Source organism: Stenella coeruleoalba (assembly GCF_951394435.1).
Source record: "Stenella coeruleoalba genome assembly, chromosome: 4".
Taxonomy (NCBI): Eukaryota; Metazoa; Chordata; class Mammalia; order Artiodactyla; family Delphinidae; genus Stenella; species Stenella coeruleoalba.
Window position 1 is genome coordinate 102,201,947 of NC_137149.1, and position 248,598 is coordinate 102,450,544.

Consider the following 248,598-nt stretch of genomic DNA (forward strand, 5'->3'; position numbering starts at 1 on the left):
AATTAAAGATGATACAAACAGATGGAGAGATATACCATGTTCTTGGATTGGAAGAATCAACATTGTGAAAAGGACTCTACTACCCAAAGCAATCTATAGATTCAATGCAATCCCTATCAAACTACCAATGGCATTTTTCACAGAACTAGAACAAAAAATTTCACAATTTGTATGGAAACACAAAAGATCCCAAAAAGCCAAAGCAATCTTAAGAAAGAAAAACGGAGCTGAAGGAATCAGGCTCCCTGACTTCAGGCTATACTACAAAGCTACAGTAATCAAGACAGTATGGTACTGGCACAAAAACAAATATAGATCAATGAAACAGGATAGAGAACGCAGAGATAAACCCACACATATATGGTCACCTTATCTTTGATAAAGGAGACAAGAATATACAGTGGAGAAAAGACAGCCTCTTCAATAAGTGGTGCTGGGAAAACTGGACAGCTACATGTAAAAGAAGGAAATTAGAACACTCCCTCACACCATACACAAAAATAAACTCAAAGTTGATTAAAGACCTAAGTTGAAGGCCAGACACTATATAAAACTCTTAGAGGAAAACACAGTCAGAACACTCTATGACATAAGTCACAGCAAGATCCTTTTTGACCTACCTCTTACAGAAATGGAAATGAAAACAAAAATAAACAAATGGGACCTAATGAAACTTAAAAGCTTTTGCACAGCAAAGGAAAACATAAACAAGATGAAAAGACAACTCTCAGAATGGGACAAAATATTTTCAAATGAAGCAACTGACAAAGGATTAATCTCCAAAATTTACAAGCAGCTCATGCAGCTCAATATCAAAAAAACAAACAACTCAATCCAAAAATGGGCAGAAGACCTAAATAGACATTTCTCCAAAGAAGATATACAGATTGCCAACAAACCCATGAAATGATGCTCAACATCACTAATTATTAGAGAAATGCAAATCAAAACTGCAATGAGGTGTCACCTCACACCAGTCAGAATGGCCATTATCAAAAAGTCTACAAACAATAAATGCTGGAGAGGGTGTGGAGAAAAGGGAACCCTCTTGCACTGTTGGTGGGGATGTAAATTGATACAGCCACTATGGAGAACAGTATGGAGGTTCCTTAAAAAACTAAAAATAAAACGACCATATTACCCAGCAATCCCACTACTGGGCATATACCCTGAGAAAACCATAATTCAAAAAGTGTCATGTACCACAATGTTCTTTGCAACTCTGTTTACAATAGCCAGGACATGGAATCAACCTACGTGTCCATCAACAGATGAATGGATAAAGAAGATGTGGCACATATATACAATGGAATATTACTCAGCCATAAAAAGAAATGAAATTGAGTTATTTGTACTGAGGTGGATGGACCTGGAGTCTGTCCTACAGAGTGAAGTAAGTGAGAAAGAGAAAAACAAATACCTATGCTAACAGATATACATGGAGCCAAAAAAAAAAAAAAAAAAAAGGTTCTGAAGAACCTAGGGGCAGGACAGGAATAAAGTCGCAGACGTAGAAAATGGGCTTGAGGACACGGGGAGAGGGAGGGGTAAACTGGGATGAAGTGAGAGAGTGGCATGGACATATATACACTACCAAATGTAAAATAGATAGCTAGTGGGAAGCAGCCGCATAGCACAGGGAGATCAGCTCTGTGCTTTGTGACCACCTAGAGGGGTGGGATAGGGAGGGTGGGAGGGAGACGCAAGAGGGAGGAGATATGGGGAAATATGTATATGTATAGTTGATTCACTTTGTTATAAAGCAGAAAGTAACACACCATTGTAAAGCAATTATGCTCCAATAAAGAAGTTAAAGAAAAAAAAACATAAAATAGTGGTCAAAAATGGAAAAAAATTAAAAGATCAACTACCTTTGCACTTTCAGAAACTGTTGTTCCAAATCCTCACAATTTCCCTCAAACACCCAGCTCTGTTGTTAGCCCTGATCACTCAGCCTGCTCTGTCCTCCTACTTTACTGTGACGACATCTAAACTCATCTCCCTTCATCCTCAAAATCTCTGTATCTTCCCCTTTTTCTCCTTTTACTTTGTTGATATTGAGAAATAATTACCCCAGCCTGATCGCATTTGCTAAATTTAAGCAATCAATAAAACTGATCACTTAACCTCAACTATGGAAGTAGAAATTCATGCATGACTTATTTTCCGTTTGCTTTTAAAAGCTATTCTTAATTTTTGTCATTTTATTATTTTCCTTTATTTAACAATATTTTATATAGAATTTACTTTCAAGCACATTTTGCAAATGTGAACTTACTTGATTTTCATAATAATCATATGAGAACTGTTTTCAGGACTTTGAAAGAAGTAAAAATGTTTAGGTTGGCTATAAGCTGGTGGAATGCAGAATGGATAAAAATGAAGCAGATACCATGAGAAAAGCTGTAACAAGAGATCTCATGGTACAGGAAAAACAGAGAATAAGATCTATTCCTGATTTTCTATTTATCCATTCCAGCCTCAAGTAATAAGTGTGGCTATTTCCTGCCCTGGCCATGTATTGTCTTCTTTCCTGGGCTTCTGCAAGTACCAAATAAATGCTAATACCATTGCCATCCCCTCACACAGAGCTTTTATTTTGCTTATTTTTTTTTTTATAAGGCTTCAGTTACTTGTGACATATGTTCTGTGTGCCTCTTTAAAAACAATGCATGTACAAATGGACAGAGTCAAGAAGACTAAAATCAAAAATAAAAGTATTTCTGATGAAAAAAATATGTGGAATGCAGTAAAAAAATCATTGGAAAATATACTATTGACAACATTTAAAAATCAAGTTTTTGATTCTTTATTCATAATTCTTCTGGCTAAAACCCATATTGTGACACCACGTGTGTGATACTTTTATTTGTGATTTATACACTCATCTATTGACTTCATAAATTTTGCTTCCATAAAACCATAGTCATCATGATTTTATTCTCCAAAAACATCTTATAACGTAAACTATGTATTTCCATGGAGAAGTTTCCCTTTTCTCTGTGCTGAGTTCCCTTTTCTAAAGTTGTCATAGCACTGTTTCTTCATGTTACGTTATCTGAACATGGTAGCATTTATTTAATCAGGACTACTTCCATAAACATTTAGGAAACAATTTTAAGAAAATAAAGATGAAAACCTAATTTGAAGCAATTTTTTAAAATCTTTAAAAAATTGCCCAAAGCCAATATTTTGAAGGGTACTTAGTGTAACTTGAAATCATTTTAAATTGTTGCAAATTGCTCAAATCATCCAAATCTTTACTATAAATATAACAACAACTGAAGTTACCTAACATGCAGAGGGGAGTATATTGGATAGATATTAATGAATGTCAAGTTAAGAGTTTGGAGTCTATCCAAGTTTGCATCTCTTATAAATCCTGTCCTAGCACCTTATAGACAGTAGGTGTTAATAAAGGTCTACTGAATTGAATATCAACTATCTCCTCATTTTCTGTCTTATCCTGAACCTTTTATTTACTCTGACCTTCCCACACACCACTTAGTACTTGGTGAATTTGTGCACATAGGTCATGGAAACACCTTGAGATGGATTTAAGAGCATTCTAATGGAGGTAACATATGAACTGGTTTCTGAACAACAGATAGGGGCTACACACAGCCTTCAGTGACCAGGTCTTGCCTCCATCTCTCCCCCCTCTCCCTGCCTCACAGGTTTAGCTCCAGATACATGAATTGCTGGCTGCTCCCAGTAGACATGATACTCATTCTAGCCTTGATGGCTTTGTTCATCTGGTCATCTCTTTCTGGAATGTATCCTCTATCCTTTGATCTCCCAGTTCACCTGGGAAAAATTCATCCATCCTTTAAGACTCAACTCAAGAGGCACCTTCCCTCCAGAGAAGGTTCTCTGAAGTTCTTCTCTGAGAGTTTGGCCCACCCCCTTCAGAAAAAAGGTCAGGTATCCCACCGCTATGCTCCTATCATATCCTGGGCATACTCTTCATGGGATTTACCAGGCTGCTTCATAATTTTCTGTATGTATGTCTGCTTCTCCTGTTAGACTGAAAGTTTTGTGATAATGGAATGAATCTTAAACTTTTTGTAGTCCTTGAACATAGCATGTTTCCAAACTCATAAGTGCTAACTTTAAAATGAATAGATGGAGAAAAGAAGGGAAGGAAGGATTTAAATAGTGAAGAAATCAGTCTGTTAGAAAGATAACTTTAGAAGCAATATGAAAGACGGAGGTATTTTTCAGAACTCTTTCACTGCGAGTGATGGAATTACAACTCAAACTGGCTGAACAAGAGAAGAGAATCTATTGCTATATAACAGTGAAAGTCAAAGGATTAGATAGGACAATGCTAGACTTAGGTGCTCAAGCATCTTCAAAAATCTTGTCTGTGCAGGCCAGGTCTATGTTTTCCTCTGTGGCAGTCTACTCTCAGGCAAGCTTTCCCCAAGTCATGGCAAGACCTTGGGTTTCCATTTTACCAGTTTAGCAATCCCAGCAAGAAGCAAGAGCATCTCAGTTCCCTCTGTTCCTGCACAAGTGGCATTGTCTCATTGGTCAATCTTAACTCATTGGCTCCATTGTGAACCCATATTGGCTTGGGCAAGGGCATAGGTAGGAAGCAGGGAACAACACTGCCGTAGGGTCACAAGCTCCCCGTCTTCAGCTCAGAATTGAAGTCACCACACCTTAATCACATGGACTGACAAGGGCAGAGGTGAGGATTTCCAAAGGAAAACGAGGGCTCTGTTTTAAGAAGAAGGAAGGGGAATTCCCTGGCAGTCCAGTGATTAGGACTACGCTTTCACTCCCTAGGGTGCCGGTTGGACCTTTGGTCAGTGAACTAAGATACACACTGCTCCGGAGTGGCCAAAAAAAAAAAAAAAAAAAGGAAGGTCGGTGCCAGGAAGGAGACAGATAGAAATAGCAGTTGTAGTAGAGCTTGGAAGGGGAGGTTAACAATGATGTTCAACTAAGTGCTCTTAGAGGGATGGGAAATCTTGGGATCTATCAATAGTAGCATGTTCAGTCATCTTCATTTTCTCCCTTCAGTGTAGAACCAGAAACGTTATACACAAACTATAGCTGTTAGGAAATGGGAGGGGTGGTAGTGTCAATGGCAAAGCTCTCAAGGCAAGCTAGGATAAAGCAGAGCCACACCACTCATTCTTGCTGGCCAATTAGCAAGGTCAGTTTTCAGCATGGAACAACGACCCCAGATTTTGCAGGCATAGTACATTGTATTAGTCAAATCTCAAGGATACAATAAAAATTACAGGGTAGAATGGAATTTAGGAAGCTGAGCTCCTATCTTAGAGATGACTTCATTGAGTTAGTGATTGCATTGGTTTATAGCTTGTGCCTATAAAAGAGGCATTCGGGACATGTTAACACAAGAAGAAATTTGCTTATCATGATAGACTTCATAACACTGGGGCTCTTAAAATTTTCTGAAACTTACTATGGGGCTGTCATGAATTAAATAATGGAAAGAGGTACATTATAAAAGAAAAAAAAGTCTTTCTTATTCCTTCCTGAAAGCAAATGATTTTAATTTAACAAGTTCTAGGAGTCACATTATAGATAATTCTACAGATAGTGAGTTGAAGTATCTCATCATTTTGGCTGCTACTGTAAATAAGCTGAAATTCTACTCTTCCTGGGTGTTTACTCACGTCTTTGGGTTGGGTCTGGGAATCATTACAGCTAATACTTTTCATTGTTTGAGGAGCTAGCTATTAATGCCCAAGGCAGAGAGTCATTTCTTAAATATTTTCCCGTAAATGAATTAGGAAGAATTTTACTCTTATTCCTATTTTATGTGGGAAGTAATTGAAAGCAAAATTTCAAACAATGGATTTTAAAAATCTATTCCAAGATTCCCAAAGAATACAGATGCATCCCTCTTACAAAATTTCTAATGCTGAAAAATTTTAAAGATAAATTAACAGATGTTTCTTTGAAAAAAAAAATATTTTTTCTGCTTACATAAGGATTCATCATAGACCACTGCTGTTCATGTAAGTATCTTAATCAGGTCGGGTGCTATAACAAAATATCATACACTAGGTGACTGAAATAACAAGCACTTATTTCTCACAGTTCTGGAGGCTGGGAAACAAGATCAAAGTGTCTGCAGATTCAGTATCTGATGAGAACCCTCTTCCTGGTTTGCACATAGTGATAGTTGCCTTCTTGCTGTAGCCTCACATTGCAGAGAGAAAGAGACGATAAGCTCTCCAGGTGTCTTTTCTTATAAAGGCACTAATCCCATCATAAGAACCCCACCCTGATGGCCTCATATAAACTGAATTACCTCCCAAAGGCCCCAACTTCTTGTACCATCACAATGAAATATAGTGCTTCAGCATATGAATTTTGGAGGACCCAAACATCTAGTCTATAACGTTAAGGTTGTAAAACACTTCTATTTTGTTTATTTAATAAATATTTATACAGCATTTAGTATGTGCTACTCTTCTACAAACGTTAACACATTTAATACTCATAACAACTCTGTGAGGCAGGCACTATCATTAGCTCTCTTAAACAGAGGGAAAGCGAGAGCAGAGAGAGATTAAATAATTCCCCGTGGTCCCATGGCCATGTGGCAAGTAAGTGTGCAGCTGAGACTTCAGCCCTGACTGCCTGACAAACTCTCAGCTCTTCCTGAGGCAGACCCACTCCCTCAGCTCCCCAGTCCTTCTCACAGCAACCACAGAATGTCACACACATCCCCGAGGTCCTAATCGATCCAGGAGGATCAACTTAAACCATCTGCTGTTTAATCCAAAAGGGATATTGGAACTGATGGTGAAAGTGAGAAGGCCTCAGTTACATAGAATCTGAAATGTAAGTACATTGATAGCTGATACTCAAGAGAGAATCAATCCCAGGAAACAGGCAAATTCAGGCAACCTGGAGTGAAATATACTAGTAAGCTAGTGCTTATGTATGTCAAAAACCATATCTGTTTGCTGCTTGTATCAATAGTAAAGTCAGGAATCACTAGGTACTAGCTTTCTGATGTTTATGATCTTTTCTGTCCACGGACAAGCCTAGAAAAGGGGAATGGACCTCCTGAGCCCCGCACGGCTCCTTTCAACACCCGAGTAACTGTCATGAGTGAAAACACAGCCTCCTTTAGAACAAAAAGTGGTGCTCCTGTAATGACTAAATTCCAGAAATTCAAAGAGAGGGCAGATAAGAGATTACAACACTGTATCTTAAAATAAACAGTGAATTAACCTGTTCAATGGCCTACCCCCAGGCCCAACCTGGTAAAAACAATGGCATTAAGTGTGATTTATTTGAGATCCTAAAACACCGAGAATTCGACAAACGTTCTTACACACAAACTGAGATGACAGATGTAATTTTAAAGAGTGCGTTTATTCCAGGGATAAATAAAATCTACAAAACCCAACTTAAAGAGGAAGAAGAGAGACAAAACAAGGCTGCCATTCCAGCGTCAACTCTTCCACTCTCCAAAACAGAAGTGTCTTTAGAAGAAGTTAACTCTTGGACTTCCCTGGTGGCACAGTGGTTAAGAATCTGCCTGCGGATGCAGGGACCACAGGTTCGAGCCCTGGTCCGGGAAGATCTCACATGCCGCGGAGCAACTAAGCCCGTGCGCCACAACTACTGAGCCTGCGCTCTACAGCCCGTGAGCCACAACTACTGAGCCCACATGCCACAACTACTGAAGCCCGCGCACCTAGAGCCCATGCTCCTCAACAAGAGAAGCCACCGCAATGAGAAACCCACGCACCGCAACAAAGAGTAGCCCCCGCTGGCCGCAACTAGGGAAAGCCCGTGCACAGCAACCAAGACCCAACACAGCCATAAATAAATAAATTTAGAAAAAAAAAAAAAGAAGTTAACTCTCGCCCTAAAGTTGTGCTGCAGTCCCTATATTGGTCTAACCAGTCTGACACTCACCGCCCGCGACCAGGGGGGGCCAGGAGCCCACGGCCGCCCTCGCAGGCGGTACCCCAGGGATGCCGGCGACTCACTCCCCCTGCGGGGATTTCGGCGCAGAGACGACACCCCACCCCCTCCCCGAGGGCATGGATTACGCGGGAGGCCCGCGGGGCCGCGCCCTCCTTCCGGACCTGGGAACTCCACGTGCGTCGGGGAATTTCTCTGGCCCTGGGCTGCCAGCCCCTGTCCGATCGGCATAAAAGGGCTTCGCCCGGCTCGGGGAGCCACAGAATCCGCTCCGCCAGCCCTCCAGCCCGCCTTCCCGCCGCAGGCAGCGACCCTCCGAGCTGAACCCCATGGCCCGCGCCGCGACCCCCGCCGCCGCCCGGCTACTCCGCGCCGCGCTACTGCTCCTGGTCCTGGTGGCCGCCGGCCGGCGCGCAGCAGGTGCGACCCGGCTCCCGGCACCCCCAGGGCGGGACGGGGGCGGGTGGGGGCCCATCCCGGGACAGCCCCCTGACCGAGTCTGTCCTCCCCGCAGGGGCGCCTGTGGTCACCGAACTGCGCTGCCAGTGCCTGCAGACCGTGCAGGGGATTCACCTCAAGAACATCCAGAGCGTGAAGATGACGCCCCCGGGACCCCACTGCGGCCAAACGGAAGTCGTGTAAGTGCCGCCGCTGTTGCTGTGCTTGTCACCCCCGCCTTCCCGACGACCTCACCCCGATCCCCAGCCCGACCTCACGTGGATTCTCCCTTCTCTCTGCAGAGCCACTCTCAAGGCTGGTCAGGAAGTTTGCCTCAACCCTGAAGCTCCCATGGTTAAAAAAATCATCAACAAGATGCTAAACAAGTGAGTTATGGATTTTATTCCCACTTGCAACTAGAGCCATTGGTCACAAATACTGGCATCTACCTCCTGAAAATATTATTAGATAACCTATGGCTTAGTTGCAGGACTAAATCATTATTATTTCCCCATTAAATTTGATCTGCTCTGTGTCAGAAGGGTATTTCCAGGGCTCTCTGTCCTTATCCCCCTCTCCATCCCTATTCAAATGATCGTGGGTATGTTCCTAAAAGATAAAGTAGATTTAGCCAGGGATGGTAAAATGCTTCTGACCCATTAAGGAACAAACATTGTTTACCTCCATTCCTCAATGTTTTCTACCTGAATGTGGAACCTCTGGTTTTGGGCAACATGGGCCTCTGAAGCTTACTAGTGAAGAGCAGGGACTTTTCAGTGAGACCTCCCTGAGGTCAAGTCTAGGATACCTGTGAAAGGTCTTTAACCCCTTTGAGCAGGAACCTTTTCTGAGTGCAGAGCTGGGCCAGGGTCTACATGCAGAAGTCCCTCGAGCCTCAAGGGCCTGAAAGAGAAAAGCAGCTTTCTTCAGCACCTGAACACTAACCCTTTTCTCATCACAGGGGCAGCACCAACTGACCTAGAGAGAAGTAAGAAGCTCATAGGGCATTTCCTGAAGAGCGGTCTCTGCTCTTGTATGAACTGAAAATGAAGAAGAGAACAGCTGGCTTCTGGGGACACCAAGAAGGGACTTGCTGTGCTGGACTATTTTTTATGAGTTCTATTTATTTATACATGTATTTATTTATTTTTATAGCTCATATTTTAATATTTTACATGTTAGTATTTAAAGATTTCAATGTGTTTAATCAAACTTAACTCAGTCCTGATTGTTATTTAATATGAGGATGACGGGTTCTAAATGCCTCATTAAACTGATATTTATTGGGAGACGATAAAGTGCCAGGCACTGTGATAGAGGTGGAGGGGGTGGGTGGGAGAGGGGATCCACGCAATTGGACAGTGAGATCACTATGAGAATCAGGGAAAGTGTGTGCACATCTATGTTTGTACTTGTTTAAAACAATGTCAGTTATTATTTATTGAAATGATCTCACTTTATGTGGTCAACATTTTTATGTTGAAGCTTCCCTTGGACATTTTATGTCCTTCTTGTAGGGCATAATGCCTTGTTTAATGTTCATTATATAGTGTTTCTCTTTGTTTTGGAACAGAGAAGTTAAAACTATTGTTACATTTTTTAAAATGCCACGAAAATAAAGGTTTTGCAAAAACAAATAACATGCTTAGGTTTTGTTTTATTCATCTTGATCTTTGGTTCCTCCTAGGTGCCCCCAAGGTATTATACAGTTAGACTTAGGTTCTACCTAACTTTATGCCTGCTTCTGGCTGTTACTTCCCTTACTTTTCTGTTACTCAGGAAAGAGTATTTGGCACTCTACCCTCCCCAACCACCTTGAGAATCCTAGTTTTATATAAAATATTGCTGTTTTTCACACTGGCCAATTTGTTATTCAAAACTACTTCTTCATAAACTGTTGAATTTTTATCAATATTTCAACAAGAGCTCCTATTAAATGGTTATGGTAGTGGTTTTTCAAACAATTATGCAATTCTTTTCCTTTTAATGAAGCTGGGAGCAAAGGATAGAAAAATGGATTCTTCCTAAGAACTCAAACAATTTGTGCTATAGAACAATAATAATGACCAATGGAGATAAATACATACTGTACAGTAAAATACATGACAAAAATAACAAATGATAGGTAGGGAGATAAATGGAATTAGAATATGATACATCTCTTCAACTGTTAGAGAAAGTATTAAGGAAAATTATACTGTGGCAAGCATATAGTAATTTTTTAGGGCAACCATTAAAAGGGAATGCAAAATTTTGGATTAAAACTCTGAAAAGGGGATAAAATGGGATAAAAGAAAATACCTGAATAATACAAAAGTAGACGAAAATTAAGGAATAAAGGAACAAAACAACAGATGGCACAGGGAGAGATGGCTTCCTTTCAGAAGAATGCCTAATAATATAAGTAAAGTCTCTTGAAGGTGGGGTTTAATTCCCCTCCCCACGTGAGTTTGGGCTGGACTTTGTGACTTACCTCCAAAAAAGAGATAAGGAAAAGGGAAAAACAATATCCTTTCAGTGGAGAATCTGGCAGACAGACCTTAACCAAGAGCTCAAGGTTATTATGACCGCTTACATCATGTGAATATCATGTTACCCCTCCCCCATATGATTTGATGAGAAGGGCACTTCATCTCCATGATATTCTCACCCCAAACCCACAACCCCAGTATAATCGTGAAAAAAATCATCCTAAAAATCCAAATGAGGAACATTCTACAAAATAACTAATGAGTATTCTTCAAAACCGTCAAAAGTCATGAAAGACAAGACAAGACTGAGAATCTGCCACAGGTCAGAGGAGAAAAAAGAGACATGAGGACTAAATGCAATGTGGCGTGCTGGACTGGATCCAGGAATAGGAAAAAGGCACTAATGGAAATTGATGAGATTTGAAGGAAGACTGGAGTTTAGTCAACAGTAATGTACCAATGTTAATTTCTTAGTTTTGACAAGTGTACTATAATCATGTAAGATATCAACATTAGGAAATACTGGGCAAAAGGTCCACAGGAACTCCTTGTACTATCCATACAAATATTTTGTAAATCTAAAATTATTCCAAATTGAAAGTTTATTTTTAAAAAGATAGGACAACTAGAATAGCAAGATAGTAGACTTAAATCCAACTATATTAAGAATTATAGTAAATTTAAATGGAATAAACACTCCAATTAAAAGTCAAAAACTACCAGGCTGTGTAATTAAGACAAAAAAAATCTATGTTGCTTAAAAGAGGCATACTTTAAATATCAAGACCCAGATTGCTTGAAATGAAAATAATTGAAAGTATTATATCATGTAAAAACCAACTGAAAGAAACTTGGCATGAATACATACTTAATGAATGAATACTTAAGACCAAATTAATACGTTAAGACTTAAGGAAAGAGGTAGTCAGAGACAAAGAAGGTTGATTTAAAATAAAAAGATGGTGGGACTTCTCTGGTGGTCCAGTGGTTAAGACTGTGTGCTTCCAAAGCAGGGGACACAGGTTTGATCCCTGGTTGGGGAAGTAAGATCCCACATGCCTTGTGGCATGGCCAAAAATATAAAATAAAAAGGTGGCAATTTTACAAGGGACAAAAATAATTCTAAAATTTTATGAACTTAATATCATATTATCAAAATATATAAAGCAAAATAGAGAAACACTAAAAGAAGCAATAGATGAAACCACAGTCATAGTTAAAAATTCTAACAAATCTCTGTCAGTACTTAATAGACAAAGCAGTAAAGAATCAGTAACAGTATAGAAGAGTTAAACAACATGACCAACCAAATTGGCCTGAAGAAAACACATAGGAATGCTTCACCTAACAATTGCATAAATCACATTTGTTTTTCCAACAACCAGATAACATTTTCTAAAAGGGTGCATATATGAGCCATAAAGAATGTATCAACAGATTTTTAAATTCTGAAAGGTTACAGAAGATATTCTCCGATCATCAAGATTTTTATGAAGACTGTAACTTTCCTAGCTGAAATATGTAACATATCACTGTACTTGATGTGCGTGCTGTGGTTTATAACTAATTTCTCAACTTCCTAAATTTTGCTTCCACAATACAGGAAGAATCAAAGCAGGGTCATCATGCTGTTTCATGCCCATCACAGCCAAGTGTGATAAAAAACATTTCCACAGAGACATTTCCTCATTTCCTATATCTATTTCTTGACGTATTCTTTGGTAATTTTGGCATTTCTGTCTTTCTTTGGCTTATACTATATGTAATGGAATTTAATTACTTCTCTAAAAGTTTCAAAAGCAATCTTAAGAAAATGGAAATACAAAGCTTATATTGAAATTGATTCTTTAGAAGTCTTGGAATAACGCCCAAATCTAATATATTAGTTGGTATTCAGAGTTAGTTGAAATGAATTTAAATAATCATAGACTTTGAAACCACCAGGCTGTCTTTACTATAGGAACAGACGGTAAGACTAGCTCTATTGCAGAAGAAAGTATGCGTGAAGTTCATATTTCAGCTTTATCCACTACATGTCTTTTGCAAAACTGACCACAGTCTCTTATATATTGTGTGTGCTTCATAAATGTCTTTTGATTTAATATTTTTGACGTCACAAATAGACTGTCAGATATTTCTTCAGCTAAGATGGGTTTACTTGAGATTAGCAGAGAACTGCAAATTGGGGATCTGTAACCACGGCAAGCTGCGTGCAAGTCCCCACGTGGCAAAAGAAGAACACTTTTGGGCTTCCCTGGTGGCGCAGTGGTTGAGAGTCCACCTGCCGATGCAGGTGACACGGTTCGTGCCCCGGTCCAGGAGGATCCCACATGCCGCGGAGCGGCTGGGCCCGTGGGCCATGGCCGCTGAGCCTGCGCGTCCGGAGCCTGTGCTCCGCAACGGGAGAGGCCGCAACAGTGAGAGGCCCGCGTACGGCAAAAAAAAAAAAAAAAAAAAAAAAAAAAAGGAACACTTTTATAGATAGGAGAAGGAAGTTGGGGGTCTATGGTAAACAGAGTCCACGGATTGTCATTGATCATGTCCTTGCCAGGAAAGGAGTCTTTCTTCTTCCTCTTGGGCTCTGCTCTTGTCCCAGGGTGTGAGAGCTCCCCCTTCTGGTCTCTCAACTCTATTTAACTGAGGTTTCTGCTTATTAATCTTTTCCAGTATCTACCACCCCTCATTTTCCACACACTCTGTGAAGCTTTAGGTTACCCTAGCCTTTCCCCCTCCCCGTGGTAGAGAGCTGATAAAGGTCATGGTGTAGTCCGTGCAAGAGGGCTATGGAAACACCTTGAGGTGCATGTAGAGACTTCCCGATGGAGGCAACACCAAACTGGGTCTTGATGGACAAGCAGAATCCTATGGGCACGTGGCCTCCAGTGTCTGAGCCCTCCCACCTGCTCCTGCCTCAGTCTCTCCCCTCTCCTTGCTCGCAGAGTGAGCTCCATCTGCATGAGCCACTTGCTCTCCCAGTATTCCCATGCTCTTTTTAATAGCCATGCCTTTGCCCATTTGGCCCTGTCCTGGAATGTTTTCCACCCCTCAGTGTTCCCCCTTTACCTGGAAAACTCCTTATCCTTAAGACTAATGTGAGTGAGCACTTCTTTTAGGAAAACTTGTCTGATGTCTCTCATAAAGCCACTCTATATAAGAGTTGCACTGGGTGTCCCTCCTCACTCCTGATACCTTGGGAATGGTTTGCCATGGTATTTATCAAGCGTTCCTAAAAATTTTCTATCTGTTGGGACTTCCCTGGTGGTCCAGTGGTTAGGACTCTGCACTTCCACTGCAGGGGGCACGAATTCAATCCCTCTCCCAGGGAACTAAGCTGCGGGGCCAAAAAAAAAAAATTCTATTTGTACATTCATTTCCCTTATTGCATTGAGAGTTAGAGGGTGGCAGAGTCTCCTATTCCTCTTTATATCCCCAGCACCAAACTTCATTCCCACCTTATAAATGCTGAGAAAATTATCGTTGAAAATGCTGAAACAAATGGAGAAAGAAAGACATTAAATGTGAGTTGAAACACCCTCCTAGGTGTAAGATAAGTAAGATAACTAGCATAAGTGGAGTCAGTAACAAAAACCTAACTCAAATTAGCTTAATGAAGAGGAGAAGCATTTGACCTATGAAACTAAAAGACTGATGAGTAGATGCGATAAAGCTTGGTGTTGCAGTTCAAAAATTCTCTTCAGTAACAATCTCACTCCAGATCTGGATGCTTTTCTCTATGCTGGCTTCATTTTAGGCAACCTGTTCTCAACCACTGGCAAAGCTCTAAGCTTCTGTTCTACTAGATATAACCCAACAGGAAGCAAGCGCTTTTTTTTTTTTAAAGCAATTTCTTGACAAAAAGGACCCCAGGGATTTTTCTAATTTATTTATTTATTTATGGCTGCGTTGAGTTTTCATTGCTGCGCACGGGCTTTCTCTAGTTGCGGCGAGCAGGGGCTACTCTTCGTTGTGGTGCGCGGGCTTCTCATTACGTTGGCTTCTCTTTGTTGCGGAGCATGGGCTCTAGGTGTGGGGGCTTCGGTAGTTGCAGCACATGGGCTCAGTAGTTGTGGCTCGTGGGCTCTAGAGCACAGGCTCAGTAGTTGTGGCGCACGGGCTTAATTGCTCTGTGGCATGTGGGATCTTTCCAGACCAGGGTTCGAACCCGTGTCCCCTGCATTGGCAGGCAGATTCTTAACCACTGTGTCACCAGGGAAGTCCCCCAGTGATTTTTCCGACTTGACTAGGCTTAGGTCACTCACCCACCCCTGCACCTATAGAGTGGCTGGGGGCTGGACCCAAACTGGAAGGACTGACCAATACTACTTTCAGTCATCAGCTCACTTCTGGAGCTTTGGAGCAGGGTCACCCTACCTGAGCTACCCAGATTGGGAGGAAGAAAAGATGTTTCCCACAGGAAAGCCAAGGTTTTGTAACCAGGAGCAGTGGGAAGGGGCTCAAGGCAGGCAGAAGTGACAAATACACTAGAGACTGGACCAGGTGGATGACATTGACATTGGGTGAAACGCTCTGGAGTGAAGAAGGGATGGATCCAGGGATTTACTGCTCCAACATCTTCCCTCTTCTCCCCTCGGAGCCAGACTCATTCTACTCAAAGTAGTAATTGTGACAAAATAGCGTTGGCAGTTGTAGGCACAACTTCCCAAGGCCAGCGTGGGGAGAGCAGGACGGTACTGCCCATTCCTGCTGCTCCATCATCTTGGGATACAGCAGCAACTCTGGATTTTAAAGGCAGATTATATACTGCCAATCAAATCTGCAAGATGCGGTAAATACGGTAGCTCAAAATAAAATTTAGCAACCTGTGTTTTTATTTTAGGGTTGGCTCTATATTTTTTAAATTGGTGATTGTATTAGTTGAAAGTTTGGGCATATACATCTGCCATTCAGCTTATAAAACAAGTAGTTAGGGAAGATGCTTGTTAAAACAAGAAAGAACTGGATTATTTTAGTAGGTTTCAGAACACTATTGCTTTTTATTTTTTAATTTTTAAATTTTGTTTTGTTTTGTTTTGGCCACACCCTGCTGTTTGTGGGATCTTAATTCCCCAAGTAGAGATCAAACCCGCGCCCTTGGCAGTGAAAGTGCGGAAAGTGTGTAACAGTCAATTAACACATATTTTGTATATGTATTATATACTGTATCTTAAAATAAAGTAAGCTACCGTAAAGAAAATATTACTAGGAAAATCGTAATGAAGAGAAAATACATTTACATTATTGTACTGTATTTATTGATACTGTAAGTTTAAGTCATGTTTATAAGATGAATCATCTGTCAGTACCTCCATCAATCTTGTCTTATTTAATACAAAACACTATAGATGTTATACGTATTACTAACATGATTCATCAAAAATGAAAGATAATGTAAAAAAGAAATTCATATTTATTTCAGATATAATAATTAATTCACTAATAATGAAGAAGCAATGTGATTGCTTTGTGGTAGCCTAGTGTAATTGTTACAATTGCTTCACAGTTGCCTAGCCTATACACTAATGAATGAACCATTATAACAATCTTATGGCCTACAGTATTACAGTCATATTCATAACATAGTATTAGAAATATTGTTAAATTAAAAAAAAATTTACCTGTGATGATAGCCTTATACATAGTTTCCCCAATTAAGAAAGAGAAAGACATACTGTATGGTAATGCAATGAAGGTAATGTAATGAAAGCAAAGTTATAAGACAGGAAGAAAACTAACACATTAACTTTATATTAAATATCACTCACCTTATGCCTATGTAGGAATAGACTAACATGTACATATATTCTATACTTTCTTGACATACCAAACTTTTTCTTAATTTTTTTGACATTTCTAGGCTATGCGGTTAGCCTGCAAGTTTTTTTCAAATTGTCACAAATCTCCAAAAATGTTTCCAATATATTTATTGAAAAACATCTGCATATAAGTGGACCTGTGCAGTTCAAGCCCATGTTGTTCAAGTGTCAACTGTATTCCAATTAGAATCCCAGAAAATAAAAAATAACAATAATATCTAAACAGATTCTCAATTATTGTTGAGTTACTCATATTTTATAAACTTTAGATCATCTTTCATTCCCTACTCTTTAAAAAAAATTTTTTTAATTTCCTGTCCTTTTTCTCAGGACTGTACAGATGATTACTGACAAAAAATAAATGTAAAGACAAATCTTTATTTATAATCTACTTGTTCATATTCTTTTCTAATAATCAAGATGGGACATCTTTACTTTTATTCACATTTTGTAGTTGAAATGACTAAAACTAGAATTATGAAATTACCCAGCAATTAAACTAGATGACACAAAAAAATTCATTCTAAGTTTTCTCTTAAGAAAAACAAAAAGAAAAAAACAACATTTTATATTGGAGGAGTTTTTGTTTTGTTTTGTTTTTTTCAATAATTCTTTTCTCTTTGTACAAAGATTTTATCCCTAGGTTAGTTTCAGCTTAGTAATACAGAAAAAGCAATTTCTATTTTATTTATTTAAAAATTATTTATAGCATTTAATATGTACTGGTGTGTTCAAATGCTAACACATTTATTCATAACAACCCGCTTAAGTAGATACTACCCTTAATCTCCATTTTACAGATCAGAAACTGAGGCACAGGCAGTTTAAATGTCATGCACCAGGCAGTCTGGAGCAGAGTTCTGCTCTGTGCCTCTACCCACCCCTGGAGCATCCCCTCCCTGCTCTTGCTTCCCACTGGGTATCCCCACACCTCTCACATATGAAACCTACCTGAGTATAATCCAACTAAGGGCATTAAAACTAAGGGTGAAAAATAAACTACACAATAATAAACTCTCCAGTTAACAGGTTGAAATGTCTTATTAGAAATTAGAAAAAAATAAAATATGACAGCAATTACTTCTCTAGAGGGAAATCAAATCGCTGGAAGCAGAAAAGTCCATATAACATGGAAATGAAATGAGATTTGTGATCGTAAAACAAGTAAATGGTATTAAATGCACGATCTAGCTCTTAGATACTTCACAGGAACACATGTTTTTTGGTGCTTAGATGAGCAAAGGGTGCGACTCACACTAGGCATCCCCTCCTGATTCCTATGACCTATTTTGTTCTTGGATAAAACTAGAAACTGTGTACCTGTGAGCCCCACGCAGCTTTCCCTCCCTGCCACAGCTCCAAATGACCACCCGCTCCTTATTTCATGGATTAATTAACACCCTCTACACAAAAAAAGGTGGTATTCATGGATTTCCTCGAGCTCTGGAAGTTCCAAAATTTCACAGGGGAAAGCAGCTTTGTAGCATTGTGACACTTTGTTCTAATTTAAACACTGAATTAAACTTTTGATCCTGGTCATCCCCTCACCACTGCGGGATGATATGACACCAAGTTTGATTGATTTGTGTGTAAATACCAGGAAATAAGGGAACATTCTTATGAATAATTTGAGATGACGTGTTTTAACAGAGTGTATTTATGCAGACGTAAATAAAATCATCAAGCCCCAAGATACGTATGCGTAACACATGAAAAATCAGTTCTGACTTTGAAATGTATATCTCAGAAATAACTTAAAAAAAAAAAAAGAAAAACCAGTTCTCTCTGCTTCCCTCCTCCGTCGCCTTAATCCCCTCAGTCTTAACTACCTTCCCTCATGATGCCTGTTCTCCTCTAAGATGTGACACCACCACCTGCAAGGCGACTCACTCCCCTGCAGGGATTTCGGCGCAGAGACAACACCCCACGTCCTCCTCGAGGGCGCGGATTACGCGGGAGGCCCGCGGGGCCGCACCCTCCTTCCGGACCCGGGAACGCCAGTGCGTCGGGGAATTTCCCTGGCCCTGGGCTGCCAGCCCCTGTCCGATCGGCATAAAAGGGCTTCGCCCGGCTCGGGGAGCCACAGAATCCGCTCCGCCAGCCCTCCAGCCCGCCTTCCCGCCGCAGGCAGCGACCCTCCGAGCTGAACCCCATGGCCCGCGCCGCGACCCCCGCCGCCGCCCGGCTCCTCCGCGCCGCGCTACTGCTCCTGGTCCTGGTGGCCGCCGGCCGGCGCGCAGCAGGTGCGACCCGGCGCCCGGCACCCCCAGGGCGGGACGGGGGCGGGTGGGGGCCCATCCCGGGACAGCCCCCTGACCGAGTCTGTCCTCCCCGCAGGGGCGCCTGTGGTCACCGAACTGCGCTGCCGGTGCCTGCAGACCGTGCAGGGGATTCACTTCAAGAACATCCAGAGCGTGAAGGTGACGCCCCCGGGACCCCACTGCGGCCAAACGGAAGTCGTGTAAGTGCCGCCGCTGTTGCTGTGCTTGTCACCCCCGCCTTCCCGACGGCCCCACCCCGACCCCCAGCCCGACCTCACGTGGATTCTCCCTTCTCTCTGCAGAGCCACTCTCAAGGCTGGTCAGGAAGTTTGTCTCAACCCTGAAGCTCCCATGGTTAAAAAAATCATCAACAAGATGCTAAACAAGTGAGTTATGGGTTTTATTCACACGTGTGACTAGAGTCAGTCATCTGCCTCTTTTTTTTTCTATCAGAGAAACCCACGGTTTAGCTGCAGGACTGAAAGTCATTATAATTTCACCATTAAATTTGCTGTTAAGGTCAGAAGGATATTTCTAGTGCCTTCCATCCTCATCCGCCTGTCATGAGTCTGGGTAAATGTATGTTCCTAAAAGATGAAGTAGATTTAGCCAACGATGCGAAAAAGCTTCCTACCTGTTAAGGAACAGGTATTGTTTACCTCAGTCTCTCATGGCCTTCAGCCCTGAAAATAGAACCCTTGATTTTGGACAATGCGCGCCTCTGAGGCTTAGTGGTGAAGAGCAGGGAATTTGTAGTGAGACCAACCCCTTCCTCCCCAATGCGAATCTAGATTCCACCCTTTATATTCCTATAACCTCGGGGAAAGTACTTAATCTCTTTAAGTCTCAATAACATGGGGAAAATAATAATAGCTACTTCATGGAGTTTGCTATGAGGCTTAAGTGATGTCATGCATGTACTTTTTTCAGCCCAATGTGGCATTATGTTGTGGCGTTTTGAAGATAATAATAAGATTGTGACCACAGGCTCCTTATTCCTAATTAAACAGCATCTAAGAGCCTGGCATTTTCTGCCACACAGGGCAGCAGTGGTTTAGGTAGCAACCACTTGGTGCAGGGCTGTGAGGTCAACGTTTTGGGTCCTACTAACTACCCATTTTCTCATCACAGGGACAGTGCCAACTGATCTAGAGAGCTGGAGAGAGCTTACTGGCTACTACTGCAGCCTTAGTGGAATCAAAGTGAAAGAAGAGAAACAAATAGCTCCTGGGGCCACCTGGACTGCGTCTAATGTTTTTGCCTGTTTCTTATGAGAGTTCTTCTATTTATTTACATATGTATTTATTTATTTATCTATTTTTCAAAGCCTGTATATTACTGTTCTATCTAAAAGGTATGAATGTGTTTGGCAATTCTCTGTACTGTTATTTTAAAAGGTCATTTTTACATTAAATCAAAGTTAATTCAGTGCTGACTATTATTTATTTGAAGGTGATGTGTTTTAAATGTTTTTCATTCATAAAACTATTGTGGTTTATTTGGGGCCGGATACCACACTGTACCATCCATGGTGATAAAAGCTGGAGACAGTAGCGGGGGATCCAAATAAATAGATCACTGTTAAGGTAGGGGAATGAATGTGTACATTTACTTTGTGTACTGATGAGAAGATGGTCAGTTGCTGACGATCTATTTACGGAAATCGTTTCACCATCTGTGGTCAACATTTCTGATGCTGAAACTTTAAAAATGACAATGTTCTAAATATCCCTTGGACATTTTATGTCTTCCTTGTTAGGCATAATGCCTTGTTTCGTGTTAATTATGCAGTATTTTTCTTTGTCTTGGAATAGAGAAGTTTAAATATTTATTAACGTATTTTTATAAATATCATGAAAATAAAGCCCTTTACAAAAATTTTTTGCTTAGGTTTCTTTTGTACTTCTTTTTTTTTTTTTCCTGCGGTACGCAGACCTCTCACTGCTGTGGCCTCTCCCATTGCGGAGCATAGGCTCCAGACGCACAGGCCCAGCGGCCATGGTTCACAGACCCAGCCGCTCTGCGGCATGTGGGATCCTCCCGGACCGGGGCACGAACCCGTGTCCCCTGCATCGGCAGGCGGACTCTCAACCACTGCGCCACCAGGGAAGCTCTCTTTTGTACTTCTTGAACTTTTATTCCCCTCCTGCGTACCCAGCACTTGGATTTTCTATTGCTGCTGTAACAAATTATTACAAATTCAGTAATTTAAAAGCATACAAACTTATTCTCTCACGGTTCTGGAAGTCAGAAGACCAAAATTAGTTCCACTGGACTAAGGTCAAGGTGTCCGCAGAGCTGTCTCCTTCTGGACGCCCTAGGAGGTTCTTCTGGAGTCAATGGAGAAGCCATTGCCTTGATCCTTTTAGCTTCCGGAGGGCATCTGTATATCATAGCTCATGGCCATCTTCCTGTGTCTTCAAAGCCATCAACATAGCAAAGCCATCAACCTAACCTCTTCAGATCTCTTTCTAGGGCAGCAAATTTTGTCCCTACCCCAACAAATGTGTCTCTTTGCTGATTATTTTTAACAAACAGAAGATTCAAAAAGTTTTTCTTGTAACCTCTCTCTTAACTGCCTAAAAGAATTTAGATAAAGGACCTGCTCCTAGAATAGAGGTATCACCAGAGATATCTATAAACAATGTGAGCCAGGGGTGGTGAGGGAAACTCTTTAAGCAGGGCCTAAAAATCAGAGTCTACTTTGTGCCCAATTGTCTCTGCCTGGGCCAGCAAATATTGTTTGCCAAACATTTGCTTTTCCATCTCCAGGTAAATTGCTTTCCTCCCCTATGAAGTCCCATTACCATTACCCCCAACATCCTCTCTTGTCTTTAGCTGAAGGTGGTATTTAAGGTGAGGGCTTTGGCTATTTTGGTGAAATAATTCAGTTTTCCTGGGTCTCTCCCATGTAGAAATGCTAATTAAACTTTTGTTTGACTTTCTCCTCTTAATCTATCTCACATCAATTTAATTATTAGACCAGCCAGAAGAATTTAGAAGGGCAGAGGAAAATTTCTTCCTCCCTGACATTTTCTTTCTGTCCATCTGCTCTGTCACATTATCTTCTGTCTGATTCTGACTCTTCCTACATCCTTGTTATAAGAATCTGTGTGATTATATCAGGCCACCCAGGATAATACAAGATCATCTTTCCATTGCAAGATCCTTAATTTAATCCCATCTGCAAAGTTGCTTTAACAATGTAAGGTAACATGTTCACAGGTTCTGCAGATTCGGACAAGGATATATTTGGGGACTTACTATTCAGCCTTCTGAACTCAGGGTGCTTGAATTTCAGTGTTAAAAGTATTTTTGATTTGTTTAATAAAATGTATTTATACATATTATAGGAGCGGTGTTGGAGATTCTGGGAGAAACCAGAATGGTATCAGCACTGGCTAATGTTCAATAAATGCAACTACTGTTCATGTCTATAAGTTAAGGAGAAGCAGACATAGGTATTTTCTCCAGGCTGCTACTGCAAAGCTTCAGAGTGAACCAAAATATATTTATCATATATCTGGAGGGAAGATGTGAATGACTGGAAGACCAGGAGGAAATTCTGGGTCTACATTTATCATTGGTCTTCTGGCTTGCTCTCGCAGATATCAACACATATCCTAGAGCAAGCAGAAATGGCAAGAGTGGGTATCCCATTAAATTGTCTGGGAGAGTTTGGAGTACAAGGCAGCCCTCCACTGGGAACATCAAGCTAGGAAGTGGAGAACAGGGGTATTTGAGAGGATGGTCAAAGATTGATGAGCTCAGGAAAGAAATGTTTGCTGCATGAGCGTATCAGTCTTAGAACAGTATGACACAGTAGGACCATGTAACCTTGAGAAGCCACCAGGAAACAGTAATGGCAGCACTGCCTGAGGTTTCCTGGGCAAAGAAGCCAGAGCAGAAGAAGAGGAATGACGAGTGATCCCACTCACTGATTATGACTACTTACTTGAGAGTTCTCTTGAGATATCCTCAGGAGACTTTCAAAAATTGACAGGATGTGAGAGATAGGAGAGAAAGAGATTTTAGAAAGCAAGATGGGGCAATGTTTTCTATGCTGCAACAGGAAAATTAGAAGGTAAGGGTCTTGTTTTATGCTAAGTTTCCCATAAAGCAGTCGGAGGTAAAGGCTAGTGCCTTGTTAAGTTCACCAGCTCACATTTGGGACTAATCTTCATCTATGTGTGTGGGATCCCGTGGAAACATTTTATCCTCTGCTTTCAGAGTGATAGCAGCAGGACTCTTGAATTGTGCCTTTTACTTTTAGCAGTCCCGTGAAAAGAAAATGAGATGGTCTGGGCAACTGTGAACAGATGAAGTGGACCTGCACCCATAGCAGTGGGTTAGAGCTCAGAGAAATCTGCTCAATGGGCCACAAAACCGGCAAGGAGTGCATAGAACCACCCAGCCAGTGCCCTTGTAGAGCTGCTTAAACACAGAACAAGAGAGAGAACCAAGGCTTTTGGACGTTAGCCCAGTTCACACACCTTCAAAGGCCTGTGGTTTGACCTCTGACCCTAGCATTGTCTGGAACAAGTTGTGGGATCACCGTTTCCCTCTGCTTCTCAAGCTTCTTCTCACTATGAGCCACCGCAGGGTGGACCAAAATAAAGTTATAGGCATTGTGGCCAAACACACTTGAAAGAAAAATAATAATCTTCCTCTTTCTGTGACCTTGCCAAATTACTTACCTTCTCTGAGTTTCAATTTCCTCATCCATAAAATAAAAACAAGCCTTGTAACATCGTTGTAAGGTTTCAAGAATATACACCAAAAGCATGTAGAGTAGTACTGGCATAAAGCAATACTCAACTAATGGTTGTTATTTTTAGTACAGTATATGGTATCTGTGTCAGAATAAACAATTATTTTTGAGGAGAGAAATACAGGACACAATTCAAATTGGAGTATTTAATGTGACTTACAAACTTATACATACAGCCCTCAGAGCAGCTGGAAGGTCATGGTATTATAATAGATTATCTTAGAAACCTGAGAATTTGATCATCTTAGAACATTAAGAATTTAGAAATTACTACAAATTAAATATGCTATCAATCTGGCATTGAGTCAAAGCTCTCAAATTACAGACCCATATTTGAAAGTGAAGCTCCCTGAAGACCTAAACAATTGCTTTGACAAATTCCATAATAACATTTACATCCCATTAAATCCTAAACTGTAATTCCAAGTTAGAAGCTCCTCCTTTGTTTTGATTCTTCAAACATTTTAATCTTATGTTTGTATATGTATTTCTTTATTATCATCGTTGGCTACAAACACTGATAATATATAGTTTGATCACCTCCACTTGGAACATAGAGAATTGAGACTCAAGGAATTTAAGATTGTGTCTGAATAGGGTTTCTGATTCATTGTGGAAGCTTTTTGCCTGGCATGAAGGTCAAGAACCCATCAATCAGTTGAATGTTACAAAGTCATTCAATATTCTTGCGTGTGGAACTTAATTCCTAATATGCCATTCCCTGTCACAAGGCTGTGCCTCGTGGAGCATGATTCTGTCTACAATGTTTATCAGTGCTTTCTCTGTGTGCTGAGCTTTTCTTCATCTTTCTAGACACAATTCAATGATTTCTCCCCTGGTGAAGGCAAATGAGATATTCTATTGAGGTCATGTGTAAAGTGGCAGTGTATCAATAATTATATTAATTATTCATAGTTAAATGGTTTGATTTATTGATGCAGAAAAAATGTGTTAAATATGATATAACCAAGGCCTTTTAATAGAACAGTTAACAGAACTTGAGCTCATAATTCACTGTTAGTAATTCAGTTTTTGGAGCTTTGAACCTTAGCATACTCTTGACAGCACAAGAATTATTAATTTATCAATAGATGACAGATTTAATTAAGACTTTAAATATGATCATGCACACAGACATAAAAGGCAAAGACACATTAAAACATTTTAATTTTATGCTTTGTACAAACATGGTTTTTAAAAAGATGCACAGATTTTTTCATGACAGTATTCTTTAAATCATCATTAACCGAAAACAGCATTGGATCCTTCAGAGTAGCATAGTTCCACCTCCAGGAAATAACAAGGCAAAAAATTCATATCTCTTTTAACAAATCTACTATATTCTGAACTCCCCAACCTTCCCGAATAAAATAAACTGGAAAAATAAATTTCACTTCCTTATTGGCTTGTGACTGATAAATACCCCTTTGATAAGCTTCTCCTTTCATACTTCAGCAAGGAGAGAGAAAGCAATAAAAATTAATCTCAAGACCGTGGTGCATAAAGAACACTATAGTGTTAAGTCCACCAAGGTCTGAAATCAGAGGTTTCTACTGTGATCTCATAAACATTTTTATCTCATCCTTTTATCTATTGGAAAGTTTTGCAAAAGAGAAACTAGATCTAAAGAGATTTTTCTTTTGGCTTTCAGCAAAACAAAAACTGTGACATATCTAAAATTAAACTAGACGTACATGCAGGTTGTCATGTCAAAGAAATCCATGTAGAGGCAGAACAAAATCTGTTAATTACCTTGACATACTGACTACAATGGTCTGTACTTCTCTTATAAGGGGTGATAGTAGTAATATTACTGCAAATCAATCTAGGATGTTTATTTTAATGTTGGTTAGCAAATGGAGTTACTACATTCAACTATCTCACATCTAATTATCACGTTAATAAATTTTCATTGAGTGAAAAAGTTCATTTTCTGCTTTATTGGTTATCGCGATGATAATAAAGGCCTAAGGAATGGATTTTTGATCTATTCTGCCTAACACAGTTCCATAGTAGCTGCTCAATAATGCAATGTTTATTATGATATTGGCAAATGATTGGGTTTTTTTTATTTCTCCTTAATTATTTCTATCAATGTTGAATTCTTAATCCAATATTGTGGCCTGCTACATTGATTTAAAATATTAAACCAAGAGTTAGGAAGCATGACTGCCTTTATCTTCACTCAGAGTTTTGCTATACTTATCTCACATAGCTAATGCCTGTGAAAGCCAAGTTGCAATGTCATATATTGACATTCAGGAATTTCTCCTGAAGTTGTTGAACATGTCCAGTTAATACCTGAAGCCTCTTGCTGTAGCTAAAAAGAAATCATATAAGTAGGAATCATGAGGGGGAAAATAAGAACCTCTGAGAGTGGGATTTTCAGAGCTGAAATGCTTACAAAATGAGCTAGACTGAGAATATAGGCGATCAGAGCTTTGGGCATTATTCATATAAGGTGCAGGAAGAAACTGCTCAGTCATTTAAGGTCCCATTCTAGAAACTGCCATGTACCTTCTCCAAAAACCCCAAATATCTAACATGGGAACATGAGTAAGGTATGAACTAGGGTGTGTAGATTTAATTTTGAAAGGGAAGAATATCCTCATTAAGCAAAGATACATAGTTAGTAGTAAAGGATACATGGATAATTCTAGATAATTTGGAAGTGCCTTACATACTTGGGACATTCAAAAGATGCAGTATGACTTAACAGGTTTTATAAGTTTTTTTAAATTGTACAATATATTGTAGATATAAAAGGTTGTATAAAAACATTTTATAAAACATATCTATACCTTTTTATATATACAATATAAAAGATTATATAAAATAATATAAGTGTATCCATATGTATCAGTGTGTTTGTGTATACATACATACATGTACAGCTTTAGGAAGAGTAACAAAATGAACAACGGTGCTCATTTCCAAGTCCAAGACATGAAACGTTACCAGGATACTGGAAGCCCTCTGTGTACCCACCTCAAATCTCATCCCTCTCCCTCTGTGTTTGCTCTGCCCCTCAGACACACTGTAACCCTCATCTTGAGCTCAGCGTCAATAATTCGTCACTTATTTTTATAAGTTTACCACCTATGAGTGAAATCCTAAACAATTCTTTAGATTTGTTGGGTTTTGAACTTTTAATAAATGAGATAATGTGTAAATATGACTTAATTCTCTCACTTGGCAATATGTTTGTGAGTTTAATCCAGGTTAATTTATTTTTACAGATGACTGCTGTTGCACTTCATGACAATATCAAATTTGGGTTGCTTACAGTTTTGCTATTATGAACAACGCAGCTCTCAACATTTTTGTGCTGGTCTCTAGCTACACATGTGTAAGAGATGCTCTAGGATATATATGTAGGAGGGAGATTACTGGCCCAGAAAGTATACACATCTTCAGCTTCACCAAATAATACTATTGGGTTGGCCAAACAATCCATTCGGGTTTTTCTGTAAGATGTTACAGAAAAACCCAAACGGACTTTTCGGCCAACCCCAAAACCATTTTTCCTAATGGTTGTACTGATTTATTCCACCCACAAGCAATTCATGAAAGCTCCTCTTCCTCTACCTACTGGCCAGCACTTGGAATTGTCAGACTTCTTAAACCATTGACAATCAAATTATTATATAATGGTTTCTTATTGTGGTTTCAATTTGCATTTCTCTTATTACAAATGAAATTGAATGTCTTTTCTCATGTTTACAGGTTATTTGCATTTGATCCTCTGTGAAATTTTATTTCTTTTGCCCATTTTTTTCTGTTATTCCCTTTGCTATTTCACACAACATTTTGAAAAAACATACATTTTTGTGTACTAACCATTTGTCCCTCATATGTGTGGCAAAAAGGTGTATCTGTGGGTTTTTTTAAATAATTTTTTTATAATGCAACTTTCTTTCTTATGGCTAGTCTCTTCTTAAAATCGTAAAAAATATTCTTTTGTGTTACCTTCTAAAAATTGGGTAGTTTTGTCTTTTATATTTAGAACTCAGAATTGATTATCCTCTACAATGTGAAGTAGAAATTCAATTTTACTTTTCACATATAGATAACCAATTGCCCAGCATCATTTATAGAAAAGTCCACCATTTTCCAGTCTCTGTCATAAATCAAGATAAGTACATGTAAGGGTTTGTTTCCAGACCCTGTTGTTTTCCTCATGGGTCAATATGTTTATACGTACACAAGTGCCATACCATTGTAATGACTATAGCATTATAAAAATTCTTGATAAGTGGAAAGGCAAGCCCCCAACATTATTGTTCTTCTTTAGGAATATCTTAGCTCCTCTTAGTTCTTTCATATACATCTTAGAGTCAGCTTGTCAATATGGGAATTTTGAATAAAAGTACACTGAATTGGGCTTCCCTGGTGGTGCAGTGGTTGAGAGTCCGCCTGCCGATGCAGGGGACACGGGTTCGTGCCCGGTCCGGGAAGATCCCACATGCCATGGAGCGGCTGGGCCCATGAGCCATGACCGCTGAGCCTGCGCGTCCGGAGCCTGTGCTCCGCAATGGGAGAGGCCACAACAGTGAGAGGCCCGCGTGCCGCAAATAGGAAAAAAGAAAAAAAAAAGTACATTGAATTAATAGATCAGTTTGGGTAGGGGTAATTGATGCACATTTAAAACAGTAAATCTTATGTTTTGTGACCTTAATATGGTCCATAAAACAACATTTATATTTTTTTTCTTCTTGCACATTATTTGTTAAACTTCTTTCAAGAGACTTTTTTAAATATAGGTGCTATTGTAAATGGTGCCTTTAAAACTGCATTTGCTGATGTTTGTTTATTATTTTTGTATCCATCAGCCTTCTACTTACATATCTGTAAATTATTTTGCATTTTCTATATAGACAATTATGTCATCTGCTACTAATGGCAGTTTTGTCTTTTTCTAGCCTTCCTGCACAGGTTAAAATTTTCCACACAAGCTTGAATGTAAGTGATTATAGCAGGTTCTCATGCTTTGTTCTCAGTAAACCTCTTACATCACTAAGTATAATATTTACTATAGATGTTTTATAGCTTTATGAGGTTAAAGAATCAACCTGCTATTAATGATTTCTTAAGAGTTTATTTTTAAGTCACAAGTTAATATTGAATTATATTATCTTCAAATCCTGGAATTTCTACTCTGAGTTCAAACTATGGTGACATGGTCACATCTGAACCTAATGAACTCTGAGGACGCCTAGAGATGCAGGTAGAGACCTGTGGTCCTATGAACAGCAGTTGACAACTTCAGAATTAATTTAATGGGAACTTAAATAGGACACAGAATACTTTCTTGTGATTTGGGCAACGTATACTCTCCCTTCCCAATAATAAGTGAGATCTTAGATTTTAAAAGCAGAACAAACAAACAAACAAATATAGACCAGAGAGACTGCCAGAAATACAATGCTAAATTATATATGGTAAATATTCTATCGTGGCAGCTTGGAAGATACATGTGTAGATTACCAAACTTAACACAGAACTTTGTACATAGAATTACTTGTATTATGTACATATTACCTACATAATAATAAATGCTTTCTGACTTGCTTATTGTTGAAAAAGTCTACATTACATTTTTTTTTAAAGACACCAGTTGTTCTTGAACATTTGTTACATTTTTTAAAAAATTATTTATTTATTTTTGGCTGTGTTGGGTCTTCTGTGCGAGGGCTTTCTCTAGTTGTGGCAAGTGGGGGCCACTCTTCATCGCGGTGCACGGGCCTCTCACTATCACGGCCTCTCTTGTTGCGGAGCACAGGCTCCAGACCCGCAGGCTCAGTAGTTGTGGCTCACGGACCTAGTTGCTCCGCGGCATGTGGGATATTCCCAGACCAGGGCTCGAACCCATGTCCTCTGCATTGGCAGGTGGATTCTCAACCACTGCGCCACCAGGGAAGCCCCTACATTACATTTTGACTGACATTATTTCTAGTCAGTGGTAGAAAACTGTGGTAGTACATACGGAACACTATCTTAAATATGTGGTTAGTGTGATATCTGAGACAAATTTGTTTTGAAATACGTATATTTTGTAGTTGTTTTTGAAAGCTCAATAAATAACATTAATATACCTTAGAATTTTAAATAAACCATTTTTTAAAGGCAGTGCTCCCAGTTTTAGTAATCCAAATAGTCTCATTGTAGAGTCACAGTGAAAGATAGAAAATTTGCTTGGTTCCTGAGGGTGTATGGGGGATGATCATTATCAAAAAGAGAAAGACAGGTACAGTACATGCCAAGGTGTCTTGAGGCAAAACCTTTTCTTCTTAAATAGATTGATATTTAAACAAAAGTTATGCTATAGATTCGAATTACAACTCTACATGTTATGGAGTGTGGGACCTGTTATCCCTGCCAAGTGATTACAATGGTTGTAAGTTGTCTTATGCAGATCAAAACATAGGTATATTGACTAGGAAACATTTTGAGCAAAACTTCCTCCCTTCTCTTCTCCCTTTGGAGGAAGTCCTTGAACTCCAACACAGTGTTGCTAAAGGTTCAACTTCCAGCACACTTGACAAATCACTGGGTAGAAATGGAATAATGAGAACAAATTTTGAGACAAGGATTGAAGAGCAAGTATGCATTGGTGAGGTGCAGGGAAGGCCAGCAGAGAAGTGTACAGAAACAATATCCAAATGGGAGCAACACCAGTAAAGGGGGCAGTGTTAAGCCAGCTGCCACACCGGCACATCAGCTGAGCTCCTGCAGCAGGTTCTGTTGGAGGAGGGTCTGAGTGATGCACCTCCATGGCCATCAGAGACAATAAGCCTCAGATTCAGGAACCCAACAAAGTACATGCAGGATGAACAGAAATAATTCCACACCTTGTCACGTCACAGTAAAACAATAGAAGACAGAGGACAAAAAGAAGATTTTATAATAAATCAGTGTAATCTTCATGGGTCAGTGCTCCAGGGAAGAGGCATAGACAGACCAGGTTATCCAGTTTCTGGGTAGTATATAACACAGTTCACCCTGCTGCTAAGTCCATATGAAACTGAATTGATCTGGATCTGGGTTTTGTTTTGTTTGTAAAATAAATGCAATTACCATGGATTTTCAGAGTTTAGTGAATGTTTAGTGAGTGGTAAGCAAGTTTACAATAGAAAACTAATTATGAAAATTTTTTTGTGGGGGAGGGATGGATTGGGAGTTTGGGGTTAGCAGATGCAAACCATTATATATAGAATGGATAAACAACAAGGTCCTACTGTATAGCACAGGGAACTATATTCAATATCCTGTGATTAACCATAATACAAGAGAATTTTTAAAAGAATGTATATGTATATAACTGAATCACTTTTCTGTACAGCAGAAATTAACACAACATTGTAAATCAAAAATAAATAAAATAAAATTTCATTTTTTGTTAGTCACAAAATTCACTTTGAGATGGTTTCTCTAACATTCTCACCTTTATTTTTCTATTTAATCTCATGTGACTATTCACTCTATAATCTCTTAGACACACTGGGAAATATTAGGCCTGTATTACCCTCAGTCGTGGTCTTCTCCTGTTCGTATGGTGCTGTAGGGAGGTTGTACACGATTCATAGTTTAAATGCAAGTCCTGGTGCAGACATGCTCAATTCAGAGATCAGACTCTTAACTAGCTATGTGACCTTGAACAAATTATTAACTGCTTACAGTTTAGGTTTTCTCACTTCATCCCTTTGAAACTCTATGCTCTAGTGTATCAGATCACTTCTTGGTTCTCTGAAAACACCATTTCTGTTTGGGTCAGGGTCTTACAAATGCCGTTCTAACTGAAACATCTTTCATCTCCTCCCCACCTCCTAGCTCGTTCATCTGGTTAATTTTTACTTATTTTTCAGCTCTTAGTTTATAAATCACGTTCTGGAGGAGGCTCTTCCTGAGCTCTTCAAGTGTTAATTAGTTAGTGAAGTTGCCAATCATTTTATTTTCACCCTGATTTGCTAGTGAAAGGAAGTGAGGCAAAGGGAAGTCAACTGACTTGCTCAAGGTTATAAAGCCTGTTAAGGGCAGACGCAAAGCATGATGCCAGGATCATTATCTCCCTTTTCTTTCATTACTTCTGCCTTAGGGAGGTCAGCTTCACCATGGTTGCACCCAGATTCTATGGAATGCTGAGAAAAAACTTCCAGAAAGAGACCCTCTGTGTATTTCTGGGTGAGGCACATTTCTTTCCCATGAGATGGTAATTCATCAGACTGTCTAAGACATCCTGACTGCTACTCCTTGCCAGCTCTACCAGCCTCCCTTCACTGAATCATCAGGTGCTATGATCTTAATCTGGACCGAGGCCTATCTCCTGCATTTCCTCCTTGCTGCCAGTGTTAACATGTAACCACGGCAATTTACTTAGCTCTTCTGAGATTTTACATGGGGAACCCACTGCTCCTCTGTTTGTCCATTTTGCTTTATAAACAATTCACTCAGTTGTTGAAACCGGGGGCCCTGGTTTCGTCACAGACTGACTCTCTGCTTTTGCTTTGCATCCGACTGGGCTCTAGGCCCTGCCATTTCCATCCCCTTAACAACTCTTATATGAAACTCCTCCTCTCCCTTCCTTGTGAAATTGCCTTAATTATGCCTTTCATCCACTTTCACTGGACCGTTGACGTAACTTCCTAATTGGTCTCCCAGGCTGGCCTGTCCAGTCAGTCTTATTGACTGCAAAGTGATTGTTCAAAAGAGCAGGTCTCTTCTGGTCATTCTTTTATCTGAAATTCTTCAGTGGCTGCCTATCACCTGCAACCAATATCGCTGGGCTTAGTTGTGCATTAATTTCCTCAGGCTGCCGTAACAAAGTACCATACCATAGACTGAGTGGCTTAAACAACAGAAATATATTTTCTCATAGTTCTGGAGGCTCAAAGTCCAAGATCAAAGTGTCATTAGGACTGATTTCCTCTAAAGCCTTTCTCCTTGGCTTGCAGACTCTCTTCTTCTCCTTGTATGTTCACATAGTCTTCTCTCTGTATGCATCTGTGTCCTAATCTCCTTTTCTTATAAGAACACCAGTCACAGTGCATCAAGTCCCACCCTAATGACCTCATTTTGTCTTAATTACCTTTTAAAATAGGCTATCTTCAAATAAGGTCACATTCTGAGGTAATGAGGATTAGGGTTTCAACATCTGAATTTTAGGGGGGACAACTTCAGTATATAAATAAGTGGCTTACTCAACTTCTTCTTCTTTTTTTTTTTTTTTTGTGGTACACGGGCCTCTCACTGTTGTGGCCTCTCCCGTTGCAGAGCACAGGCTCTGGACGCGCAGGCTCAGCGGCCATGGCTCACGGGCCCAGCCACTCTGCAGCACGTGGGATCTTCCCGGACCAGGGCACGAACCTGTGTCCCCTGCATCGGCAGGCGAACTCTCAACCACTGCGCCACCAGGGAAGCCCCTGCAATCTTATTTTTTTAAGAGCTTTAAAAATCTAGAATGGGTGTTTAATCCATCTTTAGCAATAACTACAGATAATTTAATTCATTGTCAGTTTGTTAATATAGGCACATAGTATGAGCTGAATAGTTATCAAATAAAATTTTTAAATCACTGTATTTGTATATTCATAAATAAATACAACACAGCCTTTACAGTTTTGTGCTTTAAGGTATGATTCCTAAATTTACTCATTTTCATACCATATCAGTTAAAAACCATCAATAAAGAATACCATGGGGATGTGTTTTATTCTTTTCTAATTTTAGAGGCGAAGAAAGAGTTTCATTTCCACTCAGATATGGTACCAGAAAGGTGTCTTATAGAATAAATTAATATACTACAATTATCTGTGTATATATATAATGTTATAGCTACCAAAATATAATAGCCTCTGGACAATGGAGACAATAACAATCATAATTACAAGAGTAAATCATTCCCTATATCGTTATTTGATAAAGTAGTAGATTTAAACCAAGACCCTCATCTTTCTTTTGTGTTAGGAAAGAAATTGTACTTTGGGTTTGTTTTCAAGGACTGAAGTAAATATCAATTATTTTAAATTATTTCTTTAGGTTTCTTTGAATACAACATGTTGATGGTGATACACATTAAAGTGGCAAAAAGTTCTGTTTTGAAAGGGCTTTATGTGTAAAGTTCCTGGAAATAGGAATGTGTAGGTTAAAGGTATTTCTGTTATAGCCAGACCTGACTTACATGTGAACCCCAACTTTAGCACATACTAGTTGTGACTTTGAAACAGTTACTTACCCTCTCAGAACCTCAGATTCTATATTTGTAAAATGAGAAGGAAAATAGGAGTTCCACTTAAACCCTTATAGAGCTGTTGTAAGTATTAAACGAAGAAAAGGTAATGCATGTAACACAGTACCTAACATACCAGGAATATATTAAGTTTACAATAAACATTAGTAGATACTGTTTATTTTAATATAATTGTTAATATTTATATTAGTTCTCTTCCTTTTATCCCCTCCATCACTTAAAATCTACATATAACTCTTTTGTGACAAATGCATCTTAATAAAATTACAGGTAGTTCCAACAAAGCTCAAAACCTATTGTTTAATCATCCATTTCATCGTCCCCTCTACTTAAGCATGAATAAATTATTGTTATGTGGCAAGGTAAAGCTGAGTTGGAATGCATGTACAGTTTCCTTTTCTTTGGCAATGCACCATATGACCAATATGTAAATAAGTCAAAAAATGTGCTTTTTATCCGAGACTTTTCCTTGCTCATAAATTAGATTTTTTTCCCTCTAACAAGTTAAGTGGAGATTATTTAGGATAAGGAAAAAGGATTTTGTCCTCCACTACCTGCTCCTTTCCTGTTGTAATGACTCAGATTTCCTGTATAAGAAAGTTAGAGAAACCAAAGGACATTTTAATGTGACTACTAAATATTAATAAGCCTTTATTATGACTTTTTGAATTGAGTACTGTTTGAAAACACTTCAAAGAGCATTAGTTAATGTAATTATGAGCATTCTACATTCTGTACAATTATTTCATTTATACTTCATTTTCATGGTTAAGATACCAAATAGTGGTTAAATTTTAACTTTGTGTTATTTGTGATTACAATCAAGTAAAAGTAATATGTACACTAAAACCTCTGGGGCAATACACTCAAATTTTGATAGCATTCTTATTTTCAGATTGTGACTATAGTGACAACCGTACTTTTGATTTTTCTCTTCCTCTTTCTCTCCTTTCATTCAGATTTTCTGTAACTTTCAAATTTTCTGTAATGAACATGTATAACTTCATAACCTTTATTTAAAAAAAAATTCCAAGGTTATGTTTAAACGACCCACAACATCTAGATGAAAGTCAAGATCAGGTCTACTATTTAAACATACTAGTGAAAGAAGCTTCATCTCTTCCACAAGTAACATTTTAATTTTCTTTATTATTATGGCCAGAAAAGGTTTTACCAAGTTTTATTAAAATTTCTTACAAATATGCTCATGAAAACTTTTTATATCATTATTCTTTTCTATACATTTACATCCAGTGCTTTATAAAATCATTGCCAAACTTTTGTGCTCATGAAATATGGGCTCCCTCTAGTGGCCAAATTAATTATGGAAAATCAACGTGAGATGGATAGATGATAGATATAGATAGATAGACAGATAGACATATATAGATAGACTATACTATGGATCTATCTAGTAGATCTATCTATTTATCCATATCTAGCTAGCTAGCTAGCTAGAAGAGAGGCTTCTTATTGAGACCTCTTTTCTAGATATCTAGAAAAGATATAAACCCTTACATGTGTGGATTACTTCTGAAGAGAATCAACAAATGCTTAAGCCCTGTATTTAATCAATTTTAATTGAGGTAAAATTTACATGCAATGAAATTTTCCATTTTAAGTGTGTAACTTGTTGAGTTTTGACAAGTGTATAGACCATGTACAATTCCACAAGCAAAATATAGAAAATTTTCATCACCCCCAAAAGTTCTTTTGTACCCTTTTGGAGTCAGCCCCAGGCAAGGAGTATGGAATAGTAATGGTGGAAACAGACATCCTTGTCTTCTATTAATCTTAGGCCTCTTTCACCACGAAGTGAACCCGTCGTTAGCTGTGGGTTTTCATAGACGTCCTTTATAAGCTTGATGAATATTCCTCTACTTATAGTTTTCTGCAAGTTTTAAATTTTTTTCATGGATGAATGTTGAATTATGTCAAATACTTTTTCTACATCTATTGAGATCATCATTGTTTTTTTCGTCTTCGATCTCTTGCTATGGTGAATTACATTGATTGATTTTTGAATGTTGAACCAGATTTACATTCCCAGGATAAACCTCAGTTGATCATGATATATTGCCCTTTTTATATATTGTTTTATTAAATTTGCTAGTTTTTTTGAAGATTTCTGTTACTTTGTTTTTGAGGGATATTGGTCTATAGTGTCTTTTCTTGTAATGCTTTTGTATCAGGACAATAGTGGCCTTATAAATGAGTTGGGAAAGTTCCTGCCTCTTCTATTTTCTGAGAGATTCACATAATATTGTTATTATTGCTTTATTAAATGTTTGAGAGAAATCATCTCTGAAGCCCACTAAACCTGGAGATTCTTGGTCAGAAGATAATTAATAATTTGATTTTTAAAACTTTCATGGAATTATTCAATTTTTAAATTTCTTTTTGGGTCAACTTTTGATGATTTGTGTTTTTAAGTAAATTTGTCTGTTTTATTTAGGTTGCCAAATATATTTTATTAAAATTTTTTTCACTGTAATTTTTCATTTTTTATTTTTTAAATTTAATTTTTTTGGTTAATTTTTATACAATGTTTAAAGGTTACTTTCCATTTACAGTTATTAAAAAATACTGGCTATATTCCCTGTGTTGTGCAATACATCTCTGAGCTTATCTTAATAATTTGTGCCTCCCACCCCCTCCCACTACATTGTTTTAAAATGAACTAACTAGTGGGTAACAAAGCCTATAAGTGCAAAGGGCAGCAAGAACTAAAACATGTTCTCCCCAGAGTGACACATCCCTTTCTCCTCGTTACAATACCTGACATGCTTTTGGAGTTTCCAGGCTTTCTACTCAAAAGGCTACCTGCTTCCTCTTGAAGAGTGTTCCTGTACTACAGCCCTGCTCACCTCATGTGGAGTGCATGCCCCTGGTGGAGGCTGGCTGATGGCTGCCCTGGGCACATGGCTGGCCCGTGTCTCCATCTTTCATTTCATTTATCAGTGTTTTATAGTTTTCTGAGTACAAGTCTTTCGCCTCCTTAGGCAGGTTGATTTCTAGGTATTTCGTTCTTTTTGTTGCAAGGTAAATGGGAGTGTTTCCTTAATTTCTTTCTGATTTCTTGTTGTTGGTGTCTAGGAATGCCAAAGATTTCTGTGCATTAGTTTTGTGTCCTGCAACCTTACCAAATTCATTGATTAGTTCTAGTAGTTTTCTGGTGGCATCTTTAGGATTTTCTATGTATAATATCATGTCATCAGCAAATAGTGACATTTTTACTTCTTCTTTTCCAATTTGTATTCCTTTTATTTCTTTTTCTTCTCCTATTGCTGTGGCTAGGACTTCCAAAACTATGTTGAATAAGAGTGGTGAGAGTGGACATCTTTGTCTTTTTCCTGACCCTAGCGGAAATGCTTTCAGTTTTTCACCAATGAGTATGATGCTTGCTGTGGGCTTGTCATATACAGACTTTATTTATGTTGAGGCAGGTTCCCTCTACACCCATTTTCTGGAGAGTTTTTATCATAAAATTGGTGTTGAATTTTGTTGAAAGCTTTTCCTGCATCTATTGAGATGATCATATGGTTTTTATTCCTTAATCTGTTAATGTGGTGTATCACACTGATTGATTTGCATATATTTAAGAATCCTTGCATCCCTGGGATAAATCCCACTTGATCATGGTGTATGATCCTTTTAATGTGCTGTTGGATTCTGTTTGCTAGTATTTTTTTCAGGATTTTTGCATCTATGTTGATCAGTGATATTGGTCTATAATATTCTTTTTTTGTGATATCTTTTTCTGGTTTTGGTATCAGGGTGATGGTGGCTTCATAGAATGAATTTGGGAGTGTTTCTCCCTCGTAATTTTTTGGAAGAGTTTGAGAAGGATCAGTGTTAGCTCTTCTCTAAATGTTTGATAGAATTTGCCTGTGAAGCCATCTGGTCCTGGACTTCTGTTTGTTGGAAGATTTTTAATTACAGTTTCAACTTCATTACTTGTGATAGATCTATTTATATTTTCCAGTTCTTCCTGGTCAATCTTGGAAAATTGTACCTTTCCAAAAATTTGTCAATTTCTTCATCATTGTCCATTTTATTGGTATATAGTTTTTTGTAGTAGTCTCTTATAATCCTTTGTATTTCTGTGGTGTCAGTTGTGATTTCTCCTTTTTCATTTCTAATTGTATTGATTTGCATCCTCTCCCTTTTTTTCTTGATGAGTGTGGTTTATCAATTTTGTTTATCTTAACAAGCTTTTAGTTTTATTGATCTTTGCTATTGATTTTTTTGTTTCTATTTCATTTATTTCTGCTCTGATATTTATGATTTCTTTCCTTCCACTGACTTTGGGTTTTCTTTGTTCTTCTTTCTCTAGTTGTTTTAAGTATAGGGTTAGATTGTTTATTTGAGACTTTTCTTGTTTCTTGAGGTGAGATTGAATTGCTATAAACTTCCCTCTTAGAACTGCTTTTGCTGTGTCCCATAGGTTTTGGGTGGTCATTGGGTTTTCGTTGTCATTTGTTTCTATGTAATTTTTTATTTCTTCTTTGATTTCTTCAGTAATCTCTTGGTTACTTAGTAGCACACTGCTTAGCTTCCATGTATTTGTGCTTTTTTACAGTTTTTTTCCTATAATTGATTTCCAGTCTCATAGCATTGAGGTCAGAAAAGATGCTTGATACGATTTCAATTTTCTTAAATTTTCCAAGGCTTGATTTGTGACCCAAGATGTGATCTATCCTGGAGAATGTTCCATGTGCACTTGAGAAGAAAGTGTATTCTGCCACTTTGGGGTGGAATGTTCTATAAATATCAGTTAGATCTATCTGGTCTATTGTGTCATTTAAAGCTTGTGTTTCCTTATTTACTTTCTGTTTGGATGATCTGTCCATTGGTGTAAGTGGGGTGTCAAAGTCCCCTACTATTATTGTGTTATTGTCGATTTCTCATTTCATGGTTGTTAGCATTTGCCTTATGTATTGAGGTGTTCCTATGTTGCGTGCCTAAACATTTATAATTGTTATATCTTCTTGGATTGATCCTTTGATCACTATGTAGTGTCCCTCCTTATCTCTTATAACAGTCTTTATTTTAAAGTCTATTTTATGTGACACAAGTATTGCTACTCCAGCTTTCTTTTGATTTCCATTTGCATGGAATATCTTTTTCCATCCCTTCACTTTCAGTTTGTATGTGTCCCTAGGTCTGAAGTGTGTCTGTTGTAGACAGCATATATATGGGTCTTGTTTTTGCATCCATTCAGCCAGTCTGTGTCCTTTGGTTGGGGCATTTAATCCATTTACATTCAAGGTTATTTTCGATATGTATGTTCCTATTACCATTTTCTTAATTGTTTTGGGTTTGTTTTTGTGGGTCTTTTTCTTCTCTTGTGTGTCCCGCCTAGAGAAGTTTCTTTAGCATTTGTTGTAAAGCTGGTTTGGTGGTGCTGAATTCTCTTAGCTTTTGCTTGTCTGAAAAGCTTTTGACTTCTCCATCAAATCTGAAGGAGATCCTTGCTGGGTAGAGTAATCTGGGTTGTAGGTTTTTGTCTTTCATCACTTTAAGTATATCCTGCAACTCCCTTCTGGCCTGCAGATTTTCCACTGAAAAACCAGCTGATAACATTATGGGGATTCCTTTGTATGTTATTTTTTGTTTTTCCCTTGCTGCTTTTAATATTTTTTTCTTTGAATTTAATTTTTGTTAGTTTGATTAATATGTATCTTGGTGTTTTTTTCCTAGGGTTTATCCTGTATGGGACTCTCTGTGCTTCCTGGGCTTGGGTGACTATTTCCTTTCCCATGTTAGGGAAGGTTTCCACTATAATCTCTTTAAATATTTTCTCAGACCCTTTCCTTTTCTCTTCTTCTTCTGGGACCCCTATAATTCAAATGTTGGTGCATTTAGTGTTGTCCCAGAAGTCTCTGAGATTATCTTAAATTCTTTTCATTCTTTTTTCTTTATTCTGCTCCTCAGCAGTTATTTCCACCATTTTGTCTTCCAGCTCACTTATTCGTTCTTCTGCCTCAGTTATTCTGTTATTGATTCCTTCTAGTGTATTTTTCATTTCAGTGATTGTGTTGTTCATCTCTGTTTGTTTGTTCTTTAGTTCTTCTAGATCTTTGTTAAACATTTCTTGTATTTGCTCAATCCATGCTTCCATTCTATTTCAAAGATTCTGGATCATCTTTACTATCATTACTCTGAATTCTTTTTCAGGTAGATTGCCTATTTCCTCTTCATTTATTTGGTCCTGTAGGTTTTTACCTTGCTCCTTCATCTGTGACATGTTTTTTTGCTGTCTCCTTTTTTTTTTATTTTTGAGTGAGATCGTGTTCCTCTTTTACTGGTTGTTTGGCCTGAGACTTCCAACACTGGAGTTTGTCAGCTATTGGGCAGAGCTGGACCTTGGTGTTGAGATGAGGAGCTCTGTGAGACCTCATTCCAATGAATATATCCTGGGATCTGAGGTTCTCTCTTAGTCCAGTGGGTTGGACTTGGAGCTCTCACCACAGGAGCTTCTGCCCAACCCTGGGCTCGCGAATTAAGATTCCACAAGCTGCTGGGGGCAGAAAAAAAAAAAAAAGAGAGGACAATAAAGTAAAAATAAAATTAGACTAGGAAACTAACAGATATGTTAGAAAGAATGTAAAAATAAAAATATAGATGAATCAACAACCGGAAAGTACATCAGTACCACAACAGTAAAAAAAGTGGAGGGAAGAGAAAAAAAAAAAAAAGGTAGCAGGGGAAGGCCTTGGCTGTGGATAGTGGGGCCTAAACAAGGGCGAAGTTTGGGCAATGGGTGGGGCCAATGCTCAATACCCACAGGGCTGAAAAAGACCCTGGGGGCTGTGGAGGGTGGGGCTTAGGCTCAAGAAACAGAAGGGGCCCAGGCCTGCCCCCACCCCTGTCTCAGAAGGCAAGGGACTTCACCTGGGAGCCCAGCAGGCTTCCTGGGCTCGAGTGGGTGGGGCAAATGCCCTCCTCTCCTCTCCTGCTCCTGGGGTCTGGGAGGGCCCCTTCCACCTGCCTCTCCTGATCTCCCCGGCCTCCCTCCTATGCCCCCAGGACCAATGTGGGCAGAGGAGAGGAAGGGGGGGGGACTTGGAGGGCAGCGGACCCACCTGGGAGCTCAGCAGGCTCCCCAGCCCAATTGGTTCAGGCAATTATCCGCCACTCCTCTCCCTCTCTTCCCAGAGAGTCCCTCTCACCTGCCTCTCCTGATCTCCCTGCCTCAGGGGCACCAATCTTGTCTGGGCTCCACTTCTCCTACCCCCTCAGTCCCCCTACATCCTACTGGTTCACTCTGGGGTTCCTCCCATCTCCTTGGGGGTCAAAGTTCCCCACCAGCGGCTGGCAGGCGCCCTAGTTGTGGGGAGACAGTAGCTCCGTATCTTCCCACACCGCCGTCTCATTAAATATTTTTATATTATTACTTTATTAATATTTTAATGCCTTTATATCTGTAGTGATATCTCCTCTTTCATTCCCTATGTTGATAATTTATGTCTTTATGAGGGAATTAACTGTGCCCTATCTACAGTCTAATAAGTTAGCCCTCTACAGTTTTACGAAGACTTACAGAAGACATGAGACTTCTGGATGGAGACAAAGAAATTTGTTACAGCAAAAGTAGTTGCCAAAAATGACCATTCCAAAAAGAAAATGAAGAAAATATTTCCATTTACAATAGCACCAAAAAGTATAAAATTCTTAAAAACAAACTTAACCAAGGAGGACTTTTACACTGAAATTTGAAAAATGTTGTTGAAAGAAATCAGAGGAGACATAAATAGATGGAAAGACATTCTGTGATCATGGATTGGAAGATGTATTATTGCTAAAATGCCAATATAACTCAAAGCAATCTACAGATTTAATGAAATACCTATCAAAGTCCCAATGCCATTTTTGGAAGAAGTAGAAAAATCCATTCTAAAATTAATATGGAATCTTAAGGGGCCTCGAATACTCAAAACAATCTTGAAAAAGAAGAACAAAGTTGGAGGTCTCACACTCTCTGATTTAAAAATTTATTACAGAGCCACATTTATCAAAAGATATGGTGCTGGCAAAAAGCAGACATATAGAGCAATGGAATAGAATAGAGAGCTCGGGAATAAACCCTTACATGTGTGATCAAATGATATTGACCGAAAAACATAGTTGCTGGAGTAGTAACATCATCGTTCCATTTTCCCAAGCCCCACATACCACAGGGTGATGTGGAAGACCAGATGAAGCCTGCATGGGTAGTGGGTTGTACCACAGAAGAGGAACTCTGAGCTTAAGGAGCCCATCAATTTTTTTGGCAAGCAGTAAGCAAATATTCTCTTTGTACACAGGGAGAATTTACCTCATCTCTCAGAGTTAACTTGAAGACCCCTGAGAAATGGCCCAGGTAAAAAGTGGTCAAGGTCTAGTCTTAACACTCAGCAAGACAAGTAGGAATGCGAATACATGTAGGAATGCACTGCCTCCCTACAGTCTCTTTTTCTCTAATTAGTCTAACTGAAAGTTTATCAATTGTATTGATCTTTAACAAAAATTTGCTTTTTATTTCATTAACTTTCTCTGCTGTTTTTCTGTTTTCTATAATTTAGCTCTTATCTTTAGTTCAACTGTTCTTATTTTTCTAATTTGTTAAGATAGAAGCTTAGCCCATTGATTTTATTTTATTTTTAATGTAATTTTTTTTATATTGGAGTACAGTTGATTTACAATATTGTGTTAGTTTCAGGTGTAAAGCAAAGTTATACATATATCCATTCTTTTTCAGATTCTTTTCCATATAGATTATTACAGAACATTGATTAGAGTTCCCTGTGCTATACATAGGTCCTTGTTGATTATCTATTTTATATATAGTAGTATTTATATATTAATCCCAAACTCCTAATTTATCTTCCCCCACCAACTTTCCCCTTTGGTAACCATAAGTTTGTTTTCGGAGTCGGTGAGTCTAGGTATCTCCTCACACCAGTCAGAATGGCCATCATCAAAAACTCTACAAATTAGTGCCAGAGAGGGTGTGGAGAAAATGGAACCCTCCTACACTGTTGGTGGGAATGTAGATTGGTACAACCCCTATGGAGAACAGGTTCCTTAAAAAACTAGAAATAGGACTACCATATAATCCAGCAATCCCACTCCTGGACATATATCCAGAGAAAACCTTAATTGGAAAAGATACATGCACCTCAACATTCATTGCAGCGTTGTTTACAATAGCCAAGATGTGGAAGCAACCTAAATGTCCATCGACAGGTGAATGGATAAAGAAGATGTGGTACGTATATACAATGGAATATTACTCAGCCATAAAAAAAAGAAGAAATAATGCCATTTGTAGCAACATGGATGGACCTAGAGATTATTAGACCATTGATTTTAGACCTTTACTTTTTTCTAAAATAAGCATTTAAGGCTTCCAATTTCTCCAAAAGTACTGCTTTAGCTACATTGCTCAATTTTGATATGTTCTCTTTTCATTTTCCTTTTCATGTTTTCTTTGTCCCATGGATTATTAGAAGTTTGTTATCTTTTTACCTACAGAATCAAAGTGATTTTCTTTGATTCCTGGATGTACCACTTACTAGACTTGTAGCTTTGTGCATGTTCCTTAATTCCTTTGAAATTCAAATTTATAATATGTAAAATGGGAACAATAAGAGACTCTACCTCCCAGAACTATTGTGAAGATTAAATGAAGCAATCTATGTAAAGGACATAGAAGAGTGCCTGGAACAGAATAAGCCTACAGAAACTGCTAGCTATTACTATTGATATTTTTATAACTTTTAATTTAATGAATAGAACAGTTCACAAAAATACTCCTGTATTTTTTTTTAAGATTTTTTTGATGTGGACCATTTTTAGAGTCTTTATTGAATTTGTTACAATATTGCTTCTGTTTTATGTTTTGGTGTTTTGGCCACGAGGCATGTGGGATCTTACCTCCCTGACTAGGGATTGAACCCACACCCACTGCATTGGAAGGCAAAGTCTTAACCACTGGACCGCCAGGGAAGTCCCAATAATCCTGTATTTTTAACATGTAAATTATTTTTAATTTTCTCAATTATGTATTTTGTGCACACTTTTTTCTATATTTTGCATTACCCCTTTAGGCTGGACTACAGGAAAAATTAAAAAAACAATACTTAATTCAAGGGCATAAAGATACTTCTGTCTGTTTCCTTCTTCATTATTATCACTAGTTAGATAAAATGTTTGATTGACCCCTGCCATCCCTAAAGGAAAGTAACCTTGCAATGCCCAAACCGCTTATTTGTCTAGTATAACTTCCTTGTTCCTGCTCCCTTCTGCCTACAAGTCTTTCATTTTGTGAAAGACATGCTCCTTAGAACTCCTTTCTATCTGCTAGGTTGGATGCTGCCTGATTCAAATTGAGTTTTGCTCAAATAAACTCTTAAAATTTGAAAGCATGCCTCACTTCATCTCTTAACATATCCCAGCATAATGAATGGCCATTCTGATTCTTACTTTTTCAAAGGGAGCCGATGTTCTGTTTTCTCACTACAAATTCACCACATAACACAGGTTCCTAGGTTGTGTAACCTTGATCATAGACTCTAGAAAATAATAGACATTGGCCAATTTTTCCCCTCCAAAGTGGAGATGATAAGGTAGAGCTACAGAAATCCTTAGGTGCAGGCCTTGCTCAGCTAGGTCCTCCTTCTCCCTCCACACACACACTTTTCTTTCTTTCTCCTGCTCTCAAGGTATCCCAAGGTCTCACCAAGGGAAACAGAGAACCTGTAACACCCTTCTTGCTTTTAATGAAATTCCAGGTAGCCGATTGTGGGGCGGAGCTCTGGTTTGGGAGAAAGGGGGAATGCTGCTTGAACTGATTAGACGCTTTCCCTGTGTCCTCGCTATGGGCACATCAGCAGCGTGCCCAGTGGGTGAGAAGCCTAGTCGCCGCTAGGCGACATCGCAAGCCAACAGTCTCTACACCCACCTGCCAGTACTCTTCTCAGCTTAGGGTTTGCGTCCCGGCCCCGCCCCCTCACGGTCCAGGGATCCTTCGGCCCCGCCTCCTGACGGTCCAGGGGTTCCTTCGGCCCCGCCTCCAGCCCTCACTCGGCTCCTGGCCCCACCCGTGCGTGGTGCCCTCGGGAACCCTCGGCAGGAGGGACTCGCTCTCCCGCCGAGCCCGGTCGGGGCAGAGCCCGGCCTGCAGCTGCGAGGACCGGAGCGGCGGGAGGTGGCGCCTCTGTTCTGGAGCCGGGATTCGCGGCCATGACAGTGTCGGCCCGCGCCTTCTGGCTGCTCCGCGGCGGCCTGGGCCGAGTGTCGGCGTTGGGCCGGAGCGCGGCGTCGCTCTTGGCGGCGCCGGGAACGGCCGGGCGCGCGTTCCGGGGCTTTCGGAGCAGCGGCTTGAGGTACGAGCGCTCCCGGACGCTCGACCTCCTCGGGTCAGGGCGCTCCCGGGTGCGAAGCCGCTGGCTGTGGGAGGGGCGGCGGCCGCTGGCGCGGGCGAGGCCCTAACGCGTGAGGCCGGGGGCTCCGGGCAGCCGTGCGGCGCGGCGGGGCTGGGGGCTAGGCCGGCCTTGGCCCCGAACTTGGCTGCGGGCGGGTAGCGTCGTCCTCAAGTCAGGCAACTTGGACGTGCTCTGCGCTCCCTGGAACTGCAGCAGGTGCGGTTGAGTGACTGAGGAAGACCTTTGAGGCCCAGAGGAGAGAGGCCCTAGAAACACGTGGTCTGCTTGTTTGAAGCATTTGTTTTGGTTTGGGTTATTGTTGTGTTTCGTAAACAAAGGAGTGGGCGATGACCAGATGGTTTAGTAGTGTTTGAGTTTCTGACTTTCTTTGTTGGTGGTAATACTGAGGTCTTTTCCAGCTCTAAAATTCTTAATGATTTCACAAAATAAGGCATTAATCTTGACTTCTCAGTCTTTTTCTGTATGGCGCTTCTCGAATCTCTGTAGTCTTAGATTGACGTGCTCAGTCTTAGATTCACTGCATCTCTCTGGACCTTGTTGCTGGCTGGCAGATTGTGAGTATGGGTTTAACTCTTCTGCACAAATAGTGCACAGGAACCCTTCACCCGTCCGTCATCTACTTGTAGCTACAAACTCAAATCTAAGAAGCTAAAAATATATTCCCTTGACCCAGAGCCAGTGAGTCCAGAAGAGATTCTGTTTTCAGACTTTTAAGGGCTTCCAGTAACGTGCTTTCACTGTGGTTTCATGTGACCAGAGATTGTGTCTTACTCGTCTTTTGTATCCCCAATGCCCAGCACTGTACCTGGAAGAAAGTAAAGATCGGCAATGTGGAAACATAGCTACTGCTGTTTTAACTTAAATTGATTAACTCTTCATTGTATATTTGGACCTTAGTCTTGAGTGGCAGAAATTTAAAAAAATATTCCCTATCGGGTTTACTTTGGACGAGGTTTCTGTGGACTACTTGTCCTCCACGAGGATATGTGAAAAAATAACAGTGACTCAAAGAGTTCTGATTGTGGAAGCTCTCATGGTGTCTGAAAAAAGTTGCCAGTTGGTTTGGAATTATCGACTCTACAACCTAGGAAAAGCAGATTCTGTAGAATCCTATATGTATTACAGGTTTGAAGGAATTATGCACTCTAGTCACCTTTTTTAGATAATTATTTTTGGAATTTCAGTTATTTTACGGCTTCTTTCCAGAGTGAAGGTAACCTTTTACAAATTGTATGACTTGGTTAATTTCCCTTTGTCAGCTGATGTAAATAGACAACCTCATCACCCTATCTTCTCCAAGGACATTGAATGAGAGCCACGACAGTTAAAACCCCAGCATCTTATTGAAGCCACTTGCTACACACATGTGCCACACATACGGATAACTGAGATCTTTTAAAATTGAATTAATGACCTCTATCATTTAAAGTAATTGAGTGCAATAATTTTGGAAAGCTATTTTAATATAAAGAAGTATTGCTTTCAACCCAGCTGCTTTCAGCTCCATTTGATGCAGATTATATCTGTATAAAAATAAATAATACCTTTGATAGGTTTTAATTTTTTCAAGGCAGTACTAATTAGGTTAGGATAGGGTGGTGTTTTTGACATCCTCTTGGCACTGAGTACCATATATGAAGGTGAGGTTGGCTGTAAGGTTGAGAAACACCTGTGGACTGGTGGGTCTCGGGTGGGGAGGAATGCAGACAGTGTGTCGATGCTCATTGGTGTCTCTTTTCTCTTCTAGGACCAGCAGAGAGAAGAGATTCCATGTTCCAGAGGTCGCCACTGTCTGCCTCCCCACTTGTCCCCATCCTCAGTCATCTCTTTTAATATGTAGTGACTCATTAGTTGTCTAGTTCTTCCTAGTGAATGTGGTTTAAGTCTGACATCATCCTATTGACTTAAAATTTGAGCCTTAGTGTTATTCTTTCTGAAAAGTGTCTTTGAGTTTGATAAACTCTTTCCACAATGATATTGACTGTTCTCAATTAACAGATTTATTACCAGTTTCTGGTACAGAGCCTTAAATGAAAAATGAAAAAGTATTTTTGATTATTTTTTATATTTTTGGCTAATTAGACACCTGTAGTAATGGAATATATAAATACTATTTTAGTAGAGAAGTTTCTTTTTAAATAAGCAGAATTTCAAGAAATAATGTTTGACAGAATTTGAAAGTTACAAAACCTTGAGAATATTTATATCTCAATGGTTTCCCTTTAAAATTTGCCGTGAGTTTTTTTTCCCGTTTACTCATGAAAACAGATTTATTAATTGGAAGAAAATATATTTAATGTCAAATAAATAGCCCTTCTATTTGTTGCAGCTTATTGTTTCTTAAAATGCATTACTAAACAGCCAAAAAGTTACAAATAAAAAATTCTTGGTGATTAAATTTTCCAATTTTGCCTCACTGTGTGAGGAGTTTACAAATCAAAATGTACTTGGGTTGTAAACATCGCATGAGTCCGGCCCTGTGTTTTTCAGTGTTTTGAGCTGGGCAGCAGTCTGTCCCTTTTGGAGGCAAGGTTAACAAACTTTGTACATTAATGCTATGCTCAAATCAGATTTGCAGGGGTTCTACAGCGGGGACTTCCCTAAATGCTGCTTTACTGCCTGAACTCATTTTTAGTAACTAAATGGATATCCCAAGCATTTGTTCCATATTTATGCTATTGCTCAGTATTCCAAAAAAAATTAACTTGGCAGATTTCCCCTTTTTTCCCTGTCTTACTATGATTCCTTTCAGCATTTGCAAAATTTTGTGTACTGACCTACAGCTGTTTTTGGAAGCCTCACCTGTTCTTCGTGTCTCACTGCCAATGGCTTTATCATTTTTGCAGCTAGGCCAGCATTTTAAAAAACTAAATTTTTGGAGCTAGTAAGAGATAAGCGGTTTATGTTATTTAAATAATAATGTCTTGTAGAGTGGATAGTTTAATAATTTTAAAAAGACAAATTTTATTTATAAGGCTGTTCATTTTTCTTCAGACTCTCTCCTCTAGTACTTACTCAGTTTCTCTCTCTGCTATATAATTATTTGGTTTAAAGATCCTTTTATCCTCATGTGAAGCTCGAAGGACCCAGACTCCAGTTAGGACCATTAGTAAAGCTGATTTTCTTTAGCATTATATCAACGAAGATAGAGTTAGTCCCAGTGACTAGCAAAGGCAGTTTCTCAAAGGCATATTTTATTTTGCTGGCAAATATAGTGTGATTTTCCTATCTTAATGCCTTACCTATTCTAATGAAAATGAGATATGATAGTTTTTATTTCTAAGCAGTTCTTTTGTCATTTTAAATTTAGAACTAAAAGTTTCACCATTTAGTGTCTTATATATTAGTTTTATGTCTGTGTCCCAGCTGTTCAGAGATGTGTTCTAACATAATGTCTCCAAAATCGAGTTTTCTGATTAAAATGGATCAATAGATGAACAAAGGAGACTAATACTAATCTCAGATCTTGTTACTCAGTCATGGTTTTAGTAGTAATTTAGCAGTTTCTTTAATGACCCATATCTTTGTTTTTCACATGTTTTAAAGTTATATTATCCTTTCATGTTAATACCCTGATGGGATGATAAAAATAGCAGGAAAGAAACCCACCAGATTATCTTCCATGGTTACATACTGTTAATGGAATTCAGTGGAGCTCAATGAAGATTTTTTAAAATAGTTTGGCTTAGGGGCGATTAAGTTGTGAAAGGATGCTTAAAGACATAGGAGCTTGGGTGAAATCTGAACTCTCAATGATTAATTTAGGATAAATCAATGATTAGTAATAAGTGAGATTTACTATTAAAAAGTGCAATTTGGACCAGAAAAACCCCACCTAATTTGTGTATGGAATATAATCCAAACCTAAATTAGCGTCAAAGGAGAACCCAGGGTTGGATAGTATCCAAGAAAGCTTATCCAGCTCTTCCACTTAATATTACATCATATGCATTTTCTGTTTTGCCATTTTTTTTTTTTTTTTTTTTGCGGTACGCGGGCCTCTCACTGTTGTGGCCTCTCCCGTTGCGGAGCACAGGCTCCGGACGCGCAGGCTCAGCGGCCGTGGCTCACGGGACCAGCCGCTTCGCGGCATGTGGGGTCTTCCCAGACCGGGGCATGAACCCGTGTCCCCTGCGTCGGCAGGCGGACTCTCAACCAGTGCGCCACCAGGGAAGCCCTTACCATTGTTTTTGTTAACATTTTATTGACTGCATCATATTAAGTCAAGTGGCCATTAACTTACCTAACCATCTTGCTGTTGTTTACTGTCTAGTCCTTGAAACATGAAATAATTTACTCTCAGATTCAGGTCATGTTCTTGTCAACATCATACCAGTCAGGTTTGTTCACTTAATGATCTGAACTCTACTTGGGTTTCTATAATTACTTTCATTAAAGAATGTGCCTAGAGCCAAGAGACTATTCAAAGATTCATAATTCTAAAGTGAGGGCATATTATAGTTTAAAATATATGTTTCCTCTTCCCACTTCAGCTCTTTATCATTAACTCTGCAATGAATATCATCTTGCCTTTGAATAATCCAGTTGTATTGTTGAAAAATAAATTCTTATTAATATTTAAGGGAACATTAAATAACTAGTCCAAGATAACACAATAAATAAATGGTGAAGACAGGATTTGAACCTGCATGATCTATCCAGTGCTTTACTCTACAAGCAATTTATAATTGTTGACATATCTCCCTCTTGCTTTTCCTCTTTCTGAAAACTTATTAAATCCTGTAGAACTTTTGTGAATCAAGAAAACTGATTTTGCATATAAATCTTAAAAATTATCTAGTTAGATTTCCTTAATACAGGGTGTCTCTTAGCCTGGGACTTAATGGATAGAATTTAGGGGATCCCTAAACTTAGATGGGAGGTCACTGACCTCTAATAAACTTAGCATTTTCTTCAATGTTGAATGTTGGCCTTAAACCACAGTAATATTAGTAGTACTTATGATATTACCAGTGAAAACATAGATATTTTAATAACAGTTGATGCAGAGATCTCAAAACATCATATACACTCACCACTACTTTGATATTATGGTAGTAATTAGACTTGCCACTAGATCCTTTTATTTAACACTTTAAAAAAAAGTGATAACAATATTTTAATAAAATTGGTTTCCTTGTAAACCTGTGTATTTTATGTTAAACATTTAAAAAAGATTGTTCTGAGAAGATGTACATCGGATGCAACAGACTGCCCAAGGGTTCTCGTGGTACAAACTTTAGCATCTAAGATGTTTTCTGCAAAAATCATGGATGTTTAGGTTGCTGCTTATGTTCTAAGTTACAGGTTAGGGTCCTGAAAGAGTTAACTTACATAATTGAATAACAGAATCACACATCATGAAAAGAACTTGCTTTACTTTTTTTGACTTATAAAAGTATAATTTCTGATAAAATTACTTCACGGTGTAAGATAGTATCTAGGATGTGAAATGAAATGTTTTTAAAAGGCCATAAACTTAACACTTCTAAGTATTAATTTACTTTAAAAAAAAATTCACTTACTTCGAATAGCTCCCTAGTACTACTGATTGGTTGGTTTTATTCCATATGTAATTTTGCCCTGGTTCCCTTGAGTTTGTTTCATTTCTATTGTATAGTTAATTTGAACTCAAAATCTTAAAATTATGCTCTAAGATACAAAGCGATTAAACTATGCTAAGGACTTGCAGAGATATTTGAATTGCTAATGACTGTATTTGGCTTTTTCATCTTTATAGATCATAAAACAGTTTATTGCATCTCTAATTAAAGTTGTGGTTGAAAATGAGATTGAAACATAGATGCAGAAGCAAGATGTGAAGTATACAAATTAAATACACTGTTGATCTTGAGCAGATTTTGTTATTTTACTGTTTTGTGAAGGAGTGTTTAGATACACAAGAAAAGTAGTGATTTTTTTTCCTCCTGTTTACTACTTTGTTTTAGTTAGTTAAATTAACTTCATTTAATTCTAGGAATTACAAATTTAATTAATTCTTGGAACTGTAGATTCCAGTTGGATGGTTGCAGTTTATTTTCTGGAAAGTAAATAGGTAAATAAGCTCATAGAAACAGCACTAAATGTTGATGGCTTTTTAGTCGCATATTACTTCTGGTTCTCTGAATATGTCTCCATCTGTTACTTAACAGAAACTAGGAGAGCCATTTTTACAAATCAGCCAATCAACTCTTAGCCAACCATTCCCATTATATAGATGAGGAAATTGCATGCCTTTGAAAGCAGTTACGAGACTTGTCCAACTTCATTATAGCTGCTAAGGGTGAACCAGGGCTGACACTCAGTACTACTGTCTTTGGGTGAGTAATTTGTACTGCATTGTGCTGCTCTACTGCTAACTCTCCTCCCTAGCCCCTTCATTATGATTTATTCTTTCCTAATGAAGCCATATTTAGTGCTAGCCCAGAAATGGAGGGGAGAATAAAGTGCTGAAAGGGAGAGCTCCTTGTTCTGCCTTCTTTGGGGGTGACTTGCAACATTTCTGCCTTTGCAAGAGATGTCACCTGAGCAAGTAATGACAGGGTGCATTGTGTGAAAGATATCTAAGGGGTCAAATTGACTTCACTTTTGATGTGTATTAATGGCAATGTCAGTATATAATTTTTTGATGAAACCACATTTTTAAGAGTAGAAAAACCCCATTAAAGTAATGAAAATTATATATTTAGATTATTTATTGACTTATATTATCGACCTATAAGAGTTCTATTGAAAACTATTTTCAAAATTAACATTTTAAAATATAATTTATACCCTTATACATTAAAACAATTTAAATTTTTAATATTAATTTTATATTAACACATTTACATTTTTATGTTAATTATGCGACTGTTAACTTTTAACGTATGACCCATTCTTGGTACATATACATACAGTTGACCCTTGAACAATGCAGGGGTTCGGGATGCTGACCCTCCAGAGAGTTAAAAATCTTCACAGGTGGCCCTCTGTATTTGCAGTTCTGCCTTCTCAGTTTCAACCAACTGAGAATCGTGTTGTACTACGGTACCCAGTTAATAAGAAAAATCTATGTATAAGTGGACCCATACTGTTCAAACCCATGTTGTTCAAGGGCAGCTGAACTTGAATCAGTTTCTTAGCCTTATCTTCATTTAATGCCTTGATACTGATAATTTTCTGGAAAAAAACCCAAACTTATGCTTAATTTAAAAATTAAATTTGCTGTTTTCTTATAAGTTGCAAATTACTCTTTTCTTTAGACAGTAGTATTTTTAGTTTTAAAAATACTTTCTCTACAGATGCTAAAGCACCTGGTAAACTTAGAGCAAACTCTTCTAAATTGAACATAGTCTCAGTTCTAGTTTTTTTCATGAAGATGTTTCAGCCTAAATATTTTCACAAGTGCTATTTTCATGTCTCATTTCAAAGTACCTTTTGACAAATATTTAAGATAAAAGTCATCAAATAAGTTGTATCTATTTATGATTTTTAAAATATTTTGCCATATTTAGATGCAGTAAAATGATAGGTCTTCTCAATTATGTTCCATTACATTACAAAATATAAAATTTATTCAGTGAAAAATAGGAGAGTCATCAAAAATTCTTCCCACAAATTGTGATATTTTAAATTGGGATTATAGATGTATTTGTTTACTGAGTCTGTCATAAAGTACCACAAACTAGATGGCTTTGTGAAGGAGGGGATACTCCCCTTTTTTTCCTCTTGGTTCTTTTAGCTGGCAATTAAAATGACATAAGCAGATTAACCAGAGAAAACCAAATTTATTAAGTACATAAGGGAATTCACATAAACATGAAGAATTCCAAAGATGGTAAGGCAAGATGAGGTATATATGTTATTCTGGACTAAGGAGAAGAAGGTAAGGGTCTGGGACTTAAAAGTAAGGTAATTCAAAAAAAAAAAAGTAAGGTAATTCACAGGAAGATGAAAAGAGTTAATGTTCGGTGAACAAACGTTTGCTGGATCATCTAGAGACAGTGGGACTCAGAGAGGACTTTGATCAAAAACAGGCCTTGCTAGGTTCCTGCTTGTCTGCCACACCTAGTTCATACTTTAGAATGGTTATCTGTTGTGATAGCTCCTTCCTGGAACGAGCCTTCTATCTTAAGTTCTTTTGGGCATTTAGGGGGAAGTTCAGAGGTTTCTTCTGGAGTGTATTAGGCCTTGGTTATTTTCAGCTGGAAATAATCTGCATGCCAGAGTGGCACAACTTGGGGCAGCTTGCCCTGAACCCCATCAGTTTAATTAATTAATTAAATTTATTTTTTGGCTGCATTGGGTCTTCATTGCTGTGTGCGGGCTTTCTCTGGTTGCTGCGAGTGGGGGCTACTCTTTGTTGTGGTGCGTGGGCTTCTCATTGCAGTGGCTTCTCTTGTTGTGGAGCACGGGCTCTAGGCGCCGCGGGCTCAGTAGTTGTGGCTCGCGACCCCATCAGTTTAAAGCAACAGAAACTTATCCTCACACCCGTGGAGGCTAGAAGCCTGAAATCAAGGAATCTGCAGAGCCATGCTCTCCTAGCGTCTTGTTGCTGGCAATCCTTGGTTTTCCTTCACTTATAGCTGCATAACCCCAATTCTGCCTCTGTGGTCATATGGCCATCTTGCCTCTGTGTCTTCACGTGGAGTTCTGTCTTCTCTTCTTCTAAGGACAGCAGTCATATTGGATTTATGGTCCACTCCACTCCAGTATGATTTTATCTATATCATAATTACATCAGCAAATACCTTATTTCCAAATAAGGTCACAGCCACAGGTACCAAGGATTAGGATTTGAACATATCTTTTTGGGGACACAATTCAACCCACAACAATAGAACTTCAAAATTGCTTGTATATTGTTTGAGGCATCATTGTTTAATTAGCTCAGTACTTCCCTTGCTTTTGAAGGGGTGCATTTCTGTTTGTAAGCTTTGGTTTCAGTATTTGCAATTCACTAAAAGTTTCAAATCTGAAGCCCCCCCCACCATGTCTTGGCCTATTTTTTGAATATGTTAACAATTTCCAACAGAGTTTGAAAAAAATGCAACACTTTTAGGTCTTTTTGGCTCATTTACAAAATAGATTTTTAAACACTTATTTCTAAAATCTGATGTAGGCAATGAAGAGAGAGTACATTCAAGTTTTTGTGTTCAATATAAACTTCACAATAGCTTTGTAATTTAGTTACAATAAGTGAGTTTATGTGTACAATATTTTTTAATTTATCAATTTATACTTTAGTTGGTAGATTATAGCTTGTTTGCATACAATTATGGATATCTTGCTCCATGACCAGTTTCAAGCACATATGCTTCATAGGTTTCTTTATATTGAAAGTAGCTGACCACCTATCAAGAATACTAGAGTGTGGGGCTTCCCTGGTGGCGCAGTGGTTGAGAGTCCGCCTGTCGATGCAGGGGACGCGGGTTCGTGCCCCGGTCCGGGAGGATCCCACATGCCGCGGGGCAGCTGGGCCTGTGGGCCATGGCCGCTCAGCCTGCACATCCGGAGCCTGTGCTCCGCGACGGGACAGGCCGCAACGGTGAGAGGCCCGCGTACCGCAAAAAAAAAAAAAAAAAAATACTAGAGTGGGGATTCCTGCTTTGAGAATGATGGGGGCATAGATCAGTGGTTCTTAACTGAGGCTTGGCAGAACCGCTTTTTAGATCTTTTTGTTAAACCCTGTGAGATTTTTAGATCTAGCCTGTAGAGAGCCTCAAAAAGTTCCTGGCAGTTCCTTAGCCAGTCTGTCTCATCAACTGTGAGTACTGTTGTGTTCTGTAAAAGAAATTTTGTCAGAGATGAAGGTTTTCTTAAGAGACAAAAGTACAAACTCTAGAGGCAAAGATGGTTTTCACATTAGAATTAAGAACTTTTCATCAAAAGTAACCATATAATAAGTGAAAACACAAGCCACATACAGGTGATACTTGATACATAGGTATACTTGATACAAGATTAGTGTTCAGAATGCATAAATAACTACTAAAAATTAGGCACAAGCTAATAATCCATTAGAAAAATGGTCAATGAAGAGGAACAGGCATCCCATAGAAGAGGAACTCCAAATGGCCAATTAACCTATAAGACATCCAACCTCTAGTAATTAGGGAAATGCATAGTAAAACCACAACAAATGACGTTTAGCTAATTGGTTAATTTAAAAACTTTGACAATATCAAGGAAGTAGAGCAATAGAAATTCTTAAACACTACTGGTGGACTTATAAATTAGTGCAACCACTTTGGAAACAGGTTGGCATAAATTGAACACACATAAATGTATCTTATAATATAGCAATTCCATCCTTGGGTGTAAACCTTAGAGAAATATTATAATATTGCATGTTATTTTATATTTATATCATATGTAAATGTGATATATATCATCTATATTATACATTACTATATATAGTATACATATGTATATTATTATATTACATTATATTATAAATAATGTATATTATTATATTTTTAATATTTATAGATATAAACATTAGGTTAAATGATAAAGGAATGGAAAGGAAAGCAATGCAATTATAAACCCAAATTTCAGGATTGTGTTTAACTTTATGGGAGAGGATCAGATTTTGGTAGAGGAGGATTACAAAGACAATTTCAATGACAATGGTAATATCTTTCTTAAACTGGATGGTAAGTTTGTTAATTTTACTATTATTTTTTCTTTTCATGTGTTTTATACATATTTTGCATCTACTCACTTTTCATATAATTCAAGATCTGTTTTGATAGCGCTTTAAAATATTCTAAGATAGAAAGACAAATATCCAGAATACTAACCTATCTCACCATTTTATTTTATTTTATTTATATTTCTTTTTAATCTTTAGCCATATGCATGCACATTTTAAGTTACAGTTATGTACCTACAATTTTTCATTTAATTTCTTCACTTAATTTTATGCAATGAGCATTTTCACATATTGCTATTTTTATAATTATTATTTTCAGTGGCTGCATAGTAACTCCAACAAATTATAATACAATAAACAGTTTAACTCTGATAATTCCACAAATATTTGATAAACACAATATGCAAAATACTCTTAGGTATTAAGGATTTCATCATAAATATAAGCTTCCTGTCCTACACAGCTTAGAGTATAGTGGGGGAGACAGTAATTTTAACAAGGCCTTAAGATACTACATGAGGGTAAAAGCTGGGTGCTGTGGGCACTCATATAAGAGGCAGATCCCCAGGTTGAAGGGGTCAGAGAACATTTCCCAGAGTCCTTTCCAAGCTGAGACTTGAGGACTGTGTGGGAGTGAAGGAGGAACAGATTTGGTAGGGATGTTAGAGAAGTGAGAAGGAGGATGAAGAGTGTTTCAGATCGAGGGAATAGTGTATGTGAAGGCCCAGAAGTGAGAACCTAGCACAGGTGATAAATTTAAATGCAGCTATGTGTAGTGTGGGACTTGGTGAGCACAGGGAAGCTAAAGAAAGCTCATGCAGGGGCGTGTAAGCTGCAGGATGTTTGGATTTGAGTTAAAACTTCCTTTCCTTAGTTTTTCATGTCAAAAATTTGGGAGTCATATTTGACTTCTTTTTCTCACACCCTATACCCAATCTCAGTAAATTCCAGTGGCTCCACCCTCCAGATAGATTCAGAATCAGACTAAGCATCTCCACTGCTACCCCCCTTGCCCAAGCCACCCTCATCTCTTGCCTGGGATACCACACTAGCCTCTTAACTGGTGTCCCCACTTGCCCCTTCCTCCCATAGTCTCTCCTCCACATTTTAACCAGTTATCACTGAATAATGAAAATCAGGTCATGAAAATCAGGTCAAAATTTCTAAATGGCTTTCTTTCTCGTAATAAAAGCCAACGTCCTTCTGAATGCCTGTAGGACCCTATGTGATCTGATGTCACACTACTTCTCTGACTTTATGTCCTGTTCTGGTCCATTTGTTCTTTCTACTGTAGCCACTGGCCTTTCTATTCATCAAACATACCAGGCACATTCTTGCCTAACGTTCTTTGTACTTGCGGTGTATTTTCCTTAGCCTAAATTCTTTTCTCCAGATAACCACATAACATATTCCTTCATTTCCTTCATTTATGCTCAGATGTTACTCGATTAATCAGAGAAGTGACACCTTAACCAACCTATGTAAAATGGTAACTGTGGCCTCCAGATGTGCCTTTTTTTTTTCCCCATGTTTCACACATGATATGTTAAATATCATAGAATACTGCCTGGCACATAAATGGTTTTCAATATGTATTTATCAAATTAATAAAAACTGGACATGTAGTGCAGTTTTAACAAGGGAACTGATATGATTCCATTTGGAAAATCACTCTGGCTGCAGTGTGGAAAATGGACTGGCAGAGATTGAGACTTGAGCCAGGGTGAATTCTTAAGAGTTGTGTGCTTCCGTGGCTGAACATTTGAGTGGTTGCTGATATGTAACATTTTTCAACAATATGCATGTTGAAAAAAACCTCATTTCTTTATTCACTGAAGTCTATATGAGCTACTAATGTGTGTGTTTACCATTTCTTCCAGCATATGGACTGATACAGGCATTCTCCCATTGGGCCTCCACTAAGTCCGGGTTGCTTCATTTATCCTTATATTGTGTCTCCCATAGAGCCGGGCTTGCTGAGGCTCTGCAGTGACTGAGGGAATCAGTGGGATGGGCCAGCTGCTACTGAAAATGCTCTAAGTCCCTATTCATAATTGGGTGGCAGTCTTTTGGGTGTTTACCCATAAATACCAACTAGGCCAGGCCATATCATGTCAGCTATAATTAGCAAGCTGAATTAGCACATCGGTACTATAATGTAAAGTAAGCCCTGTCACCTCAGACCCCAACAAAAAATGTGCAGTCAGGTTTAATCTGTAGGTAGATTGTCTTTTTGGGAGTCAGGAATCAGTTTATGCCATTGTCATCTGAGATTCTCAGGGTCACACAGCTTGTAGTGTCTAGGCCATAATTATCCTGGATTATGTTCAGTTGTTGCCAGTTTCACAATAACTTATGACTAAATCATTGTGTTTAACAGAGAATCAGCTAATAAAACATGTAAGCAGCTGCATTGCTATTCATATGCTATAGAATGCAACATGGAGCTCAGATGGTTTTATATTTTAAAATACAAATGTATGTTCTTTACTATAAGAGTGACTTCTAGTCTGTTAGCAGATAAACTTGCTTCTATAGCAGAGTATTTTACCTATCTGAATATTGCTGACACAATTTAATTTTTGGAAAGTATTTTTTTTTTTACTACCTGAAATTGTTTGCCATATCTGCAGCCCTTAGTACTTGTTAACATAGGAGGTCCTTGTTTTCTTAGTATTAAAGTCCACTTAAATGAATCAATAACAAATGAGCAACAGGAATTCAAAGTAGATAGTGAAAACAGTTCATTATTTAATCCTGAAAAATAAAATTTAAACTCAAAAGTGAATGTATTTTATCTTAACTTGATTTAGTCTAATAATTATGTACTAATCATTAGAATGTACAAAGACACAAATTACAAAAGCTCACTCAAGAAATGCTAGGTAACCTGAAGAGCCCTCTTTGTATTAAAAAAAAAATTAAATTTGGAGTTTTAAACCTCACCACAAAGAAAGCTCCAGGATCAGATGGCTTCACAAGTGAATTCTACAAACATTTAAGGAAGAAATAATACCGATTCTATACAAACTCTTCTGGCAATGTGAAGAGGATGGGATACTTCCTAACTCATTCTATGAGGGCAGTAACCATATACCAAAACCATACAAAGACAGTACAAGAAAAGAAAACGACAAATATCTGCCAGGTACATAGCTGCAAAAAATTTTTTAAAAAATTGATGAAATCCACACTATCTGGAAAGGATATGTGGGAGGTTTATCCCAGGAATGCAAGGTTGGTTTAACATTTGAAAATTCATGTTATTTACCATATTAAGAGTCTAAAACCAAAAAAACCATTTGATCATATGATCATCTCCATTGACACAGAAAAAGCATTCAGCAGTATCCTGATATAAAGTCTCTTCAAACTAAGATAGAACTAAGCCATAAAACTAAATGCATAACCCAAACCCATAAGACTTCTAGAAGGAAACATGGGAGAAAACCTTTGTTACCTTGAGTTAAACAAATATTTCTTACGCACAATACCACAAGCATGATCCATAAATGGAAAATTGATTAAAATACATCAACATTGAGAACTTATCATACAAAGACACAGTTAAGAGAATGAAAAGGCAAAGCATAGACTTGGAGAAAGTATTTCAAATTATATATCTGATAAAGGACTTGAATCTAGGATATATGAAGAACTCTCAAAACTCAATAAGGAAATGACCTATTAAACAAAGGGCAAAAAATTAAATTACACAATTCACCAAAGAAGATAGGCATATGAAAAAAATATGCACATGAAAAAAAAATGCTCAACATCATCATTCATTAGGGGAATGCAAATTAAAAGCACAGATACTATCATATATCCACTAGAATATCTAAAATTTAAAAGACCGACCATATCAAGGGATAGCAAGTATGTGCAACAACTGGAACTCACATATACTTCTTGCAGAAATGTAGAATGGTACAACCAGTTTGGAAAGCGGATTGACAGTTTCTTACACATTTAAACATATACCATATGATCCAGCCATTCTAGTCCTAGATATTTGCTCGAGACATGAAAGTATATGTGCATACAGTGACTTGTACATGAATGATTGTAGCAGCTTTATTTGTCATGACTAAAAACTGGAAACAACACACGTATATCCATCAACAATTAAATGGATATACACAGTTTGATATATCCTTACAATGGAAAACTCAGCAATAAAAGGAGATGCACTATTGATACATACAACAGCATGAATGAATTTTAATTATGCTAAGTGAAAGTAGCTAGATGAGAAGGAGCATGTAGTGCGTGATTCCATTTTTATAAAACTCGTGATGATACCAACTGATATATAGTGACAGAAAGCAGACCAGTGTTGTCTGGAGGCATGGCAGGGACAGATAGAATGGTGAGATTACAAAGGGTTACCAGGAAACTTCTGAGGGGGATGGATATTTTCATTTTCTTGATTGTGGTGATGGTTTCTCAGATATACACATATACTAAAACGTCAAACTTTTCGCTTTGAATATATGCAGTTTATTGTATATCAATTATACTGTAATAAAACTATTACAAAATTAAGACAGTGGAGCAAGATTGATACACTGCATTTACCATGACCTTCCGTGTCTTGAAAGTGGAAAGTAGACAAAATTAGAATCAAAAGTAGAGTTTACTTATAATTGTATTATCTAACCAGTGTGTATTTGCTCAGTTAATTGTTTACCCATGGTTATGATTATTATTGAAATATACTTTTGTGTTGAACTGAAGAAGTGGTTTTCAAACACGATCATGCGCAAGAATACCTGTGGGGACCCGTTAGATGTGCAGATTCCCAGGCTCTCTCCCCTCTCCCAGGGATTCCAAATCATGGGTGTGGTCTTGGGGTCTAGGAATATGCAAGTTCAGTAAGGTTCCCAGGCAGTTTTGACATATGTATCCATAGACCATATTTCAGAATCACTTCTTAGCAGAATATTGTTTACATCAAAATTGTTTGAATCTGGATGAACTCTGTGGACCACTGGTGCCAGGTTGATATGGAATATTCTTGATCTGGTCTATGTATGTGTACATCAACCTATTAGAGAGGGGGTTGACTTATTTGGAAGGGGCAGCAAGTTTGCATTTTGTTTGTGCTGGCTGATATTCATGATGACGGCTCTCACTAGAACATAGAAAATGTACAGGTGCTTGAAAAAATTAAGTTGCTGTAAGGTTTTTCTTTGCTCCTTTTCTTCTCCTTCACAATATTCATTGACCTGCTTTTGATATTTTGTGTAATATTCATGTGCTATAGATCATGCGTTCACCAGGCCTTTCAATAGTGAAAGGACAGGGGCCCCAGGAAGAAGGAGCCATCTTTTACTTTATCAGGTACCTTTAAAAACTAAACATGCAGTAGGAGCAATATTAATTCACCACTTTTAAGTTTGAGATCATGGAGAGCAGGAAAACCTTCCCATAAGGCATTTTTTGTGCCTTTCCAGAGAGAGATTTATGTCATCTATCAAAGTATAGTACTTCTTACCTACTTAAGCACTTAAAAACTGCCAGGAAGTAATGTTTTGTGCAGTTTTTCTATTAGAAATGATGCCATGGTGTGGGTGTTTGGGTAGGGGGGCAACTGAGCCTTACTTACTGGCCTGGTCCCCACAGTAATCAATGACAAGCATGGCAAGACTGGCAGCTGTCATCACAGTTGTCCTTGTCCTGGAGCTGAGGGATAAAATTTTTCCTTTAGTAAGTGAGAAGAGTTGTGTAGTACGGAGCTCATGACTTCAGGGTCTTGTACAGGATATTCTATTAAGAGTGAACTGACTTTGCCTTTGGGTCAAAAGGCTATGGGGCCACGTATATACACCATGGCCTGGAGCTTTGAAGATGGGTGCTAGTTTTAACTAGACTGTGCTGATCTGTCTCTTCTGAAAAAAATAGCAGAGCTTTTAATACAGCCAATATTATAGAGCCAATATTCTAGAACTTTAGTATGTGGTTTGATAATTGAAATATATATATGTAAAAGTTATGTATACTATAGATTGTAATGCAGAACTAAAAAGCAGAGTTGGACTCCTTTAAAAAATTATAAATATATTTTTGAACCTGAAGAATGAGTGTCAAATATACCTGAAAGAAATCAAATTTTGGTTGCTCACTTGGGGAATCATAAGTGTTTTGTTCACTCTTGTACTTTAAATTTATGTGGTTGAATATTCCTTATTGCCTTTTTAGTACTACCTTTATTCCTTTGTTTTCCACAGACATGATGCAATTATTATCTCAGGAACTGAAATGGCCAAACAAATCCAGAAAGAAATACAGCGAGGTGTGGAATCTTGGATTTCTCTTGGGAATGGAAGACCTCACCTCAGTATCATTTTAGTGGGTGATAACCCAGCAAGCCACACATACGTCAGGAAGAAGATCAAAGCTGCTGCTGCCGTAGGTGGGGACGTGTGTTAGTTGTACTTGTTACTAGATAACGTTTTCTGGTTTTACTTCAAAGTGTGATAATTATGAATGATAATTGTCAACTAAGTGCTATTTGAATGACATGTATTATTATTATTATTTATTATAGATTATTTAGTTACCGAAGTTTATATTCATTTCTTACTCTTTTTCTTCAAATTTCTTATTGAATCAATCAGTGTGATTTCAGATCTTATGGTGAGATGTGAGAGCAACATGTTACATTTAAAGGGCCTGTTTTTTTGCTTTAATCACATGATAAACCTGGCTAGTTCACTCTGCTGAACTTGGCCTAATAGTGGTGGTGGTGGCATTGGTATTCTTACTCTCTTCAAATCCACTAACAGTAGCTTATCACAGATGAGCGTGATTTGCTAAATGGGTTACTGGGCCAAAGAATGCATGTGAATCACGAGAAAGCATCTGTACCATTTGAAAATTCCCTCCTGATGGTGCTTAGAACATCATTTTTGTAGAAGGGCCTTTTCTTCCAGTGGGATAGGAGCAGAGGGAACCAATCACACATTGTGTAAGACACCATCAATGAAAAAACACATCTTTGTTAAAGTGACTTTCTGTACTTGTTTTTCTTCCAGGTATCTGTAGTGAGATCATTCTAAAACCTAAGGATGTTTCTCAGGAAGAACTTTTGGATATAACCAATCAATTGAACATGGACCCAAGAGTCAGTGGTATATTAGTTCAGTTGCCACTGCCAGGTACATAATGCTCTTCTATATGCCTGGTTTGGTTAGGAGCAAGGACATCTTTTCAACATTACATCATGACACTGCAAATAATTTATAAAATATGTTCAGAAGGGGACTAACTATTATATTAGCATGCAGTAGGTGGCAATTTCTGAATGATGTTTACAATGACTGAAAACTGTGAAAGAAAAATTTAGGCTTTGGCAATACATCCAGTTCTTGTTTTGCACAATAGTGCAAAACCATGAAAATGGCTAAGTTGAAACTGGACAAAGCAAATCAATAAGAGAATAACAATTGTTCTGTGACCTTTAAAATGTTTTCTCAAAACACTAAAAACTCTCTTACTGTGGTTTATAAATATATAAGGAAATGAAAAATAGTAAAATTAATATTTATTCAGTACACTGTAATTTAAAACATTAGAAACATTGAGAATTAAAGTATTACTTCATTGCCAAAATCTTGTCAAGAGGAGTTTGAACAGTTACTTGCCTTCTTCTCATCATACGACTTATTATATGGAGCAGGCATCTTTTCTATGCCTTGGTGAATTGAACTGTCAAATTCTTTTTAAGTTTGGATCAACTTCCATCTTGTCCTTTGTCCTTTCAAAGTCATGAGATATCTCTGAGAGTTTCTTTAATGTGAAGTTTTGTTCTGGTGTCACTTCCTCTGGGGCGTTGTCATCCTTTTTGTCACAGTCACATTCCTCATTTATTTTGATCAGTTTGCCTTCACTAAGTTCTTATGGCTGCATAGCTACATTGCTCCAAAGGGCACGGTGTCAACATTCCTGGGTCATCCCCTATTTCTCGTACAACCCATTTACATTCAGTTAGAATCCTGTTGAAGTGACTTCATCTTGTTTTTTACATTCATGGCTCTTACCTTCTTGCTGGCCTAGGTCTCTTCTATCCTTGCTTTGCTGTCATCATCTTCAGATCTTCTATTCACATCCAATTTCATTTCCAGCATCATCACGTTTTATTTCTTTGTTGCACTTTCATCTTTATGGGCTAATAGCCTCTTTTTTTTTTTTTTTTTGCGGTACATGGGCCTCTCACTGTTGTGGCCTCTTCCGTTGCGGAGCACAGGCTCCGGACGCACAGGCTCAGCGGCCATGGCCCACGGGGCCAGCCACTCCGCGGCATGTGGGATCTTCCCGGACCGGGGCACGAACCCGCGTCCCCTGTATCGGCAGGCGGACTCTCAACCACTGCGCCACCAGGGAAGCCCTAATAGCCTCTTTTGATTACTCACTTTTGTGAAATGTCAAGTGAGTTTATCACTGGAACACAAGGAAGCAACATGATTTGCTGTCTGCGTTTGAACTGAATAACAGATGTGCAGTGACCAAGCACTGACAGACTTTGAAAGAAGTGACATGTTAGTCACTGATCATGATGCTCATCTGTTATTTACATAGTGATTTTTGGACCAAAGAGCTAGCAGCTCTTATATAATTAGTCACAGTTAATATGCCATGATAACTGAAATTTGAACTGTGTTGTTGGAAGGCTGCTGTTATTTGACTGAATTGTGGCTCTGAAATTTGTACATATTTCAATGAGCAAGGCAAGGACTGCCTGAATATTATAGATTACAGTAGTTTTGTGCAGTTTTGAGTTCTTCTGTAAGTTCTGACTTGCAGAAAGTAAAGCTGTATGATGCTATCACCTGGGATCTTTGTATGGTATTAATTTTTAATTTATCCAATGATATAACTTAATATCTTAGTATATGTTATAACATTTATGCTGTTTAAATTACACCCAAAATTCACATTTCTAATTCTTTTCTTCCAATATGGCTGCATTTAAAAAAAAATCAGAATGTTGGAAAGGATGTTAGAAGTTATCAAGGTTCCCCTCAAAATGCTTCTGACAGATAATACTATAGATTCATCATGTTAAAATTAGCATAGTGATTTATCCCTTACTTTTATAACTACAAAACGAATTCAACACATATAGCATACTCATTTGATATCATAGGAAATTAAGGTCTAGAAAATATCAGGGGTATATTAACATCACAAATCTGTTTTTTTTGTTTGTTTGTTTTTTTGCCGTACGCGGGCCTCTCACTGTTGTGGCCTCTCCCGTTGCGGAGCACAGGCTCCGGATGCGCAGGCTCAGCGGCCATGGCCCACGGGGCCAGCCACTCTGCGGCATGTGGGATCTTCCCAGACCGGGGCACGAACCCGTGTCCCCTGCATCGGCAGGCGGACTCTCAACCACTGCGCCACCAGGGAAGCTCTGTCCAAAAATTTTGACATTGGGTTTAAACCCAGTTGTTTGGCTCATGCAAAGCAAGAATCTTTTTTTTTTTTTTTTTGTACTGTGTTTGCCAAGCAATCTTCTTGTGGTGTGCAGTTTTTAAATTTCCCCCGCTTATATTTGTATTACATTCAAATCATTATAGAAAACATATCACATTTCCAAATATCTAGTTTGTCTTCAAAAATTAAATTCATGTCTGTAGAAATTTTACCCCTTAATGGGCAATATTCCTTTTTGTTAAATTTATTAGCAGTTTGCCACTAGATGGCACTAGTGATCTGTCTGTACTAAAATAAATTGAGTCCTGTGTTCATTTTAGAAGGTGAGAAGCCTAGAGCCAAAGGAATGATAACAAATATTTGGATGCTTTGAGAGAGGGCAATTTTCTATCTAGCTGAAAAGAAAAGCCAATAATATACAAAATAACAGTGACTAAAATGTGTTACGTTAAGCATGTATTATGTCTTAGGCACTTCACATTAGTTGATTGGTTGGATCCTCACAATAACCCAATGGTGGTGGAGCTATTATTATATACTGATGGTGATGGTGGATTTAAGGTACAGAGTGGATGGATGGTGGATTTAAGGTACAGAGAGGTTAGGTAACTTCCTCTAAGATCACAGAGCTGGTAATTGAGCTGGGATGTGAGTCCAGGCAGACTGGTCCCTCATGCCATTACCGTTATGTTACCACCCCCACCAGCATGCCGTGTTAGCTAGTGGGTAATGTGTGCTTACTAGGTGACAGGTATTCTTTTATATGGATGGTTTTATTTAGTCCTCAAAACAGCCTTATGAGTAAGAATTACCTTCTTCATTTTACAGGTCAGGAGACTCTATTTTCCTTAACCTACATTATACTGGGTCATATAGTTTGTTGGTTACTAGAAAAAGTTGGATAAAGTAGGAAATCATAAAACAATGCGTTTTACCTTAAACATTGTATTATGACATAAAGTATTTATATATTAATTCATCAATCTTTTGATGTAGGTTGTTGGGGAGGAAAGTTTCCTCTTCCCTTCTAGGTTCTTCTGGCTGGTGACCTGAGATAGATTCACAGGAGAAAAACAAACAAAAGTTTAATAACATGTGTACTTGGGAGAGACCCAGGAAAACTGAGTGACTCGCCAAAATGGCTGAAGCTTTCACCTTAAATACGATCTTCAGCTAAAGACAAAAGATTCAGCTAAAGACAAAAGAAGATGTTGGGCGTAGTGGTTTGGGACTTCAAAGGGGAGGAAAGCAATTCACCTGGAGATGCAAAAGCAGATGTTTGCTGGGCCATGCAGGGGCATCGGGACACAGAGTGGGCTTTGATGTCTAGGCGCTGCTGGGTTTCCCCCAACACAACTAGTCCATTTTCTTTGCAGATATTTCTGGAGATACCTCTATTCTAGGAATAGGTCCTTTATCTAAATTCTTCAGGCAGCTAATGGGGAGGTAAAAACACAGACTTACTGAGTCTTCTGTTTCTTAAAAATAATCAGCCTAAAATAATCTTCATGCCAAAGAGAAATTTTGGGGTGGCAAATTGTGCTTCCCTACAAGATCCAAGTCTCTATGGAACCTACTGTTTGGAATTTTGTGTTATCTTCTGGCATTAATAATACCTATGAATCACTGCCTATAATTTTCAGTTTGAGATAAAACTAAGTGAAAATTCATCTATCTATGTATATTTTTTAATTTATTTTTATTTATTTTTGGCTGCATTGGGTCTTCACTGCTGAGCGCAGGCTTTCTCTAATTGCAGCGAGCGGGGGCTACTCTTTGTTGCAGTGTGCAGACTTCTCATTGCAGTGGCTTCTCTTGTTGCGGAGCAAGGGCTCTAGGCGCGTGGGCTTCAGTAGTTGCGGCTCACGGGCGTAGTTGCTCCGCGGCATGTGGGATCTTCCCGGACCAGGGCTTGAACCCGTGTCCCCTGCATTGGCAGGCGGATTCTTAACCACTGCACCACCAAGGAAGCCCCCCATCTATATTTTTAAAGTGTTTCCCAGTGTTCATGGTTGTCTTGTCCTTATCTAAGTCATTACTAATTCTTTTTAATTCTCGAGTCTTTTGAGAACATTCAACTTAGTCTTCATAGACATAACAACTGTTTGTTTGTACTGTTTTAATTAAATCACATAATTTACTGTGAAAGAACTGGCAAAAACAGGTTGAGAAATACACACACTTGTCTCTTGATTATCATGAAACTCTACTGGTAGGTGCAGGAGTAGTTTATTGATTACATTCTGATATTCTTTCAGCAAGCCCTGGGCATCAAACTGCATGCTTTAAGAAGACGTGGAAATCATTAGTCCTTTTGATAGGTTGTGTTGGGGAAGGGCAAATTTCCCCTCTGTCTCTCTTGAGTTCTGTGGCTGGACTACTACACAAGACAGATTAACAGGAGAAAAAGAAACAAACTTTAACTTATGCACATGGAGGTCCCACAGTCATGGGACCTAGGAAGTGGCCAAAGCAGGAAGCTTTTATACTTTTTAGACAAACAAACAATAAATTTGTGAGGAATTCACAGGACAAAGAAAATTAGGCTTTGGGTGCTTAATTAGTGAAGAATCTAAGCAGAGTTTGAGTTTGGGATGGTAAACTAAAGGAGTAACAAGTTTTGTTTATATAAGTTTCTCGCCCCAAATTCCCTATCTCTGGAAATCAGGGTGTTCTACCTTCAGATGCAAGGAGTGCACCTTTCATGAGAGATTTATTTCCTACTTTCAAGGAGACAGAGAGGAGGGTCAGAATGTCCCTCTTACAATGGCTCTTTCTTAAGTAACCAATTCAAAATAATTAGTATGCCATTGAAGCGTATTTTGGCATGGCCTGCCCTGAGCCCCAACAGTTGGCTATGTGCAAGTGGAGTGAAGTAGCCTCTCTCTGGTACATGTCTTATAAGATTGTTCTAATGAAACAATGAGCAAATGAACAAATGAAATGATTCTAGTCAATTACATCTCCAATTTTCCATCATTTTGTTAATAATCTGGATTCCAAGTTATTTCATGATTCGAAGTCGGAAATTATTTTTCACAATTAGGGCACTATGTTGAGCAAAAGAAATTCCAAATTAGAATTATAATTCTGGTGTTGGAATACAAGCTTGCATAAGGATTAAACAGAATGTGCAAGCAGTTTTCATGCATCTCATTTGGGTAAGAAACCAAAGAAATGAGAGAGAATTCTGTCCTATTTGAAGGTAATGAATCTATCACAGGCTTAAGCCCATGCTTTTGTTCAGGAGCTGTGTGACTTTGGTCTGGATTGAAAGTACTCAGGATAAAATTGTGTGTCCACAGTCACATGGTCTGACTGTTTGTCCTGTAACTGGTCCTACATCTAGGGAGAGATGAAACAATCATATGTGGATGCTTCCCTACTCCTTTCCTAACTGTGCATAGATTCTATCAGTATCAATAAGTGATCGTTTTGTCAAGGCCAGAATGATGTCTGCTATTTGTGTTGTATATATTTTTCTCCTAATTACGTATTATTTGCTCTTAGCTTTTATTGAGTTACATCTATTAAACTTACATTAAATATCATTTGTAGAGTATGTCAACTGAAGAAAAATGCACACTCTAAAAGTTGAGAGTTAAGTTTTATTTGGGGACATTACTGAGGACTGTAGCCTGGGAGACAGCCTCTCAGGTAGCTCTGAGAAACTACTCCAAAGAAGTAAGGAAGGAGCTAGGATATCTAGGAGTTTTTTCTGAAAAAAAAAAAAAGGTAGTTGAACATCAGAAGATTACTACTAATCACAAAAAACAGACATCTCAAGTTAATGATTTTAGTGATTTTCTATGTATGGGAAGATGCAAGAGTCTGGGCTCATTGAAATTATTCCTTAGATATGCATCTTAACTATCTAGGGTCAGTATCCAGAACACAGAATGTTTCCTGGTTTTCTCCATCCTGAATTACCCTCAGGGTACACTGTTAGGCAGGGGCTGGGGTGACTACAGTGGTTGATAGCTTGATGGTGGGCAACATTTGTTGTTGACTGGAATGGCAGGCAACATTCCCTTTCCACAAGTATGTGTCAGTTTGTAGTGTTAAAAATAAGGTGGAATAATGGTCTTTAAAACTTGGGAACCAGTGACATTCTTTTTGGACTAAAGCAATGAAAGGGAAATGATAATGTCCACAAGCTTGAAGCACACTGGAAATTTGCTATAAATGTTCGTTGTCGGGTGGTACTTGGTACAGGGTGAATTTGGTTTAAAAGGGTTTAAATTATATGAATTATATGAAAGCATTCAGATGTAAGTCTAGGAAACAGCAATCACTCAATTAAATTTTAATGTGGTGTTTTACAACTGCTCCATGATAACTATTACTAGTATTAGTAATGGCGATTTTTATCATGTATTATTGCCAGACATTGTTATAAAGTGCTTTATATACAAGAAATCATTTAACACTCAGAACAACCCTTAACAGTAGGTACATTTTTTTTTTGATCTGTGGTTTATAGTTAAGGAAACTGAACTGAGAAACTTGTGTAAGGTCACAACAAGTGAGTAGCAGAGAAAAACCAGGAGACCCAATTATAGTATTCTTTCAGTCATAATCACAGTCCCACAACTGAGACTGCAAGTCAAGCACCAAGAGAGGTGCTTAATCACCTTTTTGTATTTTCTTGCTTTCTAAGAAATCGACCTCTCGTCTGTTTCTGGGAACAAAATTATTAGGTAGAATGGGAAAACTTATTCTATCTTATCTATCTTTTTCTAAAATAGTTTTTCAAATATTTCCCTTCATTTATCTAGTTTGAAGCCTTTGAGGATTAACATCTTCCAATTTATGTAAGAGGATTGAACAGAGAAATCAGAATGAAATATAGGATTAAAGGATTAAATATGGAGAGGGCGAGTAAGAAAAGTGAGAATTCACGGTGTAGATATAACAAAGACAAAATTTTCTACAATTTATTAGGCATAAAAATGTGGGTATTGACCTAATTAGTGCATGTAGATATGTATATTTGTCTAAAACTTGATTCTTCATTTGAAGAAAAAAGGTCTTGCTATAATTGCTCTTCTTGAGAGCTTATGGAATTTATGTATGCAGAATACTTTTTACTCTGTTTTTAATGTTCTTGACCAGAATGGGAAATTTTCATCACTCTGGACTCCTCAGTTTTTGTAGAGCTTCTTTTCTGTTTATTTCTAAATAATTTCTAAATTAGACTTGACCTTTGTTATAGCTCTCCCCCTTTCTTTATGGAGAAAAATGATTCCACATAGAGTATTTCATTGCTTTTTAGTAATATGTTTCTTCCACTAGACTATGAGTTACATCAAAGCAGGGGGAATTGGAGTCAACATTTTTATTCCACCTTGCATCATGGTAGACTCTTAGTGAATGTTATTGCTGGAATGAATGAACCCTATAGTTTCACAGCTATTGCTTTGTGTGTATGTGTGTCATTGAAGGTTCATCCTTCTACCTATTCTTCTACATCTAAGAGAGTAGTGTGTAAGTTCTGTCACTGATCAGGATTTGGTGAGGATCTTATACCCCCATACCCTTGAAGGCTTCCTAAGTGATAGTATTTACTATACAAAGGACATGCTAGGATAATGTACATTTTATTACTTGAATAGGACTTTAGCCTCTGACCTCTTAACTACATTGATTATCTTTCAAACATACTGGGACTGACTTCTTTCCAACTTTTAGGCCTTAGCTTAAATGCCACTGGCTCAGAGAGCCTTTCCCAGCCCATACCTTCTAAAATTACTTTAATCCTGTCAATTCCTATGTTAGATCTGCTTTTTTCTATGGCAGACAAACAAAGTACTCCAAATATCCACATATTCCCTTACATTTCCCAACTTCTCCTAGGTTGGGGCCATGTCACTTCTGGTTACTGGACTGTGAGGGAAAGTGACTTTTTTGAGCCACTTCTGGACTGAGATGGTTAAAAGCTATGTGGCCCCCATCCCCTCTCCCCCTTTTGTTGCAGTTATCCTGAAAGCTGCGTGTTATAGATGATTGCCAGTTATGAGAAGAAAGGAAGTGGGATTCTTAACAGAGGCTTACGTGAGTAAGAAATAAGTATCCTTTCATAAATGATTGGGATTTCAGATTAAAACACACACACACACACACAAACACAAATGTGATGAAAACTATAAACACACAGATCTAAGAAGCTCAACGAACTCCAAGCCCATAAAATATGAAAAAACTATACCTAAAACACAAAAATCAAATTGTTCAAATGCAGTGTGATAGAAAAAAGTTTTCAAGCAACAAGAGGGGGGAAAATGTCACATTATATACAGAGAAACAAAAGGAAGGAAATAGAATTCTTGTCAAAAACAATGTAAACAAGAAGACAGTGGAACACCTTGATTTTTAAAGTACTGAAAGAAAAAAAAACTATTGATCATGAATTCTATACTTAGTGAAAAGATCTTTAAAAACCAAAGGCAAAAAAGCATTTTTTAGACATTTAGGAAGAGTAGAATCCAGACAGAGCTGAAAACAATCAACAGCACACCCACACTATAAAAAATGGAAGTCCTTCAGGCCGAAAGAAATGATACCAAATGAAAATATGTATCTAGCCAAAGGAATGAAGAACAATGGAAATGGTAGCTACATGAGTAAGTATATCTGACATTTTTTTATTAGTCATATAATTTTAGAATATAATTGGTACTTATCCCCAAATAAAAAACAATTTAATGTGTGGTTTGCAACATGTACAACAATAGCACAAAAGTCAGAAAGGAAGAAATGATAGGACATCATTGTTAGATTCTTATGCTGTATGTGAAGGGATATATCGCTTGAGGGTAGACTGAAGTAAGTTAAAGCTGCGTACTATAAAATCACAAGCAACTGCTAAAAAAACCCCACACAGCAAAGAGTTATAGATAATAAGCCATTAAAAGAGATAACATCCAATAATTAAAAATGTTCAAATTATTCTAAAGGAAGAAAGAAAATGGGGGAATGATAGATTTAATCACATAAATGTAACGTTGTATATAATCCAATTAGATGTCAGAGGTTGTCAGATTGAATAAAAAACAAGACCCAACTATATGGTGCCTACAGAAAATAAATTTTAAGTATCAGGATCCAGAGAGGTTAAAAGAAAAAGGATGTAAAAGACACACTATATTAACATAAATCAAAAGAAAGCTGGAGTGGTTATGTTAATAGCAGGCAAAGTATATTTCAGAGCAATGGATACTACCAGGAATAAAGAAGGTCATTCCACAGCAATAAAGGAGTCAGTTTATCAAACAGAAATAGCAACCTCAATTGTTTATATACCTAAGAAGAAAGCATTAACAAAAACTAATAGAATTGTAAGGAAAATAGACAAATCCAAAATTATAATAATAGATTTTAGTACCTCTTTCTCAATAACTGAGAGAACAAGTGGAGAGAAAATCAGTAAGAACAAAGATTTGAAGTAGAATATCATCCAATTTGATCTAATCGACATTTACAGAACACTCTCCCTACAAACAACAGAATACACATTTTTTTTCAAGTTCACATAGAACATTTACCAAGAGATAACATATTCTAGGCTATAAAACAAATCTCAAATATAGAAGGATTTACATTACCTAAAGCATTTTCCCTCACCACAATGGAGTTAGATTAAAAATCACTAGCAGAAAAATATCTGGAAAATTCCCAAATATTTGGAAACTAAAGAACATCTAAATAACCCATGTGTCAAGTAAGAAAATAAAAGGGAAGTTAGAAATCACTTTTAACTTTTCAATGAAAATACAACATACCAAAATTTATGGTATGCCACTAAAAATTACTTAGGAGGAAATATATAGCACTAAACACCTATCTTAGAAAAGAAGAAAGGTCCCACATCAGTAACCTCAGCTCCCACCTTAAGATACTAGAAAAAGAAGAGCAAGTTAAAGACAAAGTAAGGACAAGAAAGGAAATAATAAAGATCAGGGCAGAAATTAATGAAATAGAAAACAAAAAAATAATGAAGAAAATAATGAAATGAAAGCTAGACTATCGGGAAAATGGAAGATACAAATTACCAATATCAGGAATGAGAAAAATAACATCACTATAGATTTTACAGATATCTGTATAGATTATACAGATATAGTGATAATAACATCACTATAGATTTTACAGATATAGATTTTACAGATATTATAAAAATAACATCACTATAGATTTTACAGATACAAATTACCAATATCAGGAATGAGAAAAATAACATCACTATAGATTTTACAGATATTTTACAGATATTACAGATATTACAGGATAAAAGGGAATATGTCAGACAACTTTATGCCAGTTAATTTGGCAAATTAGAGGAAATGGACTACTTTCTTGAAAGATACACACTGCCAAAGTGCACTCAAAAAGAAATAGGGGGCTTCCCTCGTGGTGCAGTGGTTGGGAGTCTGCCTGCTGATGCAGGGGACACAGGTTCGTGCCCCAGTCTGGGAAGATCCCACATGCCGTGGAGCAGCTAGGCCCGTGAGCCATGGCTGCTGAGCCTATGCATCCGGAGCCTGTGTTCCACTACGGGAGAAGCCACAACAGTGAGAGGCCTGTGTACCACAAAAAAAAAAAAAAAAAAAAAAAAAAAAAAAAGAAAGAAAAGAAATAGATAACCTGAATAACTCTTATTAAAAAATTGACTTTGTAGTGAAAATCTATTCCACAAACAAAGCTCCATGTTCAGATGGCTTTACTAGTGAAGTCTACCAAATATTTAAAGAAAAAATAATATTAAAGAGGAGGAAATACTTCCTAAGTCATTATATGAGACCACCATTACTCTGATACCAAAAAACAGGCAAAGACATTACAAGAAAGGAAAACCACAGAACAGAACCTTTCATGAACATAAATTAAAAAGGTATTAACAAAATTTAACGAATAAAATCCAACAATATATAAAAAGTATCATTCATCATGACCAAAATTCATCATGACTTTTATTACAGGAATGCAACATTGGTTTAACATTAGAAAATCAAACAATCAATCAAACAATTTCACCACATTAACAAACTAAAAATGGAAAATCATATGATTATCTCAATAAATAGATTAATTTTTTGGTAAAGTTCATTGATTCCTGATAAAAAGCTGTCATATAATAATAATAAAAGGGAACTTCCTCAAGCTGATAAGGGACACATATAAAAAATTCACAGATAACATCATAGTTCATTATGAAAGACAATATTTTCCTCTTATGATCAGGAAGAAATCAAGAATGTCCATTCTTATCATGTCTATTCTTGGAGATTTTAACCAACACAGAAGGCAAGGCAAGGAAAAGAAAATAAAAAGCAGATAACATGATTGTCTATGTAGAAAATCCAATGGAATCTAGAAAAATAAAAAGCTACTAATACTAATAAATGAGTTTAACAAGGTTGGAAGATACAAGATTAATATGCAAATATCAATCTCCATTCTATGTATTAGCATCAAATATCAGATACTAAGATGAAAAGAGACTTTTAAAATAGCATCAAAAATGTGAAATCATCGGGCATAAATTTGACAAAAGATGTGAGAACCTGTGCATTGAAAACTACAGAACATTCCTGAGAGAAATTAAAGAAGACCTAAATAAATCAATATATTATGTTCATGGGTTGGAAGACTAAATATTGTTAAGATGTCAGTTATCTTCAAATTAACTTGTAGATTCAAGGCAGTCCCAATTAAAATCCCAGCATACTTTTTTGTAGCAGTTGATAAACTGATTGTCAAATTCCTATAGAAATGCAAAGTACCTAGAATAATTAAAACAGCTTTGAAAATGAGTAATATTGTTGAAAGAGTAATACTTCCTAATTTTAAGACTAATCAAACGTCTCAAAATCAAAGGATACAAACTTTCAGTTATCAAATAAATGTCATGGCAATGTAATGCATAGCACAGTGACTAAGATTAATAATACTGTATGGCATATTTGAAAGTTCTTAAGAAAGTACATCTTAAAAGTCCTCATCATAAGAAAAAAAAATTGTGACTATATGTGTGAGGGATGTTAACTAGACTTATTGTGGTGATTATTTTGTAATATATGTAAATATTGAATCATTATGTTGTACATCTAAAACTAATATAATGTTATATGTCATTTATACCTCAATTAAAATTTGTTAAAAAGACTAATTATAAAGCTACAGTAATTAAGACAGAGTGGTATTGGAATCAGGATAGAGAAACATCAATGGGCAAAAATTGGAGGTCCACAAATAGATCCACACCTATATTAACAACTAATTTTTGACAAAGCTGGAAAGACAAATTAGTGCAGAAATGATGTGCTTTTCAATAATGGTGCTGGAACAATTGGATTGCATATGGATACGAAACAAGAACTTGATAAATTAGATTTCATCAAAATTTAAAACCACATGACACAGCAATCCCACTACTGGGCATATATGCTGAGAAAACGATAGCTCAAAAAGAGTCATGTACCACAATGTTCATTGCAGCACTATTTACAATAGCCAGGACATGGAAGCAACCTAAGCATCCATTGACAAATGAATGACTAAAGAAGATATGGCACATGTATACAATGGAATATTACTCAACCATAAGAAGAAATGAAATTGAGTTATTTGTAGTGAGGTGGATGGACCTAGAAACTATTATACAAAGTGAAGTAAGTCAGAAGGAGAAAAACAAATACTGTATCCTAACACACATATATGGAATCTAAAAAAAAAAAAAGGTTCTGAAGAACCTAGGGGCAGGACAGGAATAAAGACACAGAGGTGGAGAACGGTCTTGAGGACACGGGGAGGGGGAAGGGTAAGCTGGGAAGAAGTGAGAGAGTGGCATGGACATATGTACACTACCAAATGTAAAATAGCTAGTGGGAAGCAGCCGCATAGCACAGGGAGATCAGCTGGGTGCTTTGTGACCACCTAGAGGGGTGGGATAGGGAAGGTGGGAGGGAGACGCAAGAGGGAGGGGATATGGGGATATATGTATATATATAGCTGATTCACTTTGTTATAAAGCAGAAACTAACACACCATTGTAAAGGCATTATACTTCAATAAAGATGTTAAAAAAAATAAAATACAACTTCTGCTCTTCAAAAGATACTATTAAAAGAATGAGAAGATAAGGCAGACAAAATATTTGCAGAGCATATATTGATAACATATGTATATGTGGAATATATGAAGCACTCTCAAAAATCAAGATCAAGAAAATGAAAACAACCCAATTAAACAAAGCCCAACTCTAGCCAGAATAACATAAATCCTCTTGTCCTTAAAGCAAGAAAAAACTGAACGAACAAAATCAATACTTTTCTTGACCCATCAGAGAACTGAGGTTGCAGGGCAAACCACCATACCAAAATCTGGAGAGATAAGAAAATCCAGAAAGTTGCAACCAAGATCTATTTACCTGTACAGAAGCTACTGGAACCATAAACTGATGGAAACAACGTAATTGGGAATTTTGATGAATTTCTGGAAGTAAAGTGTGTACTAGCATAAGAATGAGAAACTCCTGGGGGCGCTAGTCTTGGATGTAGCTTTCAACAAAAAAATGACAAGACATGCCAAAAGGCAAAGAAAAACAGTCTGAAGAAACCAAAAAGCATCAGAAGCAGATTCATATCTGACACAGATTTTGGAGTTATTAGGAAATTTAAGATAACTATGATTAATATATTAAGGCCTCTGGTGGAAAAAGTAGACAATATGCAAGAACAGATGGGTAATGAAAGCAGAGAGATGGAAACTCTAAGAAAGATTCAAAAAAATGCTGAAATCAAAAGCACTTTAACAAAAATGGAAATTGCATTGATGGTCTCAATTGTAGACTGGACATGGCCAAGAAAAGAATCAGTAAGCTTGAGAATATATAAGTAGAAACTTCTCAAATTGAAATGCAGAGAGGAAAACAAAAAAGACAGAAGAAAACTTCCAAGAACTATAGGACATTTTCAAAAGGTATAACATACACACAGTTGGAATACCAGGAGAAGAGAGAACAGGGCAGAAGAGATATTTGAAGTAATAATGCCTAAAACTTTTCAAAATTAATAACAGACACCAAACCATAAAGAATACCAAACAGGATAAATACCAAAAATCATTAAAAGATTTGAACAGATACTTAACCAAAGAAGAAATACAAATGATAAATAAGGACATAAGTAGATACTCAACATCTGTAGTCATTAGAGAAACTTGAATGGAAACTATAATAAGATACTACTACACACCTATTAGAATGGCTGATATTAGAACTACAACTGACAATACCATATATTGGTGAGGATGTGTTGCCGGTAGGAATGCAAAGTGGTACACTTTGAAAAATAGTTTGTCAGTGTCCTAAAAATTTACATATATATATTTATTATATGGTCCATCCATTCCATGTCTATGTATTTACTTAAAGAAAAAAGATATATGTGTCAATATAAAGACTTGTATATGCATGTTCATAGAAGTATGATTTGCAATAGCCAAAAGCTATAAACAACTCAAATAGGCATCAACAGGTGAATAGATATTAACTGTGGTTTATCTATACAATGGACTATTACCCAGCAGTAAAAAAAGGAATGAAATATTGATGTGAACTCCAGCTTGGGTGAATATCAAGATAATTATGCTGAGTGAAATTATCCATACAAATAAGAGTACGTACTCTGTGGTTCTATTTATATAAAATTTTATGTAATACAAACCGATGTATAGCGACAGAAAGCAGATCAGTGGTTATTAGTCTGCTTGGGCTGCTATACCAAAATATCATAGACTGGCTGCCTTAAATAACAAAAATTTATTTTCTCACAGTTCTGGAGCCTGTCTGAGATCAGGGTGCCAGCATGGTCGGATTGGTGAGAGCTTTCTTCCTGGCTTTCAGACAGACAACCCCTTCTTTCTGTGTCTGCACATGGCAAAGAGAGCAAGCTCTCTGGTGTCTCTTCTTATAAGGGCACTAATCCCATCATGAGGGCCCCACCCTTATGACTTCATGTAAACCTAATTACATATCATTACATTAGGGGTTGGGGGATTCAACATATGAATTTTGGAGGGACACAATTCAGCCCATAGCAAGTGGTTACAAGTAGTTGGAGGTGAGGGGACAGGAAAGGGAGAGAGGAAGGGATGAGGAAAAGGGGCCTGTGGAAACTTTTCAGGGTGGTGTATATGTTCATTATGTTGATTGTGGTGATGGTTTCACAAGTATATACATATGTCAAAGCCTATCAAATTGTACACTTTAAATACGTGCAGTCTATTATATTCAAATATTCTTAAATAAAGCTGTTTTAAAAAATCTATTAGGAATACAAATAAATTCAATAAAACTATATAGAAAGGAATTCAAGGGAATGATAAGCACAGGATGCAGGATGAAGTTTACCTAAGGCTGGAGCAGGAAATGAGGTGGGTTCATGGGCGAAATATATGATTAAATATAGACTATTGTCAAGTCCATAACTTTTGTTTGGGGTGGTGGATTTGCATATATCTAGCTTATTATGAAAAATAACTAATTAATAATTTAAAATTCGATTGTGCTTGGACTAATATTGAGATTGTGTCACAATCCATTCAACCAATTTATGCATTTAGGGTTTATGCAGAGAAAAAGGTCCAGATTTTAAACAATATTTTATTCAAATCCTTTCTAACATGATTTTAGTGTTAACATAGATACAAAGGCATCCCCACAATATCATTTATCTACTTAAAAAAATTTTCTCATAGGTAACATTTCTATCAGAGAATTTATGTGGGGATGTGGGGGAACAAAATGGAAAATTCTCCTGCTGTGGTTTATGAAAACCACATGATGGCAGCATCAGGCAAGCAGTGATTTAAAAAAAAAAAAAAAGTTTAATGATTTATACTGAAAGCTGAGTAAATCATTTTGATATGATTTACCTATCAGTGGGATTGGTAGGTCCCTGTAGCCATATGTGTCTCTTCCTATTCATTTCCAGATGGAAACCATCCCAAGAGTTATTTTAGTCACTCAGATCTATATAATTACGTCTTTTTGAGCAGTTGCTATCATAAACATACTATATCATGTAACTTGAGATTATTTACTTTTCAAAGTATCTTCAAAATCTGGAATTTCTTGGATCAACAATAGTTACTTCTTTTCTTTTTCATATTTTTCTCTTTTCTTTATCATGATATCTTCATGTATTTTTGAGTGCGTTCAGCTTTGATAAAGAATTTACCAAAATCAAAAGGCCCTTTGAAACATCTGGGTATTTGTAGAAAGTCTTTCAAGAGAAGTATTTGTATTATTGCTCTCTGACGCTCTTTGTTCATTTACCAGTTCAAAAAATATTTACCTAGAATCCAATCTATTCCTATATATGTGTCTGTGATAGTCACTAGGGGAAAGGGGTAGTTAGAAAACAATTTGAGACTCACTGTCCTTGAGAAGTTTGCAAGCAAGTCCCTAAAACACAGCATCTCTTCTTTTCCCTTTTGTGTAAAAGAAGCTCATCAGAATAGACATGCTCACTTATCCAACTGTTTCCTCTGTGGAATAGACACTGCTTCAAGTTTAGTACAATGTATTTGACAGAAGTCACAGTATATAGTGTCTGGGAATCCAAGGGCTTAATAAACAGGGTGTCTTCAACACTACTTCTGAAAAATAAGGCAATTTTTGGATCTCCATGTACTCTTCATATGACTCAAGAAACTCTAAGGGCCAAAGGTAGCAACCTTCGCGTGATGTGTAGGTTCGCACTTCATTAACTTTTTTTAATAGCCTATGAAGTAAGCGTGCCTAGGGATGTCCTTGTAGTTTCGTGGCTATAGGAGAAAGAGGCTAAGGAAGGGTAAAGGGCCAGATCCACCCCTTTCTGACCTAGAGAGCACCTCCCACTCCACCTCCAAGCTCTATTTTCTCAGGTTTGGGAGTAGAGTAATACAGTGAGGTAATAGTCACTTCCCATTCCCTTTTTGTCCTTGGTGATGAAACAGTTCTAAAATGATATTGGGTAAGTGGTAAGACCTGATAAGTATTTTCTGTCTTGAAACATTGATGTAGAACCCGGAGGGTGTAACTTATGTATTGAGTTGAGAACAGTGAACACAGCTTCCAAAAGTATATCTCTCATTTACTCCTAGAAAATAATTAACTCATTAAGAGGCTGCAGCTAAATAATTTGATTAGGCAGATCTTTATTTCTTTAGAATGTAAGCTCCAGAGGTTAATAGTTTTGTTTGTTTGGTTAGCTTATATATCCTAAATCCTTAGAACAGTGCAAAGCACATGGTAGACAATAAATATTTAAATATTATAAATATGTAAATATTTACTGAGTGAATAAATGAGTGAATTTTCAGAGGCCTTGTCTACACTTGTTCAGAGTGTGGACTTTAATGTATCAGCATAAAGCTTTGCCTGAGATTTCTTACTTTTCAAGTCTTGAAAGGAAGAAATAAATGAAAAACAGACATGAATCTTTTACATTAAATTTATATCGGAGGATATAAAAGTGCCAAATATCTAATAATGTAGATGCAGCTATTGACAAATCAAAATTTTAATGAAAGCCATTTTGGTTTTCATTGTATTTGAAAAAGATGGATGTCAGCGGTTGTAGAAAGATCAGACATCTTTTCCTCATATTAGTCTATTCTAATTATCTGCAGATTTCCACTAATTTGTCTCAGCTTCTTCATTTATAAATCAAGGGTAATTGTAGTCATTTATTCAACAAATTTCCAAGCACTGTGCTTTGTGCTAGGAATACATCAATGAAAAAAAAAAGAAGACGGAAAGTTCTGCCCTTGCTGAGTAGTAGGAGAGACAGACAACAAAAAAATAAGCACAATAAGTAAGTAATTACTGTATATCTATTAGAAGTTGATATGCTATGGGAAAAAAGAAAAAGTAGAGCATGGTAAAGAGGATTGGGATGTTTGGGGGATGTTCAGGGATGTTATATTTTTATTTTATAGTATTTATTTTACAAAGGACATGCTAGAATAATGCACATTTTATCACTTGAATAGGGTTTAGCCTTTGACCTCTTAACTACATTGGTTATCTTTCAAACATACGGGGGCTGACTTCTTCCCAACCTTCATGTCTTAGCTTAAATGCCACTGGCTCAGAGAGCCCTTCGCAGCCCTTCTGAAATTTTTAAAATTCTGTTAATCCCTATTTTAGATCTGCTTTTTTCTGTGACAGACAAATAAAGTACTCCAAACATGCACATTTTTCCTTACAGTCCCCATCTTCTCTTAGCAGCTAGGCTTCGGACTTCAAAGGGGGGGGCAGGCAATTCACCTGGAGATGGAAAAGCAAATGTTTAGTAGACAAATATTTGCTGGGCCATGAAGAGATAATGGGGCACAGAGTGGATTCTGATTTCTAGGTCCTGCCTAGAGTTTCCCCCAGCAACCTAGCGCATATTCTTTGCAGATTATCTCTGGTGATATCTCTATTCTGGGAACAGTTCTTTTATCTAAATTCTTTAGGCAGCTAAGGGGGAGGTAAAATGAAATCCATGCCAAAGAGACACATTTTTGTGTGGCAAATTTTCTCCTTCACAGTATGAAGTAGGGATTGTGGCTCAGTTTGGTTTTTTTCTATATGGCTATCAAATTGTTCAAATATTAATTGCTGAAAAGACTTTCTTTTTCCCATTGAATTGCTTTTGGCAACTTTGTAAAAAGTCAAATAACTGTATAAGTGTTAGTCTAAAGTTGGGCTTTCTATTCTGTTCCATTGATCTACTTGTCTATCCCTACACTAGCACTACACTGTCTTGATTACTGTAGCTTTGTAGCAAGTCTTAAAGTCAAGTATTGTAAGTCCTTTTTGCTCATTTTCAAGATTTCTTTAGATATTCTAAGTCCTTTGCATAGCCATACAAATTTTAGAATCAGTTTGTCAACTTCTACCAAAAATACCTCATAGGACTGTGGTTGAGATTACATTGAATCTATAGGTCAAATTGGAAGAATTGACATCTTAATATTATTGAGTCTTCCAATCCATGAATATGGTACACCCTCCATTTATTTAGGTCATCTGTCAGCAACATTTTGTAGTTTTCATTATAAAAATCATGCCCCCAATTTTAAAATTTACTCCTAAGAATTTTCTGATCTGTGAGTTTTTGTAAATAGAATTATTTAAATTTCATTTTTTAGTATTTGCTGCTTCTATACGGAAATACAATTGATTTCTTTTGTATATTGACTTGGTATTCTGTGATCTTGCTAAATTCACTTTATTTATTTTTTGTTTTGTTGTTTTGTATATTCTTTAGAATATTCTGCATAAACAACCATTAGAGTGGCTAGAGAGTTTTACTTCTTCCTTTCTGATCTTTAGAACTCTTTATTTTCCTTATTACACCAGCTAGGATCTCCAATAAAATGCTGAATAGAAATGGTGGGGGTGGACACCCTTGCCACCTTCTGATCTTGGGGAAAAGGTTCAGTATTCCATTATTAAGTATAATGTTAACTGTAAATTTTTTTTGTGTGTGTGAATGCGTCATATTGAGGACTTCAAGCTTTGCTTTGCCCTTGGTGAGCCACAACTGCATTCTGTTTAGTTCTCTTAGTGTTAGATGGGCTGCTTGGAGTTTGCCTCTTGTGTGTGTTGTTCAGGGGTCAGTCAGAGATTTGGGAAGAATTTATAGACACAAGTTGAGTCTCCCCTCTGTGGTTTTCTCTTTTCCTGGGTATATCCCTTCAATTTCCAGTTTCTGTAGTAGCCCCAAACTTTGTCCTTTGATTCCTCAAGCAAGTAAGACTGCAGATTTCTATCCAAATTCTAACTGTCCTTTGTCTAGAAAAACCTCCAAAATGGAAACACTTAACAGTGATATTCCTTTCAGATGTCCATTCTCTTCCAAATCTCTCTGCTTCTAGTAACTCTGCAGTGTCAGATAGCTGTGTTTTTATTTTTTAATTTAAAAATTTTACATTCCATTTACAGTTATTACAAAATATTGGCTATATTCTCTGTATTGTATGATACATCCTTGATACTTCTATTTTAATATAATTTCTCCAATGTTTACAGTTGTTTCCTGTGAGAAGTTTGGTCCAATGTAAACAACTTCAACATTAGCAGACATGGAACTTACATTTTAAAATAATGTGGTCGAAATAGTCCTTACAGAGAATGTGGAAATTAAGCAAAGATTTCAAAGAAGAGAGAGATTTAGCCAAAGTGGCAGGTTTTTTTGAAAAGCCTCCAGGCAGACACAAGAGCAATAACCAAGGTGGGAAATACCTGATATGTTAGAGGAATAGCAAGAAGAGCAGGGTTTTCAGGAAAAGAGTGGTGTAAGCAGACATGCATTTGAGAACAGTATGGAGGTTCCTTAAAAAACTAAAAATTGGGCTTCCCTGGTGGCGCAGTGGTTGAGAGTCCACCTGCCGATGCAGGGGACGCGGGTTTGTGCCCCGGTCTGGGAGGATCCCACATGCCGCGGAGCGGCTGGGCCTGTGAGCCATGGCCACTGAGCCTGCCCATCCGGAGCCTGTGCTCCGCAACGGGAGAGGCCACAACAGTGAGAGGCCCACGTACCACAAAAAAAAAAAAAAAAAAAAAACCCTAAAAATAGAACTACCATATGACCCAGCAATCCCACTACTGGGCATATACCCTGAGAAAACCATAATTCAAAAAGAGACGTGTACCCCAATGTTCATTGCAGCACTGTTTACAATAGCCAGGACATGGAATCAACCTAAATGTCCATCAACAGATGTATGGATAAAGAAGATGTGGTACACATATTCGATGGAATATTATTCAGCCATAAAAAGGAATGAAATTGAGTTATTTGTAGTGAGTTGGATGGACCTAGCTTATGTCATACAGAGTGAAGTAAGTCAGAAAGAGAAAAACAAATACCGTATGCTGATGCATATATATGGAATCTAAAAAAGTGGTACTGATGAACCTAGTGGCAGGACAGGAATAAAGACACAGACGTAGAGAACACAGACTTGAAGACATGGGCGGGGGGAGCGGGGAAGGGGAAGCTGGGATGAGGTGAGAGAGTGGCATGGACATATATACACTACCAGCTGTAAAATGGATGGCTAGTGGGAAGCTGCTGCAGAGCACAGGGAGATCAACTCGATGCTTTGTGATGACCCAGAGGGATGGAATAGGGAGGGTGGGAGGGAGGCTCAAGAGGGAGGAGATATGGGGATATGTGTATACATATAGCTGATTCACTTTGTTGTACAGCAGAAACTAACACAACATTGTAAAGCAATTATACACCAATAAAGATGTGGGAAAAAAATAACCTCTGCTATTTTGTGAATAGATTATATGGATACAAACATAGAAGCAAATAATTAGCTAGGAGAATTAGTTGTTGCAAGAGTTCACAGGAGAGATAATGGCCACTCAAACCAGAGTGGACATGGTGAGGATAGTGAAGGGCTAGATATGTTATGAAGGAAGAACCAAAAGATTTTTCAATTGATTGGATGTTGCGTGTGAAAGAAAGTGAGGTGTTCAGAATGTCTCCACGTTTTTCTGGCAAGTAAGGATGATTTCTGTATAACACAGAAGGATGGAATTGCCATCAACTGAGTTGGAGAAGGCTATGGGTGAATCAGTTTAATAAGACAAAGTCTGTGCCCTAAAAGGCTCACACTCGTAAGTAAGAGAGATACTTAACCAACGTGATCAACTAACTGAAGTAATGTGGTAAGTGCTTTTTACAGTAGTTCTATGGGGACCAGAAGAGATAAAAATTATCATTTCACTTTGTGATGAGGGAACAGCTGAGAAGGGATCAATATATTGAAGAATAAATAGGATGCGAAACAACAGGGAGGAAAGAATTAGTAATGGAAAAATAATCATGAGCAAGAACGTAGAAATGCAAAAATTAATGTTAAGGGCTTGGGAATGGAACAGATTGGTGTGAATTGAGGTAAGGATGTGTCATAATGATGGTAGGGAAAGGGATGGGGCACTTGGAGGGAGGGAAGTATAGGACAAAAGATATAATCAAGCTAAAGAACATATTTGCTCATGAGCTTGCCCTTACCCAACAGGCATTGGGGAAGTGGAAAGAGGTACTTTTGAACAGTAACGTGAAAATCCTTGGATGGACAATAAACCAGTAATTTGTTTGTTTTCTTTTTGTTGTTGTTGTTACTTATCCAAAGACAATTAAACATATTATAAATAAATCACAGAAATATATATTCAACGTTGTAGTTCTAAAGTGCGGTACCTAAAGACATTCCCTGAGCTGTTCTATTGCATTATTATGAATTCAATTTGATGATTTTTTTTCCTGGCATGATTTAATGACTTCTCATAATATTAAATAGATGGGAAAAACACACACTCACAAAGTGAATAATGCCAGTTTTCCCGTTCATTTGGGTAAGGTATTAAGTGATTAGTTGTTTGCCAATGTATTCTATGAATCAAAAATGTTTTATAACCATTGTAAAAAAATTAATGCTTTTGAGGCTCATGATTGTTTCTTCTTTTCAAGTCATGGGCCCCAGGGATGAGACATCAGGGGACTTTCAGTAGCAGTCAGTTAAAAGCATGAAATGTATTTATTTCTCTTACTCATTTAACAAAAGGTGCTATAAAACGTTTGATGCTGTTTTGCATGTATTTAGATACATGTTAGTTAATCCAAAAATACTGTTGTTTTTGGAGGTCTAGAAGAAACAGTGCATTCCTTGGGATATTTTAGGATGATCAAAATGTCTTGATTAGAAGAGGCAGGGGCCCTTGCTGATATTAATTGTTGAGTGGTATTTAAGATTGATTAATATTTATGATTTCTGTATAACACAGAAAGAAAAACTGGTTTTAGGACAAACAGATGTGGATTTTAATTCTGGATCCCTCTTCTAAGTAGTAGTTTGAGATTGGCTGAGTCTCAAAATCTTTCAGTTTCATCTTTAAAATGAAGATAATACCTTTTCTATCTTAGCCCTCAGTAACTATGAAGACCAAAGGGGAAACCTATGTGATGGTAACATGAACATTATAAAGCACTCTTTGAATGTAAGATATACTAACTCCTGTTACTTCCATACACTGTAGATTACATAATGAAAGGTACATCTTTCCTGGCAAAGGATGTATGTGAGATTTAATCCACTCCTGAGATAACATAGAGTTACATAAAAGTGATGTATGAATTGGTGTCCTTGATTTTTATGATCCTAACATTTTTAATCTACTCATATAGGTTTTTTCCTTTTAGATTAAATAGTAAGCACATTAATAATCAGTTTTCATGTGTTCACTACATCACACCTTTTATATGTCCACACATCTGTCTTTTAAACAAAAATTACGTAATTAACTTAAGATAAAATTGTTCCGAAATGAAGATCTGGGTTGAAGTTTTAAGAAATACATTAGAGGACAGGTCTATAGTTGCCAGTTTCTAGTGCTTGCCCCCAAATTTTCAGATGCTTACATTTCTTCCTGAGTATTTCAGCTATTGTGTGAGATGAATTGTTCATTACAAGTTAATGTTATTTTTAGTGAGTAAAACAGCACAGACCAGTAGACTGCGAAATTCAGTATAGTTCAGACTTATTTGGTAAGAGGATGGCTCTCAAAATCTACAAAAGAACCTTTGTTGAATTCTTTCAATACATTATTGGCCCATACATACAGTAGCCAATTTTGAATTTAGAAATGAACTAATTTAAGCCATAACTCAATAATGGAGTGTTCAATTACAGTTATTTCTTTTTTTATTTACAAAGCTTTTGATTTTGTTGTAAGAAATATCCATGGCATGAAGCGTCTGCATGAGTGGTAGGTGTCTAAAAACTGAATCATCACCATCATCATCATCATAATCAACCAGATTTAAAAAGGAACCACTATTTTTGTCCTCAAATAGTAAGTTAAATATGTAATTCTAAAAATAAATTTTGCTAGAACTTGTATAATCATCTTCTATCTTCAGAGAAAACAGATGGAGGCTTACTCTGGTAGGACATTATAGAATGAATACAATTATTGAAAGTGACAAACTAGTCATTGGAGAGATATTCCAAAGACCCAATTTCTAATTGAATATGATTCATATTATGACTTTTATATATGTAAATGACTTGGTAGCCTAGTAATGGCAAATTGGATCTATTTAAAGTAAGATGGCTGTAGTGTCACTTTTAGGATATAAAATATCTGAGACATAAGACATGTCTCTTTTGAAAACTGTTTGAACTTGGGCTTTGATAATGTTTTAAAAAATTATTTCTAAATGGCATTCATTGTGTAATACATAAGGAAACTTTTCTGTAGCAAATATACCTTTATTTTAGTATTTTAGGAATGTGGGTTAATTGTTGGATTTAGGATACCCTAAGCTACTCTGCATAGAGTAGTATTAAGAGCCTATTTTATATTTCTATACTTATTACTTTTCAAAATGAGATGATTGGCATCTCATATCTCATTTGATTAGGTCATTACTCAAGTTATGTTCTTTTCCTTTCATAAAGGAAACCATAATGATATTTTGGATTTCAATGTAATAATGCTTCAGGGAAATGATGTGTGTGGTACGTGTGTGTGTGTGTGTGTGTGTGTGTGTGTGTGTGTGTGTGTTTGCTTTTCTATTATGTCATTTGGGAGGAAGCTAGGCATTAATGATGTCATGGCTATTTTTAACACTAACAAAGCCCTTTTAATCTGTAATGCTAACAATATTCAACAGAAGCCTATTCGTGGAACTATCTTGTATAGGAAAAACATACATTTAAATATGCAAACTTATAGAGGCAAAGCCTTATCATCTGACTGTTCCCAGATCTCACTGGTATTGTTTGATTTCACAGATTTTTCCCTTTTACCAGGCCAGCCACTTCTGGCCCTGTACTTGCATATACTCTTACAGCAGTTAATTACAGCCATTGGTCAAGAGCAGTTTGGCTTACTATTTTCATGGCAATAAAAGGAATAGAGTAATGATTCTATATCTTAACTAAAGCTGAACCATAAGTGATGTGACTGTAGGCCCTCCAATTTAATTTTCCAGACTTGCAAATAGATAACAATTGTAAAACTAAATCAATTTTATTTACTTTTCAGACCACGTGGATGAGCGGACAGTATGCAATGGAATTGCCCCGGAAAAAGACGTAGATGGATTTCATATTATTAACATTGGAAGACTATGCCTGGATCAGCATTCTCTCATACCTGCCACTGCTAGTGCTGTTTGGGAAATTATCAAACGAACAGGTTGGTCTGTGGGACATGGGTGCTAAGTACCAAAATGAGCATTTTCACGTCTTGAAAGAGAGTGAAAGAAAATAAGCATTAAACTTCAATCTACAGGAATATACAAAGTTACAGAAGTCAAAGAATAATCTGAAATAAGATAAAATGAAGAACACATGCCAGGTTACAAGAAACTGCTGTTTCACCTTTCAGGGAGTGAATTTTCCAAATAGAAAGTTTATCTCCCTACTCTAAAACTATAAGCTGAAGGTATTTTCATGTACATTTTTCAAAATGTATTATGTTTTTCCTTACCTTTAAAAACAAAATATGCTGGGCTTCCTTGGTGGTGCAATGGTTAAGAATCCGCCTGCCAATGCAGGCGACTCGGGTTCGAGCCCTGGTCCGGGAAGATCCCACATGCCGTGGAGCAACTAAGCCTGTGCACCACAACTACTGAGCCTGCGCTCTATAGCCCACGAGCCACAACTACTGAAGCCCGTGCTCTAAGAGCCCGTGCTCCGCAACAAGAGAAGCCACTGCAATGAGAAGCCCCTGCACCACAACGAAGATCCAACGCAACCAAATAAATTTATAAACAAATAAATAAAATAAGTTTATTTTTAAAAAAATGTGCCGAACATTTTGCACCATCTCTAATGAGCTAGGTTTTCATTATAAACACTTGCCCTTGAATTGTGCTCTAAATTCAATAATGCTCTCAAAGACCCTCGATAGTTCTCCTGCCTTCATCACTGTCTCTTACATTTTTGGCAGCATCTCCTCCTGCTAATCTTCTCTTTTCTAACTGAGGGAGAGAACTTCCAAGGGCAAGCAGATCCTAGAATTATACTCTTAGAATGTTAGTACTTAGAAAAGCCTTAATTCTAATTTTTTCATTTTACTTATGAAGATACTATGCCCCAAAGAGATTAAGTGTGTTAAATCTGTAAGCTTTATCTTTCAGACCTTTCTAAGTCCATAAATTTAGTGCTTCTCTCCTATAGAATAAAGTGCATGAGTTTTGTGAAAAATACTTTTTCCCCCACTTCATTTTGTCCTAGATTTGCTCCAAGTTTGATTGCCAATTAATCTTGACCTTGCACTTTGCTTGCTTTGTGATTAGTAGTTAATATTTTGTCTCCACTCTTCTAACACTTCATATGAATTTTAATGTTTAAAACTAATTTAATGGAAGCTTGAAAATGTCTGTGGTTTTTTAATGAGGCCATAATGAGAGGGAACATGACAGATCCAAGAATTATAAAAAGAAATATTTATAAATAGTGAATGTGGGAACATTATAGACAAGCCACAAAATAATTCAAATTAAATTAGAAGTTTTTAAAGAATACTGCAGTTGGCTGTTGAGATGTTTACTTTGCTTCTTGTTGCTTATTCTTCATTTAAACCAAACTCTGTGTTTTAAGGAATTGAAACATTTGGAAAAAATGTGGTTGTGGCTGGAAGATCCAAGAATGCAGGGATGCCCATCGCCATGCTCTTACACACTGATGGAGAGCACGAACGGCCAGGAGGTAGGGGCAACCTGGAGATTCTATGTACTCTTACAGTTTTCTCACTTACAATCATCAAATAAATGTGTTTGAAAATGTGACATAGAATATTTATGGACTTCTGCAAATAAAGAAGCCCATAGAATATTTATGGGCTTCTGCAAATATTTATGGGCTTCTGCAAAAAAAAAATAGAATATTTATGGGCTTCTGCAAATTTCCCTTTATTCCCTATCTAATGACATGAGCACCTTGACAATGAATAAAAGAATTACTGGAAAAATGTGGCCCCTTTGTTCCTACTTTATCCTTTGGCTATATATACTTCCTTTATATCATTAAAAATATAGACATTAAGAAGGGTAGCAAGGCTAGATACATACTAGATACATAAAAATCACATGTTGATAGATATCTGTATACCCATACACACTACCCCCCTAAAACACACCACCAATATATAGATATGTTTGGTGTTTGTTTTTTTTTTTTACCATTATTAACCTTGGTGAATTCCAGTTTCCTGATCTCAAATTTTCAAATACAGTTGACTGTTGAACAACACGGGTTTGAACTGCACAAGTCCACATATACATAGATTTTTTTTTTCACTAAATACATACTACAGTACTATATAATCTGTGGTTAGTTGAATCAATGGATGTGGAATCATAAATCCAGGGGCTGACTGTAAAGTTACAGGAGGATTTTTGACTGTGCAGAGGGTGGGTGTCCCAGACCTCGGCATTGTTCAAGGGTCAACTGTACTAATTTTATGATCTTGGTTGACGTAATGCATATGAAATATTTTTTTAAGCCACGAAGCCCTTAGGAAAAAGAAGCCCAATGATAACATATCACTTATATAAAATTATAAATTATTAGAGTTTGAATTGTTTGTGCCTGCCTGGACTTAAGGACTTAAATATTGCAACAAATCAAAATGTGTATGTGGATCATAGTAAACTAGGGCCTGATAATGACTCAAAGAAACTTTAAAAAGCCTTAGCTTTGAAGAGCTTTTTGAAAGGCCAAATCTGGTAATATCAACATAGTTTTCATGGTAACCATCTACAAAGTTGCATCTCTAGCTTACCTATTCACTTCTAACTTAATCTGTTAATGCTCATCTATCTCTTAGGGTATAATAAAGATATTGATTCATATTTACCTTTATTTAATAGTTTCTGTTAAGCAAGGAAAAACAACCAGGAAAATTTACCTAGGTGTACCATTTTTGTTGGAAGATTTTGACCAAGAGCCAAAATAGGCAGTTTTTTCTTCATTTTCAACATATTATTTTCTTATTTCATCAATAACATAACAAGCAGCACTATGCAGCTCTATTAATTGCACAGCACTTTCTCATGAACTATCTTATTTCATTCTCAGTAATTCTGGAATATATTCATATTCACATTTTGCAGCTAAAGGAAGTGAGCTTTAGAGACTTCAGTGACTTACCCAAGGCCATTCAAGGAGGTGGTGTACAAAGCTGGGAGCTGGGTGCTGACTGTCTGGTTAGGAGGATAGACTTGAAGTCAGACCCCTCCCCTGCCAAGCCCTGTATCCTTGGGTAAGTCATTTAATCTGTGTAAGTCTCCACTTCCCTCATTTGTAAAGTGCAGATAATATTAATATCTCCTTCATTGGGTTATTACGAAAATTGAATGAGACTTGTATGTAAAGCACTCTTCACAGTGCCTGACACAGTAAGTTAAGTAAGCCCTTGGTACATGTGAACTGTGACTATTACTGTTATTTCCATTATTATGCTTAAATAATAATCTGTGGCCATACTAACTAAAAAGTTTAGAATAACATAATCCAAGGTCAATGACGTATTTTTCACCTTCATTTGAAATTTTATTTTCTTCTTCTGTAGGTTTTATATTTACTTTTATTTGGATCAAATCTAATCTTTGTTGTAATAATTTGCATAAACATAGAATTTATAAAGTTAATAAAATATTAGATTATAAATATGACATCGTAATATTCCAAAGTTTACTTTACATTGCACTTTTTCTTGTGGATATTAATATATTGTGTGCTAATTTCTTGATAAATTTCAATTTTGAATTATTTGTCTATAAAATACCTAAGTCTAAGTAAGTTAATTTACCTCTTATTTATGCAATTTTAAATTAGATAGTCCTATGTCATAAAACACATTTACTTTATAAATATTTTATACTTTGTGTTACAAAATATTTTCACTTGAATGCATGTTAGAAATTGAACAAAATTGGAATTAGATATAGTACTAGTTACTTAAACGCCAGGTGGTTAAATTTACAGTTATAGTGGCATACAGGTGCCGTTATAATTACAGTATCTAAAAGGTAATAAATTGTATTAAAAATGATGTTGGATAGTTCGCAACATGGGTGGTGTTTATTAATCTCATGCATATTTAATAGGAGTATGGTGACATATATGATTAGTATAATGAATTGTTGAGAGCTGCTTACCGGAGATTTGCAGTCTGTGGGAAAGTTAATATTTCAAATGTCCATGTCTGCTAGAGCAGTAATGATGTGCAGTGACTACATGTGCATTGTTAGCTTATGGACATAATGAAGGAGGATTAACTGGGCAAATTCATATCTATAGAACTTGTTCTGATGACACTCAAAATGTTGAGCATTTAGCTCACACTGTACTTCTTTGCCAGAAAAGATTCAGAGCCCAAATGATTCATTTGTGTCTTAAAGCCAAAGATAATTGCACTAGAAGAAAAATGGCGATACTGAAATTTAGCTTGATTAATATGTGTCTACACAGGGCTGGCTTTTAGTCTTGATTATTTAGGACATGGATCCCGGCTGTTTTGTGAGAAAGAGCTTCTTTTAATTCTTCAAGGGCTTAAAATATTTAGAGGACTGAGAATGTGCTAAAATCTTGAGGTAAAGAATTAGTGCTGATACTCAACACAGCAGGATGCTGCAGGGAGATAACCTTCTGCTGAGGACATGTCATCACAGGAGGCTTTAAAGATGACATGACATTCAAGCCACTGTGTACTTTATAGAGAGTGAGAGATAGTTCCTGTCTTCCAAGAGCTTATAGTCTTGGTGGTGGTAGGGTGGGGGGACAGAGTACAGAGGGGGCATGATATGCAAGTATGGGTGATTTAAATGATAAATATTTAGTGGCACAAAATAAAATTCAGCATCCCTAAGAAAGCATTCAATTTGCTAAGGGAAGCCCTTGGTTAATTGAGGAAATGTAAAGAGATTGACAGTGGAGTCTCTTCTCATGAGCCCCACTACTTGTTAGGATGTTTTAATATCATTGTGATCACCTATAATTCACTGGTATTCTTTTAACGTCTTTGTGTGTAGTAACCTACCCAGGTAACTTAACCTTTCAGTTTTCAGAATGAAAACTGAATACTATTGGCTTTAGCACAATGTCTTTATGTTTAGCTTACCCTGATGGAGTAAAACAGAGTTCTCCAATTTCTCTGAAACAGTTTTTTTTTTTTTCCTTTAATATAACAAAGTGCCATAATGACCAGGCATTATGTGTATTAATTATAACCAAAGGAATACATAGTCTGATTTTATTTCAAATTCTTTTAGAGTAAATTCATTTCTGCCTATTTTATATTCTTACATAGGGCATGTCATCTAAATAGATCCCCCTAAATGGCCACAACATGCTCCTCCTTTTAACTAAAAGGTTGGGGTACTATTGCAGTGGCATTGGTTGCTGGGACTTTTTAAAAGAGCATTTTGGAAGAGTCAGCAACTAAGCTGATTTTGCTTAGAGTCCTTCGGGATATTCTTGACTTCATTCAGGTAATAGGCGTTCAGTGCGTATTCTCTGTGAAACACTGGGGTGGGGGTGTGGTACAGGGGTGAAGAAGACTTGGCCCCCTGTTTCCAGAAGATGACAGACTGCATCTTCAGGACACTGTTTCTCAAAGCACAGCTTCCGCATTGGTGTTCAGCTTTTGCGCTCAAGCTGCCCACCTGCTGCAACTTCTATATATCAGGTATTTTTCATTCAAGGGGACATCCTATCTAAATGGAAAACCACAAGATATTTTGTCAGTGTGATGCCTTTCCTTTGTGAAAATTGGCTCCAGTTGTGAAAATGAACATTTTTGCTAGCCTGGGAGCATTCTCTCTCACCTACAGGAGGGGCCTTCAGGTAGTAACACAGGAATGGATGTTCCAGGCAGTGCAGTGTAATATGAGTGGTTATGTGTGATTAAGCTCAACGCAGTGCCAGGTTGGACCAGGTGCTCTCAAGTTTCAAAGAGAGGAGACAAAAAGGAACACCTAGGAGAGAGGAGTCACGCAAAGCAATCACGCCTCCCGGACGGAGATTCTTAGTCTTGTTGCCAGTGGAATGGAGTGGGACTTTTGCTGCCGCTGTGGAATGAACCATTGTCAAATGGGGGCAGGGGGACGGCAGGCATTTATAGTCTTTTCTCCTCCCATTCCGCTATTCCTAAGGTAGAAGTACTCGTGGTAAGATATTGGGGGTATTATGTTTTATGACGCCTCTGTGTTGACTAAACTTTACTGAATTACAGCTTTGAGTTTGCATAGTGGAAAGCAATAGAAAAGAACAAATGCTTGCTGTAGTCTCATTTTCTAAGTTGAATAGTTGGAGTACTGTTTCATTTTCAACATCTCTGAAATTCAGCCAGCTAGTATCTGGAAAGCAATGTACTTGGAAAAATGTCACATATTCTCACATCAGGCAGCTGGAACTATTAGTTGCCCTGTTGAAAATAACATTAAACACTATTTAAAATATAAAGTGAAGTCCAAATCTTTTTTTTTCCCCTTTCATTTTCCCTCTTTCCTCATGACCTCAAAGTACCAGGCATTTTTTTTCATAATTATTAGCACAAAGCATCCCTTTTCTGATGTCTATAAGCCCGATTATTCAAAGCATCACTTGTTAGGATATTCATTTCTGCTCCACCAGCCTTTTCAGCCATTCATGCCATCGAGTTCCCCCTGGTACCTTATGCTGAAGCTTCATAGAACTGCACATTGTTCCCCAAACACACCATCTCTTCCAGGCCTCCTTTCCACTACATACCCTGTTCCCTCTGCAGGGAATGCTGTTTCCCCTCACTCGCCTGCTTTCCTCTCACCTCCAGCCCACCTTTCAAGATGTGCAGCAAATCTAACTTTTACATGTTATATGTGCTGCCATCCCAGTACTAATCCTGTTGCATATTGATGGTCTACCTGGTCCCCTTTTCTACACAGACATAGTAAATATGAACTACTCAATGACAAATATTTTGTCTTAGGCTTTTTGTATCTCTGAAATTTAGCACAGGGCTTGGCATGTAATAATGCAACTAGTCAGTGAATCAATAACAGTTTATTTAGTGTTTCCTGTGTGCCTGTATTGTAGAAAATAAGACTGCAGGCTAGGGAGTTAAAATAAAATACTGCCGTTTATGGAAAAAAAAATCCCTATATAGTGGGGAGGAGGGAACAGAAGTAGCTAGGTACTTACTATAAACTAACTCCTTCATATTTTAACATTATAGGCATTTACATAAAAGTATAACTTATGCCTCCCCTTTTGCCCAAGAGTCAGATCACAGTAGAGGAGAATGCCTCACGACCATCAGGAAGGGGAGAGGAGACCTAAGGATACTGGGAAGGGAAGGAAAATTATTGCTGACAGCATTAATTGAAAGAGGTCACAGCATTTTTCCAGTAAAACATTTAAAATCTATCATTTTGTTTAGACTTTTTTTTTTTCTTGAGCTGCTGGCATATAATGCTGCCTTCTTACAGAGGAGTTGATTTCTTTGTCACTAAGCATGGGAATATGATAGTGAATAAATCAGATATTGCCCTGTCCTCTTGAGCTTACAGTTTAGTAGGAAAGACAGTGATCAAACAATTAGGTATGAATGATTAATCATTATAATTGTGCAAAATGCTGCAAAGGAGGAGAGCTTTCTATAATAAAAAGCTTGGTTGTGGGAAGGAGTGGATGATTTCTAGCTATAGTTATACATTAATGTTATACCTTTTTATGCCTATCTTTTGTACTATTGCAATGGAATGTTTTTATTGTCTACCTTCTGTCACTGTTCTTCACTTCAAACTAAAAAATCCCACCTCACAGACAAAACTAAAACTATATTTACTTGAAGTTATTAAAAATTTCTAAAATCTCTAGAAGGAAAAAGTTCACTCTGTACAAAATAAATCATTCATACCATAATGGTAAATGATGATTGATGATTTAAAAAAAAAATCAGGTCAATGCCAAGCAGTGTTATTATACATATATAGTAAGTACATCAGATAGAACTTCTGAAAATCTCTCCCACCCCCTCACACACACCACCATAGACACATTGAAGAACTTTTCCTTCACAACATTTATCAGTTTGTGATTGTCATTTAGTTGTGTCACTATCTGATTAATTTTCATCATACTCACTGGACTATTAACTCCACAAGAGCGAAAACCATATCTCTTTATCTTCCCATTTTATTTCCAGCATCTAGCATAATAGCTCTCCAAAAAGTCTTTGTTCAATAAATGAATGAATAAATTCTCTTTATTTGTAGACCAAGAGTATCATGTAAGTTTTAATATGGCTATTCATAAGCTGTATTCTTAGGAGCACGGATGTACCACAAGATTTTAAATGGTTCTGAGGCCAGCTAAAAAGGCCAAAAAGTGGGAGGTGGCCCAATTTCTGGAAATCTCCACCCCTTCCCCAAAATAGTTGGACTAATCCTCCCACTCATTAGCCTATGAAATTACCCAGCCCATAAAAACTAACCACCCCGTATTTCAGGGCCTCTCACCTCTTGAGATGACCCACACCCTGTGGAGTGTGTTTCTCTAAATGGGTTTAGTTTTTTTTTTAAAGGGACAAAAATTAGTCAAATAAGTCTGGGAAATCTGGGTTAAACAAAATCAAACATATATCTTGACTGTGAATATAGTAATATAATATAACCTTTAATATAGTAAGTACTGTGAATCTGTGAGAGTAAAAGTCTTTAACCCTGAAAGTTGTTTTTATCCCCCCTAAAACTATTATATATATATACACACACACACACACACACACACACACATATACATGTGTGTGTGTGTATATATATTTGTATTTATAGTTGCCATATTTGTATCTATATATTTGCTAAATTTGTACTAATACACCCCAGAGGTCTAGCCTTTTTCCACACAGAGAATGAATTCAGAGCCTTGAGAATACTTATTTAGCCTTAGTCTATGGTCTTTTAAGCAAGTTTGCAGAATAAGACTTTGTAATAAGATTCCTGAGTTTCTTTTCATCTGTTAATCTTGGAAAGAAGAAAATAAATGTAAAAATTATATAAAGCTTTAACAAATAGATCTCATACATACATCTCCCAGCCAAAACAACTAGAAAGGAAAGGGCAATACTTTGGCTCATGCCCCTTATCCCATGACTGAGCTGACTACCTTATTTTGGCTAAGATTTGGGAGGGTCTGATCGCTTTAAAATTTAGTTAGTTTTATATATATATATATATATATATATATATATATATAGCTTAAAATCTGTTTCACAGTCAGGAATACTGACCTAGCTGTTTGGTACCATGAGGAATTTCGTCACCTGGGAATTGATTCATGTGGATGATTTAACACATTTTATCACTATTAATAGGAAAATAATCCTAAAAATATAAGACTCCAAAGCCAATATTTTCCTTTATAACTGGCAACTTGTTTACACCATAGTTGGAGTCTTGATGGGTGAAGATTGACTGCTGGAGCAGGAGAGCCCAGTGTTAATGAGAATAGGCTCTTTATCATATTGCCCGAGTGCACACTCTGTTCCTGCATTTCCCTAGAACTCAGTGTTTAGTTCATATAAGCTATTATACTGCATTTATTCTAAAAAGTACTTAAGGTGGTCCACAACAATATATGAAGCACAATGCAAATGAGAACTAGTTAAGAAAAAGGGGAAGCAAGGCCTGGAACTAAAATGGAGCCAAGAATAAAGCTACTATTAAAAATAGGCATATCATTAAATCTTCATGGATATTTTCCCCTGCCAAGCACACTGAATATGTGTTTGGTACATTTATTTAATTGAGTCTAAACTATACTTTCTGTGATAGGGTTACTAATTTCATCCTGTGAGCTTTTAGGCAGGAAAGAAAGATGACCCAAGTAAGTATCTTTAGAGTTAAAAATAAACACATGCTACAAAACAGAAATAGAGTCATGGATGTAGAAAACAAACTTACGGTTACCAGGGGATAAGATGGGGAGGGATAAATTGGGAGATTGGGACTGACATATACATACTACTATATATAAAATAGATAACTAGTAAGAACCTGCTAGCACAGGGAACTCTACTCAGTACTCTGTAATGGCCTATGTGGAAAAGAATCTAAAAAAAAAGAGTAGGTATATGTATATGTATAATTGATTCACTTTGCTGTACACCTGAAACTATAACTACAATGTTGTAAATCAACTACACTCCAATAAAGATTAATAAAAAGGAAACACATGCTCAGGATAAATAAAATATTTTCTGATATTAAGACCAAAAAATATTTTCTCCTAAAATTACTTATAAGCAGGGAACTATGTAATGGACTGAGTAATATTTATAACATGCTTTTTAATTTAATGAAACAGCCATATTTTATAGGGTTGTTTCTCTTATTGTTTAGCATAGATCAAAGCTACCATTGGCATACATTTCTCTGACCTCACTTAGACGTTTCTTCTCATTCTCAGTTTTTGAGTCATTGCCTTCTTCCCAAATTCTAAACCAGTGTTTCTCAAACTTAGCTGTCCACTGTAATCATCTGGGGGCTTTTAAAAACGTAGCCACCTAAGCCCAACACAGAACAATCATATCAGAGTCTTTATGAGTTGGATCTGAATATCGGTATTTTTTAGGAAGCTCCACAGAAGAATGTATACAGGGAGGGTAACTGAGGAAGACTACTCAAAGCATGGGAATGAGCCCAGGGCTTCACTTCCTGTTCCAGAGTCATTCCCTAGTCAATCTTTTCCGACCTCATAGCTTTAAATACCGCCTGTGTCACCTCTTACTCTGGACCCATATAACCACTGTCCACTTGACAACTCCACTTGGATGGTCAGTAGGCATCTCAAAATTACCATATACAAACCTTCACTCTTAATTTTACTCCCTTAGTCTTCCCTGTCTTAGTAAATGTCGCCATCAATTCACCCAGTTGCTCAGGCCATCCTTGACTTCTCTCTCTCACACCCCATGTCTTATCCATTAACAGTCTGTGTCAAATATACCCATGATCTCACCATCTTCACTAATAAGACCTTAGTTCAGACAGCCATTATCTCACACTATAAAATTTACAAACCAGTTTCCCGCCTCCACCCTTGTCTCATCTCCCGCGTGCAGTCTGTTTTCTAACTGGTGTGTCTCAATCATCTGTGGCTTCCCATAACACTCAAAACAATAAAACACCAGAATAACATCCAAATTCCTTACTATGATATGTAAGATCTTACATGATCCTACCTGGGCTGCCTCTCCTTACTCAATTTTTACCATTCTCACCTTCATCACTGCCCTCCAAGCCACACCTGCATTTTGCTTTCCTAGAACATGTCATACATGCTCACGTGTCAGGATCTTTGCCCTTGGTTTTCCTTCGGCCTAGCATGCTCTTTTTGGAAGTTATTTACATAATTATTTCCTCACTTCCTTCGGGTTTCTGTCCAAATGTTACCTCCCCAGGCTGTCCCTGACCACCTTATCAAAGTAGCACCTATGCTATTACTCTGTTTACTTACTCTGTGCTTTTTTCTTCATAGCACTTATTTCTATGCAAACTTTTTATTATATATGCATTTGCTCATTTATATATTGTCTATGTTAAATGAATGAATCCATGATTTCGATTCAATAATTTTTGGCTGAAACCAGGGGAAGATCTTTTAACTATCTAGAGACAATGGTGGTCAAGATTCAGTAAGTCCTTCCTAATACTCTTTCTCACAAAAGAGATAGATTGAGATAGATGTTTAAAAGGAGTGGAATTGAAACGGTATTTGAGTAACTAAACGTGAAACCATATTCCTTAGTTGTCATCCACCTAGTGACCCAAGGTGTGTGGAAGATAACTGAAAGACTGATAAACAGCAAATCAAACCAGCCAGGTCTTGACCAGATACCAGATTAAAGTCTGGCCCATTTTAAGCATGAAAAGAAGGCTTAGATCTGAGTACTCTGTAACTGTATCTAAAGTTATTTAAACAAAGAAAAAACAGCTGAAGTTGAAACAGAAAACTTATAGTAGATGGAATTCAGGAGCCAAGAGAGTACAGTATTGTTTTAAGATCTGGGGAAATTAGCTCTTGATTATTTTACAAGTGGTAAAAATTAAAGCTGAAAATGTCCTTTTTGTGTTAGAGACACATGTGTTTTCTGTCAGATGCTGTCTTATTAGTACTACCAGTATGTTCCAGGTGAGATCTAAAGGCAGACTTTATCCCTAAGGAAAAAGAAGTGTCATCCAAGATCCCCCACTGGCCTCCTGGAAGAGTCAGGATGATAATCCCAGAAATGCTATTCTGCTGACCAAAGTGAACACATAGTGTTTCTCAGCTCTGATTTTACAACTGTGAACTCCAATGGTTCCTTTCCTTTCTGCTTAGGGCGGAGGCTGTGTAGTGAAGTGACTAGCAGCTTGGCCACTAGAGCTGAACTAAATAAATTTGAATTCTGACTCTTATATAGTTTTATGACCTTGGACAAATTATGGGCTTTTTGTATTTTCTCGGTTTTCTTATTTATAAAAATGTAAATAATATTAGTTTCTACCTCATAAAAAATACACTTACAGTGTTTGGTGAAGATTGTGTGAGTTAATACGTGTAAAGTACTAGAACAGTGCTAGACGTGTAGTAAGTTCTTATATAAGAGCTATTTTAATCACATATGTTTTGGCTCTGTGCATTTTGTTTTTTGTCTGTTTTATGCTTAAAGATGTAATTGCAGCTTATGGAGAGAGAAAGAAATACATGTTCAAGTTCAGAATCTTTAGGCCTCTCGAGGCATTTGTCCGAAAACAGAACTCAGGCTTCTCTTATCCAGCTAGTGCTATTCTGTTGACAAATACTGAGTTTTCCTTCTTGCGATTTCCCTGGTGATTTTCCCTTTCAAACAGACCATGGTATGAGTTAATATATTGGGAGTGACTCATTTTTCCCTTAAAAAGTAACAAAGCAAAACCCTACATGTGAGATTCTAGCTCCTGTTGGATTTGCCATTTGGCTTCATCTGCTTATACAGGCACGAGCAAGTATGTATTTGAAGATTTGCCTCATGGCAAAGGAAGATGAGACTTGTCCTGCGTTGCTGTGGAAGATAGATCTAGGATCCTAGTAAAATTTGCCAAAAGGGAGACTTTAGCTCTTGTAAGAAAGAACTTTCCAAAAGTCTGGGCGAAATAATATGCCTGTAATTATTTTTATGGAAAATGATTTATCAGTTGGAAGGGATAGGAAAAGCATAAGGGAATTGAAGCAGAAGCAAACCAAATTCCTACTCACATCAAGAACCTCTCTCTTAGACCTTTAAGTGCCCCTGTGCTGTTCTTAGCTAGAGTAGATAATGGTTCTCTGTGCCAACACTGTAACTTATGCCTCCTTTTAGTGTGGAGTCATCACATTGTATTATAATTCTGATTCACAGATCTGTTTTCCATATGAGAGGAGGGAATTGTGTATCTCCATCACTTGGCATGGTCCTGGGATTATTTCTTGATGGTCGAATAAATGAATGTAGGGAATGGCTGGAAATGTCTGACAAAAGTAAATTCCTCAGTTAGGTAATTTTAACAAAAAAATGATACTCTAAAATGAATCATATTGTGTTGTTTGTCTTAACATTTTTAAATAGAAAATATTAATTTCCTCAAATTTTAATTGCCAACAACTCTTTGCTACAATCTGCAGTTTTGCATAAATTACAGAGGTAATGATAGCCTAGAAAACTGTGCAGGTGGCTCCCAGTGAACAAGTCTTGATTGACTGTGGACTTTTATATAGTAAGAAGCATATCTTGCCCAGCAGCTAATTTATTAAGTTCTAACAGAACTCTATGATTCTGGGAGATAGGTTCTAAGTCTTTTATTCTTATTATATCTTACAAACATGATGTAAAGCACTGGGCACAGTGAAGTTGCTTAATACTTCTTATAAAACATTTTCTTAACATCTTTATCAGAGTATAATCGCTTTACAGTGGTGTGTTAGTTTCTGCTTTATAACAAAGTGAATCAGCTATACATATACGTATATCCCCATATCTCCTCCCTCTTGCGTCTCCCTCCCTATCCCACCCTTGTAGGTGGTCACAAAGCATTTTTATCTGGGTTTGTGTGATAGAAAAATTAAGCCTGAGCCCAGGCTCTTTTCATACTCACAATATGAGGATAAAACTGAGTGAGGGAAAAAGTCATCTGAGGGTCAGAGATATACATCATTTTATGGAGTAGCTGCTGTAACCTGTTGGTTCTGATTACCCTAGGGAAAAATTTGAGGTGCTAGAAATGACTAGGTGCAACAAGTCATAGGATTCATTGAACAAAAGTAATGGGGCGCCAGAACTGAAAACAGAAATGACAAGAATTTTCACAACGCCAAGTAAGACAGTTAGGATATCTAGTTCTCAGAACCAGGAACAGGTATCAAGGGGAAAAGGCAGAAGCGTCTGAGGCATTATTTGAACACATTTGCTCTTAACTCCCATGACTCAACTCTCTTTTGCTATCGTCATCCATTTTAATGAATAGCAGGCTAAAAACCTTCCCACTGTTTGATAGCACAATAGTCAGAAACTGATCAATCAAGTCTAAATAAGACTTTGATATTTCCATGGGTATTCCTAGCCAAACTCACTTAGGAGTAAAAACAATTTAACTAGATATTATTATTGAAGGAGTGGAGTTATCTAAAAGATCTTTCCATGCTGATTGAAATTCATCTCAATATTTTTTCTTTTGCTTGAAGCTTTACAGATTGTTAATTATATGTGTATATAACTCACTGGATTATGTATCGCTCAGTTCCTTGATGAAATCATCAGTAATGATGAAGTGGGAAGGTTTGGGTTTAATTTTGGTTTTTGCAGGGATTTGGGAGGCTCTCATTTGGAGCAAGAGAATGCTTGAGTGGGCTGCTAATGTATAAGGGGAACCTTCTAAATATAGGAGAATTGTATTAAGATAGAGATGGGAGGATGCTTCATAATTTTGGTGGCTTGGGATGGTTCTAAACATATACTCTACATTTGTTGATTGTTTATAGCAAATGAAAGAAAGAGAAAAAACAAGGGGAACTCAGACTTTAAGTATCTGGGCAGAAGGTGGTACCATTATCTGAAATGAAAAAGACTGCTGTATCAAGTACAAAGAGTTCCCTCTCATTGTTCTTCCTATTCAAAGATTTCCTGGTTTTCTCTTTTATTTGTCCATATTAACTTTAGAATAAAATTATATTCATCTAGAAAAAAGCAAAATACCATTTTTTTGTAGTTGTATTCAATGTATAATGAATATAGGGGGAACTGTCATCTTTATGATGTTGAATCCTACTCAAGAATATGGTTTGTCTTAAAACCATGACTAGTTCCTCAGTCTTACTTAAATCTTTTGGTGTTGTTCTAGAGATTTTCTTTTACCATATAGATTTTACACACTTCTTGTTAAGTTTACTTCTGAGTATTTTATTTTTGTATTGCTATTATAATGGGGTCTTTTCTTTCATTATATCATCTTACATGTTGTTGTATATGATAGTATTTATATCAACTTTAAAAATAAAACAGCCAGTTACCATACCTGCAAGATGAGTTTATTTGGGAATAGCCAGAGGAATTACAGTTTGGGAGATGCAAGCTATGGTGGACCATAGGCAAATCCAGAGAACAAAGGAGGGGAGCTTACTTTTATAGAGAAAAGTGGGGGGATAGTTTGGAGGGACTGTTCTAAACAAAAGTTTACTGGAGGAAAGTAAGAGTTCAGGGTGGCAATGGCTTCTCATTGGCTGGTCTGTTGCTGGGCAAGGAAAATCTTCCTTCCTGAAATAGAAGACTTCCTCTTGTTTGGTAAAGCAAGATACAGTTCTTCCCACGCGGCATGAAAATAGAGGCCAGTGCATGCAAACAATGGAAAGTGATAGTAGTGAGAGCACCTTCTACAGGTGCTCCTCAACTCCAATTTTAGTTGAGGTTTTCTTTAATTTTCATATTTATTTCTATATATTCATTTTTACTTGGCTAATTTATTGAATTCTCTCCTTGCTTATAATGTTACAGTTTTTAGGCTTAGTTATTATAAACATTTTAACATTTATGTTTATTAATTTTTTTCTAATATCTTTTATTTATTTTATTGTTCTTTATCTAACATTTTAAGTTAAATGATTGATTCACTCATTTTTTAATTTCTATTTTATTTATATAATAATTTAAGTCTGTGAGTTTTCCTCTAAGCTTTGTTTTATTTATATTTTATAGGATCTAATCTGTAGTACTATTATTATAAATGTTTCTAGAAATTCTGCAATGTTGTTTTGTGTTTTCCTTTTGCCTCAAGGATTGTTCAAAACAGTATTAAAAATTTTTTCCAATGGAAGTGTTTTTCAATTTCTGATTTTGTCAATACTTATAACTTTATTGATTTGTGATCAGAGAAAATATCTATAGTTTATCTAGTTATCTACTTTTTGGTATTAATTACTTTTTTGCTGTTGCCAAAGTCATATCATTAAAAATATATTCTTTGGGCACCTGAAAGGAAAATATATGATCTACTTTCAGAGTTTAATATATTGTAATCAGATATATATCATTAATTATGTTGCTTATATTTTCTATACCTTTGACCTGTAATGGATTGAGAAAGGTTAATTGAATTCAACAAATTCAATGTGTTTCTATTTCTCTGTGTATCTCCTGTAATTTCTGTTTTATGAACTGATTTCTTTCTTATTTGTTACTTATATATTTATCATTGTCGTGTCTTCATTTAAATCACACCTTTGCATTATAATATGTACCTTTTTATCCTATTTGATAAATTTACTGAACTTCTCCTTATTTGATAATAAGAACATCATTTTTTTTTGATTAGTCATTTTCCTGTTATATGTTTGCCCACCTTTTATTTTCAACATTTCTGAACAGCTTTGTTTTAGATGTGTTTTATATAAAGTGTAGAACTAGACTTTACTTTGTGAGTCAATTTTAATATATTATTCTTTTAATAGATAACAGAAAAATTTATATTTATTATGGTAAATATATGCAGTCTGAAATGTCATATTATCTTCTGTTTTGTTGTTTTTATGGTTTTTGTTTACTTTTTATATTTTTTCTTTTTTGTATATAGTTGTTTTATTATTTAGGAAGATTTAGGAAGTTAATAATTATAACTTTATACAGTACTCTTAGTTCTCTATTTCTTTATACGGTATCTGTTGATACTCTATTAGAAGAAATGATAAAATGTTTCCTTTTCCTTCCATGATTCCATTTCTTTTGTCTCCTACCTGATATTTGCCAATAAAAATTATCTTTGTAGTGTGTTTGCCTTATACTTTTAAATATTCTCATATTTCTATTATTTGATTGGTCAGCTTTAAATTATATCTGTTCATTCTAGTCATTAAATATAAGGCAATCAGCAAACTTTCTCAATTTTGTCCTTCCTACTCTAATTTTGTTAGTTGCACTAATTCTACCTAATCAGAGCAAATAGCATTTAACATTTTGTCTGTCACCCCAATCCTCACACTTTTTTGCCTTAATTTTGTTATTAAATATATTCAAAACACTCCAATAGTCCTTTTGCCAGTTTCTTCAGATACATTTTGATTCATTAAAGTTCATCTTTTAGCTCATTCCTCCGGAAAAACTCATGGGAACAATATTTCCTGTGTTCTTACAATTTCAAAATTGTTTGCAAACTTTAATCTTGGAAGACAATTTGACTGGATATGAAATCCTTGCTCCCAGTTTCTTTACATGGGTCTCTTGTAGGTATTGCTCTGCTGTTTTCTGGAATTGAATGTAAAAATCTGAATTTTTGCCTGGTTGCTCATAGGATTCCTGTTTGTCTTTAAAATCCAGCAACTTTACTGATATGTGTCTCACTGTTGACTATTATAGGTCAATTTGTATGGACTCAAGTCTTTTTTCTCCATTTTGTATGACTCTAAGTTCTTATTTTTAAAGTGTTTGGCATAGTGTTTGGCCATAATGTTCAACTTTTCCATAACAACATTTTTCTGTTGAGTTTATTACTTTGTTGTTAAATTTAAAATTTTCTTTGTTTTTTTTCCTTGGGTCTGCCACTTTTAAAATGTATCCTTTTATTTACTTAAAAATTTGCATATAGTAAAATTTACTCTTTTTTGGTGTATAGTTCCATAACTTTAGACAAATGCATATAGTCATGTAACTACCACTAGAATCAAGGTTCCCCTGGGCTGATTCTTATATAGTATCCTTTTATTGATGCTGTGTAAAATCCTTTTTAAAATTACTTATCATGGAATGAGCTGGATTTTCTTGGATCTTATCTTTGCAGGGTGCTTCTGTTAGGGTTTGGGGAGGACATGCTGAGCAGCCTTCAGATTCTTCCTTCACCACTTTCACAGAGTCAAACTGCTTCCTGTTTGAATGGCTCCTCTGAGTCTTTGTGTTACTACCCACTGTGAACTATGCTAGGTCCAAGAGGGCTTCTTCTGCCCTTATTCCCACATTTTCTGCTACAAATAAGAGGGATGTATATTGCATTTTATGTGATCCCTTCACCTTCAGGATGTATATTTTTGTAGTCATTTCCAGAGACCTGCCACTGCTGGCCATCTTGTTATTCTCTGAACTTCTTTCTGCCTTTCTCCCTATGTGGTATCTACTAACTCTGCTGATCCTGGGTAACTCTTCCATGTTTTTGGAGTCTGTGTACAATATGTCTTCTAGTTTTGCTAAAAATTGTGCAGTTTTTGTTGTTAACTGTGTAGCATTTGCATGTTATCTGGGAGGAGAAGAGAGACAACACTGTCCTACACGGCCCTGTTCTTACTGCAAGTCCTTCCTTTGACTTCCCTCATCACTGCCTTTCCCTTATTCCCCTTCCTTGGCTCACACATTAAGCACTGGAATCCCTCATACTGCTAACCTCTCTTATTCCTACATCTCTTAATTAAATCATGTATGAATACTTCCTGTTATATCCTAGACCTCGTCATCATTTTCTAAACATATAATTTCAAAGTTGGTCCATTTTTTCCTGCTATCCTTTTGGCTTGGAATGCTCTTTTATTCTTTCCCTGATTAGTATAGTCTTGTTCATACTTTATGACCTAAAAATGTATATTAACTCCTTCAGGAAACCTTCCTTGACACCTCCTCAGGATGAAGCAGAATTAATCTCTCACCTGTGCTTCCACAGTACATTGTGCCATTTTTAGTGCACTTATTTTGTTGTTTTCAATATTTACATATTATCAAGCCAGTGAGTATCCCCTGCATCTATGTATTGACCTGTCAATACAGAACTTTCAAATCCTGGGTTTCTAGGACTCTACTTAAAACTCTCCTATGATGGTCAGCACATACCTTCATTTATCTCATTTGATTTTCCACTGTTCAATTGAGGGGTACAATATTTTGAGTCATCTAGATTATCTAGCTTTTGCTTGCTAAGTGACTTGATAATTTCAAAGCAGTTCTCCTATTCTTAGGATGTAACTGGAAGTCCTCTAGAATTGGAGCATTCACAAATTAAAAAAAAAAAAAAAAAACTTCAGTAATCATTAATGGAAGTTATTCTGCATTCCAGGTGATGCAACTGTGACAATAGCTCACAGATATACTCCCAAAGAACAACTGAAGATCCATACTCTGCTGGCAGATGTTATCGTAGTAGCTGCAGGTAAGTCTTTAGTGGCTGTTGTTTGGTGAAATGTCATCAGCAGACTAATTCCTGCCCTAATTGCTGACATGTCTATAAGAACAGCTTCTTGGGAGACTTAGGTATACGTAGGACTGACTTCCATTCTGTCTCTTGGCAGTCATCATATTGGTCCATTATACCTATGTTAGCATTCATCACTTCATTGTGGAAAAACAAAACAGCCTTTGGAATGACAGATTAAGCACAAGAATAAATGTGTACTTTTACAATTACTTTGACAGACATGATTGGTTCTAAACATGAATAAGTTATGGGGAGCTGATAGGAAATGCTGTTGAAAGAGTAGCCAGGGCTAGCTCACATAGGACCTTGTAGACCCTGTAAGGACTTTCATATAAGCCAAAGATGGCTGTGAGCAGGAGATTGACATGATCTGGCTTATGTTTTTAAAATATTATTCATACTGTGTCAAGGGGAATTGAGTCTAGAAGAGCAGGAGTAGAAACAGAGAGAACAGTTATTGCACTTCTACTTAATGGATCTAGGTTTTTCCTTAATTTGTTTTATAATCAAACATACAAAGTAATTCTACCCTTCATTTCTATCTTTACTCTTGCCACATAGCATTTCTACATTGCAGACAATTGTGACTCTTCTTGTTTTATCCAAGACTAGAATGGGAGCGTTTTTCATTTTGTTTATCAATTAGATGTTATTGGTAATTTCTAGGCTTTACACTTGATTTGGTGAGTATTTACAAACTATGAAGGGAGGGTAAAAGTTCCAGAAGAAATTGAGTTTGATGAAGAGAATAATAATAGTTTAAATTAGTTTCAACCAAGTTTAATTCACTTTTTATTATAATATAGGCCCTTCTCTGAAAGTCAGAATATATATGTGATGATTTCAGGTGGAGTAATTTGCCTCTTCATAGAGTAAAACTAGAAATATTCCCTTTTCAAGAAGTCACCAGTAAGCTGGTAAGGCTAAGCACATTTCCCATTTTTCTGAGAAATTATATTCAGATGATATCAAGTGCAAATTTTTGAACCGGGTTGACATAAGTAAGACATCAGATGTTTAGAGAGGCAATACAATTTTTCAGACCACAGGTCAACATTAAGTAAAATACTGCTGCAGCAGCTGAAATATTCACAGAAGACAAATATTGGGTTGGCCAAAAAGTTCATTATGGCAAAGCCTAATGAACATTTTGGCAAACCCAATGTTATGTTGACTTCTTTTTATTTATTTATTTATGTATTATATTATTTTTTAATGTTTATTTATTTATTTTCTTATTAGTCATCCATTTTACACACATCAGTGTATACATGTCAATTCCAATCGCCCAATTCATCACACCAACTCCCCCAACCCACTGCTGCTTTCCCCCCTTGGTGTCCATACGTTTGTTCTCTACATCTGTGTCTCAATTTCTGCCCTGCAAACCGGTTCATCTGTACCATTTTCTAGGTTCCACATATATGTGTTAATATACGATATTTTTTTTTCCCTTTCTGAATTACTTCACTCTGTATGACAGTCTCTAGATGCATCCCTGTCTCTACAAATGACCTGACTTCATTCCTTTTTAGGGCAGAGTAATATTCCATTATATATATATATACCACATCTTCTTCATCCATTCATCTCTTGATGGGCATTTAGGTTGCTTCCATGACCTGGCTATTGTAAATAGTGCTGCAATGAACATTGGGGTGCATGTATTTCTTTGAATTACGGTTTTCTCAGGGTATATGCCCAGTAGTGGGATTGCTGGGTCATACAGTAGTTCTATTTTTAGTTCTTTAAGGAACCTCCATAGTGGCTGTATCAATTTACATTCCCACCAACAGTGCAGGAGGGTTTCCTTTTCTCCACACCCTCCCCAGCACTTGTTGTTTGTAGACTTTCTGATGATACCCATTCTAACTGGTGTGAGGTGATACCTCATTGTAGTTTTGATTTCCATTTCTCTAATAATTAGTGATGTTGAGCAGCTTTTCATGTGCTTCTTGGCCATCTGTATGTCTTCTTTGGAGAAATCTCTATTTAGGTCTTCTGCCCATTTTTGGATTGGGTTGTTTGTTTCTTTAATATTGAGCTGCATAAGCTGTTTATATATTTTGGAGATTAATCCTTTGTCCGTAGATTCGTTTACAAATATTCTCTCCCATTCTGAGGGTTGTCTTTTGGTCTTGTTTATGGTTTCTTTGCTGTGCAAAAGCTTTGAAGTTTCACTAGGTCCCATTTGTTTATTTTTGTTTTTATTTCCATTACTCTAGGAGGTGGATCAAAAAAGATCTTGCTGTGATTTATGTCAAAGAGTGTTCTTCCTATGTTTTCCTCTAAGAGTTTTATAGCGTCCGGTTGTACATTTAGGTCTCTAATCCATTTTGAGTTTATTTTTGTGTATGGTGTTAGGAGGTGTTCTAATTTCATTCTTTTACATGTACCCATCCAGTTTTCCCAGCACCACTTATTGAAGAGACTGTTTTTTCTCCACTGTATATCCTTGCCTCCTCTGTCATAGATTAGTTGACCATAGGTGTGTGGGTTTATCTCTGGGCTTTCTATCTTGTTCCATTGATCTATGTTAGTGCTTTTGTGCCAGTACCATATTGTCTTGATTACTGTAGCTTTGTAGTATAGTCTGAAGTCAGGGAGTCTGATTCCTCCAGCTCCATTTTTTTCCCTCAAGACTGCTTTGTATATTCGGGGTCTTTTGTGTCTCCATACAAATTTTAAGATTTTTTTGTTCTAGTTCTGTAAAAAATGCCATTGGTAATTTGATAGGGATTGCACTGAATATGTAGATTGCTTTGGGTAGTATAGTCATTTTCACAGTATTGATTCTTCCAATCTAAGAACATGTTATATCTCTCCATCTGTTTGTATCATCTTTAATTTCTTTCATCACTGTCTTATAGTTTTCTGCATACAGGTCTTTTGTCTCCCTAGGTAGGTTTATTCCTAGGTATTTTATTCTTTTTGTTGCAGTGGTAAATGGGACTGTTTCCTTAATTTCTCTTTCAGATTTTTCATCATTAGTGCATAGGAATTCAAGAGATTTCTGTGCATTAATTTTGTATCCTGCAACTTTACCAAATTCATTGATTAGCTCTAGTAGTTTTCTGGTGGAATTTTTAGGATTCTCTAATGTATGGAGTCATGTCATCTGCAAACAGTGACAGTTTTACATCTTCTTTTCCAATTTTTATTCCTTTTATTTCTTTTTCTTCTCTGATTGCTGTGGCTAGGGCTTCCAAAACTATGTTGAATAATAGTGGGGAGAGTGGACATCCTTGTCTTGTTCCTGATCTTGGAGGAAATGCTTTCAGTTTTTCCCCCTTGAGAATGATGTTTGCTGTGTGCTTGTCATAAATGGCCTTTATTATGTTGAGGTAGGTTCCCTCTATACCCACTTTTTGGAGAGTTTTTTTCATAAATGGGTGTTGAATTTTGTCCAGAGCTTTCTGTGCATCTATTGAGATGATCATATGGTTTTTATTCTTCAGTTTGTCAATATGGTGTATCACATTGAGTGATTTGCATATATTGAAGAATTCTTGCATCCCTGGGATGATGATCATGGAGTATGATCCTTTTAACGTGTAGTTGGATTCTGTTTGCTAGTATTTTGTTGAGGATTTTTGCATCTATATTCATCAGTGATATTGGTCTGTAATTTTCTTTTTTTGTAGTATCTTTGTCTGGTTTTGGTATCAGGGTGATGGTGACCTCATAGAATGAGTTTGGGAGTGTTCCTTCCTCTGCAATTTTTTGGAAGAGTTTGAGAAGGATGGGTGTTATCTCTTCTTTACGTTTCTGATAGAATTCACCTGTGTAGCCATCTGGTCCTGGACTTTTGTTTGTTGGAAGATTTTTAATCACAGTTTCAATTTCATCACTTGTGATTGCCTCTGTTCATATTTTCTATTTCTTCCTGGTTCACTCTTGGAAGGTTATATCATTCTAAGAATTTGTACATTTCTTCCAGGTTGTCCATTTTATTTCCATAGAGTGCTTGTAGTAGTCTCTTAGGATGCTTTGTATTTCTGTGTTGTCTGTTGTAACTTCTCCTTTTGCATGTCAAATTTTATTGATTTGACTCCTCTCCCTCTTTTTCTTTTCTTTTTTTTTTTTTGCTGTACGCCAGCCTCTCACTCTTGTGGCCTCTCCCGTTGTGGAGCACAGGCTCCGGACGTGCAGGCTCAGCAGCCATGGCTCACGGGCCTAGCCACTTCGTGGCATATGGGATCTTCCCCGACTGGGGCACAAACCCGTGTCCCCTGCATCGGCAGGCGGACTCTCAACCACTGCACCACCAGGGAAGCCCTCCCTCTTTTTTTTGATGAGTCTGGCTAATGGTTTATCAATTTTGTTTATCTTCTCAGAGAACCAGCTTTTAGTTTTATTGATCTTTGCTATTGTTTTCTTTGTTTGTAGTTCATTTATTTCTGCTCTGATCTTTATGATTTCTTTCCTTCTGCTTACTTTGGGTTTTGTTTGTTCTTCTTTCTCTAGATCCTTTAGGTGTAACGTTAGATTGTTTATTTGAGATATTTCTTGTTTCTTGAGGTAGGCTTGTATAGCTATAAACTTCCCTCTTAGAACTGCTTTTGCTGCATCCCATAGGTTTTGGATCATCGTGTTTTTATTGTCATTTGTCTCTAGGTATTTTTTGATTTCCTGTTTGACTTGTTTAGTGATCTCTTGGTTATTTAGTAATGTATTGTTTAGCCTCCATGTGTTTGTGTTTTTCATATTTTTTTCCCTGTAATTGATTTCTAATCTCATAGCGTAGTGGTCAGAAAAGATGCTTGATATGATTTCAATTTTCTTAAATTTACTGAGGCTTGATTTGTGACCCAAGATGTGATCTATCCTGGAGAATGTTCCATGTGCACTTGAGAGAAAGTGTAATCTGCTGTTTTGGGGTGGAATGTCGTATAAATATCAATTAAATCTATGTGGTCTATTGTGTCATTTAAAGCTTGTGTTTCCTTATTAATTTTCTGTTTGGATGATCTGTCCATTGGTGTAAGTGAGGTGTTAAAGTCCCCCACTATTATTGTGTTACTGTCGATTTCCTCTTTTAGAGCTGTTAGCAGTTGCCCTATGTATTGAGGTGCTCCTATGTTGGGTGCATACGTATTTGTAATTGTTATATCTTCTTCTTGGATTGATCCCTTGATCATTATGTAGTGTCCTTCCTTGTCCCTCCTTGTCTCTTGTAACATTCTTTATTGGAAAGTCTATTTTATCTGATATGAGTATTGCTACTCCAGCTTTCTTTTGATTTCCTTTTGCATGGAATATCTTTTTCCATCCCCTCACTTTCAGTCTGTATGTGTCCCTAGGTCTGAAGTGGGTCTCTTGTAGACAGCATACATACAGCCTTGTTTTTGTATCCATTCATGAAGCCTGTGTCTTTTGGTTGGAGCCCTTAATCCATTCACGTTTAAGGTAATTATCCATATGTATGTTCCTATGACCATTTTCTTAATTGTTTTGGGTTTGTTTTTGTAGGTCCTTTTCTTGTCTTGTGTTTCCCACTTAGAGAAGTTCCTTACATTTGTTGTAGAGCTGGTTTGGTGGTGCTGAATTCTCTTAGCTTTTGCTTGTCTCTAAAGCTTTTGATTTCTCCATCGAATGTGAATGAGATCCTTGCTGGGTAGAGTAATCTTGGTTGTAGGTTCTTCCCTTTCATCACTTTAAGTATATCATGGCTCTCCCTTCTGGCTTGTAGAGTTTCTACTGAGAAATCAGCTGTTAACCTTATGGGAGTTCCCTTGTAAGTTATTTGTAGTTTTTCCCTTGCTGCTTTCAATAAGTTTTCTTTGTCTTTAATTTTTGCCAATTTGATTACTATGTGTCTCAGCATGTTTCTCCTTGGGTTTATCCTGTATGGGACTCTCTGTGCTTCCTGGACTTGGGTGGCTCTTTACTTTCCCATGTTAGGGAAGTTTTTGACTATTATCTCTTCAGATATTTTCTCGGGTCCTTTCTCTCTGTCTTCTCCTTCTGGAACCCCTATAATGCGAATGTGGTTGTGTTTAATGTTGTCCCAGAGGTCTCTTAGGCTGTCTTCATTTCTTTTCATTCTTTTTTCTTTATTCTGTTCCACAGCAGTGAATTCCACCATTCTGTCTTCCAGGTCACTTATCTGTTCTTCTGCCTCAGTTATTCTGCTATTGATTCCTTCTCGTGTAGTTTGCATTTCAGTTATTGTATTGTTCATCTCTGTTTGTTCTTTAATTCTTCTAGATCTTTGTTAAACATTTCTTGCATCTTCTCGATCTTTGCTTCCATTCATTTTCCGAAGTGCTGGTTCATCTTCACTATCATTATTCTGAATGCTTTTTCTGGAAGATTGCCTATGTCCTTTTCATTTAGTTGTTTTTCTGAGGTTCTGTCTTGTTCTTTCATCTGATACATAGCCCTCTGCCTTTTCATCTTGTCTATGTTTCTGTGAATGTGGTTTTTGTTCCACAGGCTGCAGGATTGTAGTTCTTCCTGCTTCTGCTGTCTGCCCTCTGCTGACCTCTTTTTAGAAACACTTGGATTCACACACCCGTCTCAGTATTTGATGAGTAGAGAGGAATTTGAGTGGTCGTCCTTGTTCATCTCTAACTTTAGACAGAATGAAATTTACACTGTCTTTAAAAGGTGCTACTTGACTTCAATGTTACCAACTTGTAAGGACTATTTCACAATTGACCTTAGTTCCCATTTATCAATTATAACATTGAATGAATATTTTCTTTTAGTGGGGAAAAATCCCTCAGTGTACATTCATGCTCATGTTATTTTCTTTGACAAATGACAAATGGGTGATTAAAATCCTCTTTCAAGAACCAATGACATTTTTTTGTGACTAAATCAAACCTCAGGTCCCAAGTATGCATGCGAATACTATCATCATCCTTGAGTTCCTCCTATAGACTCATTGTGTGCTCCTTTGTAAAGGCCTATATCAGCACTGGATCCAAGGTGTTAAAAATAAGACAGGGAAAAGAAAAAGGACAATAAAGGAAGAGAAGGGAAAGGAAGGACCAAGGCTATATAAAATGAACAGAAAATGAGTCAGGAGGTACTCAGGCTCCTAGGGATAGAGACAGCATGGAGGCTCTGTACAGCAGCCATCCTGCTCAGAGTATCCTCTTACCACCAGAGTGCGCCAGTCAGGTGTGTAGCTACTTCAGACAGCCAGTTGGCTGCACACCATCCTAATCCTGACCTGGAAGACATTTTGAACAAAAGTAGTGCAAACAGGTCTTCCTCCCATCTTGTATTCTAGCTCTAAAGCCTCTAACTAGATACAAAGGTATTCTGAATGCTGGAAGACAGCCCTGCACAGAGCCCTGCTGTCATGCTGAAGGAATATGTATTCGGATAATGGGAAATTTCAGGGTAGAAAATTGAGAATTCATAAGAAATAACTAAAGATTGCTACATTTCCACTTCCTTAATAATCACCTGGAGAATTTAAGCGTAAAATACGTAAAGGTAAATTACAGTGAAATTATATAGAAAGCAGGAGTTAATGTAAAAAAGGAATTCTATATAACCAGACAATAGGAATGACATATTACTAAAATGATCACATCGTGCATTATGTGTGGGAAATAACAAATACAATTAGCAGTGGGTATTAAAGAAGGAGAAAGAGGGGGCTTCCCTGGCGGCGCAGTGGTTGGGAGTCTGCCTGCCAATGGAGGGGACGCGGGTTCGTTCCCCGGTCCGGGAGGATCCTGTGTGTCGCGGAACGGCTGGGCCCGTGAGCCATGGCCGCTGAGCCTGCGCGTCTGGAGCCTGTGCTTCGCCACGGGAGAGGCCACAGCTGTGACAGGCCCGCGTAACGCAAAAAAAAAAAAAAAAAAAGGAGGAGATAGCGATCTAATGGCAGAGGTAGCTGGAACAGGGAGGGCTGGATCATTGTCATAACTAGGATGTCAGCATATATGGAAGCAGTCCCATCTAGAAGTCAGGAAGAGTAGAGGAGGAGCAGTGCGTGATGTATCAGAAAGATTAATGATGTCTGATAGATGACAGTACAGAATGTAATGATGAAATCTCAGAATGGGCTTGAAGAAGAAAGATGTAAAAGAGGAAATCATTGTGTGAAGATCCTGGGGCATTAATAAAATTAACTTATATTAATATTAATCTCACCCCTTCAGTTTCTCAAATTCCCATAGTCCTATGCTTATAGATTTAACTATGTATCACTTACTTTCTAAGCATCTACTTTCAAAAATCAAAAATTGGGCTTATTTAGAAGCTTGAATCTGAAAATCAAATTATCAAACTGTATTTAGAAATAAGGAGCTTCAAGTCTCTACTTATAGCTACTTCTGAGTTCACAGAGAGCATGAATCTGTTTCTAGGACATTTTCCTGGATCACGGTTATAGCACTTAACACCTGTTTATGGTTGTTGGTCACCTTCACTAGATTATAGCAGGAACAGGACTGTTTGTTTTGTTTTAGCTTTTTTTCTAAGCCAAGTGCTTAGAACAATATCTGACACCCAGTGGGTGCTCAATAAATGTGCGCTGTGTTCATTTTGAGATTACGACTGGAGCAAGGATTTCTTCAAATTGATATAAACTTAAATGATAAATCTTTAAGAATAATTTTATAAAGACGGAATCATTCGTCTGAGATATTGGTTGATTCACTTAGTGACAGCATTATTTTTATGACTACTAAGCATACCTACTTTGTCATTGTAAAGTAAATTGATAAAGCCATAAAAGTGAAAGATTTATTTATAAAAGAATAGTTCTTATCATTAAGTGGATGAATGGACTGATTTGATTTGGAAGATTAAGAAATTATGAGCAGGATGAAGAAAGTAAAGAGACTATTACAGACATCTAAAATATAGTAAGAAAGGGGAAAGGTGGGGGGAGGGATAAATTAGGAGGTTGGAATTAACATATATACACTACTATATATAAAATAGGTAATCAACAAGGACCTACTGTATAGCACAGAGAACTCTACTCAATACACTGCAATAACCTATATGGGAAAAGAATCTGAAAAAAAAATATATATATATATATAAAACTGAATCACTTTGCTGTACACCTGGAACTAACACGACATTGGAAATCAACTATACTCCAATATAAAATAAAAATTAAAAAAATAGAATAGGGGAAGGCTAAATTGGCTTTGTGTAAGGCTAGTGGTAAAGCAGGGGAAACTAGCCAGAATAAGGCACTAATTCTGAGCGTGTGGTGGAAGACCTTTGGTTGGCCTATATCTCATGCTTCCAGGAAACTGGGGGAAATCTTCAGTTTGTAAAACTTCTAGGAATCTTGATTATCCAGGCAGGATAGGCACTTTTTTCCCCGACATTGTCCAAAGGACCCTCCACCCATCTGAGTAAACTCTGTGGAATTGGCTTCATTCAGAAGATAAGCTGCTGAGTCAATGCCACTAGCATATTAACTTCTGAATGCAGAATGTCATAGTGATAGGTGATGTTTTGTCCACTAAGCTCTCCCTACCAGCATGATGAATGAACCTTCACAATCATAACTGAAGCGTCTCTATTGCAACACTTTTAATGATAGACATTGTAATATAAAACAGGATAAATGGGTAATTCAGTAATGTGGGATATTCATACTTACTTGTCATAAAATGCAAGGTGACCAACCGACTTCTTTTCACTGCTTCTCCCATCACATTATCAAGTTTTAGACACACTCCCATTACACATCATCCTACTCGGAGTTTTCCCTCTGATCAATTTCCTCCTCTTGGAGCCAGGTTAGTAATTTTCAGGATGCCAGGACACTGAGAAGTTCCAAGGGGCGGGGCGTGGAAATACTCAACTCCACCATAGGCAGCTCACGCAACTCGGGAGTGGAACTTGCTCACTTACAGCCCTGGGTGCTTCCTGAGTGGATGCCAGCACATTTCATGGTCTCACTAAAGCTATTGTTCCTCCCATATCCTATTTCTCATTCTCCATCTTCTCACCTTTAGCCTCTGCTTCTCCATTTAGAATTCCTTCCTGCCTTCCCAAATTTGTCATTTATCTTACTTTTGTCAATTATTTTCAATGGTATAGAGTAGTGTGAAAGCACAGGCCTTGCTAGAGTAAGAATTCCAGAATTTAACTCCCAGTTTTGCCACTTGCTAATCGTATAACCTTGTCAAGTTATCCCATCTCTCTGAGCCTCAATCTCTTCAGTGTGAAAAATATGATAACCTCTAGCAATAGTGTTGTTAAGCCAGCCAGTCTGTGTAAAGAACATAGCACAGTGACTCGCAAATTACAAATACTCAATAAATGTTATATGCTAATTTTTATATGCTAGTCCTTCTCAGGCCATTACATACATATATGAACAATAATTTAGAAATAATAAATCAGTTGATTATTGAGCTACAACTTTTTTTTTTGCGGTACGCGGGGCTCTCACTGTCGTGGCCTCTCCCATTGTGGAGCACAGGCTCCGGACGCGCAGGCTCAGCGGCCATGGCTCACGGGCCCGGCCGCTCCGCGGCATGTGGGATCTTCCCGGACCGGGGCACGAACCCGTGTCCCCTGCATCGGCAGGCGGACTCTCAACCACTGTGCCACCAGGGAAGCCCTAAGCTACAACTTTTATATAACTAAATCAATGTACTTTTTGGTTACTTTTGATACTAACATAGTATCAATGTTTACTAGTCATCATAAATGTAAATAAATTAATCTAAGATGTGACTTATGCATGAGACCAACTTCATAAAAGCTTTATTTTCACTTAAGATTTGTGGCTTCTCATGATACCATGAGCCTTTGCTCATAGCTGTGTACTCTGTTGTCCCTGGATGAGTCCCTTGTTGCCTCTCTCTCTTTTGGAAGAGTCTGACTTTGCAAGGAGCTGGGGGAGGTGGAGGCACTTCGGCTAAGGGGTTTGTTATCTCAGGCCTTTACCCACACTCCCAGTCTCTCTCTCTCTCCTTCTGCCTCCTCCCCGTCCCCACTCCAGTCCCCACAATCCATCCCCAAATGAGATACCACATAGGCAAAGCCTCCCTGGTCTACAATAAGTAAGCTTCATCAATGTATAAGAGGGCGCTTGCTTATTGATTTTTTCCCTTGATGTCAGTAACATATCCCTAAGGTAAAAACCTAGGAAGCATGGACAATAAGAGGGGAAAGACCCATAATCCCAGCCAAAGCCAGCCACAGCTAACAATTTGCTGTTTGGCCTTCCGCTATTTTGTATTCGTATGGAAATCTAAATATTTACAAGAGTTCTTTCACCTGGTGTGTACAGTTTGTATTTTAGGGCTCCACACTGTGTTTTCTCATAAAATGCATTATTCTAAAACATGATTTCTTTCTTTCTTTTTGGCTGCGTTGGGTCTTCGTTGCTGCAAACGGGTTTTCTCTAGTTGCGGCGGGCAGAGGCTACTCTTCATTGTGGTGTGCAGGCTTCTCATTGTGGTGGCTTGTTTTGTTGCGGAGCATGGGCTCTAGGCTCACGGGCTCAGTAGTTGTGGCTCACAGGCTCTAGAGCACAGGCTCAGTAGTTGTGGCACACGGGCTTAGCTGCTCCGCGGCATGTGGGATCTTCCCGGATGAGGGCTCAAACCCATGTCCCCTGCATTGGCAGGCAGATTCTTAACCACTGCATCACCAGGGAAGTCCCCAAAACATGATTTCTAATGACTCCATAGTATTCTATATGATGAGCATACTGTAATTTATTTATTCAGCTCTTGATTGTTGGACTTTTAGATTGTTCCCAGTTTTTTACTATTATGAATATTGCAGTAAACAACTGTAATCATCTTTGTAAATACCTAAGATTATTTGCAAAAGGAACCTTTAATATTTATTTTATTGGTGTTAAGTTTTTTCTTTGCTTATGAATGGTTACTTGTATTCTCAAAACCAAAATTAACATTTAAACCTTTGTGAATAACAAAAGCTGTATATAGTATTCATATATGTGTATATAATATTTCATGCCTTACATGTGTATAATTAAACAGCTTTAACATATACAAAATTGATATATGAGTATCATTTGTAACCCATTCGCTAGGCCTGTTATTATTACAAATAGGTATACTATGAGGCTTTAAGGATACACATACAAGAAGATGGTATTCTGTGGGGTAAATATGAGGCAGGGTATTGTAGTAGAAGAAGCTTGCCTTTAAAGTAAGGAGGATCTGGGTTCAATTTCAGTTTTAACCTTAAAAATCAGATTTAACTCTCTGGACTTCATTTTCAACTATTATAAAATGGAGGTAATAATACTAGTGGTATAGTCTGCTATAAGAATTAAGTGCCTAGCACATGATTGGTACTAAATGAATGTAGTTTCTCTTCCCTTCAGTTTGTCATGTTATGACTCTATGACTAATACTACAGTATGCTTTAAATGAAAATATACAAATATTTATCATCTGGCACTAAAGGGCTTATTTAAGTTGCTGGTACCTTGATATACATGCTGTGAAAGGTGTATATAAACTTTTATATTTTTCCTTGACCCATGTTATCCTAATCAAAAACAGTCCCCCCAGAATGAGCATCTGGAAGCATCCCAAGGTTTAATTTCTTTTTCTTCATTTACTTGAGACCCATATATATATATATTTCAGCTTGTTGTAATTGCATGGACTTACGCAATCTTTCATCTCCAAGTGTTTTCATTTGATAGTATCAGTACATGATAAGCAGAGACTGATTTTTTTTCTTTGGAGATTCTTTTCTTACACATATATATACTTCCTAATTTTCATGAATAAGTGTCCATAGCAGTATCTGAAAGAACTTCTTAGGTAAAGAGCAATTAAATCAAAGACCTTTCTTTATTATGAAGAAATACAGATTTCCTTTGAACCGTGTTTTATATTGTTAAATGATATGTTGTTTATACTTAATTTTACTTGGTTACATATATGTATATCACAAAGGGGAAAGGCCCTTTCAAGAAATGTCTCTGGCCATTGTTATTATTACTCTGTTATGTTTTTATGGCCAAGTCTTTAAGAAATTTATATTGTGAAATATTTAAAATATGCCTAAAAATAGCAAGAAAACAATGTTAACACCTGTACAACCATCAACCAGATTTGTTAGATCTGAATATTATGTATGTTTTCAATTCTACGTGCTGTACATTTCTGCAACTTGTTCTGATTAGCATTACGTTTTGGAGATTTGCTCATGTAAATACATGTAGCACTAGTTGTATAATACACAGTTGACTAAGTATCCATTTTCTGTTGATGGATATGAATGTTATTTCCAATTTATTGCTATTATAAACAGTGCTGTAGTGTAGAAGTCTGTACACATTTCCTTGGGTTCATTCATTTTTTGAACAGATACTAATTTTGCCACTACGTATATTAGGGCCTACATCAGGTTCTGGAAAACAAAGATACATAAATTATAGCTTCAGCTCTTGGGAAATTTAGAGCCTAGCAGAGGAGAAAGAAGTACAAACAAATTAGGGTAATACAGTTCACTGACATAGTATTAGAGGTTTGTGTGTGTAGATATATATATGTCTGGCTATCTGTCATCTAGGAAGAGAGAAACAGAGACAATACAAAGAGAAGAGACAGAGGCAGAGTCCAAGAGAGACAGAGACAGAAAGACAGAGACAGACAGAGACAGAGAGAAAGAGCCACTGAGGAGGAGTGACAGCTGTGTTTCACTGACTCTGAAGATGAAATGATTGAGTGGGTCCCATCCCACAGAATGAACAGAAACTCCCTGGGAAAAATGAAAGGGAAGAGGACTTTTGGTAGATTAAAGCTATAAAACACTATGCATATATCAAAAATTTTTTAACTATTTCAAAATGATAGATGCCTGTCTGCGAGTGGTGAAAAATGAATTTGAGCATCTGAGAAGGACCAGACAGCAAAATAAATGAAAAGATTTGGATTTTATCCTGTAGGTTATGGGTAACCTTTAAATAGTTGTAAACGTTGGAATAACATGATAATATTTAAATTTTAGAACGGTTACTCTGGTAGCCCCTGGGCAAGGATGAGACTGGAAGTAGCATTGATGTGGTTCTAAAACTAATACAGGAATAGTTGAAAATCAAACAGAGAAACAGAAAGTAGACTAGAAAGACTTTCTGGCTTTGGATCCTGGGCAGATGGTGTTACCAGTAACAAGGAAGAGCATACAGAAAGGAAGCAAGGTTTGGGGGGTGGGGGAAGAAGATGAGAGGGTGGGAGATGATGATGAATCCCATTTGAACTTGTTAAATTTGAAACACTCATGGTATATTCAGGTGGAGAAGTCCAGTAGAGGATTGAGATATATGGATTTGGGGTGAGGGAGAAAGCTCTAATCTGGAGTGATAGGTTTGGAAGTCATTAGCATCAATGGTACCGGACACTGAGGCATGGATAGAACCATGAGAGTGAGTTTGTTTATACAAAACAATTGTTTATACAATCAATGCCATTCGCCTCCTCTTTTATTATTTTGTTACACTTCAAAATTCACAATGTGGTGCTTGAGAGGACTTTTCTACTTTAAATAAAGATACCCAATATTGTCCCATGTAAGCATGATGTATTTAAATTTTACATAATATTAAGGTATATTTTATGCCTCACATGAGTGTTGTTAAATAGCTTTTTTAAGAATGAAGCTGTGTGGATTGAGCAGTCCTGTCATGTCTGAGGCTTATTGGTTGGTGTAAGTTCCATATGTTTCCTTTTTGCCTCTGCATAACCAGTGCTAATGAAGGATGGCCTATTCTTGCTGCAGCATTCACTTTGAATAATTGTGTAGGAAAAATATTGTGGGTTTTTTTCCTGAAGCTTTGCTGTTTCATACTTGTTGTTCCCTTGTAACTCCACTCTTTATCATCTTTGAAAGTACTTTTTGAGTAACATGAGAAAACATCTTTGGGAAAACAAAACACACCATATAGTAGAGGCAAAATTATGCTCTAAAAATAGAATGATTGTCTTAACTTCATAAATGTTGAATTTTTCCACATATAAACTTAAGCATCATTAATAAATGTTTCTCACAGCTTGTATTTTCTGTTTGAGCTTGTGTTTCTGGTATGTGCCTAGTGGACTTGTCATGATCATCCTTTATCCTTTAATGCATTTGATTTCCATTATATGGCTTGGCTAGGTTTCCCAGTTGACTTGCTTTTTCCGGCCTCAATTCTCACAGACTATTGTATCTTCATATAATTTTTTTCACCAGAGAGCCTGCTTATAGTAACCATGTATTTCTCATGCTTATTATATAATTATTTTAATGCTTTGTAAAATGAGAACAAATTAGTTTTTCAGTTCTTTATGGTCTGATTATCTGATTTCTGAGGCTGGGCTGCTTAATTTTTGCTTGAACCATCTATTGACTTAAATTCATTCTTGCTTTTTAAAAACTAGGACCTGAAACAAAAGTTCTACATACTTTGGATATGCTCTCTAGTTTTTCCTGGCCATTTAGGCTATTTTTTTCCTGGTCATCCAGTCTATTTTTTTCTATTTATTATTACCCCTATGCTGTCTATTCAACTCTCTGGAGGGTCTGGTCAAGGCAGATATGGGTATGACATTCAGAGTCTACATGCTAGTAGGGATTAAAAGCCCTCTACCCCTCTGTTAGCAAATTATTCTCTCTGCACTAAAACCCAATAGGTTCTAGGGTATCTAATCCCTATTGAATAAAGAGTGGTACCTAAAGCCATGATATTTTCCTTGGTTATCAGCAGATGATTTAAAATCTACTCTACAGCTTCTGTGCCCTTTTGAATATGTCCCTTGAATATTATGACTCACTTCAACAAGTGACTCCGATAAATGCTATCTGGACTACACTGAAGAGGAGATTTAAGGCATTTTCTTTTTACCATGCCTTCAATGGACCTACCTCTTTCTAGTTTATTAATTTTTTAGTAGCCCTTACTTTATATGAGACTGTATCAAGTCATTGTTTATAGCTGTAACAAAGCTGTTTAACAAGACACATGTAAGGCATAAAATATGCCTTAATGTTATGTAAAATTTAAATACATGATGCTAACATGGGGTGACAGTGGGTGCCTTTATTTAAAGTAGTAAAGTCTTCTTTCAAGCATCACATCGCAAATTTTGAAGTGTAACAAGATAGTGACAGAGGAAAAGGAGAATGGCAATACAGAGGACCTAGATGAGATATGTGATGAGTAAAGAACAGTACGGTTTATAAAAAAAAAAAAAAAAAAAAACAGTACGGATTGCAAGTGGGACAGCACTGAAGGTGACCACATTAGGGGATAGTATTGATGTTACTCCTACTGCATTGTGACCTCCAGTGGCCAGAGGACCATGTCTTATTTATCGTTGTATTTCTTGTACCTCGTGAAGAACCTTACATTGGAAACTAGAAAACTCACTGTTAAATGAATAAACTTCCTTCTTTAGAAGTCAGGTGCTTATCTTGGTTTAAGGTTTTTTCCTAAAACTTGAAAAAAGCTTTCATCGGGGCAGATGATCTCTTCAGGATCCATTCAAACTTAGATTCTCCTTAACACCTTATTTAGGGCTGTTCCACTTCCCGAAAGCTTAATATAGCATTGCATCAACACCATTGACTCTGAGCTTACAGGTGCGGAATTCAAAGGTAAGGTAGGGAGAAGGCAGAGAAACGGCTGAGAGGTGATGACTGTCCTCAGTGAAAGAACGAGAAAATACCATTGCTTTACTTTCTCGTGTGGGTAGCAGTATGAGCCCTTCTTTGGTGAAGTCATCATTCCTGCGGTACATTCAGATTTGTGGTATTGATGAATGTCTCTCCCAAATGTGTGATGACTGGCAGAAAGTGAAATTATTTCATTAGAGCTAGAGTCAGTCATTACTAGTTGTGGCTTTGCAATAACACCGCACATCTAATTAAAATTCAGGAAGCTATTTTTTAAAAAAAATTCAGGGATGAAATATCACACATCAACGCTTGTGTAATAATCTATACAGAGGTGGTGTTTGAAATAGGCTATGGAGAATCTGACTGTGCACCTAGCTACCTGCTTTAGGTGTGGCTTTGGTTCTGAAGGAGGGCAACGAGAAGGAAGGAATCACTGTGTTGCCATAGATCTCCTCAGGCAGGTTTCTGTGAAAGTCCTTTCTTCTCACCCACGTATATATTCAGAGAAATGTTTCAGGCTCTGGCTCTCCATCTTTCACCTAAGTGCGTTTCCTCCGTTTCCTCCCTAATTTATTTCTGATTTGGTTACTTAATAATTGATTATTTTAGAATGACGTACCTTTGTTACAAAACTTGAGCATTAATGAGTAACTATGCATGGATCTGGGCTTTATGACTGTGGTTGGAACAAATTTAAATAAGTCATAGGTCTTCTCTAAGTGTGCAGATTGCAGCCAGTCTGCTCTTAGTATCTTCCTAATGTGTGCCCTTTCAATCAAGATAGAAATCAATATCAGGGATCACATATTACGTTGCAAAAAAAGGACAGTTGTATTTCCATCATGTTTCTGTTGTATGTGTCTCATAATTCATACTTACAGTTATTTTAAAGATAGGCAGGAAGACTCCCTGTCTCTGTAAAACACACACACACAAAACCCAAAGGACACATAACATACATCTTTCACAGGATACTTAGGATAGTCATAAAAATAATGTGATACACCATGTCACAGTGAATGAGAATTCCTCTTTGTACATTAAGAGTAACATAAGTTCTTTTAGGTCATTAAGATGTCACCCCAAATTTACTTTTTTTTTGAATAAAAAACTACTTGAAGGAGTTTCCCCCTCTTCTACTTTACGATAAATTTTCTGACTTTTTAGTGGAAGCTCTGTATGGCTTGAAAAGAACTCAGAAAATGGCATTAGTTTACTGTGGGCATTAGATGAGATCGTAAGCCTGAGTACATTTCCTCAAACACAAATAAATAGACTTTAAAACTTGTTTCAGATATAAGCTTGTGAACAGACATTATCTTAGGTCTCAAAATACTACATCCAGGAGTTTATCCTAAAGAGCAATACAAGGAGGCTTTCAGAGAAATATTCAAAGATATCCATCACAGATTTATTTATCATAGCAAAAAGTTGGAAACAGCCTAAACATCCAACAACATGGGAATATTTGATAAATGATGGTGTAGCTATAAGAAGGAATTCTTACGACCAATTATATTTTGAAAAATAATTATATTAGGTTATAGACATGCTAGAAATCTAAATAAAACCACACACACACACACATTGACAACAGAAAATAAACATGAAAAAATACAGCTTGAGAAGAGTTGTTACCTCAGGCTAATGGCTAATAGGTGATAGATAAATATTGATTCTTTATCTTTCTCTGATTTCTCCAAATAAATTCTTCAAGATGTACTGATTTCACAATTATAAAATGAAATAAAAAATATTAAGATGATCCATTCCCAGTCTGTGGCAAGATTCTGCCTGTGGTCCATGTTGTCTTCTGGGACTGTTAACCTTTTAAGGTAGAAGAGCGTGGGAGTGGTATACTAAGCTGAAATGGCTTGTCTCCTGCAAAGTACCAAGAGTGCTAATTAAATGACTCTTCTTGGGAGAAAAGAAGAAATGAAAAGACATGTGAATTAAATGGATAATTAAATTATATGGGATATAAATTATATCTCAATGAAGCTTATCAAAACAGATGGAAAACTGAAAGGCCTAGGGATGCTGAAATTGAGGGTAATTTTGGCTTTTAAATTAATTTAGTAGAAAGAAGTAGAAAGAAGTCATCTAGTTTTCAATTAGCACCAAGAGGAAGGAGTGGGGCAAGAATATGAGGGAAAGAGGTAGGGAAGGATAACCTGTACCTGCTCTTATTTGGGTTCCTTTTTTCTACCTTTGCCATTCTGTCTTGAATGTTCCTTGCTGCTGAAGGTCTTTCCTCTTGCCTCAAGCTCCTAGAGCTATCCAGATGTCATTAATACCTCATTCTACTATAGTCAGTTACAGACAAATCCAGATTTTAAGTGAAGCAAGCTTTGCGATGAATAGAGGCACAGTCAATTTTTGCCCCTGTGTTATTTTAAACCTTAGAAAAACATATTTAGTTTCAAATTTATCTGCTTCATCTCCAGCACTAGCTAGCCCTTGACATTTCTGAAAAAAAGCATGTATAGGGACATTAAGTTTTTTTCTATGTGATTAAATAATTAATACCTTCTTATATTTGAGTATCATGGGACATTATTATTGGGGTTTTTTTGCAGAATACAAAAATCAATACACATTACCAATTTTATTTCTATGTATTAGCATGGAAAATCTGAAATAAAATCAGGAAGCAATTTCATTTCCAGTAACACCAACAAAGAATAAAATGCTTATGAATAAATCTAACAAAATAACGATATAACTTGTATTAAATTAAAGAAGACCAACATAAATGGGAAAATATCCTATAGTCATAAATCAGAAGACTTAACATTGTTAAGATGGAAACACTGTCCAAACTGTTATACAGATTCAATGCAATTCTTATCAATATTGCAGTTGCCTTTTTTGTAGGCCTTGACAAGTTTATCTTAAAATTCATACAGAAATGCAGCAAACCCAGAATTGCCAAAACTATCTTAGAACAAAAAGAAAGTTGGAGGACTTACAACTCATGATTTCAAAACTTACTACAGAACTATGGTATCCATAGTACTATAGTTTATGTGGTACAAGCATAAAGATAGGGGTGTGTGTGTGTGTATTTCCCTCAGTGGAATAGAATTGAGAGTTTAGAAATGAGCCTTTACATTTATAGTCAATTGATTTTGAAGAAATGTACTAAGATAATTCAATAGGGAAAGAACAGTGTTTTTGAAAAATTTTACTTGGACAAGCAGATATCCACATACAAGTAAATAAAATTGGATCCCTTCCTCACATCATATAGAGAAACTAAATTAAAATGCATTAAACACCTAAATGTATTAGCTGAAACAATAACTCTTAGAAGAAAAGAGAGGTATTAAATAATTAAATAATTATTACCTTCTTATATTTGAGTATCATGGAACATTATTTTTTTTTTTAACATCTTTATTGGAGTATAATTGCTTTACAATGGTATGTTAGTTTCAGCTTCACAACAAAATGATTCAGTTATATATATACATATATTCCCATATCTCTTCCCGCTTGTGTCTCCCTCCCTCCCACCCTCCCTCTCCCACCCCTCCAGGCGGTCACAAAGCACCGAGCTGATCTCCCTGTGCTATGCGGCTGCTTCCCACTAGCTAACTACCTTACTTTTGGTAGTGTATATATGTCCATGCCTCTTTATCGCTTTGTCACCGTTTACCCTTCCCCCTTCCCATAGCCTCAAGTCCATTCTCTAGTACGTCTGTGTCTTTATTCCTGTTTCACCCCTAGGTTTTTCATGACAATTTTTTTTTTAAATTCCATATATATGTGTTAGCATACGGTATTTGTCCTTTTCTTTCTGACTTACTTCACTCTGTATGACAGACTCTAGGTCTATCCACCTCATTACAAATAGCTCAATTTCGTCTCTTTTTATGGCTGAGTAATACTCCATTGTATATATGTGCCACACCTTCTTTATCCATTCATCCGATGATGGACACTTAGGCTGTTTCCATCTCTGGGCTATTGTAACTAGAGCTGCAGTGAACATTTTGGTACATGACTCTTTCTGAATTATGGTTTCCTCAGGGTATATGCCCAGTAGTGGGATTGCTGGGTCATATGGTAGTTCTATTTGTAGCTTTTTAAGGAACCTCCATACTGTTCTCCACAGTGGCTGTATCTCCACAGTGGCTGTACCATTTTATTTTTTTGTTTTCACACACACACACTGTATCTCATTTTTACAAGAGATAAACTGACACCAAGCATTGTAAATGGATGACCACAACAAAAGCAACAATGATTGCAATTACCAAACACGAAACACACTTATACTATGTCATGATATTGACATTCAGTCCTCCCCTGTAACAGCTTCTTTACTTTGCAGTGAAAATTGATTTGTATATTTTTTGCCTCTGAGTCCTTGTGGGATTTTTTTTTTATTGAAACAGAAAGTCACAAAAATTATAATCATCCTCATCAGTTCACTCAGTCCCATGTAATTAATTCTTTTTTTCATCGTGATCTTTTGTTAGCACTTTTATGAATTCATCAGTTTTCCATTAGAGTTCTGAAAAGGCTTCTTCATTCAGTTCAGCAGTATAGTCAGTTACCAGAAAGCTGTACTTGTCAGAGTCTTTTCCATGAATTCCTTGAAGCTGAAACTCTTTTATAGGAACATTTTTACATAAGCATCAGAGTACACCCAGAACTGTCTGTAAATGACAAAAGACTTAAAAATGACCATGGTTAAAGATTTGATGAAAGTTCATAATAATGCTGTTGACAAGGAAATTTAGTTATTTCTGAGATATACATTTTAAAGTAATAATTAGAATTATGTCTTACAACATGATACCAGAACATATAAGATTTTTAGAAATTTCATGTAATGTCTGAAACATTTATATTAACATATTTCCATACAAATAACCCAAAGGAAGTTTAGTATTAGTTGTTTTGTTTGTTTGTTTGTTTGTTTGTTTGTACCACAGGTTCTTATCAGTCATCAGTTTTATACACATCAGTGTATACATGTCAATCCCAATCGCCCAATTCAGCACACCACCATCCCCACCCCACCGCGGTTTTAGGGAACATTATTTTTTAAAACATAGTGGTTGTTATCAAGCAGATTTGAAAATAATCTTTGAATAGAGAGTTTCAGTATAGGATTTTCATCATTTTATTTAAATATTAGTGTTCATAATGTTTATCTATTATGGTAATAAGGGCTAATAGTTGTTGAGCATTTCTGAAACATCATCTTATTTAAATCTCACAACACCCTTATGAGGTTAGTAAGTTTATTATCCTTACATTATAGATGCAAAAAGTTGAGGCTTATAGTGAATTGATTTGCCATGGTCATATAATGAAGTAGCTGATCTTGATTCTTCATTCTGCTTTTGGCTATTGTTGCCATAATTTTGGAAAGTGGGGATGTGCTTTTATTTTCCTTGTTTATTTGTTTTTTCTTAAGTGCCAGTGTTATAATAATTGAAGGAGCAGGCATCAAGCATGCATAACTGTTTCTCAAGAATTTACAGCTATGTTGGTCACACTCCACATTTTATTAGTAACACTTTTTAATAGAACCCAAGGGGCATATTTAAGGAAGACAAAAAACAAGCATGAGTTTAAATTTGCAAAGCTTCCAGAGTTATATCTACACTTCTGTAACTCTCTGCCAATTAAGACTATTTCCCATTCATATATTCAAATAGCAAAACACTTGGCATTTTCCTTATTTGAGTAGAGTATTGCTACATCTTTATTCCAGTTCTGCTTTTACAAAACAGCCTGCCATATGTGTCCCATTCATAATGCATGGCAGTGCTAAAGAGCATAATCTCATAGAGTGAGGCTGACATTCTTTAGGAATCAATAATCTGTTGAGGGGGCAAAAATTCATCTCCGTTTCTTTTTGTCATAGACCCATATTTGTTTCTAGCAAAATACGTGCTCCAACTGGAGAAGTTTTAACTCCTTGTACATTTTTTGTGTGTTTTCATGGCCAAGGAATTAATTTAGAACTCAAATCAAAATCTTTTTTTACCTATTGTTTATTCTTATATATTCATCAAATGTTCTCTCATCATCCAATGTGCCTCATTAGGGATTCTGGCCTGTAAACTCTACATGGAAAATGGTTGGTGCACCACTAATCCTAGAATAATTATGTAAGGGAAGGGCTCCCCTCCCCTCCCCTGACCAAAGAGACAAAAATAATGCCTCACTGATTATGACATTGCTTTCCTGGAATCAGCTGGAGGTCATAGTCACATAACAATAGCGGCTAAAACAGGTAAAACTGGGGCAATTTTGGTTTATTTATATGTGGTCCTTTAAGCTATATTTGTTTTTTACCCTAAACAAATAACTAGGGATATTCACAAAATAAACTGAATTGCTAAAATTGCCAAAAGGAAGTTAACAATGACATTTATTTAAAGATATTTAATTATACCTTGACTTTTTAAAAAAAAAAGTTTGAAGCAACTTATAAAGAAAGTAACTTATATAAAGAAAGACATTTTAGTTACCTAGGAATAAGGTCACTTATGGTAACTTAATGTCATTAAAGCTATATACAACACAATATTCATATTGTGTTTGAGATTTCAGTTAGAAAACTAAGAAACCAAAGGCAATTGTCATTCATCAAATGCTACTGTATGCCAAGCACCATGCTCTGTGCTTTCATCTACTTAATTTTATTTTTACAAGAAATTTAGGGCTTCGGGAAGTGTCATTGTGTTTATTTTTATAAATGTGGAATATAATCTTACCATTAGTGTAAGAACACACAGTTTATAATTGTCAAGGTGGAGATCTGTTTGCCTCCAAAGCCCAGGTTCTTTCCAATGACTCAGACTGCATGCTTGTGCAGACCAAGTGACAAACCTGATTACCCTACTGGGTAACTACTAGTTCCTAATGGAGAAGCTTTCTCAAATACCTTTGTGTGGATTTTCTTCATTTTTTTATAACAAGCATTGGATTTTTTTTTTTTTGGTATTTAGTTTTATTATTTAGTTTCATTTGTTTGTTTTTAATAGGCTTTTTTTTTTAACGTCAAAAACGTATTCCCTTGATTTCCCGCCTTTCATCTCAAGCCTCTTCAGAGTTCCATGCTCTGGATAGTTTTAATGTTTCCAAATGAATATGAATGTGTTGCCCTTAATTTTGTGGTCCTTGCATCACAGATAATGATATAAACAACTAGTTATTCTCCCAAAACAAAGCTGGTAGGCAAGGTAACAGACCCACCCATTAAATCCCTAAGAGAACAGAGAGTTTTTTTCGTTCTTTCAAGGTGCCCATTCTTTCCTGACTTTGGCTTGCATACTGACCCCATCTATGGTAGTGGACTCTGTAAGGTTTGGCTCCGAACATTGTTTAATAACATTATTGTTACGCTTTATGGAGGACCAAACTTAGAACTAACACCATTTCAGTTTGTTGATAGGTGTGACAGAACAATCCTCTTGTTACTATTTGTCCCAACTGTTGTCATGGGATGATTATATGCTAAGGTTGTGACACTCTCTGTTTGTGGAGGGTGGGGTCTCAAGTGACAAATGAAATCATTCATTATATTCATCACCACAGTCTTTCCAATGTGCTGGAAAGTGGCATGACCCTCAGATCAGAAAGGTGAATGGGGTGGAAAAATCTTGCTTGGCGCTAAAGACAGATCCTTCTATTGGGCTTGAAGGAAATGGATCAGAGTGCCCACTGGTCTGTTTTTGTCAGTGGGAAGGAAAATATGAAAGCAAAGACTGGTAGCAGGTACAAAAGGCACCCAGGCGAGTTGTGGTGGACTTGTACTAGATGTGTGAGCTAGGCTATAGTTTGATTTCAAGCAAACTTAGAATTTTGCAAAAGCAGTGTCCCCACTGTGAGCTTGACAGTTTCCAAATACTTAATGTTTTTTCTCATGAGAGCAGTGGTGATATTAATGAATAGGATTTTTTAATACTGTAAAATGATATGTCACGACATTTGGAAGATCTGTCCTCCCCACAGGTACTTCTTTCATGCCCATCCCTCCACATCATTGGGTACACCCAGCCATAGTGTTTCCAAGAATTGAATGTAATATAAAACTAGATGTTTCTGACCTTTTCAGTGGAGAAACCAAGTTTCAAAATTCAGGATACACCTGAACTGGAATGTTAATCAATTGAAATTGAATCAGCCTTTCTCTTCTCCTAAGTGAATAGTGGGAAATAAAATGTTTTGTATATCATTTGACAATATGGCAAAACATTTTTTAAATTAATAAACATAGTTATTCTAGAAAATAAGGTAGGTCTCTGTAGAGTAGAATAAGGATATTCCACTAAAAGAAAAAAGCAATGAGGAACAAGTAAAATTCAGAACAGTCTGAAGCTGTGAAGTAGCCCACGGGTAGGAGAGGGCTGAGACTCAGGTGAATGCTTGGAAAAAAGTCCTGGCATCTTTATGCCCACACAAGTTGTGCACATAGCTCAGGATCACATCTGCACAGCTTGAGTAAAACTGGGTTCTGGGAAAGGTGCCACCTGCTTTCTACTCTCCTGGCTGAGCTTAGAACAGCAGTACCTCCTGCCATATAGCTTGGGGTTCCTGCAGCACAGCTTGTACAGTTATGGGAGTCTGGATCTGTGCCTTAGCAGGAACAAATCTGGAAGTGGATCTGTGAAGAGTGCAACCCTGAGTGCCAGGCCTGCTCTGGAGCCAGACCACCAGCAGAGCCTGTGTTGAGGCCACCACAAACTTGCTGTAAGAGACCAGGATGCTCTAGGAGGAGATATCTTGTGGAAAATGACTATACAATCACTTAACAAAAGACAAACAACAAACTTGGTAAACAGAAAAGCTGACTAAGGAAAATAAGCATACTAGTACAAACAGAAAGGACTTTATAAAAAGTTATTTTGATTTCATTAGCAAGATGAAGAAGGGATTACAACCATGAGAGAAGAATGAAATTTTAAAAACAAGAAAAAGGGGGTTATGCAGCAAGAACAGATAATTATGAAAAATAATTAATTAGAAACATTGTAGATGAAGAATTGTTATTGAAATTTAAAAAAATAAAACTTTAAAGCAGGCTGAATACAATTAACACAGAGGAAAAGTAAATCCACTGGAATAATAAAATGAACTCATTCCAGAATTAAACACAAAGAGATAAAGTGCTAGAATATATGGCTTGAGATATGGATGATAAATTAAGAAATTTCTCCAGAAGGAGATATTAAAGATAAATGTAAACAAAACATTTTAAGGAAAGATCACTGATAATTTTATGAAGCTAAAGAGAGATATGAGTCCTGAGTTTGAAAAAATTTACCACGTGCTGAGAAATATTACAATAAAATAATTATACTTAGGTACATAAGATGAAAACTTCAGGACACTGACAATCCTAAAATATACAATGGAAAAAGAGAGTGTCTACACACAAATAAGAATCTGCAGTGAAGATTAATTACTTATCAATGGTTTTGGTGCCAGAAGACAATGGAGTCATATCATCAAAATTTTGAGGAAAAAACATTTTGATTTAGAAATTTGTACCTAGCTGAACTATCACTCAGAAGTGATGATGAAACAAAGAAATTTCCAGATACATAAGGACTCATAAAGTTTATCTCCTTTAAAATGAGTCCCTAAAACAGAAGTAGAAGACAAGATCTAAAGGTAAGTCCCCCTGCCAAAAAAATTATACATCATCTGAGTGCTGACTATATAAAATATTAATAATTCAATTTAATATGTTTGGTAAGTTGGGAATAAAATTTCCAGTCAATAATAGTATTGGATTTGTGGGGAGGAAGACCATGGAGAGTGAGTAAAAGTGTGGGACAAGAAAACCTCATCAGTTGAAATTTTCAAGAGTTCTGGCTCTTCTCTGAAACTCATTAAAGAGGACCCAAATAAACAGAGAGAGATACCATGTGAATATGTCACTTTTTAATCAAATCAGTACATGGAGAGTATTGTCTGTATGTTCCAGTTTTCCCAGAATAGTTCCAGCTTATTCCATATCTGGAATTCCGTTTAGTTTAGTGCTAGAATATACACACACGCACACACACACACACACACATATATGTATGTGTATATATATATATATATAAAAAACATTATATATACAATGTTATATATATCATGTATTTTATTATTTTTAGTAGTAGTAGTATGCATTGTTATTATTGTATTGAAAATCCAGAATGGACGCGGTGACTTCCATATTGTAATTCCAGACTTAACCATCATCTCATCTAGTATAATGTGACACATCTTTGCAGTGAAAAGAGTGGTTATTTTAATTCGTGATTAAATTTGAAAGACAGAGATAAGCCATCTTTTTTTCCCTCTTCTTTCCTGACACAAAGACACCTCCCTTTGAACAGCATGCATGGTACCTGCTGAGTAAAATAAAAGTGTGCTTAAAAATATCAGACATGCAGAGAAACTCAATTAATTTTAATAATGGTTTGATTTTTTTATTGAATTCATGGAATCAATGTAAAGCTTTTAGAGTTTTATTCTATAAAATATTAAACATCTGACATTATAGTGAATATTATAGTAAATTTGGTTTAAAAGTTCATCATTGAAATGAAATAGTTTTGTGATGATAATATGAACATAAATATCAGTGCAGAATAATGATCTGGAGAGGTTGCTCAGAGTTCTTACCCAGGGGGACAGGCAGGCTGCACGAATGGAAAGCCCCATAACTCTTCCTAAGGGAAATGATTTTATTTGGAGAGAGTATAGGGAAGTTCGAGCCTAAAGGCACTGTCAAATACAATGAAGATTTTGGTGGCAGACAATTAAGAAGAGGCTGGTAGTCCATGAAAGCTACAAGCTAAATCACAGATCAGCTATATGTTTAACAGAGAGAAACAAGGAAAGATAGAGCTAAGAAAACACCTCGTGTGGTTGGAACAAAAGACTGGCCTCGAAAACTACCCCTGTAAAGAAGCTTGACTCTAACTGAATCAGACTGTAGAACAGTCTATTCCCCAAGGTATTGTTGAAATAATAGAGCAATCAATAGACAATTAGTGGAGTCTAAAAGCTGGGTGTGATACCAGTAGAGGAAGAGGAGCTAAAAGAGAGAGACTAGCTTACCAGAGGGATCAGAGAAAGATATCGTTAAAGAGAACTTTGTTAAAAACCACTGTCATCCCATGGTGACTGTGTTTATGCCCAAGGCTGTGCTCTTTGAGGAGTGATATCAAAGGATGCACACTACAGGTAAAATAGATTTCACTGAAGTAGTATAGCCAAGTCACTAAACAAATAAAGAATAAAAACAACAAAAGAAATTCAAGTAGAGTAGATCAATATCCAGATTTGCTATAATATGTTATTTAAATGTCTCGTTTTCAACAAAATATTGAGACATGCAAAGAAACAGTAAAGTGTGACAGCAATATATATAGAGGGAGAAAAAAAGCAGGCAAAAGAAAATGCCTTTGAGAGGGCCCAGATGTCAAATTTAGCAGACAAAGACTTCAAAGCAGCGATTGTAAGTATATTCAAAGAAGTAAAGGAAATCATGCTTAGAGAAGTAAAGGAAGCCATGATAACAGTGTCTTAGTAAAAAAGAATATCAGTTAAGAGATATAAATTATTTAGAAGAACTAAATGAAAATTCTGAAGTTGAAAAGTGAAATAACTAAATGAAAAAATTTTCTACAGAGGTTCAATAGTAGATTTGAGCTGTTAGAAGAAACAATTAGGGAACTTGAAAACAGATCAATAAAGTTGTGCCATCTGAAGAATAGATAATAAAAAGAATAAAGAAAAATGAATGGGCCTCAGAGAAATGTGGAAAACTATTAAGCACACCAAGATATGTGTGATGGAGTTACCAGGACGAGAGGAGAGAAAGAAATGAGCAGAAAAAAATGTTTGAAGAAAAAATGGCTGAAAATTCCCCAAATTTGATGAAAAACATTGATGTACAAATGCAAGGAGTTCACCAAGCTCCAACTAGAATAAACCCAAATAGATACACCCTCAAACATATCACACCTAAAATGTTGAAAAGCAAAGAGAAAACCTTACAGCAAGAGAAAAATGACTCACCACATATAAGGGAACCTCAATAAAATTAACAGTTCATTTATCATCAGAAACAATGGAGGCCAGATGACAGTGAGATAACATATTTACAGTGCTGAAAGAAGAACTGTCAAACAAGGATCTTACATTTAGTAAAACTATCTCTCAAAAATGAAGGCAAAAAACATTTCTAGATAAATAAAAACTAAGAGAATTGCCAGCTGACCTGCCTTACAGGAAATACTGAAGAAGCCTCTTTAGGTTGAAAGCAAATGACCCCAGACAATAATTCAAATGCACACATGCCAAAAAACCAAAGAGCTCCAATAAGGTAATTACATAGGTAATTATAAAAGACATACAACTGTATATTTCTTTTTTTTCTCTTATTTAAATAGTAAATACATACAAAATATGTATATAATTGTATTGATGGGCTTATAACATATACAAATGTAATATATTTGATAATAGCATACAAAGGAGGCAGATGAGAACAAAACTGTAATGAAATGACTCCAGGTGGTAAGTTTAATCCACAGGAACAGATGAATAGAAACAGAAGTGACATTTAGTTCTTGCTCTAATATATTCTCTCATATATTCTAAAAGACATAAAGTTATATAAAATAATATTTATGACAATATATTGTTGAGTTTGTAACATATAAAGATGTAATAAGATACAATATGTATAATAATAATAAACTAAAAAACGGAGGGGCTTCCTTGGTGGCGCAGTGGTTGAGAGTCTGCCTGCCAATGCAGGGGACACGGGTTCGTGCCCCGGTCCGGGAAGATCCCACATGCTGCGGAGCAGCTGGGCCCGTGGGCCATGGCCGCTGAGCCTGCGCGTCCAGAGCCTGTGCTCTGCAACGGGAGAGGCCACAACAGTGAGAGGCCCACGTACCACAAAAAAAAAAAAAAAAAAAGAAAGAAAAAACCAAAAAATGGAGGAAGGAATAGAGATACTAGGATTAATATTTCTATATCTCATTGGCACTAAATTAAGATAAATCTAGAGTCAATTCTGATAAGTTAGTATGTAAACTTTAGGGCAACCACTAAGAAAATAAAGAATAAAGTGAAAAAAAATAGAGAAATTAAAATGTTACACTAGAAAATATTCTCTTAATTAAAAAGTAAAGCAGTAAAGGAGAAACAGAGGAAGACAAAACACATGAAATATATACAAAAAATCATGTAAAATGACAAACATAAGTCCAGCCCTACCAATATAACACTACATATGAATTGATTAAGCAATCCAGTCAAAAGGCAGGGATTGTCAGACTGGTGTAAAAGCAAGATTTAACTATATGTTGTCTATAGGAGACACACTTTAGATTCAAAAATACAAATAGTTTAAAAAGTAAAAAGAATGCAAAAAGCAATGATAAAAAAACAAGAGTGGCTATACTAATAGACAAAATAGACTTTAAAACTAAGAAACAAAAATGTTACTAGAGATAAAGAGGGACATTTTATAATGAAAAAACTGTCAACCTATCTAGAAGATACAGCAATTATAAACATTTATGTACCTAAAAACAGAACCCCAAAATCTATAAAGCAAAACCAGATGGAATTGTAATGAGAAATAGACCATTCAACAACAATAGTTGAAGACTTCAATATCCCACTTTCAACAATGGATAGCAGAACTAGTCAGAAGAGCAACAAGAAAATATAACACTTGAACAACACTACAAACTAATTAGGCTTTACAGACATCTTTAGAACACTCCACTCAACAACAGAATACACATTCTTCTCAAGAACACATGGAAAATTCTCCAGGATAAACTATATGCTAGGATTTAGAGAAAGCCTCAATACATTTTAAAGGATTGAGATTACATAAAGTATGTTCTCCGGCCACGATGGAATGAAACTAGAAAGCAATAATGGAAAGGAATTTGGGAAATTCACATATGTGTGGAAATTAAGCAGCACACTCAATAACTAATGGGTCAAAAAAGGAATCACAAGGAAAATTAGCAATTACTTTAAACTGAATGGAAATGAAAACATAACACAGCAAAACTTATGGAATGCAGTTAAGGCAGTGCTTAGAGAGAAATTTATAGCTGCAAATGTCTGTATTTAAAAAAGAAAACATGTATCAAATCAACATCTTAGCCTTCCAACTTGGAACACTAGAAACAGAAGAGCTGGCTGTACTCAAAGGAAGCAGAAGGAAGGAAATAATAAAGTTTACAGCATAAATGAAAGTAATAGAGAGTACAAAACAATAAAGATTATAAACAACACCAAAATTTGTTTTTTTGAAAAGATCAACTAAATTGATACCTAGAATGACCAGGAAAAAAAAAAGGGGAAACATCAAATTACTAAAATCAGAAATGAAAGAGAGGATATGACTACCAACCTTACCAAAATAAAAAGAAATTGTAAGGGAATACTATAAAAACTATAATGGGCAAATTCCTAGAAAGACACAGACTACCACAACTGACACAAGAAGAAATAGAAAATCTGAGTAGACATTTAACAAGTAAGGAGATTGAATCAGTAATTTAAAAGCTTCCTCTCACAAAGAAAAGCCCAAGCCCAAACAACTTCACTAATAAATTCTGCCAAATATTTAGAGGCAAATTCATACCACTTCCTCAGAAACCTTTCCAAAAATAGAAGAGATGGGGGCATTTCCCTACTTATTCTACAAGGCCAATATTATTCTGATATTGAAACAGACAAAAAGTACAGACCAATATTCCTTATAAATATAGATCCAAAAATCCTCAATAAAATACTAGCAAGCTTAATCCAGCTATAAGTAAAAAGGATAACATACCAAGACCAAGTGGGATTTATACTAGAAATATATGGTTGCATTAACATACAAAATCAATTAATGTAATACACACCATCAAGAGAATAAAGGGCAAAAGCTATGTGATCATCTCCATAGATGTAGAAGAAGCATTCAACAAAATGCAACATTCTTTCAAGATAAAAACACTCAACAAACTAGGAATAGAAGAAACTTTCTCGGTTTGATAATAGGCATTTTTAAAAAGTTCATCGCTAAAATCATACTTATTGGTGAAAGAGTGAATGTTTTTCCCTTAGATGAAGAACAAGACAAAGATGACCATTCTTACCACTTTTATGCAATATTATACTGGAAGTTCTAGCCAGGGCAAGAAGAAATAATAAAAAGCATTCATAATGGAAAGGAAAAAGTAAAATGATCTCTATTTGCAGATGACATTATCTTGTATATACAAAATCCTAAAGAATCTAAAAATTATTAGAACTAATAAATGAGTTTAGCAATGTTTCAGGATACAAGATCAATATATAAAAATCAATTGTATTTCTATACATTAGCAATGAATAATCTGAAAACACAATTAAGAAACAATTCCAAAAATAATAAAATACTCAGGAATAAATTTAACAAAAAGAATAGAAAATATCCTACTCTGAGAAACAACAAAACATTTTCGAAGAAAATTAAAGGCAACATAATTAAAAAGAAAGATGTCCCATATTCATTCATCCCATGTTCATAATTTTCCATATGATTTTTAGGATTAAGTTGTCAATTTCTGAAGAAAGTCTGCTGGGGTTTTGACAAGAATTTCACTGAATCTGTAGAACATGTGAGGAGTATTGTCATCTCAATGATATTAAGTCTCTTTAAATCAATAGCTCTGGAACAACTGGATATCCACATATGCAAAAGAATGAAGTTGGACTGCTTCCTCATACCATACACAAAATTTAACTCAAGATGGATCATAGACCAAACATAAGAACTAAAGTTATAAAACTCTTTGAAGAAAATATAGCAGTAAATCTTCATAACCTTGGGCTAGGCAAAACCTTCTTAACTATGACACCAAAAGCACAATCAACAAAAGAAAAAAATAGATAAATTGAAGGTCATAAAAAATTTTAAAAACGCTCTGCTTCAAAGGATATATCATCAAGATAGTAAAAAGACAACCCAAAGAATGTGAGAAAATATTTGCAAATCAATTATCTGATAAGGGATTTTTATCCAGAATATACAAAAAACTCATACAGTTCAGCAGTGAAAAAACAACCTAATTAAAACATGGACAAATGATTTGAACAGAGGTTCCTCTAAGAAGTTATGCAAATAGTCAATAAAATCACATGAAAAGATTCTCACCATCATTATCATTAGGGAAGTGCAAACCAAAACCAAATACGATACCACTTCACACCCACTAGGATGGCTGTAATCAAAACTGCAAATAATATCAAGTGTTTGCAAGGAGGTGGAAAAATTGGAATCTTCATACATTTCTGATGGAAGTATAAAATAGTTCAGCTTCTTCAGAAAATTATTTTGCAGTTCAGGATGTTAAACATGGAGTTACCATATGACTCAATAATTCCATTCCTAGGTATATACCCCAAGAAAAAGAACACATAATCCCACACAAAGCTATTACACAAATATAGCACCATAGTATGATTCCATTTATATAAAATGACCAGACTTGACAAATCCATAAATATAGAAGTATAGATTAGTGATTTGGACTAGGGGAAGAGAGAAATGGGGAGTGCTAATGGATAAGAGGTTTCTTTTGAGGATGACGAAAATAGTAAAAAATTGATTGTGGTGATAAATGCACAACTTTGTGATTGTGGTGATGAATACTGAAAGCCACTGAATTGTAGATTTTAAATGGGTGAATCATATATCAATAAAGCTGCTAAGAAAAAAAATGCTATGGACAGAAATGACTTGGGATTAATTGTGGTACACACATAATTCAGACTTTCTTCCAAATGAGATATTGTATCAGTTGAATCAGAAGCAGTCATTGTCAAAATTTGCAGTTTTTAAAAATATGCATACACATACATATATGTGTATATATTTCTTTTCTGCTCATCATTGATATTATAGAAATTTTGAACCTTTAAATAATATTTTAGTCAAACTAAGTGTACTAGAGTGGAGTTGAAATTTTATAAATGAATCATCTAAATTTTATTTGCATTTTATTCAAAATCAATTGGAAATTTCAAATCTAAGTATTCAATGAATGGAATACCAAGACTCTGCAGGTTTTATTGCACTTATTTGCATTTATTACAAACCTTAATTTATTGAAATATACCTTTATGACTCAAAGAATAAATAGAAAAAATTAAATGTGAGCTATCAAAAGCTGTATACACATCTAATTTTTAAATTCGATACTTAAAATTTGGTATATCTCAGTTAATGGTATGAATCATTTGATGGAGTTCATATTTTCAATAGGATAAATTCATAATCGGTATTAGAATACACCACAATTTTCATGGATGTATGTAGTCATTAGGATCAAAATTAGGGGTAAAAAGGAAAAAGAGATGGCACAAAAAGTAAAATCAGAAAATATAACTGAGACAGTGGAACACTTTAAAATTATATAAATAATTTTATGCCATTAAATTTTAAAACCTAGATTGAAACTTAAAACCTGGATAACATTTTAAAACCCAGGGGGGAAAAATGACCAAAATTGGCCCAAGACATAGAAAATCTGATTAAGCTACTAAGTATAAAATAAATTGAAATGGTAAACAGAGTTCTTCATATTAAAAGACATAAGTAATAGATGATTTGGAGATAATTTCTATTAATTCTTTAAAACATAAATAATTATGCTTTATACAGACTTAGTTATGGAATGGCAAGGAGAGGGATAGGTAGGGGAAGGGTGACAGAAAGGAAGAAGAAACATTACCCAATTTAATTTATAAGATTATTATAATGATATCACAACAGGACAAAGGTGACAGGGGAATAAAAAGCCTTCAGCCTAGTCTTATTTCTGAATATTAGTAAATTAAAAACAACAGTACTAAAAGAAGACAAGAATTCAAATTTTTAAAACTGTATAACTATTACTCTTATAACCTCAATGGATGCAGAGAAAGCAATTTATAGTAGTCAACACCTATTCATGATTTAATAAAACAACAACAAAGAAACAAATTTCTAAAAAATCAGGAATAATCCTAAAAGCTAGGAATAAAGGAAATTTTCTTAATCTAATGAAAGTTATCAATTGAAAATAAATAGAAAAAATATAATCAATTTTTAAATACTAGAATTATTCCCTTTAAGGATGAAACATAGAAAACAACTATTTCTTCTATTTTTCCTGGCACTCTGTCATTTTTGCCCTATTCTATTGGTTAGATTGATTTCCATGGCCAGGCTCAGATTCAAAGCACTGGAAAAAAGACTCCACCTCTTAAATAAAGGAACTACAAGGTCACGTTGACCTAAAACAAATAGACTGACAGTTATTTCTCCAGCAAAAATGTATTTATTCCAGGTCAGCAAAGAATTGCAATTCAGGGTCTGCAACCATGGTGAGCCATGTGCAAATCCCCAGCAAAAAAAACAGAGAGAACTCTTTTATAGAGGGGAAAAGGAAGTTGGGAAGACTGAGTAATATAAATGGCTTTATATTGACTGATTTGTGACAGTCTCTCATTGGCTGAGCTCTTGCCAGGAAAGAAGAGGAGGTCTTTCCCCTTCCTGTTGGACTCTGCTATCAGCATAGGGCATGGGAACTCCCCTTTCTGGTCTCCTGACTCTATTTATTTAATGTTTCTGTTTATTAATTTTTTATAGTCATATGGTAAGGAGTTTGAATATAGGGGAATGGGGATAAAAATTAGCCTTTAATGTATTATATAACATATTTCATAATGCTATATATACTTATATATATGTTCATAAAATAAGACAAAATTTTAAAAAAATTATTTTATATTGGACTATAGTTGACTTACAGTATTGTGTTAGTTTCAGTTGTACCGCAGAGTGATTCAGTTATTCATATACTTATATCTATTCTTTCTCAAGTTCTTTTCCCATTTAGGTTATTACAGAATATTGAGCAGAGTTCCCTGTGCTATACAGTAGGTCCTTGTTAGTTATCTCTTTTAAAAATGATAGTGTATATGTCAATACCAAACTCCCAATTTATACCTTCCCCCCACCTTTCCTCTTTGGTATCCATAAGTTTGTTTTCTAAGTCTGTGAGTCTGTTTCTGTTTTGTAAATAAGTTCATTTTATAATTTTTTTTAGATTCTACATATGAGGATATCATACAATATTTGTCTTTCTCTGTCAGACTTACTTCACTTAGTATGATAATCTCCAGGTCATCCATGTTGCTGCAAATGGAATTATTTCATTCTTTTTAATGGCTGAGTAATATTCCATTGTATAGATGTACCACATTTTCTTTATCCATTCATCTGTCGATAGACATTTAGATTGCTTCCATGTCTTGGCCATTGTAAACAGCACTTCAGTGAACATTGGGGTGCATGTATCCTTTTGAACCATGTTTTTCTCCAGATATATGCCCAGGAGTGGGATTGCTGGATCATATAATAGCTCTATTTTTAGTTTTTTAAGGAATCTCCATAGTGGCTGTAACAATTTATATTCCCACCAACACAGTAGGAGGGTTCCCTTTTCTCCACACCCTCTCCAGCATTTATTTTTTGTAGACTTTCTGATTGATGATGGCCATTCTGACTGGTGGGAGGAGATACCTCATTGTAGGTTTGATTTGCATTTCTCTAATAATTAGCGCTGTTGAGCATCTTTTCATGTTTGCCTCTTGGCCACCTCTATGTCTTCTTTGGAGAAATATCTGTTTAGGTCTTCTGCCCATTTTTTGATTGGGTTGTTTGTTTTTTTGATATTAAGCTGCATGAGCTGTTTGTAAACTTTGGAGATTAGTCCCTTGTCAGTTGCATCATTTGCAAATATTTTCTCCCATTCTGTGGGCTGTCTTTTAGTTTTGTTTGTTTTTTATTTTGGCCATGCCATATAGCTTGTGGGATCTCAGTTCTCCAACCAGGGATTGAACGCAGGCCACGGCAGTGGAAGCGCTGAATCCTAACCAGTAGACCGCCAGGGAACTCCCTGTCTTTTCGTTTTGTTTATGGTTTCCTTTGCTGTGCAAAAGCTTTTGAGTTTAATTAGGACAAATTTTTACAGAAGAATACTTACCTTTACCATATGTCTTGCTCTTTGATTTATGCCATGGACGTTATGCTGTGCTATTCCTTTGAAAAAAATGCTGATTGCTACTGCATTGTTTCAAACCCACACAGTTTGAAAAATAGTAGATTATAACATAATATATGCATGTACAGTAACTTTCTCTTTTTCCAAATGTTTTGTCCAGGATAATATATGAATAACTGGTATATCCTCAGTATGTATTGGATATTTTCTATGCAGCAGGCAATGTGCTAAGCACTTTATATACATTATTTCGTTCACCTCTCTAGCCATTCTTATGAAGTAACTATTATAATTATTCTAAATATGTAGGTAAGAAAGCTAAGGCTTAGGCAGGTAATTCTTCAAGGTAACCCAGGCACTAAACTATAAAGCCTGAGTCTGAATCTGAGTCTTAGATATTGGCCAGGGAACAGAGGACACTAGACAAGCACTTAAAATTTTCCATGGCTAGTATTTCTGTTATGGATAATTCTAAATATATAAGTTAGTAAAATAGTAATTTGGTGTATCGTACAATCTGCTAAGTTTAATATTCTCTATATCCAGATTTGTACAGCGAGATTTCTAGAGCAATACGTTGTGTGGTAGATGAAGAAATACAGTTTGCCTAATTTGCACATACGGAGCCTTCATTATTTGTTTTTCTTTTAGCAAGCAAAGCACTGTTAAATTGTCCTTCCAAAGTACTTAAACATGTTAAAGTCAGTTATTTATGCTTGAGATTCTGATATTTGTAGACCTGATTTAATTCTAAAAACATTTCTGTAATTTGGTGGCCAGTTATCCAAACCACCGTATACTTAAGCATCTATTAAACACTTCCCTCTTTCCTGAGGTTGCCATGTAAGTACCAAGGCATGGTGGGGGTATTTAGTTCTCAATATTATGTTTCTAAATTGGTATCCAATAAGATGTCCTTCACCTTATTTGGTCCTTGCCAGCTATCTGCACAGATGCTGGTCAATTTCTTTCTAGTGGCTTTATCACTCTGCTACAGGAAACTCTAAAAAAGTGTCTGAAGCATCTTCCTAGGCCCTCCTTGCACCCATTTAATTATTTGGGGCCGTGACACCTCCTCAACTTCTACACAGGCTATGAGGAAAATGTCCCTTTGTTTTTGGATATCCCAAACCAATGCTGGATTTTTTGCCAGTTCTCCAAGACACAGCTCTAGGCAATTTGACTAGCAACCTGTCCCTGGGAACCTCTTAAGTCTAAGCTCTCATCACTTCTTCCAAATTTCCTGACTCTTCATATTTAGCACTCCGATTTTCTAGTTTAAGTCTCTCTACTCTTCTGCAGGGGAGCAAAATTTGCCACCCCAAAATGTGTTTCTCTGGCATGAGGATTCATTTAGGTTGATTATTTTTAAGAAACAGAAGATTCAAGAAGTTTTTCTTGTTACCTCCTATTTAACTGCCTAAAAGAATTTAGTTGAAGGGCCTGTTCCCAGAATAGAGCTATCACCAGCAAAAAGTAATGGGCTAGGTGTGATGGGGGAAACTTGGCAGGACCTAGAGATTAGAGTCCACTCTGTCCCATCATCTGTGCATGGCCCAGCAAACATTTGTTTACCAAACATTTGTTTTTCCATCTCCATGTGAATTGCCTTTCTTTTCTTTGAAGTCCCAAACTCCCAGCATCCACTCTTGTCTTTAGCTGAAGATGGTATTTAAGTGAGGGGTTTTGCCATTTTCGTGAGTTACTCAGTTTTCCTGGGTCTCTCCCATGTATACAAGTTATTAAACTTTTGTGTGATTTACTTCTGCTAATCTGTCTCATGTAAATTTAATTCTTAGACCAGCCAGATGAACTTAGAAGGGTAAAGGAAAATTTCTTCCTCCCCACCACTTCTAAAGTGCTAGTCTTTTGAAATCCAGGAGCCAGGGAGCAAATTCTTTCTTCTGGGCTTCTCTTTCTTGTCTGTGTCACTTCTCTAAGTCAATAAACACAGGTTGTCTTAGCTGATGCTTGAATACTTAAAGGAGGTGCATAGTGCAAGCCCTGACAGTTGGCTTTTCTTTTTATAATGCAAGTGCCTAAATTGTGGAACCATCCACTTCAAAGAGGCATCCACTTCAAAGATGGCTATCTTGAATAAACACATTGTCAGCCAGTAAAGACCCCAGCTACCCATCCCCTCTTTAGACTTTAGAGAGGTCTAAACAGACTTCTCTGTTTTAGAGATCTTGGTTGATTTTGATAACTGATGATTTGGGCTGCTTGTTTTCTCTCTTCCTGTGCTGTTAATTCCCATTCTTATGTTTTAAATTCACCAGTAAGGAGTGAGCCTTTGAAACCCTAGACACCCCTCAACCCCAATAAAAAGCAGAACCCCAGTCCCGTGCTCTCTCACTCTCTCTCTCTCACTCTCTACCTGTGACCTTGCTCTGTGGCCCCAGGTTTGCCATTTAATTTCTAGGTTCTGTAATCAATAAGGATTTTTTTTTAAGTTTCTTGATTGTTATTGCTGAGAGCATCTTGCAATCATAATAAGAATCACCAGGGCAGGTCCAGCCACAGCATTGGTTATTAATAGGCTGAGACCAGCAGGCAACAAGGTTGCCTGAGAGAGAATTATGAAAAAATAGTTTGTATTTCCTAAATATCGGCCTTATTTGCATACATTATTTAGACTCTCTGGCCTTCAGGAGCTATATTTTTAAGCAAAAGGAATTAGACTCACTGGTTTTCAAACTGGACTCTTGGGAACCTAAGGAGCTGTTGACTGCCTGCAGAGCTCCCCCAACCCTACCTTCTCTTTTCAACTAATACATCTGTCCTTGCTTTGATCATTTTACATACTGAGCTTGGTAAACGTTTTTCCTTTAAAGAAAGGGTGAAAAAATGTTTGAATCCCATTCCATTTGTATGCTGTATATATATGCTCTGTATATAACATGGTGATTGATAATGTAGACCCTTACCTATCACCGCCACTGGCCTCCAACCTCCACCGATGCCCCCAGTGCACCAGTGTCTATTTGAAGGGAACATAGTTTTGTTAATGGGAGGAAGAAAAGAGAAACATGCATCTTGCCCCAAAGGTCCACTGGACTTTGCAGAGAAAAGGTTCAAGGAAGAAGCTGAAAGAACTACTCAAGAGTGATCCTATGAATTTCTGAAAACAAAGGATTCCATACCCCTAAATGATCAAGTAGGGCACAGAGCAGGGCCCTGCTGGCCCTCAGCTCTGTAAGGAACTTAGTACTGGTCTGGCACCCCAAGGATTACAAGCTTTGGAAGCAGCTGGAGGTTGTCCTACGTATAGACATTACTCTCATGACAGGCATCATAGTCAAACACGTATCAGATAGGAATCAAGGAAGCCAGAGAAAAAGAGAAAAAAGAGAGTATGTTCTGTGGTCATTGCCACTGACTCACTGGTTTATAAACATTTCTTCAGGATTCCTAGAAGTAACAGGAGAACACTTTGGGGAAGACACTGAAGTACTCTTACTACTAATGTTGGTTCTATTTAGCTAGGATCCATTTAGCCATCATATGACTGTCTCCAAAGTAAATACTGTTGAAGAAAGTTTTTCTAATCTAGACAGAAACATATACATTCATACAAATTCCATTGCAATTACTCTTGTTATTTATGTAGTAGGACAACTTCCAGCTGAAGGAGTGATCCACCTGAAAAAGCATTTCCATGGTGTTACTTTTATATCTGAGCAAGAGTTCTGGTTTTGTTCCCAGCCTCACCTCTGACTCATCATTGTGAAACCAAGAAATCATTTAGCCTCTCAGCACCTCAGAATCTCCCTTCTGTGAACGAGGATAATGGGTAAACCTTCTCTTGCTTCACTGAATTGTTGTGAAGTTTAATTAGATGTTTTCACAGCCCTTTGAACTCTACTAATTAAATTGTTGTGTAAATATGGTGCTTCCTTTTATCAGGATGCCTTGACTGAGCCATTTCATAAAGAAAGATGACTATGATAGGAGGATTCATAGGGAAAGGATTACTTTTAAAAAAAATTCATGTGAACTGAGTTCTGAGATTGTCAAAGAAGCATATGAAAATACCTAGTTGGTGTTCTAAATGATAAGAATAAGGATATAGCCTCTATGTGCTCGGGGGTATTGGTTATACCTTCATATAAAAGTAAACTTAGCTCCCAAGGTCTAGAATAATGTCCTGTTTGTACTTTAAGTATTGATACTGTTTTTTAAGTATTATGTCTATTCAGTATATTTTGCTAAGACAGCTTTGGTGATTTATTTCATATTTGTCATATAAGTAATCACAAAATAACAGATTTGCATCCGCTTAACAAGAAAGTCATAACCTTTGAAGTAATGTGATTCTGTACAGACCATCTATTGGTTAGTTTACTTATCAGTCAAAGAGATTTCACCCACAACAGAGAAATCTTAGATGAATCATAAATCTTCTTACTAAATTTTCTGATGAGAATATTTCACTCTAAAATAGTTATCCCAATTATTTTTGAAAATCTGCATTAATAAAGACCTTTTTCTTCTGCTAGAAATAACTTCATAGATGGATTAATTGGCTTGGGGGAAAAAACCACAAGCTACCTCTATAAACCTGCCTTGGGCTTTAGTATATAATTTTATTTGTAAGCTAGAAATTTCCTAATTCCTCTGCAAATTTTATCTTTCTAGGCTTTGAAAAAAATCTAACACAGCTTTCGGCTCAGTATGGGACTAGATCTTAAAACCAATTCAACTTTCCATGTTTCTGGTGGGGGGGGGGCGTAGTTAATTTTATGAAGTAATTGCATTTCGGGGATTTTTCTAGCCAGCCAGGAGGTAAAAGGAACAAGCCAGAGGAAATGGAGAAACATAGGCTGGGGGAAGAGAAATAATAGGATAAAAGCTATTAGATTTGCACTGAGATTTGGAGGAATCTAAAAGAGAGACTATTTTTAGTTTTTCACCTTTTGCTTGCCTTGGCCAAGACATCTTTTAAGGGAACAATTTTGGAATCTAAATGCCTTTGGATACTTCCTCAAAAATATAAAAAATGCGGCTTCCCTGATTGCACAGTGGTTGAGAGTCCGCCTGCCTATGCAGGGGACACGGGTTTGCGCCCCGGTCCGGGAAGATCCCACGTGCCGCGGAGCGGCTGGGCCCGTGAGCCATGGCCACTGAGCCTGTGCGTCTGGAGCCTGTGCTCCGCAACGGGAAAGGCCACAACAGTGAGAGGCCTGTGTACCTCAAAAAAAAAAAATATATATATATATATATATATATTTATATATATATATATATATATATATATATATGTAATGCAGACCATTAGATGTTTGGAATAATATTCCATTATGTTCTATGGCACCTCTCAAAAGAACACTTGTTCACATCAGAAGTTCCTCAAAATGTCTATTATAATTCTAAATTATCCTTGGTTAAATGATGCCATTTACAAAGGTAAGTATAAGAATTTGGGATATTGTGCAAATACATGTAAGAAGCAGGAGTCTACATCAGAGGTTGAAAGTGCCGCTTCTTTCCCTGGTCCCTCAGCACCCTGCCCCCACCTTGGCCTAGTAGCTGGCCAGTTTCCAGCTGCAAACTTGACTAATTTACAGTTCCCTGCAGATGGAAAGATTTGGAGAGATTTCACCAACAAAACAAGAGAAGACTGAGGCCAAGTTCTCATAAAATGTTGCTAAGTGACCTGAGGCAAAGATTTTCCACAGGATTTTCCAAAATTCAAGAGACACTTTCTCAATTTTTCAGTCCTCAGGGTCATTTTGAGGAATGGATTTATCCAGCTTACTCCCATCCCCTCCCTGTGAACTCTTCCCTTGTAGATATACAGAAAAAGATGACAGCGACAGAGACAAATTGTGCTGTAATAACACTGATTTCCACCTAGGACAAAAGTTATTTAACTGAACAAATAATCAAAGGATTCCTAAAATGAATTTCTTATTTAAAGAAGACAAAATAAACTCAGCATTTGAGGAGCTTTAATGAAAAGAAATCAGAGTTTGGACTCAATGCAAAACTTACCTCATCATCCCAGTCACAGAGGCCAGCAGCTCCCTTTACCAGCAAGAGGCTCAAGGGACCACAGAGGCAACCATGGTTTCCAAGTTGAGGTCCTGGACCATGGCCAAGAGAAGTTCTTGACTAGATTTTCACAGGTCCCCAGTATTGTTGAATACTTGGCTTCTCCCAAATATCACCCAAACAATCCATTGATAAGACAAATCTGAGTTTAGGTTACAGAAGCATGGGAGAACACTGTCTTGACAGTCACATAGGAGCAGTGGTGTGCTGGAGCTAGCTTCTATCAGCCTGTGAAGGATCCTGAACATCTCTTCCCAATTCTGTGTTCAGTGATGTCACCTCGGTAGCTTGAAGTCAGCCATGGTAGGAGTACGTATACCACAGAAATCATCAAATTCCACAAATCAGGGATCCCCCCCCCCCAGGGAGCCACTTTACCTTAGTAACATCTCGGGGTGTGAAAGCAAAGTTGAGATATTTAAGAGATGTTGAAGTTTGTTTTAAGGCAAGTCTCTTAATGTGAAAGTTTGATTAGGATTAGGTAAGGATCATAATATAAAAGTTTAGGATTGGCAGACACAACAAGGAGAGAATTTAATTAAAGCAAGGATTTCCAAGAGTCTTGAAAATTTTGATACTATCTGTTGAAAAGTCAAACAGTTTGATGTTAATTAAAATGAGTCTTTCAATATGTTCTTGAGACAATAAAATTACTTGAAACTTTTATCTTTCTGAGCAAGAGTTTCCTGGAATAATAAAGTCATGTTGATGAAGACAGTGAAATAGTAAAATCATATTAATGTATACAGTAAGCTATGTGGGTGTGGATGGTTTCAGTTCTCACATATAATGCTTGAGCCTTCAAATTATATAAGAATTAAGGATAGGTTTCTATGGAATTATCACATCAAAAAAAAAAAGCTCATAGGAAATGTTCACTTGAAGGTACTATTCATTTTCAACTTTAACAAAAAGCAAAAAATTTTTTTTCTGACTTCACATTCTACTGGTATCTAATGTCTTTTCTTTTCCAAATATATAAATAGTTTTTAATGATATTTCACTTTTATCAAACGATAATTTAAATATGTTGCAATTGTATATTTGGGGAAATAAATACATCATGTCTAAGAAATTTCTTTTCAGTGTCCTTAAAGACACAATTAATGAGCAACTTTACACGTCCAAGCATTTGTCTCTAGAAGACAACAATATAAGTGGACAACTTAGAGTATTTAACAGATCTGAAGTAGACATCATACATGCCTATTTGTTATCATTTCAACTAAGTACAATTTGCATTCTTTCTTTCTTTTCTTTAGTAGAATAAAAGGTCAGAAGTCTACAAGGGTTCAGAAATGAATGTTAAAGAAGAAAGAAAAAATTAAAAAAAAATTTTTCTAGACAAAAGAGAATGTTTAAATCATAGAACTGGAAAGCCTCATTAACCTTACCAATTCAATCTCTTCCTTACCCTATTGTGAATATTTCTAATGAAGAATAAGGACAGTATTTCTCTTTGTGGCTTATTTTATTACTCTTAAAATTCTCTATATTGAGCTAAAATCTATTCCCTTCCTTTGTCCCTTCATTCTTCCTTCTGAAAATATACAAAGTAAATCTACTCCCTATTCAGTTTAACATATTGGAGACACTGTCGCAATTATTGGGTTTTGATTGTTTTTAGTTTTTTTGGTTTTCTTCCCCTGAGATAGGCAGCCTGAGTTTATTCAACCATTCCTCTATTTCAGAGATATTCGGTGTGTGGACCAGTACTGATCCATACTGTTTCTTACCCTCTGGGAACTATAATCATAGGTCCACAACAAGATAAGGACATGTGGCAGAATATAAGTCAACATACTGCTTTCTTCATTGAAAAAGTCTTGCTATGAAAAAATAAAGCTAGCTGAATTCAACAGCTTGTTTAGTGATACAGTTGCTTTACATTGTGGCACAAGCTTTTTCATCTTATCAAAGACTGACGGTAAACAGTTGAACCAGTTAATTTGATAGCACTGGCTCCATATGACATGATTTCTGATCCATTCTAATCGTTCTTCTCTAGACCAGCCTCTAGAATACAACCAACATTTCCAGAGAGAATCTGCTGAAAATATAGTGGAAAACATTACATCCCTGTATCTGGACACTATTTGTCTTAACATAGCCTAATAGTTTTTAATGAGTTTTTAATCAAGTAAAGCAACTGATCAGAATTGTACATGTAACCCCTTTCTAATTCTTATTGCTGTTTATAGTCCATTATTCCAAAGTGGCTACCTATTAGCTATTCTATCCAATTTTGTGTCATTTGCTAATATGGGCTATGCAGCTTTAGCTGTGTAAAACACAAAAAACAAAAAAAAACCCAAACTCAGTCACTTTAAACAACCACCTTTTAAAAAAAATTTCTCATGAGTCTGGTTCGGCTGGTCAATTATGGTGACCTTGGCTCATTTCTTCTGACCTTGACTTGGCTTGTTCAAGCATCTGCCTTCAGCTGGTGGTTGGCTAGTTGACTGATGAAAATGGCCTCCACTGAAACAACTCAGCTCTCTTCACAGGATTTGAACCTGTCAGTTGGTTAGCTTGTACTTGTTCTCAAGGCTATGACAGGGTTCCAAAAAAGACAGGAAGCACACAAGACCTCTGTAAGGATCAGTCCCATCTCTGCCATAAAGTAGAGCAGGGAAAGGTGGAAAATGGACCTGGAGGAAGACAAAGATAAAGCAAACATTATAATGCCAGTGTGTTCTTCGAAGTTCTTCATACAAAATTTGAAAATGGCACTGAAAAATAGTTTTCATGGAAGACCTCAATAGACCTTTTTAACGGATGCATTGATAAACCATTTCAGAATATGTTATTTAAACAGTCATGACTGTACCAATGAGAGCTTTTATACAGCCCACATTTTTCCGTCATGTTAATAAGGGTTCAGTGAAAAATTCTGTCAAATGTGATGCTGCAGTTCAGAAATCATCATAGTTTTCTGAACATAAATGATCATCACTGCATTATTTATAATAGCAAAATATTGGAAAGAGTGTGCAGGAATGAATGACTTATGGTAATTCATATAATAAATTATTTCATGTAGTTTTAAAATTTCAAATAATTGATAAAATAGGAAAAAGGTCACAGTTTAATTTTAATGCAAAGTGGTAAGATATACAATGAAGCATGGTGCAAAAAAATTACAGGCTTTTATATCTAATGTAGAAGTATTTTGAAATCCTAGAAAGAAATACAATAAAAATATACTTCTTGTCTTTGGATGGCAAGATTATAATGATTTTTGTTTTACTCTTAAACTTTTAAATATTTTTCAGATTTTCTGCAATGGACATATGTAACATCATCATCAGAAAAAAATGCATTCAGGTTTTTTCCATTTTGTAATTTTCCTGGGAATTAAAATCAAGCTCACATTCCCCTCTTTTCTGAAAATTGTGCACTTGACCATTCCCAGTTGATATTTTCTGAGATATTGTACTGAACAATTCTAATTAGGAGGGAGATCTGGATCTTTCTCAAAAGCATAGTAGCTGGATTTTAATAACTATTTCATCAACATTTTGATTTTAAAAATATTTCCTGCAGTCATAATCAATTATGGTTTCTTTTTCTATTGAATGCCAAGAAGAAACAGGATTTTATGACTATCTTTAGAGCAATACTCAATATCGATGCTAGAACTGGTAAAAAGGAAGAAGTTCTATGGGATAGGATAGGAAAGCAAGAGAAAAAATATATCTCAAACATTGATGCCATCTTGGTTGTATCATTATGTGGCTGCGGAACCTATCAGCTAGCTACAACTGTTTTGGCACTGTTTCTTTATAGCCTTTCAATTCTTACTAGTAGTAAAAATCATATGCCACAAGGTGACATTCAAACCATCTGGAATGCTTAAATGAATATTCAGATGCTAGAAGAAAGCGTCTGCCAACACAACAACAGGTAACCCTTTTCCAGCAAGGGATGTAGCAAGTGAAAGTGAGTACATCACCCACCAGACAAAATGTCCACCAGAGGCATTCTGGTGGAGTAAAGATGGACACTCAAATTCTTTGATTCTCCTCCCACTGAGAAATGGCATCTCCATCCCTCCTTTTAAATCTAAGTGGATTCTGTCACTGCCTGCCCAATAGAATATGACAGAAGTGACACTGTTCCAGGTTCCAGTCTTAAGTGACGGGCGCCTTCTATTTCCTATCACTTGGAACACTCACTCTTGGAGGCCAGCTGCCAGGTTGTGAGAAGCCCAAGCTGCATGGAGAGGCCACACCCACGTGCTCCATTGGACAGCCCCCGCTGAGCTCAGCCACCATGAGCATCAGCCGTAGCCCTGTGAGTGCGCCACCTCGGACAACCAGCTGCATCACAGCTTTAGATGACTTCAGCCGCAGCCACAAGAAGATCCATCCAGCTGAGCTCAGTCAACTCACACAGCTGTGGAACATAATAATTAGTTGTTGTTTTAAGACACGAAGTTTGGGAATGGTTTGTTAATTTATAACCAAAAAATTGGAACACTAGCCATTGTTAGCTGGTACTGTTGTGCCTGAAATAAAATTTGAAAAGAGTTATAAAATATAGATGATGACATAACATCTCTGTAGAGCTATCTTTCAAACTTGAATGGAGAAATAGTGAGTAGAGCTAACTGTTTCTTACACCATTCCAAGTCATATACAGACATAATGAATCAAAGAAACCAAGAAAAAAATAAATATAAAGCTCAAGATAGCCTTTCATGTTTGGAGTGGATGAGATAATACTTTGTGTTCAGCACTTTACAGTTTACCACAACCCTGAGGAATATGAATTATTAGCATTTTCACTTTTTTTCTTTTTATCCTTCCTCCCTCCCTCTCTTCCTTCTCTCCACCTCCATCTTCCAAGTTGTTTTCACTCCACTCACCCTCAGCAGGAGCCTGTTTCATCTCCATAATCTTCCCATGCTATTTATAGTACGTGAAATACAAAAGGATGCTGCTCAAGTGGGTGTCCATTTGGAGAAATGCTTTGGTAAGAAATTGCTTTGGTAAGCAATCTCTAAGGTGAAAGGGTAAATCCTGGCAGGATTTCACCCAGAGATGCCCCCATGTGCTACCTTTCCATGACAGTAAAAACATTAGATGTATAAACTAATGTATAAATTTTGTTATACTCAAGGACAAAGCTCAAGTATTTTCCAGTGTTTTACCACTCTGTTTTGCTTTCAGGTATTCCAAAGTTGATTACATCTGATATGGTTAAAGAAGGTGCTGCTGTAATTGATGTGGGTATCAACTATGTCCATGACCCAATGACAGGAAAGACAAAATTAGTTGGAGACGTGGACTTTGAAGGTAGTAAACTATATCTCTCTTTTTTTTTAATTTATTTTTTTTATTTTTTTAACTACATCTCTTTTGATAAGTGAAGAAAAACAAAGATTCTATGCTGCATGTTTTGATAGTAGAAAGAGAAACTTTCCCTTCGGCATTATTATCAACGATTACATTAACCTTTCCTCTGAGGGAAAAGAGTTTAATGACAATTACATATTTCCTTCCTTCCTTCTGCCTGAATTCCTTCCTTCACTGCTTTCTTCCTATCTTCCTTCCCCCTTTCTTTCAGCCCTTCCTTCTATCCTTCCTTTCCTCCTTCTTTCCCTCCTTGGGAGAAAAATATAATTGTACCATTATTATTTAGTTTTAAGATGAAATTCCTTATAGTGCATTTTTTTAATGAAACAATTCAGCCGGCCTTTTATAGTAAGCATTATTTTGACTTTTGGGATTGTGTCTCTGTACCTCATCGTCCATGCTCTATACTCAGCCATTCACTCTCGGAGCGAGAAGACATCTTACGGTGTGTTTGCTAACTCTATATTTCAGATCTAGACAGTTACCTGGATAATTCAAGTCAACATTCTTCACTTGTGTTTTAAAGAGGATGAGAAAAAGGAGCTAGGCTAACATTTCCATGGCCAATGAAGGAGATAAAGCACCCATTGTGTAGTAATAAAAAAATTTCCAACCCGATGCCGTATCTTTACAGATGAGGAAACCAACTGCAAGATAGATATATTTTTAGATGCCTGATCCCCCAATCCAATTTTACTTCCAATATCTTTGTCAGATACTTACCTGCATTCAGGTTTTCAGTATAGTCTAGGAATCTTAGATGTCTAATACTACAGGCATATAATAAAGTGGAGATATTTTCATATTAGAAATATTTTATATATTCGATTGATCATTCTGGCCAAAAAATCAGGGCCATGCGAGAACTTCCTTAAGTTATAGGTGTGTCTTTATAGACAAATTGAAAGGAACAATGGTGCTCTTTCTAAAATAATTCAAATTTTACATTTTCTCTTGGAATCTAGTCATCAGCTGATGGTTTGCCTGAGTCCTAGCATGGTGTGGAATACAAATGAATATGCAGGGACTCAGAAGTGTCCTTCTGAGTAAGGTATTGGCCCCATGTATGTGAGAATCCAGGGTGCATCAGGGACCAGGTCCAGGTAGGCAAGGTGAGCCTGGTGCTAAAAAGAAAAGAAAAAAAAAAGAAAACCTGAGAACAAAATACTCTGGGGACAGAATGGTGAAGAGAGCAAAGTACAGATGGACCTTATCATCTGCTGCCCTCATAGGCTGTCATTCGCAGGGCACTGCCAGCCTAGCAGGGTGGCTCTCCAAGTGAACATGCGTGTCTGTCTGTATGTGTGTGTGTTATGTGTACGTGTTGAACTCTTTAGGAAATGACCTTTTTTCTTTATTTCATTTTTTCATGTTCAATCACTAATGTCAGATGTCAATAATATATTTGAATTTCTCAACTTGAAAGAGTAAGGGTACATTTCGTTTTAAAATGTATTTTATTTCTGACCTTATTTCTTATTCTTTTGCACTGTCGTTCTGCTTCATGATTACATTTTAGTTACCAGGTTTATTGCAAAATCGCCACACACTTATGATGCACTCAGATGGCACAGACAACACATAATAACCAGCTCGAGGCAAGAAAAGCAGGGATGTTAACAGCTCTCAACCTTGACTGTGCTTGTGGGGCACGCTCACTCAGCAGTTGGCAATGTTTTATAAGACCCTTCTCTTATATGATGTTTCATTGGTCTCAGATCATTTCCATGCATTCTTATGTTTAGCTAAGAATCTTTTTTTGCTTGTAAGGGTATTATGAAAACATTAAAAATGAGCATTTTGGGGTGGGTGCACATGCTAAGTCACACATGGATATGCAATCTCTTGGTAGTATCTATTCAATTAAATTTCAGTTATGTGTATCTAAGTATATAATGAAACAAAAAAGGAAATGACCATGAGAGACAAAGATATAAGATGAGCAGGAAAGAGCATTGGGCTGGGAGACTGAAGAGATGCTCTTAGACCTAGTATGGCAACCTGATAATTTTGCAACCTTTCTGGCCATCAGAGTTGTTATCAGTTAAATGATAACAGTGTTGGCAATGGCTCCTTCCAGCTCTAACACTTGGTGCATCTTGGACATTCAGCTGAGTGTTACCACATGATTGTGTAAAAACACAGCAACTTTCAGAAAGTCCGGTTTTTCTGACCCTATCATAAATGACGCCCATGTGACTGATAATATTACTCTTGTTGCCCTGCTGGTTTATGGAACCAGAGCCCTAAGGAAGACCTGGACTTGGTAAAGAAAGCCTTGTCGGTGAGGCCATGACTCAGCCACCCAGAGGAGCACGCAAGTGATAGGTTTTGACATGCTGCTCTTCAGGTCGTTGATCAGGACTTAACTTGAGGTGTGGGATGATCCTGCAGCTGAGAGGGAGGAGCTTTCACGTGGGTTCTGATGCAAAACTTACAGGTAGTGTTTGGCTGTAAATTGCCACAGGGAGTGTGGCTGCTTTGTGAGTATCAGTGAAAGTTTCACTATAACCATAGCCAAGACAGATAAAACAGATACAGGTAAAATCCAGTGCTGAAGTAACTTGTCCTTGCAGAAATCTTTAGCTCACTAATAAAGGAAACAACATGGCCTATTTCAAGTAGATTACTTGGATGGGAATGATTTTTAAAGAAAGATTTCATCCATGACCTCATTTGGGCACTGTTGGAAATATGTAAATAACTGCAAATTATTTTACAAATTCAATGATTTATAAAGCCAGGAGTCATTTAATCTATTTTATTTCTAAGAAAATATAGATGCCTATTTGTATTCTTCTTCATTATTAGATATTTTAGCTTCAATTTTAAATCAGTCTTCTCTCTAAGAAGAGTGATACTTTATATCAAATACAACATGAAGATTGCATCACCCTTACTATAGTTCTTGACAAAAGGAAATAAAAAAACACGCTAAATATTTCCTTTTGACTTTAAGGACAGGTTTTTTGTTTTGGTTGAGATATAATTTCCTCTAGACCACCTCTTCCTTCATCTGCTAGGGTTTCCTGCTCTTATTTCCTGCTCTCATAGCTAGTGTTTCTGTAGTGCTTACAGTGTGCTAGGTATTGTTCTCAGGCTTTTACATATGATAACCCTATAACCCTATGATAACCCTATCATTTTACATATGATAACCCTATAATTGTTTAATTTTGATTCAGTTATTATGACAACCCTATAAGGTAGGTATTGTTATGCCAACTACAAATTGGCGCTTGCCATCTGCCTCTAAAGGATTAAGTCGAGAGCTGCTGCAGTTGCTGACCTTCAACACCCCCTGAGAGGAGTTCAGGGTGGAGATCAGGAATGAGGCACTCTGTACTCTGGGAAAAACTGGCAGAACAGGTCTTCAGATAGAGATTTGCAGGAGAAGATTTTATGAGCCCAATTCTTGCATCTCCTCGTATCTAGAGAAGCACTAAAACCCTTCATGGTGATGCCTGCTCGTGACTAGCAGTAACCTTCACGAGACTGGCAGCAACCTTGTGCAAACAATATGTGCTTGATTGCATGTACTCCCCCTTCACCAGAATCACTGACCTTCCCCCCCCCCCCGCCTCTTTAAATCAGTTTCTCAGAGCTTTCCAAAATTCTGTCTCCTGGGCTATAGTCCTCATTTTGCCCCAAATTAAACTTAACTCGCAACTCTCACGTTGTTTATTTTTTTTTCAGTTGACAGTTATTATGCCGCATTTTGCAGAGGCACACAAAGCCTGGGCATCTTGCCTGAGAGGACATAGCACAGGGGGCACTGTGGGTTTGTAGCCACTCATCATTTTTACCCTCTATTTTCTCGACTATCCTATATTTCACTTGGTTAATACTTTCCTTTCAGGACGTTGAATTATTTCTTTTATCCCCCGCCCACCTTATGTATAATAGCAGGTTTTAAAGTGCCTAAACAACAGTATTGGTGTACAACAGTCCTCACTTTGCATGGTTCTGATATACACAAATTTCAATTACCACGGATTAGCTAAATAACACCAGTCCCCCAATAGAGTGATGTGAATTTCAGTTAATAATTGCATCAAGTGCAAACTTCTCTGCTAGCTCTTTGGGGCACACATCATTATGTCAGTAACAAATGTGCATCATGATCTTGTGACCAATCATACCACTTCTTTCAAAGTCTGTGGGCGATTGGTCATGGCACATCTGTTATTCAGTTCAGACAGCAAAGTGTGTAGTTCTGTTGACTGTGGTAAACCACGTAACATTTTGCAAAAATAGATCATGCAAAGAGAGAACTGCCAGCAAAGAAATGAAAAGTGATAATTCTGAAAGTGAAATTTGAAATAGCTGACCATGGGATGTTGACAGTGCCACTGTTTGCCATTTGAGACTCTAGATATACAGCCAGATGAACTTATCGACATAAATGAGGAAAGTGGTTGTTACTGAAAGGATGACAGTGTCCCAGAGGAAGTGACACTGGCATAAAACTCTACATTAAAGGAACTCTCAGAGATATTTCATGACATAAGAAAGGGCAAAGACAAAATGTTGGAAGTGGATCCAAACTTAGAAAGGAATCTGACAATTCATCAAGTCATAAAAGAGGTACTAGCTCTGTGTTATAAGGTATACGACCAGGGGAAGAAAAGCAGTATTCAAACTACTCTGCATAAGATTTTTACAGATAAAGAAAACACTTGGATTCTCAATGTTTCTAATGTTTAAATTATGGTATAATAAATAAATACTAGTTTTACTATAATTTTCAATTCTCTACACATTTATAAACCACAGTAAGAGAGTTTTTAGTGTTTTGACAAAAAATTTTTAAAGGGCGTTGAGCAAATGTAATATCCCCCCATTGATTATTAAGATTACATGGCACTGTTTCAGCTTGCACAGTCATTTTTATGATCTTACATTACTGTAAAAAGTGAGCCCTCCCTGCATTTATCTCTATGTTCAATAAAATTCATGAAATTAGTGGTCATATAGTTCAAATTCATATCCACTGTCATAATCACCTCTACTACACGATCATTCAATTGTGTTTGATTACAGTTTCTCAGTATTACTACCCATGGAGGTTATGCAGTGTTGGAGGCATCGTTTGCTTAGCACCTTTTCTAGGAAATCCACACTCGTGCTTTTGCTCAAAATAGATCCAAGTTAGGCCTCTGTGCAACACCATTCCTCTCTGGGTGCTCTGAGGAATTAATAAAGCCTTAAAGTTATGACTAAAGTGCTATCTTGTTTTGTATTGAACCTCAGTTATAGAACTCAAGATAGCTCATCATTGCTTCCAGCATCTGACAGGTGCTTACTGCTACCTTTCAATTACTTGAACATGCCTCCCCTCTTCAATTTAAGACATTACAAGAAGAAACGGTATTTTAAAACATCAGTGATAAAATTACTGGGTATGTCGAAAAATTGTTTTTCATTACAAACAATCATAAAATAAATAATCTTCTGAAAACCTTAAATTTGCTAATATAGATTTAAAACAAAACAAAACAATGAGGCGTACCCACTTTCACTTGGAATTTCTTTTAATCATTTTGGTTGGTAGCTTTGAAAGGAAATTCATACATTCCTAACAAAGAAGGCTGTATTCTCATGAAACAGAAATAAGAGATGATGTGGTATGAGGTGTAAACTGCTTCTTCTGAGTAATGAGCTGGAAAACAGTCTATGGGCCAGGACTCAGAAGCGCATAATTACAATGCTTTTATAACAGCCATTCACTGAATGGATTTGGTCAGCTGAACAATCTAATTAATGACTTCCTATGCTGTTACTTCAGCTAAGCTTGTTCACATTGGTGAACAGTCATATGCCTCATTTACACCTTGTAGATAACACACAGATACGTCTGTGGAAGCTTCAATAGCTTTGCTTCAGTTTTGTGATGAATTCTGCAGGGATTGAGGTGGACAAGGACAAGACATTCCTTGTCTTCAATTCTTCCATCCCTGACCGCTCTGCTCCACTTACTGGTCTGTAAGAAAGCAGGGAGTAAGACGATGCTGGGAAGAACTGGTGAGAAGAAAGCAAAGAGATGGGCAGGAGGAACAGTGTGTAGCGCTTTTCTCAGAATCAGAATAGGCGGGTTAATGTCTAAGCATGATTCTCTTTGCTGACTTAAACTTATAGGATAGTAAATAGAAATTATAGAGGTAAGTCTAAAGGTACATATATTGTTAATGGAACTGATTTAAATTATCAGAATAAAGAAGCCACGTTTGATGTGTCTAATCCTCTAACACAACCAATAGTTTTTTTTTATAACTACAGTTGCTTCTAGACATTTTGTGTATGCCTATTTTACATACTTTGAGGAATATATGACTTATGCACTTAAATTTTTATCAGTCATTTTCCATGCTGAGGTCCTAGTTCATGGTTATGTTCAGTGAATATATCATGGTTTGCCTCGCTGCTTCTCTCTTGTGAAATGCTTGTTTCCCTTTTTTCCCCCTCTAAGTATTATACTAGAGTATAGCTTAAGCTGCTATAGCAAAGGGACACCAAAATACATGAACTCAACAGAATAGTTTAGTTCATTCTCATAAAAGTCCAGAGTTAGGCAGACAATCAGCTCTGCTTCACTCAGGGATACTGGTTTCATCCATCTTACTTTTTATATCAGTTTGACAGAACTGCCGTAACTAAGTACCACAGACTGCGTGGCTTAAACGACAGAAATTTATTTCACATAATTCGGGAGGCTAGAAGTCAGAAAACAAGGTGTGGCCAGGGTTATTTCTTCTAATGCCTCTCTCCTTGGCTTATAGGTGGTCATCTTCCCCCTGTATCTTCACATCATCTTCCTTCTGTACATGCCTATGTCCAAATTTCCTTTCTTATAAGGACACCAGTCATATTGGATGAAGGCCTACACCAATGGCCTTGTTTTAGCTTAATTACCTCTTGAAAGACCCTCTCTCCAAATACAGTGACATTCTGAGGTACCGAGGTTGACTTCAACGTATGAATTTTGGGGGGACACCATTCAGCCCGTAACACTATTCCACTTGAGCATTGTTATCCACACAGTTGAACTGCCTCCTCATCCATGGTTCCTTCCATGGAGGTGAAAGAGAGACGAAGGCAAGTGACTTCACTTTTGAGAAAATTGAACTGGAAGATGCACGTATCATTTCTGCTAGCATCCTATTGACCTGAACATAGTCACATGGCTGCTCCTATGTGGGAGTAAAAAAGATGTGGAATTTATAGTCTCTAGATGGGCACCATATTGGGTGAATAACAACCCATTCTGTATATAAGAACTTGAAGACCAATCTCTTACTTGGGAAAAAAAAAGATTTCTTCATCCAGCATCCATATACCATTCAGTCTATCCTAACTTCATTCTGTTATGAAAACCTCAGGGACAATCTCATCATCGTCTGCTTGCTTTTCAGTCAGTTTCAAAGCATGAGCTGCTTTGTTTTTCCTAGGGGGTTAGTGGATGCCTAGTGTCAGCGAAGTTATCTCTTGACTCAGTTCTTACAGGATTAACTCTGATCTCTCTGTAGGTAAAGGATATGTAGATTTGCAACAGAATGTGCATAGTCAGGATAGCCTCATCAAACTATCTGGTTCTAACTACACTCATTTTTATTATTCAATCATTGGTAGAGACTAGACACTTTTTGACTACTTCATGCAATGTCAAAAATTATATCAAGACCTTTTGGGGCTTCCATTTTTCATAACTCCACCTTTACTGACCTTATTTTCAGGCTCTTGATTATTACTGATGTTTTCAGTAGCCCTTCTAATTCACTAGGCTATACTTTTTATTGAAGTGTATGTCATGCAATATGTCCAGAAGCTGGAAAAACAACAAAGGGAGCAGGTCAAGAGACAGTCCTTGGCCCAGGGACCATCTCCAACATGTCCTGAGAAGGAAAGGCCCATGACTTACTACTTATTTTGACTGGTAAGAAAGAGAAACCTACAAAGTGAGATGTGGCAGGAGAGCAGGAGGCCTTCAGGGTGGTATGCTGGGAGGAAAGCCAGCTGGCTCAGGTCCACAAGCTTCCCTCTGCCCCTGCTGGTCTCACAGTGGCACACAAACTGAGAAAGGGTTCCCAGAGTGTCCCAGGCCAGGTTAAGGGTAACGCTGGGACACCAGATAAATGGGATAGCAACAGAGATTTGGTTAGCCAAGGCTGAATTGGGCCGTGTCAGCCAAGAGGAGGGCAGGGGGCCACAGTGTAGGGGCCTGACACAGACTCAGGGCCCCCGGCCTCGGGAGATGGAGCTATTGCCATAGCCACGAGGCTCTTCTGAAGACCAAGGGCCAGGCCTGGGCACAGCCTACAGAGACCCCAGTCGTGGGGGCAATGGTACTTTAAGGTAGCCTGAGTCGAGAAGGCCTGGGTCATACTTGTAGGAACTGGGGACAAGCCTATGAGAAAGCTCTTGGCTACTGTTCCTGGGCCCCAGGGCTGCACAGGGTCCCAAAGACCCATGTTTCTCCTTGGTTCAAGTGTTAATATTTTTTGCATATGCCCAGCCAGGCAAGGTGAGATACCTGCTGTTAGAACACAGCCTGTGCATATATACCCAGAAGTGGGATTGTTGGATCTATTTTTAATTTTTTTTTTTTTTTTTGCTGTACGTGGGCCTCTCACTGTTGTGGCCTCTCCTGTTGTGGAGCACAGGTTCCGGACGCGCAGGCTCAGCGGCCATGGCTCACGGGCCTAGCCGCCCCGCGGCACGTGGGATCTTCCCGGACCGGGGCACGAACCCGTGTCCCCTGCATCGGCAGGCGGAATCACAACCACTGCACCACCAGGGAAGCCCTCTATTTTTAATTTTTTGAGGAAATCCATCCTGTTTTCAACAGTGGTTGTACCAATTTACATTCTAACAGTGCACGTGTTCCCTTTTCTCCTCATCTTCGCTAAAACTTATTTCTTGTCTTTTTGATAGTAGCCATTCTAACAAGTGTGAGGTGGTATCTCACTGTGGTTTTGATTTGCATTTCACTGATGATTAGTGATGTTCAGCAATATTTAATGTACCTTTGGCCACTTGTATGGTTTCTTTGGGAAAATATCCATTCAGTTCCTTGGCCCATTGTTTTAATTGGGTTGTTTGGGGTTTTTTTTTTGCTACTGAGGTGTATGAGTTCTTTATATATTTTGGTTATTAATCCCGTATCCAATATGTGGTTTGCAAATATTTTCTCCTATTCTGTAAGTTGCCTTTTCATTTTTTTTTTTTAAAGAAGATGTGGGGTTAGGAGTATATTAATTTTATTTTATTTATTTTTGCTGTGTTGGGTCTTCGTTTCTATGTGAGGGCTTTCTCTAGTTGTGGCAAGCAGGGGCCACTCTTCATCGCGGTGCACAGGCCTCTCACTGTCGCGGCCTCTCTTGTTGTGGAGCACAGGCTCCAGATGTGCAGGCTCAGTAGTTGTGGCTTACAGGCCCAGTTGCTCCGCGGCATGTGGGATCCTCCTAGACCAGGGCTCGAATCCGTGTCCCCTGCATTAGCAGGCAGATTCTCAACCACTGCGCCACCAGGGAAGCCCTGCCTTTTCATTTTGTTGTTACTTTTTCTGTACTGGAGGTTTTTAGTTTAATGTTGTCCCACTTGTTGATTTTTACTTTTGTTGCTTGTGCTTTGGTGTCATATCCAAAAAATTCTTGCTAAGACCAATGTTAAGGAGCTTCTTCCCTATGTTTTCTTCTGGGAGTTTTATGGTATCAGGTCTTAAACAGACTTTAATCCATTTCAAGTTAATTTTTGTGAGTGCTGCGAGAAAGGGCCCCAATTTCATTTTTCTTCATGTGGTTATCCCGTTTTCCTAGCATTGTTTGTTGAAGAGACTATCCTTTTCCCATTGAGTATTCTTGTCTCCCTTGTCAAATATTAGTTGACCCTGTATGTGGGGTTTATTTCCGACTTCTCAGTTCTCTTCCGTTGGTCTGTGTGTCTATTTTTATGCTGGTACAGTACTGCTTTCATGACTGTAGCTTTGTAATATAGTGTGAAGTCAGGGCGTGTGATGCCCCCATCTTTGTTCTCAGCACTGCTTTAGCTATTCAGGGTCTTCTGTGTTTTCATACAAATTTTAGGATTTTTTTTTCTATTTCTGTGAAAAATGCCATTGAAATTTTGGTAGAGATTTAACCAAATATATAAATGGCTTTGGGTAGTATGGACATTTAAAAAATATTAATTCCTCCAGTCCATGAACATGGAATATCTTTCTGTTTATTTGCGTCTTCTTCAATTTCTTTCCTCAAAGTCTTGCAGTTTTCATTGTACAGATCTTTCATTTCCTTGGTTAAGTTTATTCCTAAGTATTTTATTGTTTTATGAAGCTATTGTGAGCAGAATAGTTTCATTATTTCATTTTAAGATATTTCATTGTTATTGTATAGAAACATAACTGATTTCTGTATGTTTATTTTATGAGCAATCCCACTTCTGGTATATATCCAAAGGAAATGAAAATAGGATATCAAAAAGATATGTCATGTTTATTGCAGTTTTATTCACAAAAGATATGGAAATAACCTGTGTCCCTTAATAGGTTAATGGATAAAGAAGATGTGATATATATACAATGGAATTATTATATAACCATAAGAAGGAAATCCGGCCATTTGCAACAACATGGATAGATCTTGAAGGCGTTATGCTAGTGAGATAAGCCAGACAGAGAAAGAAAAATACTCTATGCTCTCACTTATATGTGGAGTCTAAAAAAGCTGAACTCATAGACACAGAGTTGGATGGTGGTTACTAGGGGCTGGGTGGGAGAATTGGGGAGATGTTAAAGGATACAAACTTGCAACTAGAAGATAAATAAGTTCTGAAGACCTAATGCACAGCATAATGATATAGTCAACAATACTACATTATAAACTTCAAACTTGCTAAAAGACCAGTTGTTCTCACCACAAAAAAAGAAATTATAATTCTGTGACGTGATAAAGGTGTTAACTAAACTTACAGTGGTAATCATATTGCAATATATAAATGTATCAAATTAACAGGTTTGTACACATTAAACTTACACAATGTCAACCATATCTCAATACATTTTTGTTTAAAAGAACACGGCATGCAGGATCTTAGGTTCGGCCTGAGGCACAGTGCAGGCAGGGATGGGGACAGGGACTCTCATACCTGGGCTTCTGCTCCTCAGTGCCCTGCTCGCCCTTCGGATCCTCCTTTGGGGTCCTGTGTGCTACCCTGCTGGGCACCCTCCTGTGAACAGTCTGGGAAGGCAGTGGGGCCAAGTGCCCTCCTGCGGCTGGGTTAGCTTCACAGGGAGGCAGGAGCAGCACCAGCTCACTAAGCTACCAAGGAAAACAGTTTTCATGATGGAGTCTGTGCTTGAACTCGGGGACGGATTTGTGGATGAAGAGTGGTTGGTCCTAGAGAGGGAGGGAAGAGGGGGTATCTAGCCCAGCCACCCTGGGAAAGTAAGAAGAAAGAGAAGGCCAAACCTTGAGCTGGTCTGTCCATCTACTCCAGGCCTATAACCCACTCGTTTCTTAAACTGCCCCAGGAACGAGACACGTCCAGCCTTGGAGGGGAGACAACAGCTGAGCCCACCCCTGGCAGTGATTTCTCTCTGGCCCACAATTCCCTGCACAGTAGAGGCCTAGGGGTTCTCTGGCCCCTCACAATGACCCTTTCTAAAAAATGCTGAGGAGGACAGTGGGAAGAGGAGGGGCTGCTCAGGGTCCTCTCAGGAATTCCTGGAGGCCAGAGAGGAACTGTGGGATGGGATACAGGAGGGGGTGGGAGATGCTATGTGTCAGGCATTGTCATAGGCACTTGGGATGCAACAGTGACAGAAATAGGCCAAGTCCTTCCCCAAAAGTAGCTTACATTCTGGTTGGAGAAGACAGATAATAAACAAATTATACATATACTATATTAGGCAGCATTTAATGTTACAACAATAAAACAAGAAAAGGGGGGCTATGGATTTATGGAGTGAGGTTGTTTAGAAAGGGTGGTCAGAGAAAGCTAACTGCTGACCTGGACAAAGTGAGGGAGAGAGCCATGTGGATATATGGGGGAGAAACAATCCAGACGCATGGAACAGCAGGTGTAAAAACCTTGAGGTGCAGTGTGGCTGCTGGTTTTAATAAGCTGAAGAAGGCCACTGTAACTGGGACAGAATAAATAGGGGGAAGAATGCTCAGATATAAACTCAACGAGGTAGCAGTAGGGGTGCCACATCATGACCAGCCTTACAGACCATGGAAAGGAATTTGAATTTTACTTTAAGTGCAATGGAAAGCCATTGGAGGATTTGGGCCAAAGACATGGTATTTTTGCATTTTAACAGGATAACCCTGGTTTTCTGAATGGCAAATAGACCTTAGAGAAGTGAGGATATAAATTGGGTGCCTGTTAAGAGCCCATTGTAATTATCCAGGTAAGAAATTATCCAAGATGGGGTGTGGCCCATGGTGGTAATGGGTGAAAGTATTAAGAGGTAGTTAGATGGTGGATAAAATTTAAAAGGAGAGTTAGAATGGTTGGCTAAATGATTAGATATAAAAGGAAGAGGAGAATTATTTATGACTCTAAGAGTTTTCAAATAGGTAAGAGTGAAGGTACCTGTTCTAGAATCCTTTTGAGATGAGTCTGAAAGGATCAATGAATTTCATCTATTTATGTGTATATAGGGCAGAAAGTGGGAGAAGAAAAAGGGGCTCTTTCCATGTGGAGGGAACAGCAGATCAAAGGCAAGGAGGAAAAATTACAAAAGGCCTTATGTACTCAATAATAGGTCCAACATTGTTGAATGAGGAAAGTATGATATTCTTTTTTTTTTTAACATCTTTATTGGGGTATAATTGCTTTACAATGGTGTGTTAGTTTCTGCTTTATAACAAAGTGAATCAGTTATACATATACATATGTTCCCATATCTCTTCCCTCTTGCGTCTCCCTCCCTCCCACCCTCCCTATCCCACCCCTCCAGGCAGTCACAAAGCACCGAGCTGATATCCCTGTGCTATGCGGCTGCTTCCCACTAGCTATCTACCTTACTTTTGGTAGTGTATATATGTCCATGCCTATCTCTCGCTTTGTCACAGCTCACCCTTCCCTCTCCCCATATCCTCAAGTCCGTTCTCCAGTAGGTCTGTGTCTTTATTCCTGTCTTACCCCTAGGTTCTTCATGACATTTTTTTTTCTTAAATTCCATATATATGTGTTAGCATACGGTATCTGTCTTTCTCTTTCTGACTTACTTCACTCTGTATGACAGACTCTGGGTCTATCCACCTCATTACAAATAGCTCAATTTCATTTCCTTTTATGGCTGAGTAATATTCCATTGTATACATGTACCACATCTTCTTTATCCATTCATCCGATGATGGGCACTTAGGTTGTCTCCATCTCCGGGCTATCGTAAATAGAGCTGCGATGAACATTTTGGTACATGACTCTTTTTGAATTATGGTTTTCTCAGGGTATATGCCCAGGAGTGGGATTGCTGGGTCAAATGGTAGTTCTATTTGTAGTTTTTTAAGGAACCTACATACTGTTCTCCATAGTGGCTCTACCAATTCACAGTCCCACCAGCAGTGCAGGAGTGTTCCCTTTTCTCCACACCCTCTCCAGCATTTATTCTTTCCAGATTTTTTGATAATGGCCATTCTTACTGGTGTGAGATGATATCTCATTGTAGTTTTGATTTGCATTTCTCTAATGATTAATGATGTTGAGCATTCTTTCATGTGTTTTTTGGCAGTCAGTATATCTTCTTTGGAGAAATGTCTATTCAGACCTAGAGACACATACAGACTGAAAGTAAGGGGATGATATTCTAAATAACTGTGATTTGGCCCCGAATAGCTGTAGCTTTACCATGATTTCTTCAAAAGAATCTCCACTGGACAAATCTCTCCTAGAGCAAAAAGAACCTTATAATTTGGGACTCCATCTGGTCAGAATTATTCCTCAAAATTCCAACCCAACAGTCAAAATATGAGGACAGAAGAGGATCTAGAATTACATAGAAGGTACCATTCTTCTGAGAAACTACTATAAAGGAAACTAGTATAAAACTCCCAGAGTGCTTTTTTTTTGGGGGGGGCGGGTACGCGGGCCTCTCACTGTTGTGGCCTCTCCCGTTGTGGAGCACAGGCTCCAGGCGCGCAGGCTCCGCGGCCATGGCTCACGGGCCCAGCCGCTCTGCGGCATGTGGGATCTTCCCGGACCAGGGCACGAACCCGTGTCCCCTGCATCGGCAGGCGGACTCTCAACCACTGCGCCACCAGGGAAGCCCTCCCAGAGTGCTTTTAAAGCAGCTTTTCGTCTGTATTTTCGCTTCTTTTACTACACTTGCTTGCAGATGTCTTATTTATGCATAGTACTGTACATTCAAAACCTGAAAGTTACCTTTTACTCCATGCTGTTTTTATATTATATACAACCTTTCATAAAAGATTATGATTTGTAGTTAGGGTGATTTAGGTTTGAATTCTAGCTCTGTTGCTTAAAACAATTATGATCTTGGCAAATCACTTCACCTCTCTGAGACTTGATTTTATCATCTGAAAAACTGAGATAAATAATACCTATCTTATAGAGTTGTTATGAAGATCAAATGAAATAATCACCTCACCTGAGCTAATGTATGTGACTTGCTGAGCATAATACCTGGCAGAAAACAGTGTATGTTTGTGTTTGTGTACATGTACATTGTTCAGCCTTTCTCTCCATTCCCACTAGAGCAGCAGTCCCCAACTTTTTTGGCACCAGGGACCAGTTCCAGTTTTGTGGAAGACAGTTTTTCCATGGACAAGGGAGGAAGATGGTTCAGGCGGTAACTCGAGCGATGGGGAGCGGCAGATGAAGCTTCACTCACTCGCCCACCGCTCATCTCCTGCTGTGCGGCCTGGTTCCTAACAGGCCATGGACCGATCTGCGGCCCAGGGATTGGGGACCCCTTCACTAGAGTACTAATCCAGAAAAATGTAACTTCACATTTCAATTACCACCCAGCTCCTCATTACTTTTCTGGCCTCAGCTCTCTTCTGATCAGGTATGTTTTCACCCAGCAGTCATATGAATAACTTTAAAGCACTCATGCTTATCCCCATCTTCTCCAAACTCCTGTAGTAGATCTCAGTCTGCCTCTATTCTTTTTGCTTTTAATCCTATACTACCTTGCACTTTTATTTAGTTGTTCCCTACTAAATTGTATGCCTCTGTAACGTAAGCTTCTTGTCCTACATTTCTTTTGTCTCTCCATCCCATACCAGGTCTCAGCCTTCTTAGTCATATCATTGGTCATTTGTATGATCATCCTCGATACTTATAAATCTCTTGTGTCACTCGTACATTACAGAAGCAATTCCTTATAGTTGCCCTAATGGGAACAAAATCTCCCACTCAAGGTGGCATCCAACACATTATTAATCTACAGCAACCCAGATTCAGTAGTGATACATCCATTGAGTCATACATTGATTTGGTCAGCACATATTTCTCACTCAACACACCTTCCAGGTACTAGGGATATAGCCATGCGCAGAGAGACAAAGTCCCTGCTCTCACGGAACTTATATTCTCTAGATTATATGTCAAGGTAAGCTTCTTTTGGAAGTGGTTTTGGTACCACTTATTCCAAATGTGTGTTCTACAACAGGGGTCCCAACCCCTGGGCTGTGGACTGGTAGCAGTCCTCCGGCCTGTTAGGAACCGGGCCTCACAGCAGGAGGTGAGCGGCGGGCGGGGGAGCGAAGCTTCATCTGCCGCTCCCCATCGCTCCCCATTGCTCACATTACCACCTGAATCATCACCCCCATTACCACCTGAACCACTCCCCGCCCCCACACTCATCCCCCACCCTGTGGAAAAATTGTCTTCCACAAAACTGGTCCCTGGTGCCAAAAAGATTGGGGACCGCTGTTCTACAAGATGGGAAAGTAAGAGCATGTTACCAGTTTCTAAGGAAGTAAGACTGTTTTGGAATGACATCACTTTTAGAGAACTATTAATCTGTGATGACATTGTAAAGAACCAGAATTAGACTGGCTCTCTACCAACTCAGCTTCTGTGTTAATCATTTTAATTTGATGATATGTGTCTTAGTCAGTTTGGGCTGCTATAACAAATGACCATAGACTGGGTGGCATAACCAACAAGCATTTATTTCTTACACTTCTGGACACTGGAAGTCCAAGATCAGAGTGTCATCACAGTCAGGTTCTGGTGAGAACCCTTCTGAATTACAGACAGCTAATTTCTCATTGTATCTTCACATGGCACAAAAAGCTAGAGTTCTCTGGGGTCTTTTTTTCTAAAGAGTATTAATTCCATTCATGAGGTTGGAACCCTCATGACCCCTAATCATCTCCCAAAGGCCCCGCCTCCTAATACCATCACACTGGAGGGTAGGATTTCAACATATGAATTTTGAGGAACACAAATATTCAGTCAATAACAATACGGTTGATCAGTCCCACTCAAAATATCAGCTTTTTGTGGTAAATGATTACAAGGTAGCTCAAAAGTTCAGCTTTAGTATAAAAGAAGATCTAACACTGTAGCCCAGAGGTGATCTCTTCCAGTCATTTTTTAAAAAGCTGATGGAAATTGGCAAAAGCCTCTGTTAGAGAGACTGTTACTAATACTGTGGTGATAGTGCTACATATGTCATTTCAGAAAGCAGGTAGAGCCACTGATGGTCACTATGAAACCCCTACCAGTGAGCCAGTTGCCACCTTGTTACTTACAACATGGGCAAGATGCTTACTGTGAAGTCTATGTCTTTGAAATCAGGTCAACCTTTAGAGACATACTTTTTAGTAGAACGTATTTGACATTGAATGATCTATCTTTTTAGAGAAGAGTGAAAGTTGAAGCACAAAAAGGCCGTCTACCAGAACAGGAGAAGTGCCTGATGCCTCCGCAAGTCTTTCTTCTTCTTTTATACTGAAGGATGAGATTTCTTTCTTCTTTTTTTTTTTTTTTTTTGTAGTTGTTTCTCAGGACCTTTTAAAAATAAAAGTATCTATGGAAGGGAAATTTTATCTCCTAGTGTCTTGGGTTGATCATGACAGACTACTGGGATCAAGACCCTGCCAAGAGATTTTGAGAAGACTCCAAACAGCCTATCTAGTTTATAGATTTGCCACTCTATTGTACAGATGTTCAGAAGCTTGAGGAAAAGGATTGGGGAGGAAAGTAAAAGGATTGGGGAGAATGACAGGAGTAAATGATAATCTTTTGTAAAGGAAGTCATGAAAGGAAGATATTTTTAGTTATGTTGATAGAGTACTAGAAATATCCTAGCAGTGATTCTCTACTCCTGCCCACCAAAATAGAAACTGGCAGTGGTGGCTGATACCATTCATGGTCAGAAAGGAGGTTCCTCTGGTGGGTCATAGACAGAGTTTGTAGAAAACAATTTCAAATTTTCATATCGGGTGATTGATTTGCTATTTGGCTCCATGGAAAGCCTTCCGAGTTGTATGAGTGGCAGTTTTGGATATTCCTATCTATGATACAGTAGCTGGATATACGTAGATTTGATTTAACATAAGGAGAAAAGTAACTAAAGCAAAAACAAAAAAGAAAGAAAAGGCTTAGCCACCTTACCCATTCAGGTAATACAGTAAACAGGTGAAAGAAGTCTTTGTAAGTACAACTTATAGAAATGTGACCAGAGTCTCATATTCTTGTCCCCAGTAGGGCGTTAACCCTGTCTGTCCCATTAACACCCCCACTGGGTGCCATGATAATGAATATCTTAATATATGTAAAAAAAAAAAAAAAAAAAAAACCTCGTAGAAACCCCAGGAATCAGGCAGCTAGGTAATTGCAAGAGAAAGCATAGTAAATTGTCTGTGGGGCACCTGATTCCTCGCTGCCTTGCAAGAAGTCAGTGGCGAGCCATTCACTTCTCAAGGAGCCCTTTACTCTGTCTGGCTCATCATGCTCTCAAGTGCCATTTTTTTATCAACCATATGAGAAAGTAGAGTGTTTTCCATACTATCTCCTGAGTCATACTATTTCTCCAGTCTTATGCCAGTCAGGTTTTTCTGGTTGTTATTCATGCACTTCATTTTCCTGAAGCGTGTCTCCCCTTCATTACAGTGGATATGTTTGAGACGTCATGCCTAAATGGATTGCATTTAGACGCAAGGGGGAATCTCCAAGCATTTAATTTAGGCAATTGCACATGTATAGGAGGAGGCTGAAATTCACATGAAAGGAATGAGGAGTTTTTCCTCTGCTGCTCAGTTGCCACAGATAAGGAATCATCCCTTTTTCCTTTTGGAGAAGAGGGTTGGTTTTAAAAATTAGTTGTAGCATTGTTGGAAATCTGACATGGGCTATAGAGTACTTCCTTGAAACAGACAGAGAAATGGACAAAATATAAAGGGAAATAAAACAATACTACAGGAACTTGAGATAGCAATTCCTCCTCTTCCACCCAAAAACAGATTTATAAAGCACAAATATATTCTTTAACTTTGCCAGAATATACAATTTCCAAACTGTATTAGCAAAATTAAATTCTGTTTAGGTACATATGGAGATTCCATTATTTGGGAACTTTGGAGTAGTATATCATGTACGATAGCAGAAATTCACTATCTGCCTAAGAATTAGTGAGTCTTCCTAACAAAGTATTTTAGATGAGAGTTATTAAGCTCAGGCCCTGGGAACCTGGGAACGTAAATTTTCCAGAGGAAATAATGACACAGAACACACAAGCCAGAGACATCCTGTAGTGAAGCATGGGTTGCTGGTGCCAAAAGGTTAATGATCACATACTTCTTCCTTTATTCCTACCTTAATTGTTAAAAGGCATTTTAATGTCTTATGTTGTTATAAGTATCCTTCATTAGTAATATTTCCATACCTTGTGTGACCCCTGGATTTTTTTGAGGCACACACATACACTGAACACAGTTTCTTTCATCGTCCCTCTCATCACCTCAAATTTTAAACTTGAATATCTTCTGCTCCATACCTATTCTTCTTATCATGACATTGAAAGATGGTTGACTTCAAGTAAGAAATGTTGGAAATTATGTCAAGCGAAACCTGTGTTAATTCTTCCCTTTAGGAATCTGAAGCCAATAACATGATAAAAAGTAGATGTCTCTATAGTGGAGAAAAGGGAGCACAGCAGATTAGATAGATATTCCAGGCTGAAAAAGGATTTCTTTAATGATAATTTAATAGCATTCAAGAACCTGAAACTTTATGAAAATATAACATAAATTTTTCCTTTAAATTTCCTTCTGAAAATTATTTAGTAGCATACATTTTTCTCTCCAATTTCTTATCTTGCAAAACTGGTTATTCTTAAATATATAAATGCCTAGGTTCATTCACAAAAGATATTTTTTTAAAAGCTCTTTCACCCTGAACACAGTAACTACAGCTGCCATCACCCAATCTAAGTTTCCTGACCCCTCACTTCGGGGTCATGCAGCCCCTGACCACCTTCCTATCCTCATCTCTTTCTACTCTCTGTTTCCACCATGTGCTTTGGTCATAATGAACTTCTTTGAGCTCCTCCATTGCATCAGCTTCATTGTCAAATCCAAAGTTCCTTTGCTTTTATTATTCCCGATGTTTGCATTGCATTCTCTCCTTCTTTCTTACCCCCTCACACATCCATAAAATCTTGAAGATTTTCTGTCACTTTACAGATATTTCTCTGACACCCATTTGATTTGGGGTGCTCCCACAAGAACCAGAATTTATTCCCATCTTAGCACGTCTCACTTTATGTTGCTATTGATACTTTTGTGTTCTCCCTTCTCTGTCCCAGGTGATAAACTGATCTCATTAGAAAAATGTACACAGAATAGGTAGTTTCCCCATTTGACTTATCCTGCCTCAGAATATTTTTTTTCCAAATTTTAAAAATACTTTATAAACAAGGTCCTACTGTAAAGCACAGAGAACTATATTCAATATCCTATGATAAACCATAATAGAAAAGAATTTTATTTATTTATGGCTGTGTTGGGTCTTCGTTTCTGTGCGAGGGCTTTCTCTAGTTGTGGCAAGCGGGGGCCACTCTTCATCGTGGTGCGCGGGCCTCTCACTACCGCGGCCTCTCTTGTTGCGGAGCACAGGCTCCAGACGCGCAGGCTCAGTAGTTGTGGCTCACGGGCCCAGTCACTCCGCGGCATGTGGGGTCTTTCCCAGACCAGGGCGCGAACCCATGTCCCCTGCATTGGCAGGCAGACTCCCAACCACTGCGCCACGAGGGAAGCCCCAAGAATATATTTTTTAAAAGTATGTATATATGTATAACTGAATCACTTTTGTATTGCTGTATAGCAGTAATTAATACAACATTGTAAATCAACTATACTTCAATAAATAAAAATAAAAATATTTTAGCCATTGCTCTTAGGTTAAATGCCCCAAATTTTTAGCATTGTCTGCTGGGCTGTACATGAGCTAGACTCACGTCATCTTCTGCACTCTTCACTTCTACATGTCAGCCCTGCTGGCCTTCTTGTAGTGTTTCCAGGAGTTCACGCCATTTTCTGCCTGGGGGAAAGGTTATTTCCACCTCCTTGCAAACATTGTTCCCCGGCCAAGAACACTGTCTACTCCTCACCTCTCCATTTCACGTGGAAAAGATTGGTTCATCCTCTGATTTCTGGACTTGGCAGAGATATACCACATGTGCTCAGGCTCAGTTAGGTCCTCCCAACACGTTCACAACTGTAGGAAACATTTTGTTTGTAGGATATTTCATAGCCTTAGCTCAGTTACTACTTAGGTAATTATATTTGTAATATATAGCCCCCAACTAGACTGTAAGTTCCAAGGGACAGTGACTATGGCTGTCTTTCTCATGAAACTTTTGCTGTAAATTTATCCAGGGCAGTTCTTAGCATGTGTGGGAACAGTGAATAATGAGGTTAGGAAAATATGCCAGGGTTAGGCAATAATGCAAACGTGGATGTAGGGCCATATCATAAAAGGTCCTAATTGCCATGACAGTCAAGATTCATCAAATGTTTATAAGCTGAAATGATCTAATCTGTGTTTTAAAGAATAAATCTGGCAGCAGGTTATATGGCTAATAAGGTAGAGACTGAAATCCAAGAGAGTGATTATAGTAGATTATAAAAAATGACTATACTATCTTCTGTTCTCATAAGCACATCCTCTTGGCAATGTGACTTTGCCATTCTTCCTATTCCAGGCCTTTAAATTTGAGCTTGACCATGTGACTTGCTTTGACCAATGGGGCATTCAAGTATTGCACACTGGGGTTTGCCTGGGACCTGACTGGGAAAACTGAGGCCACCATGTGAAGTAGCCTTCACTGAAGCAGTGAATTTTAACCTTGTTTTAAATCTACTCTACACAGTTTATATGTATAATACTCCCCCCTACCCCCACCAGTTAGAAGCATCTCTCATTTCAGCAGTGATTCTCAGTGGTGTGTACTGGAATCATGTGGTGGGAGGGGGCATATCTAATTTGACTACAGTTCTCAGGAGATTCCAACATACTCTATGACTACAAAGTGAAAATCACTCTACCAAGTTTCATGGATCAATGAATGAACAGTTTACGCAGCCTGGGGAGCTAACAAGTACCACTCAGAAAGTGACATTTAGCCAGATCTGAAAAGGAAGAATAAGTATTCATCAGATGGAGAAGTGCAGGGAGTATATGTCAAAGAAAATAGTATGTACAAAGGCAAATCTTGTGTCCAAAATGACTGATTTTAAATGGTAATTTCTTTCCTTTCTATACAATTGAACATACACTCTCTAATGTCTAAATCTGGCTGGTAGAGCATTATTTTTAAGTAAATCTATAGAATTACTTTGCAGGGTCAAGAGTTTACAGAGAGGTCATTCAGATAAATTATCATGATTGTCACCTTTCCTCAAAATATTCTTATTATCAGGTAACTGCTTTAAACATTATCAAGTCATTTCCATCTAAATCTCATTCCCTAGAGTAAGTTCCACGCAGGTAACAATAGGAGTTGGTGATTATTTTACTTGCCTCCATTGTCAGTTTCAGTAACTCTAAAATCATGTGGACTTTATGAAATTTAATCTAACTCTGGTTTTGAGATACCTGTTCATGAGTCTCTCTTGAAAGCATTGATATCAATCAAGATCTAATACCTGATTCTCATATATACAGAATTGTTAGTATTTTCCTTAAAACCCACACATACTCCCTCACAGTAAATAAATTTCTGAATGAAACTACTGCCTAAAAATTCTTCTGTAATTGTTTTCAGTGGAGCATGTAGTACACCTTTTCCTCACACATAATAGGTTTAATCTTTAATAGCATCATCTTCAACAAACAGGTGCAAACCCTTGTCTGCCCTCGGGAAAGACCAGCCAATGAGAAGTTATTCTGGTGATGTAATGCTTGTTAACTATCTCTCGGACATGACTGGGGAAGACGCTCTTCAGAGCATCAAACATGTATTGAATTTAACTCTCACATGACTGAGTTTAGCTCATAAGCCACTTCTGGTACTTCATAAACATGTCACTTAGGACAGCCTTCAAATAGTTATGCAAAATCCTTAGACTAGAGAATTTCTTTTAAGCATTGGCATCTGTACCCATTGGTATTGGCCAATGATAATTTCTCATCTCTCTTGAGAAGTCACTTCCATATCTTGGTCCTTATGTAAATAGACGAAGAATACATTAACACTAGCCAGCAGCAGAAAAATGTAACATTTCTTTCTCAGATGTAGAACCTAATGAAAATCAAATTAAAAGGAATAGAGATCTTATATTTTTTAAATCAGATTCATCACAACCTGCCTCTCATGACTGTGTACAAACTTCTCCTTCACATCTGCCCAGTTTATTTCAAAGATAAAAATATTTGAAACAAGTATTTATATAACCAGGTGTGTTCACAGTGATGTCATAAACTTCTGCCTAGTGAGTAATTTACAGGGCTCTGTTGATGCAACTAAATGCTTATGAATGTCCAGAGAAGTCCTCGCCCAGGTCAGGTAAAGACTATCACATAGTCTAATTCTATGAAGTGATAGACAGGACAGGATAAATGTGTGTTAGCTTCCACAGTAAAGTATGCAAAACTACAGACACAGAGCTACAAATTTCGGGTAGGTATTATTTCATGCAACAGCTTATTCTCATTCCCTATTCCTCCACCTCAAACCTCACTTTTTGAGCAAAAGAATGCAATAGTAAGCATGTTGTGAAAAACATAATTTGAAAGAGGAGGGTATAATACCGGATCAGTGGTTTATCTGATCTGAATCTCACCCAAAAAAGAAAGCAACTCAAACTGCTCATCCAGGGCTTCCCTGGTGGCGCAGTTGTTGAGAGTCCGCTTGCCGATGCAGGGGACATGGGTTCGTGCCCCGGTCCGGGAGGATCCCGCGTGCCGCGGAGCGGCTGGGCCCGCGGGCCGTGGCCGCTGGGCCTGCGCGTCCGGAGCCTGTGCTCCACAACGGGGGAGTCCACAACAGTGAGAGGCCCGCGTACAGCAAAAAAAAAAAAAAAAAAAAAAAAAAAAAAACTGCTCAGCCAGCTGAAATTTGAAGTGCTGGATATAATTCAAAGATGATGAACTATGAGTACTCACAGTAAAATTGTAGGAAAATTACTATATTAGAACTCCCCCCCCACTTTCTTCAGCTATTAAAATGAAATAATAATTAAATATTAATTATTAAAATGATGTGTATAAAGTTCGTGGCAAGTAGTCAACTGATAGTGGCTATGGTTACGACTATTTTTCCATATATACATAATTCCAAGCCACTTCATTTTTCAAAGTTGAAAACCAAATTATAGAAAAAATTATGGTATACCCAGAATGGATTCCCAATTTTATCTAACTTTTGATTGTGAAATAAACCATTTTATTTTTCATTGAAGATTTAGTTTGTACTTCTTAATTTGCCATATTATTCAGTAGTATTCTATTTTTATCTATTAATATTTCAAAGTGCTCTACAAATATATGATTTTACATACTATCAGTGTAAATAATAGTAGTATAGTATATTTCTTCTAGAGATCTGCTGAAATTTTTAAAGGCATTACTTCTCTAATCCTATAGAAAAGGTTCTGGAAGGCATTGTTCATGCCATCAAGTCAGCTTATTGGAAAATGAAAAATGCAGTTTGTCACCATCATGCAAAATATGTAGTTTGAGAATTTCAGTAAATTAACTTGAACTAAATTGTTTTGATGTTGTTTGTATCTAGTCAAAAGCACTGACACATTCCTGCAAATTGATTTTAGATTTTAAATTTCAAGGGCTATTTAGTTCACATTATCATAATTTACTGAATGCCTCACCTGTGTATGGAGAAGTTCTCAGATTAAAAATGACAACAATAATCACCACGAGACTTAGTTTCTGCCTTCTTGGTGCCCGTGTCTAATTAAAGGAACAGCACAGTGTGGTAAATTCCATAACAGAGTTTGGTACAAAATGACTGGAAACATAGATGGTGGCACTTTTAATTCAATGCTGGAGGGGCGAATTTTTGAGAAAAATGATGGACAGGTAACATTTTATTGGCTTTTAAAGAATAATAAGGAATTTCTTATTTGGATAAGGTAGCAGCGTATTCCAGGTGGAAGGAATAACGAGAGCAAAGGAAGAAAGGAATGATAATTTGTAGCTATTTGTGAAATAGCTGTTGACCTAGCCTAGTGTTTCTACAGCATAGAGTACATTGGATAGAAGTATGGCGGGAAAAGGACATGCTTCATGTATAGAGGCACATTTTGGAAAACTAACATATTACCTTCTAGATCACAGCATTCTTATCTTTTCTTTGTTATATGCCATGAGAAGATTCATGAATATACACTAGCTGGATTTTGTGTGTGTGTGATGCCTTCAAGCTTATCTGGAGTTTTCTTCAAGTAAAAGAATATTATTCCTTTGCTTTTCCTATTATTAAAAAATACTGCATTATACCAATACACTTAAAATAAGGTAAATGTAAATTTTACAAACCATATTTCAAGAAGGCAATATAAATTGTACAAAAGTAATGCTTAATTAAGATTTAGGGAACATCTACTGATTTCATTTATGTAGAAGCATATACGAGCAAACTTGTAAAGGCAATACATCTAAATAGCATGTGATTGATAAGGTCAGAGTATGCATTAAAGAAGTATTGTCTATGCTAACTTTGTACTAAAAGAGTTATCTGGGAAAAGTTCATTATTCTTAAGCACACGGTGAAACACTAAACCAGTAGGTCAATTCATGAAACCATTCACCTGTAATATTGTGGGTGTGAGCACATTCTTAAATAAAACTTGATAAAAATTCTCTGCCATTTTCTTTGAGTATATTCACTGAATACGAAGTCTTCATTCATACCTTAGAACAGGACTATGTGTATTTGCTCAGTTAATTTTAATATGTTTAATGATTTTTATTAGACTTGCAGTGGAATGTATTATCCACATATACGTGATACTGCTTTTATAACAGGACTATTCTAATTTAACGGATGATGTGTGTTGAACTATCTATATCCTGTATCCCCTTTGTGACCAATATCATGTATTTTAGAAGTAGTTAACTGGAATTACATGTAGTTGGATAAATCATGGGTTATAGATTTTCATTACGTAAAACTAACTGAGCTGCGTAGAGATTCATCCTACAGCGTTGGCCTCTTTGTGTTCTTTCTATACACATTAGATATCATACACAGAAGTGTGTGTGTGTGTGTGTGTGTGTGTGTGTGTGTGTGTGTGTTATAGCCTACTTCATTCTAAAAATGATTTGAGGATGTTAGGGTTATATGTGTAATGCAGAAAAATCCACTGTATTCTGTTAATTAAACAAGGGAGCCATTCGACTGAGATGGCTCTAATGCCCTGGCTGCCTATGTAAGCAAACCAAAATCTGGCTTGTAGATTTTGCCTCAAAATCAAAACCCAAGGACAACCAATCACAAACAGCCAACTAGGCTTAAAGCTATAACCAATCAATGATTTCCTTGCTTTGCTTCCACCTTTTCTCTGTAGGTCTCTCCTGTCGGTGGAAGCCTTCCTAGCTATACTTCAGGTTTGGCACTGCCCGATTAGACTCCATTTTTGCTCAGATAAACTCTTAAATTTTTTAAATGCTTCAGGTTTAACAGTTCAGTATGTTTAAAAATATGAAATTCTCAGAAAAAAATAAAGAATCCTTTCTGTTTCCTCCATCAGCTGTTAAGAAGAAGGCTAGCTTTATCACTCCAGTTCCAGGAGGCGTGGGACCCATGACAGTGGCAATGCTTCTCAAGAACACCCTTCTGGCAGCTAAAAAAATCATTTACTAGATCACATGAAAGAATAAAGCAAACTGAAGTCATGCTACGTATCTATTTGACAAAAGGCAAAAACCTTTATATTTTACTACAAAGCTATTTCTACATTGTATTTATTTTTTCACAGATGGAATCATTGTGGATCAGATGATTCACACAATCTTATGCATTTCCTGCTAATAATTTACTGAATATTTTGAATGGATATTGAGTTTTAGGAAAACAAAACAACTGCAATGAAAACTTTGGTAACAATTGTTTATTTTGTGATTAATATTTGTTCATAACGTTAAAACTAATAAAGGGCTCATAATAAATGCATATATTTTTGACACAAATAGTGTGTTTTCAACAAACATTTTGTCAGACAAATAAGCTCCCTTGTAAAATGTAATTTAGGTTTTGCCATAATTATGGCCAATTTTTATATATTTTATGTACTATATCATATGATGAAAAAGAGTTTATTTGCTAAAGGAAAGATAAAATATTAAAAATAAAATTTTGATCTCATACACTTCCCAAATGCATCCTACGAGGCATACTAATGAGAAATGATGCTCCATTCGAAGAAAGAAAAACATGCAAGGAAGGCAAAAAATGCAGTGCTACTTGGAAAGGTTTTGATTATTTCAAATGGTGAATTACTACTTGCCAAGTAAAAATGCAATAAGAATGTGTTAGGTTTACATGCAATTTCTTTGTTCTTCTAGAAAAATATTTGGATAATACCTTCCTTGAAGAATAGTGGAAACTCCAAAACCAAGCAAATATACAAAACAAAACTAAGGTTGTATTTTCCCACAAATATCAGGAAAACACAATATAGTATGAATGAGGACTTCATTAAAGAATAGAAGTTATATTTGTTCACAAATCTAGAAATCTAATAGAAAAATATGACACAATGTGCCCAAGCTAAGCCTTAGGATATGACTAAAAATCTATTGCTTTGTTACTCACAGTTCTTCCTTCTTCTCTTATAGCATTTGGTTCTCAAAGTAGATGCCATGTTTCTAACACAATTTAAATTAGAAAAAACATGTGACTGTCCGTTGGAGGCTATTTTGAGACTACCCTGGGCATATAATTGTATTGCTTTCAGGCCCAAATCCCAGTCTGTTTATGTACCAGTAATGATTCTTACCCAATGCATGTTGTTATTAGTGTATACTCTTGATCATCTGTGTGAAAATAGACTAGATGTTTATAATTAATATTTCAACTGTATAATAAAACCAGTTTGGAAAGGAATACCTGTCTTCTTTTTCTTTAAGCTATCTGTAAGTTTCTTTGTTCATATATTTGTTATCTGTTTCTTCAGAGCATGCTGGGGAAATGTACAAGTTCCTCAAACATGAAAGAAAAGGTTCTATAGCCCATTCCAGATCAATCTTTGTCTCATAACCCTGATAAAAGTTTAAATTTAAAGCTCCCAAGCAAACATTTCAGAAAGACCCTCTTTTTAATATTTAAGTGCCCCACGTTCGCAAAACAAACATAATGACCCAAAATACATTTACATGGAAAAGGTGAAGTCTGTAATTTTGAGCTTCCTCCTCCCCCACCCCCAAATGCAGGAGGAGTTATTTTTTGGAAATATTTTTCCCCTTTGATGAGGCTAAAATTCAGGAGTGAGCCTTTCCAGAGACCAATTAAAACACTATAAAGGAAAAATTATCTAACATTTGTTAAAAATATAAGGACAACTTTATTCAGGACTATTGCAATGGGGTCGAGACTATCACAATAGAAGAGATTGAAAACTCTAAATATAGCTGAGACAGCAATGGATTTATAGGCAATGAAGAGAGTGAGGGGATCAGTAGATAGAAAATTACTGAGAGGAACTTGATTAGATAACAAGACTAGAGGGATTCTTGTAAACTAGCTTACCAGGATTCTTGTTACAGTTAGGCCAGATACCAAGGGTGGGAGATAGGGAACTTGATCAGATATGGCAGGGACAAGGGTGCAAGGAGCAGGGCAGGGGGATTCTCCAGAAACTTAGCAGATTTCTTTGCTAAAACTGGGCTCAACAGGCTAAGTTGATGCCTAGTTGAGAAAAGGAGTAGGAGAAGTCTAAAGCTTGGTCAAGAAGGGAGCCTTTGTCAACACATAAAGGAAATAAAGTTGGTTCATTGTTATCATGACTTTACTTATGCATATTTGGGGTCTATAAAAGACATATGATTGTCTTGTGGAGGAGGTTTGGAGAAGTAAGTTCTCTTCTACACGTATCTGTAAAAAGGACCCCGAAGAATTAATGAGGACTGAACAATAACATGAAGATATGAAGGTGAGAATGAGCTTAGCATATATATATATATATGAAAGCAAGGGCTACAGTCAGACTGAAATGAAAAGTGTGTGTTGCAGAGTGGTGGAAATACAGCTGGAAAACAGCAGAAGTAGGTTAGAGAAAGCCTGGATAAATCAGAATTTAGACGATATTTAGTCAGTGATGAGAGTTGTAGTTAAAGCCTAGAAGACGTTATCACTGATTATCATGAGGAAGTTGTAAAGAGGAGCTTATTTTGGAGAAGAGATAATATGTTCAGTTTGACATGTTGAGTTTGAGGTGATGGCATAATACATAAATAAAAGTCCTGACATAGTATCAGTCTGGTATGAGAATAATTCATGGCTAATGATGAAAACTGAAGATGCATCAACATGTGTTAACCGCTAAATTCCTAACCTTGATTGACCACTATATACACCCTGCATCTTTCTACACTTGTTTGATAGTAACAGCTATCTTTAATTGAGCACCTATCGTGTGCTAAATGCTTTACTTTTTTGTTATTGTTGTTACTGACGATCCACATTTGATATATGAGGAAATCAACCCTTGAGGTTATTAAAAAGTCTCAGCAAAGGCCAAATGGATAGCAAAGGTAGAACTGGAATTCAAAGAAAGTTCTGTTAGGATGATGTGAACTGGAACCCACTCTCTTTTCATTCTATCACTCTACCTCCCCTCAGTGCCCACCTCCCCTGCCACCTAGAATCCTTTCTCTTATCACTGTATGTCTAAATTCTACTTGCTATTTAAGATTCACTTCAAATGAAACTCATCCATGAGAAATGCTGTGAGAGTTTGACCAAGTCCCACCCCTGAACTCTTATACACATTTATGTACACATTCATGGCAGTCATCCGTCTCTACCCAGCACTGTAGTTATGTATGTACTTTCCTTAGCCCCCTCTAGTTCTTTGAGGTCAGAGTCTATGCAGGACTTTTCTATTTGTCTTACAAACATTACATGTTACAGGCATAAAATGGTTTATGAATGGATGAAAGGCAACTGAATTCATGAGAATTACAGAATAAGTTTAGAGAGAGATAAGCAATGGGCTGATGACCATTTCCTGCCAATGTCCAGCAACAAGTTTTGGCTATTAGTGAAAGAGCAAGAAAGAAAAAGGGGGCTTCCCTGGTGGCGCAGTGGTTAAGAATCCGCCTGCCAATGCAGGGGACACGGGTTCAAGCCCTGATCCGGGAAGATCCCACATGCTGCAGAGCAGCTAACCCTGTGCATCACAACTACTGAGCCTGCACTCTAGAGCCCGAGAGGCACAACTACTAAGCCCACGTGCCACAACTACTGAAGCCCATGCGCCCCAGAGCCCATGCTCTGTAACAAGAAAAGCCACCACAATGAGAAGCCTGCGCACCACAAGGAAGAGTAGCCCCCGCTCGCTGCAACTAGAGAAAGCCTGCGCACAGCAACAAAGACCCAATGCAGCCAAAAATAAAATAAATAAATAAAATAAATAAGTAAAAAAAAAAAAAAGAAAAGAAAAAAGGAAGGAAAAGAGAGGAGAGATGAAGAAAGGAAAGGAGGGGAAAGAAAGGGAAAGTAGGAGAAGGGAAGGAAAAAAATAAACTTAACAGCAAGGGAAGGGAAGAGAAGACACTTCCAGAGATGCTTATAACTATAGAGAGATGAATAAATTAAAAAGATGAAAAATGGTCGGAGGGAAAAATGATAGTGGGGTGCTGCAGCTCTTAGCCTTCTTTTTGACTCTAACATGTATCAAGAATGAATACGAGTATCCGTGAGGCCATGTTACAGTACCCACCTCTCCCATTCTTCAGGATTGCGGAAGGACTCCCTGATGAGAGGATTGAAGATGTGAAGATAGGAGGTTTTCCTATATAGAGTGTAAGTGGGATCCATCATGATGAGTCCCAGAGGAAAAGAAACATATGGGATGACTTGGAGCTATTTTCTTAAGCTCAAGTGGTAGGTGAGTTTCTATATTATATGGCTTAATTCACCAGAGTGGAGAAAAATCTAGAGAGACAGTGGTCCACTTCTTTCAGCCCAAACATGTGTAAAAGCCATAATTCATTTGTTTAGATTCTTATGGTAAGGTAATTTACTAAAATCTTGATCTTAGGAGATAATCTGAATTTCTCTAAGGTCAGTATACTGACTCCTACCAGAGGACACAGCTGGGGAACTGGAGAGGGCGTATGATCTGGAATCTGAACATGGGCTCAAGTCCTGACTCTAGGGTGTGTCCTCTGGCAAGTCACTTAATTCTTTTGAGTCTTCATTCTTTATTTGTCATATGGAAATAAAAACAAGGCCTGTTGTTTATTTCTTTATTCACTCAAGACAGATTGATTGAGTATACTCTACACTATATATTAGGCACTGGATTTGTTGGGGCCGGGATTACTGAAGACAGAATTGAGATATGTATGAAAACCTTCTGCAAAATGCAAAGCACTGTCAAGTGCCAGTTAACAGTCACTATAAAGATGGTCGTGGTACTATGTCCCAGTCTTAGAAATAAACATATTTAACATTAGACCTAGCATCTTCCTCCTGAAACTGCAGTTGGCTGTGGTTTATCTAATCCTTTGTAAATGATTTTTCCTTAAATTCTTACCAGTGATACAGAGATGATTATTTGACTTATAATTCAAATATGATTTGCTTGGGAAAAACAGTATCCAGAATTTGTCTTAATAATAAATAGTTGTTTAAAACTCTACAAAAGTAGGAATATGAACTGTAGGCACATTTAAAGGAAGCCAAGGATAGTCTTTTAACTTTAAAAGGATGACTCTGTGGCAAGTGATTGCCCAAGGTATAATGAGTTCAACAAGCTCATTCTTGTGTGATTTCTAAAGCCAACTTCATATTTGAATAGTGAAAGGGATCCTTTCCGGTAAACTGAATTTTCTGGGTGGACATGATGCAAATGACAACCTATCTTGACTTAAACAGGTTTTTAAGGTACAGAAAATATTAGCAATTGAAATTACTGGTCGAAAGTTGCAATACTTCAGCAAAACATATTTATAAATTATTTATAATAACTTGGGGCAAGTGAAAAATTTATGGAAGTTCCTATAGTCACAAAAAGTAATAGCAATAATTATATATTTTGGCCTTAAAAGTGGTACTTTAATAATCATAAGTAGATTAATAGTAAGAAAAATTTGAATGTTGTATTAAACTAAAAGCTTTCTATTCATTAGGTGTACCAAACATAAATATTTTAATTTTATCTTAATGGAGATGACATTATTATTATTATTACTATTATTATTATCATTATCATCATCATTATTTTAGTGCTTTACTGGTTCTCTCTAGAGCCTAATCATTAGGGCATATACTTAAGAACTGTAGTTCCTAGAACTCGGTAGCCTATTCCATTTACTCAGAAAAATAATAAATGGAAGAATGACATAAATGTAAATCTTATGCTCTTAAAAACAATTATTTTTACAGAAATTGAAATAGTAAAACTAAGTAGCAAAACCCAAAATGGAATATTAAACCTTTATTTTTACACACATTTAATTGTTCTCTCCTGCCCATAAATTACAAAATATCTTGATTTGCAGTGGAACCCAATCTGTACTGAAAAGTAGTGTAACTGACTGCAGCTTCAGGGATATTTCTTTTACGAACAGGTTAAGATGTTTCCGACTTTGGAAATATCAAAACTCCCCTTTCTTGGAATCATTTATAGGTCACTATCAACTTTGTAGCTGGGATAATTCTGTTCACACCAAGGGGGCTTTTCCTGAATTCAGATTCTTTTTTGTTGTTTTCAGTATGTTTACAGACACGATTATGCCCACAGGTAACAGGAAACCAGTGTTTCAAAAGAAAATTTGATCACACTGCTAGATAACACAGGTATCCTAAACAAGTACACGAATGCCTCAAGGCTTCAAGCTGCTGCCAGAAAGACATATTTTTTTGATTGGTAAGAACTGCCAGATGACGCTTCATGAAATATAAATGCAAGAAAGCCTCCGAGAGAGCTCAATAAAAGCCTTCCACCCGTCATTCTAGGAGGATAACAGCAAGATACTGTTAACAAGTGCAGGAAATGGCTTTCGGAGTTTCAATATCAGTCTATATCTTATTCAATGGTAGGTCATTTCTTTTTGCTGTGTTAATTTTGTGTCATTGTAAAATGTGAATAGGATTTGTTTTATCTGAATTAGTGAGGAGTTGGCTTTTAGCAGTTGTTCTTCATGACAAAGATCCAAGCAAGGAATTCGTGAATTAATTTAGTTTCTTATGTAATGTATGTTCCTCTTTTAACATATTTTGACACCTCCTTTTCTGAGATCTTTATATTGTTTGTTGTACACAATTGAAGAGTAGTTGATACATATGATATGATAGTGTCCTTGTGATTGAATGAGTTTATAAAATGTAATAAAATTTATCTTTTGAGTTTATAAAATTTATTTCCTCTTAATAATTAATGTGTTTCTACTTTCTCTAACTATAATGTAGTGAGTGGAATTGATATGCAAGAGAAACTATCAAGAAACTGCCCTTGTCAGGTTATGGATTTCAAATGTAAATGAATTAAAAATAGAACAGATGTGGGACTAGATAGAATAACTTTTGATCTGTTGCTGGTATGTAGAAGGAGGCTCACCTGCTAAAGATGCCTTCCCTCCCCCCCCTTCACACAGCTGTGACAGCATTGACTGAAGAGGCAGCCAGGACTGTAACACCCCCAATCACAACCCAGCAAAGTGACTGGACCATTAACAAAACAGAAGGTATTTTCTTCACACTTTTGTATTTCAAGTGACTTTTTTTTTTTAAGTGACTTTTTTTTTAATGTTTGAGAGAAATTTGGATTGTGATAAAAGCAACACTGGAAATTTTTAAATATATATTTTATTATTAGACGATCTTTTATCAGGATGCTGTTAAATGGAAGTGACGGGTAAATGTGTCAGCAAAGAATTCTCTTTTTAAAAGGAGGAAGTGAAGCAAATGAGAAAACGTTGTTTTCAGTTACTGTCCTGGATGTGAAACATGCCACCCTTTCTGCTTGATTCCTGCTGGATTCCCAATAACCCATGTGCTTCCAGAGGCAGTTTGTCCCTATTTTGGCATTCTTGATGAGTGACGTTATAGTTTGATCTGTGACTGTGAGCTTTGCAGCCAAATAAATTATGGTTACCAGATGAAGCCTTAATCCATTTTCCCTCATTTTTGGAAAGATCTTTCTTCTTGTCATTGGGAGCTTTTGTTGTTGCTTTAGTATATGCTATACCTCCCAACAACTTGTATCCAATTTTTGTTGTTGATGGTGATGATATATTTTATTATTGTTATTAAAATAGCTTCTGGCCACTGTTGAGCATCAGCATTTTCCCAAACTCTTTGAACTCTTAGAGGTGACCTTGGGAAACTTACCTGCCAAGACCTGTGTATCAGGTGGTTGTGATTCTCATACAAATCACATACCACCCCCTGATGTGAAGATGGGCTTTGTGACTTAGGACCAAAGAAACACCATATCTTGCTCTCAGAGCCACGCAAGTAAAAGAAGATCAAGTTAAATATTTTGTTTCTGAATATGAAAGGTAGTAATATTTAAGTATTCTTCATTTCACCAATAATTTTTTTTTTTTTTTTTTTTTTTTGTGGTACGCGGGCCTCTCACTGTTGTGGCCTCTCCGGTTGCGGAGCACAGGCTCCGGACGCGCAGGCTCAGCGGCCATGGCTCACGGGCCCAGCCGCTCCGCGGCATGTGGGATCAAGCCCCAAGAAGCCCTAAGCAAATTTTTTTTAATTTAAAATTATTGGTGGGGCTTCCCTGGTGGCGCAGTGGTTGAGAGTCCGCCTGCCGATGCAGGGGACACGGGTTCGTGCCCCGGTCCGGGAAGATCCCACATGCCGTGGAGTGGCTGGGCCCGTGAGCCATGGCCGCTGAGCCTGCGCGTCCGGAGCCTGTGCTCCGCAACCGGAGAGGCCACAACAGTGAGAGGCCCGCGTACCACACACAAAAAAAAATTTGCTTAAAATACTTTGCTCATTTGAGTTTTTGCATATATATCAATTTGCAAAATAAAATTAGTGAGGCTTTTAGAATAACTTTTAGCCAAATTCTTCATGTCTTGAGCCTTTAAACAAAGAGGAAACATCTTTGTTGAGAGATAATACTGTAGAGAATTAAAGAAGTACAGTTTCCTCTCAGTGACATAACAGTGTGTCCATCACCACCTTTTCTCTTCCCTAATAGTGAACTGCAAGTCAAATTCTCCAAGTTACAGGTAATAATTATGGACAAAAGGGATTGAATATATCACTTCAGTAGTTTTTTCTTTGCTTTCTTGATGGGTGAATTTTAGTTCCCTGCTTTTCATTTAACTTAAAAATCTGAATCCAGTATCTCAGGAAAGTTTCATGAAGTTATAACTAATATTCTTCTCCTTAGAGGAAAGATGAGTCTCTAGTATATTCTTTCTTTGGAAATGTCTTCTTTCAATTCTCACATTTTCTAGTAAGTCCTGGTTCAGGCTTGGTTAATTGAACTTATTTAATCTTGAAGTAGGAAGAATCTACCACAGTTTATAATGAGAAATTCCCACTCCCTTAGAATTAATTATCAAGATGAGAAATTAGATTTACCATACCACAGTTAACAAAATGAATATGAATTTTAAGGTAATGTTGTGTCTTCTCAGCCAAAATGAAGTTATATAACAGTATGTTGTTGGTGACTTAGTACCTAAAGATTTAGTATTTTCAATATAAATAAGTATGCCTTTTTAGATCTTTTTCTCCTGAAAACAAATAAGTATGATTCTCTTAATCTACTTAGCAAGGTGAATATAATATGATAACTAAGGTTGAGGAGATATGTTTATTCATAACAGTGACAAAAATAAAATGCCACTAATTCTTCTTGAGAAGAATTTAAGAATCAGTAATTAAAGTATACTAAAAAGGACTCATTTATGCTGTTTTGTCATTCCCACTGCATAAACCTCAAGGATAGTATAGGTATATGTCTTTAGTACATCAAGGAATGAAGGATAAGCAACCTGAAATCTAAGTATTTTGCCACAGTACAGCTTCCCAAAGGGAAGTTTCCCATAAAGAGGCTTCTGCACACTTGACCACAAAGGTTTCGCCAAGTGTGGTCATTTGCATAGTGTTAAAGCTAGAAATCAAAACCCAGGTTTTCTAATTCCAACTCCATGGCTTTTCCCACAATCTCATAATGCCTCTTAACTGAGTAAATTTTCTAATTAACATCTGAAGTTATTGTCTTAGCTATGTTAAGCCTGAGCCATAAGTTGTTTCTGGCTTCATGTATAGGTCATAACAATACCTCTTCATAACAAGGGAAAACAATCCCTTTTCCATTAGCTACTTAAGGTAGTCTGCATAAGAAGAAGGGGGGATTCTCATCTCACTCTTCTCTGGGGAATGAAAAGAAATCAAGTTCATTATCTCCCAACCATAAATCCAAATCTTCCTAAGTGCTTACTTCTCAGGTGTAAAGGGGAGAATGAAAAAAATTGTATTATTTCATTTGTTTCCAGGCATATATTTGTATCCAGGCATATATTTAGAAAGCCTTGCCCAGGACAGCATGCTAAGACTAGAATCAATGCTGCCACCTTTTGGCAAACTTGTATCTATATCTTATTACATAGTTTCCAAAGAATGGAATGATCATCAATCTACCTCCAGCCCCTAATTCATTAATATGTCTTAGATGATATTAACCCAACCTTTGTAAATATAACCTGTCAAAGGAATCAATCAATAGTTCAAATGACAGAGCACTCAAAGAATATTCCTAAAATTAAAGGCCTTTCTGTATATGTGTTACAAATCTACTGTGGAAGTGTGACCCACCTCATCTGTTAATACTGTATCTCGTTTTTCTAGCTGGCTACACAGAAGGACCCATAGCGTTGAGGGTCTCACATCCTTGCCTGGAAGACCACCATAGTTACTGCATCAATGGTGTTTGTGCATTCCACGATGAGCTGGAGAAAGCCATCTGCAGGTAATTGCAAAGAACTTCCCAAGCCCTAGAGATGGGAGAAGGAGAAGGTATGCCTCGTTTCACATGGTGTTTCACATAGTACATTTCCCCACGCCTCCATCTTATCTAGTAAAAAAGGTACATGATCTGAACGTGATTCACCAATTCTCTTTGTATTTGAATATCTAAGGGGTCTTTTCTAACCTACCTAGTTTTCATTACTCAAAAATATGGTTCCTAGATTAGCAGCATCTGTATAACCTGGGAGCTTGTTGAAAATGAAGAAGCTCACACCGTACCTCAAAACTACTGAATCCAAATCAACTTTTAACAACATGCTAAGAAGTTTCCAAGTTTTTATGGATAGATTATAGGATAAAATGAAACAGACTATGGCAAAAACACTTCAGGAATATAAAGTTCTAGATCAACTGAGATACCATTTTTATGATCGTTGATTGGCTCAGCATCCTCCTATGAAAGAGTAGGTTAACAATTTTCTAGATCAGCTCATGCAAGGGTCCTACCTTTCCCTCCTACCAATGAGGGAAGTTGCATTAATATGGGGTCTTAATCAAATGATTATTGTAAAATACATGGCTTCTTCAATACATTTAATAGATTGGCTTTCATTTGGTATTGGCCTCTTTAATTAAAATCACTTTTTATTAAATTTTTTCATTCTTCGAAATTTGTCATTTGTGTTTCTATCATGAGTTTTAAAATTATACATTCTTTTCTTTTTTTAAAGGTGTTTTGCTGGTTATACTGGAGAAAGGTGTGAGCACTTGACCTTAACTTCATATGCTGTGGATCCTTATGAAAAATACATTGCAATTGGGATTGGCGTTGGATTATTATTAAGTGGTTTTCTTGTTATTTTTTACTGCTACATAAAAAAGAGGTATGAAAAAAATACAAATTATGAAGTCACTAGATACTCATTCATTTGAGAAATATTCACTGAGCCCCTACAATGTACCAGGCACTGACATATGTAATTTTTTTTTTTTGGCAGTACGTGGGCCTCTCACCGCCGTGGCCTCTCCCATCGCGGAGCAACAGGCTCCAGACGCGCAGGCTCAGCGGCCATGGCCCACGGGCCCAGCCGCTCCGCGGCATGTGGGATCCTCCCGGACCGGGGCACGAACCCGCGTCCCCTGCATCGGCAGGCGGACCCCCAACCACTGCGCCACCAGGGAAGCCCGACATATGTAATTTTTTAGTGAAAATATGGCTGTAAATCTGGCAAGTTTCTGCATATCTGTTTTGATGCCTTTTCTCATAAACCCAGACAAGAGGTAAAAATTTACCCACAGTTGCAATAGGATAGTTCTAATTTACAGTTTCCCTTCATCCCCAACTCTGTCTGCCTACATCAAAGTTACAAATGTGTAGGACAGTCGGCCCACAAGGGTAACGACTAATGTGTTTTGTGCACAATTATATGAAGTGTCGAATACCATGTCTGGCACACCATAGACACTCAGTAATTATTTGTTGAATGGACAAATCAAAACATGAGTGTTAAATGAATGAAAATGTGTGATAAATGTGGGCCATCTTCTTCCCAGACATTAGTTGAGGGTATATTCAGGAGATACTGTCTACTGTTAAAAGCTAAACAAGATAAATTTGATCCACTAAGTATAAATTACTCATGCACTAATTATTAATTATTATCATTATTAATTATTATCATTATTTCTGGCTTTTCCACACTGGCAATTTTTCCTTTAATCCATGTATAGGGAAAAGTCAAGAAATAATGTGATATACATTAAAGAAAAGGTATAAATACATTTCCCTTGCTGTACTCCATTAACTAAGTTGTCATTTTTAAAATGACCAAAAATTATTATACAACATTAAAAAAAAATTGCTTAATAATTGCATCTTAGAGGGCTTCCCTGGTGGCGCAGTGGTTGAGAGTCCGCCTGCCGATGCAGGGGACACGGGTTCGTGCCCCGGTCCGGGAAGATCCCACACGCCGCGGAGCAACTAAGCCTGTGCGCCATGGCCGCTGAGCCTGCGTGTCCGGAATCTGTGCTCCGCAACGGGAGAGGCCACAGCAGTGAGGCCTGCGTACCGCAAAAACAAAAAACAACAACAACAAAAAAATTGCATCTTAGAATAAAATCTGTTAATATCAATTGTGGATCAATTGATATAAAATCTGTTATATCAGTTGCCTAAGAGACCAAGAAAGAAAATAAAAAAGGAAGTAAGACCTTTTAATATTAACAAGATAGCTGTCTGGGATCAGGTTCCCTAAAAGCTGAACCTAAGATAGAGACTCCTGACTGAGTGATGACTGGTCAAGGGAATGCTCAAAGGTGAAATCTGTAATGAAGTAGGAAAGCTAGAACAGAGGAAGAAGGTAAGCAAAGATGTAGTTTAGCTGAAGTCTATCCTCAGCCTGATTCCAAAGGGAGACCTAGAACATGACTGGCATCGCTGACCCATCCCAAGAAGGTGAGGGATCTTGGTTGTAGTACCCAGCATCATCAGGCATGGGTGTCAGAGTGCTCCTGGCAGGGGCTTGGAATCTCCTAGGAATCTTCAGGCAAAGTCCTCTCTTGGCTGAGGACAATCTTCTAGAGAAGGATGGTACTGTGAGCCTTATTAACTAACACCCACAACTGCTGGGGGATGGGTATACCAGTGGGTAAAGAGGATATGGGTGGGATACCAAGAGCAATTGCTACACCAGAGCATTTATATAATCCTCAATAAGCTATACAAACAGCAAATTCATATGAAAACCAATACTCTGTTTCAGGTGTCTAAAACTGAAATCACCTTACAATGTCTGTTCCGGAGGAAGACCACTATGAGGCCTTTGTAAGAAATTTTCATGAGTCATTGGTGAAAATCAGTGGGCCCAAAACTGAAATTTTCAAGTGAAACAACAAAACTTCCTAAGCTGACTAGAAAGTTGGGATCACGATGAAGCAAGAGAATAAATTTCAACATTGGTCCTTTGGCTTTGCCATTTTTAAAGTGCCACGGGAGCCAAGGAAACAAGGTACAGTGACAGAGGTCAAGTTCACAGTCCTACTCTGGGTTTGTTGCTGTTGTGTGATTATTGTTCTCACTGCAGAGAGACTGAGTTTTGTGCCTCTGACTACGTCAGATGTGAATTTTCATGGGAATAATTATCAACCTTGCAGCCAGCCAAAGCAATGCCAAGCTTGGATCCTTCACTATGCTTGCTACGAGGATTCTGGACCACTGCTCTACGGACCAAATCCCAAACATGATGCTTTCATGGTGTCTAAAAGAATGCGATGTCAGCTATTCAGATGACATTTGTATTATGGCACCTCCAGTGAACCAAACTTATGATTAAAGTCTAAGCTAGAGAAAAGAAATGGAATATCCAAGGCAAACATAATGATACCCAACTTGTGACAACACTGTGAAATATGGAATAAGCTAAAGAGTTTCTGATGACTGAAAGCTACCTGGATATTGAGCCCTGAGGAGGCAAAAAGGTTTTGTTTCTGCATGGATTATAAAATTTTGTGTTGGACTCACTGGTCCCCGAATGCTTATGTTCATCACTTTCTCCTATTGTTAGTGGAATTACCTGGCGATTATCTATTTGGACTGAAATTCTAAAATTCTACTAACAAATAAAATCCTACAATTGGCTCTGAAATAGAAACTGAAGAACTTGACATAAGAATTTTTCACCAGCCAACAGCGGGTGGACATTTTCTTTACCATTTCTGGGTACCGGAGAGAAGATTTGCACAGAGGGAGAGAAAACGGAATATTGGTAGAAATAACAATTTGAGAATTAGGGTCCTTCCTCTCTAATCATATTTCTTCCACCTAATTCGAATAGTCTTGTTCAGGTCCCTTAATTTCTTTGGGCTTTGATCAGTTTGTACAATGTCCTTCTAACTCTAAAATTTGATTGTGACAGAAGAGAGAATATTTTCCACCTCTCAACTCCATCTCTGTCCCTGATCTCACCTCTCACCCCACTGGATATCATCTTAGGTGTATATTTTATTATTTGGTTTGTAAAATAATAATTTAAGAATTTGTTTTTAAAGGAAGTAAAACATGAAATTAAAAATAATAATATCTACCATTTTTCTTTTAGATTCAATCTAAGACTATGGACTTTTTTTTCTATTGTGGTGTAGATAAGCAAAATAATTTTGATCATGAGATGGGTTAAAAAAAGATCAAACATGAATATTCTTACAATGGTAGCCTAGTAGCAAGCCTTTCTCTTATATCAAGTTGTGACTTTTCATTCACTTCTAAACAAAACTACATTCTGCTTTCCTTTGAATAGAAGGCATTTCACTTGCTTTGTTTTTCCTTCAGAAGGAATTTAATGCAGATGAATTGCATGTCAGCACTTTCTGCATGACCTCTCAAAGTATGCAGAGGTTACATCATACCAAGGAGTGGGGAGATGAAGGTTCCTCCCAGTGACTCCAGTGACCGCACCTAGAAAGCTGGGCTTTTCCTGAGCATTTCAAAAAGGTGTTAAAAAGCTGGGTAGAGTCCAAGAAGAAACACTAAAGCTTAATTAAGGACTGCCTCCCGATGAAAAGAAGAGGAAGTAAGGGTAGAGTCTGGGGAGGTGATAACCTAAAAAGTTATAACATTTGCTGTCTATAAATATTTCTAAAATGTAAACATAATTGAATTGATATTAATCAACAAATTAAAATTCCCAGAATGCCAAACCAAAACATAAAACCAATAGAAATTCAATTTTTTTCACCTGTGGAAGAGTATACATTAACATTATAAAATCCACCCAGTGAGACCACATATATGGAAATTTATTTATTTATCTATTTATTTTTATAAATTTATTTATTTATTTTTGGCTGTGTTGGGTCTTCGTTGCTGCCCACGGGCTTTCTCCAGTTGCAGTGAGCAGGGGCTACTCTTCATTGAGGTGCACGGGCTTCTCATTGCAGTGGCTTCTCTTGTTGCAGAGCACAGGCTCTAGGTGTGCAGGCTTCAGTAGTTGTGGCACATGGGCTCAGTAGTTGTGGCTCGTGGGCTCTAGACTGCAGGCTCAGTACTTGTGGCTCAGGGGCTTAGTTGATCCACGGCATGTGGGATCTTCTTGGGCCAGGGCTCGAACCAGTGTCCCCTGCATTGGCAGGTAAATTCTTAACCACTGCGCCACCAGGGAAGTCCCTAAGTATACGGAAATTTACAGTGTAGCTAACGAGAAGCTATCTGTTTATGGTCCGTCATACAAAAGAATCTTGTGATAAACTCCTAGAGTTCATTTTCCGGGAAGGAATCCCTGGCATTCCTATGGTAATATTTACACATGTAAGCAGGCCTTAAGTAGGAAAATGCATAAGTATTAGATGTTCTGCAAATTTTTCATTTTCTATTTTTTCCTATATGCAATAAGACCCTGAAAAAAGCCTACTAGTGAAGCCCTGGCATCAGAACTACATTTTCAGCTATTAGGTGAGGTGGGTCATTTAGGAAAGAAATGAGAACATGTTTCTGGCATCTTTGACTAAATCAAACGGGCCAAGGGGTTCATCAATTTCTTTTATTTCCCATTTTGTCTCCTTCCTGTTTCTGCCCTTCAGTTCTTGAGAACACATTCTTAGGTCATCGATATTCATGAGTGAGTCATTAGTTAGCCTTTTGGAGCATAATGGCTGTGGGAGCAAACATTATAACTTCAGTCGTGCTTGAGTGAGTAAATTTACAAAAAGGGAATTATAACTGCTTGTTATTGTATCTTCTTTCTCCAAATTACTTTTTTGTATAATTATGTTTTTATAATGTTGGAAAGTAGATGAAATCATAACACATTCCATCTTTTAGTGTTTCCTGGCACAGTACAACCCTTAATTATGAAACATCTATTTTGATGATGTCAAGAAGATTTCTATTCATTACACGTAATTGAAAAAAAAAGTCTGACTAATTTAACCTTTTGATGTTGAACATAGGATGATTTGCCACAGAGGACATGAGTACACAATTTAACTTCTCTGTCTTACAAACTGTAACACATTCTATGGTATGATATAAATATTGATATCCTACAACTCATACTCATGGGAAGGGTTACCAGAATCTCTCTGTTGCAAAATACCACTCTTTCTGGCTTACATCATGATTGCATGACATCAGGATATTAGCAGTTGCCAAGATGAGCTGGAAGTGTTGAAATTTAATTTGTGAGCCTGGCGCTGCTAATCTGCATGAGTCCACATTTCTGTCCAACCTTTTGGCACAGCTCTAGTCAGTAGCATATTCAGAAGCATATCTTCCAACTTCAGCTCCAAATTTCTGTGAGATGTTCAATGAATGCACGACTCAGAGTGCAAGGGCCTAAGTAGTCAATATCCTAAGAATTCAAAGGCTAGACTCCTTGAGAATACCCACATGAATAAATGTGTCCCATCTGGACATTTCACTCCTCTGCCAAAACTGAACACGAGGGCTGTTATAGATTGTGGACAACACCCACAGCTTCCAGAGAAGCATCTCCTAAAGATTAGGAATGTGATGATATGGTAACAAGAAGACTTCAGTTGTTTAATCGGGTCTTATCTCTATACTTCATGGCCTTTCTTGGTAATTTTTATGTCTCAGATAATACTGGAGCAGAAGTCATTTAGATTGAAATTCCGTTAAGACCATAAGCAAGCAGGTATCAAACTAGCAGTGTTAAGAGAGTGTTAATTAGGCTTCCCATCTTTCTGGAAAAAAATGGCATATACAGATTTTTTTAATTGCACAAAAATATTGATTCAATATTAAGTCCCTTCACAAAGCAAGTTAAAGTAATAGTGTAATATGGCTATCATTTATAAACACTTATAATATTTGAAAAGCATTGTTAGCTTTGGTTTTTTTTTTTTTTGCGGTACGCTGGCCTCTCACTGTTGTGGCCTCTCCCACCGCGGAGCACAGACTCCAGACGCGCAGGCCCAGCGGCCATGGCTCACGGGCCCAGCCGCTCCGCGGCATGTGGGATCCTCCCGGACCGGGGCACGAACCCGCGTCCCCTGCATCGGCAGGCGGACTCTCAACCACTGTGCCACCAGGGAAGCCCTAGCTTTGTTTTAATTAATCCACACCTATATGTAATTGAGGCTTAGAGAAGGCAATTCACTTTTTCAAGGTCACATAGCCTTTAAGTGGCAGAGCCTAGACATGAACCAGATAGATCTAATGCCAAAGTCCCTCATCTAAACCCTAGATGATAATGCTTCCCAATATTTTATGAGAAATACTAGTGTTGGGGGTTGGTTTCTTGATGAGCTTGGAGATACACCCAAGAGATTTGTATACAAATGAAAAAAAGTTCTTTTCTTTAAAATATATAAAATAATGACCTTTGTCATGGATCAACCACAAAAATTCCCTGCTGTCATCTGAAGATTATTAAAATATGCAGCAGATCTTCCTTAGGGTGGGGCCAGAACAAGCGTCAAGTACCTGTTGACAGTTGAATGTACAGTCTGGGGAGAGACTTTAGACTGTAAATGAACCCTGGTTTATCCTCAGGACATAGAGAATGAGGTGGTCATTTGGGAACACTTGATCCCTGTTTGTGGACAAGGGTTTGCTGGTACCAGTGTTATCCTAACTGGGACACTCTTGGTTCAGTTTGGTAATGAGATGACGAGTGAGTGTTTTTCACATCTATAGGAAAATCTCATCAACCTCCTTCCAACACATCACTCTCAATCCTACCCTAGTGCCATATATACCTTAGAGAAAAACAGTCAATGGTAGTGGTCCAGCTTGGGGCAAAAACTGGAAGCAACATTAAAAAAAATCTGCAATGGATGGACACTTCAAGGACCTGTGATCTAGTCTGGCTGTATGATTGTCTAATTTTGCTGGGGCCCTTTGGACAGGCTATCCTTGTCTGTTAAGTGAAGAAGTTACACTCTAGAGATGACCTCCACACTCCCTTCCTAGTCGAAAGTCATATGTTGAAAATGTGCAGCCTAAAAGGCAGAACCAGTCCACAGGCATATTTCCTTTGGCTTTCATGATGTTTGTTTTAAATCAAGCCCATATTTAGAAATCAAGATGTTTTAGTATAAAAATCCAGCTTTTCTAGATTCTAGAAAAATAGGAGATATAGGGGATGTCCTAGAAAAATAGGAGATAGAGCTCTGACCCTGTATTCTTACATAGCTTTGATCAGAAGGAGTGAGCCCTTGACATGCAGCCTGCTTCTGTCACTATGCTTCCCATTCAGAGTTCCTATAGACCTTAAAGTCTGCCTCCATGGTTCTTTGACTGGATTAATTTTAAGATCCTGCCTCATCTAAATTCCTCTGAGTCTAGTCATCAGAGAACCTGCAGAGGGCCTTGTTGTACTGAAAACCACTCAAGCCATAAAAGAATCTCAGATTCTTTAGGAGAACCCACACTCACCTGGAAGCTGGCAGGGGCAGCATCCAATGACTCAGACTCTCTGCCCTGCCCATGCCCTCAGTCACTCTCTGCTACAATCTTTGTCAGATTTGTTTTCTCAGTGTTCAATCCTGCTTATGTTAACTCCCTGCTCAAAAACAAACCTGATTCCCCATTGCGCACCATGTTTAACAAAGGCTCCCCTCCCAGTAGTGTGAGGCCTTCCACAGGGAGGCTCTGGTGGTCTCTCTCATGTACCCTCCAAGGGCTCCCTACTCAGACCATCAGCTGCAGCCACCAGCTGCCCTCTGCTCTCTGAACAGACCTCACAGTTCCTATCTCTGTGTTAGGGTCTCTGCTTTTCCCTCCACATGTATTACCCTCCTCCATCTCTGTGTGTCAAGATCCTATGCAATTTTTTTCAAATCCTGCCTTCTCCTTGAAGAATTATGTTATTTACAAATATCTCTCCTTTCCTTTGAACTCCTTGATTATTATTTTCTTTAACCTCTCAAATAGTGCTTACATTCTGCCTTGTGTTATAATGATTTTTGTTCTTGGCTAAGTTCCAGTGGTGGTAATAATAATAATAATAATAGACTTCATTAAGTTCATACCATAGACTGGGCACAGTGCTAAGTTACTTCTATACAGCATCTCTTTCAGTCCTCAAAGACAGCCTGGAGGAAGGTTTTATTGGGAACTGTGATGAATAGCAGTTAAAAATACCAGTCTTTGGAGTTGAAAAGTCTGTGGCTTAGATCCCAGCTCCACCCCCTACCAGCTGTGCTGCCTTGACCAAGTTTCTTAACTTTTCTAAGCCTGAGTTTTGTCATTTGTAGAAAAAGGATAATATTTATCTGCTAGAGCTGTTTGGAGGGTAATAGTGAGTGTTTAATGAATATTAGCTATTTTATGATTATTTTTCAGATCAAGAAACTGAAATTTAGAAAGTTTAAGTAATTTGTTCAGTGATATGCAGCTAGTAGGTGGTGGAACCTGGATTCTACCACAAGGCTGTCCAGTTCTGAGGCCTACTTCACTTAGCACAGTACTTTGACCATGGCTGTCACTTGGTTAATGTTGTCTAAAGCAAGATCTGAAATCTCAGAGGGCTGGGTTTTGAGTCCCAACTGTTTGTTAGCTATGCGATGGAGAATAAATTATTTAACCCCTCTAAATCTCAGTTGCCTCCCTTATAAAATGGGGATAATAATTACATCTAACCCATATGGTCATTTTAGGATTAAGTTAAATTTGATAGCTAACTATGTAAAATATTTAGAACATGGTACTCATTCAATAAATTTTACTTACAATTATTAAACATTTGAAACTCCTGTTGAAATTCTTATCGATACTTAATACAGTCACAGTTTTCTTTTTTATAACATGACATATGCCTTCCTAAAAAAGTTATCACACTGCAAATTTAAGCAATAAAAACCACAAGTCTTATGAGATAACTAAGGCTAAGGGTATAATACTCAAAAACTTTGTCAGTGACGCATTAAAAAAAAGAAACACTAAAGAAAATCATCAAGCCACAAGGGAAGAGACAAAGAGAAGAAGAAGGAATAGAGAAAAACTATAAAACAGAAAGCAGTTAACAAAATGGCAATAAGAACATACCTATTAATGATCACTTTAAATATAAATGTACTAAATTCTCCAATCAAAAATCTTAGAGTGGCTGAATGTATAAAAAAACAAGACCTATCTATATGCTGCCTACGAGATCTAAATACACACAGACTTAAAGTTAAGGGATAAAAAAAGATATTCCATGCAAATTAAAACAAAAAGAGAGCCGGGGGCAGCAATCTCATATATGATAAAGTTAAAAAAAAAAGCTGCAGCAAAAGACAAAGAAGGGCATTACATAATCATAAAGGGATCAATCCAAGAAGAGGATGTAACATTTGTAAATAATTATGCATCCAACATAGGAGCATGTAAATATATAAAGCAAATATTAACAGATATAAAGGAAAAATCAACAGTAATGCAATGATAGTAAGGACTTTAACGCCCCACTTACATCAAAGGATAGATAAACCAGACAAAAAAATCTATGAGGAAACACTGGCCTTAAATAACACATTAGATCAGACGAGCTTAATAGATGCATACAGAACACTGCATCCCCAAACTACAGAATACACTTCCTTTTCAAGTGCACATGGAACATTCTCCAGGATAGATCACATTAGGTCACAAAATAAATCTCAATAAATTTAAGAAGATTAATATCATATCAAGCTTCTTTTCCAACCAAAACATTATGAAACTAGAAATCAATTACAAGAAAAAACTGGAAAAAACACAAACACATGGAGATTAAACCACATGCTACTAAACAACGAATGGGTCAACAAAGAAACCAAATAAGAAATTTAAAAACTACTTTGAGACAAATGAAAATGGAAATACAACTTTGCAAAATCTACAGGATGCAGCAAAAGCAATTGTAAGAGGCAATATCAGAGCAATACAGGTTTACTCAAGAAACAAGAAAATTTTCAAACAAGCAGTCTAACTTTACACCTAAAGGAACTAGAAAATGAAGAACAAGCAAAGCCCAAAGTTAGCATAAGGAATGGAATAATAAAGATCAAAGTGAAGATAATAGAAATAGAGACAATAAAAAAACAGTAGAAAAGATCAACGAAATTAAGGGCTGGTTTTTTGAAAAGATAAACAAAATTGGTAAATTTTTAGCCAGACTTTAGCCAGACTCATCAAGAAAAAAAAAGAGCCCAAACAAATAAAATCAGAAATGAAAGAGAAGTTACAACTTATACCACAAAAATATAAACAATCACAAGAGACTACTACAAACAACTATACAACAACAAATTGGACAGGCTAGAAGAAATGAATAAATTCCTAGAAACATACAGTTTTCAAAGATTAAATCAGGAAGAAATAGAAAATATGAACAGACGATTAGTAGTAATGATACTGAATCAGTAATCAAAACCTCCCAACAAAAGTCTAGGATCAGATCGATTCACAGGAAAATTCTACCACACATTTAAAGAAAAGTTAATATCTACCCTTTTACAACTATTCCAAAAAACTGTAGAGGAGGGAGTGCTTTCAAACTCATTCTATGAGGCCAGAATTACCCTGATACAAAAATCAAAGACACACAAAAAAGAAGAAAGAAAGAAAGATGAAAGAAAGAAAGAAAGAAAGGAAGGAAGGAAGGAAGGAAAGAAAGAAAGAAAGAAAGAAAGAAAGAAAGAAAGAAAGAAAGAAAGAAAGAAAGAAAGAAAGAAAGGAGGAAAGAAAGGAGGAAAGAAAGAAAGGAGGAAAGAAAAAGAAAGAAAAAGAGAAAGAACATTACAGGCTGGCAGGGTGGTGGTGGTGGGATGAATTGGGAGATTGGGATTGACATATATACACTAATATATATAAAATAGATAATTAATAAGAACCTGCTGTATAAAAAATAAGTAAATAAAATTCAAAAGAAAAATTACAGGCCAATATCCCTGGTGAACATAGATGCAAAAACCCTCAACAAAATATCAGCAAACCGAATTCAACAATATATAAAAAGGATCATACACCATGATCAAGTGGAATTTATTCCAGGGATGCAAGGATGATTTAATATCTGCATATCAGTTATTGTGAAACACCACATTAACAAAACAAAGGATAAAATCATATGATTATGTCCATAGATGCAGAAAAAGCATTTGACAAAAGTCAACATCAAGATGTGATAAAAACTCTCAACAAAGTTGGTGTAGAGGGAACACAACTAAACATAATAAAGACTGTATATGACAAGCCCACAAGTAACATCATACTCAATGGTGAAATGCTGAAATCTTTTCCTCTGAGATCAGGAACAAGACAAGGATGCCCACTCTCACCACTTTTATTCACGTGGTACTGGATTTCCTAGCCATAACAATCAGACAAGAAAACGAAATAAATCCATCTGAAATGGAAGGGAAGAAGTAAAACTGTCACTATTTGCAGATGGCATGATATTCTATATAGAAAACCTAAAAACTCCACCAAAAAACAATTAACAATAATAAATGAATTCACTAAAGTTGTAGGATACAAAATTAATATGAAGAAATCTGTTGCATTTCTATACATTAATAACAAACTATCAGAAAGAGAAATTAGGAAAACAATCCTACTTACAATTGCCTCAAGAAGAACAAAATACCTAGGAAGAAATTTAACCAAGGAGTTGAAAGACTTGTACTCTGAAAACTATAAGACACTAATGAAAAAAAATTGAATAAGATACAAACAAATAGAAAGATATTTTTTGCTCATTGGTTGGAAGAATTATGGTTAAAATGTCCATACTACCCAAAGCAATTTACAGATTCAATGCAATCCCTATCAAAATACCCATGGCATTTTTCACAGAACTAGAACAAATAATCCTAAAATTTGTATGAACCACAAAAGACCCCAAATAGCCAAAGTGTTCTTGAGAAAGAAGAATAAGACTTGAAGCATCACATTCTCTGGTTTCAAACTATACTACAAAGCTATAGTGATCAAAATAGTATAGTACTGGCACAAAAACAGACACATAGATCAGTGGAACAGAATAGAGCACCCAGAAATAAACCCACATTTATGTGGTCAGTTAATCTATGACAAAGGAGGCAAGAGTACACTATGGGGAAAAGACAGTCTCTTCAATAAATGGTGTTGAGAAAACTAGACCATTACCTGAAAAAGAATGAAATAATTTTTCTTACACCATAAACAAAAATAAACTAAAACTGGATTAAATGCTTTAATGTAAGACCTAAAATCATAAAACTCCTAGAAGAAAATATAGGCACTCTTTGACATCAATCTTGGCAGTATTTTTTTTTTTTGTATCTGTCTCTTCAGGCAAAGCAACAAAAGAAAAAATAAACAAATGGGACTACATCAAACTAAAAGGGAAGGAAACCATTAACAAAACGAAAAGGTAATCTACTGAATGGGAGAAGATACTTGCAAATGATATGTCTGATATCCAACATATATAAAGAACACATACAACTCAATAGCAAAAAGAAAAAGAATTAGATTAAAAATGGGCAGAGGATCTAAATAGGCATTTTTCCAAAGAAGACACACAGATGGCCAAACAGGCACATGAAAAGATGCTCAACATCATTAATCTTCAGGGAAAAGCAAATCAAAACCACAATGAGATATCACCTCACACCTGTCAGAATAGCTACCATCAAAAAGAAAACAAATAACAAGTGTTGGTGAGGAAGTGGAGAAAAGGGTACCCTTGTGCACTGTCGGTGGGAATGTAAATTGGTGCAGCCACTATTGAACACAGTATAGAGGTTCCTCAAAATTTTACAGTAGAACTACGATATGATCCAGAAATTCCACTTCTGGGTATTTATCCAAAGAAAATGAAAACACTAATTGGAAATCATATATGAACTCTGATGTTCACTGCAGCATTATGTATAAGAGCCAAGATATAGAAGTAACCTAAGTGATCATGGATAGATGAATGGATAAAGAAGATGTGGTATATATATATATATACACACACACACACACATACAATGGAATATTACTCAGCCATAAATAAGAATGAAATTTTGTCATCTGTGACAACATGAATAGACCTAGAGGGTATTATGCTAAGTGAAATAAGTCAGATAGAGAAAGACAAACACCATATGATTTCACTTTTATGTGGAATCTTAAAAACAAAAGAAATCAACAAACAACAAAACAGAAACAGACTGATAGATACAGAGAACAAATGAGTGGTTTCCAGAGGGGAGGTGGGTGGGGGAATGGGCATTGTGGGGGGTAAGGGAACTAAGAGGTACAAACCTCCAGTTACAAAATAAATGTCACAGAGATGTAATGTGCATAGGGAATATAGTTAATAATATTGTAATTACTTTTTATGGTGACAAATGGTAAGTAGACTTATCACAGTGATCATCTCATAATGTACAAAAATATCAAATCACTGTGTTGCACACCTGAAGCCAATATAATATTGTAAGTTAATTATACTTCAATATAAACAGTAGCATAGTCTTATTGTACATTTTAAATGATTAAAGATACACAAAGAAATAATTAAATATGTAAATAGTTCAGTATGTAGGGTACATTATCTCAAAAAACACCTGAAGTTTGCTTGTGAAATGATAGGGGAAGGATTATAGAAACTGGATAGAAAGTTGTAACAGCAGATGCTCTTAACACCAACCTGAACCAATGTAGCTACACATTTGAGATTTGGGCATGTGTGTGTGTTTGGTGTAGTCTACTAAGTTCAGATCAACAGCTTTGTGCATTCATCTAGTGCTTCTCTCGAGTGAAATCATGTGTAAGGAAACAGAATTCTTATTATGCTCAAACTGTTCCTTTATGTTGGAATAAATGCACATTTTCAAAACAAGCATTCAAATAAAACTGACTGTGTCTTGAAATGATCATAACCCTTGTATCTCAACCTAAACCTTAATTATTATTATTAGGCACTTGAAGTATTCTGATTATATTAGACACTCAAGACCTTGAGGGCTGGGGGTTATGACGACCCTTATTTCTCAGTCTAAATTTTAACAGGGGTGTCAAGGACATATTTCCAAGGACCCACGATACTGGGCTTTCGAGTTCTCTCAGGCAGACTTGTTATCATCGTGTTTGTTCTTTTCTTTATCAGACTATAAATGGACAGAAAACCTCATGATTATATTTTCCTTCTTAAATCATAATCACTCTAAGATGGATTTCTTCCAAATATTATCGACTTACCGTCTAATGTGAAGGGTCCCAATTCTTCTTTCTTTCATCATGATTTATTCCCTTCCTCTTATTTTTACTCTCTGAGGGTCAAAAGTCTTTAAGTGGTGCAGCAGAAAAAAAATTTGGCTTCCTTCAGCAGTCTATATTAGGCAATAAATTATGCCAAACTGCAGACCTTTGAGCAGCAAGAACTTACTTAGGAATTAACAAAGCATTTAATAGAAAAAATGGGCCATTAAGCAAAAAGAAGTCAATAAGAAAGATGAGTCAAACTTGGTATATACTAGGGTTCCCAGCTTGAGCCTAACACATGTTACCATCAGGGTTCAGGCCTGTCTAGGTGGATTGGACAAAAACGTGTGTCTCCAGATTGGTGCCTTGGACAGATTGAAGTCCATTTGCTTGAGGGACTAAGGAGCCTTCTCTTGAGTGAGCACACATTCAGGTGCTTCTCACACCTGATCAAAATTGATTTAGCCTTCAGACAGTTTGTGTTTGCATGGCTAGGGAAATATATGGTATGTAGTAAAATGCAGTAACAATTCATTTGTTTGCCTTGCCAGCATCCATGCCCCTTCTGAAAATAGCACTTCACTTTTGCTTTGGAATATCATCCTCCTTCACCTTCATTGTACCTGGTTTAGGTGTACTTACCTCACCTCTAACCCCAGGGGCAATCAGAGCATTCCATCATCCAATACTAGCTATTAACTGAGAGGCAGGCATGCTATCTAAGTCAGACCAATAAAAATCAGCCCTGGGATTTTTATGGGAATTGTCTGGGAGGAAAAGTTCTCTTTTCCAGATTGCCTTGCTAAATTAGCACAATGAAATCTTAGATTTTTCTAAAGGTCATCAATGCCACCACAAGACAATGGCCTGCCTGAGAATGAAATTACAACAGAGAGAAAAACATGAGAAGCATGGAAGAGATTCTAACTCCTGATGACAGTTTTTGAGGCCCTGATTTTAGCCATGTTTGGAGTTCCAACTCTGTCCCTAGACTTTTTAAAATAAAGCTAATCAATACATGTCATTGCTAGCTTAAGCATTATTGACCATCTTCCTAAACTATGAAATTTACTCCAAGATTAAAGTAGAAAGTTCTGAATTTTTTCTCCTTTAGAGTTTTTATAAGACATTATGCTGTCTCACTTTTCCATACAGTACCAACTCATTCTTTAAGAAATGAAAGTTCAAAGACAAAAATTTGTGCATGCAGAGAGAGACAGAAAAATATGACATTTTTTTAAAGCTTGGGAGGATCTGGATTTTAACATTACAGCCAGTAACCCATATGGCTATGCTGGAAAGTGTGTTTCCTAGATGTATTCAGGAGTCCTGCACAGAGAGCTTTTCTGAAAAATTAGTTTATAACTTCATAAATTCGTGGAAATTTAACTCTTTTGATTACATAAACCACTGGCTTCCATAAATCAGTTTCACCGTCAGAGTTGAGCTATTCTCCTATTCTATATACACAGCTCCATTGTTCTGCAATAAGTTCCCAAATAACACAAATAATTGAAAATTCCATTTTTTAAAAATATTGTTCTTCATTTACTTAAAATAAGAAATCTTACTCATATGCTTATAGAGAAAATGTTCATGGTGAGATAAATTCAGAACAACCTAAAATCATGAAGCGTGTTGAAATAAAGTAATTGTCCTTTAGGTCCCCTGAACTGAACTTGAAAGTAAAGCAGTTGAGAGCAGGCTCTCAACCACACATAGTGGACCAGTAGTGGCAAACAGGAGCAGCAGATCTACAAATTTTCAGAGATACTTAGATGCTTAATTAAAGACCAGTTTTATTGTTGTGAAGCTGCAAGTGATCCAAAATAGTGGTGTTTCATTGATGAGAAACCGCCAAGATATAAAGCGTGAAATCATCAGTGTTAAAGTATATTTAAAAACTATCTTACACATTTGAAAGAAAATCATCAGTCTATTTTGCAACTTCAAACAGAGATGTCTTAAGTAGGTAGAATGGAGAACCCAATCACAGGACCAAATTAAAATTGTTCAAAGTTTCCTTCAGAGTCAATTTTAGAATCATCTTAGAGGGTAAACTGGATATAACTAGAGAATATTTTATGAAGCCCTGAATTGTTCATGCAACCACAAGCTGAAGCCAAGCTGAAGTATGTGTCTTTATAAAACAAGTTACATTTTAATATTAAACAAATGATTGAAAGATTGAACTCAATTCAATTTTATTTAACCTTAAAATTGGATGAAAGTAGAGAATTTTGTTGTTGAATATTCTGTTTTTATTGAATTTATGGACAATGTTTGTGATAACATAAATTTGTGAACTGCTTTACGATAAAACGACTGAAGACATTTTAAACAGTTTTTGGTATCCTTGGTACTGATATTTTTTAAAGTGCAATATTTACATGTATGTGTAAAATTTATGACACAAAATTTCTGATGGGTGTAGCCTACATCAGAGCTACTGTGCGCTGTATTTGGGTTCTCCTTACCTCAAAAATTTGCTTCATGGTTTTCTCAGTCTGTCATACGGGTTGGTACAAATGTTAACATTTATTAAAAGAAAACAAAATAAAAATTACAGTAGTTTGAAATGTTTTGTTTTAGACAAATGTGTGATAAAATAACAAGTAATTAAGAAGTAAAAAAATAAGAAGACTTTAAAAACTTGTTTTACTGATATGATAGTACAGAGAAGCATAGGTGCTCATCAAGCTTCAAACCGAGAACTGGATAACTGTTTTCTATATGAAAAATAATTATTAAAAAGTAATAATATTGCAACACTGATTTTTTTCGATTAAAAAATGAAAATGAGTCCATGGCTTATCTTAATAACATAAAGTTTAAAAGTTGGCTTACTTATAACAAGTAATATTTTTAAGACTGCTCAACCAACTAATATAAATGCTGCCAGGAATAATAAATTTGATTTTGTGTAATTTTAGCCAATTATTTTATGGCTTATTTCTACTAATGATATTCTAGTGATCAGTTTACTTGAATTACAAATTCTAGTAATTTGTGTATTTCTTACCTAATCCCTCAGAAAATTGTAAGTTATTCCCATCAGATATATTAGAGTGGCTCCATTATCGAAATCCCTATGGGTTGAAAATTCTTCTTTATATTTGTTCACATTTTAATCACTTCCCTCTGGTGCCATTTCTTTCTGAAAACTCTTCTTGGTCTTTTCTTAATTTAATCCAGCAGATCTAGTGTATGAATTCCAAACCACAGGATGACATATTTTCAATTCCACTTGCCTTTGCTATATGTAGCTTGGATGAACTGTTTGCAGAGTTGTTAGTATCAGTAGTTCTTCTATAAATTAGCACGGCCTGGCAGTAATCAAAGAAAATGACCAACTTCCACAGAAATCCAGTACTCTGAATACCTGTCTTGGTGTATGTACTACCATGCTCTTAATTTAGCCTCTGTATCAATGGTTCTCAACATTTAGTATGCATTGGAATCATGTGGAGGGGGTGTTTATTAAAATGCAGATTACTGGACTCCAACACAGATCAAGAGAATCAGAATTCCAAGAGTCAGTGCATAGGAATTGATATTTTAAATAGTAATATATACCTCCTCCAATCCCAAAGTCATAGAAACACACCATTGGAGATCTTTGTTGGCAGAGATGAAAAGTAAGCAATACAATAATTTTCTCTGCAAGGAGAATATTGCTCCTAACTCTGCTGTTTGTTTGTTTGTTTTCTTTATGCTTTTAAAAGATGGGGGAAAAAACCCTGAAATATTCAGCACCAGAGATATTCAAACAGATTGCTTTTAAAACCTCTTATTTAGAGTACATGGATAGAGATGTTGATGTAGGATTTAGCCACAAGATTTTTTTTGGCTTCAAAATTATGTGAGTACATTTGTTCTAGCTTGTTGAGCAGCAGCATGAATAAAACAGGAAACACAAATCTAATTGCTGCTAAATCATGTGTCATGGCTTTTCTTATGTGTTATCCATGTAAAGTTTTTCATATGTTAATTCTTATTAACGTGAAACTGTCAGGCAAAAGTAAAAATGTGATTAGAGTCACTCTCACCAGAATAAATGAGGAAAAAAAAGTCTGTTTCAGTATAGGTCTAAAATGTTTTGACATGTCAACTGATGTCAAATCCTTTTGTGCTGGCACTAGGAATGTTCTACACTTTCATTCATGCTGCATTAGTACCTTTTCAACACAGTTATTTCTGTAATTTGCCTTTCATTGCCTATCATGCTATCCAAGCTGTATCTTCAATAGTACAAATGACTATTCAACTATCAGTTCTATTTTGAAATACTTTGAAAACTTTGAAGTTCAAAGTGAGACAGGTTGAAATTCAATAATATCACATCAGTGAGAATGTTCACTTACCACTAACACAACTCTGTCACAGAAAAACTATGTACTATAGATTTGCTTAGCACAGCAGCAGAATCAGATGCCATCATCTGCTGGGGTTCAAAACATAGCTTTGCAAAGTTCTTTTCCTATGCTTTCTGATGTCATCATAATTGCACCATTTAATGTGTACAATTTAACTTGGAAAATGATTTTTGTGTCACAAATTGCTACTGCATGACTAAACTCAGAAGAAAGAAATGGATCTCACCAGGTATCAAAAAGAGTGATCCCAGAGTCATAGAGCAGAAGGTGAAGCTATAATGAGAAGAAAGGGGTAGGTGGTTGGATGTGTAATAGATGTATGTCTTAGGGCTTAGGATGTTAAGATCTCATGGGCACATGTTTAGAGCCCTGAACTAGGAAAGCTCTACTCTATTTATGCACAAGGACTAGAAAATCTCCACCAGATAGTCAAGATCTCAGTAGATGGAAAAATACCCAACCCAGGCTGTGAATAGAAACACAATCAACTTCAAGAAAGCAGAGCTTGAAGATATACCAAGCAAAGACGTAGGGGCCTGAAATCACATTATTCATATTGCATAAGCATCTCAAGCTGGCAAATTGAGTGTAAGACAAAAGAAAGATTCAGAACCTATGGTCCTCATTGTACGGAAACAGAGTTCATCATAACGCCTTATAGAGAGGTCTCCATAACCAATGGCATGTGACAGCTTTCCAGAGAACATATTTCCCACTGAAGATGGTCTCATAAACAAAAATTATAAAACACATAAAGAATCTCAGATAGGAGAGAGTCCACAGACCCAAGAAATGTGGAATTGACACCTAAATAATTAGAGGAAGTGTGATCTAAAACACTTTTTAAAATATGTAGCTTAAAATGTTCAAAGTGATAAGAGAAGGAATCATAAAATAAGAGCAGTGAATTGGAAAATAGACAGGCTTTAGGATTAAATAAATCCTCTAGATAGATTAAACAGTAGCTTAGGCACAACAAAGAGAGAATTAGAGAAATGAAAGGAAGATCTGAAGAAATCATCTAGAATGTAGCTCAGAGAAATAAAGAGATGTAAAGCATGAAAACTTCCAAAATAAGTGTAATATGAGTTCCAGAAGGAAAGAATAGGTTAGAGGAAATATTCAAGAAAAAATAGCTAAGAACTTTCAGAACTGAAGTAAGACATGAATCTTCAAATTGAAGATATATACTTAGTGTTGAGAAAGAGAGTGAAAAGAAGTCTACACCTAAATAAATCACAATGACACTGAAGAACATGAAGGATTAAAAACGTTTAAGATTTGTCAAGAAAAAAATATATATCTTCTAAAAAAAATCAGTCAGAATGACAGCATATTTCCTCTTAGCAAAAACACATTATTATTATACAAACGAATAATTTTCAAAATATTTAAGTAAAGTCAATGTTACTATAGAATTCTACCTCCATTTAAGAGCAAAACAAAATAAAGACATTCAGTCAAAAACGATATTAATACTTTACAACAAAAGTACTCAAACCACTGATATATAATTGAGATTACAGAAATTCAGTGAAATCCTACATAATGGTTTCATTTCACATTTTTTTCCTATTACATACATAGTTTACAACTTCATGTGAACAGTTTGATGAAGCAAATATTTTAACAAATACAGTTTTTTAAAACAAACATGTTTGGTTTCTAGGTTACAAGTCAAGCTGCAAGTTTCTCTGTCTTTAGCAAACAAACTTAAAGAGATACTCAACTTTATGATGATAAGATAAAAAAACTGAAGTTTAATGCAATTTTGTAGTAACTCACCAGTTATTATTTGCTAACCTGTTATTTCTGCGATCTATGATTTAATCAGAGATCTACCATTCTAAAGACCATGGTAACTATCTTCTCATTCTCAAGATTTCTAATTAAACTCAATAAAGGCTTAAAACCTATGACCATTCTTTTTAGGAAAGTCTAAATTAAAGAAATTGGGCTTAGAATTTTCTATTTCTGCAAAATACTAAGAGTTTCCTATCTCTAAATTATCACTGAAAGAACTGCCAATGAATATATTTTAACAAGATGAAAAAAGATCGCACAGGAAAAAATGTCAGGCAAGTAGCAATGATGAGCAAGAAAATCAGAGATATGTTTTGGTAAACAGAGATAAATGTTGAGTTCTGGTTACAATTAACCTGGGGCAACAGTTAGAAAATGATGTAAAACTTCAACACTAGAGCACAACAAGGATATTGGAGAAGGAATTTAGAAAGAAGTTAAACTGTACTAAGGTCCTCGTCTGTTCAAACAAGGATAGAAATATTGACTAAAAAGAGACTATGTTATAAAATTATAAAAATTAAGAATAAGTGAAAAAAATAAAATGAAATTTTAAAAAAAGTTAAAAAATAGAAGAATTCAGTGCAAATAGCAGGGGGGATGGATAAAACAATACTGGCAAAATGTTGATAATGGTGGTAATTTTTGTAGCTGAATGATGAGTATATATGGAATCATTATACTATCCAAAAACAATGAGTGGAAAAGAATATGGTAAACCATTAATAATATTAAATATTTATAGCATAAGGATGAACACAATGTATTACTCTTAAAATAGGAGAACAAATAAAAATATACCAGAGAAAACTTTCACCAGTAAAAGTCAGAGAGGGAAAAGTAAAAGATGGAAAAAATCATACTAAATAGAAAACAAAATGAGATAGTAATGATAAGGTGGAATATATTATGAATTATAATAATTGTAAACAGTTGGAGACTTTGAAACTGGGATAAAAAATGAAACGCAGGCATTCAGTTACTTTCAAAAGATACACATAAAACCAAATGACAGAAGCCTCTCATGAAAAGAGAGCTGACATAAAATATGAATTGGAATAAAGTTTAAGGCAAAAAGCTTGAATTGAGATATAGATACAAATAATGATGCATTTAACGCTGTAATAATCCTGAACACGTATCTACATAATAACCTGAAATCTATAAAACGAAAGTTGGCAGAATTACCAGGAGAAATGGACAAGTATATGCTCATAGGTGGAGAATTTAAAATGTCTCTCAACAACTTCTTGTACAAGCAAACGAAAACTTAATATGAATAAGAAGAGTTGAATAGCACAATTAATAAATTCAATGTAAAAGATATGCACACTATCCCATAAAGAAGGTCCAGACATTCTTTTCAAACACATTAGGAATGTTTATAAGAGTCCACCACAACAGGACTCCTCAATGAGAATCTTAAAAGGGAAATTATACAAATGTCCTTTGATTAAAAAGCAATGAATGAGAAATTAACAGCAAAAAGCTGAGAATGAAACAAAGCATATGGCTTTGGGGGTAAGAGCATGAACCCCAGTGCCAGGCACCCTGGGTTACTTAGGTAACCAGCTATGTAACCTTAGGCAGGCTACGTAATCCCTCTATACCTCAGTTTCTTCATCCGTAAAATAGGAGTAATAGTAAAAGCTAACTCATAGGATTGTTGTGAGGATTAGTTAACAGATGAGTTCATATTAGTTAACATAAGAAATTCTGAGTTAATATACAGAAAGCACACTGAACAGCATCTAACACAAAAGAAATGCTAAACAAGGTCAGCTATTTTTATCTATCATATCTTATTAATTTTAGTAAGAAGAGTTGGTAGCAAATACTAAAAATATGCAATTCCAGACCACAGGGCAGACAGCAGCAGCAAGAAGAGCTACAATCCTGCAGCCTGTGGAACAAAAACCACATTCACAGAAAGACAAGATGAAAAGACAGAGGGCTATGTACCAGATGAAGGAATAAGATAAAACCCCAGAAAAAACAACTAAATGAAGTGGAGATAGGCAACCTTCCAGAAAAAGAATTCAGAATAATGAAAGTGAAGATGATCCAGGACTGTGGAAAAAGAATGGAGGCAAAGATCGAGAAGATGCAAGAAATGTTTAACAGAGACCTATAAGAATTAAAGAACAAACAAACAAACAAACAGAGATGAACAATACAATAACTGAAATGAAAAATACACTACAAGGAATCAATAGCAGAATAACTGAGGCAGAAGAATGGCTAAGTGACCTAGAGACAGAATGGTGGAATTCACTGCTGTGGAACAGAATAAAGAAAAAAGAATGAAAAGAAATGAAGACAGCCTAAGAGACCTCTGGGACAACATTAAATGCAACAACATTCACATTATAGGGATCCCAGAAGGAGAAGAGAGAGAGAAAGGACCCGAGAAAATATTTGAAGAGATTATAGTTGAAAATTTCCCTAACATGAGAAAGGAAATAGCCACCCAAGTCAAGGAAGCGCAGAGAGTCCAATACGGGATAAACCCAAGGAGAAACATGCTGAGACACACAGTAATCAAATAAGCAAAAATTAAAGATAAAGAAAATTTATTGAAAGCAGCAAGGGAAAAACTACAAATAACATACAAGGGAAATCCCATAAGGTTAACAGCTGATTTCTCAGCAGAAACGCTACAAGTCAGAAGGGAGTGGTATGATATACTTAAAGTGATGAAAGGGAAGAACCTAAAAACAAGATTACTCTACAAGGATCTCATTCACATTTGACAGAGAAATCAAAAGCGTTGCAGACAAGCAAAAGCTAAGAGAAGTCAGCACCACCAAACCAGCTCAACAACAAATGCTAAAGGAACTTCTCAAAGTGGGAAACACAAGACAAGAAAAGGACCTACAAAAACAAACCCAAAACAATTAAGAAAATGGTCATAGGAACATTCATATCAATAATTACCTTAAACGTGAATGGATTAAATGCTCCAACCAAAAGACACAGGCTTGCTGAATGGATACAAAAACAAGACCCATATATATGCTGTCTACAAGAGACCCACTTCAGACCTAGGGACACATACAGACTGAAAGTGAGGGGATGGAAAAAGATATTCCATGCAAATGGAAATCAAAAGAAAGCTGGAGTAGCAATACTCATATCAGACAAAATAGACTTCAAAATAAAGAATGTTACAAGAGAGAAGGAAGGACACTACATAATGATCAAGAGATCTATCCAAGAAGAAGATATAACTATTATAAATATATATGCACCAAACATAGGAGCACCTCAATACATAAGGCAACTGCTAACAGCTCTAAAAGAGGAAATTGACAGTAACACAATAGTGGGGGATTTTAACAACTCACTTACACCAATGGACAGATCATCAAAAATGAAAATAAATCAGGAAACAGAAGCTTTAAATGACACAATAGACCAGATAGATTTAGTTGATATTTATAGGATATTCCATCCAGAAACAGCAGATTACACTTTCTTCTCAAGTGTGCAAGGAACATTCTCCAGGATAGATCACATCTTGGGTCACAAATCAAGCCTTGGTAAATTTAAGAAAATTGAAATCGTTTCAAGTATCTTTTCCAATCACAATGCTATGAGACTAGATATCAATTACAGGAAAAAAATCTGTAAGAAATATAAACACATGAAGGCTAAACAACACACTACTTAATAACCAAGAGGTCACTGAAGAAATCTAGGAGGAAATCAAAAAATGCCCATACAGAAATGAAAATGAAAACACAGCAATCCAAAATCTATGGGATGCAGCAAAAGCAGTTCTAAGAGGGAAGTTTATAGCAATACAATCCTACCTCAAGAAACAAGAAACATCTCAAATACACACCCTAACCTTACACCTAAAGCAATTAGAGAAAGAAGAACAAAAAAAACCCCAAAGTTAGCAGAAGGAAAGAAATCATAAAGATCAGATCAGAAATAAATGAAAAAGAAATGAAGGAAACAATAGCAAAGATCAATAAAACTAAAAGCTGATTCTTTGAGAAGATAAACAAAATTGATAAACCATAAGCCAGACATATCAAGAAAAAAAGGGAAAAGACTCAAATCAATAGAATTAAAATGAAAAAGAAGAAGTAACAACTGACACTGCAGAAATACAAAGGATCATGAGAGATTACTACAAGCAACTCTATGCCAATAAAATGGACAACCTGGAAGAAATGGACACATTCGTAGAAATACACAACCTTCTGATACTGAATCCACAAGAAATAGAAAATATGAACAGACCAATCACAAGCACTGAAATTGAAACTGTGATTAAAAATCTTCCAACAAACAAAAACCCAGGACCAGATGGCTTCACAGGCAAATTCTATCAAACATTTAGAGAAGAGCTAACACCTATTCTTCTCAAACTCTTCCAAAATATAGCAGAGGGAGGAACACTCCCCAACTCATTCTACAAGGCTACCATCACTCTGATATCAAAACCAAGATATCACAAAGAAAGAAAACTACAGGCCAATATCACTGATGAACATAGATGCAAAAATCCTCAACAAAATACTAGCGAACAGAATCCAACAACACATTAAAAGGATCATAGACTATGATCAAGTGAGATTTATCCCAGGAATACAAGGATTCTTCAATATATGCCAATCAGTCAATGTGATACAAAATATTAACAAATTTAAGGAGAAAAACTATATGATTATCTCAATAGATGCAGAGAATGCTTTTGACAAAATTCAACACACATTTATGATAAAACCTCCAGAAAGTAGGCATAGAGAAGTCACAGGAAGCCACAGGGCTTCCCTGGTAGCACAGTGGTTGAGAGTCCACCTGCCGATGCAGGGGACGCAGGTTCGTGCCCTGGTCCGGGAAGATCCCACATGCCTCGGAGCGGCTGGGCCCATGAGCCATGGCCACTGAGCCTGCGCATCTGGAGCCTGTGCTCCGCAAGGGGAGAGGCCACAACAGTGAGAGGCCCGCCTACCAGAAAAAAAGAAAAAAAAAAAGACAAACCCACAGCCAACATCGTCCTCAATGAAAAAACTGAAACTATTTCCACTAAGATCAGGAACAAGACAAGGTTGCCCACTCTCACCACTCTTATTCAACATTGTTTTGGAAGTTTTAGCCACAGCAATCAGAGAAGAAAAAGAAATAAAAGGAATCCAAAGAGGAAAAGAAGAAGAAAAGCTGTAACTGTTTGCAGATCACATGATACTATACATAGAGAATCCTAAAGATGCTACCAGAAAACTACCAGAGCTAATCAATATTTGGTAAAGTAGCAGGATACAAAATTAATGCACAGAAATCTCTCGCATTCCTATACACTAATGATGAAAAATCTGAAAGTGAAATTAAGAAAACACTCCCATTTACCACTGCTACAAAAAGAATAATATATCTAGGAATAAACCTACCTAAGGAGACAAAAGACCTGTATGCAGAAAATTATAAGACACTGATGAAAGAAATTAAAGATGATACAAATAGGTGGAGAGATATACCATGTTCTTGGACTGGAAGAATCAACATTGTGAAAATGACTCTACTACTCAAAGCAATCTACAGATTCAATTCAATCCCTATCAAACTACCACTGGCATTTTTCACAGAACTAGAACAAAAAATTTCACAATTTGTATGGAAACACAAAAGACGCTGAATAGCTAAAGCAATCTTGAGAAAAATAAACAGAGTTGGAGGAATCAGGCTCCCTGAGTTCAGACAATACTACAAAGGTACAGTAATCAAGACAATATGGTACTGGCACAAAAACAGAAATATAAATCAATGGAACAGGATAGAAAGCCCAGAGATAAACCAATGCACATATGGTCACCTTATCTTTGATTAAGGAGGCAAGAATATACAGTGGAGAAAAGAGAGCCTCTTCAATAAATGTTGCTTGGAGAACTGGACAGCTACATGTAAAAGAATGAAATTAGAACACTCCCTAACAAACACCATACACAAAAATAGATTCAAAATGAATTAAAGACCTAAATGTAAGGCCAGACACCATCAAACTCTTACAGGAAACATAGGCAAAACACTCCATGACATAAATCACAGCAAGATCCTTTTTGACCCATCTCCTTGAGAAATAGAAATAAAAACAAAAATAAACAAATTGGACCTAATGAAACTCCAAACCTTTTGCACAGCAAAGGAAACCATAAACAAGACGAAAAGACAACCCTCAGAATGGGACAAAATATTTGCAGATGAAGCAAGTGACAAAGGATTAATCTCCAAAACCTACAAGCAACTCATGCAGCTCAATATCTAAAAAACAAACAACCCAATCCAAAAATGGGCAGAAGACCTAAACAGACATTTCTCCAAAGAAGATATACAGACTGCCAATAAACACATGTAAGAATGCTCAACATCATTAAGCATTAGGGAAATGCAAATCAAAACTACAATGAGATATGATCTCACACCAGTCAAAATGGCCACCATCAAAAAATCTACCAATAAATGCTGGAGAGGGTGTGGAGAAAAGGGAACCCTCTTGCACTGTTGGTGGGAATGTAAATTGATACAGCCACTATGGAGAACAATGGAGGTTCCTTAAAAAACTAAAAATAGAACTACCATATGACCCAGCAATCCCACTACTGGGCATATACCCTGAGAAAACCATAAGTCAAAAAGAGTCATGTACCAAAATGTTCATTGCAGCTCTATTTACAATAGCCAGGACATGGAAGCAACCTAAGTGTCCATCAACAGATGCATGGATAAAGAAGATGTGGCACATATATACAATGGAATATTACTCAGCCATAAAAAGGAAAGAAACTGAGTTATTTGTAGTGAGGTGGATGGTCCTAGAGACTGTCAATACAAAGTGAAGTAAGTCAGAAACAGAAAAACAAATACCGTGTGCTAATACATATATACGGAATGTAAAAAAAAAAAAAAAAAAAAAAGAAAGAAAATGGTCAGAAGAACCTAGGGGCCAGACGGGAATAAAGATGCAGCCCTACTAGAGAATGGACATGAGGATTCAGGGAGGGGGAAGGGTAAGCTGGGACAAAGTGAGAGAGTGACATGGACATATATACACTACCAAACGTAAAATAGATAGCTAGTGGGAAGCAGCCGCATAGCACAGGGAGATCAGTTCAGTTCTTTGTGACCACCTAGAGGGGCGGGATAGGGAGGGTGGGAGGGAGGGAGATGCAAGAGGGAAGAGATATGGGGACATATGTATATGTATAACTGATTCAATTTGTTATAAAGCAGAAACTGACACACCATTGTAAAGCAATTATACTCTAATAAAGATGTTAAAAAAATGGGGAAAAATAATAAATTTTTAAGGTTTATTTTAAAAAATTGTAGGAAGGAAGGAAGGGAAGAAGGGAAGAGGGAAGGGAGAAAGAAAGGAAGGAAGGAAGAAAGAATGAAAACAGGACTAGGAAAAATGGGAAAGGAAAACTTCAGGTGGCAAGGCAGAAGGAGCAAAAGACAGGAGATAATCTTTTCCCTGTAGCCTAAAATCTGTTGAGGTCTAGTAAAATGCAGATTATCTTTAAATAAAATACAAATATATTAACATAATTAAGTAACAGTTGTAAGGAGAATATTGCCAAATGGAGAATAATCACCTAGGAATGTCCAATTATAGTTACCTGTCTCTTAAAACTTTTGCTCTTAAATTGAATGAAAGTATCAGGCCATTCTCTTCATTCAGAGGAAGTTATGCAACAACACACTTCAAATTCATAAAATTCAACCCATGTCTTCACCCTCTATCACCCTTACCCTGTATCATATTTTTTCTTTTTCCATAGTGTTTATAATACTCAAACATACTATGCAATTTAATTATTTATGATGTCTATTGTTTATCTTTCCCTCTGCAAGACTGTAAATTCAGAGCATATGGGTTTTGTCTATTTTTTTCACTGATTCTTCTCAACACCTAGAACAGTGCCTGGTACAAATAGCAGGACCTCAATAAATACTTGCGAATGAAGGAATGAATGAACAAGGGCTTCAAAGCAAGTTCACTGTATTTGTTTCCCCGTTTACAAGTATAGCATAAGTAACGTAGTTCTAACAGAGACAATTTTCAAATTTTTATAAGGAAAACTTGAAACAAATCATCAGGGGCTACTTTTTAATTTCAGAAAGTATCACAGGGTTATTATTTCTTGAAGAAATTCAGAGTCTGTTTTTAAGAATTTATTTAAACTGCACCTTGTTTCAGAAAAAGATTTCAGGTAGTTGAGTATCTTAGTCAGATGAAGCTAAAATTATTTTAAATTAAAATTAAGGGGACTTCCCTGGTGGTAAAGAATCTGCCTTACAATGCAAGGGACACGGGTTTGATGCCTGGTCAAGGAACTAAGATCCCAAATGCCGTGGGGCAACTAAGCCCATGCATCACAAGTACTGAGCTCTCGCGCCTCAACTAGAGCCCACGTGCCACAAACTACAGAGCCCATGCACCCTGGAGCCTGTGCGCCAGAACTAGAGAAAAAACCCACACGCCACAACTAGAGAGAAGCCTGCGTGCCTCAACAAAGATCCCGCGTGCCACAACTAAGACCTGACTTAGCCAAAAATAAATAAAATTAATAAATCTTTAAAAAAATTAAAATTAAGAAGAATTTATATATATTTTTTCAAACATTAAAAAGGTATTTTCTCTTAGTGTTATTATGAATGCAGGTACAATTCATATTTAATCAATATTCTTACTGCTACTTATCAATAATTTTGAAAAATAGAAAAACATATCTAAAGTTAGATTTTGTGGTATATTATTTTAGTCATTCATACCTAGAGACAGACATGTTGTGAGCTTATTGCTATGAAAGACATTCATAGAGTACAATTGCAACTGTAGGAAAAAAAAGACTTGAAATGATGTAGAACATGCTTGCTAAAATGCATATTGCATGAAATTACAACATATAATATTTACTGAGCATTCAATCTGTGCTAGGTTCTGTTCTAAATGATTTACATATATTAATCATTTAATTCTTACAATAATAGTATGAGTTATTACCCCGTTTTACAAGATGAGGTCTTAGAGGCCCAGTGAAATGAAGTAATTTGTCTACAATGGACAATTAGTAAGTGTTGTAGCCAAGTTCACTTGGACCCCTGGGCTCTGTCTCTCTTCAGACACTTATCCTGCAGACTCAAAGTATTTCAGTTCCCATTACAGGAGAACTTTACTGTGAAAGTAAAGAATACATTAAAATAATCGGCCAATTTCCCTGACAGAGAGGTAAAGGTTACAAGTAATAAAAGAAAACACACAGGAAAACAGAATCCCACAAAAACTGGTGAGGTGGTTTTGCAAATAAGAATCTCATTAAATCTACTCAAGTGGTAAAATGTTGTGAAAGACATTACAGATTAAATTAAAATCTGAGGTATACCAGGCTATATATGTGATGTGCTGGGTTACCAAAATCAGTATCTAAGAAGAGATAAACAATTCCAAACCAGGAACTGGACTGGGGCAGGCAAACCCTGACCCATCTGAGTAATTTCCTCCACAGATTATGTGACCATGGATGTGCCCAGTTTCCTTTCCCTGCCTACCCTAAATTGCTGATATGTGACATAAATTCACTGCTTGAGAGCAGCCCTGAGCCCAAGCTGTTCAGAGAGGAAATGGGTTCAGAGGGAGTGATTTACATCAAGGCATGCACTGGGCGTAATAACTAGCTAATTTACCACGAAAAATATTGGTCATAAAATCGAAACATTCATGAGAATTGTTTCTTCATATCTATGTTGCAAGATTATAGACTGGAAAAACGAAGTGAAATTGCCATCTCAGGCTGGAACAAAATTAGCTTTTTTCATTACGAGTAAGACTGAATATTTTTATATGTTTACTGATCATTTGTAATTCTACTTTTGTGAAATTCCTATTCATCTTCATAACCCATTTTTTTTAATTAGGCTGTTTCAGTTTCTTATTGACATATAGAAAATGTAAAAAAGTTCAAATACTAACCGTTTATCATTTGGGTTGCAAACGTTTATTCCAAGTTGTTTTCCATTTTTATTTTGTCTATATTTCTCTTTGAAATACGGAACTTGAAATGTGATTTTTCATATCTGAAGATCTTCTCTACATTAAAGTTGTTTTCACTTGAGAAAGTTTCTCATTCACACAAGAAGTAACTTTTTATTTTTAGAGATTCTTTGTACAGAATGCTGAAAATCTTAGTTGTTCTTTTTCTAATTTGTGATGAGTCTTTCATCATTTATCAAGTTATTGTATATAATACAAAAGTTATATATATTATATAATTTATTTATATTTCCAAACTACAATTCTATTTCATTTGATCTCTTTTCCTCTTCTAGCACCAGTATAACACATATATTTAATAATTGTAGCTATATAATATGCTTAAAGATCAGGTAAAGTTAGAACCTCATTATAAAGCTGATTTTTCAAAATTGTATTGGCTATTCTTGCTTATTTCTCCAGATTAAGCTTTTGAAAAAACAACTTTTAATGTTTTATATAAACACGATATAGAGAACTAAAAAAAAATTGAGACTAGTAATTATTTTTTCTGTTATTGTTTCTCAACCACCACTTACAGTTTTCAGAGGTAACAATTATTTTGTACCACTTCAGAGATATTCTATACGTAAACTAATATAATCATTTATAAGCTTGTTTGCCCCAAAACTTTATTATACTATATACACTAGCTTTTGTTTTTTACCTAATGTTATATTTTTGTAGGTTTTTTTAATGCAAGTGCATCCAGGCTGCATCATTTATTTTAGACTTGCATAGTATTGCCTTGCTCCATGCACCATATTAATTGATTGGTCTTTACTTGGTAGATTTACATTGCTTCCAGTCTCTAATTACAACGAACAAGACTGTCAGGAGTACACTGTTACATGTACATCAGGTTGCAGATATGAAAATATATCTATAAGGGTAAGTCCTTAGAAATAGGACTGCTAGTTCCTAAACATGGGGTTGCTGTTTCAAAGACACGTCTCTTTTCTGTATTTAAAATGTTAATATTTCCATTTCTTTATCAACCCAAGGGCCCATGCCATTAGTTAGAAATAAGGCACCATTTATATAAAGAAAAGAATGTTCTTTGCTTTAGAGATGCTTTGCAAATATTGTCTTTTGAATTATTTATGCTGCTTTTTGATGCCTACAATGTTTCATGTAGTTGAATACAACCATCTTTTCCATAATACTTTTATACTTTCATAGCTTCATTTTAAAATGTAAATGCTTGATCCATCTAAAAACTTGTTTTAGTGTAAAGAGTAAGCAAATAAAGTTGTTTGTTTTTTAAATGCCTATTCCAATTTTTCAACAATATTTATTGAATAATACCTGTTCTTACACACTGATCTGCAATACTACCTTAATATGATATATGCTCTCTGTGTTTGGAGTCTGTTTCATTTCATCAATTTACCTAGTCTATTTCAAAAATTGACATGCTGTTATTTTGTTATTATTATAATAAGTGCATACCCTTACTTTAGAGAGAATTTACATTATCATGATGTTCAGTGTTTCTGTCCAAGGTTAGGTTCTCACAATAGCATTTTAATATTTTGTTTATAGAACTCTTGTACATTTCTTGTTAAATTTATTCATAGCTATTAAAATTCATTCTGGTACTACTGTAAGATGGATCAACTTCTACTTTAAATTCTAACTGGTGGTTAATTCTATATAGGAAGGCCATCATTGTTGTATATAAATATTTCAGCCATCTTACTGAAGTATCTATTTGATTGTAATAGTTTATAAGGTAATTCCCTTGTTTTTTAAAGATATAAAATCATTTCTTCTATTAAGAATGATAATTTACCTCCTACTATTCAAATATTTTTGCCCCTTCTTTCTCTCTCTCATCTAATGCTGACAATTATACTAGTTAATAATAATTTATCTTATTCCCAGGTTTATTATGAATATATCTAGTGTTCTCCATTAACATGATATGGACTCTTGACTCCATCTATGTATAATAAAAATAAATCCTATTATTTATATTTTAGTAAAAGTATTTTTAAAGTCAAGAATGGATATTGAATTTTATCAAAAGAATTTCATCATCTATGGAGACTGTTATGATTTGCCCTTGTTCTCTTAATATGTTGAATTAAATTAATAATTTTCTTCATGGTAAGTCCTATTTACACTGTTGGTATGAATCACACCTGCTCTTATTTTTTCTATTTTTTAAAATTTGCTGCTGAATTTTATTTTCTCTTTTTTTTCAAGATTATTATTATGTCAAAATTAATATGTGAAATTGTTTTAAAGTTTTTATTTGTGCTTTGTTGGATTTGGGTGTCAAAATCATGGAGGCTGAATACTGAACTGTGATGATAAAAAGCATGAACCCTGAAGCCAGACTAGCCAGGTTCAAATCAGCTCTGCTGTTAGTGACTGTATGACTTTGGGCAAACTATCCAACCTCTCTGTATGTCTAGTTCTTTCTTACTATTAGGATGTAACTCTTCAAGTCCCAAATGAAAGGCTAAGTATGTGGTAACAAGGACCCTCCTTTTTTTAAAATAACTATGTAAACTTTGTTCACTGTCCAGCCATTACATTTTCATTTCTACTATGCCCTTGATATCAAACTTTACACTTTATTTGCAGCTTAGCATCATCCTACACTTTAGTTTGCTTCAACATAGGGTAATGAATGACATTCTTGTATAACGTTTTATTTGCCAGCAAGGTAAATGTTTTTGCCCTTTTTTTAAAAAACTGCAGTATAGTTAATTTACAATGCTGTGTTAGTTTCAAGTATACAGCACAATGATTCAGTTATACATATATATATATATATATATGATTTCTTTTTCAGATTCTTTTCCATCATAGGTTATCACGAGATATTGAATATAGTTCCCTGTGCTATAGAAAAGTCCTTGTTGTTACATATAGTAGAATGTATCCGTTAATCCCAAACTCCTAATTTATCTCTCCCCCCACCCCTGCTATCTCCTTTGGTAAACATAAGTTTGCTTTCCATGAAGGACTCTCTTTTTGATAAGATTTAAACTCTAACTTTTGTCCCCATCCTTGTAAGTCTGTCAATAGCTCTGTTCAGTTTTCCTGTCCATCATCCACTACTTTCTTTGTTGAGAATCATCCAAAGTCCAAATTGTGGGGCTCACCACACTCTCTCCCAGATGTGGAGGACCCCTCAATACCTACTGCTACCTATCTGATGCCTTCAGATCAATGCTTTCTTTTACTTTGCTCCATCTTTTCTAGGTATTCTCAGTGGAAAGGTTAATCCAAAATACCATAGTCTCCCCACTTTTTATAATCAGTCTAAAACCTAAACAAACTAAGATTTTTGGCTATAGTAATTATTTTACTTTTGTTTATATCTATTATTTTACTTGCTTTTCTTACTTCTGTCCTCATGTCCCCTCTTGTGTGTTAAACAATGTCTACTGTCTTGTTTTGCTATTTCAAAAAGGTGTTTATTTATACAAAATTTTACTTTTCTTCTATATTTTTCTTGAGATCTGACAATGTGTGCCTCTGGTCATTCTACTGTCTCATCACAAGGCCCTGAGATCTTCAATGATATCTAAGAGAACTTTGATTAATACTCTGAGCCATGCAAGTTTATGGCAATGTACTGTCATGGTTTGTATCTGCTCAGTGGAAATATCTTTCTTGTAAGTGTTCTAAACGTGCTATGCTTTCTCTTTTTCTTTTCTCATTTTTTCTGGTCATAATTTATAAGTGGTGTTGGGAAAGTTGGACAGCCACATGTAAACCAATGACTTTAGAACACACCCCAACACCATACACAAAAATAAACTCAAAAAGGCTTAAAGACTTAAACATATGACACCATAAAACTGCTAGAAGAGAACATAGGCAAACCATTCTCTGATATAAATCGCACCAATGTTTTCTTAGGTCATTCTCCCAAGATAATAAAAATAAAAACAAAAATAAACAAATGGTACTGAATCAAACTTACAAGTCTTGCACAGCAAAGGAAACTGTAAACAAAATGAAAAGAAAACCTACAGAATGGGAGAAAATATTTGCAAATGATGAGATTGACAAGGGCTTAATTTCCTAAGTATACAAACAGCTCATACAACCCAACAACAAAAAAAACACAACTCAATCAAAAAATGGTCAGAAGACCTAAATAGACATTTCTCCGAAGAAGACGTAAGATGGCTAATAGGAACATGAAAATATGCTCAACATCACTAATTATTAGAGAAATGCAAATGAAAGCTACAATGAGGCACCATCTCACACCGGTTAGAATGGCCATCATTAAAAAGTCTACAAATAACAAAGGCTGAAGAGGGTGTGCAGGAAAGGGAACCCTCCTACACCGTTGGTGGGAATGTAAGTTGGTGCAGCCACTATGGAAAACAGTATGGAGATTCCTTAGAAAACTAAAAATGGAATTATCATATGATCCATCAATCCCACTCCTGGGCATATATCCAGACAAAACTATAATTCAAAAAGATACATGTACCCATATGTTCATAGTAGCACTATTCACAATAGCCAAGACATGGAAACTACCTAAATGACCATTGACAGATGAATGGATAAAGAAGATGTGGTACATACATACAATGGAATACTACTCAGCCATAAAAAGAACAAAATAATGCCATTTGCAGCAACAGGGATGCAACTAGAGATTATCATACTAAATGAAGCAAGTCAGAAAGACAAATATCATATGATATCACTTATATGTGGAATCTAAAATATGATACAAATGAACCTATCTATGAAACAGAAACAGACTCATGGACATAGTGAACAGTCTTGTGGCTACCAAGGGAGAGATGGAGTGGGAGGTTGGGGTTAGCAGATGTAAGCTATTATATATAGGATGGATAAACAACAAGGTCCTACTGTACAGCACAGAGAACTATATTCAATACCCTGTGATAAACCATGATGAGAAGAATATTAAAAAAAGAATGTATATATATGCATAACTGAATCACTCTGCTATACAGCAGAGATTGACACATTTCTATAGTAAATCAACTATACTTCAATTTAAAAAAAAGTTTGTTTTCACTAAAAATGTACTCAATTAGACAGTAAAAGAAATATGTACAATATAAATATAGTTTTAATAGCATTGTATATAATATACAATAAGGGAAGCATAAAAGTTTGGAGGTCAAAAGCAAAGCTCTGATTCTTTACTGCTGGGTTCAAACCCTGGTTCCTTGTGCCTTAGTTTTTTTCTTTTTGCTTTTGTATAAAATAATAAATGAAAAGAGACTAATAGTCATACCCTTTTCATAGGGGTTTGTAAGAATCAAATCTGTATAGTTTCCTAGGGCTACCATAATAAAATACACAGATTGGGTAGTTAAAATAACAGAGTCCTGGAGGCTGGGATGTCCAAGATCAAGGTGTTAGCAGGTATGGTTTCTTCTGAGGTCTCTCTCCTCGGCTTGCAGATGGCTGTATACTCACATGTTCTTTTCTTTGTGCACGTGTATATATCTGATGTCTCTGCCTGTGTCCAACATTCCTCTTCTTATAAAGACTCCAGTCAGATTGGATTAAGGCCTAGCTTAATGGACTCATTTTAACTTAATCACTTCTTTAAAGACTCTATCTTCAACTAGTCACATTCTGAGGTACTGGGGGTTAGGACTTCAGCATATGAGTTTTGGAGGGTATAATTCAACCCATAACACAAATCATTGTCCATTCTATTTCAAATGATAATTTTTTACCTTGATAGTGCAAAATTATTCTCACTCAGACTGGTGAAATCAACATAATTAGTTTAAAGGAATGGTAAAAGAATGAAAAAAATAGTGATTCTGTAAATAGAAAAAATTGTTTGTAAAATTTGTTGTATTTTAATGCCAGCAATAAAATCATGTGGTCCATGACTAAGGCTGAAATGAATAAATAATGTTATGAGTATCTGTAGCAAATTTCAGTTAACCTGTACTTTTATAGATAACTACAGAATTTATACATTACTGAAACTTTCAGATTTTCTACAATGTCACTATTGTTTAATGATAATTATTTGTAACTTTAGATCAGTAAAATGTATGCTTTCAAGAGTCCTCTACTCCAAAGTTTATCTAGTCTTGTTAAATAACTTAGCTATATCCTTGAACAAAATAAGACTTCAAATATGCAGCTATTTCAAAACTGTTGTAATGTTTATGCTTTCTGAAAAAAATTCTAAAGAAAAAATTAAGCTGAGCCTTTCCAAGTTTATATTATAGCATTTAGAATATAAAATTGATATCAATTCAGGAACCAAAATGAAGACACATCACATTTATAAATATACAAAAACTAGAGGAAGGAATCACATTAAATTATTTCTTCTTGTCCTTCATGCTTGAATATGTAGTACAATATAAACAGCTGAAAGTAAAATTAGTTCTCATACTGTACCTAATGGTAAGTATTCCTATTTTTTTTATTACTTATCCTCCCAAAGTTTAGACATTCAAAAAAATATGTCCTATCACTCAACTCTGTTTTGTGAAAGACAAAGATCCTATTCACTCTATATTTTGAAGAGTCATTGTTTATAATTTAAGTATCCTACAGATATCCAGCAACTGCGCATACATGAAAATATTGCTTAAACTGTCACAACATTGCAACACTCCTCACTGAGGAAGTTTATATCTGTTAAACTTTTATTTATTTAATAATAAAAGTAAAGGACCCTTTCTGACATTTTGGCATGGTTTATCTCTAACCGTGGTCATGCACAAGTTGTGTGTGTGTGTGTGTGTGTGTGTGTGTGTGTGTGCGCGCGCGCGCGTGCGCATGAGCGTATGTGTTCAGGGGGAACTCACACTTTATTTCTTGAGTACCTTCTATGTTCCAGGGATTATTTTCAACATTTTGAATATGTGAAATTGTTTCAACCTCAAAAGTATCCCCTGATGCATGTTATGTTAACTCAATTCTACAGATAAAACTGTGATTCAAGCTTGCTAAACCACTTCAAGCTAATAAGTGTAGGGGCTGGGATCCAAGAATGAAGTTTAAAAATAGTAAAAATCATCATTAACAGAGTCATTACCCCATGGAGTTACTTAGTCCATTCTCCTGTCTTTGGACAAAATTGCACTTCAAACATAGATAGCAGTCTGCCCTCCACCTCTGCTTCCCCCCCCCCTTAAAAGCTTCAAGGACAAGACTCTACACCAATCCCTTGTGGTCCATTCCAGTCTCTAGTCTTAACTGCCAGAGTACCTCCTGGAAGCCTCTAATCCTTTAAGAACATTCTGATTTGCCCTGTTGATACCACGCAGGACCCGTGTGGCTCCTGGGCACTAAAACCTTTCTGTATCTCCCATTTCTTGATTACAGCAAATAGGCTTCATTCAGCCTCCAGGACCTTCCTTGAGTTCCAAGGGGAAGGCTCAAACAGTTGCTAGTTAGGGAACAGAGGGGATTCAGAGACAAGGGAGGAACAGTCAAGAGAAACAATAGTGCAGCCTTAGGGCAGGGTCCTGGCTCCCCCTCAAGGGATATACACAACAATATCTTTGAGCTGTTTTGCAGATACTGAAACCCCCAGCAGGTGGGAGAAATTAACGGAAGCCAGCCGGTTGGAACCAGAAGGTTGATGATGTTGACTCCCACTTACCTCACCACCAACCAATCAGAAGAATGTCCACGAGCTGATCACACCGTCTTTGAACCATTACTGTAAAACTTCTCACCACTCCCTCCAGGTTGGGACACACAGTTCTGAGGGCATTAGCCCACTGTGGCCCCCTTTGCCTGGCAAAGCAATAAAGCTATTCTTTTCTACTTCACCCAAAACTGTCTCTGAGATTTAATTCAGTGTCAGGGTACAGAGGCTGGATTCGGCTTCATTATCTCAGCTAAAGGAGAGAAAGTCTGTTCACCACCACTCAAAACTGAAAGATTTTCTTTCTACCCAACACACCCCATTCCTGTGGCTGTTCTCAGTTGTCTGCTCAGCCCAGAGATTCCAGCATAGACACTGATCTGAGTCTGTTCTCATGTTTCACCCTGGGTTCCCAGGGCAATCCTGCCACCAAATCACAAGTTCAAGTAAACTCCTGGAGTCCATTTGGTAACTTACATGAACAGACTAATCACCAGCATTAATCCATGTTTTCATTTCAAATGGGAATGGCTCTAAGTTGGGCTAGATCTCCTAGGGCTTACCCGGGCGATCTTAAGTACCTGTACGACTGCATATTCAACAAGGAGATCAATAGGAGTAATGGGATAAATTTAAATACCTCCAAGCTTCCCAAATAGATAAACAAAAGAAATCTAATGAGTTTTACCTATATTTTTACACGTACATTTCTATGACCATATCTATGGCATAATTATTTCTCATTCTTAAATGAATATAATAATAATAGTTATCACATAGGTTCTTTTGTGTATCCAATGTTGTCTTTGTTTCCAGTTACAAACAGTAGATTCATAGGCACCTCTTTGCTAGATACTGTCTTTATCAGGTCTCTGTTGTTACTATACAATTCTACAAGCCAAATAAATTCATAGGTTCTGTACTGGGTATGAGAGAAACTCCAAGGGGAAAATGAGTTCACAGAGGTTGACTAAACCTCTGCTTTTCAATGGCAAAGTTGTTTCATCTCATGATAATTTTTTTATGGACTGTTTTTTTTACAAATTGTAAAATACATATGTTGATCTTATTTGAGGAATGCTGTTAAGAATGAGGTTAATCTATTCGAAGTAAGATTGTAATTTCTGACTGACATCTTTCCTACTTAAAAAATTGTAACAGGGAAGAGTCAATTTTGACTCCATGTTGGATCTGTTTCTTTGACTTTAGCCTTTGCTTTTCGTTGCTTTTGTTATTATAACCATACATAATGGCCTGCCTCAGGGAACCCTACCCACCTGTGAATGGCTGAAAGAAAGAAGATATTAACACATCCCCTCCCAGAGGCTGGCCATTCCAGGAAATGTTTTGTAAGACCCAGGGCCCCTTTTACTTTACTTCCTCCCTGCCTCTCCCTCTCTATTCTGCCTTTTTACTTTACTTCCCTCTCTGATTCTATAAAAGAAACTGGCATCCAGACCCTGATAAGATGGTTACTTTGAGACACTAGTCTGCCATCTTCTCGGTCTGCTGGCTTTCCGAATAAAGTCGTGTTCCTTGCCTCAACACCTCGTCTCCTATTTATTGGCCTGTTGTAAGGAGAGCAGAGAGACCTTGCACTTGGTAACAAAATGTAACAAAATGATTTGATGGCTATCCAGTTCCAGTTCTGACATGCAAAGAACTTAGAAGATATCACTCCCATCCTTAGAATAAAAAAAAAGCTGACAAACTGAAAATCAACAGATTTCCTTGTACCTATCAGAGAACTGAGGTTACAGGACAAACTGTCAGCCAAAAATCTAGAGGACAGATGAATTCAGAGAGTCACTGCTGAAACCTGCTTATCTAATGCAGAAGTCGCTAGAGCTATAAACTGGTCGGCACATTTAAATGGTAATTTTGATGAATTGTTAGAGGCTGAATGTGGAGTAGTATGGAAGTAAGAAACCCCTGGGGGTTGTCATCTTAGGGAGTCTCCCATACTTTCATGGGTTTTATGTCCAGGAATCCATTAGTTTCTCATGGAGAAGACCCAAGAAAACCTCCTGGCTCGGGCAGGAGGAGGGGAAGCATAACCCTATAAAATATGCACAGAGCATTCTCCATAACAGAAGCCTATTCTCCATAGGAAATACTTTACCAGAGCCTTATCCCATCTAGGAGAAGGACATTTATCCAACTCCAGCCCCTTCTATTCTTAGTTCATATAAGGGAGTCAAAAACAAGCTAAGGCACACTTTCGAAGCTCACATCCCTGGGACACAGACTGATTAAAAGGCAGATTTAATCATAAGATTATAGAATACTTCTCTTCCCACACCTAATCACCATGACATGGGGCTCTGGTATAATAAGAGTAGATTATAGCTGAAAGAGCTGTAAGTCGTACAGACTCTTTGAGGAGGAGTACTTAGAGAAGCCCTAAGTAATGAGGGAAGACTGAAAACAAGGACTCTAGAGGAATTTTAAGCCTCTCAAACCTACTGCAGCAAACATTGAATACAGCCCAACTCATAGCCAGATTAACATAAAACCTCACACTAAAAGCCGATTTACCTCAGTTTCTGTTACCTGATACATCATGTCCAATTTTCAAAAATCACAAGCCATGTTCAAAGGCAAGAAAAAACACAGACATATCAACTGACAGAACTCAGATAGGACACAGATGTGGAATTATCAGATAAAGAATTTAAAATAACTATGATTAATATATTTAGGACACTAATAGGAAAAGTAGACAACACACAAGAACAGATGTGTTAAAGAGAAAACCACAGGCACAAAATGTCACCTGTGCTAAAGCCCATGATACCAAACTTAGATTTAACACTTGACTTAATTGCTTGACCTTCCCCAGGAATGTAATCTTAATTGGCCAGTCTAGAATTTTCTGATCAGCACCAATAAGGTAGTCTGTCACCTGAGTCCTCTCCATTCCCCAAAGGAAGAAGAGGTAATCCGAATGATTGATCCTCACACTTCCCCCAAAAGAAATGACCTGGCCTGAAATAATCCTTTCTTTTCTTTTACTAATAGCTTCCTTGGGCCACCATCCTTCCGTCTTTGAAAGCCTTCCTTTTGTACAACTCCTTGGAGTGCCCTTCTAATTTATTAGATGGGATGCTGCCCGGTTCATGAATCATTGGTTAAAGCCAATTAGATCTTCAAATTTACTTGGTTGAATTTTGTTTTTTAACAGATGGGTAATATAAACATAGAGATGGAAATTCCAAGAAAGAATCAAAGGGAATACTAAAGATCATAATACTGTAACACAAGGGAAGAATGCTTTTGATGGGCTCAACAATAGAGGGGACACAGCTGAAGAATGAATCACTGGACTTGAAGATAAATCAACTGAAACTTTTCAAAACTGAAATGTAATGAGAAAAATGATTACAAAAGTAGAACAATGTACCCGAGAATGTGGAAAAAATTTTAAAGGTGTAACACACACACACACAGTTGGAATACCAGAAGGAAAAGAAAGGGGATAGGACGGAAGAAATATTTGAAGTAATAGTGGCTGAGAATTTTCTGAAATTAATTATGGACACCAAAGCACAGATCCTGGAAGGTCAGAGAATATTAAGCAGGATAAATAACAAAAAATCTACAACTAGGCAAATTACATTCAAACTGCAGAAAACCAAAGACAAAAGGAAAAACTTGGAAAAAGCTGGAGAAGCATGTTCTTGTAGAAGAAAAAGGGTAAGAATTATAGTCAACTTCACATCTGAAACCATGCAAATAATAGAATGGAGTGACATAATTAAAGTGATGGAAGAAAAAACGACCACCTAGAATTCTATATCAAGCAATATTACCCTTCAAAAGTAAAAGAGAAATAAAGACTTCTCAGAAAAACAAAAACAGAGAAGTAATTGCCTGCAGACTTGCCCTGTAAAGAATGTTAAAAGCAGTCCTTCAAGAAGGAAAACAGTAAAAATCAAAGACATGGGTCTACATACAGAAGAGAAAAAGCACTGAAGAAGGAATAATAAAACATTTTTCTTGTTAACTGACTAAAAGATAGCTGCTTAAATTAATAACAGTAATAGCAATGCATTGGATGATTGTAACATGTGGGTAAATGAAATAAATGACAGTAATGTGATAAGGGATGGGAGGAAAAAATTGGAAATACCCTGTCATAGGATACTTGCCCTACATGTGAAGCAGTATTATGTTATTTGAAGATGGCTTTAGATTAGTTTAAAATGTGTACTTCAAACTCTAGAGCAAGCATTACAACTTTTAAAAAAGTATTATAATTGATACACTAAAAGGGGAGGTGAAAGAAAATCATATAAAACAATCAATTAAAACCAGAGAAGGCAGAAAAATAGTTGAAGCCAAAAATGGAAACAAAGGACAAATGCAATGAATAGAAAACAGTTTCAAATATGGTAGGTATTAATCCAATTATATGAAAAACACCACTTTAAATAAGAATTGTTCTAAATATAGCAATTAAAAGAGAGATTGTCAGAGGTCATAGATAAGAAGACCCAACTATATGATGCCCATAAGAAACCCACTTTAAATACAAAAACTCAGAAAGTTAGAAGTAAAAGGATGGAGAAAGGCATACCATGCTAATGCTAATGAAAAGAAAACTGGAGGAGTTTTTTGATTTCCAAAAGAACATACTTCTGAATAAGGACAATTACGAAGGATAAGGCGGGGCATTACATAATGAATAGGGCTTAATTCTCCAAGAAGATAGAACAGTCCTAAACGTGTATGTGCCTAGTAACAGAGCATTTAAAAAAAAAAAAAAGTGAGGTAAAACTGATAGAAGTGAAAGGAGAAATAGACAAACCCATTATTACAGTTGGAGACTTCAACTCCTCTCTTTCTGTAGTTAATAGATCAAGAAGGCAGGAAATAAGTAAAAATATAGTTGAACTGAAGTACGCTATAAATCAACATGCCCTAATTGACATCTATAGAATACTCCATCCAACGACAGCAGAAAACACATTATTCTGAAGCTCCCATGGAACATTCACCAAGACAGACCATATTTTAAGCCTCAACAAATTTAAAAGAATAGAAATCATAGGAAGTCTGATTTCAGAGCACAGTGGAATTAAACATGAAATCAACAACAGAAAAATAGCTGGAAAAAAATCCCCAAATATTTTGTAATAAGACAACACACTTCTAAACAACACTTGAGTCAAAGAAGTCTCAAGTGAAATTTTAAAATATTTTCAATTAAATGAAAATAAAAATACATCTTATGAAAATCTGTAGGATACAGATGAAGCAGTGCCTAGAAGGAGCTGGGATGCTCTGCTGATTTTGGACGGGCTTCCTCATGAGTCTGGAATTTGGCTGGTGGTGGGCTGATCTTGACTGGTTTGGGCTAAGGGCTTAGCTCTGCTCCACATGTTTCTCATCCTTTTGCTGGAACCAGTGGCTAGTCCAGGCAGTGTTTTTCATGATGATGGCAGAGATGCAAGAAAGCAAGCCCATCCACGCATGTACTTCTTAAACCTTAGCTTGCACTACATCTGCTTACGTCCCATTGGCCTAAGCAAGTCAGGTGGCAGAAACCAGAATCAAGAGGTAGGGGAGTGGCAGTAGGAGGGTGAATATTTACGAATAATAATCTATTTGAATAATCTATTACAATGATTGTGCCAATTTCAAAGTGTTGTATTGGATGAGATATTAATTGATGCAAGTTATGTTAGCTTTTAGCCTCGTAGCTAGCACATAGTAAGTGTACCATATTTGTTGTCTATATTTATTATTGTGTTAGGCTCTGAAAATAAGACAGGCATAGTCCTTGTGCTCATAGTGCTTATTAAGAAAATAGATAATGAATATGTGAATACAAGAAGTGTCAGGTGCAATATCTGGGGGGCACACTCTTCAGAGATAAGATTCATCAGAGATAAGATTCATCTTGCATACAAGTCTAACAGTATTGACAATTGAAATTCATGCATAAGTAAAATTACAAATTACTCCAAGTTACAGCCATTAAGGCTGAGAATAAACAAACTTAAAATATTATACACTTGAATTCCATGGGTTTACTGTATTGCATTAGCCTTTTATCCAATCTTGGTCATTTAAAAAACAATAAGAACCTGGTATCGTTCGTAATTTTCAAGTTGCTAAGTTACTGAACTCTTACTATGGACCAGGCACAGTTCTAAATACTTTATGCATATTTAAGACCCACAGCATCCTTAAGGAATAGTAATACTGTAATTTCTTCTTTATCAATGGCAAAAAATTGAGGCACAGAAAGCTTAAGTGACTTGCCCCAAGTCACACAATTAGTAAACCGGGTTGTATGGAGTTGAAACCAGGCAATCTAGCTCCAAGCACTCTTTTTACCTTCCACCCTCTTCAGTACTTCTGCATATATCATCCTGTTTGGTGCCAAACCCATTCATTCACCTAAAGAACATTAATGGAGCACTGTTCATGTTCCAGGTACAGAGCCAGGAGCTGGAGGATATGAAAGAAATGTGACACATGGTGCCTGGTTTATCATGGGGAAAAGGAAAGAAACTTAAAAAGTTCCTCAAGCCTTTCTAGTGTCATCTGGGGAAATTCAATCCTTCTCCCACATCCATCTCTGACCTACAAAAGAGGAGGGTCTTTTGTGTGAATTCTACACCAGAGTTCTCCAGATTGTCAGTAGGATCCCACGTGCAAGAAACCTCTATTCCTAAGGATCTATAAGTCACCTGAGAAAAAGCTCTTGATTGTTTTCTAGTACTCAGGTTTCACAGTAAGGAGAAATCCCGTTTTCCTCAACAGCATTACATTCTGTTGTTATGTCACACACACACAAAAACAAAAAAGAAACAAACAAAAAAAAAAAAACGACGTCTCTCTACTGTTCATTTTCTACAAAACCAGGTGGCACAGCTTCATGCTTGACTTACTCATAATTCCAGCCTTTTTGTTCAGCCTTTGGCTAGAAAACATTCCGAGTTTTATGCCCTCCATGCACCCAGTCACTTCTCGTCCCCAACCACTACTGCTTTTCTACTTCAAGCTTATGACCCTCAACTGTCTTCCCCTCTGAGTGACCCTCTTCCTTATCTGATGAGCTGTTTGTGCTGGGGAAAGGGTTGACTCTTGGCTCTGCAAGCCTCCAATGGCTTTGTCTGGGAACCAGTTGCTGACCTCCAATAGTTTACTCCTTTGGGCCTCTCAATTCTCCAGCTCCTCTAATTCTCATGTAAATAGACCCTCAGATCCTGAACTTAAAGGCTTTCTCTCCAAAGCCTGAGTTACTGGGAGGCAAAGTGTCTCCTGTGTTAATGTGTACCTGTGTTAATCTTATACTTCTGGAGTACATACTACGCTGAGGAGATGTGCCTTCCTTGCAAGAAAGAAAAGTGGGGCTCTGGTATTGCTTCAAGCCAAGGGGCTTATTAACCTAAGGTAGCCTAATGTTGCGTAGTTAAAGGTTAAAGCTAACCTGGGGTCAAGTGGAAGCCAAGGAACAAGTGGAGCAAAGAGTGCTGCGTCTGAAGGGTGAGATGGGCCCCCAAATGGGAGGAGGAGCCACAAAGGGATTGGCTTTTAGAGGACTCAGGAGATGGAGAACAGGATGGAATGTGGCTGGGGATTCAGACCTGATCAGTGAGAACCAGGTGCTTGGGCAGGAGTGAGAAGGGCAATTTACAGGAACCATGCCAAAACAGACCAGTCTTGGGAGCCAAAGGAACACAGGGAAAGACCAGGGATTCAAAATCTCACAAACCAAGTTTCAAACCCCAACTCCATCACTGCTTGACCTTGTAAATGTTATTTAACCTTCAGGCTCTTATCAGTAAATTGGGAATCATTACGTCTACTCAGTGGATTGTTGTGAGGATTAAAAGGAGGAATATGTGTAATAGACTTAATGTTTCACACACAGCAAATATTCAATAAACACAAATTCTCTCCCTTCTTTTGCTTCCTATTCCTCTCCCCCTCCACCATCCACATCCCAATTTGAGTCATTTTTATAAACTGGGTTTGTGTCCCCATATTACACAAATGTGATTTTAGGAAGTTCTAATAACCATTTTCAATTCTTCTTAATTAGTTTAAAACTATGGAATGTCACCTTTGTGCTTGAAATACCACTTATCTTTCTGAGAATAATCTGTTCCCATTCCTGACAGACTGATAAAATCTAAAGAAATATCCTAGTTTTTCTTTTGAATGAAATGAAATGGCCTTTATCTAAACAGGCACGAAGAGTAAAGCAATAAATAAACTATCTTGACCCTTAAAGAAGAGAATGTCTTCACTTACCAGAAACAAAAACAGCAATCCCTCAAAACTTAGCACTGAATTCTGAGCAAAGGGGTTAAAATTTGTGTAAATTATCTAACCAAATTAACACAAGCCCATAATATAAATTCCAAACTTCTGATGTCAGTTTTAAAAGATGTAAGAAAAACTGCATTCTAAGAAAATATAAGGACCCGAGCAAATACTTCAGTTTTACTGCAACTTTGTGCCTAAAGTATTGCTTGAAATACACAGAACAACATATAAGAAAGTTTTTAGTTTATATAGTGACTTCAGGAATAGTCGTTTTTGTCATAAGAGGATTTAACCTATAAGTTAAGGAAATTATTATGTGCAGAGACAGCTGTCAAACTTTTTACCCAATGACATGTTTCCTTAAATGAAATTTCCTATGGAAGACCTGCATATAGAGCAAAATGTAGCAAAAGTGGGAGTGAGAACCTGGAATCCATCCACTCCAAGAACACACATTTTCTCTCCCATTTCTGACCATGACAGAAACTCTGAGCCCCCATCCACTCATATAGCCAATATGGCTTTAAGTCCCACAGGACTCACCACTGCTCTAAAGCATCTCTGATCTATGTGTTTCTTTTTTCTAAATTGCGTATCACAGCCAATTAGTGTGTAATTACATACATTTTAATGACTCTCACCTATTCCATCTTTCATATGAGATAAAATAGAAGAGATCACAGCACATTTCAACAAGATAAAAGATTGCTTTTAAGACACTTATTTCAGAGAGATGTAATTATATATTCCTGGGTATGCTGCATCAGAATGTAAAATGGTTTTAAGCCTCAGACAAGAAAAGTCTGACAGACCCCACACTACTTCATGAGGTTGAGGAAACTCATGAAAATTATAACTTTGCTAAAATAACTTTGCTAAATTTTGCTAAAATAACTTTGAAACGACAAACTGCCAACTCTAATATACATAATGGAACTGTGTTCAGAAAAAAAGTTACAACTGAACACACGTACGGGCCAATCAATGAAGAATCCGGAGGCATGAATTTTGTTAGTAATAAAAAGAAGTAATTTGGTCTTCTTAGCTGTTTATTTTTATTTATGTATTTATAATTTATTCATTATAAGTACTATGCTATTTTTTCCTCTCTATCAAAAACTGTTTAGTTAAACCTAAGATTGTTGAATAACTTGGGCCGTCTTATGCCTTCTATCATAGTTGCTAAGTTCTTCATACATCAGGGATATAGATGTAAAGGTATTTCAAATACTTCAAATGTAAAAAGTGGCAATAGCAGTAACTTGGTTAATCCATGAAATTGGGTGATGCCACTTCTCTTAATAACAATGCAGATGTGTTTATCTTTCAGGCCTCAGTATCATTCCTGTATTAATTGTCACAATGATGGGCATCCATATATGATAAGCATATTTGTCTTTTTCATGTGGAACACAAGAGTCTTGTGTTGGTTGGGCTCCTAATTGCTGGGTTACCAACAGAAGGAGTCCCTTGGCTCCTCAAGCTGTAGGATTTTCTCAAAATGATTCATCTCATCTCTGACCAGTTCTCAGCATGATTCAAGATGTTATAGTCTTTAACAAGCAGCATTTTCTGGAGATTGCTTCAAGTATTTCTTTTGCTCAACAGGCTTTTGGCTGTCCACATCCTGTGTGGACAGGATCCTGTCCACCATCCTGTGACACTGTGACTTGTGAGTGGTACTGATCAGTGCAGAGAAGTATTGTTAAATTGACCGGGGGATTTTTTGCAGAAACGAACGCCTACGGCCATAATACGTCTCTGGTCAAAAATGTGTTAAGTGCCTGCTTAATGGGCAAGTGCTCCTTACCATTGGCCCTAAATTTGATTCGTAGATATCTAACAAAACTGGTCTAGGAGCTTGTTGAGATAAAATGCACACTGTTAATGTAATAGGATTATACTGGCAATAGTTATTAACATTGTCATGTTGGATCACTGCCAGATATAGGACAACTGAGTCCCAATGTAATTTCCTTCTCTTCTTATAATTTATAATACGGAGTTCAGCTTTGGTAATCAACAAATTCATTCAACAACTATGTATTTAGTGCCTACTATGGGCAAGACACTAGGTATAGCAGTGTATCCAAACACAAGTAAGGCATTACTTTGGCTTCAAGAATATTAGAATCTGGTATTCAGAATACAACTTTTAAATCACCCCTAACAATAATAAAAGTCAATACTTATTGTGTAACTTATTATGTGCCAGGCAATGTTCTAAAAATTTTAACTTCAAGTTACTCAGAAGCATAGTTATGGATCCTTTCCTCATAGCGCTTATTCTTCCATGAGAGAAGCAAAGAAGCAAATACATGAAGAGCTGATAAGTTTTATGATGAAGAAAGTTCAGGATGTAATAAAGGCCATCACTGGAAGTCCTTAATATGGTCTAGAAAGATGAGGGAAGTTTCCCAGAGGAAGTAATAATAAAGTTGACACTCATTTGAATGTGAGCCAGGACAAAAATTAAACAAAATTGCCAAGAACCTGTGGCTCAAGTGTCATAAAACTATTTTGAACTAAAAAGTCACAAAAGCAGAAATGTATAAACATTGAAGCTTCCATCCTCAAATTTATCCTCTATCATCAAAAGCTATCCCTAGCCTATCCCAGCCTATCCCTATCCATTGTTGAGCTTGATTTTGAATATCTTTTATTGACTTGTGATTTTGGAGAGTCAAGGACTTATCAGAGCCACCAGAGACCTTGGTACAACAGACACCAGAACAAAGAGTGGAAGGTTTCCTCTTAGGATGCCATGATATCCATTACAAGACTGGCAGCACAGGGTAACTGCAAAGGGAAGGGCAGTTTACAATCATTCCTTGTGGAGCCCCACAGCTACCTGGGCGATCTTCTTTCCAAATCCAGAGACATACTCTGTCATCTAGGTAGGGTACAGGAGGCCTCTAGGAAATTGGTTCAAGATTCATGTAAAACTCAGGTTTCCTTTTGGTGAGATTTTGGGTTTCCTTTATTTTTCTTAAATTCTTAGGAATGCAGTTACACTAACCCAGGACCGATAGATCTGAAGAACTATTTCCTCTGGTACAAAGCTAGAAAGATAACTAGATTTTACAAATAGGTATGTATTAAGAGGCATCTTTAGAGGAAGGAAAATTAATGCTGTTACAGGCAGTTCGGGGAGTTGATTGGTGAGATGATGGGAGTTTTGAAGAATCTTGAGTCTGAATTTACAGTCCAAGAGCCACAGTAACTTGAGAGGAGACTCTAGGAGTTGTAGGACTGGCATTCCTTTCACATCATTTTTTTAAAAAATACATTTACTTTTTATTTATTTTTGGTTGTGTTGGGTGTTCACTGCTGTGCGCAGGCTTTCTCTAGTTGTGGCGAATGGGGGCTACTCTTCATTGTGGAGCTTCTCATTGCTGTGGTTTCTCTTGTTGAGGAGCACGGGCTCTAGAGCACAGCCTCAGTAGTTGTGGTGCACGGGCTTAGTTGCTCCGCAGCATGTGGGATCTTCCCTGACAAGGGCTCGAACCCGTGTCCCCTGCATTGGCAGGCAGATTCTTAACCATTGCACCACCAGGGAAGCCCCTTATTTTTTTGATCTTATGCTATTCTGAAGTCCAGATCAGTTTAAGTTCTACAGCACCATATAAAGATTGAAGATGATGACCCATGTCTGTTTCTCTAGAGTCAGCTAGTTGCCCTCACTGCAGATACAACAGATACTATATATGTGTGTGTGTGTGTGTATGTATGTATGTATACTCTCTATAGAGAGAGTACCTGTTGTATGTATTGGGTTGGCCAAAAAGTTCATTTGGGTTTTCCCACAACATCTTACAGAAAAACCTGAACAAACATTTTGGCCAACCCAATATCTCCCTGTACCCCCTCACCCTCACGTACAAATAGTGGAATAGGGATAGGTAGGAAAGGAATAAGAGGAGAGACCAAAACATTTAAATAAGGAGTGAATGAGATAGTAGGTATAGAATCTCAATATGTATGTATAGATCACTTTGTCCCTAATCCCTCTATTAAAATATATAAGGATACCTTCTTAGAGCTATGTAGAGGTGAAGAAAATTATTTTTGATATTTCCCTCCAAATTAAATAAGCAAAAGATAAGAAAAGCATGTTCTAGTAAGGCCCACCATAAGCAGCTTCCTTATCTTGTTCACTTGAATACTATATGAGTTAAACAGAGGCCTGCCTGGAAGAATGACTCATCTCTATTACATGAGTTTTACACGTAGTTTTGATGACTTATTGGGAGGCCTGTGCTATGAAATATTCCCATGCTGAGGCTCACTGACAACTCCTCTGCTAGTAATATTTAGTATCAGAAGAAATACAGGACATTATGTGCCTGTAATCTGACTTCTGTCCTCTCCATTCCACTGAACTTTCTCCTGAAAGGTTACCAGTGACCTCATTCTTGCCAAACTTCTTCCTCCATTCCTATTGTCTTGACCTCATTGTTCCACCTGCTACTGGTACCTATGCCTCCTGTTTGGAACGCCCACCTTTTGCTTTGGGAATCCAGCACTATCATGGTTGCCCTTTTAAATTTTTGACCCTCTTATATATCTTGGCACTAAATAAATATCTGAGATGAATGCAAGGAACAATTATTTCCAGGTTTTACAGATGAGGCTACTACAGTATAAACAAGCTCATAAGGTCAAAAGACTCACGAATGATAGGAGCCAGGATTGCAACTTAGTGCTTCTAACTATTATTGATTTAGTGTCTTTCTTTCTTTTTCTTTCTTTCTCTTCCTTCCTTCCTTCTTTCCTTCCTTCCCTTTCTTTCTTTCTTTTTCTTTCTTTCTTTCCTTCTTTCCTCCCTTCCTTCCTTCTTTCTTTCCATAAATTTTTTTTTTCTGATTTTTGGCACATTTATCATATACCCTTTTTTCTCTCAGAAAAAAGTGAAGTTTTTGTCATAAATGTGATTTGGTTTATACTACAATACAGTCCTCTTTATCTGCAACAGGATCAAGATTTTCAAGTTTCTAAACCCCACATAGTTTTTGTGGAGTTTATGATTTATAAGTTGTAAACAAGGGGAAGAAAATGACCAAAACACCTAAGCAAAAATACTACGGGAGATGAAGGCAAGATTTAGAGAACTGGAGTAGCCCGTTTGGAAGATAAACTACTTTTTCAAATCCTGAGGACATTATCTGTGCTATCACTCTAGGATATTTTAGCCAATGCCTAAAATTGCTCAATGCTTAAAGCACATACAGTCAAGAGATAAAAAGCTGGGCTTCCATCTTCTCAGTACCAGATTCAGAAGTCATAGAAAGCTATACCATTGGAGATCATATGGTTCAAACCTGCATTTTAAGAGTGAAAAAAATCTAGCCCAGAGCTGTTAAATGACCTATACAAGATCACACAAAAGTTTATGTTCAGTCAGGACTAGAACTTGGATCTAAACCATGTGACTCACTATTCTTTCTTTTTTCCATGTTTTAGTTAAAACATCAAGCTTTCTGCTTATAAGGATACATTCATTTGAAGCCCTTCCCAAACCAAATGAATCACAACCTTTGGGAAAGTAAGGCCCAGACTTCAGGAATTTTTTCCGAAACTGACTGAGTTTAAAGTGCAGCCATGGGTGAGAATTGGTGTCTAGCCAGCCGTACAATAAATTATTAGCAATTACACAAATCATTCCTTACAGAGTAAGATGCATTGCAAGATAGAATACAATCTCATTTGTGTGTAATTTTATTGGGGATAATTTCTAAGTCAAATAGATATTACCAGCGATAGCCAATGCAATCTTGGCTTTAATAGCTATTGTTTTATTGCTCTCACTAGCAGGTTTTTAACCTGTCTGTTAGTGGTAGTGCTAAACTGAGAAAAACTATTAATCATAAAACAATTCCTAGGATTTTTGTGGCAGTCTATCTTCTAGATATTTTACCCCCAGGGTCTGCATCAATTAAGCAATCCTAGGTAATGTTTATTGAGACATAGATTTAGAAAGTAATTCAGATATCTTTGAAGAGACTGCCAGACAAGAAAGTTTCAAGCTTAAGTATCTATTGTGTATGTTTTGTCCTTTTCCCACACCTGATAATGACATTAACATTAAATATTTATGAAACTACATAAATCCATAAGCAATCATGCAATAATCATGCCGATGATTTAGAAATGAATTGCAAAGTTTCTCAAAGGATGATGTGTGGTTGTATGAGACATAAAATGCTTATGGAATGATTGTTGAATCAGTGACTCTGAAAGTTAACCTTTTAACTGTAAAATGTTGCTTAAGGAGTAGAAGCACCAACGTAGGCAATGTATGATCACATCCTACTAGGAGTTAGGTAAACATGAAATAGCAGTGCTTTAAATAGGGATAGCTGCATTCCTAATTCATCATCACTACGTGTGCAATTAATGCTCTGTGGGTATAAGCGACGGAAGGGGAGGCTCTTCTATTACTAGGGCACAGTTCACGGCAAGTACAAGAAGCAGCAGCGTCAGATATCAGGTTCCTAATATCACGTAGTATCTGTCTTTTTCTTAATTACTGAATGATTTTTTCAGAGGATTCTGTTGATGAAATTCACAGGTGACATTTCTGATGGGACATTTGTAGAATAAAATGTTTTACATAAGCACAATGAACCATAAAATAGTAAGATTAACAAATGCTTTGGCAATGGAAGCTGGAAGGCTGGCACACCTGATTTTCTTCTTAATAGGATAACAGCAACATAGGACATTCGTCTTAAGGAAGGAGTATAAAAACTATCTGCAAAGGGATGTGAATGCTCTTTGCAAAGAATTTGAGACGAGAAAACTCCAGAAACGTGGATTTTAATGAAAATATCTGAGAGCGTCGCACATATAACAAGCACTGCACTTTCAGTGAACCAGGTGTTGCTATGGGTCAAAGCAATACAGTGTGATGGTGAAAGAGTCTGGTACCACCTGGAGTCAGGTTGCCTGGTTTGAATCCCGTCTCTGTTGTTTATGAGCTGAAGGGCCTTGACCAAATTCCTTACTATTTTGCCTTAGTCTCATCTGTAAAACGGAAATAAAAATGTACTGACCTCATGGGTTATTTAGAGGAATAAGTAAGCCATTATATTTTAAACTACCTAGTGAGTTAAAAATGTTAGGTATAAACAGTAGTTGTCGTTATTATTATTATTATTAGGCACATCCATCCACATTTAGATTTAAGAACAAATATCCACTACTTTCATGTTCCTTTCCACCTATGGTTCTGAATCTAAACGGAACCACAAACAGAAGATAGTGTCTTTCAGTGAATTCACTGATCTAATCAGTTAATCGGCCATCCACACCATTCAGTCAACATTCAAATGGTACGTAAATTTTTAAATGTTTTGGAATCATTTTTGGTTTCAGAAAACTCCTCAAATTATCAGGTCAATCAATAAGAAATAATAATTTACTATTTATTAGACTTTAAAGCTTTCTAAATTTTTACTTTCCTCTACCTCTGTATATACTGAAAGAAAAACAAGGAAATTTTCCTTTTTGAATTCTTATACTAATTCTCAATTAAGAATGGATTAGTCCAGAGGAAAATGACTTTTTAAAAAAAAGTCTATGATAAAGGTTATTTAAAAAAAGGGAGGATCACTACATTCAATATATATTCCTCCCTTCTTTATTTTTGTCTCTAACTGTATATGATATGAATAAATAAATCACTGAAAGATGGCATGGCAGTCTGTTGATTTTTGGTCAAGGAGAAAAGCAAAGCAGTCACTTTTCCATAAAGGTGATATATGGGGATAGAGAGAGCCCAGAATTTTGCTTGGAAATCTGTGTTTTATTTGTAGTTTATAAGACACTATTTAGCACACAGTTTAAAAATTATCCTGAAGGACATAAATTCTTCATTCAAGTGGAACTTGCTAAAAAGTTCCCATATGGTTAATATTTGGCTAAATTTAGAATAAAATCAGTTTTCTTTTTTCAGAAGTTAGCATCTGATAGAACAGAATTCATGTTCTAGGACTCATATTTTGAATATCAAATTTAATAACTTGATCTTGAACACTTTCCTATATTTTTCAACACCTTCATTGTAAAAAAAAGTAATCCAGCACCACTCCACTGTAGCAGTTCTTGCTAAGGATTAGCTAATAAAAGACTTTAAACATTTTGTGTTATATAAAAGCTAATTCACCAAAGCAGGTATTATCTGTTGTTAGTTTGAAAAGCAGTAATTTCATAATAAACAAGTGCCCGTTGCAGTCCCAAGGAGCACTGACTTGAGGAGAAAAGCAAGAGATGGAAGAAGAATTGTGAGGTTTTATCCATTCTTGTCTGAGGCTAGATGCTAGTTTTTTAGGTCTGGCCCAGGGCTGGATTTGGCTATGGTCTGTAATAGGTTTATTGCTGATACCCATTCAGGCCTGTATGTGGATGCTGCCAGCCCAGGGTT

The 248,598-nt window shown here is 36.9% G+C and overlaps 4 protein-coding genes across 13 annotated transcripts; all 4 read left to right on the plus strand.

Moving 5' to 3' along the window:
* Positions 1 to 7,561: 7,561 nt before the first annotated feature.
* On the plus strand, positions 7,562 to 9,727 carry LOC307185594 (growth-regulated alpha protein-like). The gene is made up of 4 exons (XM_079919879.1): positions 7,562 to 8,349; positions 8,444 to 8,567; positions 8,670 to 8,753; positions 9,329 to 9,727. The coding sequence occupies exons 1-4, from the start codon at positions 8,259 to 8,261 to the stop codon at positions 9,342 to 9,344; spliced, it is 315 nt and encodes a 104-aa protein (XP_079776005.1). The 5' UTR covers positions 7,562 to 8,258; the 3' UTR covers positions 9,345 to 9,727.
* Positions 9,728 to 17,728: 8,001 nt separating this feature from the next.
* On the plus strand, positions 17,729 to 20,829 carry LOC307185822 (growth-regulated protein homolog beta-like). Its single transcript, XM_079920352.1, has 4 exons — positions 17,729 to 18,894; positions 18,989 to 19,112; positions 19,215 to 19,298; positions 20,044 to 20,829. Exons 1-4 carry the CDS (start codon positions 18,804 to 18,806, stop codon positions 20,057 to 20,059), a joined length of 315 nt encoding a protein of 104 aa, XP_079776478.1. The 5' UTR covers positions 17,729 to 18,803; the 3' UTR covers positions 20,060 to 20,829.
* Positions 20,830 to 44,813: 23,984 nt separating this feature from the next.
* MTHFD2L (methylenetetrahydrofolate dehydrogenase (NADP+ dependent) 2 like) lies at positions 44,814 to 182,741 on the plus strand. 5 transcript variants are annotated; one of them, XM_079920940.1, is made up of 8 exons: positions 44,814 to 45,301; positions 62,234 to 62,418; positions 63,041 to 63,163; positions 88,543 to 88,695; positions 90,105 to 90,212; positions 108,065 to 108,157; positions 156,114 to 156,239; positions 182,492 to 182,741. In XM_079920940.1, the coding sequence occupies exons 1-8, from the start codon at positions 45,159 to 45,161 to the stop codon at positions 182,602 to 182,604; spliced, it is 1,044 nt and encodes a 347-aa protein (XP_079777066.1). In that variant the 5' UTR covers positions 44,814 to 45,158; the 3' UTR covers positions 182,605 to 182,741. The 5 variants fall into 5 exon arrangements, with proteins under 5 accessions (XP_079777066.1, XP_079777068.1, XP_079777070.1 ...); XM_079920942.1 differs by lacking the exon at positions 182,492 to 182,741 and adding an exon at positions 148,591 to 148,678 and having other exon boundaries at positions 156,114 to 156,259; XM_079920943.1 differs by lacking the exon at positions 44,814 to 45,301 and adding an exon at positions 55,985 to 56,001.
* Positions 182,742 to 188,962: 6,221 nt separating this feature from the next.
* EPGN (epithelial mitogen) lies at positions 188,963 to 196,354 on the plus strand (the record flags this gene model as incomplete). 6 transcript variants are annotated; one of them, XM_079920948.1, is made up of 5 exons in its annotated part: positions 188,963 to 189,005; positions 189,564 to 189,653; positions 192,790 to 192,910; positions 193,641 to 193,793; positions 195,672 to 196,354. In XM_079920948.1, the coding sequence occupies 5 exons, from the start codon at positions 188,963 to 188,965 to the stop codon at positions 195,724 to 195,726; spliced, it is 462 nt and encodes a 153-aa protein (XP_079777074.1). In that variant the 3' UTR covers positions 195,727 to 196,354. The 6 variants fall into 6 exon arrangements, with proteins under 6 accessions (XP_079777074.1, XP_079777076.1, XP_079777078.1 ...); XM_079920950.1 differs by having other exon boundaries at positions 193,641 to 193,667; XM_079920952.1 differs by having other exon boundaries at positions 189,564 to 189,626; positions 193,641 to 193,667.
* Positions 196,355 to 248,598: the final 52,244 nt, after the last annotated feature.

Bases quoted from the DNA above. Each gene is read 5' to 3' on its own strand.
- LOC307185594 (XM_079919879.1), top strand. From the start codon at position 8,259: ATGGCCCGCGCCGCGACCCCCGCCGCCGCCCGGCTACTCCGCGCCGCG. The intron at 8,350-8,443 runs GTGCGACCCGGC...TCCTCCCCGCAG, and splicing joins CGCCGGCCGGCGCGCAGCAG to GGGCGCCTGTGGTCACCGAA. The intron at 8,568-8,669 runs GTAAGTGCCGCC...TTCTCTCTGCAG, and splicing joins TGCGGCCAAACGGAAGTCGT to AGCCACTCTCAAGGCTGGTC.
- LOC307185822 (XM_079920352.1), top strand. From the start codon at position 18,804: ATGGCCCGCGCCGCGACCCCCGCCGCCGCCCGGCTCCTCCGCGCCGCG. The intron at 18,895-18,988 runs GTGCGACCCGGC...TCCTCCCCGCAG, and splicing joins CGCCGGCCGGCGCGCAGCAG to GGGCGCCTGTGGTCACCGAA. The intron at 19,113-19,214 runs GTAAGTGCCGCC...TTCTCTCTGCAG, and splicing joins TGCGGCCAAACGGAAGTCGT to AGCCACTCTCAAGGCTGGTC.
- MTHFD2L (XM_079920940.1), top strand. From the start codon at position 45,159: ATGACAGTGTCGGCCCGCGCCTTCTGGCTGCTCCGCGGCGGCCTGGGC. The intron at 88,696-90,104 runs GTTGGTCTGTGG...CTGTGTTTTAAG, and splicing joins GGAAATTATCAAACGAACAG to GAATTGAAACATTTGGAAAA. The intron at 156,240-182,491 runs GTAGTAAACTAT...TTCCTCCATCAG, and splicing joins TGGAGACGTGGACTTTGAAG to CTGTTAAGAAGAAGGCTAGC.